The 265,403-nt window shown below is 43.7% G+C and overlaps 5 protein-coding genes and 2 long non-coding RNA genes across 11 annotated transcripts; 2 read left to right on the top strand and 5 right to left on the bottom strand.

Moving 5' to 3' along the window:
* The first annotated feature begins 24,094 nt into the window (after positions 1-24,094).
* Positions 24,095-58,542, top strand: GALNT5 (polypeptide N-acetylgalactosaminyltransferase 5). Its single transcript, XM_083578911.1, has 10 exons — positions 24,095-26,044; positions 36,632-36,798; positions 38,530-38,649; positions 40,076-40,211; positions 41,138-41,257; positions 42,130-42,247; positions 43,300-43,623; positions 46,129-46,209; positions 47,498-47,659; positions 54,845-58,542. The coding sequence occupies exons 1-10, from the start codon at positions 24,756-24,758 to the stop codon at positions 54,983-54,985; spliced, it is 2,658 nt and encodes an 885-aa protein (XP_083435037.1). The 5' UTR covers positions 24,095-24,755; the 3' UTR covers positions 54,986-58,542.
* Positions 58,543-60,801: 2,259 nt separating this feature from the next.
* On the bottom strand, positions 60,802-74,296 carry ERMN (ermin). Its single transcript, XM_083579793.1, has 3 exons — positions 73,628-74,296; positions 72,764-72,844; positions 60,802-63,941 (listed from the first exon to the last, which is right to left on the bottom strand). The coding sequence occupies exons 1-3, from the start codon at positions 73,872-73,874 to the stop codon at positions 63,457-63,459; spliced, it is 813 nt and encodes a 270-aa protein (XP_083435919.1). The 5' UTR covers positions 73,875-74,296; the 3' UTR covers positions 60,802-63,456.
* LOC310746218 lies at positions 68,946-124,322 on the top strand. The gene is made up of 5 exons (XR_014540519.1): positions 68,946-69,376; positions 70,224-71,022; positions 97,116-97,203; positions 119,284-119,401; positions 124,201-124,322. It is a non-coding gene; the product is annotated as an uncharacterized lncRNA (long non-coding RNA).
* On the bottom strand, positions 80,767-86,785 carry LOC310747132. The gene is made up of 3 exons (XR_014540887.1): positions 86,474-86,785; positions 82,936-83,052; positions 80,767-80,831 (listed from the first exon to the last, which is right to left on the bottom strand). It is a non-coding gene; the product is annotated as an uncharacterized lncRNA (long non-coding RNA).
* CYTIP (cytohesin 1 interacting protein) lies at positions 87,235-105,715 on the bottom strand. Its single transcript, XM_083579703.1, has 8 exons — positions 105,305-105,715; positions 102,943-102,992; positions 101,431-101,485; positions 99,638-99,740; positions 98,917-99,010; positions 97,125-97,194; positions 93,756-93,822; positions 87,235-90,566 (listed from the first exon to the last, which is right to left on the bottom strand). Exons 1-8 carry the CDS (start codon positions 105,461-105,463, stop codon positions 90,100-90,102), a joined length of 1,065 nt encoding a protein of 354 aa, XP_083435829.1. The 5' UTR covers positions 105,464-105,715; the 3' UTR covers positions 87,235-90,099.
* Positions 119,605-163,361, bottom strand: ACVR1C (activin A receptor type 1C). 3 transcript variants are annotated; one of them, XM_083579277.1, is made up of 9 exons: positions 162,819-163,361; positions 151,557-151,790; positions 135,549-135,794; positions 132,826-133,056; positions 129,886-130,053; positions 128,388-128,544; positions 127,022-127,146; positions 124,443-124,573; positions 119,605-123,012 (listed from the first exon to the last, which is right to left on the bottom strand). In XM_083579277.1, the coding sequence occupies exons 1-9, from the start codon at positions 162,892-162,894 to the stop codon at positions 122,887-122,889; spliced, it is 1,494 nt and encodes a 497-aa protein (XP_083435403.1). In that variant the 5' UTR covers positions 162,895-163,361; the 3' UTR covers positions 119,605-122,886. The 3 variants fall into 3 exon arrangements, with proteins under 3 accessions (XP_083435403.1, XP_083435404.1, XP_083435405.1); XM_083579278.1 differs by lacking the exon at positions 151,557-151,790 and having other exon boundaries at positions 162,819-163,056; XM_083579279.1 differs by lacking the exons at positions 151,557-151,790; positions 162,819-163,361 and adding an exon at positions 146,107-146,131.
* Positions 163,362-174,050: 10,689 nt separating this feature from the next.
* On the bottom strand, positions 174,051-250,774 carry ACVR1 (activin A receptor type 1). Of its 3 annotated transcripts, none has more exons than XM_083579240.1 (10): positions 250,692-250,774; positions 207,604-207,677; positions 197,091-197,354; positions 195,100-195,317; positions 191,947-192,046; positions 190,199-190,345; positions 188,634-188,909; positions 186,465-186,662; positions 176,969-177,099; positions 174,051-175,829 (listed from the first exon to the last, which is right to left on the bottom strand). In XM_083579240.1, the coding sequence occupies exons 2-10, from the start codon at positions 207,668-207,670 to the stop codon at positions 175,695-175,697; spliced, it is 1,536 nt and encodes a 511-aa protein (XP_083435366.1). In that variant the 5' UTR covers positions 207,671-207,677; positions 250,692-250,774; the 3' UTR covers positions 174,051-175,694. The 3 variants fall into 3 exon arrangements, with proteins under 3 accessions (XP_083435366.1, XP_083435364.1, XP_083435365.1); XM_083579238.1 differs by lacking the exon at positions 250,692-250,774 and adding an exon at positions 249,828-250,323; XM_083579239.1 differs by lacking the exon at positions 250,692-250,774 and adding an exon at positions 208,052-208,217.
* Positions 250,775-265,403: the final 14,629 nt, after the last annotated feature.

Raw genomic sequence — 265,403 nt, 5'->3', positions numbered from 1 at the left:
GGGTTAGGGGGCGCAAATTACTTGCCTTGCCCCGGGTGCTGACAACCCACGCTACGCCACTGGAGTAGGCCCCATGGAATTCATTACGATTTGCTTCTCACCAGAGGTGGTTAGCATTGTGCTGTCAAGCCTCTAGGTAGACGCTATCTGGCACACTAGTAAAATTAACAAAAACGAACGAGCGCTTGAAGAATTCTGAAAAATTGTAACCACATTGTAATTTGATGGTGAACTAGTTTTCATCGCGAGCTACGGAGACTGATCTTTTAGGGTAAATGGGACACATCTCCACCAACATCAGTTCCTCTTAGCCGGCACCGACATACCTGTCATCTTACTTGCAACCTGTTAGAGGGCGCCTTTGTTTGCCATTGGCTCTGGCACCTCCCATTGCTGGTCTCCTTGTCTTCCCTCCTACCAGTTCTAATAGGCAACAACTACCGCTGACCGCAAGTAGTTCTGCTGCAGGCCTTTACATGACTGTAGAATCTACAGTGTGCATGGAGGATAGATTCTCGCTCATTTTTTAGTACATTAATTTGAACTATTGTCTTTAGTGGGGCTCCCAACATCTTGACAGAATATCAACAATAAAGTGTATTGTTGCATGCCACCCCAGTCTCTGAGCAGTGAGAGATTCCAGAGGTTCAGTTTCCTCAGAATGAGGGACAACAGAAACTGTTGTGATATATGGTTTATGGTGGCGCTGTGGGTTAAACCACAGAGCCTAGGATTTGCCGATCAAAAGGTCAGCGGTTCAAATCCCCACAACGGGGTGAGTTCGGTCCCTGCTCCTGCCAACCTAATGGTCAGGGGTCCCTTTACCTTTACTATGCACAACCTGAGCCTATAATGGGGGGGGGGAGCTCACAGTATTAACACCCCAAGAGGGTTCTGCTTTTCCCATAGCCTTGGATTCCAACAGGCATCTGTGTCTTTCCTAGCTGCTCTGCCTGCAACCTGCAGCTTCTAGCTCTCACACACAACTCCTCTCTGACCTTTGTCTTTCTAACTACCAGCGAGTTGACAGGGAAGAGGGGCTAGTCATTTGCTATCTGGCACAGAGTCGCTTTCTTTGCTATCTTAATGGCCCGTACTTAGAGGACCATTGCCAAAAACTTGCCTGGCTATTTCAAAAATCTGAATCCTTGCTTAGATTTTTAACCCTTGCTGGATCCAGGAATTAGAAGGGGGCTCAGGCATACAGCCTACCCCCCCCCCCCATTCATAACACTATGGTTTTGTTCATAATTGCCTATGCCCCCACCCAACCACATCAATATATGGCATGGGCATAGCCAGGATTTATTTGGGCGGGCAGGCTTTATGCTGGGGGGCGGGGCAGGCAGAGCAAAGTTATCTGTGACGCAATTGGTCAGTTAATTACCGGTAAGTATTTTTATTTATTTACTTGATTTGGGTTGGCAGCTGCCCCCCTGCCCCCTGGCTGCACCCATGATATATGGTCTGTAATCATGGGCACACAGAAGTTCCAGTAACCGTTTCCAAAGTCTGTGGGTTCCATGCACATGCTAATGAGTGCAAAATTGCAGGTATGGTTGTCAAATGTGCAGTTTGGGACCAACAAAGCTCCTTGGGTCCTGTCCTGTCCCCTGCTCATCTTCAATATTGGGCTACAGTGTGGAGGTGTCTGTTGCCTATGCAAGCTGGTAACTTTAAATATAAGAGGGAGCAAAATGTGTAACTCCACTCTCACTTGGGATTTGAAAGCTGAGCGGACATGTGAGAATTAACATTATCCAATATGCTACTTAGCATCCATTGTGCAAGAATAATTATTTTGGGTTAGGAGACAAATAAAGAGGTGAAGAGAAAATGCCATTGTTGGGGGAGATGTACGTACGTGTGCTATAATATCATTCAATAATAGTTGGCAGTGCTTTTTTCTAAAAAAAAAATAATGTTTAGGGGTACTCTCATTTTCCTACTCATATTGAAATACTGCCCCTCAATGAAGCCAAACATGGATTCACAAAATGTTTAGGGGTATGCGTACCCCTGCCTCCCCCCAGAAAAAAACCACTGATGGTTGGTATTCACCATCTTTGAACTTAATGCCAAAGGTGAAACCTTTTCAATCCTTTTGTGTCATCACGGTTGTAATCTACACATTCAATATGGCAAATACCCCCCCCCCCCAATCCTAATTTTGCTCTTGGCATTCAGAAGATTGGCCTTTTATTTTCAGACTTCACATTGCTTGGGAATCCCTACAACTGACAAAATAATGACCTTAAAAACAAAAAAAAAAAACTATTGTTTACTGTGGATAACAAACTCAGAAATAAGAAAATCATGGATAATCCTGTCAGCAAATACCCATCACTCTCTGGTTCATTTGTTCACTCAAAGAACAAGTGAACGAATGAAGATTTGCTTTTTTTCGCTTCCATTTTGGCACTCTGACTCTTTGGAGTGTTTTAATTCTTGCTATATGTCCACTAGTAGTATCGCCTTCTTCTTCTTCTTCCCGAAGTAAAACCTGTAAGATTTCACAGAAACAGTCAAGATACTCTGTGTGTGTGTGAGAGAGAGAGAGAGAGAGAGAGGGGGGGGGAGGGAGGGAAATGAAGTGGTGAGTTCACTTCATATTACATTGTTCATAACATAACAACACTTACTATTTCATAGGCTGAATATCTGAAAACGTTACAATTAGCTACCATGTGACAATCAATAGTTTCATTAGCCTGTTTTTCATCCTTCTAGAAAATGTTTTTTTAAAAAGCCCTCACAAAAAGCAGCCAATCTTTTAGTGCACTTTTCTCCTAATATGTGCATTTTTGTCCATATCTACACTTCCCACTTACATACGTAATTTTGTACACACTTTTGGTTGCAGAACTGCATCACAACATTTGGAGAGATGTGAATTTGAAAGGATAGCTGTGTTTTGGTTCACATAGGGAAGCAGATTTCCTAATTGGAACGTGTTTCCTCCAGGCTTCAGAAACTTTTCTGACTTCCAGTCTACTTCCCAACACAATTCAAATTGCTGTTGCCTTTAAAGCCCTTCCTGTATGGTTTAGGACTGTTTCCACTGCAATCTACCGATGCATTTAATTTTATTATTCCATTTATATCCCACTGTCACAACGCCTCAGCATTCCTGGGTTCTGCACCATGGTGGAGAAGGGTTTTTTGCATACCCCCGTGCTTGGCTACCCTTCCAGTCAAAGTTATTTGCTGCCACCAGGTGAAGAGTTGTTGTTGTTTTCTGCAAGGTTTCCTTTTTTCTACTTAAATCAGCCTAAAATCCCCTTTGCCCCTCCTGAAGAACAACTCAAAAGTAATGTGGAACTTGGCTTTTAGGCATTGTGAATGGTTTATTAATGAGGACCACACCACAAGATTTTTATGAAAGAGAGTTAAAAGTTTGCTAAAAAGATTAATGGGGTAGTTCTTCGGAAAGGCGTTTTACATAGGAAAAGTTATAGAAAACCAGCATATCCCACCTAAAGAGCAAAATACTGTATTTTTTGCTCTATAAGACTCACTTTTTCCCTCCTAAAAAGTAAGGGGAAATGTGTGTGCGTCTTATGGAGCGAATGCAGGCTGCGCAGCTATCCCAGAAGCCAGAACAGCAAGAGGGATTGCTGCTTTCACTGCGCAGCGATCCCTCTTGCTGTTCTGGCTTCTGAGATTCAGAATATTTTTTTTCTTGTTTTCTTCCTCCAAAAACTAGATGCATCTTGTGGTCTGGTGCGTCTTATAGAGCAAAAAATACGGTAACTGTCAAAAGTTTGCCACCCACTTTCCCTTCAGTGAAGACATTTCACTGTCAGTGTAAGCAGCCAGCAGTTCTTTGAAGGTTCTTCTGATGTCATTCTGCCTAGCAGTGCAATCCTTTGCATGAGACCCTCCTTGATTTGACTACCAAAGCATTGCCCTGGCAGATACAGCCTGCAGCTAGAGTGATTCACATGTCCCGCAACATGTCCCTCAATCAACAAGGTTCAAGGAAGTCCTTGGAACTTAATCCACAACAGCAGACAGACTACCGCATTTACTCTAATGCACCAGCGAATCTAATGTGTACCTCAAGGCCCTAGGCTTCCCTCACAAGCATGCGGGCATGGGTGGTAGCTGTGATGACAGAGAGCATGAGAAGCCAGCCTGGGCCACCTGCCTGCCTATTTGATTGCTCATTCTCCTGGCTTGCTCACTCATGAAGCTGGTCTGACTGCTTTGCTCCCTTGCCACACAAACTACAGCATGATGACAACCTTACAATTTCATTATACAGTATGACAAAACAGAATATTTTTATATAATACCAAACAGTCCATTTCATTCATATCCACCTTTCCTCCGAGGAGCTCAAAGTAGCATGTATGACTCTCTTCCTCACTACAATAACCCTGTAAGGTAGGTTAGGCTGAGAGACAGTGATTGGTCCAAGGTCACCCCGTGAGCTTCATGTCTGAGTAAAGTTTTGAACTCTCTAACAACTACACCAAGTCTATTTTCTGGATGCTCTCCATCTGGAATTAAACAGCTTATGGTTGCAGAGAGAGCCTTTCCAGTTGTGGTGAGCTGTCCTGCCTCTGTAGGGTAGCCTACATAATTCCTACTCTTATTTACTTTGTGTGTCAGGCAAAGACATTATAATTTTCTTAGACTTTTAAAATGGTTATTATTATTATTTTGCTGTGTCCACCTTTTAACTTCTTGTTTTTATGTTGCTGTTTTATTTTTCCATTGTAGCTTCATGTTTGATTGCTTTTCTGATATCATTGTTTTATTGTGATTTGTTGGGTAACTTCATCTTCTGTTCTATATCAACACAGTAGGGCTATGAAACCCAAATCCTTAAATCTACATTGTATGTGCCATTTGTACAGCCATGTTTCAGCTGGTTCGTTCACAACAAATGTCAGCAGAATGCCGCACCATAATCTGTCATGATTTAAAAGCAAATGGCCCCTTGGGGAGGAAAAGAAATATATCATTTAAAAATTAATTTAATTTAGCTGCAATAGAAATAAAAATGAGCCTGTTCTGTTGCATTTGTATTACAAAACATATTAGACAATATGTAAAGGCTCTTTAAACCCCCATTAAAAACAAACATTCCAGTCTTCACACTGAAGAACAGAAAATAGTTTGTGGGTAGAACCATCATGTATTATTTCAATTTGGCAGTCTGAAGGGATTACCTGGGCAAGGAAGACTTATGCCTGCAACCTGTCTACAAATACTGGGGTTTAAGAACTGAACACCAGAAGGAATAATAAATAAGATAGTTTCTTTCACTATATGCACAGGATCTTTCTTACCACTAAGTAACCTAAAGGACACACTTCTAGGTGTGGGGCTAAGGTACTCCCTACTGCACTAAGGCCATTTAGCGCACTATGCCTGGAGAGGCCAGGCAAGGATGGAGGTGAGGGACTGATTCAGGTGACCCACAAAACAACAACAACAACAACAACTAGTTGACTAGTCACAAGGGCAGCAGATGGCTATAGCTTTCTAGCAGGTGAACCAAGTGCTGCTTTAATTCATTAGTTTCTAATAAGAAGAAAATAACAACAGTAGAATCAAAATTCTGGAATACCGACACACATAAATAGTAGAACGAAAGGTTACAGTCCTCAAGTTGCTTACTCCAAAGTAGTCCTATGAAGGTAATAGAAACCCTGTACATTTATGGATCTTGTGGGTCTCAAATTTCAGGGGTGGCCTGTGCAACGCCAAAATTTGGTGCTCCTCCACCTCTTGTGCTCCATGGTTAATCATAATTGTGGCACCCCCAACAGGTCCACACGGCTCTATGCCCAGTGCAGCTGAACTGGTCACTCTCCCTTCAATCCACCTCTGTAAAGACAGTGGGCAAGACAAATTCTCAGTCAACAATGAAAACCTTAAGAATGTAAGAAGAGCCCTTTGACAGACCAAGGACCCATCTAGTCCAGCATCCTCTTCTGAACAGTGGCCAACCAGATGCCCAGGGAAACTAACAAGCAGATCACCCATGTCACTGATGCATGCTCAAATGGGGAATGGTGAGGTGGCAACAAGGTGCATCAATAGGAACACCAGATTGGCTTTTCCATTGTGTTTGCACCATGCCCTCCCCCTCTCTCCTTCCAGTGACCCAGGAGACTTGAGGTCAGGTAAACACCACCACCCTGCCCCACTGTCTGCTACTAATTGATAGCCTTGTCACCCTCGAACATCTCTAGACCTCCATTAAAGCTGTCCAAGTCGGTGGCTATCGCTACATCTGGTGGGAGCGAATTTCATAGCTGTGTGAAGAAGTTCCACCTTATGCCTGTCTTGAATTTTCCAACATTCACCTTCATTGGATTATGAGAGAGGGAGGAAGCTTTCCTATCGGTCCACTTTTTCCATGAATAATTTTATACATCTGTCCTTTTTTTAGGGAAAAATATTCAACTTTAAAAAAATGAAAATGACCCAAATGTTATATCACGTCCTTTTAGGAGAGTTACTCTAACCCTGGGATGGGGAAACCCGTTGATCTTCAGATGCTGTAGGACTACAGCTCCCATTAGCCACAGCTCCCATGTCCAATGGCAAATGATGGGAGTTTAAGTCCATGAACATCTGGAGGGGAAAACATGTTCCCCATCCTTAGCTATAGCTTCTTCTTTGGACTTTTTCTAGGTCTACAATATCTGTTTTGAGGTAAGGAGACCAGAGCTTTACAGAGCATTCCAAATGTGGTTGCATCATATATTTGTATAACAGCATTATGATATTGACAGTTTTATTTTTAATTCTTTTCCTAACTATCTCTAGCATGGAATCTACCTTCTTCACAGCTGCTGTTCACTTGGTGGACAGCTTCACCGAGCTTTCTACTATGGCTGAAAGGTATTTTTCCTGGTCAGTCAACACACCAGTTCAATTAGGAGTGAGAAGTGAAGCCCAAGGAAGATAGGAGTGGACCCTATGACTGTCCCTTGGAGAACAATTCTTTTATGCACAGAAGGTCACCAAACATTAAAGACTTCTGCCAAACATTAAAGACCTCAGCCAAATCTGAATGAAGAAGGGAAGCATGAATATTGCTTATGTTGTTACCCCTCACTTCTGTTAAACTGTTCAAGATACTCAAGGCAAGGCACTTTTAATATCAACCCCCAAAACACTGTCTCCTCAGATGGATGCTTCCATCAATGTCAAAGCAATCCATGGCACATTTCATGTTGAAAGCAATGCTGGGGAGCAGTAGCTTTTAACCAGCTATGATGTTTAGCTTAGCAGTTCCTATCAAATGGGCAGGTTGTTCTGCCCAGGCTGAATTATAAAGCAGTAGAAATCAGATTGTTAAGTCCTCCATCTCAGCAGTTGTCCTCCTAATACAGCCAACAAAAAAAGTTAATTTCACAAAATCTTTTCGGACATTAGTATGAATTGAATTCAGACAGCTGGAAGTGCTCTTGAGAAAATGTGCCCTAGGTAATTCCCTTCCAACACATGGATCAATGGGGAATCAGTCCTCTGAAATAAATTACTGCATGAAATTAGACAGACATCCAACACCATCATGTTCAGGTGCCTACTGAAGAAACATACTGAAGAGTTGTAACCCGGTCATTTATGAAACATTGTGCATCTGCGAGAATGGTTTGTGGCTTTCAGAATTTGGAGAAATTGTTTTCCTGGTGCAGAATTCATTGATCAGGTTGTTGAGTGGGCCACGGTGGTCCAAATACATCAATCAATTCTGACAGGACTGCACTGGCTACTGATTAGTTTCTGGGCTCACTTCAAAGCCTTATGCTGCTCAGGACCCCAGTACAGTGGTACCACGGGTTACAGATGCTTCAGGTTACAGATGCTTCAGGTTACAGACTCCACTAACCCAGAAATAGTACCTCGGGTTAAGAACTTTGCTTCAGGATGAGAACAGAAATTGTGCTTCGGCGGTGTGGCAGCATCAGGAGGCCCCATTAGCTAAAGTTGTACCTCAGGTTAAGAACAGTTTCAGGTTAAGAACAGACCTCCAGAACGAATTAAGTTCTTAATCCGAGGCACCACTGTACAGGACTACCTCTCCCCATATGAATCAAGGCCGTTCTCCACCTGCCCACTCCATGGGAGGTGCAGAGGGTGCAGCACAAGATAAGGCCTTTTCAGTGTTGGCTCCCTGCCTGTGAAATGCTGTCCCATGAAGGCTTCCTTGTGATATCTGTATCTATTTTTAAGTGCCAGGCCTGGATTTCTGGCCCTTAATTTGAAACTTTTCAAGTATTTGTGGCCATTGCATGTTGGTTTTCATCAGGCAAATAGTAAGGCCAAACTCCAAGTAGGCTTGGAAAAATGGTTGGTGAGACTCCATAGAACTTCCTTGGCATGCGCTGTCAAGGCTGGATCATCTGCAAAAACATATCTCAGATAAGGACCCACCACACTTTTGTCTTGGGATAATGTGTAGTTAATAGGATGGAATCACAGTGCTATGTAGCCAATCAGATTTAACAGTCAATGAGGGGAAATGAGAACAACATACAGTGGGACAAATAAGGGTAAGTTCACTGTCTGCAAAGGGTGCTGAAGAATTGCTTCAAAGGTGAGGGATGATTATGACGATTTAACATTTGCAAAAACAGAATTAGTAGCTCCACCAGAATTTCAGATACACTGAGAACTCTGCTTCAGCTTTCCACCTCTGTTGGATTGGGGAAAGTATGTATTAGATGCAAAAGACACTTGGTTGGAAGAAGGCATGTTACAAATCTACAGTTCAGCTGTCAGGCCCAGAATGTATTGCTTCCATAAGCAATAGTCTTGTTTCCAGGAAGATGCCCATTAAGAATGATCAAGGCCTGCAGAAACACAGCATCTCTATCGATGCCAGTGATATACATGCGGAGCATACAAGCTCACAGAGCCTTATCTTGACAAAGAGAAACCAGGCCTTTCCACTAATACAACATGGCTCCCAGGGGGACAGCATTTCCAGAGTGAGAATGCCATTTTGAACACTGACCTTCATGATCCCCTTCTGAAGCCAACCAAATCTGAGGAGGATAAGAACTAATTTGCTCCATCCTCTCGTACTAATACTTTCTGCCAAAGAGCAAACAGACTGGAGTGCTTTCTTTATGCCTTGACGCAAATACGTTGTTTCATACATACTCTTTGTGAACAATACTTCTCATTTTTGATACAGGGGGAAATTATTTTTTAAAAAACAGATTTTCATTTAAAGCATTTTATAGACATTGGACGCAGATTATGTTCTCGCAACAGATGGCAGAGATAAATACCGAACGGAGATCTCTTCTTAATACCTAATATCAGTTATAATATCTGTTTTGCGTAACAAGAACCTCAAAATAGTTAAGCTGGGGTGTGGGTGGGTGGGTGTACATTTCAGCCAGTATATTCTTCGTTGCATTCCACTTACAGAATATCTGACTGATATGTGGACTGTTACCAGGATTGGCCCACCCGTTAGCCAAGGTGAACCCCTTTCCTCAGGCGGCAGCTTGGGACGGGTGACAGATCAATGGCACCACCTATTCCTATGTGCACCATTATGCTAGTAACGAGGAATTTGTCACTGGAAGTGGAAAAGGCTGCCTTTTCATAGGAATGTGGAAGTTACAGCATCTTCGCCTTGCATCTTTTACTGCCTGGTTCCTTAGAGAAGGTGAGCAGGAAGCAAGGACAAGGAGGAGCAGGGCCAGGAAGCTCCAGGGACTGGCGGCAGACATGCCCATGCCCATGTGTAGTGGAAATGCGGAAGACAATTGTATTTCGAGGAGTTAGGTGGCATCTCCCTTTCCCTTTAACATTCCCACTTTGAGGTCTGCTGGATTCTTGTGTTTCACACACCTGTCGGAAGTTTCTTGGGTTCTTCTGTGTTGCAAGTGCTGGCTGGATGCCCGGCTGCAGGTAGTGGGAGACCCTCAGCCACTCTGTATTAATTCCATCTCAGGATCCTGGGCTAATCATGAGTAATGCCAAGTGCACTTGATTACATCAAGGCAGGCTATAAAAGCCATAGGTGGGAGGGGCCCAGAGAGCTTCTGCCCAGATCAAAGGACCTGATGCTGGGAGACCGACAGTTGGGGTCTTTCTCCTACTGCTCTACCTGGGGCTCCAGGCAGCTGAAGGGGAGATTGGGTAGCCCCTGTTGGGTATGTTTTATGTTATGCTTTGTATGCCTGCTGCTTATTTGTTAATAAAACAGTTTTGGTTCCCCTTCCACCTCCTCATTCCTTTTGTCCTGATATCCTTAAAAAGAACTGCTGTAATTGGCAGCACACCATGCTCATCTCTCAGAGTGGGGCAAGGGGCAACCATTTGGAGGGAGTCAGCAGCTGGGAACCATCTGATGGAAGGCAGAGTTGAGGAAGAACGCAGGAGCGCATGAAAACTCATTAGGCTTTGCTGCTCAAGCAAGGCCCAGTTAGGTCAGGGAAAATTATGTTTCCCCTTCCCGCCCAGGAGAATCCAATAGCCAGATGGGTTAACAGAATTAGTCTAGGGCCTGGAGGTACTTTACTGAGAGTTCTGCTCCCTGCTGTTCATCACATGGGGACACCACACACATGGATCCAGCAGTTGATGAGCCTCCTGACCCTGGAGGTGGGAATAGGGAAAATACAACAGTGGCGTTCCCTCTCATCAGCTACTGTTACATAGGGACTAGATAATATATAAGTCTACTGAATAGCACACAGTGCTCATATAACACCAAGCAAAGCAAACAAAAAACAACTTTGGGTTGTCGTCTGGAAACATTTTTATGCTGCATGATCTAATCTGCAATTTTTAGTACTTTACATAATTTATCCCATTTCTGCAAAATACATTGGGAAGCCATACACACTGGCCAATACAAGCATTATTCGGAAGTTCCTGAAGCTTTGGGGATTTGCCAGGCTTCATCCACACACTTCACTGATATTTCTACAGTAATCAGGACCGGACAGTTCCTTTTGCAAAGCAAATGAAAGCTAAGGGCCTCCTCCTCAGGAAGCTACAATTCAGTACCAATGCCATATTTGGGTCTAGCATGGAATAACGGCATACACATAGCCCTGACTGTTGGGATCCTCTCCCTAGAGACCCCCTTGTGGCTAATAGTCCACATCACGAGCCTAACTTCAGATAGTTTAGTGGAGAAGATATTTTGTCTTAGCAAAGAGGACAGAGGACAAAGGAATCCTTCGTGTATTTATTTCAGAAGTAAGTCCCACTTGTATTCAATGTGGTTTATCCCTGGAAATGTGCATAGGACTGTCCATATGGGCTTTATTTTAAGATTTTATTTTATTTTATTTACATTCTGAATGCAAGGAATAGCAGGGGTGGAATATCACAAGCGCCTTGAACCCGAAACATACTTCTAAAATTAAACATATTTCATCAACCATTCCAGGGATGCTTTTGCATTTCTCCTGAAAAAGACAGAGAGAGCAAAAGCCCCACCTTGTGGCGAACAAATGGTGCAATTCTCATGCAACAATACTTTTTTCCAAGTGAATGACGAATCTCCTTTTTTAATAGCTAAAGGGGAAAACCTTCTCTGCTTTAGTTTATTTCTCCCATAGTTGAATAGTGGATAATCCTATGCATGCTTACTGAGAGGCAAGCCCTACTGAGTTCAATGTAAGAATGTGTGTGTGTAGGATAGCATCCTAAAGCCACTTCCAATTGCAGCTCCTCAAACTCTGCTGGAGGTCACACAGGAAGGTGTCTTGGCATGGCAGAATGGCTTTTTTGAGCGCTCTTGGAAGAAAGGGAAGTGGCAGTAGTGGTGCCCACCCTGTGGAACACCCTCCCATCAGATGTCAAGGAGATAAGTAACTATATAACCTTTAGAAGATATCTGAAGGCAGCCCTGTATTTGGAAGTTTTTAACGTTTAACGTTTTATTATAATATTGCTTACGCTGGAAGCTGCCCAGAGTGGCTGGGGCAACCCAGTCAGATGGGCGGGGTACAAATAATAAAAATTATCATTATTATTTTTAAGCGGGTCAGAAGCCCTGATGAGCACAGGGAAGTTCTCAGCATAGCCCTCTTCTCCTCTCTGACGGGAGATATCTTCTAAACCAATTCCCACGATGAAATGTTTTCTATCTGGCCATGTTCTCCTAGCATTGGCTGATCTCCCAGTTTGTCGTTTCCATTTCGCCTTTGATTATTTTTTCCTGTTTTTATTTCTCATGGCAAGCTATGCTTGGTTACTCTTGAAGAGGAGGGATTGTCCTCCCACACGCTATGAGTAGCGCTGATTTGCATCATCCTGCCCAGTGGAGTGAATGGGAGCGCCAATGCACCCCACAGCCCTGACATCAAAGGCAGCTGTATAATGTAAGCTGTATAATGGCAGAGCTACTCCTTTTTTTCCCAGAGGGTTGGGTTTTTTTAAAGGAGGAACATTTTAATTTAAAATATCTGGAAAAGATTGATATAAAACTAATCCGATGCAATGGTTAAAGTGTTGGACTAGGACTTGGGAGACTCAGGTTCAAGTTCATACTGGGCCACAAAGTTCACTGGGTGACCTTGGGATAGCCACTGTATTTCAGCTGAACAGAATTGTTGTGTTTCACAGAATTGTTGTGAGAATAAAATGGAGAGGGAGGTGGACCAAGCCCGCCACCTTGAGCTCCTTGGAGGAAAGGTGGGATATAAATATACCGTAATAAGAAAACAAACTTTACAAATGTGCCAAAAATAAAAAGAGTCCCCAGATATTGCTTAGATATATGGTTCAGGACTTGAAACGAGTAAGTGTTCAGCTAAACATTCTGCAACTGATACGTCATTGTGCTTCTGTAAGAAAGCAGGCTGGGAGAGATGTTGCCTCATCTGTTGACTTTAATAGCCTTCAAAAAGAATGACACTTGGAAAAACTTACATCTATTTTAGTTCATCGATCAAGAAGGGGAAAGTGGACATTTATAATGGCCTTAGTCCTTGAAACTGTCTCCCAGGGTCTCTGCTTATACAATGTGAAATACTCAAGGCATTTGGCTGTCTGAGGCAAAGGACAAGATGGCACCCACAGACCCTATTCCACAAACGAAGCTGACAATTGCATCTTATCAACATGGGTGACAGGATAACATTCTCCACAGCAGCTAGATTGCAGACAAGGTTAGGGGCACAGGGGAGGCTATGAGGCACACATGGTTCTGGCCAGTGTGTTTTTTCTTTAAAAATGTTTAGGGGTACTCTCATTCCATCTCAGGAGACTCAGGAAACACCATGACAGGAAATGAGGCCACCATCGGGGGTAGCAACAGAACTGACGATTCACCATGCTAGAGAAGAAACTTTTTTTTTAAAAAAAATTGTTTCTTCTCCCATTAGATTCACAAAATGTTTAGGAGTATGCGTACCCCTGCGTCCCCCCGGGGGGAAAAGCACTGGCTCTGGCCACATTTACACAATACATTCAAAGCACTGTGGTATCACTTTAAACAGCTGTGGCTTCCCCCAAAGAATTCTGGGAGCTGTAGTTTGTTTAGGGTGCTGAGCGTTCTTAGAAGACCCTCATTCCCCTCTCAGAGCTACAGTTCTCAGTTCTGAGTGAAGCGTGATTGATTGTTAAACCACAATGTGTGCACTCTGCCTGCTCCAGCTGTCAGCAGCTCTCAGGCCTTTCCCATTACTTGCTACCAGCCCTTTAAATCAGAGACTGAACCTGGGATTCATCTTCATAGGGAACTGCCATAGCTCAGTGTAAACAGCATCTGCCTTGCATGCAGAAGGTGCCAGGTTCAATCCCTACCCACTTCAGGTAGAGCTGGGGACGTTCCATGCCTGAAAGCCCAGAGAGACACTGCCAGTCAGTGTAGACCATACTGAACTAGATAGACCAATGTCCTGACTTGTTATAATAATATTTAAAATATATATATTTTTAATAAAGCAAAGGATGTTCCTCGTGCAAAGGATGTGCTCTGCCACTGAGTTATGGTCCCACCCCATCATGCAATCACTGACCCTGCACAAACCACAGTCTTGAACATGCAATGGCTTTGCTCATTCACAGCACTGTTGCATCTTCACTGCATGTGAAAAGTTGTTGCAAATAGCCTTGTGAAGAGGCAGCGGTTCATGCAGTCCTGTTCTTTGAGTTCTCTTGCTGCATAGGAAGCCTTGAACTGGGGTGGGGGGAAAGCATAGCAGAAACTCAGTTTGAGCTATAGCAATAATATCAGACAATTATTTTTTTTAAAAGCGGGGGTGGGGGTTGGGAGGGGAGAGACCAGAATGAATGTATGTCAAGTTGCTGGAGCCATCCCACGTTTCCACACGTCAGAGAGCTGCTAAGAATCTGACATGAATATTCATTGCCATTTTGTATGTAACTCTTTTTTAGTTCCGTTTGCAACTCTTTAGTCTCTCATTCTGCCAAATTAGTTCCCTAGCAAGAATATCATTTGCGGGAGGGAAAACGACTGTGAATATTTAAACCCATATATATATATAATCTCACCAGAAAACTGTTCCTAAGGTCTTGTGGACAGATTGTACCTGTTCCACATGAGGCAGCAAAATGTCTTTGGCCAGCCTTTGGGCGGACTTTGGCCTTTCAAATCTTAGCCCACCCTCACCTCTCGTGGACAGGGTTGCAGCCAGAAGCCGCAGTCTTAAACGCAACTTATGCATAGTCAGTCTTGCTGAACACAATAAGCATGCACAGGATTGAACTTTTAGTTAATAAAATGTCTGTGGTGTGCAAAATAATTATAATAAAGGCTTATATCCAACATAGAGTTAAGTAACTGCCCTGCCAGTGCAAGAATTTACATTTGTGGAACTGGATTTCCCCTTCCTCCCGCAGCATGCCCCTCGCACCCTCCCCAAATCTGCTCCACAGAACAGATTTAAGAGGTGCCCAATGGGAGGAGAGGGTGGAAGTCCCATTGTGCAAATGCAAATCCTTATGCTAATGGGTCATAGGGCTACATAGAATACAAGGTGATGATAATTCCATAGACAAGTTACTTGAATGGGCATGAATGTATCCTAGTGGTCTGTGGGCCTAGACTCCCAAGAATCATCAAGACCCAAAGTAGGTCACCCCATCAAAACATTCTTTTCTAGGGACCAAATAGTAAGAAGACCTGCCTGGTTACTACTGATTATTGCCGCTGCTGTGTACTCCAGGGAGGGATGCAGGTGGCGCTGTGGTTTTATATCTTGGTTTTATGCTGTGAACCACCCTGAGACCTCTGGATATAGGGTGGTATATAAATAATGATAATGATAATAAAACCACTGAGCCTTTGGGGCTTGCTGATCAGAAGCTTGGTGGTTCAAATCCCCACGATGGGGTGAGCTCCCGTCGCTCTGTCCCAGCTTCTGCCAACCTAGCAGTTCGAAAGCAGGCCAGTGCAAATAGATAAATAGGTAACGCTGCGGCGGGAAGGTAAATGGCATTTCTGTGCACTCTGGCTTCCGTCACAGTGTTCCGTTGCACCAGAAGTGGTTTAGCCATGCCGGCCACATGACTTGGAAAGCTGTCTGCAGACAAACACCAGCTTCCCTCGGCATGAAAGCGAGATGAGTGCCGCAATCCCATAGTCGCCTTTGACTGGACTTAACCTTCCAGGGGTCCTTTACCTTTTTACCTTTACTCCAGGGAGCAAATGCAGCCTTCTAAACCTCTCTCTTTGTCCCTTGAGACTCTTTCCAGGCTTTGACCCCTTCCCAGGCTACCATCCTCCTCAGCCTTGTCCTGTGCTCTGCTTAAGCGATCTTGCCTGCCTGGAACATGTCCTTACACTGGGATAATGACTTTGGTTGTTTGCCTGGATAGAGGACAGAGATAGGTTTGGGAGTGGAGCGGGTGTAGGAATCTCTTGGTGTTTGCATGGCTGGAGTACACCTTACGATACAAAGTTAAGAGTCACATCCATTGCTCTACCCATTGTGCCTTCGGCCCCACCCATCCCTGGTCTGTGGGCCCTGGAAGTTGCCCTCAAGGACCTATTGCCCTCTGCTTGAAAGAAGTTCCCCAGCCTTGCTATAACCCTATGATGTCAGCATTAGAATATTACTTACACCAGATAATAGTTACATGAAACATGTTCTATAAATTTGAGCTCCACAATCAGATTTCTGTTTTTTCAGTCCCAGTCTAGCTAGTGGATAGAAGCAAGCATACAGAATTCGCTTTTGCCTTCCTGTCCTGAGCTGCTGCATTATTTTGCAGATTCCCACATTCTGTAGCTCTCTGCCGATAACTTGACAAATTTGGTTTAACTGTTTTGATGTAATAATCTAATTAGGTAATGAGTTCAGCAACGGATCGTGTTTCGTTAATTTCAACCATCTGCTTCGGCATTTGTTGATATGTATACCAGATTTTCAGTGCTTCTCTGCTCTAATAGTAACTAATGGTACTGTTAATAAACTACATATATCATATTATGCAGCAATAATTCACCAATGGATCATTTTATGAGACAGATTATATTTAGCAGTGGTAGATACTTCACGTTACTGAATATTGCACACTGCTAACTAGTTGTTTTACTTTCCTCTTCGTGAAGTCCCTAATTAATTTATTGCACACTTCATGCATAATTTGAAATTTTTTTAAAAATGTTGCCAGGTCATGTTTTATCATCTTTTATTTAAAACATGCTGTCTGCTTTTACAAGACACATATTAGCCAAACATGACCCTTATGCAAATTTGCAGAGACCTGATGTTGTTTTAATTCTGAGTCCTTGTGAGCAGATTCCAAAGCAAACATACCCTCATCTCTGGTTTTTCACAGGCTTGCTTTGCCTTTACCAAATTGTTAAATTCCTGAAAGGAAGAAACCGACATTACATAACACAGCACAATAATTTCTTTGCCAAATTTGCTTTCAACTCAAGCCTTTAGTGAAACTGAAAAAGAAAGTTATTACTAAAAACAAATAAAATAAAATTGCAGATATGACCTAGGCCAGAAATCACATGTATATGGCATTGAGGTTTCAACTTGACCAGTAGTGAGCATCAGTTCTGCTCTCTACCTAACAGGAGATTGCAAGTGTAACAATAAGTTATAGAGACAGCTCTGAATAACTACTGGCATTTTATTTTCATGGGAAGTGGAAAACATTATTTCTTAACTCCAGTAGCTCCTAAAGGATCTCTCCAAACTGAATGAACAGGCAATAAAAAGACAAGTGCCATTCAATGCAAGTAAGTGTGTAGTGGTCCACATTGGGGCAACCCTCCCCTCCCCCAAAAATAACATCTTTCCCTGGTAACAAGATCTTGAGTTTGTAGTGGATAGTTCATTGAAGATGCTGACACAGTGTGTGGCAGCAGTGGGGGGGAATGCATATTCCGTGCTAAGGATCATTAGGAAAGGGTCCGAAAATACTATACAGATCTATGGTAGAAGAAGAAGAAGAGTTTGGATTTGATATCCCGCTTTATCACTACCCGAAGGAGTCTCAAAGCGGCTAGCATTCTCCTTTCCCTTCCTCCCCCACAACAAACACTCCATGAGGTGAGTGAGGCTGAGAGACTTCAGAGAAATGTGACTAGCCCAAGGTCACCCAGCAGCTGCATGTGGAGGAGCGGGGAAGCGAACCCGGTTCCCCAGATTACGAGACTACCGCTCTTAACCACTACACCACACCAGCTCTCAGTACAACCATATTTAGAATAATATGCACAACTCTGATCACATAACCTCAATAAAGCTACTGTAGACAGAGGTGTACCTAAGCTCCCTTGCACCCTTGGCAAAGAGATGTATCAGTGTGGAGAGGTGTGATTTTTTTTTGCACACACACATCCCAGGGTCTGCGCCATTGGTGGGAGCCAAACTGGCCAACTCCTAGGTATGCCCCCGATCCCGGCTGTAGTTCTGGAAATGTTTCAGGAAGAGGCAACCGAAATGATCAAGGGGTTGGAGGAACTCCTCTATGGGAAAACGTGACAAGATATGGGGCTTTTTAGTTGAGAGAAAAGGTAAAAAGGGACAAGAGGTGTGTAGAATTAGGGGAAATGGAGAGAGAGACATTTCTCTCTCTCTCTTAATACTTCAGCTTGTGGGTTTCTCACAGATATAAGGTTGGGCATTGTGAGAACAGAATGCTGGACTACAGTAGATGGGACTTTGGCTTGATTCAGCGGGACTCTTACGCTATGTGTTATTCTACTATTTCTTCCCCCCACCCCCCCATCTTCAATACATAATACAACTTTTTTGGCATTGCAACAGCAAAATGCTAAAAATTTATACGCATTGCCCACAGAAGCCATTCCTTGGTTCTCTAATAGGCCTTGGGGTTTAATATTTGCTCCTTAGAACTGAATGTTCCCTAGCACAAATCACTGCTCTGCCACACACTTGTGTTTAGTTGATCCTGACAAAGACTGAATCGTTGGAAGAAGCAATTAAATAATGTTCCACTTGTAGTGTAACCCTACATATCTGATTGGAGACGGTAGACTTTGATGGCTAACTTGGAAAAAGGATTATGGATAGATCTCTGTCATGCTGACAATTTATTTTGCATCATAAAGCCAGCTTTTGGAGCTGGTGTATTGAAATACCATGCCAGATTATCTTGGGGACTTCCTTACCTTATATACAGTGGTGGCTAGGGCCCATTGAGGCTGGCAGGGTGGAAGACAGGAAGATCAGCAGGAGATGTAGCCAGAACCAAATACAGGCAGAGCCCCCTTCTGACAAGTTTTAAGATGGCAGGTAGGTGGGGATTGGCTGACAGTATACTGATGTCTGTGGGACAGTGCCCCCTTTGCCATAATAGACAAATAGCCTCCATTGCTTATATACAGTGGCGGAGCTTCAAGCTCCAGCGGGGGGAGGGTATGTGGAGAGCAGGTGTGGCTGGCGTGCATCCCAGGAGTGTGGCGTGGTTCCCGGGGACATGGCACATGCCCAGGGTGGGGGGGAGCCACAATGGCACCCCACCAGGATCATGCCACCAGGGGCAGTATGCTCCCACACACACACCCCTGTTCCTCCGCCAGTGCCTATATACCCCTGCCCTGTTGCTGTGTTCCTCAGGAATGGCACTATTTGTAGTGTTATATGTTCCTAAGGTTTGTCTTATCTCTTAAAAACAAAACAAAACAGGCCTTTTTGTGTTGTGGCACTTGCTCTTTGGAATGCATTCCCACCAAATATCAGTAATGGTATTTAGGTGTCTGCTTAAAACACATTTGTTCACTCAGGCTTTCGCTGTGGGAAGATCCATTTGTGTTGTTAATCTGATTCATTTAATTGTTATTTGTAATTTGCTTTATTGATATAATTTTATTGATTGTTTTATGCTGTTGTTCACTGCCCGTTTTGTTTTGTTTTAATGTTTGGCAGTACAGAAATATTTGCAAATAAATAAATGTGTGCACCCTCAGACGAGGCAGTCCAAATTGGTTTCAAGGCTGAAATGAGAAAAGCTGCATAAATATTCAGGCAGAGATGTGTGCCCTCTACGAAAGGGAACAGCTCATGCTTGCCATTAGACGATTCATCGGGAAATATGAAAGATAGAACAACTATTCTTATAATTAGTTACTCCATGTCACGTAACAAGTCTTTAGGCATGCAAGAACGCTAACATCTAATTACCACTTATGTGAGTGCTAACAAAACATTAGTAAAGTGGCAAATGCTGGCAATGTGGTAAAGTGTGAAGTTGCAAAGTGACAAATTTTCCACATGAATGGTACAAATCTGAAGCACTGGAATCAAAGTTCAATTATGAAATTGTGAGCATGAAATACTTAACGGAATTTGCATGAATATTCAAAAGAAACCTAATATTCACTCATGCGTTATTGCATCCTTGGTCCAGAAGACACATGTTCATGTAAGCTTAGCATCGAGACAGATTCCATGTAGTGCAGAGGCAGGACTGCAAAGAACAAGAAGTTGGGCAAAGGTGGGCAGTTTCCCATCTCCCAAAGTTGCAAACCCAAGACTTCATGTGAGGGCAGGACAACTCGGGCCTCTAAATTTAGGGGGTCTCGCCAGCCTGCCCACTCCCCAGTGCCGCAGTCTCCCCTCTCCCAAAATTGTAAACCCAAGACTTCATGCAAGGGCAGGGCAACTCAGGCCCAGCAACTATGAGACTCAGGGCTAGCCAGTGGGGCTCAATTTGAAGCAATGGGGAACAACTTGATTTTATTTTTTTTGTAGGGCCCCAGTTCACAGCCAAAGTCTGCAAAACCTTATAAATAAAATCCATCTAGATTGCCCTGGTGAGGGGGGGCCTCTTAGGAGCAGCATGTGGAGCCCAATTTGGGCAAATTGCTCCAATTGCCTTAAGGTCAGCCCTGATGAGACTGTGCAGGGGTTGGACTGACAAGCCCCGCACCTTCCTGATGTCACTATTCAGAGTACAGATGCAAGGACTTGTTATAGAAATAAAGGGGGGCACTTCTTGGAAATAAGTTTTGTCACCTCTCCCTCCCAAACCCCGAGACAATGAGCCCAGCCACCTTTTATTCACAGTCGCATAAGCACTACAGTACAGCATGGCCATAAACCTGTACGTTCAACTGCTGAAATATACACCCAGTATGTAGCAATGAAGATTTATGTTACTGCTTTATGAATGAACACTGTGTTTTATGAATGGACTCTGTATTTTGTGAATTACCCAAGAGTCACCAATAGGGAGCTCTAGAATCTGACAGCTAACCTACTGGGTTCTACCAAACAGCGACCCCTATTGCTGAAAGCAGGTAACCAGCAGGGAATGCTTCAGCTCAGCCTTTGCACGGTTGACTGAACACGCCCTGCTGTGCAGATAATGGAGAAAGCTCGTAAATTGTATCCCTTCTGGCATCCTGGTCAACTCTATTATGCTGGTGTAAACCCTGGTGCACCAGAAGCCCAGAATAGCAGCAAATAAAATCTGCGCATACATCAGCGACTGATAAGACTTGTCAACCAGTTCTTCCAAAGTCTTCCTAAATTATAAAGCTCCAAAATACAGGCCAAAAGACAGCAAGTCTGGAAAGAGCGAGGCATACAATGGGCACCACCAGTGAAAAGGCCCTGCTCCACATAGCTCCTACCCTGTCATTTGACAGGGTGCTCACTTGCTCTCCTCCTTGACATGGAATGCTCTCTATTGGAGTCTCCAGGTCCAGTACAAAGACCATAAGAAGGGAGAGCAGGGACCTTGAACTTCCCAACAGCTGTTAAACAAGCAAGCAAGCAAGTAAGCACACAGGTCACCTTTGTTACAGTTAGGATGCCTACGTCCTGGCCAGACCTGCGCCTAATCTTGTTTTTGTAAAATCTTGTTTGTCCTCAGTAACCAAAATTATATTATCAATATATACAAGCAGAAAAGTTGTTTCCCTTCATTTGCAAGCAATTGTACAAAACAATGTGACACTAATAAAGAAAAGTTCCAGGGTGACAACAGAAAGCAAACTAAAAATGCTTTTGCAGTTCATCAAAACTATCCAGCAATATCAAGTTATAGGAAAACTGGTGGTATTAACAGTAATCCTTCTAGTTGGTTAATTGCAAGTGTGTTGCAGGTAGAAATACTGTTTGTAATGAAGTGAGAGCAGTAGTTTACTTGCTCGAAATAACAAATAAGAAAGTTTTGAGAATTTAAACTCTAGATTAAAATTGATTACTTAATTGAGAAGGGGATTGTAACAAAAACACTGGGGCCTAATTGAATAGTAGAATGCCTGGTATCTGGTGGGCAATCTCATCCTTTATTTCCACACTGTGGCTGCAGACCAAAGCGCTCGTCAGGAGAGCTATGAGATTCAGGTGAGGGTCAGATGCCTTGTCAATCCCAGCAGGTAGATAACAGGAAGACCTGGCCTGCCCAGCCACTCTGTGTTGCTTCCAGCATATACAAAAACATAATAAAACATTAAAATCTTCCCAAACAGGGCTTTCTTCAGATGTCTTCTAAAGGTTGTATCTTCTTGACATCTGATGGGAGGGTGTTCCACAGGAAGGGAGCCAATACCGAGAAGACCCTCTGCCTGGTTTCGTGTAACCTCATGTCTCATGGTGAGGGAACTGCCAGAACACCCTCGGAGGTAGACCTCAGTTTCTGTGCTGTACTGAAGTATGTGATCCATTCCTTTCTGAAGACCCCAGGTTGCTCTGACACCTGAGATGCCTTGATTTCTTATTCTATTACTGAGCAACAACCTCCACTTCTGAAGCTCTGCACTTAAAATAATCTAATAAAAACCTATGTGTTTTATTTAACACCAGATTTACTTGCCGATGTGAGGCTGACCCTCAGTATTTTTCTAATGTTAAGAGTGGTCTGAAGTTAATTAACCAGTTCATACCCATAAAGGCTGCTGCCCCATGTTGAGCAAGTCTGTTCAAACAAACCCTGCACGTTTGTATTTGCTGAGCAGGAAAACCAGACGGCAAAGTTTGCGGTGGAGCTGTATGACCATGCCATTTCCAGCTGTGAAATGTTTCATGATTCATAATATGCAAGCACCAGATTCACAGTGAGGGTATTCCCCTTCATTCACTGTGAATAATACATTCATTTGGCAGATAGGAATCGGCTCAAAACATCCCGTTTTATTTGGGCTGGCCGCTCACTGTGATTTGTTCCTATCAGAGGCTGCAGCCCTGTGGTAGGGTGTGGGGGCTTTTGGAGCCTCAGTGTGAAAACCTCCATTTGGAGCATGTTGCATCCTAGGCTCTGTGCTCACAAGGCCACTTCTATCAATAGGCAAGGTGAGGGAACTGCCTCAGGCAGATTTTGGTTTTCATGAAAGGGCAGAGAACGGTGTTACTTAATTTTTATTTTCACTTTGCACAGAGATATTTGCACTTAGCACTGTTTCTGTATGTTGCTGGGTTTAATATATATTTTTTAACTTCATTTTTTTATACTTGCCGCTAAACACGTATTATTTAGTAGATATCTATATTATTAGGTATCTACATAATAGTATATATATATGTTATATATGTACATTATGTCGCCTGTTGTGTTACTTTGTTGTAAACTGCCCTGTGGTGTGATATATAAACTCCAACAACACATACTGCTGTTTGATGTGTGTCCCCGCCTCAAACCAGTTTCAGTCCAACTAGAAAACTAGATGCGCAGTATGCGATAGTGGGAACATAGCCTGAGAGCCATCGTGCCTGTGCAGATGAGCATGCAAATGAATAGGAGTTCTAGGGCGGTTGCAGGGCCTGGGAAACTGAAAAAGTCATGTGCGTTGGGTGAAGACATCCTCACCCCCTGATGCCAACAATTTTGTACATGCAGTGTTTCTCTGTGTTCCAAGCCACTAATGTGAACATACTCTTAGGCCCAGGAGTTTAATGCATGTATTAAACTTCCAGGCCTATCAGGACTTTTCCTGGACCACAGCCCTCAGAGACCCTGCTCCACACTCTCAAGTGCTTTTGCCTGAGTGGTGGAAAGCATCCTTGAATTGTGACAGTGCCTCTTTCTTGCTCGGATAGAACAAGATAGAGAAATAATGTGTGTGGGAGGTGTATTACACCTTTGACTTTTGCCTGGGTGGAATGTAGCCTACTGTACACAGCTTGTCACACCTGTTACTCCACCTACTTTTTGACTCTGACTCCACCCACTGCTGCACCTGGCCCCACGCAGCCCTGGAACACAGACCTCAGAAGTTTCCTCTTGAGGGAATGTAGCTGCTTGGTTGAAAACAAGTTACCGTATTCAGTCCTGCCTTATGCAAAACCATCTCTGAAGGGTGGTGTGTATATCTTAAGACCCTCTTCCAGGCTGCGATTTCCCGGCAGTGGGGAGCCGGGTGATTTTTTAACATGCTCAGAAGCAAATTATTTCTCAAGGCACACCATTTGTTCCATTGCTGGCAGAGCTGGCTGCGAATGGACACAGTAGTCTTATCTTAAAAATGAATAAATAAAGAGAGAAAGGAAATCCTTACTGTACCCCAGAACTGCATGCAACTCTATTTTTTTCAAAAAGCTATCATAGTGTCCCCCAAATGACCCCTTTTCTTGAGGAAGCAAGGCTTGGTTTGTTTTAGTTTTATTTGGTATTCTCATCTTGCATTTTTCTGTGGCGAACCGCCCTGGGATCTTCGGCTGAAGGGAAAGAATACAAATTTAATAAATAATCACGATACTAATAATCAGAAAGGGAGAATTTTCCCCGTGACAAGGAATCGCCCGCTTCAAACCACAAAGCGGATCTTCGCTGCCAGTGTTTGCAAAGGCGCAACCGGCTCGAGGTCGGGAGGTGGCGGCAGCCAAGGAGCCACGCGGCACTCTCTCAGGAACTTTGCAAAGCTGGAGGTTGTTTGCTGCTCCGGGAAGGTGTTGGGTTACAGAGGAATGAGAGCGGAGAGGGGGTGGGGGAGGCGGGAAGAGAGAAAGGGAGCAATTGCTCCAGCAGCTGATCTGCTGCAGCCGCCTGCAAGGTTCCTTCCCAGCCCAGCCAGGGCAGCGTGCGCCTAGCCTGGAGGAGGAAGGGTCTGGGCGAAGAGGCGAGGCGGGCGGGCAGACCATCAAGCAAGTGGCCCCGGGGGCGCTCGGGCCATGCCGCGTGGCTGCGAGGCGCGCGCCGAGCCCGGGAGACGATGCCACGCAGGCAGGGAGCAACAGGCGGCCGGCTCGGCGGCGGCTCCCCCTAGATCGAGATGCCCAGGGCGGGCAGCGGGGAGCGGCAGCCTCGGCTAGAGCAGCAGGCCTAGGAAGCCTCCCGAGCGGGGAAGGAGGGCCCCAGGGGGCGTCTCCGGCTGTGCCCGGAGCGACCCGAGGAGAACTTTTCTCTCTGCCGAGATGAACAAGCTCCGGAAGCTTTTCCGAGGCAGCGGGCGAGCCTTGGCCTTCATCTTCGCCGCCTCGGTGGTGTGGCTGCTCTTCGACATGGCAGCGCTGCGCCTCTCCTTCGGCGAGATCAACACCCGCGTCCTCAAGGAGGAGATGGTGCGGCGGGAGAGGCTGCGCGGATGGCGGGAGAAGAGCCTCGACGGCGCCCGACGAGGAGAGGAGCCCCGGGCGCCGCCAGGGGCGCTGCCAAGGGGCCTCGAGGAGAAGGGACGCGGCGGCCCGAGCAAGAAGAGGGGGAAGCCGGGCGCGCAATGGAGGCGCGCAACCCCCCAAGCGGCGGCAGCAGCTCCCAGCCTGCACTGGACGGCCGCCGTCGACGTCCGGAGCCACGCTCCGTCCGCCCCCGCGGAGAAGAAATCGAGCGCGGAGGCCGGCTCCCCTCGCCCGCCGCCCACAAAGCCGCCTCTTGCCAGCTGGTCGCTCGACGCTCCTGCCGTCGGAAGCAAAGTCGCCGCCAAAGGGCCCGGGCCGTTAAGCACGGGATCCAGGGGGAGAGAGGCGGCGGCGGCGGTTTTTATACCCGAAGGTGGATTAGGGGAGAAAGGCGCCTTGGCTGGATTGCCCACCAACGGAAGCAAATCTGAGGGACCTCGGGGCAGCCCCGGGCTACTGAGCGGGCCAAATGTCCCTGCAAAGCGGCCCGGGGGCCTGGATTTGCCTGCCGCTTCGGAAGCAGCGCAGAAGTCTCCGGGTGCGCCACGTCCAGGAAAGCTGTCCGAGGAGGAGGCGGCCAGAATTGCCGGTGCAAACGTCGTCTTGCCTAACCAAGTGGTGCTTATAAGCAAGGAGGGAGCGTGGGTGGTCTCCGCGGCCGCGCAGGCTCCCGAAGGCGGAGGACGTGGAGCCGTCGGGGAAAAGGCGCAGGTGACTGCGGGCAAAATCCAAGAGGGCCCGAGAGCGGCGGGGGCGACCCAGGAGGTCGCTGTTAAGGGAGCGGCGGCGACCCTAAAAGTTATTCCAGTTGGAAAGGCCGAGCTAGGGAAGGCGGATGGGGACCAATCAAGGCAAACCAATGGGACCCATTTCACAGAAAGGGCCAAGCTGCACAAAGTGTTGACCATTGATAGGACCTTGGCCCCAAGGGACCCCAAAGCGCTGGGTCAATATGGGCGCCCAGCGGTGGTCCCAGGCGAGAAGGAAGAGGAGGCGAAAAGGAGGTGGAAGGAGGGGAACTTCAATGTCTTCCTAAGTGACCTCATCCCACTAGACCGAGCCATCGAGGACACAAGGCCCGTTGGGTAAGAGACCCGATTTCTTGCCTTGCACAAGTCTAGACTTGGGCTGGCATGAATTGCCCAGTGATCAAATGGATTTTATGCCAGTTGCTTAGCGTTAGTTGCCAATAAATCTTGAGCAGCAATGGAAACATTAACATTTAGCATAAAAAGAAACTCATCCCCATTCATTTTATGGGAAGCCACAACAATGCTTTTCATATACTGGGTGCAAGTACTGCCTTTGTACCTTGGCTGTCGAACGGCTTGGCTCCCAAACATATCAGCTCCCAAATGCCACAAACCTGGAAGTAAGTGTTCCAGTTTGTGAACATTTTTTGGAAGCTATACGTCCGATGCGGCTTCCGATTGAGTACAGGAAGCTTCTGCAGTCAATCAGAAGCTGCACCTTGGTTTTCGAATGGTTCCGGGAGTTGAACGGACTCATGGAACGGATTAAGTTCGACAACCAAGTACCATTGTACACAGTTTTAAGACTTGCTCCCACTTTAACTTAAAGTATCAACTGGAAACAAGCATCCTATATAGTCTTAATTAATCCAAATTAACACCTTAATTTAATATGTGTGTTTATAATAACCATTTCTTAAATTTTAACATCCAGCCTTGCACACGCATGCAAAAATGATAATAATATACTTATAGTAAACAAATCCCTGGGTCCCTGAGTAATGCTACCTTTTTCCTGCAGCTAAGCTGAGAATCGAGCTAAAGTTTTTTAAGGTTCTCAATGAACCCTGTTTTCTGGCTCACACTAGCTCTCCAAATCAGGGCCGTGTTGTTGATAGGTAATCACTGTACCTATAGGATGTATATAGGATGAAACGTTTCATTACTATATTGCCTGGCTTCATAGTTCATGGCATTGTAGCTGTTCTCTATAGCGGTGGCTTGATTAATAAACTGTCCGGTGATAGGTTCTTCCTATATTGTATATATAGATACAGTGCTACCTCTGGATGCGAACGGGATCCGTTCCGGAGCCCCATTCGCATCCTGAAGCAAACATAACAAGCGCCTGCATGTGCACGGGTCACGTCTCGCCGCTTCAGCGCATGCGTGTGATGTCATTTTGAGCGTCTACGCATGCGCGAGCGGAGAAACCTGGAAGTAACGTGCTCCTTTACTTCCTGGTTGCCATGGAGCACAACCCAAAAATACTCATCCTGAAGCTACTTCGACCCAAGGTATGACTGTAACAGGTCCTGGCTTGGTTGAGTGCTAACCTAACCTGGGCACTAGGTGGCAGTAGAATTGAAGAAATGTCTGGAACAGGATGCTCTTGGGTCTGTTGAAGTGTTCTGTGTAACCCAAGAAAATTAACAAAAAGATAATGCAGGCCAATGGAGTGTTTAATTCAGAGTGGAGTTGCTCTTTTAGTTCCAGCATCATGTCTCCTCCTACCAAGTGTGTGTTGCAAAAAAAGCCCCAACACGCAAACAGCTATGTACATGTTAGGGGCTCCATCAGGTTTCCTTGGAGCCTCTGCACGCGAGCTGCTGTTGGACTACAACTCCCATCACCCCCAGCCAGCATGTCCAGTGGTCAGGGATGATGGGAGTTGTAGTCCATGCCATCTGGAGGTCCAAAGGGTCCATCGCTCTAACCATTGATCACACTGGGACTCCATCCTGGAAGATGAGGTTTTTTCCACTGTGGATCATTCTGACATGTGTTGGCAATATACAGAATATCTGTTAAGCTCCTCTGATGGCAAGGAAGCACTTCAAGAGGGAGCTTTCCTTGCTGGATTTGATGCTGGGAGCGGGCTGATTCTCTGCATTTCTTGATTGCTGCACTCAGTATAGAGTGAGGTGGGGGGGCAGGTATATTTTGCAGAGCGGCTGTGGATTGTTCTAATATTTTCTGTTTGTGCAGTAGTTCAGCCTGAGAGCCATTATTATAAACTCTCAAGAGTTAAGTAGGGGAATTCTCCCAGGCAAATCCAGCACATTGCTGTAAGAGGAGACAAAGTCAACTCTTTTGAAGGGCGATGTGGAGGAACTCAAACATTGGGACGTGGCTCAGCCGCTGCTCAAGTGTATGAGGGCTGGGAGAAATAATGGGAAGATGCTTGAGCTTCAGGAATCTTGCGTGATCCCTTGCACTGAATTCAAGCAGCACAATCCGAAGCAGTTTTGCTCAGAAGCCAGTCGTACTTATTCCAATAGGACCTGCTCCCTAATCTTAAAGGTAAAGGGACCCCTGACCATTAGGTCCAGTCGTGACCGACTCTGGGGTTGCGGTGCTCATCTCGCTTTATTGGCCGAGGAAGCCGGCGTACAGCTTCCGGGTCATGTGGCCAGCATGACAAAGCCGCTTCTGGCGAACCAGAGCAGCGCACGGAAACGCCGTTTACCTTCCCGCCGGAGCGGTACCTATTTATCTACTTGCACTTTGACATGCTTTCAAAGTGCTAGATTGGCAGGAGCAGGGACTGAGCAACGGGAGCTCACCCCGTCGCGGGGATTCAAACTGCTGACCTTCTGATCGGCAAGTCCTAGGCTCTGTGGTTTAACCCACAGCGCCACCCGTGTCCCCGCTCCCCAATCTTATTTTTGGCCAATTGCAGCATTGAGGAACCTCCAGCCCGCAGGCCTAATGAACACCCCCTGATCTTCCTCAACTAAGTCACCCATCTGCCCTACCCTTCATAGAATTGTACGGTTGAAAGAAACCACAAGGGTCATTTAGCCCAACCCTCTGCAGTGCAGGAATCTTTTGCCCAGCACAGGGCTCAAACTCACAACCCTGAGATTAAGAATATCATGCTCTAACAACTGAGCTGTCCCAGAGGCCGTGTATGTCGTCAGATGTGTGTCTAGGCCCAAAAGGGGTTTGCGGAGCCCTGTGCATTGCTTTTTGCAAGCCCCGGCCATCAGCTGACCAGCAGGACTCTCATAGAATGGCACACATCCCTTTGAACACCTGACAATCGGCTGACGGTTGGTGCTTGCACCACGCTGCGTATGGGCTCTGTGCAAGCTCCGAAGATCAGCAGATTGTTAGCACTACAAAGTTTCGTGAGAGGCATAGTCTCCTCTTCCAATTTTAATTTTAAACCCCGTGGGCAAAATCATTTTGATGCCAGGTGGCTTTACAGGTGAGGGGCTGCCAACGTGAAACGTGGCGGGTGGGGACAGAAGGATCCGGGCAGCTGACCGGATCTAGTTCCTTGCCCTTTATCTGTCATGCTTCGTTAGCACTGATTACATTGCCTTTTGATAAGATAAAGTGGCTTGTAAAACATTTTCAGTGAATAGATGTGCCTGCTGCTGCCAGTCCTACCATTAGGCAGAGTGAGGCGGCAGCCTCAGGCGGTAGAAGCTGGGAGGGCAGAGCAGGACACGGCCTGCTCTGTGCCGCTCCCTAAGCTAGCTAGCTGCCCTCAGGTGTATAGGAGGACTCACATTTTTAGAGCTGAGGTAAGGTTTGATGGCCAGTCTTGTCAGCTTCTCAATATGGAATTGTGCGGGAGGGAACGCCATCTCACCCTTTGCCTCAGGCAGCAAAATGTTCTGGTCCGGCCCTGAGTATTACCTCATTAAGTGGCCATAGGATTGTGGCCTGAGCCACTGGAGTAAGCTGTTCCGCTATCCTCTTCTTTCTTAATCGAAAGTCCCACAACAGCATAAATCTGCAGGGCATGTGCATTCCGGGCGCTGCGTCAGAGTCCAAAGTAGAAGTGGTGTCTATGGAAATGAGCCTGCAGTTTTCTCGGTCAAGATGTCCAGCCCAGCTGTGGGAGTGTTAATTCAGGCATCGGAGTACACACAGAAAACTGGAAAGTTGTCCATCAGATTAGGTAGCCTGCACTGTTACCGCAAAGTTAGAAGAACAGTTAGTGACGCACTCGTTCACTCAAGGGGGGGAGGAGACTGTTTCTTTTTGCAGCCTTGAATACGGAGCACAAGGATTTCCTTTTTTTTTTTTTTTTTTTTGCTTAGCTTATCAGCTTTGGAGAAGGAACATTGCCTGCCCATGAGGGAAATCAATTGCCAAAGTGTGTCAGGGTGTATCGGCTGGGATAGGCCGGTCGCAGACTCCAAACAAGCAAACAGTCAGCCACTGACACAGGACACCCTTAACTTTCATCGTTCACATCAGCAAAGCAACTTGTTTGCTCTGCATATGTCGACAAGGAAGTTGTGCGAGTGTATTGTTGGCGCTGAACAAGTTTCTCCACTGTGAACATGCTGAAAAGTTTGCTTTGGCAAACAAGTATTTCCTCTAAAATCTGCCTAGGGTGGTGGATGTTGTTGGTTTTTTTAAAAAAAAACAACACCACCACCACACTCTCTTCTTCTTCTACTTCTACTTCTACTTCTACTTCTACTTCTACTTCTACTTCTACTTATTTTAGTCACGTTTAAATTATTTAAAGTGCCCTGGGAGTTTGTTTTATCCTAGTGCAGGGCTTGAGGTAATGCTTTTACTGTCGAGGTCTGTGTACACACCATACATTTAAAGCACATATTGTCTCCCGCCCTCAGGAATCGTGGGAACTGTAGTTTACCCCCTCGCACATACAGAGACAGCTATTATTCCCAGCACCCTTAACAAACTACAGTTCCCAGTGTTCTTTGAGGGAGAAATAAGTTTTAAATGTATGGTGTGAATTTTGCCAAGGGCTACATTGCCTCAGGAACAATTTGTTTGTGGGGGGCCAGGGCCAAATCCAAAGTTGTTATGGCTTTCTTTCTTTCTTTCTTTCTTTCTTTCTTTCTTTCTTTCTCCCCTCTCCCCTCTCCCCTCTCCCCTCTCCCTCCCACCTCCTTTTCTATTTGTATTTTTCTCCGTCTCATTCTGCTACCCCTTCCTCCACCCGCCTTTTCCCCTTCTTCCTTGCCACTCAGGTGAAATTGTCCCGGGAGTGTAGGTACCCCACCTCTCCTCTACTGCAAGGACAATCCTGGTACAGTGGTATCTCGGGTTACATACACTTCAGGTTACAGACTCCGCTATCCCAGAAATAGTGCTTCAGGTTAAGAACTTTGCTTCAGGATTAGAACAGAAATTGTGCTCCAGCGGCATAGCAGCAGCAGGAGGCCCCATTAGCTAAAGTGGTGCTTCAGGTTAAGAACGGTTTCAGGTTAAGTACGGACCTCCTGAACGAATTAAGTATTTAACCCGAGGTACCACTGTATAACACAGTGAGGCTTTGTTTAGGCTGCTCAGCTGATATGCAGGGTAGCGGAGCAGCCACCACAGACACTTTCCTGCATATCCTCCAGCCTCCAGAGCTTTAACTCTAGTTATTTTGGTCTGGATTAGAGAGAGACCTGGAGAGCAGGGGGGAATAGGGATTTAGAGGCTTTTTAGAGGGTGCTCTCCCACTTTATGCAATTACACTTATGTGCATGAGGGCCCATGACGTAACCCCCATGTAAGTGGAGGGGATGCTTGCACCATATATTACAGGTTCACCTTCCATGCGCCTACCTCATAGCACCAGCAGTGAATGTACCTGCCTTATACCAGGTCAGGCCATTTGTTCATCAAGCCAAGATTCTCTACTCTGACGGCTGTGGCTCTCCAGCGTCTTTTCCACCATATCTCTCCTCTCTCTCTCTCTCTCTCTCTCTCTCTCTCTCTCTCTCTCTCTCTCTTTCTAACTTCCCTTGCTGTGAGGGCTGCTTGGAAATTCCAGCCGTCTCCCCAAACAAAACGTCCCAGAGGCAAGGGAGGCAAAGATACGGATATGGGGGAACAACAACCACATAAAACATTCTCAATGAACAATCGAGAGAATTGACTCTGTGAGAAGTTCTTTGGTAGGATGTTGTGGCCTCCTCAAGATCCCCTTGAAGATATTGGAGCTTAGGGAGCGAAGGCCCCCCCTTAAGGCACCACATCAAGCCCACCAATGAATTGCAAATAGGAATGGAGAGAAATGCTTTTCCCTCAGCCTTTTGTTCAAGCAGGAAAGACTCAGACCTGACCCAGCCCTTTGCCTCCTCCTCCTTTTTACTGCCATGAAATGAAATGACAAATTCATTGAAATGGGAGAAATTTTTATCGCCCCCTCAGATCTGCAGATTTTGTTCTGTTCCTTCTTGATATATAGGCCTAGTGGGCTACATTCAGACCTTGTTGCTTTGCAGACATCAGCGTTCGCCGGCTTAGGTAGAGCGAAAGGAGAGGCTTTTATTTTGACAAGCTAACAACAACAACAGCAAAAGTTGTGCAGATATTATTGTGGTTGCTAGTTAGTCGCTTTGCTCTTAGAAATGTCTCAAAGTGACTACAAACACAACAGAAATAACGAAAACCAGTTGTAGTAAACACAGAGGGAGGAGGAGAAGGGGATGCGTTGGTCAAAGTCCTTGCATTGAATTGGGCTGCCAGGAAGCATCCCCAGGGAGAAGGTTTCCTAGCTGGGATGCAACACCTGAGAAGACCCTCTCCAGTCACCACCCATGTAACCTTACATGGCAGGGGTGCCTGGGGAATGGCTTCAGAAGCAGTTGCAATGTTCTGTTTTGCATTTTTTACATTTTCCATTTAAAGTACCCTTTTTGCCAGTAAAATAATTGGCCCACTTCAAGGCTTTAACTTAACTGGCCCTGCAGCTCCCCGTCTCGGCTGCCTGCTTGGGCCACAGTGTTCCACAGTGTATTTATTTAATCATGATTAACAAGGTCGAATGGCTACACACCGGCTAAGGAAGTATCGTTGGTGCTAAATAGGCATTTTAGCTGTTTTTCCTTATTGCTGGAGTCTTAACGTTTCAGTGTTTTATATCTTCTCACATTCCTACTTCTATGAAGCATGGAGAAACTACTGTAATTTCTTATAGGATTTCACACATCCGGCCTGCAGCCACTAGAGTGCACTAGAAATCTATTTTCCACCTCTTCCGGAATAAAACTAGGATTGTTTGTATCTGTTTCCAAACTGAAAATCACTTCGGAATACAGTCATACCTCATGTTATGTTTGCTTCAGGTTGCGCGTTTTCAGGTTGCATCCCACGGCGACCCGGAAGTACCTTAAAGGGTTTCTTCCGGGTTTCGTTTCGCCGCATGCGCAGACGCACAAAATGACCGCATGCGCAGAAGCGACGAATCATGACCTGCAGACGCACAGATGCGGGTTGCGTTCTTTTCAGGTTGCGAACGGGCCTCCAGAACGGATCCCGTTCGCAACCAGAGGCACCACTGTACTGTATTGAGCTTGCATTCTGTTCTAAGGAGCCCCCAGTGTTAGTTTAACTACAGTAATTAGACGAGACTCTGAAATTTGTTTTTTGTGTGTGGTTTTTCACCCTCCCTGCATAGCCAACCAAAGTCCAGGTCCAGCCCAGTTTGCAATGCTGCCAGTTGCTCCTCTCATTTCCTATCCTCGTAGTGGTTGTGACAGCAATGGGGAGATTCAAAAGAAGGGCTCCCTTCAGTCCCCTAGTGCTGACATCCTAGACTCAAGGGAACATAGGTTTATAGTTCCCATGGCTCCTGGGCATGTGAGGAGCTATGGGAACTACATTTCCCTTGGCCCATTGTACCTAGGCCTAACAGAGGTTCCATTTTGAACCTTCCAGGAAGAAATTGCTTCCTCACAAAGTACACACTTAAACTGGAGATAACTCTCTCCCACAAGGAGGCAGTGATAGCGACCAACTTGGACAGCTTTAAAAGAGGATTAGTCCAGTTCATTGTGCTTTGCCGCCACAATCGGAGACAGTATCTTTCTGAAAAGCAGTCGCTGGAAACTGCTAGAGGGGGACAGTGCTCCTGAGCTCAGGTCCTACCTGTCAGCTTCCTGTGGGCATCTGGTTGGCCATTGCGAGAACAGGGACTGTGTTTGAGGTGATCTAAGAGCTCTTTTGTGTTTAAAACTGTGCTGCATGTTTTACACATTGCTGTTATTACCGTTCGTTTACTGTTCCGCCTCCAAGGTGTGTGTATCACATCATTCCATTTCTCCAGTGTTAGAAACTCATACGCACAAGCTAGGTGCCAAATGGCTCCTTAAAACCAAGGTTGCAGCTGCCAGAAACGAAATGTCTAGCTGTCATTTTTGGCCAAGAAGGCTCTAAAGTCTTATTTTAAATTATTTTTAAGGATGGGCTGTCTTTGACTGATTATCAGTTAAACATCTGGCTAGTTCAGAGGACAACCTTGAGCTAGGTTAAGAGCGTTGAGAACTTTATCCAGGGACAGTCCACATATATATTTGTCGACTCCTACATCTTTTTTTCTTAATGGTGACACGGACCATTCAAAATGTAAGAATATTCTGCACAACTGTGAGCAGGGCAGTGGGCTGGAGTAAGTGAAGGCAAGCTACAACAATTAGTATAATGTTTTTCATTGCTCCCACTCAGGCTGCACAGAAAAAGTGTTTCACTTCCAGAAATTCATTCTGATGGTGCAGATAAAACATAACTGATAGAATTCTATGGGATGTGGTGTGAGAAAACAGCCAAGATCCAAAACTCCTCAGGCATGCACCTCCAGCTGGTAATGTCAGGAGCCATCCTGGCACCCAGGCATCTTCACTTGGACGCAAGTGGTCAGTAGTCAGGCACAAAATGCGCCTGGCGCCTGGCTAATTTCAAACACTGCATTTCTCCACCCAGCCCTCAAAAACTCTTTAAGAGGAAGTATTACCCCAAAAGTCCCCAAGTCGGCCAGTGAGATCTATGGTTAAGGGAGGATATGTACTCATATTTTCCCAGTCCTGATATTGTATCTGCTACTCCACCCTGCCACATGCAACTCCACAGCTTTTTAGACGTGCTTTTTATCTACCATGCTTTTGCTGATAGCCCGTAGGTTGTCACAGTGCAGGTGGATAATGAACAGTTGCCTGTTCCAATCAGGCAGCGAGGTGGATGTCAGGAGTGCAGGCAAGCCATGCATTGATTTTGTCTTTAAATAGCCACTGGATGCTTTTTCTGTTTGTTAGCTTATACCACGGGATTCACACACACGCCGCCCTCCACAGCTGGCTTCCATATACTACAAAATCCACAGGACATCTGCTCTTTCACTTCTCCTGACTTCCAGTTCATTATAGCACACTGCACTTGCCAAGCCATTAAAAAAAAAAGTTACTCCTCTGGAAAAATCATTTGTGCGTCTTGGTTTTTCAATACTAGGTTGGCCACCCTGCTTGTTCTGAGCTGGCAAGTGCTCTCTTAAACACAGAAGCTGACTAGCATCAACGCAGGCTGTAGACTAGATCAGTGGTTCTGAATTGGTGGCCGCTGGACCTCAGGGGGGTCCGCATAACCCACACAGCGCGTCCTTGACACCATACACATAACAAGAGCTATTACAGAGATGCCAAGTTTTTCAAACATTAGGGGCTACATAGCTTGGCTTTTGAAAAACAGGGGGTCTGCAGCACTTATCGTATTTTTCGCTATATAAGATGCACCAGACCATAAGATGCACCTAGTTTTAGAGGAGGAGAACAAGAAAAAAAATATTCACTCCCTCTCTGCGCAGCGCCCTTTCAGCGAAGCAGCAGGAGAAGCAGAGCCCCTTCCATTTTTCCTCCCGCTTCGCTGAAGGGGCGCTGCGCAGAGAGGGAAAGCTGTGCAGCGCCTCTCCAGTGAAGCGGTGCGCACTGATCCCTCTTGCTCTCCTGGCTTCAGCGAAAGCAATGCGAAGCCTCCTAAGCACAGTGGGAGCGCTCCCGCTGCGCTCAGGAGGCTTCGGGCGGCTATCCCTGAAGCCAGGAGAGCAAGAGGGATCGGTGCGCACCGATCCCTCTTGCTCTCCTGGCTTCAGCAAAAGCTGCGCAGCCTGCATTCGCTCCATAAGACGCAGACACATTTCCCCTTACTTTTGAGGAGGGGGAAAGTGCGTCTTATAGAGCGAAAAATACGGTAGCTAATTGGGTACCACTGGTCTAGGTGATAATGGTGATGGTGGTGATGAAAGGAGACTCATTAACATAATCTATTTTTATTGATGTTAGCTCCTGACAGGAAAGTACAACCACTTCCTCTCTTGCCTGCTCAACCCCTGATGTCGGTGCTGACCAGCATCATAGTGCTACATGGAAATTTGCTCCTTGGTTCCTTTCGTTCCTTTTGGTTGATAACATCACAAGCATTTATTTGGATTTTATCATGGGTTGCCAGGGCAGGTTGAAACAATAAAAAAAAAACATACACAATCGAAAAAACAGTTACAACTGTAAAATAAGAGAAGCAGAAAACAATTACAAACATTTTCCATACATTAAAACAGTGGGAAATAGTTCCAGTGCAGATGCAGGCTGTGATAAAGGCTTTGTTGAAAGAGGAAGGCAGTCAGTAGGCTCCAAAAAGAGAGCAGAAGCAGCAGCTGTCTATTACGGAATGGGAGGAGGGGATTCCAAAAGGTAGGTGCAACCACGCTAAAGGCCCTGTTTCTATATCATATGGAATGGACTTCCTGGTAAGGCAGAGTCTGCAAGAGACCCCCTTCTGCTGAGCACAGTGATCGACCGAGTATATAAAGGGTGAGGCAATCTTGAGGTAAAATGTTTTATGGCAAGTTGTTAGAAACGCCAACCCTCCATTCTTTTTTGTATGTGCTTTTACTCGTGTGTGCGCTGCTTCAGTGCCATTTATGCCTGTTTCTGTTTGCTACAGATGTAGAGATCTTCTTGTCCACAACAACCTTCCCACCACCAGCATCATCATATGCTTTGTTGATGAAGTGTGGTCCACTCTCTTGCGCTCTGTTCACAGTGTCCTCAACCGCTCCCCTCCTCAGTTTATTAAAGAGGTTATTCTGGTGGATGACTTCAGCACAAAAGGTTGGTTGGTGTTTCCCAGTGTGTTTCGGCTTACTGAGTGTCCTGTTTTCCAAGCCGTTTTGCTCTTTTAAAAATGCTGTTGGGTTTTTTGTTTTGTTTCGTTTTTAAGGTTGCCGTTTGTTTGTTTATTTATTTAGAAAATTGGCTCAAAAAAATCCCAAAGAACAAAACAAAACTCAAACCAGTCCAATTATATACAAACCGTGACTAAAATACACAAACCCAATGAAAAACCAAATATGCGTGAAACTATCACTAAATACCAAGATAAAAACAATAAAACAAATGTAACTTAATACAAGTGGTTGTTGTGATATTCTAGTGAAATTCTGTTGCCTTACATTTCCTTGTGAGCTCAAACTGGTTTTGTTTTGTTTGGTGTGGTTCCTATAGATGACATTTTGTTTCCATATATATATATATATATAGGCAATTAGAATCCATTCCGGAAGTCCATTCAACTTTCAAAATGTTTGGAAACCAAAGTGCAGCTTCTGATTGGCTGCAGGAAGTTCCTGCAGCCAATTGGAAGCCGCGGAAGCCCCGTTGGATGTTCGGCTTCCAAAATAATGTTTAAAAACCAGAACATTCACTTCCAGGATTTGATCATCTGGGAGCTGATTTGTTTAGGAGCCAAGGTGTTTGAGATCCAAGGTACGACTGTACGAGTATCCTGAAAGTAAGGACCCCTGACCATTAGGTCCAGTTGCATACGACTTTGGGGTTGTGGCGCTCATCTCGCTTTATTGGCCGAGGGAGCCAGCGTGCAGCTTCCGGGTCATGTGGCCAGCATGACTAAGCCACTTCTGGTGAACCAGAGCAGCGCACGGAAACGCCGTTTACCTTCCCGCCGGAGCGGTACCTATTTATCTACTTGCAATTTGACATTCTTCTGAACTGCTAGGTTGGCAGGAGCAGGGACTGAGCAACGGGAGCTCACCCCGTCGTGGGGGTTCGAACTGCCAACCTTCTGATCTTCAAGCCCTAGGCTCTGAGGTTTAGACCACAGCACCACCCACGTCCCTTATCCTGAAAGAATATTTGGCCTAAAAGAGGACAGACCAGGGACCCACTGTTCTGTCGGGTGGTTTCTTCTGATGATCATAGATTTGATTCTACCTCTTACTGGGGCCTTATGGCAAGTCCATCACTCAATCCAATGCCCTTACTCAATGCAAGGAATCCATAGCTAGAGCATCCCAGCAGATGGGTGACCAGTCTTCTTGGAAGACCTCCGGTGAGGAGGAGCCCCAGTCCCACCCCTCTGATAATTGTTCTGGTGTCAAACTGTTCTTAATGTTAAAATGTTTCTTGTAACGTTCAGTTGAAATCTTATGTGAGTTATCACTTCTCCACTCAGCTTGAGAGAAACCGCTATGTAGTTGCACTATGGATGCAGCTTAAGAGATGTTAACTTTGGGAGGATTATTGAAAGGAAAGAAATGTGTCAATTAGTGCTGAAAAAGCAAAGTATTTTTGGGAGGCGACAATTCATATGTAATGAAGGTAACATGGCAGCAAGTGAGTGTTGGGTGGGGAGCCAGCGGAAGGGGGTCCACCGTCCCTGTCATGGCTGTCAGAAGAAGGGAACCAATGTTTGTTTTCCAGTGTCTCTCCTCCAACAGTCTGAACAAGTGGCAGTGGCTGAGGGCTGGTTGGTTCCTCTTTATTTCTTGCTCATAGGCACGAATCTGTGGTCCATTTCCTTGCTTCTCTTCTGTTCTGTTTTAGCATACCTCAAGGACAAACTAGACCAGTACATGGCCCAGTTTCCCAAAGTCCGGATCCTTCATCTCAAGGAAAGGCATGGTTTAATACGAGCTAGACTAGCGGGAGCAGAGATTGCCAAAGGTAAGAAGAGTTGCATTTTATCATCAAAGTGCAGTTTGTTATTTGCTGTTGCTGTTGTTGTTTAAAAAAAGACAGAAGTCACTGGAAGCAATCCAGTGGAAATTTGACTCATTGCACTGACATCAGTGGAACTGAATGGGTCCAATCAGAAGTTAAGTGCCATTCTGCTAAATGGGGCTCTCTCCCAGAAAAGTGTGCGTAAGAATATAGCTTTAATTCATTGGGATGTAGGCATACTTAACCTTCACTGGACTGTGCCTGATCGCCAAACAATTTTAAAACGTGCACTAAAATCAGAATAATAGAAGGCAGATATTTCCCCCCACCAGTCATGTAGATTCAGTAGTACTACAAAGGTGGCACCAAATATTCTCTTCCTTTCGGCCCCCCCCCAAAAAATAGTGAGTTGAAATATGTTTTAAAAACATTTCCTGAAAACCTCTTTAACTGTGAGAACATTCATTTTTTAAAAAAATCTTTATTTGGTGCTTTCAGCATTCGCCCTTTCTGGTATCAACTGGAAATCAGGTCATGAACAGGTTAATGTAAAAACATTTTAAAATCACAGAGATTATTGTTCCCTGATGATGACATGGGGGAAGGGGGCAAACAAGACTAACTGAAAATGAGGACAGTGCTTGCTGAATCAGTCACACAGGTGATCTTAGCCTCCAAGGAGTCATGAAACCACTACAGACAATACAACTGGGATATGTGAAGATTTCACTGAGGGAAAACAAGGTGCATTGGGAGAAGGGGGTCCTGGGTGCATCCCAATGTAAACACAGGTTTCTCCAGGTGATGTGGAATAGCAGCATTTTAAGATATGTTATACTGAGTCACATCATTGGTCCATCCATCTCACTATTGTCTGCACTGGTTGACTGTTATTTCCCCTTTGCTGTTTCTGCGTGAAAATCTGATAAGTAAAAAAGGGGAGAACCCAGATAAAATGGGAGGGTGAGTAGGATGTCATTATGATGAGGGTGACATCATGTCAATGCTACACAAAACTTGTGTGCATGAGCAGCACCAAGTCCACAAAAAACTGCTGCGTGGAAGCACTTACTTAAGCTGAGAAACAGTGAGTTGGGCATTGTCCTCGCTGGCTGTGTGTGGATGTTCCCCTAGATCTCTTTCTTCAGTAGGACACCAAGAAACTATTATCACATACACACACCCAGCAATGTTTTCACAAGAGGCTATCAAGTACGATGGATGAGGAGCCTGTGGGCTTTCAGAGTGTGCTGGCCTACAATTCCCATATTTTCGAGCCATTCACTTAGGGTACCTGGGGCTTATGGGAGTTGGACTGCTGCATTATCCGGAAGGCTGCAGGTTCCCTATCCCTGGAGTGAGAACTTTCCAGAATTGTTCCATTTCACCTTCTGCAATGGAATTAGCTCCTTTTTATTTTCTTCTCTAGGTGACGTACTGACATTCTTAGATTCTCATGTGGAATGCAACGTAGGGTGGCTGGAGCCCCTCCTGGACAGAATCCGTTTGAATAGGAAGAAAGTTGCCTGTCCTGTAATTGAAGTCATCAGTGACAAAGATATGAGGTAATTTTGATGCCTCCATATTTGTTCTGGCCCCGCCTTGGTAATCCATGCACAAGGGAAAATGCTTATTCACATGGATCATTTTTCTTTCTTTTAAATATTTTTATTGATTTTTACAAATAATTTCCAAAAATCATACAACATACTTTCTTATCTTATACAATGTTTTGGACTTCCATCAACTGCATCTGAAGATTTTCCAGTCTTTCTCACGTAATCTGCATTTCATTATTTTCAGTATTACATTTAATACTCCATCACTAATAATTCTTATCATAGTTTTCTCTGCAATATTTTGCATAGTCCTCCTTACAAAACTTCTTGCAATCCTACTAGCGTGATCCGTGGATTACAATTGCTTTTCAAATAATTCATATATTTACTCCAGTCCTCTGAGAATCTCTGATCCTGGAGGTTTCGAATCCTTCCTGTCCAATTCTTCATAGTCTATTAATGATCCATGTGGACTATTAATGGATCACATGGATCATTTTTCTTGGCAGGGATGGGGAACCTGTAGCCTTACAGATGTTGTTAGATTCCAGTTCCCATCACCCTTAGCCAACATGGCCAGTGCCAGTCCAACAACATCTGGAAGACCACAGGTTCCCCTTCTACGTTTTGGAACCAATCCTTTCTACCTTTTATCTTCTTAGGCATCTTCTGGTTGTGACAGTTTCAAAAATAAATTGCAAACAGGAAAAGATGTTACACCAAGAATTAAAAAACTATTTTTAAAGGATGTTATACATTTCACCGCATGTTTAAAAAGCTCATAATTTTGTGAGAGTATGTGTTTTACTGTTACCCATGGGATCCATTAACAGCCCCTCCCCTTTAAAAGTATATCATTCAAGTTACAGTTACCCTTTTCAGACACAGCTTTTGTTTCTGAAGTTAATTCTGTTGTGACTTCCATTCCTTAGCTACATGACCGTGGACAGCTTTCAGCGTGGTGTTTTTACATGGCCAATGAATTTTGGATGGAAGCCCATTCCTCCAGATGTCATCTTGAAAAATGGGATTAAGGACACCGATATAATTAGGTAAGTTTATGCTGTTAAGCTTTTGTTGACAGAATTGCTCCTTAAGCACTAAACCCACAAGTTGGGAGAAAGGTGTATATTACTCAGGTTTGCAAAACATAGGTAACATTTGTTGGGTGTGCAACCCTACTCTTTTCTGAGTGCAAACTAGCATCATTAAAACACAGCGAGTTCAGCTATGAGGATCCCATATAAAGAACAAGGTTGGGTAAACACTGGGCCTCTAGACCAGAGTCTACACTGGGCCTCTAGACCAGAGTCTACACTGGGCCTCTAGACCAGAGTCCAACTCCCATCAACCCATAGCCAACATGGTCAGGGATGTTTGAAGCTTTAGTTCAGCCACAATTTCCTGGAATAGGAAAGCAGAAACGCCTCCAGATGTTGTTGAACTGCAACTCTCCAGCATAGCCAGGGTGTTCAGGGATGATAGGAGTCATAGTCCATCAACATCTGGAGAGCCCCACATTGGCTACCCCTGATTTATTTAAAGTATGTATCATACAAATAGGGAGATGTCAGTTTATAAGCATGTTAAAACTACCACCTGTGCAAGGAACCTAATGCTATATTTGGCTAGATGCAATTGCAACCAAACTGCATTTGCAAGGCAAGCCATCTACACCAAATTCAAGACTTCCATCATATAACAAGATTATATTTTAGAGTTTATAAACAGTGGCAGAGCCTGCTGCTAAGTTTTTGTGGGTGGGGGCAAGTAGATCTAATTCATCCTGGAAGTCATAAAGGGAACTCTGATGTAAGCACATGGAGCATTGTTAAAATTCATGTGGTAGGCGCCCTTTAATAGCAAAATCTGTATTTTCTTTTAAAGCACAATGTATAATCCTAAATTATGTTTCAATTACTAGGTGTCCTGTGATGGCAGGTGGGTTATTTTCTATTGATAAGAAGTACTTTTTTGAACTTGGGACATATGATCCTGGCCTTGATGTTTGGGGAGGTGAAAACATGGAGATCTCATTCAAGGTATGTTGCATTAACTGTAACAGTATTCCCCCCACCCCAATTGATTTGCATCACATTCATAATCATATTAATGGTCATATTACAGCAGCAGTCCTGCATATACAGTGGTACCTCGGGTTAAGTACGTAATTTGTTCCGGAGGTCCGTTCTTAACCTGAAACTGTTCTTAGCCTGAAGCACCACTTTAGCTAATGGGGCCTCCTGCTGCCGCCGCCGGAGCACAATTTCTGTTCTTATCCTGAAGCAAAGTTATTAACCCAAGGTACTATTTTTGGGTTAGCGGAGTCTGTAACCTGAAGCGTATGTAACCCGAGGTACCACTGTATAGTGGTTTCAGATGCTCCTTAGTAGAAATAAATGGTCAAAAATGACTGCATCAGGGCAAGCAGTATATTGTATCTGTTATATTTACATATTATTCCGTCACGTCCCCCCAGCAATCACATTTTAAACTTGAGGGTGCTTTATAAGATGTATGTACCTTTAACAAAATACAGCTTTCATGCAATAGATTAAAATAAAATCCTAGGCAAAAAGGACTAAATAATACAATGGCTCATGTCAGATACCACATATGAAACCATGGTTAAGGAACTTTGACATGGTTAATGTTTTGCGTGAACTGATCGTGGGTTGTGATCCAGTGGCAGATTAGAATGGGAAATGGATTTGCAAACCATGATTTGTGCTATCTCTCATTGGTGTGACGTCTGAATTGACAAACCATTGTTAACAGCCATTCCTGTGCCTCTGAAGGCCATTGCAACTGGAGACTGTAGTGCTGAGCAAATACAAAACAAAAACAGACCACAGGTTTCCTGAACATACAGAAGCTCCAACTGTGGTTTGGGATCTTAAGCCACATTTACTGTAAACTATGGTTAGGCATGCTGTCTAACTGAGCTGGTGTGCTGTGGAATCCCCTTACATAATTATCAACAGCAAGTTGTGCTAAACCTTCCCTATCCAGATGCACCCTAAGGCATATTACACGACAGAATCCATTGGCCAGTAGCTGCCTCCTGAAGTGTTATCCTACCTCTTTTCACCAGGTTTGGATGTGTGGAGGAGAAATAGAAATCACCCCGTGTTCCAGAGTGGGCCACATTTTCAGGAACGACAACCCTTACTCCTTCCCTAAAGACCGCCTTACCACAGTGGAGCGGAATTTGGCCCGAGTTGCAGAGGTTTGGCTGGATGAATACAAAGATCTCTTCTATGGACATGGTTATCACCTCATCCAAAAGAACCTGGACGTTGGGGATTTGACTCAGCAGAGAGAACTGAGGAAGCGGCTTCAGTGCAAAAGCTTCAAATGGTACCTGGAGAACGTCTACCCTGATTTAGAAGCCCCCCTTGTGAAAGCTAGTGGGCTGGTATGTTCAATTTCCCAACTCCAATGTGCCCCTTGGGCTAATGTCAACTTGACACATCATCGTATTAAAATTTTATGTCTTTTGTGTGATATTTGCCTGCGATGGATTTCGCCCAGTGTTTGGTAGCCCAGAGCTGAGGAACATCTGGCCCTCCAGATGTTGTTGGACTACAGCTGTGTCATCCCTGACCATGGGCAACGTTGACTAAAGCTGGTGAGAGATGGAATCGAACAACATCTGGAGGATCAGAGGATCTAAGGAGATGAACTCATGTCCAAAGGATGAGTGGGAAATTAATGTGGGGGGAAAGATCTTGGTGGATTTTGCATGTGTTGCAATATATTAAATGGGTTGATGTTTGGGGTCCAGACCCCACCTCTCTGCCTTGGGCTTGGTGAGCTGAAGCTACTCACTTATCTTAGAATTGTAGTGTTGGAAGGGATTCTGAGGATCATCTAGTCCAACTCCCTGCAATGCAGGAATATGCAGCTGCCCCATGCGGGGATCGAACCTGCAACCATGGCGTTCTCAGCACTACGCTCTAACCAACTGAGCTAAGGCATCTGGTCCAGAATTCTGCATTCGCTAGTGACCACCCAAATGCCTCTGAGAAGCTTTTGAGCAGGGCATTGGACCCTGCTGTTTGTCCCCAGCACCTAGTTTTTCAAAGGCCTCTGAAGATGAAGGTTCTATTCAGCTGTTGTAGCTGAGGTAGCTGTGCCCATTTAAAGCACTGGAATCTGTCAGGGAGGAGGAGCTTTGGGTGAAGCCAAGGGAAGATGTCGGGAGCAGCCTAGTGTCGGTAGCCCCTGCAGTAACAATTAGCAGCTGAAGAAGAGTTGTTGATATTTTAGATGTTTGCCCTAGAGTATTGGTGCTTAAAAGACCTTAGTTTGTTTTGTTTTTCTTCTTCTTCTTACATTCCTAACTCAAATCACCGAGGCTCAACTTCCTCTCAGATCTCAGACTTCTTGTTTGCAGCCACTAGAGTGCAGTAGAATCCCATTTTCCTCCAGTTTCTGGAATAATATTGGCATTTTGGTACCTTATCCCAAACCCAAAATTTTCTTCTGTAAAGCAGTGATGTGGCATCCTGATGAACCTTCCGTGCCCACCATCCAATTTCAGTGCTAATTTATAAGCTGTAATTAGGAGAGAAATTGCATTGCTGGTGCTGATGGGAGTTGTAGTTTTATCAGGGTCAAAGATTCCCCACTCCTGCTTTGCACCTTATGCATATTTGCAGAGTGTTCCTTCTGCCCCTGTCGTGTCCCCTCCTTGCATTCCATGACAGCAGACACAGACCTGTGATGTTGCGGGAGCTTTTCTGTGCCTGGCAATCGCAAGAACTCTGACCTTTCCTTGTTTCTACATGGTCAGTAGGTGTGCGGAGAAAGTGAGAGAGTTCTGTGCTCTATGCCATCATGGGGAGAAATGGGGAACCTGCGGGCTCCCAGATGTTACTGCACTCCGAGCCCTAGGCATCATGGTCAGGGATACTGGGAGCTGTAGTCCAGCAAATATCTGGAAAGCTGCAGGTTCCCCATCCCTGACCCTGGGCGAGAGAAGGTGTTGTGATGAGAGAGTTGGAAAGAGATCCTTGATAGGCCACTTAGTACACGGCCGTAAAAATTGCAAAATGCAATCAGCCACTCATCCCCCAAATCCATTAGCAAACTGAGATCTGGTGACAGCAGGAGGGCTTAGCCACTTATTTATATTTATTTTGTTGACCTTTGCATTAACAAATTACAGTGCACATCATTAACCCAGAAGATTTTTGTTTAAAACTCCAAATTAGTCTTGCTTAGGCAAGATAATCTCAAGATGGAAGATTGCTATTACGATGGGTTGGGCAACCCAATTGACTGCATAAGGTCAGCTGTGGAGAATTGCTCTTTTTACCTGTCCCTGGCTTAGGTTTGCTGATAGGGGGCTGCAGCAAATAGAGATAAGTCATCGTTGCTCCCTCCAGCCTGAAAACAAACCTGAATTACAGCATTTGAATCAGTAGAATGAAACTTTTCATACTTCCAAAACAGAAAAAAGGGTTGATTTTAGGGCTGTCCACAAACACAAGAATTTGAAACTGATTAGAAACAATTTGCATGTCACCTAAACTTTTTAATGGGATTACAAAGACAGCTAACAATTTAATAAACAAGCGCTGCCAAGTTGTTAAAAAGAAAAGGCCATCTTTTACATTTTCTTTTTCTTTCCCTGTTAGTTGTCACACACCTGTCAAAATAGCCTCAGATGCTCAGGCCAACTAATTAAAAGTGAGCCCAATCTGATTGATCACCTTCAATGACTATGTTTCAACTTACGAAATACCCATCAAATGTCAGAAATGGGGTAGAGGAGCTCTAGTGGCTATTGCCCACCTCTAGATATTGAATTGGGGTTTTTAAAAAAAAAAATGCTGCATTCCTTCTTCAGGGTCTTTACGCCCACTTTGACATCACATTTCTAACCTTTTGCTTCAATTTGCTTGTTTTATTTTAGATCATTAACATAGCACTGGCTAAATGCATCACTGTGAATACGTCTAGCCTGGCCTTTGAAACATGTGACGTTAATAACAAGGTAAGACTGTTTATTGCCTTTCTGTTGCATTTTTTCATATTGGAGGCCTAATATGGTTGCTTTTCTTTAATGACCTTTTTGAAATTTCAACTTGGGAGGCTAATACTGGGCACAGTCTTTGTTCTGGGCTCATAGTGAGGCTTCCCTCACTATCGGGAGATGCAAGAAGGCCCTTTATACTTAACCAGAGGCACAGATGATGGAGTGGAATCTGTAGCCCAGTCTCCAGTGAAGTCACAAACCAGTGGCACTGGCAGATTATCCCCACTCCATTTCCTGCAGCTTCCAGGAAGCATAAAAGATAGGTAATATTTTCATGGGGTTGGTTACTACTTTTTGCACTAATGGGTTGTTCCAAACAATCCAGTTCCTTTTCCCGTTCATACCAATGCGAAGTGTCACGGGTGAGACGCGTTTTTCACCCACCAAACCAAAGGCAGGCTTTCATGCCTACCCTTCACCCGTAAATACAGGTAACAACAATATCAAAAATTATTAAAATTAGTTGAAGATATATAAGCCAGGCAGCAAAATAACTCCATAAACCAGGGTTACCATCACCAAAACGGAACGCCTAGTTGCCATTTTTGGGCAAGTTGTGTTTTTCAATATGACTTTTTGGTTCTTGAAAGTCATTCTGACTGTGCAGATAAAATATAATGGATGGAATTCTGCAGGATGTGTTCCAAGTGTGTGGAAAATGCACCTGGCGCATGGCAAATTTCGAAAGCTGCTTTAGATTGCCTGCATTTTGCATACTGAGGGATTCAAGGGCATACTGGAAAGGCCAATTTTAGTCATTTATTTTTTAAAAAATACTTGTATACCAGCCTCTCACAAAACATCAGGGAGGTGTACAGCAATGTAAAAAAAAACCCATGTAAAATAAAAGCGGTACAGAACAATCATTAAAATGACTAGCTACTGAATAAAATTTCAAGGAGCTGCATATTACTATTACTAAAATTTATTTATCAAATCGCCTTCCAAACTGGGTGATCTACATGTAAAATAATTTAAAACAGTTTAAAACACACACAAAAACCCAAATACATTTAAAATAAGTTTAAAGTCCTAACAAGTGGACACCCATTTATCCAGCTGAAAATGCCTGTTTGAACAAAAAGGGTCTTCAACTGTTTCTGGGAAGTGCAGATATTGGACGCCTGTTGTGTAGGCCTGTTGGCATAAAAATGTCTTCCGAGCGGCACCTGAAAGCAGGGTTGAAATTGAGCGTGATAACCAACCACCGAAATTTAGCCTGCTACTAATTCTTTCCCATGCGCAGAACCAGAAGTTCAACTATACTTGGCTGAGACTGATCCAGCACGGAGACTCCTGTGTAGCAGTGACTGATGCGGAAGGGACACTGGGCCTGCACCCTTGCGATAAACGAAACAATAGCCTGAAATGGTTGCATAAATCACTGGTGGCTTTTCATCCAGAACTCGTAAGTGCAGCAATTGCAAAGGGCTCCTCCTCCTCCCTCCCAGCCCCCTTCGCTGTGGCCAAACTGGAACCGGTGCAAAACAAAGGGAGCCTTTTCTCTCATTTCCATTTGTATGGGGGCATGTGAGAGGCATTCGTCATTCAAGTAGAGAAAGGGTTTGTGCAGGTGTTAACTTTTAGCTATATTTGATGAATCGAAGGGCATTTTTTAGTTATTTCCATATGTTTATCCTTCCCTTCCCTTCCTCCAAGGGGTTCGGGGTGGTGCACATACTTCCGTTTTATCAACCCATTCTCTCCTCACAACAGCCCTGTGAGGTAGGTTAGGCTGAGAGATGATGGCTGCAGTGAATGAGCGTTCTGGCAGAACATGGGTTTCCCTGGTCCTTAGCCCAACACACTTAAGCCAGGGGTGACAGGCCTTTTGGCTGTCAAGAGCCACAGTCCACCAGGGTCAATCAACCATGGCACATTGCGGCAGTGGGAAAGACTAAAGCCAAAAGTGGACAGGACACACCGTTTACCCCCACCCTCTTTTTACACCAATTCTCTCCTTCCTCTACGCCTAGTAGCCTGGTACAGGCAGGGGTGTAGATTGCTTTTGTCAGTTGTCCAGATTTGCTCACCTGTGCTCTAATCATGCAACCACACAGGATGTAGCAAGCTTACATACTTCCAGGCCGTACAAACGAATCAATGTAGACAGGGTTGTGGGTGGCGCTGTGGCCTAAACCACTGAGCCTCTTGGACTTGCCAATCAGAAGGTTGGCGGTTCGAATCCCCACGACGGGGTGAGCTCCCGTTGCTCTGTCCCAGCTCCTGCCAACCTAGCAGTTCGAAAGCACGCCAGTGCAAGTAGATAAATAGGTACCACTGCGGTGGGAAGTTAAACAGCATCTCTGTGCACTCTGGTTTCCGTCACAGTGTTCCGTTGTGCCAGACGTGGCCTGGAAAGCTGTCTGTGGACAAGCGCTAGCTCCCTTGGCCTGAAAGTGAGATGAGTGCCGCACCGCATAGTCACCTTTGACTGGACTTAACCGTCCAGGGGTCCTTTACCTTTACCTTTATATGTGTGTGTTGTTTGTTAGTGTGTGAAAGAGAGAGAGAGAGAACAGAAGGAATCATTGGAACTTTTCCGAGCAGGTGCATTTCTTAAGCCCCAAGTCCTCTTTCTCCACTGAGACATACGTGCAGGCCAATGAATTTGTGGGATTTCTCCAAAAGCTTCCTTGGGTCGCAAAATCAGCACACGTCTTGAGGCAAAGGTCTGAAACCAGGTGGCTATAAAAATAACAGGTTGGATTCAGACTATAAGTGAGTCTTGCTGGAGTCCCACTGAAGTGACTAACTTAAGTCATGTTGATCTCAATGGGTGGGATTCAGTGTCTCCCCCTGTGTTGTATTGTGTCCACAACCCACCACCCTGCAATCCAGTTCCATCAGCAGAATCCTTGTTTCAACACTGGCAATGGAACAACATCCTCTGCTGCAAGTGTGGCAGCTGGGTAGTTTAGAAGTTAGAGAATAGGCTAGTTTAAGGAACTCAAGGGACATGGTTGGGGGACTGCCCCCCTCCCCACGCCACCTGAGGCAATAACCTCACACTGCCCTGGGTGCTGGGGGTAGTTTTCTATTTTAAGACCTCAACTTTGCCTTACTAAGTACTGTGATTTCAGTTTCTCACAGATCTTCCTTCCAGGGTGGTCATCCATACATCATAGAAACACTTTGCAGTGATAAAGAATAGATTCTCTACACTGTCCTGGTGCAAAAATCAATCTAATGACTGTATTTAAAACACGAACACCAAAATCGTTTGCAGCCTCCTCAGCTATAGCTGCTAGAAATAATTCTAAAGGCTTTAAAAAAAAAAAGGACCAAGGTAAATTAAAATGATTTTCCCTATCTGAAAGAAGCTGATTTTCAGCAGGTCCTTTCAAGACTTTTGGGTGGGGGCTGTTGAAAGGGAAGAATAGCAATTATAGGAGCTGATCGATAATCTTGTACAAGATCCTGACATTGTGACTCTTTCCATCTGTTCCTCCTTTGCCAATCTTGGTTCAAAACCTCCTAAAAAGTGAAAATACTCCCTTTTTTAGGCTAAGACATGAAAAAGCATATGAAAAATGACCAGCCATTTAAGTTACCAGATAGCTTGTCAGGTAGCACTGACATTCTTTGATCTACCTCTGAACTCTGGGCCTTAAAACAGATTGGACCTTCCACAATATAGAAAGTTGTGTTTCCTTCTTCTTCTTCTTCTTCTTCTTCTTCTTCTTCTTCTTCTTCTTCTTCTTCTTCTTCTTCTTCTTCTTCTTCTTCTTCCTAAATTGTAATACCCAGTTCAGCACAATTGGATACGGGCAATTGCACCTGTACAAAACTAAGCCAGCAGCAAGTTTGAGCCATACAATTTTATCCGCCAAGGTAAAAGATCAGATTAGTTTTTTTATGAAAGCTTTGGAGGGCAGGCTGGCCCTGTGGGAGCCTAAAGTTATTGCCGTCACTTGAAACCAAATGATGGATTTATTTCCTACAAAGCTAAGGGCTGTCCTCTGCAGACTCGTCTTGTACCGGCACTGTTCAGAATGAATAAAAATCGGCCACAGCACAGCCTGTTCTTTGGGGGTAATCAAGAAGCAAACCTGTACCTTTTGGAAGCTTTTGGTGTTCTCATTTGTACATTTCAGCTTACGTTGGAGTACAAAGAGGGGGATTTGAGCATACAGCTCCTATGTTCGCCAGTTCTGCAACAGGTAAACTGCAGTTGTACATGCATAGGCACCCCCAGGTGATCAGGACTCCCGATTGTACAGGGCTACTTACTGCATGACATTTCTATGTGCACACAGCTGTATGTGCATGGGTGCTCTTTTTCAGAAGTCCTGTGCAATGCATGAATGTCATGGGTGGAGCCAGTGCGGCGCAGTGATGTTCGCCCAGATCTGGCAGCTGAATATATCTACACATGGAGCAATGCATGGAGTTTATTGATTGATTTATAGCCCATCTTCTCCTCCCAAGGAACTCCCAAGGCTGCATACATAGAATAATGGAATCGCAGAGTTGAGAGGGACCCCGAGGGGTCATCTAGTCCAACCCCCTGCAATGCACCGATCTCAATCGAAGCATCCATAACTGGTGGCCACCCAATCTCTGCTTAAAAACCTCCAGTGAAGGAGGTTGGACCCTCCAAGGATTCGCCTCTCCTCTTGTAATCTCCACAACAACCCTGTGACGTAGCTTAGGCTAACAGGCAATGCCTGGGTCAAGGTCACCCAGTGAATCTCATTTGAACCCTGGTCTTCCTTCCAGGTCCTAGCTCGACACTCCAACCACTAAGCCGCACTTGCATGAGGGTCCATGAACTGGGTTTTTAAAATTGCCACCACTATCATCACATTAATAGTAATAGTAATAATTCATTATTTATACCCCACCCATCTGGCTGGGTTTCCCTAGCCGCTCTGGGCGGCTCCCAACAGAATATTAAAAATAGAATCAAACAGTTAAAACTTCCCTAAACATTACCGCCCATGCAATCCGCACAGGCATCCTTGTGTGAAATGAATGGAGGCTGTTCAAGAGCACTGGTGGAACTGCTCAAATTGATTTCATTGGAACACGACAACTTCACGGTGGATGGTGCTTTGTGGTCCTAGGTTTCCAAAACAGCAGGCAATGCAACAGAGCTGAGTTGAAGATGCAAATCTAAATGCAGGTGTGAAAACTAAGAACCAGAGCCACTTGATGCACTTTTTTTTTTAACCCTTCCACTCTCAAAAACCAGGAATGGGCTTTTGGTGGCCTGCATACGGTCACATCCCAGTGTGCATTTGTTGGCACAACTACAGCGCTATTCCTAAAGGATATATTAGCCTCGAGTTTTCCTTAAATGGGTTGTTCCTTAATGCTTTGTACAGTGGTACCTCAGGTTAAGAACTTAATTTGTTCTGGAGGTCCATTTTTAACCTGAAGCACCACTTTAGCTAATGGGGCCTCCCGCTGCCACTGTGCCACCGCCGCACAATTTCTGTTTTTATCCTGAAGCAAAGTTCTTAACCTGAGGTACTATTTCCTGGGTTAGCGGAGTCTGTAACCTGAATCGTCTGTAACCCGAGGTACCACTGTATTTACTTAAGTACAGTAGTGAAGTGAATAGAACCTGTAGACATTTTGGAATCTATAGAGGGCGTTTTCCAGAAAACAAACAACGGTCTTTTGAGAGAGCAGATCCAAAGATTGAAATGATGGGAATTTTTCCTGGGTTTCTACCAAATGTCAGCTCTTCAAGAATATTCCGTCATTGCTAAGACAGCTATGTACTGAAGATGGCATATTGACATAATCTCATTTTCCCCCCAATCAACCATATTCATGACTAGATAGAAATCAAATAGAAAAGAACTTTCCCAGCTAAAAACGTATTGTGGAGTGTGTCCATTGTACTATAGGCTTTCCCTCCCCTAAAAGAGCTTTTGTCATTAATTCGTTAACAAGATTACCATTTTATGATTTGTTACTCTGCACTAAGGTAGCAAAAGGAAACGGCTCTGGACAAATCCACAGAGCAGTTTACTTTGCTTTTTGATCAGTGTAGTGCTTGCTGTCTCTGCTTTCAGATAATGGCTGTAGCTTCCTCTGTACTAAAACACAGAACTCCATGGGCACAAAACTCCTATCCTGTGGACTCCACCCACATCAGCTTCTCATGACGGGCTTTATTAAACCAAAAAGGCTAATTGGACAGCGTCTGAAGGATTTAGAGCAACAGAACAATCTGGCCATTATAAAGAAATTCTGTCCTTGGTATGCCTCCCCCCCCCCCTTCTCAGTTTGATTCCCTGGCACCATATTTGTATAAATTAACTATCCCAAAATACAGGTGTGCCTTCACACTGGCCAGATTGGATGTGATGCCCTCTGCTGTACTTGAGGGCAGATACCAAAAGATTCCAACTGAGAAACGACTCTGCCCATGTGGAGATGGCAATTTGGAAACAGTGGCTCACGTTCTCCTGTCCTGTCCCCTTTATAAAGATCTGAGGAATGAGACCATTACCCCACTCTTACTTACCATCCCAGGCCGCCCATTTGAGGCCACATTGTTCTTTCTTTAACAGATCAAAATGATCAGACAACAGCAAAGGTTGCTAGGTTTATCGAGGGTGCAGTGAGATTAAGGGCCACTATCTGAACGATAATCTTGGCCATTTGATTGCCATTTTTACCCATTGCTGACTTTTTTATTTATATATATTTTATTTTTATATATTGCTTGTTTTATGTTGCTGTGGCCGTTGGCTAATGCGAATAAAGTTTATCTACTACTCCATGGGCACAAGTAGGATGAAACTTTAGCATGAATCTACCATGATGCACACTTACTGAAACAATACGTAAACCAAACCGCAGCTATCCTTTGCAATTTGCACTTCTCTGAATTGTGCAATGCAGTTCTCCAACAGCAACAGAAAATGTGCACAAAGATGCATACGTTAGGGTAAACTGTGCTTAAAAATGCAGGTATTAGTGAAAATAACATTAAAATGCATTATATTAGCAAAAATTGCAAACAATGTGTATTGAGCAAAGTTATATACAAATGTGTGTCTGTTATGAGAAACGTGAACAAAAACGCTGGCATATTTTTGTGAGCGCTTTAAAAAAACCTCTCAAACTGATGCAGAAATGTGGGTAACTGAACTTAAAGGCTGGGAAAACAAGAAACCCAAATTGACAAATTTGCCCCTGGTTGCAGGCAGAATGAACCATGAAAGTTATGCCTAACAAGGAACGAACAGCTCTTGCTGACTTGTGTATTCTTCTGCATTTTGCCAGTCATGTGTAGTTTAAAGACACATGATGCAACATCATCAAGTTAAAAAAATCCCCTGCCCTTTGCAAGGAGCAGCCAGTGGAGTTGATCAGAGGTAGAGAAAACACTGAGCACAATTGCATTATAATACCAGCATGTGTTGACCAATCCTGGAGTACTGTACTGGCTGATACCTGGACATGTGAACTGACTCATTGATGAATGTTTTACCTGAAGAGCTCTGTCTCTGATGTCAGATATACAGTGGCTGATTCACACATGAAAATCCATCGTTAGGTATTGCAGTCATCACATATGCATGTGTAAACCAAAGGCTATGATACTGGGCATACTACTGTCGTCTAAGAAAAAGAGTAAATTTTGTGAATGTCTGAAAACTCACAGATACACCACTGAAGTGTGACTATCAACATTCACGTTTAAGTGTCTGGAAAATGGGTAAATGCCTGTTGTCTAATTTTTAGGCAATCCTAAAATTCAGCTAGCATTTTCAGCGTTGTGAACATCAACATTCACCAAATTGTGAACCATCGCTATAGCATGTATGTCAAGATAATAGTATTTCCACCCCCCCAACAATACATTTTCATTTTTTACGATTTGCTGTTTCGATCAAACGATGCTTCAAAATATTAACCTGCATTTCTCAAAATTCAGCCTAGAGCAGCCTTCAATATAATGGTACTCTGCCTCATGAAAGATAGCTAAATGCAAAATAACCAGAATAGGATCCCCGCTCATTCAAAACTTCTCACGATTTCATAATCCAGTTCTGTATCCCAGCCCTTTGGATTTAATTAACAAATTACCCAATCCACTTCCCATCATGGTATGTGTCTGTCTACTTCATCAGCTGAGACATAATGCGATATGAAAGGCAGGATCTCCTGCCATAAGTCATCCTATATTGCAAATGCCATCTGGGATTATTTCCTTTGCAGGGTAATTGTCATTCAGGCAGCAAGAGTTCTGCTCGTTGCATTTTCAAAGAACTGGAAAGCCATGTGGCACAGAGGGTGCAGCCAAGTTGCGGTTTGAGAACAGGTGGAAATATTGAGCGCTGTCCAACATCCCCATTCAGCTTATAAATGCATACCAGCCTCCTCCAACCTGGTGTCTTCCAGATGGTATCAGCCAACGGTTGGTTGTTGAAGGATCAGTAATACATATTGAGCAGAAGCAGCTAGGGAGGTCCTTCCCTAGTCCCATGTAAAAATAAAATAAAATAAATAAACCTTTATTGTCACTACACCACCTGTGTACAGTGAAATTAAATTAAATAGCAGTTTATCAGTTTGCTACTTGCAGCCCATTGCCCATACCTTCTCTCTCTCCCTCTCTTTCCAGATGGATCACATTGTCTTAGAACACCTTCCTCGGGCCACATGTTTGGAAGTGGATCGGTCTCAGAAAGGCCTGAGGGCCGGCGTTTGTTCCTCCTCCAATCTTTATCAGAAGTGGCAGTTTGGAAATTATTATGCTGCCTGAAGAGGAAGACGAGCAAACCGGACAGAAGAGTCGCTTTGTAATCCGATGAATTTGAAAGCGGCAGCTGTGGAACTTCCGATAGCAGCGAGCCATAAACTCCGATCTCCCTCCCAAACCGCAGTCGGAACCCGACACTTTAGAAGAAGCATATGGCCAGATCAGAAGATGGAGCGAGAGCGCAGGTGGTTTGATGCGGCTTAATGACACATGGCCGGCACGTAGACAGGGGAGGAAATCACCAGGAAAAAAATTACCAAATTTCTTCCTGCCTTAGAGGGTTTACCTGCTTGGCATTCTTACATTTCTGGGGTTTTTTGTTGTTGTTTTTTTGGGGGGGGTTTACGAGAGCATTACGGAGATTCCACTTCACAAGTTTCTCTCTTCTCCCTATTTCAAAACAATGCCGATCTTTTGGAAACCTTGAGAATCACATATCTCAAATCTGCATCCCATAATGTGTGGCCTGTGTGTCCGATTTGATTGGTAGTGGCTGCCAGCTGAATGGCCAGGCTGCACTTTGAGGTTGTGGCAAAAGTCTGACTTTATTACGTGTGTGGAGGTGGCAGGAGTTTGAAAATGTCTTACGGGGCAAGCCCTGTTGCTGTCACTTCCAAGAAGCTTTGGGGACAAACTCGGGCTAAAACAGTCCAGATTGGAGAGATCAGATGCACAGTCTATAAGCTCTAAGTGGCACAGTCCAGCAACAGATTCAGCATATGTGCACAGTAGGGATTTTCAGGTGCCTTCCTTTTTTTACACATCTAGTCTATGTGCATGGGGGAAAGTGCGACTTCGCCCTGACCAGCAAGCCAATGCGCTCAAGTGATACATTTCATAAACAAATTCCCAACATCCATGTACTCAGAGGGATGCCAAAAAAAGAGTTCCCATGTGTCCATAGGTGATCGAGGTAATTGGGAACCTTCTGATCCGAGGAGCTGTCTTGTGTATGCGCCCCTTCAGAGAAATTCCACTGAACATGTGAATGTCAGCATTTAGAACAGTGGGTCATGGCCCTGCATCTCCCTCCTCATGTAGGCTATCTTGGGTATTGTTGGAGAATGACAGCCGTTGTTAAGTCGCTTCTGTAACTTCGCGGGCCTGAGCCCTCAAACCATTTATTTCAGAGCAGTGCCCTCTGAGCAACTTGAAAGGTAACTGCTGAAGGACCACATAAACTTCAGATGGCCATAGTCTTCAAGAGCCACAAAGGCGGTGGGGCTACTCTGGAGTAAGAAGCGTCCTTTGCCTCAGAGCATTGCCCTGAAGCTGTACCTCACAATACAAGCTTTGATGACAGCCGAGCTTTCATCATCCGTGATGTTTACAGCCTTTTACAAGTCTGCTTTATGTCCATGAGAGCCTCTGTATAATGTTGCCGCGACATCGCATATCAGCACTGACAATGTTTGGCAAGCTGAACCTGCGAAAATATTGATTTGCCTAACAGACTTCACAGTCAGCTTCATTCCCAACTGTCTTTCTGAGTCTCTCCTCCCCACCCTCCACCCCCCAGCACCCTCCAGTATTGTTGCCCTGTAGTTGCCATCAGAAAAATTACACAGATGTTGTCTGAACACTCATGTTTTATCAAGAGCATGAATTTCATTACATTCTGTGCGCTGACATTCCATCATTTGTCATTTAACAGGCACGGAGTGGCCATATGTCACAGTCACATTGCATTTCCCCTCGTGCCATTTGCAAAACGTTCGCGTCCACCCTGGCTTCGCTTATTCTTTAAAAAAGGATATTGGGTGAACCTTCTGGACTCTCGACACACACAAAAATCTACAACATTGAGTACTGGGGAACACTGCCCAAATAGGCTTTTCTTGCAGGAACAACAACCACGCCAAGCTATATATTTAAAAATCATAATTATATTTCGAGCTCCTGGAACCCAAAACCTAAGAACATGTTCCCAAAGCATTCCTCCATCCTGATATCCCCAGACAGAAAACCATTGCAACTTCCAAAGATGCAGATGGTTTCAACGATGCAGATGGAAATGACTTCGAATAAAGAGCGTCCGCCATTTACATTGGACCCGATTTCGTGGCTAGAGCAAGTCTTTTACAGGTAGGCCTCTGCCGTCGCCTGTTTTGCAGCCATGCACAGCCTTGACTTGCTTGGTTCTGGAAGGTGGGAAAGACACTCCGCTCTAGATTTTCAAACTTTTTAAAAATAAAAATGCTGTATTTGCAAGCAATAACATGGGTGCAAAAAGCTAGGAACCCAATACTCGCTGGTTGCTAGATTGCAGAAGAAGGCAGGAAGCGTATGACGGGGAGGGGTTAGGAGAAAACAGATGAATAAACACTGCTATTTTGACACAGGAATAGTATGTGTTGCGGGGGGTGGAATAAGTGAAATGTTCTGCTGTGTAATACTTGTCTGTCCATACTACTACCATCAACCCAGTATCTGGGCTAGCACTGCCGGCTTTAATAATACGCTCCAAAGAGGTGATTAGTGCTTGATCATCAGCTCATTCAGCTGCACACCCAGCCTCAATCCAGTCTGAATCCCCACTGAAATTTCAATGCAATTGCTCCTTCTGTTCCAGTAGAACTTAAGCTCAGCTAATTTTTCTCTGGACTGGGCCGCGTTTCCCACCCCATTGCCAAGAGTCACATGTGCAACGCAGTACAGCATCCACCCATTTGTGGGTTTTTTTCAGAAAAGGAGCATTCCAAAGCTTCTTCCATGCACCACTTTCCCAGTAGCTCGGTGTGTGTGTGTGAAGCGATCTTGAGATGAAAGAGTCCCATCTTCTTAAGATAAGGAGCGTCCTGTTATTTAAAGGATAGTACTTAGCTGAACTAAGATGGTAATGAACAGGGCAAGGCAGCATAGCTGTGCTCCTCTTTCCTCTCCGCCTACATGACCTTCAAGGAAATTACTACCTAACCACTTAAGGAAACTTGAACATTACTCTTACATTGCTGGAGCAGCACAAGGAGGTGCATTAGTGACCAAAATCTGACCCTACCAGTCGTTTTAGCATTTTATATACTGTCATAAATTTGATCCAGATGTAATTTAATGATGGATCCTGTATATGTTTCATTCTCAAAGTTAAATTTAATTTGCTTGATTTTGTTATTGGGGGTTGGGAGGAAGGAACCTCAATTTGCATCCAATGAAAAAAAAAGCCTTGTGCAATGACTTTGAATGCACTTGTCCACTGTGAATTTTAACTATGTGCTATGCAATGTATATAGCTCAGAGATGAACTCACATTGATAAATGAACTAAAAGAGTGGTGACTTAATTCATTTTTTTTTAATTTAAAAAAAGCTGTATATATATATTTTAAAAATGTGAGCCGATGTCTTTCATATAATAGAATTTGAGGGTTTTAAAATATATATGTAATTAGTTCCTTCCTGTCTGGCGTTCGTATTGTACCCTTATCTGTAGGTAGCAGTAATGCGCTCACCTGGTGGTTTTTTTGTTTGTTTTTTAAACATAGCTTTTATGCATTTCAGACAAAAAATGTTATTTACACATGGGAAATTCTTATTAAAAATACTGACATAATTTTTTACAAACATTGTCTCACTGCATCTGTCAACTGTTTTCCTTTAATAGCAGTGGAATCCGCATAAGCCTGGAATCTGCTAAGGTAAGCCCAATACAGAAAGCCCATTTTTTAACTTTTGAATTACAGTGGTACCTCGGGTTACATACGCTTCAGGTTACAGACTCTGCTAACCCAGAAATAGTGCCTCGGGTTAAGAACTTTGCTTCAGGATGAGAACAGAAATTGTGCTCCGGCGGCAGCAGGAGGCCCCATTAGCTAAAGTGGTTCTTCAGGTTAAGAACAGTTTCAGGTTAAGAACGCACCTTCAGAATGAATTAAGTACATAACCAGAGCTACGTACACATAAAAACCCTCTGCACTGAGAACATTCTTGGCAACCCTGACCATCACATTGCTACCCATAAGGACTACAACCTTGTCCAGATTGCCCAGATGGCAGTTGCCACTATGTTTGTGTTTGCGTATGTTTCTCTCAGGGAGGTTCCTATGTCTTAATAACTGCATGACAGACATAAATTCAACAGGTCAGCTTTCCTATGTAAAAGCAAAATCTGCAAATTCACTTTTGGGGGGAGGCGGTGTCAAACTAAACAATCAATTTTTTTAAAAAAAAAAACATTTATCAGGAACATTTCATGAGCTATGCTTTAATTTTCTCTCAAATATTTAACCCAAAGAGGGTTTTGTAAAAATAAAAATAAGATCCCCCTCCCCCGTTTCTAGTTAAATCAGAATTACACACATCCTTGTTCACACTACAATCCCAGAAGGAATTAGGTTTTGAATATGAAATGTCCAGGATTTGTCTTTTATCTTCTGGGAGGTCGTTCATAACAAAAACCATACTACTATAACTCGGGAAGAGGAGACATCCTTTGAATGTACACAGACCAGAGGGCAAATAAACAACTTCCATTGGAACAATGAGGTTAGTGTTTGGTTTGTACAATGCAGAACTGTCTTTCCCCCTCCCAGTTAGAAAATAAAGAATGGCCTTGTACAATGAACAACAAAAAATCTCAAACAATATTTGATCCTGCCAGAAATGTGAAACATCAAAGAACTCTTTAGTACTGCAGTAACATAAGCTCCCAGTTCCAGACCCTCGCAGATTTCACTGCAACCCAGGCTTCCCTGCCCCATACCCCTTTCTTTTTTTACAGAAGGGAGAAGTGACTGCAAGGAAAATCTGGAAGGGAAAGGGGTTAAGCACCACCACTGCCCTTACCCTTCCTCTGCTCCTGATTTCAGTTCCCAGTGGCTTTTTCCCTAATTAAATTTTGAATATTTAATTTTAATATTAGAAAGGGGCAGTCCAGAGAACTCCAGATGATCTGCCATTAATATTTTGCACGGGTTTTTTTTTTAATTTAAAAGTATTTATAAAGCCCTTAATATAATTGTTATTTTTAAGCTGTGCACAATAGTACGAATCAGCATAAAGCCTGAGAAATCATATAAAAACAGTGATCCGGTGGTACAGGGCCCAATCTTATGATCAAGAAAAGCCTGCACACAATACATTTTTTTGCAAGACATATGAAGCAAATCGTTGATGCTGCTTCTTGTATGGAAGAGGGAAGGACATTCTCCAAAGAGCAGCAGCAGCAGAAAATGCCTTGTTTTCAGGTCACTGTCCTGTGATATTCTTTAAAGTGCGGTGCCATGAATAAAAACCCCTGAACTTACAGGTCTAATATAGGGACAGGCAGTGATTCACAAAACTTTTGACTAGTAACTATTCTGCAACCAGTGCGATTCTCTCAAGCACAGCTATAAATATGTTTGCATCTTCGCTCTCCACTCCACAACTTGGCCACGGTGTTCTGCACTAGCTGCAGTTTCTGTACCAGTTTCAAGGGAAGCTCAACATAGAGCGTGTTACAGTAGTCCAGTTGAGATGTTACCATCACATGACTCATAATAGCCAATACATCCCTGTCCGGGAAAGGGCGTAGCTGGCATACCAACTGAAATTGATAATGGGTGCTCCTTGCCACTGAGGTCACCTGGGTGTCCAATGAAAGAAGTGAATGTAGGAATGCCTCCGAACTACATACCTCTTCCCTCAGAAAGAGCGCACCTCTCTCCCTAATTCTCAGACCACATAACCACTCATTGAAAATGTCTAGTCATGGCAAGATTCAGCCTTAGTTTGTTGGTTGGCCCTCATCCAGCTACCAGAATGTCACCATTTCACCATGTTGAATCATACCAATGGTCACTGATTTTATATATCTGAAAATTAATGAACAGGAAACTCAAGTATTTAACAAGGAACTTTATTTGAACCATGCAATTCTTAACAATGATGTTAAAAATGCCTGTTGCTCTCAGTTTCAATTCCCTGCTTGGCGCTCCCCAGACTTGCCATAAAACCACCCACACAGAACATTTTAATTCCTGTTCTTGGTCACCTCACCAAAAAGTCACTCACAATGGTTTCCCCTCGCTACCTCCCTGTCAGAATGGTCGTGTGAATCCGATAAGAGAATCTGTTTCAGAAGATGAATGTGGAAACGAAAAGTCTCATTAATTCTTGGTTTCTCAAAGCATTTGAAATTGAGAAACTCTTCATAAGCATTATAATAGCCTCTAATTTTACCTCAGCCTGTTTATTCACCTGAGGTGCTTCCCTTAAGGTTAGTTCCCCCACCTAACATTTTTCAGGAGTGGACTCTTACTTTTTTTTATTCAGGCCATCTGTTAAACATGAAAGCCCTTTTATTTGTGCCAATTCTATTAATTTCCCCCTTCTTATTGAGGAACTGTTGCTACTGGAAAAGTTGCTATCTGCACTAACAAGAGCTGGTTCATTAAACAGTATCATCTGCAACAATTTGGATATGCAAATTTTCTCCCTGTTTTACTGGTTGGAAATGAACTTCAATGGGGTTTTAAAGGGTTTTCAGTTGCCTTTCATTATACTAGCTAAAATATACAGATTGGAGGAGGAAGAAAAAGGAAGGCAAACCTATTTTCATTTTGAATCGCACAATCTCTCACTCACACACAAGCACACACACACACAGTTTATACCCAATCTGGGTTTTTTAAAAAAAGTTATAACAGTATATCAACCAAAGAATGTTAACAGCTGAAGTACATATATTTTAATACTGTAGTCATTTACAAACATGATGTTAACATTCAGTCTGTATATTAATTGATACTAGTATGCAGTTTTGATGTTCTCAGTTGCTGACTGGAATGTGGTGGAACAATATTTGGCAGACAAAATTGTGAGAACTAGTTTTGTGAGAATAGTGGACATACAGTTATTTATTTGTGAGATGGGTAAATCTGGTTCTAGTCTGGATTTCAAGTTTTTGAAATCTAAAACAGTGTTTCAGCCTTTTTATTAACAATGCATATGTTGCTAACAGTTCCAACACCAGCTACCAAAGCTCTGCAGAGAATTCACCATGTTCAGTGGGGTTTTCTCCCAAGAAAATGTGAAAAGTATTGCCATCTTAGTTTTAAAATAGCTCCTGGACTCATTTTGTCAATGCCCATAATGTAAGACTAATACAACTAGCTGGTGCAAATGTACGCAGTTATTTTCTCTCAACACAGAATGATAGAATAGGAAAACAGACAGGAAGTGGGTTTCAAAGGTGGTGTAGTTCATGCTCACAGAACCCTTTAAAAACAGAGATCATAGCAATTGCAACGAGTTATAACTTTATTGTTGTAACGGTATCCTCGTCTACTCTATTTGTCAGGAAATCACCAGAATGGAGAACCATCTTGATTATTCTGTGTGTGCTTTAAGGAGATTACAAATTAGTCCAGGACTATCTAAAGGGTCACCAATGTTATGCCCATGTTGTGGCAGTGTGTCCTATGGCACCCACAAAAACATCTTAATAAATATCCCCTCAAAAATGTTTCTTCTCCCTGCTCAGTTCCTGTTTGCACTGGCTCACATTGAACACACCCTCTTAAACATGTTTCCACATTTCACTGAATGCCAGGATTTGACACCCATCTTCAGAACTGAGGAGAAATGCCAAGAGCTTCTCTCTGTGACAGTGGCTGATGTGCCTTCCCCACCCCACAGCTGTGAGGAGAAGCTCACACCATTTTGTGGTCCTGTCTGTTTTCTTCTCTTTTAGATGTGGAAGACATGCCCTCATAGCAGCAGTTTTGTGTTATGCCATGACCCCATGGCAGCCATTTTATGACTGGTGCCCACAACACTCTTTCAGTGTTCAAAATGTGCCTGCTGGCTGCCAAAGGTTGGCGTCCCCTAGCTGTTTCTTCCATTTCAGTACCAAAAAATGGATAGGGGGTATGGGAAACTATCTCTAAAATACCTTTTTCGATTGAGCTATGTTAAAGTTATTACACTGCTGATTTAAGTTAGTACATGTATTGTTGTGGTTACATTTCTGAGGTGCAGACAAATTGCACTAGCGCCAATCCAATGAAAGTTAGTTGTAATTTATGACTGCAATCCTAGACACACTTGCGGGATTAAGTCCAGTTGAACTCAATGGGACTTACTTTTGAGCAGACATGCATCAGTCCCACCAAAAGCAGTAGGAGTGAAGTTAGTCATGACTAACTTGTTCTGTTAGTTTCAATGAGACTTCCAGCCCAAGTGTATCCACATGCTATGTACTCAGAAGCAAGTCCCCTAATAGTCCAACAGACAGTACTCCCAGATAACAATGCATAAGCCTGCAGCCATGCAGTCCCATCCTATGCATATCTATCTGGAAGTAAATGTGATCAATAGAGCTTGTTCCCAAACAGAAAGGGTGTATAGGGTTGTAGCCTTAGATTACAGGTAAGCTTAGGTTGGATTGAGGCTGCAAAATATATTTTGATAACTTGATATTACAGGTGGATAAATGTCTGGCATTGGGGAGGGGAGGAGAATCGCAGCATGCCCATCAAATCCTCTGCCTCAGTTTTATGAATGCATCATGGACTCAAATTCATCAATTCTCTGTTTAGTGTTTCCTTTCCGGATCTTCCGGTAAGATATTGTATTGTATCGAGAATAACTGTGCCTGGAGATATCATTTTTCTTCACCAAGCTTGGCTGCTCAGCAGGTTTCTCAGTCTGAGAGTTACAGCTGGCACTGGCAGAAAGGAAATCCTTGCTGCCACTCTCCAGCCTCTTTTTATGTTTATCCTCATTGCTTTCCTTCTGCATTATTTCTTCAGTGCCATCGAAGTCTTCCTCTACCATGGTTTCATTTTCTTCTAGTTGCGTTTCCTTTTTCATTGGCTCCTTGGGTTCACTCAGCTCCGCCTCTTCCTGTTCCTCCTCCACCACCACTACCTCGTTAGTGCTGTAGACTTCTTCAATCTCGGGTTCCTCCATCTTTCTTTCTTCCATCTTAGCTACTTTATGGTCTATAGTGCTCACAGGATGCTTCTCCTCACAAAAGCCTGTAACAAATAACAGTGGGGTTACAGTGCAGTAGAGCTAGGGTAAAAGTATGGTGGCAAGGAGGCTGAGATGCAAACCTGGGAAATCCCTTGTTTAAAGTTTGCCGTTACCTCAGTAGGTGGCCCATGGGCATCCACTGTCTCTCAGCCCTACTCACAACCTACCTGCTATTTAAGACTAATAATACTGACAGGCTTGGTGTGAGGAATACTGAGATAATATATGTGGAAGCAGAATCAGAAGAGGTTTTGTCTTTGTAAAAACTAAAGTAAAAAGGTAAAGGTAAAGGTACCCCTGCCCGTACGGGCCAGTCTTGACAGACTCTAGGGTTGTGCGCTCATCTCACTCTAGAGGCCGGGAGCCAGCGCTGTCCGCAGACACTTCCGGGTCACGTGGCCAGCGTGACAAGCTGCATCTAGCGAGCCAGCGCAGCACACGGAACGCCGTTTACCTTCCCGCTGGTAAGCGGTCCCTATTTATCTACTTGCACCCAGGGGTGCTTTCGAACTGCTAGGTTGGCAAGCGCTGGGACCGAACGACGGGAGCTCACCCCGCCGCGGGGATTCGAACCGCCGACCATGCGATTGGCAAGTCCTAGGCGCTGAGGTTTTACCCACAGCGCCACCCGCGTCCCTGTAAAACTGAAGTACCAGTGTGCATATTTTGATTAAAAAAAATTAGTGGGTGCCAGTACAAAATGGCTGCAACGGGCAGCAAAAAAAAGAGGTGATGGTACTTTGGAACAGTGAGTACTATCACAAAAAAGCAACAAAGCGTGTTCTCCTTCAGGGAGAGCACGTGTTGCGGTGGGGTCTACTGAGCCACCCCCTTTGTTGCTGGGTAAGTTCTCCAAGATGGCCAGGGGGCATTGATTGGATTGCCGAGTTGCTGGGGGAAAAGTTATGTTGCAATTTGGGTGGGAGGGGTAAAAGGTTTAAATACTCTGCACGCAGCCTTCTACTTTCTCTTTTGCTGCGTGCAACGGATCACCCGCCCACCCGCCCTAGAATAAGGGGTTGTTGCGTTGACCTTGCTATGCCTGTCATGGGGTCGTCTGCCTTTGAGCAGGGGCCTGGTAGGAATTTTTCCACCTGGCAAATTGGCTGGCTGGGTGGTTTTTGCCTACTGCGTAGCAAATCGTCACAACTTGTAAGGTTGTGGTTAGGCATTGGTTATAAATCTGGTGGAGGAGGGGTTAGGATAGGCTGGGCCTGCCCCTCCATGGTTGCTGCGGAAAGGGAATTCCGTTAAAGGAATCCTGGGGCTTGCCATCTTTTCGTCCAATCCCTGGAATGGGACTAGGGCCGGCAAGCCTTCGGGGAGCAGGCGGGTGAGAGTTGAGGGTCTGTGTCTCAGCTCCAATTCTTCCCCGACTTGCTTTCCCCCGCACTGTCTTTCGGTGGTGCCCGGAAGTCAGTTCTGTCCCCAGGCGGGGGGACAGATAGTCTTAACCAATGCCTAAACAACCACTCACAGTTTGTATTTTAATAAAGTTGTGGCCAAAATCATGCCAAAAATCTTACACAAAAATTACGTCTCCGTTGTGAGTTATTTTGGGGGGTGGATTGGGGACCTCAACACGCAACAACAACAATATTGTACTATAGAATAATGAGATTGTATCGCCATGGTCCACATACAACAACAGCAAACTGAAGAGTCTACCAGTGCCCTACAGATCAATCTAAGCGTTCATAGGAGTGGGGAATGTTGTTCCCCCTTCTGTTTTTCACACATTTTCTGAAATATATAAAGTAACAGTGCCTACATTCCTATACACCAGGGCTGGGGGACCTGCTTCACTACATCTCCCATCATTCCTGATCATGCTTGGCTGGGGCTGATGGGAGTTTATAAGCAAATGGACTAGAGACCCCATGCACTCTTCTCCACCATCCTTACCACCCTATTTTTCAACACTACTTCTAAGGAGCCCCAGTGGAACGACTTGAATCCTGAAGCATGAGCTCTCTAGCAATATGCTTGCACTAACAAATTGTTAGTGAGGCATCCATAAAAGGGAAAGAGGGACACAGGAAGGGCAGGGGTTTACCAGAAATGGATAAAAAGACATAGGAACTGTCCCCGGAGCAGATGGTCTTATCATCATTACTTTGCAAAAATTTATAACCATCTAATTTTCCCATACCACCACCACACACAAACAAATTAGCAAGATACCTGAGGTGTAACATACAGCGCTTGAAAGCCTTTAAATAGATATTTACTAAATGTGGCACAGATTGCTATATTTTCTTGGTTCAAAGTGCAACTAATTGTCTGCAAACAGCCACTTTTCTCAACCTTCTTATTAGGGTAATGTGCCTGGAATTTTTCAGACAATATCTGGTCAGTAGGGGGATTCTGAGAGGTCAGTAGGTGGAGTCTGGTATCTTTTTGACAGGTCAGGAAGTGGTACCATAGGAGAGCAGCCTAGTTTGATACTGGCTTGCTCAGCAAAATACCTGATATAGACTGACCACCTATGTATTCCCAACAAATAGAAATGCACCCCCCACCCAATAAAAGGACAAAAGATGATATGGATTTGTATGAAATAGGCTTATGCTAATCAATATGTTCAGGTGCACATTTAGAAATTACCCTAATCGAAACAGAAGCGCATTACACAGTGAGAAAGACTGTGATGACGTGACCTGTCTTGCCTGCTCAGTCTCCTGTTCTGGTGGTAACTGTTGATGGGCAAATGCTCTCCCTTCTTATGGTTTTTAACCTTGAAACGAGATTTAAACCATGCAGCCCTTCATACCCAGGACTGTCCTCCATGTGTAGGACACATGGTCACTCTATCCTGATATCTAACTGGGCAAACATACTGAATAAGCAGTAGACTATCCAACTCTTGGTTGGGCCTAGTAGTGTTACAGTGGCTTCAGTCCTTCCTGAAGAATCGGCCTCAGAAGGTGGTACTGAGAAGCTTATTTTCCACCCTCTGGCCAGTAGGCTATGGGGTACCTGCTGGGAAAAGTCATCTAGAGGTTTGAGTCACAGCAACATCAGCATGCAGGTGACGGTCATCTCTACCTCTTGTTTCCAACTACTTGAAATTATTGAAAAGTGTGTGTGTGTGTGTGTGTGTGTGTGTGTGTGCGCGCGCGCGTGCACGCGCACCCCACTGAAGTGCAGTGTGGCTTGCTAGATAGCTCAATGGTAGGATAGCCAGGGAAAGACATAGTGTCCCATTCAATTGTCTACAGCAGGACCAGGGAATCTCTGACCATCCCAATGCTATTGGACTCTAACTCCCATCAGCCCCAGCCAACATGGCCAATGGTCAGGAATGATGGGAGTTGTGGTCCAAGAACATCTGGAAGGCCACAGGTTCCCCATCCCTGGCCTAGAGTCCAGACTGAATGAGTAAACACTAACATCTGGCTGTGATTAAAGGAATGCCATATTGAAGATAACTATGCTAGGCCTTCTACTGTAGCGTCTTTCAAGATTTGGAGTATTTTGCCAAAGTCATTTTATAAAAGTTCAGTGCACTTCTGTAAGCTCTGCGGAGGGTGTGCACACTGATAAAATAGCATCACTTTTTGCCCCTCTGTGTGGCACTGGATATTGATGGCTTTTGACATGTAGTTAAAGTGGATCTAAATGTATGGAATGACTTGCCCACTGTTATGCAAAATCCAAATAACTGGTGTTAATGCGTTGTCAAGATTATGAAATCGCACACTTAGCAAGCATAAAGCTATAAAAGCAAAAAAACCTTCTCTTATCAAACTTGATTCAACCTGAACTATTTCTACAAGCTTCCTACACGGATGTTCAAGGTGAGAAGGGGTATCAAAAGCCCTTCCTAAAATAGTCACCAGAACATAGGCATACATGCAGCTTCCTGATACTCCTGGAGAAAATATTTAAAGGTGGAAGGAACCATAACCCACTTTGGGAGAGACATGGTAATTCAGTACCACCCCCTGTTTCACTTGTAATTTTCAAATAGAGCAGGCATCTATTTAAATTAACAGGAGTACCCATTGTGGTTTCAGTTGTGGGACTATACAATCCTATGCACACTTGTTAGGGAGCAAGTCTCACTGAACTTAATGGGACCTCTATCCACATAAACATGTGCAGGGCTGAGCTGTATGACAGCAGGAATGTCGCAACCCATGGAGAGCCACATAAAAAATGATGTTAGCAAAATTTGCCAGATTATTCTCTGGATGAAGAAGAGCTGTATGGGTCGGGGCAGAAACTCCTCATGGTATTTTTAGACTTCAGCCCTCTACACTCTTACCTGGGAGTAGGTGTCAATGAACCAAAAAACCATAAAAGTTACTTCTGAGTAGACTGTGTACACACCATATATTTTAAAGAACATGGCTCCCCCCCCCCCAAAGCATCCTGGTATTCTGTAATTTAGCCCTCGCAGAGCTACAATTCCTAGCACCCTTTACAAACTACAGCTCTCAGAATTTATTGGGGGAAGCTGTGTGATTTAAATATGTTTTAAGTGTATGGTTTGCATGCAGCCATGCATACCATTGCACTGTTACTCATATTAGATAGAACTCAACATGGACAAGGAATGTGATCTGCAGATAGTTTCTCTGTAGAACTTATAATGAAGAAGAACTTTGCAAGTGTTGCATTCAAACAGGCAGCTATTGGAGTTTCCAAGTAGATTTTAAACAATTGGTTCATGCCCACTGGTTTTTAAAAAGTATTTGTGAACTATCTGCAGGGGCTTGGACTAGATTATCCTCAGGGTCCCTTCCAACTCTACAATTCTAGGGTTCTAAAGTGTGTTGTTTCAGATCTCTAGAAATATCACAAGCAAAGAGGCTGCCTATATCTGCAGGCTTCATGAGAATCTTGATCAGGCAAGTCACTCAGGTGCTTACCTCGCTCTTCCCATAAAAAGAGGTACTGATGATGCCATCTCCTGGACTAGGTACCCTTCCTGCCTTTATATGTCACCTTGGGAATGCAGGCAAACACTAATAGTGTGCCATTTCTGGTGTTAGGTGTGAACACATATTGCAAGAGCACCATTTTCCCCCCAGCTTTGCCAGAATTGGGATCCTTAACGCTGTGCACAAAAACACGGGAAAGCAAAGGTTCTGGTGGTTCTGGTTAAATATTATCTTACTTCCATTTTGTGTTTCTAACTACAGCCCTTGTTGACCTTTCGCCCCTCATATAAGACACTGGTCCATAAAAGATGAGCAGAGTGGTTTTTGCTATCCTTGCTTAAATTGTTACACAGACTGCCACCAGGGAATCTAAAGTCAAGAGAAAGGTAAATGGCAAATGTACCTTATATACATAGGCATGAACTGTCTAAACATTTGCCTCCTTCTGACATATAAACTTTCTTAACAGAGCTGTGCCTATGCTAGGGAAACTGAGGGGCGCAGGGAGTATCCTCAAATAGAAGATAATGCACACCAGTTCAATACAAGTATGTACCTCACTCTGTTTAAATTTCTCTGCCTAGTTAACAACTTCATGTGGGATTTTCTAGAAGATCACAGCTGAATTCAGATTAACAATCAAGAGAATAACCTGAATCAGACAATTCCTTCACACAGGTCTGTATGCACCTGCCTACCAAACGATGCAACTTTGGTTGGAATGTAGAATCCAGTTTCAGTCCCTACCAGTGATCATCATCACTGTCCAAGCTGACCATACTGACCATCTGTTAGAAGTTGTGTGTAGAAAAGCAAATAGGATAGGTATCCATGCCCAAAGCCCCAGAAAAAGGAAACCAAATGTGCATCACACTCCATGGGATTCAATCCATCATATATATGTTTAGAAGCCTGTCGTCCCTTGTTTGTTGACAGCGATGGTGTTTGCTCATTAAGTAGAAGCTCATGGGCAGTCAGACCACTTGCATGAATGAGTTCAAACCAGCCATAAAGGTTATGTATCATAGAAGACCATTTAACCATGTAGAGTATATATTGCTTGTCCGTAAGCATGAAATTTTGGCCACTCACTTTGCAACATGCTGCAGTTGCTGCTGTGTCCAGCTTCACACATGCAAAAGCAGCTGCATCATCGCAGCAAGTTAGAAGATATTGCAAGAGGCTAGGATGCAAAAGCAGCTGCATCATCGCAGCAAGTTAGAAGATATTGCAAGAGGCTAGGCTGCAGTTTCCATTATTAGCAGTTGCCACAGGTGGGAAGTGCCACACTCTACTGCAAGTGAAGTTATTACCTTAAAGATCATTTCTAAGGCCACAGCAGGCTCCAGATTTTTGTTTATTTGGTGTGTTTTTTACATTCCCTCATCTCCACAGCAGGCTATGGCACCACACAAATCCAAGGATCATCAGTGACTGAGGCTCATGTAATGTTCTAGAAACTGCAAAAACTAAGCAAGAGCAGAACTTGGGTTGTCCATGAAACGTTGACCATTCAGCCTCCACACAAGTGTTTGTAATATGACAGGGTTATTAAACTGGAAGATATATAGGGTTCCTTAAGCAGAGACCTAAACACAGGTCTGCTGCAGGGATTTGCCCCTAGTCTAAGGGAAGAAAAGGGAGAACATTATCTGAATGTGGGGCTGTGTTTAAACAGGACACAGTTAATTCGCTGTGCCTGAACAGTACCTTAAATAGGAGACTACTGGTTACCCCCGATTCAGACTTTGTTTATTGCAGTATAGTCCCTTAACAGGGCTAGCCAAAGCCATTTTGCTTTCTGAGACAAAGGACAAAATGGCACCCTCCCCCATTCTACATGTAGAAGATGTGTCATGGGCCAGGAGTCAGCTTTGCCTGCTGAACAACAGCCTGAAGGGGGAGAAAGCAGAATGACTCCACCTGCAGCTGATCAGCCTTCAAGGACACAGAGGAGGATGTGCTGATGAGAAGCAGCTGGCTTCAGGCTTCTTAAAGCAGAGCTTCCAGAAGCAGTCAGATACTGGTAACAACACTTGGAGTTCTTGGCCCTACCTTGCTGCTTCCTGGTTGTTTTGACCCTGGACCCTCTGATCATTGGATTCCCTGACTCCTGGACTGTCTGATCATATAAGATTGCTGTTCACCCGACCCTAGGACTAGACCAGACTTCAAATGCTGTCTCTGTCTCCAGGTAAGTACATCTCAGACTTTTGGCTTCCCACTCCATTGAGTTCTGCACATTGTTGCTCAGCAACAAAACTATAACAAGCTGACTGGTCTAGTAGTCAAATCTTATTTCCAGCCGTTGCAACAGAATATTTTTATTTATTTATCCTACCCTTACTCCCAAAGGGGTGCAGAGCAGGAAACAATAATAAAACATTTTTTAAAAAATTAAACAAAATCTAAATGTTAAAAACAGCTATCTCAGTTTGCCATATTTTTTTAAAATAAGAAAAAATCCTGACATCCGCAAAGTTGTTGAGCAAAATTTGGAGCTGCTTCCACTGCTATTTCCATCGTGTTGCCATATATCCCGGTTTTCCCTGTTTCAACAAAAATTCCCCCTGATGCCATTTTTACACCCAAAAAACAGGACATGTCATGCCCTGCTCATGGTCCTGCCTTCTCTGCCAGTTTGCTGGCTGCTCCTTTAAAGGTTCTGACCTAAACAGAAGAAAAGTCCTGCTGGACTGGGCAGCTCACAACCCTAGTAGCCATTGACTGCCCCACCCTCCATGAATTGGTCAAACCCTCTTCTAAAGACATGTTTGTGAGACCTGAGTCACACTATGGGCTGTCTTGAAGAGACTAACCCACCTATCATTATGTGTAGTATTTGTTCTTTATTGTGCAGCAAGTGCATCCAGTTGTGTGCATGGCTACTCGGCTAAGCAAGTAGCCATATGGATTGACCAAGCGCCACATTGCATATAGTCTCTTTGCATTACCCGAAGATAGGCAGGCTACATGATCATTTATACGGGTGTCACACACTTGTCGTATTCAACTCCTCTCTGGCTTAATTGGTGCTTTAATGTTGTGACAAAATTCTCCATTCAACTTCTGCCTGTGGTGTCTTAAGTATTAATTAGGTTGAATTGGATAGGTAGTAAAAATGCTGTCTGCAATTTAGAGATAAAGTGCTTGTGCATGGGAGTTGGGGAGGGGAAGGTATCAAATTTTACTTAATAGGTTTTATTGTGTGCTTGTACAATGCAGCGTGAATGCAGATATGTGTTGGCGGGGAAAGCCATTCTTCATGAGCTGAGCTCTCCAAAATACTGAGGTTTTAAGACTGACAAGGTCACTTCTGATAAATGTGTAGATTATACCACCACCACCTTTCTGAAGCCAAGACAGCTGTAAAATTACTATCCTATTTCCCCTAGACTGAAATCCGAAGCACAATGGGACTCGCATATAAGTAAATGTACATAGGAGTATGATCTAACTTGGTCCTAATTACTCTGCCTTTCCTAATGGAGTCTATTATTGGAGTCCAAACCATGATTTTTAGAGAGATGGGTAGATAAAGAGAGCAGGTGCATAATATTTGTGAGCAAGAATGAATAAATGTGGGGAGGGGGAGAAGAGACAAATCACCCCTGCCGTGGGGCACAAATTTAGCTGTAGTCTTTCATCCATGCATCTTGTACATGCAAGTGTCACTGACATCCTTCACTGGGATTTAATCCTGTATGCAAAGTTGGCTGTCGACCCTGAAGAAATAGCCACCAGTTTTAGTATAAACTCATATTGAGTTGAGCTCTTATCCCTAGACTGAATTAGCCTCAACTGATTTCCGTGAGAGAGACTTGTGCATGTGCTTAAGTGCCTCATTAAATTAAATTGGATCTTGGTTAGACCGTTAACAAAATCTGTGGCTTTCTTCCTACTTTTTAAAAAAGTAAGGCAGCTCTACTCCTCACCTTCTCTGGATTCTTCTTCCCAGCTTCTTGTCTCCTGGGAAAAGATGTCAGTTTCTCTCTCCTTGTTTCCCTCTGGCTCTCCTTTAGAAGATACAAGACAGCGTAAAATTGACATCTCCTACAAAGTGTTTCGTGATTACAGCGGCAATTACTAATCTCTTCAGCCATATAGTGCAGCTTAAACCTTTCTGCCTGGAGTGATCTTTTCCCATTAGATTTTGATCTAGAGCCACTTGCAGCAGAAAATATGTGCCACAGCAATCAATGGACAGACTTCCAGTGAAATGGAATGTAATGCCTTCCCCTCCATTTTTCTTTTTAGGGAGGTACAGCAAACACTTAGAAGCAAATTCAATTGATAGAAATTAAAACTCAATTAAAATTAATAGAAAATCAGTGAAAGTTGCGCACAATCCAGCCCAAAGTTAAGCTACTTGAAAGTGCATCGATTTCAAAGAGAGAATGCAACACATGCTTAAATCTCTCTTGCTTTTAATTCTCATTCATTTCACATTTCTCCCATTAAGGAGAATTAAAAGCACTTAACTTTGGCTAGATCGTGTTTAGAACTAGATCCACATTTGCTTTTTAAAAAAATGTATATCCATATCATCAATGGGACAGATCTTTTTTCTTTTTTTTGAGGGTTGGAGAAAATTTCAGAAAGTGTCAGCCACTGTTACTCATTCAGCACAAAGGATTTATAATCTTACAGACAGAAGTAAAAAGAACGTTTTAAGAAAAACATTTAAAACACTTATATTTTTCACATTTCATGAAAAATAAAAGATCTCAATATAATAAAGCATCTCACATCATTCCCAAGACAAAAAAAAGGGGGGGACGCATAGGATGGCATTTTACCTTGAAGTTCCTTTATCCCAACTGAAACTTCGTAGGCTGTGCTCTTTGCTAAATGTTTGCCTCCTCCTCCTCGGTTTCCTTGTGCAAGTGGGGAACCGGGAATAGGCTCTGCGGTTTCGTAAGGAAATATCTCGACAGAATTTGCAATTTGATCAATAATATCAATGACCTGGAGCTGAGGTTTTTCAGAGGGCACGTTCCGATTATATTCAGACATGCTGGTTGGAACCTGGACATCTTCTGTCATGATTCCTGCAGTATCCAAGAGGTTCCTTGCGGATATGTGTCCAGAGATGATCTGGTATCCCAGAATCGCTGCAGAAATCAAACCATCCACAATGATCCCTCCCCCACCAAATAGATATATTGAAGAGTCAACAAGCTTTCCGTCCTCCTGAAGTTGTTGCAGCCAAGCAGGGAATAATGTCAGGATTTGCCTTGGCTTTGTCAGAGGTCCCTTTCCAAGAGGCTTGTCCAATCAGCACTTTTCTTGTCACTTAGAGCCTTTCCCCGTTGCATAATAAAATGCACCATGTCAATTTACATAAACAAACAATCTACAAGCAACAAAGCTTTTTGTGCTGGCATGCAGGAGTGGGGCTTTCAGCATGTCAGCCTGGCAGTAATAAACAGAGATTGTTGTCCTTCTTGTCATAAATGGCCCTTTGTATGCCAGCCTTGTAACAGGAATGGCGATTGTTCTAAATCTTTAATCCACACCAAGTGACTACCTTGAACATTAGCTGTGAGTTAACCAGCTTAACATTCCCAAACAGGTTAAATGTTCTGCATAAACCTTGAATCGCTCTTGTTCGGACAAAGAGTCCATTGGAAACTTGTTGAAAGTGGGAGGTGAGGGAGGTAGGATTGCATGCAATTTTGTCACTTTCAGCTATCCTTCTTCCGGATAGCTCTGTGTTCCATCTGCTGCCATCACACACCCACACCCACAGGCCCAATTATTTCCATTTTTAACCTGTCCTTACCCACAAAAGCTCATAGGTTGTTTTTCTTTTATTGCTTTAAAACAATTGATTTAAATTATATGCTAAAAGGATGGGCATCCAATGCTCCGAAGCAGAGGGATCTTTTAAGAATGACTTTAAATAAGAAATTTTGTCTGGTCCAGTTTTTCTTACTGGTTCAAGCATTACAGTTTGGCAAACGACAATTGTCTTTACCATAGGAAGAGCTCTGCTGGATCAGTCCAAAGCCCAGCCTTTTATTCTCACAATGACCACAGTAATAAATTATTATTATTATTATTTTATTTTGTACCCAGCCACTCTGGGCAGCTGCCAGCAGATATAAAAACATAATAAATCATCAAACATTAAAAACTGCCCTATACAGTAAGGTAAAGGGACCCCTGACCGTTAGGTCCAGTCGTGGCTGACTCTGGGGTTGCAGCGCTCATCTCGCTTTATTGGCCGAGGGAGCCGGCGTACAGCTTCTGGGTCATGTGGCCAGCATGACTAAGCCACTTCTGGCGAATCAGAGCAGCGCACGGAAACACCATTTACCTTCCCGCCAGAGCGGTACCTATTTATCTACTTGCACTTTGACGTGCTTTCGAACTGCTAGGTTGGCAGGAGCAGGGACCGAGCAACGGGAGCTCACCCCGTCGCGGGGATTCGAACCGCCGACCTTCTGATCAGCAAGTCCTAGGCTCTGTGGTTTAACCCACAGCGCCACCTGTGTCCAGCCCTATACAGTAATGAGTGCTATTTTTCTAGAAAGAGGTGTCAGAACTCACCATGAATGCCTCCCTTGTTCTCTTATGAAGGCAGTGAAGCCCAGTAATGCATACTGCAAACTGTATCTATCCAGGCAAGGCTTGCTGCACTCTGCACATGGAGGGAAGGGTGTGTGTGTGTGTGTGTGTGTGTGTGTGTGTGTGTGTTGTAAGGGGTGAGGGCATTATTAACCAATCTATGTGTCATATGATTCATCTTGTGGGAGCCACAGGATCCCATGCCAGCCATGGCATAATCATCTGAAGATAGTTAATCTCATTTGCTTATGTTTATTTCATGTCCGTCTTTGTTTGCACCCCACTTTTCCTCCCAAAAGAAGCTGGTCTATAGAGACCTGACAATTATGAAGAAAATGAAATAATGCCAAAACCCAATAAAATTATCAAACAGGACATGGATCTCCCCACTTAGGAGTCCCAGTGACTGGCATTAGGAGGCATATGGCCTCTGACTTTGGAGGTAGAATGCAGCCATCAAGAGTAGTTGCCTTATCCTCCATGAATTGATAGTCTGATATTTGATGGCTTTATCCTCCATGGACTATCTAATCCTCTTTATTTTATTTATTTTAATTTCCTTCATTAATTAAATTTCTATCCCACCCTTCCACCCAAAGGAGTCCAGGGTGGCAAAAGCCATTGTTAAATCCTGTGGGAGGAAATTCCATCGTTTAATTATTTGAAGTTCTTTCTCTTGCCTGTCCTGAACCTTTCAACATTCAATTTCATTAGACAGCCGCAGGTCCTACTATTATAAGAACAGTCCCGGGTTAAACCCTGCGGAGGCCCCTAAGCAGTCAAAATCTTGGGGTGGTGTGGGGCGCCTTGTGTGCACGCTCTAGTGGGATAACATTGAACTAAGGAAGCTTGATGGTAATTTACTTCCAAGATCAAATCAATATTATTTTGATCCATTGCTGCAGGCTCCTAAAAGGCATGGGGCCCATAGGCCGCTGCCTGCTCTGCCTATTTGGTAATCTGGCACTGTATGAGAGGGAGAAAAACTCTCTCTAATCACTTTCTCCATACTGTGCTTAATTTTATATACCTGTATCATGCCCACTATCCGCTCGATTGCCTTTTTTCCCCGAACTAAAAAGCCCTAATTGTTGTACCCTTTCCTCACATGAGGGAAAAAAGATGGCTGCCCCCCACAACACCACATGTGAGAAGCCACCTTTTCCCTGTACTGCCCTTACCAACAACATTATGTGATCTCACAGCACCATTTCCAGGGACATTTCCAGGCCTGTTTTGCAAGCACATAGCAGTTTTGGACAACTTTTTAACTTTAAGGAAGTTAAATAGATAAGAAAAGGGTGGTTTCAAGCTTGCTGAATCAGCTGTACTACTGAATTCTTCTTGGGGGAACCTGGTAGCGCAACTAGTCACTGTCCAAAGTGGAGGTTGAATTGGAGTGGCTTGGATTTTCCTTTGTAGCACAACTTCTCATGCTACAAAGGAAAAATGGATCACCTGATTTCATGGATCACTTAATTGATGGTTCAGAGGGGGGCAGGCAGCATATCAAGAAATCGGGGAACCCAGGATCTGGCCTGTCAGTCAGATCCAATTCACCCCTGGTTTAGAATCATCTCATATGACTATAATTTTATGAGAAAAAGCAACAACACCCCAACCATTAACACTACAGAGGTGCAAAAAATAAATAAATCAGCTTCTAAAAGATCTCATTTGAATGTTCTCTAATTTAGACCAGTGCACATGTAGAGCCATATAAGCATAACCCCCTATCTTGTGGGCTGCTATGGTGCAGAGGATTGTTCTTCTTAGCAAAAACCATGAGCAGTACAGAATGTGTATAGAAACCCTCATATCCCTGGAACAGAATTGCAAAGCTAGGGAGCAACATACCTACATGCTCTTTCTCAGTGGAACATGGTGCTTAGAGGCTCACCACCACCAACCAGTCTTGGTTGGTCTTCAAGATAGAATCCAGAGATATGAAGACCCCAAGATTGGTTTTGTTTTGTTTTCTACCACTTTGCTAGGAACTTCCCTAGTTTTAGGTGCTGAACAGCAGCTGAAACCCTGTTTTTAATCTGATGCTTCAGGAGTAGTTTGCTTGCTACCAAATCCATGTTTACCTGGAAAGATGTCCCACTGAGTTCAGTGGGGGCTATTCCCAATTTACATAGGCATAGAATTGTTGCCTAGAAGTTTTCTATCAAATCTGGAGAGGCTACAAATGGCTATTGGATAGAGTAATCTTGGTCTTGAGGTCTAAGATCAGTAAATCCCCTGCCCCCGCAATTTAAAATTAAGAAATTACCCTGCATCTAACTGACCATAGGCAATTTTCACCTCATCTCAGCTTGATTCCTTACTTGCTTGCTTGAGCCAACTATCTATGTTCTGCTGAATGGACTCATTTATCCTTAATATGCATCTGGCATGGTGCACATTTTTTATTAAAAAAAATACTTATTCTTGATCCTGCTTGTGGATGAAATAGGCTAATCTAGTGCGATGCCAGATTTAGAAGAGCGTGGCCTTAATACATAAGGAGTTGGAGAATATAAACTTCAAGTTCTTTCAACTCTGCAAAGTCTTGTTCTCCTGGCGTTGTGAGAGTTCAGCCTTTCTCGAGAAGCAGTTGGCCCTTAGAAACGGGGTGGGGGTGGAGAGTGAGATTTAAATAAGCAACAGTACAGAGAATGCAACACATTGCGAGATGAATCAGCAGCGCTTATTTTATGCTTCCCATGAGACTAATTATCAAACAACTCCAAATATTAATATACAGTCATATCCTGCTACCAGTACATTGCCAATGAAGAAGACCTGGAAGCAGAATCAGTCTGCATGCAGATTACATGGCTACATTAGGAACCATGCATTCAGTTTTCATACAATGTGCAATTAAATGAAATGCAGCTACAGTGGTACCTCGGGTTAAGTACTTAATTCATTCCGGAGGTCTGTTCTTAACCTGAAACTGTTCTTAACCTGAAGCACCACTTTAGCTAATGGTGCCTCCTGCTGCTGCTGCCGCACCGCCGGAGCAAGATTTCTGTTCTTATCCTGAAGCAAAGTTCTTAACCTGAAGCACTATTTCTTGGTTAGCGGCGTCTGTAACCTGAAGCGTATGTAACCTGAAGTGTATGTAACCCAAGGCACCACTGTATAGCAATACTTTCACATTATATCCTAGGGATTGTCACATGTTACATTCAATGTTGTTGAATTATATTTCTATCACACATTTTCTTTCAATGATCTCAGTTTGATTAGTATATGATCTGTGAACCTATGTACACAAATAGTTTTGTGCAGATTAACAGGTGTACATTCACACAAACATGTGAATGTGTGTAGTACCTATTTTCATTGCAACACATGAGCAAGCTTGTTGTGAATGGGAGTCTGGGGTACTTGTGGCACATAACAGCTGTACAGTGGTACCTCGGGTTACATACACTTCAGGTTACAGACTCCGCTAACCCAGAAATATTACCTCGGGTTAAGAACTTTGCTTCAAGATGAGAACAGAAATAGTACTCTGGCAGCGTGGCAGCAGCAGGAGGCCCCATTAGCTATAGTGGTGCTTCAGGTTAAGAACAGTTTCAGGTTAAGAACGGACCTCCGGAACGAATTAAGCACTTAACCCGAGGTACCACTGTATATCTGTGGAGTTTAAGAAGCATACATTGTATAAAAGTCAAACAACATACAGTATTTTTTAAGAGAAAAAAACTGGGTTGATGTGTATATATAGAGAAGCCTTCACTATCTCCTTCACTGGCCCAGCATCTAAAGCCACATAAGACAATAACAGCAAGTTTTATATGGCATCCTTTCTACTAGGGGCAAAGCATATACTGTACACACTTTTTAATTTTACTTGCTTTTATTTTAACCTTCCTGTTTGGCTCAGTTCCAGCACTGGGAAATGGGAGCAAAGCCCAGGTGGCCTCTGATGGTCCCTGAGCTCACATACTTAAATCAAGAGTTGCCATCACTGTCATAAAGATGAGCTGGGAGGAGGTGACTCATTATCGCTATAGCTGTTCATGAGAGTCAAATGAGCTGTGAAGGTGCAGAATGAGCCAGACTTTTACCAGTAAAAGCAGTCATGATGAGAAGGAAATCCTTTCTCCCCAAGTAGGGAGAAGACCTACGTATTCTGCGACCCACATATTCAAGGAACTGCCTATCTCTTTGGCAGCCCATGTGCCTGTTGTGGTCAGGAAATCAGGCCCTGCACCATATTGCATCCGGATAATAGTATGGCAGAATAATAGAATAATAGAATTGCAGAGTTGGATGGGGCCACGTGGGTCATCCAGTCCAACCCACTGCAATGCAGGACTCTTTCACCCAATGTAGCCAATCCCACAACCCTGGGATTAAGAGTCTCATGCTCTACCAACTGAGCTATCCAGCAAGGATAGCTTTGCTATCACAGGCCCAAAGCTGTACTACTGAATTCTTCTTATTGAGGTGACAAGTGCCTCTTCCTCCTCTGGTTTCACAAGGCTGCTTATTTGGGCCACACTGGTTATTTCTACTTGCCTTTGGTGAAGTCTATGGTTGGCTACTTAAAAGTTTTTGTGGTTTAAACGTTTTCATCATCTACGGTTGGTTTAAATGGGTGCCTTTCACCAGCTTCAGTTGTTCTGGCAGCTGCAGCCATTCCTGGGCAGCAGATGCCCCTTAAAGTGCTTAACACCCTGGTAACTTCCTGGCTTGAGTGCTGCTGTCTGTCTAAAAGAAGACCCAGAAGCTTCAGTTACTGCAAAGCTCAACTGCCAGAATCCTGACTGATACAGCCAGAGTCTTTCCTATTTTGAAAGACTTCAATTGGCTGCCTATCTACTTCTCAGCAACAGCGACTCCACCCGGTGGGATGGAGCCACAGCAACAGCCTCCTGGCAACAATGCCACTGCTATTTGCTGGAAGAGGAGAAGCCATGTAGCTCCACGCTCATCACTTTCTCACCTCCCTAGGAAGCAACAGTGCTGCTGCTGTTGCTGGGAGGCTATTGCTGTGGCTCTGCTGCCCCAGGCAAGCCACTCCTGATAATGAGCACCTTAAAACAGTTTCCTCAGTTGGGCTCTGTCGACTGCCCACCATGCCTCCCTCTGGGACCATTCATGAGCTGGACACAATGTCCCTTATTTTTAATGCCCTACTCTTATGGCTAGATGTTAGCACAGTGTCCTCCAGGAATATGTTATTCTGGGAATAGCTGGACCAGACTTGAGTTTTTCCATTGCTCCCCATGGATATCCTTTATAGTGCTTTGCCATGACTGTCTCTTCGAGCTTTGCAACAGCCTTGTGAAGGAGGGACTTAGGACCACCTACCACAATACAGTTCTCGCATGGAGGCCCATTGAAACCGTCAGTATTTTGTGGACAATCACTGCATAGAATAGATTGGCTCCTACTGTGTAGCCTGCTTCAGTGCCGCTCCTTGAACAACTATGAATAAACTGTGCAAAAGAGCAATCCATTATTTATTCGTATCGCAGACTTCGGCTTTCCTCGTTGCAGAACATGGGCTACCTTGCTGCAGAATTCCATATCGTTTCTTATCGTTTGTAGCACAGGGGACTCACACAGCCATGGCAAAAAGATTATGTCCTCAGCTGGGTACTACATTGCAAAGGACTGCCTTGGCAGCCCACAATCCCTGTGGGGCCCATGAGACAAGAGAGTAATTATAGAGCCTTCAATTATGCTAGCAGTGAAAGCATCTCAAATGGGCACTTGGAAGGGAAGAGGAACAAACAGCTCCGGCCTGGCACTCGGCAAGCCACGTGACATACGAATCCTGGATGAATAGGAGCATCAAATGCAAGTCTGCATGACTGAGTGCAATCACTGAAACGAATAAAGTCTGGGAGAGGGAGATGCTAGTGAGGAGGTTGTGGTCAGAAGGAAGGCACATAGTGCAATAACCTTGCTGAAGCTGATCTGATCTGTGTCTGGCCAAGGTTTAGGCGCGATATAGCCTCAAGTCCACTGCCTTGAGATCCACCATGGGATATAAACAAACTAGACTTTTCGTGAACAGCTGAAGCCATGTGTTGGCTCTGAAGACCCATTGGTACCGAAAATAACAGCTGAAACAGGGGGAATGTGTTCCACCCACTGAAATGCATCAGGAAAAGGCACACAAGATTTATCTTCAGCTGAAATCATGAGATGCTATGTGAAATTAGGGATCTGTCTTAAACTGAGTCAAGTCATTGGTCCATCTAGCTCAATACTGTCAACTGGCAACAGTTCTCCAGGGCATTCCCAGTCCTCTGTGTAGATGCCAAGGTTTGAACCTGGTAGGACGTTCAGCATGCAGAACAGATGCTCTCCCACTGAGCTATGGCTCTTCCTCAAGTGAGCAAGGAAACTGATGAAAGTGGTTGTTTTTCCATCAGTTCTCCTTAGTGAGCAACATTAACCCTGCTATGTGGGAATCCCTTGCAGACGACCGCAATGCCTGGAGACAGACAGACAGGTTGTGCATCCATAGCACTGACCATAGGAGGAATGACAGCTGGGAGGAGCACAGAGAGAAGAAATACTGTGGTACACTGGCACCAGCAGAACCACAGCTGCAACAAAACTTTGGTCTTTACGGCCACAGCAGGTGCTGCAACCTTGCAACAGTTTGACTTCACCCCCAAAGGCGTACACCTCCATTGTCTCCCAAGACAGATGGATGCCAACAGCAATTAGCCTATAAAGCACTGTGCAGTTCAGTACTGCCTTTGCAGTGCCTCTGTTTTGCAGAGGTAAAATTAAAACCATTTTCCTTTGTGTAAGACTATCTGTAGGCTGATAGAGGGTATGGCTTTTACACTCAGCATATTTCTCCATGTAAGAGACAGAGAGGCCTCCAAGCCACTTTCCCAAGATAGTTTTTCTGGAGCACCGCAGCAAATTTTGTTATTACTAGTGCCACCTATTGGCATCAAAACATATTTTTTTGCAGTTAGACATTGCTGCAAATTACATTCTAATCTAAACTGAAAAATCTGTTGTCTGCATAGCACCAAATGCTGTACACCACAAATTAGAAATATAATTTGTGTGTCCAGATGTATCACTGGTAGCCTTTGATCAACAAATATTGGCACAATGCACTTGTTACTGGTTCATAAGACATACTGAGGCAAATTGTCCAAGTTCCAGTTATCAATACAAAGGATTAAGCAATATGTGAGCAAATTCACAATGGCTGTCATAATGGCATTCCTTAAAGTCTTTCTCAATAGGAGTTCTTATTTCCTTTGTTAATAAGCTAGAGTTGCCCTCTTTATCCTGAGGTTAAGCAGGGGATAAAGAAATCCCTTGATGCTTGGGACATCAAGAAATCCTTTTAAACCTAGAATCAGTAAAAGCAAATCTAGCATTGAAGGTACATAATGTGCTCTGTGGAGAAAGGACAACCAGCTTCCTAATAAACCAGTGAATCACAATCACATTTTCTACAAAACCAGTTAATATGATTTCTTACCAGCAGTGACATCATGAAACCTATGCAATTTTATCAAATCATTTTATTCCATTGATAGAATATTACCTGCTGCACCTAAATGAAATATCCATATGACTTTTAGAAGTTGATTTCTCCTAATGGCCTTCAATGTCTACATTAGGGTATTCCAGGGGTTCTCAAACTTCTTAGCCTTGGAGGCCACTAGAGAATGTTAAAAAAGAAAAAGGAACATAAGAAGAGACTGCTTGATCAAGTGGCATTTATTGACATCATTTTCATCATCATCATCATCATCATCATCATCATCATATTATTATTATTATTCACATACTGCCCTTCACCCTAAGATTCCAGGGTGGTTCACAAAAGAAAAATGCAAAATACACAAGAAAACAAAAACAAGCCAATAACCTCCTGCTCCCACAAACACATTTTAAAATAATCAGCCAAACACCTTGTTGAAGAGAAAAATTTTTGCTTGGTGTCTAAAGATATGTAATGAAGACACCAGGAGAGCCTCCCTGAGGAGAGCATTCCACAAATGGGGGGCCACCACAGATAAGGCCCATTCTTGTGTTGCCACCTTCCGGACTTCTCGTGGAGGAGGCACATGAAGAAGGGCCTCAGATGGTGATTGCAGGGTCCGGGGCAGTTTCTACTGATATCTAATCCATCTTTGGGAATATCTAAATTCTTTGCTAGAGCATTGCTCTTGTGGAAATTTCACTGCTCAGCTTTCTTCAGGGTATGTATGGATATTAGCACTGGATGGATGTATTGTGATTTGGCACACCCACCCACCCCTCTTAAGGCAGAATTTGCTGATCTGGAGGCAACCTTCGACTCTTACCTTTGTACAGTGAGCTCCATCCCAGCTGTGCAAAAGCCTGAGGTTTCTACACCACCACTGTCGCCTACCCACTGCGTTCCTGATAACAATACCCCACACCCCACCGCCTGACAGTGCAGCAGCAAATTGGGCAACAAAGGCTGCTAAAAACAAAGATGTGTACAAGAGCAGAAGCTAGGGTTTTCTTTTTTTTACAGACACACCCTTGCCCGGACAGAACTTCCTTGTCAGAAATGGAACCTCACAGAAATTCAGCAGAGTCCTAAACTGAAATTGGTGGTCATGAATCTTATCTGCAATGTTACTATGCTGCATTGATGCAGCTCCTGCATCCTTCCGACTCCCACTGCGTGGGGCAGCCAAGCCCTCACTCAAATCCCAGGCATAACAAGGAATTGAGGTGCTACATGGTTTTCAACAGCAGCCAACACTGCTGTACGTCATGTCATCAAAGGCAACCAATGAATGCCATAGGAGAGACAAGACTGTAATTTAGAAACGGAATATGAATCTTTATGGTGTATATATGCATTTGTTTATATCTGACAGTTGTATGTAAGGAAGTTAAACCACTGTTCATTTGCTGTTCCCCATCTGACTTCCTTGTTTCCTCAGTTTATTTGTACAGTTAGTACATGGACTCAGCTGCATTAGTGAAGAAACAGTATAAACATGCAACACTAGATGGTGGGAGAGAGCAGGAATTTTTTATATGCGTTTTTCCATAGAGTTTGATGTTATAACGATCTAATTTCTGACTTATTTATAGCGGGGGGGGGGTTGTTTCCTGTGTGTAGATCCACCCTATGATTACTTCCAAACTTTGTTCACTGACACAGTGAGTGAGGCTATGTGAATAGAAATTTTATCAGTGGAGGGCAGTAGGAGCTGTGTCTTGGAACCAAACAGCAACTATAGTATTGCAGTGAATGCTAAAAGTTGAACATATATGCCTTTCTACACACTTATTCTTGGCTGTATTAAACTAATCTTTAAAAAGCCATTTATTGCATATTCTCTGTTTGATCCTAAGGATGGAGACAGACAGTAGTTTTTAAGAGCTGACCATGATGATGATGCCCATTATGATAAGCTGTTCTTTTCTCTCTTTTTTAATAACCAACATTGACAAATGATAGTAACATTGCTTACATTTTAGATTAACCGTTAACTGAGCTTCAGATATGCATTATGCAGGCTAATAACATTTTCAGAAAGGCTGTCATCCAATTAAAGATTAATCTGCTAAACCCCATACCATTAATCTAATAATTAAATTTGCAAATGGGTAAAAACAGTATTTCTAAAGCAAGGCAAAAGTTCACTTTTGTGAGGAGGAAGAGAAGTTCCACTCTTGTGTCTGGTCAAACAACAGTTAGGATTTTCACCACGCTTCAGAATAATACAGAAAAATGCATCATATCAAACTTAACACTCTGGGGTGAAAAAAATAATTTATGTCAAGCCTGAAAGTAGAAGTCATCCTCCCTACTGTGGTTAAACCATGCCTGAGATCAAGGGAACCATTTTAAGCACCCTCCCATGTATCTCTGACACCCACTTCCTGTTTGTCTTACCAACCGCATCGAAAAGCTTCAAACATTTCGATGTATGAAGCACGCCACAGAAGCAGGCGAGTGAGACAGGGGTGTGATTTCTTTGCTGAGCTTAGCTCTAGTTTGCTGTAAAATGTCGAATTCGGGGAAGAATTGGCCACTTGCAAAGGAGCCTAACACGGGATTGACAAAAGGTGTTGCAGAGAGGCACTGATCCTGCATGGTTCAGAGTGCTTCCCCGCAGAGAATTGACCCCTCTGCTCTTGGTCAGAAGTCATGTGGGGAGGAGGTGCAACATCGCCAAGCTAATTTGGGACCAGATTCAGGGCAGGTGATTCCTGGGTGGGCTAACCTGATTGGGGGACCCAGATCCGGTCCATAGGTGGATGCAGGGGGCTTTGCACACAGCTCTAGTATTTATTTGCCAATAAGTATGTTCATATGGCTGCAGGGATGCTGATAATCTCTTTAAACTTCATCCAGGGCATTTCATTGCTAAGCTAATGGCAAGGTGATGTCTTCTCACCATTTCACATACAGAAGCAGACTGGACTGGCAGCTGAAGCTTACTTCAACAGTGGCAATGTTGTCTTCTGCGCTTGAAGGCAGCTGGCTAAGTTAGGTGGACAGGGTAGGTCGCAGTGCACACACTGTGTCCACTCTTTGCCGCTCAACATTTGCCACACTCTGTCTCATGGTAGTGCTATCCCTGACTTCACCGACATTGACAGGCAATAGTAACATTGCTTATGTCCTAAATTTCCCGTTGACTGAGTTTGAGATATGCACTCCTTGGCTAATACATTTTCAATAAGTCTGTCACCCAGTTAAAGAAATCTTTAGTAGTTTAATCTACTAAAAAATTATATGATTAAATATCCAGTTGGGTAAAAGCAGTTGTTCTAAAGCAGCATGGATATGCTTTGCTTTTGGTGACACAGAGGGGGATAGCTGTTAAAGCAGGAGTGGGCATCACAATTATTAGTCTGTTTTCCAGGAGGAAAAAAGTCTCTACACCAATGAAAATGCAATACAAAGTGCCACTGGCATACACTGTGTATAAATGAAAATAAGACATGTCATGTAGGCCCTGCCCTCAGGCTTAGAAATTCAAAGGCAAGACTTAGCAGAGGAAGCAGGGAAATAAAAAAGCAAGAGGAAAGAGATCTGTCTGATAATGCCAGAAGAAAGAAAAGAGATGTTAAGAACCAATTACATCTGGTTGGGTCCATGCTGAACTTCCCTTGCTGGTGTTCCTGTTGAGATGGACGTGGTGCAACAACTACCTAGAAGTCCTTTTGGCCCAGAAGTCTTTTGCCAAAGGCAATTGGCAGACGGTTGCCCCCCTACGTCAGCACTGCTGGTTGCGGTAAGGTCGACGTTACTGTGGCAACAGCTGATGTTAGCATAGTGGCATGACAGAAAAACACTTCCTCTCTCCCATGCTATATTAAACCTGCAGCTGTAGAGAAAATGGAAATATCCTCCCACAGAATACCTCACCTCATTTATTTATTTTTAAACCACACACCTAAAAGCCCACCCACCTCAAGAGTTGTGCATGGGCAGAGACTGTGGGTCAACCTCATGTGGTGATATTAGCTCTTGGCTCTTCCACCCTCAGTAGGGAACTGCAGTAAATTCTGACAAATGGGTCTGTATATGTGTGTGGTACCACAGGGCACCACCAAAGTGCCTTAGTAACCTTGTGACACATGTGTACAATACAGCCAGCATAGAGGTCTGTGTCTTTTTGAAATTCCTAGCCAAGTTGTTTGTCCAAATGCACAGGTAGCTGATGTAGTGACATCCAGATGTTGTTGGACTACAACTCCCATCAGCGCCTCGGGGCATCACAACTATAGCCCCCTATAGAGGTGAGGGAGCTGAATTTTGGCCTTGCACAGGGCACTGCTGAAATTTGAAAGACCAAAGCCCCCCTCCCCTTTGTGTGTGCTGAGAATGGACATGCAGAAATTTGCTTCCCCGCATATTAATTATTTTTTGAAAAATGATATCCTGCTTTTCATCATGTAGGTCTCACAATAAAACTTACAACATACAAAATTTAAAAACATAAACCTCCAAAATTTAAAAGCTCAAGAACTGAAAATCCTTCTTTAAAATATGTAAAATGTTTAGGTTTCACAGACCTCCTGAAATAGAGCAGTTTTGACTAGGTGTCTGAAACCCAGAAGGGGCAGTGCTTGTCTAATTTATTGTTAGGCCCCCAATTTAAAAAATACGAAATTATTTGTGTGCAAGTAGTACTTAGTACAGGTACTCTGGCTCCCTGCAGTCAAGGTGTTTTGCTTATTAATTTGATACGCTTATATCTTGCTGCATCTCTTCCAACGTAGATCTCAAAGGTGGCAGGCAGAAAGTTCCCATACAGCCTCTCACCCAGAACCTGGTGAGATCCAGACATGCTTAGCTTCTGCACGGTTGCCACATCCTCCTCCCTTTAGGCCACGTCATGAAAGACAGCTGCTAGCAAGCAGTTCCAGGATTCATAAGAAAGAGGGGCCCTGACCACATCCTCTAAATGTTTTTTTTTTTAAGTTCACTCTGCTTGAGAACAGTAGGTGAAGAAGAAGCAAAGAGGGCGCTGATTGGAACTGAACTCTCCAAACTGTGCAAAACGGTTAATGTAGTTCAATGGGAACAGTGTGTACAGTGATGAACACTGGGGGGGAATCCTAACTTTACATATACCCTGATGGGGTCTGGTTTACTATGAGGTAAACATGCTCAGGGGACGTGGGTGGTGCTGTGGGTTAAACCACAGAGCCTAGGACTTGCTGATCAGAAAGTTGGCGGTTTGAATCCCCATGACGGAGTGAGCTCCTCTTGGCTCTGTCCCTGCTCCTGCCAACCTAGCAGTTCGAAAGCACGCCAAAGTGCAAGTAGATAAATAGGTACCGCTCTGGCGGGAAGGTAAATGGCGTTTCCGTGCGCTGCTCTGGTTTGCCAGAAGCAGCTTAGTCATGCTGGCCACATGACGCGGAAGCTGTACGCCGGCTCCCCTGGCCAATAAAGCGAGATGAATGCCGCAACCCCAGAGTCGGTCACAACTGGACCTAATGGTCAGGGGTCCCTTTATCTTTAAACGTGCTCAGAATTGCAGCCTTGTTCATTGCTATATTTTGCTCCTCCATTGTCTATCCTTCCTATCTTCCTTTAGAGCATTTCAGGGGCCTAATCTGGCCTGCCGGTTGATTTAAACAGGCCCCAGTGGCAGTATATGTCCCGGGGGGAAATCCTAAAAGCTCAACAACCTCAACCCTAAAAAATGCTCAAGAACTTTGGTCAGCCCTCACACATGTTCACTTCATCAAATCTGGCTCTTTGGAAAAAGTTTGGGCACCCCTGCTTTAGAGAGTTCAGAGTTTCCAGGACATCTGTCATTTAGGTGTAGGCCATGACCAGACCTATTCAACTCCAGAGGTGGAGCTATGCATGCCTTTCTAAAACCAGCCACTTAGAAATCAGAATCTCAAAACTCCATTTCCCCCCCAATGTGGACCTTGAAAATTTATTATTTTATTTTTTTAGCATGTTTGAGTTTTTAACCCCTCCCACCCCCTGCCCCTCGAACAACTTCTGATATCCATATCCCAATATTTACCATTTGGTGACCACCTTTCAGTTGTTTTTTGAAATGCAAATATCAACCACTACATTCTTCAAAACTGATATTCAAATATATACACATGAAATGCAATTTGAACTATATTTACAAAAGGGGGGGCTGTATTAAAGCACTTGGTCTTTTTTTCTTCTGGAACACACACCGTACATCAAAGAACAGGAACAGGCAGTGTAGTTACATCTGAAGGCTATAGCTCTAAGAACCCAGTTCATTAATGCTGCCAAATCTTCTTTGCACATACAGTCATACCTCAGGTTGCGAACGTGATCCGTGCAGGAGGCATGGTCGCAACCTGCAGCGCCACGTCTGTGCACATGCGTGATGCGATTTTGCGCATGTGTGTGATGTCATTTTGTGCTTCGGGGTTCGGTGCGGTTCGCAACCCGAAAACGTGCAAACTGCAGCGTTTGTAACCCGAGGTATGGCTGTACATGCAAGAAATAATTCTAAATATACTTGTATGCTGGTTCACAAGATTGCATCAATTCTCATGCTTATAATAGATTTGCTTTGCTTCTTAAGGCTCCTCAAATCATGCTGTACTCCTGCAAACCACTACACACATATACTTCTGGCTCATGGGTTACTTTTTCCCTGTGATCAGAAAGGGAGAAGAAAACAAGCATGGACAGCTGCGAACCCTTAATAACTGTGTGAAGGAAATGTGCTGCTAGAGCCAAACTTGTGAATGGGCCTTTGTTTGATCACCTAGATAATAAATATGTCTAATTTTCTTGTTAGCAGCTAGTAAGACTTGGGAAAGGACCATTGTGACACTTAGTTCCTAGCAGTTGCCATGTCTGACCCACAATGTATGAATGTCATTTGAAAACAGCCATCCACCCTCCTGCCCTTCACCCCCCAAATGCCATGTATACATATATAATATCGATGAGGATATCTTGAAACTATTTCAGGCAAAAACAAGTCTCTCAGTCTCAAGTGTTCCCTTCACCTCCATTGACTTTTCACTGAATGAAGTGCAGGCGCAATGTTAGGGATGGGGAAATCTTTGGCCTTTAGATGTTGTTGGACTCCAGTTCCCATCAGCCTCTGCCAGCATGGCCAATGATCAGGGATGATGGGAATTGTATTTTGTCCCTGACGTAGGACCTGCACTTCTGTTTGAAAGCTGCAGGTTGTTGCCCAGATATTCACTGAAGGATGCAGTTCCTAGCCCACTTCAGTTGTCAGACACGACTTTCTTCCTCTTCCACAGCTCGGTAGAGGCCAGGGATGAATTTCAGCAGCCTCTTTCGAACACTTCCCTTCCGGCTTTTCCGCGGGAGAGTCCCAAATATGTTCGAGACGTTGCTTCCATCCCAAGAGGGAGAGGCTGACCCACTGCTCGTCACACTGATGCTTCTGTGCCTTCTCAGTGAACTCTTCACAAAGGCAGCATCACTGTCCCTCGAGAGGAAGCAGTCGTCTTCTGTGCTCGACTGCCGGCTAAAAGTCCCACTGGCAGGATCCTCCGAATCGTAGGCTTGGTAGAAGCTGTCCTCACTGTCCACAGTCATTGAGCTCAGGCGGCTTAAACAGCTGCTTTCGCTGGGAAATCGGGGTTTGTTTGCCAAGGCTGACCCTGATCCAGCAAAATCACCAAATAAGTTAGATTCTTCCAGTCCCACAAATTCAAGTGGCGAGCACATTTCCCCTAGGAAAGAGACAGAAGAGAACACGCATTACATACCTCAAAACACACAAGCTGGAATAATATACAGTGGTACCTCCCTTTATGAACTTGATTCGTTCTGGAGGTCCGTTCTTAACCCGAAACCGTTCTTAACCTGAGGCACGCTTTTGCTAATGGGGCCTCCTGCCGCCACGCCACCGGCATGCGACTTCCACTCGCATCCTGGGGCAAAGTTCGCTACCCGGAACACCTACTTCCAGGTTAGTGGAACTCGTAACCCAAAGCGTTCATAAGGAGGATGGTACATAACCCGAGGTTCCACGGTACTAAATGTACTGATCTTGCTGAAATATCATTGGAGCTCTCACTTTGGAATGGGGGAGAAATTACATTCAGTTTTCATTTAAAGGTGATCCTTCCTAATTCACACTCTCTGAAACAACATGAGAACCAAAACACAGCCATCTTTCAAAATTCACACTTTCCTGGATTTTGCAATGCAGTTTTCCAGCCAAGTAAGGTGTACAAAAATCCATACACTGTGGTAAAGTGTGCATTAGATGCATATATTACTGAAAATAACATACAAAATTGAACTGTTATTTTGGGGCGGGGGAAATTGCTTTGCAAAAATGTGTAAGGCAATATTGCATACAGTTATGCAGATTAGGAGAAACGGGACTAAAATGCTGATGAATTTCCATTAGGACTTTTTCTTTTTTTAAAAAATTGCAAACTGGTGCAGAAATGTGGAGATATGAAATTAAGGTTGGGGGGAAATGCAAAATTGAATGAAACCGAAATTGACAGATCCACCCATTGGTAGCTCTCAGATGACACGATAAGCTCCCCAGTGTGTGTGTGTTTCACTTCTGCATTCTAACTGTGCACATTGTGTGAATGTGAAAGCTGGTGAAGTGTAGTGTGGTAGGCGAGACTGAGCTATGAATTGCATTTGCCATGAACTTATCAGGGAGCCTTAGGCAAGTCTCTCTGCCATCTGCAGAAAAGGAAATAATAATAATAATAACTTAACCTTGCGGAGTCGCTGTAAGGATTACAACTAAAAAATGCATGGTAAATTCTTTGAGTACTCAAACACGCTATGCTAGGAATGGGGAAACTCAGGTCCAGGGGCCAAATGTGGCCCTCCAAGTCTCTCTGGCCTCTCTTGGAACTCTAATCCCTATTCACCCTCCCACCAGATGTCAAAGGGAAGAACAACTACCATATTTTTAGAAGACACCTGAAGGCAGCCCTCTTTAGGGAAGCTTTTAATGTTTAACAGACTACTGTATTTTAATGCTTTGTTGGAAGCCGCGCAGAGTGGCTGGGGAAACCCAGCCAGATGGGCAGGGTATAAATAATAAATTCAATTCTATTCTATTCTATTCTATTCTATTCTATTCTATTCTATTCTATTCTATTTTTTCCCTTCTTCACACTCCAAGTGTTTTTGCCTGACTAGAATGTGTCATTGAACTCTGATAATGCCTCTTGCTTGCTTGGGGTGTGTGAGCATGCATAGAGGAACTAGCCAACTCTACAGAGGTGTTCACCCTCATTGCTCTTCTCCTCCTTTCTTACATTTATATACCACCTTTTCCTCTCAGGAGCTCTGTGGTTCTCCCCATTTTCTCCTCACAACAACCCTGTGAGGTAGGTTAAGCTGAGAGATTGCGACTGGCCCAAGGTCACCCATAGCTGAGTGAGGATTCAAACCCTGACCTCCTAGGCCCTAGTCCAACACACCACAGTGGCTCCACATTTGCCCCTGGCCCTGCCAACCTCTGGAAGTTTGCTCAGAAGGGGAATGTTCCTCACCCCTATGCTATACAAATGTTAAATTCTATTTTTTACTTAGCCAGCCTGAGAGCTGGTGTAATATAATGGTCAGAGCAGCGATGGCAAACTGATGTCCCTCCAAATGGTGTGGGACACCAACTCTCATCAGCCCCAGTCAACATGGCCAATGGTCAGAGATCAGGTGAGCTGTAGTCAAACAGTATCTGGAGGGCCACAGGTTACCAGCCCCTGCAATAAGAGCATCAAACTAGGGCTGGCAAGAATTGGATTTAAATCTCTACCCAGCAATGGAACTCAGTGGCTGATGCTGGACCTGTTACCATCTCTCTCCCTAATCTACATCACTTAAACTCTTCGTTGTTTCCAGGTCTCTGTGGAGGTCCCAGATCTCCTCTCTACCTTCAGTTTAGAGATGAGCCTAATTCATGTGACCTTCTATTTTGGGGCCAACATTTGTTTACACTTGTATCACATACTACAAATAATATTGCGTTTTTATACTGTAATCTGCCCTGTGATCCTCGGATGAAGGGCGGTATAGAAATTAAATAAATAATAAGTAAAGGCTGTTTATTAAGACTCTGGGGAGTTCTGCTTTCTCCAGTGTGGCTCACAGCAGCCTTGAAAAATCAATACAAGTGGATACAAAAATCATGTATGCATATTTAAGGCATTTATAAACTGCCCTTCATAAATACCTACCCCCCAGGCAGTCTACAATGCAGATTAGAAACAAAATAGCAACAATAATAAAACGTAAAGGTAAATCAATAAAACAAATACAATTAAAAACTAATCGGCTGGATCAGCAAGGTGAAAAGCTTCGTTTGCAGTGTTTAAAATGCAATTTCCTGAAAGCAGAAACTTTCAGGAAATGCACATTTCAGGCAAATGTTTTAATACCAGCCAGAGGTGTACAGTCAGTGTCATATGGCCACATTCACACCATATATTTAAAGTATTATCATATGAATTTAAACAGTAATAGCTTCCAACGAAGAGTTCTGGGAGCTGTAGCTTGCTAAGGGTTCCGAGAGTTGGTATGAGACCCCTGTTCCCCTCTGAGCTACAGTTCCCAGAGTGGGTCAAGAATCAATTTATCTTCACAGGGGAGTCTGGGAATTGTAGCTCTGAGAAGGAAGCAGGGGCTGCCTTCTCAGCACCCTTAACAAACTGCAGCTCCCAGAATTCTTTGGGGGAACTGAAGACCTATCATGGCAATTTATGCTATGGTGTTCTTCTATAGAGCTTCTCCCAAACCTTTTATCTGCAGGAGAGAACAAAGGCAAACCAAAATCTGAAACTCAGGAAACTCATTGACTCACTGGTGTTCACATCATTTTTGCAGAGGAAACTGGGGTGTTTATGCATTCTTATTTTCTATCATAGGAAATTCAGCCTTACCATTAGCAAGGTGGTGTTCTCGTAAGCACAGTGACTGGAACTCCAGCAATTTTTCTTGCAGGGTTTTCTGTAAAAGGCAAGCAGAGATCACTGCAATTTAGGGCACAACACTTTATAAGGTAGCTCGGTTATACACTCGAGCCCCCATTGTGATTGTGACAAACGTGTCCAGTGATTTTCTCTGAATTGGTCCAGTTGTGTCTGAGGGATTTGTATTTGTTGTTAAATGCAGTTTAGTGTTTTATCCCTCTTTCTCATGTTGCCTTTTTCCTGTTGTTGTTTTTTAAATCAGTATTTCAACCCCCCCACCCCCCAAAGGCATTGGAGTCAGTTGGACACTAATTAAAGTGAATGGTGGGGGTTTTTTGGAGGGGAGAGGGAAGGTATAATGCATATCCAAGTTATTGGTGTGGGGGGGGGGTTATGATGGACTTTGGGTATTCAGATTTCGAAATTTGCTTACTGGTCACACACCTGGGGAGTTGAGAAACTTCCAAGGGAAACATCAGAATCTAAGAGAAATGACCAGGAAATTGGACTAGGTGGGTCTTTGGTCTTATCCAAAAGGATCTCCTTATGTTCTTATTGGGACACATAATCCCATCTCACTTTCCCCTAGAACAGCTGAGCAGTGACATTCTGTACTGTGTATCATAGATTACTGCAAATGTATGTATTGCACTTCCTTTAAACTCCAATCCCTTTCCTTAAATCCCAGTGCGATTCCTAAAGCTTTCCTTCCAAGAGAGAGAAAGATCATCATCAGGGAGTTTATCCAAGTTTTGGATAAGTGACAAGACAACATTCTTCCTAGTTTGCCAGGCTTCATAATAATCAGCCACTGTGCTCTCTCATTAATCAGAGCAATGAAAAAGTTTGGCTCTGCGGTTCAAGCACATTTTGCTAGCTCTTTCTAGGCTGGATGGCAGGAATCCCTTGCCTTCTTAGCTGCTTTAATCAAGGCGCTTGCTACCATCCCAGGATTTGGTGTCATCTGGAGGTCACGCTCAGGTGGTGGCTTTGGGGTTATGTAAGCAGTTTGGCTGGGCCAGTGGCCTTCCCACGTTTCCTCCTTCGGTTTCAAGATTTTGTACCAGAGTGGAACAGCAGCAGAGTGCAAGGACCTTTCCCTCATATTCTCTGCTGGATATTGGCAGCATGGTTGCGGTAATGATTTATGGGAATTTCATAGCAGCTAACGACTTAATCAAGATGAAGGCCCCATTGTGCAGCTAAAGAAACCTTTAACCCTGTCCCTGCCAGGATTTCACGCCCAATGAGTAGAAGGGAAGGTGAAATAAGTTTAATTCCGAATCAGGGACAAGAATTCATGACCTCTGTGTTAAGGATAATGGTTTAATTTCCTGAGATGTTCAGTTATAAATGCATAGGTGCTTCAAGGGAGACCTACGTGATCAGGTCTCCAGTTAAATGCAGAGGAGCCTGAGCATGTACAATGGTATGTGTGCAACTTTCCACTAGGTTCAGGCCTTCCACTGAAGGTGTGGAGGAGGAGAAAGAGCAGCAGCAAGGCCAGTGGACACAATTCTGCTTTTTCCTTTGGTGGTTCAGTATCTGTGCAACTGAAAATCCGAACAAGGCTACTTTTTCTACTGGGTGTTGTTCCATCATGAATTAGACAAGGAGTTACGTTGTTAAAAACTCTGCAAAGTGGGGCTTTCCAATCATCAGAAGCTAGGTGGAATCACATGATGCTTGCTGACTCCCCTCTCCCAATATAAATATTCGGGGGCTGAAATGTACTTTCCTGGCTTAAGCTTCAGGCACAGAGCCCAAGGAAGGCTGAACGGATGCCATTCTGCTTGAGCTGCTGCCTGCACTAAGTCCTTTCCAGCAAGCAGAAAAGCTGGCTGCTCATTAATCACATTGCAAAATGAGTCAAAACTGGCAATAGAAGATTTAATAATTTTGCGCTCTTTTTATAACTGAAGACATGCAGCAGTACGTTGAGGCCCATTTTCTGTCTTCCTTGTCCCCAAAAAACAGTGTCTAGGGCAAGTGCTCTACTCTTCATTAGGCTAGCATTAGTGTAATATCCATCAGAGATAGATGGGCTTTCCCCCCTAAGGAACTTTCCTCCTCCTCTCCCCCACCCCCACCTGTTGAGACTACATTCTTTGGGGAAGGGGGTAATTCGTTGGGAGCAGCGGGCAGGGCTGGAGTAAAGTGGGTGGGGCCATTATTTTCCCCTTTCTGTTTCCCTTTCTCCTCCCTCATTCTCATTCTCTTTTTCTCTCTTCCTCCTCCTCTTCTCCCCACCCCCACCCCCAGTTGCCAGGGGAAGGATAGGATGAAAGATCTGAACAAATCTCCAGCAAAGGGCTTCCTCCACCTCCATATCAGATTTTCCCCAACTCACCCCATGTTTTCCCCCTCCTCTTCTCCCTCTGAGCTCCTCTCACCTGCATTAAATTAGGCTGAGAGCAATTAACATCATCCAACTGCTGGCAACAAATGCAGCTGTTTTAGAACAAGGGTTATATGAGTTCTAAATGTAACTCCAGCTGCTGCCTTTTGGACCAGTTGAAGCTCCTGAGTTATCTTGAAGGACAACCCCATGTAGGCTGGAACAGGCTGCCCCCCCTCCACTGTCTTGACTTGAGAACTTAGAACATGAAATATACTCAGAGTTGCAAAGTGATTTCATGCTCTTTATTCAGCTCATAGTGGTGAGGAGGAATGAATCAAAGTCCCCTCAAAGTATCTGCTTTATATACATTATTTTCACAATGGGCTGCACATGATTGGCTAATTCCGGAATTCTACTGTAAGCCAATCAGGTTGTGGATTCACTTCTATCTGGAGCATGATTGGGTGGTTCCTGCCAACCAATCATACTGCTGCATTGTTCTAGGACCAATCAGACTGCTGCATTCTGAATCCTATTGTTCTCGGACCAATCAGACTACTGCCTTTTGGATCCTATTGTTCTAGGACCAATCAGACTGCTGCAGTTTGGATCCTATTCAACTCAGTACATAACAGAACACATGACACCTCCATCCTTCAAGGATTTCATCACTGCCCCCAAACACCTGCCTAGCCCTTCAGCTGGCTCTCCTGATTCAGGTAGGACAGAGAAAAGGCTGGGTAGTTTCCCTGGATGCAGTGATTATAATGTTGCTACTTTGCATGGCAGATGTTGTTTTGTTGCTCTTATTGATTTGGGAGTATGTATATTGAATTTGCTTTTATGTCTCGTATTATGGTTTGTTATCTGAACCACTCTGAGTTCACTTTGTGAAGAAAATCAAAGATATAAGCCCCTAAATAAACAAATGTATCTTCGGGTGGTTTCTGCATAAAGGTTAAAACTGATGCTTTCTATCCTTTATATAGAATCAGTACCTTCAAGAACCGCAGCTTAGTTTCCAGTTCCATCCGCTTCATTATAAAGGATTCATTCACAGTATCTAACCTGCAAACAGTAAGTATCATTATTATTATTTATTATTTATTATTACCACAATTAATAAAATTTCATACTGCTAATATGAATGTCAGGCATGTGTTTCCTGCATTGTACTGTGGCTCCAAATAGTCTTGGTTGTTTCTCCCTTACCAAATATAAGCCATGCTAAAGCTCACAAGGAGAATGGCGATAGCCATCTCCTGTTCCAGTGGTACCTCGGGTTAAGTACTTAAGTCATTCTGGAGGTCCGTTCTTAACCTGAAACTGTTCTTAACCTGAAGCACCACTTTAGCTAATGGGGCCTCCTGCTGCCGCCGCGCCGCCGGAGTACAATTTCTGTTCTCATCCTGAAGCAAAGTTCTTAACCTGAAGCACTATTTCTGGGTTAGTGGAGTCTGTAACCTGAAGCGTATGTAACCTGAGGTACCGCTGTACTTGCCTCTGGCAAATATGAACGTTTGCAGACATCATTTGCATACTTGATTTTTGAGACAGACAAGATTGCTATTGGGACAAGAATGTTTTATATTTTGATTTTGTTCTGTGAAAACCCCCTGAGACCTCCGGGTATAGGGTGGTATATTAATTCAACAAATAAATAAATAAAATTAAAACAAGCTTAATAACTTCTGGCAGCTCAAGTGGATAAGGAGGCAAACTTGGGCTCATGTCATCACTGATTCTTGCCTAATCCAAGAGAATATGTATTACTGGTTAAGAATGTGAAAGGACTTGAAATCCATTTCTGATTAAATGCCATTAAATAGTGCTTGAGTAGTGGGGGCAAAGAGATATTCCAGGGTTGTGGTTGAGAAAGAGAAGGGAGCATAGGAGAAAACAGGTGTACTTTTATTAAGATGAGGAGCCTACATCCCCTCTGAGTTCTGTCCCATTGATATGTCCCAAAGGAGCCATAGCGTAACAGACTTTAATTGATTGTCATATGTCAGCCACATTTTAGGCTGTGTTGCAACTATCGGGCAACTCAGGCTCTGAGACTGGCAGGTGCAGCTTACTGTCCCATCACCTTGCTGTGAAGTGACATGAAAGAGGGCCTTCTCTGTAGTGGCACCCAGACTACGATATTCCTCCTTCCTGGAGGTATGGCTGGCCACAATATTGTTGGAATTCTGTTGCCTTATTAATAAAATGCTCGGTCTCTCAGGCTTTGGAGGGGCTTGCTTAAGCAGTTATGAATTTTCTTATGTATCTGGATTGTTCTGCTGTCCCCACTGTTTTGATTTAAATCTGTTGTCATTTTAATTGTGTTTTATGGTTTGAAGTAGTGCTGCTTTATTTAAAACGTTGTAAAGTCCTCTATGATCACAATGCGAAGAGTTGTCCGTAAGTTTCTTAAATAGATTGAATACTGTTTCAGATTCTGGACTTAATGGCTGTACAGACACCACCTTTTTCAGTTAAGCTCAATTTATGGTAAGCCAGTTCTGTTGCTGCATTTGGGCTCCTGCTCATTCTGCTGAGTGGGGCCCTGGACCTTTGCCCCAAAGTCCTGCCCTGAGTGCACCATTGGCTTTTGATGGCAAATGCCTGCCTGCCTGCCTGCCTGCCTGCCTGCATACTCTCTCTAATATTCTGAATCCTGGAATGTTTCTTGTGGCCTGTGCCCATTGCTGGAGATCGGATGCTGCCTTGGCTGTTTCTCTGCAGCAATAACAAACCATGAGAGACCCCTTTTTGTCTTCTTAGGGCAGAAGGGCTTTTGATTACCTCAAAAAGTTCCCTGATGACTTGATCAAGTCCACCATTTGCTTATGAGCAAGTCCTTCGGTGCTCATTCCGTTGATGTTGGTCAAAATATAACCTGTGATAATTCAAAAACGGATATAATTAGAGACTGTATATTCATTGTTCCCTCTGTATCCCTAAAAAAAAAAAAAAAAAGCAAATGGGAGAAGCAGTAAACCAGGAGTGGGAAACCTCAGGCCCAGGGTCTGACTGTGGCTGTCCACACATCCATGTCCAGGCCTCAAGACTCTGTCCAGGCCAGAGGTGCCAACTTGAATAAAATATGGGAGGGGGCAGGTAAGCCCTGCCACACATAATCGATCACATGATGCAGTGCATGCACACCATTTGAACGGCAATGCCCATCAACTGGGGGGGGGGTAAAGGCCCCTCTGCCCCTAGAGGTTGGCTCCTATGGTCCAGGCCAGTCTGCTCACTGGCTTCACTCTGTGCCATCTTGTAGTGATTTTATCTGACTAGAATGTATCCTTGAATTCTGGCGCCTCTTGCTTACCTGCATGGTGAGAGGGGTGGGTGTATCTGTGGTGTCTGTGTCTACGTCCACACACACACACACACTACTGGTGTGTGGCCCCTGGAAAGTTGCCTGTGAGGAAGTGTGGTCCTCGGGCTGAATCTTTTCCCCATCCCTGCAGTGAACTTTGTTTGGGTGAATTTTAGGGTGGGGAAAAAGGCTAGTTACCACTTTGGAGTCCGGCAAGAGAGGCGGGGCTTCCTTCTTTAACTTTGCAGATGTACGTGCAAGTTTCCAAGGAGTGGCTGATGTGGCGCTGCAATCGAAGGGTCTGTGAACAGAAACACAGCGTTGGGAACAGGAAAAGGTTTATCTTGCGGCACCAGCTCACAGAAGTAGTATCGAAACTGGCTTACGTACCCATCAAACTGCATCCTCCTACCCAGTCACTCTCCCACGCAACACTGAAACAAATGCTTCCTCTTTCTAAAAGATAAATAGTAGAGGGGAGGAACTAACAGGAACAAACAGTGTTCCCACCCAACAACAAGGCTGTCCTTCTCCTTCCCAGACATTTAAAGAAGATCAGGAAGAAATTGCTCATATGGCACCACAAAGGAAAATATGTGTCCAAGGCCCTGGTGTGTTACACAGCTCTAAGACAGTCTGACAGTAGGTGTGTATAATAATTCAATAAGCACCCAGTAGAACAGGGGGACACTTTATTATTATTATTATTATCATTATTTATTAAATTTGTGTACCACCCTATACCTGTAGATCTCGGGGCGGTTCACAACATAAAATTACAATGTCAGGATCTGGTCAGAGGCAAAGCAATGTTCCTTAGGTCTCCTGCCTGGGCATAGCTATTGGCTGCAACTAACAAAATGAAGGGAATGTGAAGCAAATCTAAAGTACGGTAACTGTTTTGGCCCTAATCAGGTCCTGTCCAAATGACTAAACAGTGTCCCCTCCCAAGGTTAGCTCAAGCCATTTTGCTGCCTGAGGCAGAGCAGCAAATGCTGCTGACACGGCCAACCAAGTGGTTTTGGCACCTCGAGCAGGAAATCTCACAAGCATCTCTGCCCCTCCCTGGCAATAAAAATAGAACAGTAACAATTTGCTGTCCTTTCATGACACCCCACACCAGCTGCCTGACGCGCCTAATGGCAGGGCTGGCCCTGCAACACCACCTCCCCGCTCCAATGGTTAAATGCCCACAACAGATATTCCTCACAATATAGCACTGGAAAAGGAAGTGAGGGGAAAGGAAGAAGAGGAACTCAGACACCTCAGGGGCCTCTTTCATTCATCTCTGAGGCATTCAGTGCTGTGAGATCTTCTGAGCTCTCACAGAAAGCCCGATCCACCTCTTTATGCATGGTAAATAGCTGTTGTTGCTGTAACAGTTATATCCCAAGTTTCTTCCAATGGGGGTCAAGGTGGTCACATGGTTCTTCACTGTGTCCCCATTTTATCCTCAACAACAACCCAGTGAGGCAGACTGAGTAGAGTAGCCTTCTAACTTTCAACCCTTCTCTTCCAGGTCCTCATTCAGCACTCTAACCAGTAGGCCACACTGGGTCTTTCATAGTTATGAAATGCTGGCTTAGCATGGAATAAAGACCTCCCCATTCCAGTCAACATGGGGTAACAACCACGAGGAGCAGTTTAGCACCCCATGAAACATTCTCTTTCTAACGGTTGTGAAGAAGCACTTCTGTTTTGTTTGTTTGCATTTTTGTCCCCTCCTTCCTCTAAGCGGGATACATGGTTCTCCCCATTATATCCTCACAACAATTTTGTGTTAGGTTAGGTTGAGGAAAAAGCCAGGACCAGCTCCAGGTTTGAGAGAGCCAAGTATCCCATAGTGTGTACACACACACACACACACACACACACACACCTGCTTACATGTATGAGTGTGCTTGGGCTAACCTGATAATGGCAACAGCACTCCAGAATGGTTTGAGAGCTCTCATTTTAATATCCCTGCATTCATAGTGTTAAAGGCTCACCTGAATTTCAAATCCAAATGTTTCATTATCATCTTTGAAGATTTTAACTGACTTTCTGCAGAGAGAGAGAGATACACAGATACACACAAAGTCAATAACCCATTGGAAGGAAATAACGTGTTTAAGGCTTAATTTAGAATAAATGTACTGTTCATCATAAGCATCAGTAGTTCTTAACAAGTGCTGTGCAATGAAAAATCTAGAATCTCCCCACATCTCCAAAGATCACATGGACAGGATTATTTACAGGACGTATTGTGCACATCACCATTCCATCATCACCAATTGTACACATCACCAATCCATCATTCTCACTGTGAGAATGTGGATTGACTGGATGTGTGCAAAGCTGAGCATTCAAGGAAGCAATCGTGTCATTGCCTCTCATCTCCTGCAGCCAAGGATACTTGAGGAATTCATCCTCTGACCAGATCTGCACATCCCAGACTTAACAAGCAAAACTGTAAACAGTTATGCTTCAGATTTCACACTTCCCTGAATTCTGCGATGCAATTTTCAGCTTCAAGAAAGATGAAATACTGAAATGCATATAAAAATGTTTAGGAGAAAATACCTTTTTAAAGGGGGGAAATACATTCAAAAACACAAATTTTCATGCAGATTTGATTATTTTTTTAAAGTAGCAGAAGTGGGAATGAATGGACTTCTGCATAAACACATCTGAGAGTGACATGGATGAGAAATAGACTCATCCATTCATCCTTCCTCCCAGCTCCCAGCTTACCTCCATGTTTTCCAGCATGGCATCATTTCAACCCACTTTTGAGTTCTGTGCTGGGCATATAGTGAAATGACCACCTAATTGCTTCACCCTTCACAATACTATATGCATGAATCCTTTCTGTCCCTATATTTGGCTTTCCATTTTGGTTGTGTGGTCTGGGCCACTGAATGAAAGGAACGCATCACATATAAAGTGATGCCCCACTTCCTCTGCACCCTGGCCTTCTGTCTACCCAATTGGTAGCACAGGGGAAATGACCAGCCATGCACCGGAGAAATGATTTCAAATCCATTCCCAACATCATCATCGTCATCAAAGTATATACCACCTTTCATTTCAAGTAGAAATACGAAGGTGGTTAACTCTCTAATGATACTCTGCCACACTGCAATATGTAATGGTGGTTGCATTAGCTACTGGGTTTAGGGATGGGCTGTGGGTATGCATTGCTCAGTCTTTCCACAACTCTCCAGCCCACGGATTTCATTGTAGTTATTTGTTTTTTCACACTTTCATCTTCCTCTTTCAGTATCTGTCTTGGGCCTCCACACACAATTGTCACATTTCTAGTAGCAGTGTAATGAACTAATATTTAGAGAGAGAAAGCAATGCCTTTATTACCTTAAGGCAGCCCTGTTCAGGGAAGTTTTTAACGTGTGATATTTTATTGTATTTTTGGTTTTTATGGAAGCCGCCCAGAGTGGCTGGGGAGGCCCAGCCAGATGGGCGGGGTATAAATAATAAATTATTGTTATTATTATTATTACCTTTGAGGGCCAACAGAGTCACCTGAAGAGATTGTCCTACTTAGAGCAAGCTGGAAGGAGAAGAGAGAAAGGAGGGCATTGCATTAGAAATTCATTTGTGTCTAGAAAACAAAATGCTAGATGAAAGCTTTACATATGCAAAACTGCCGGTGAGAATTACGATCATATAAGGTCCACCTGGTCCAGGGTCCTTTGAACAGGGCGAAGCAGGTGACTCTGAAAGTTCAAATTCAGGGCATGATGAAGACGGTTACACCCTCTTGATTTCCCCCAGCTTAGGAACACAGAAATGTTAAAAATGGCCCTCCTGGATCAAAAGCCCATCTGCATTCTAAACCCCACAGTGGTCAACCAGCTACTGTATTTCCAGGAATCCCTCAAGTGGGGCAAAAAGGAAAAATTCCTTCTCTCCTGGTTGCTCACCAGCAGGGTGGTGTTGGGTGGCATCCTGACTCTGGTTCAAGCACATATCATGGCTACTAGCTGTTGATAAAGGCATCTCTCCAAAGAGTGCTGGCCCTACCATTAGGCAGAGTGAAGCTGCTGCCCCAGACAACTGATTTTGGATGTCATGAAAGTGAATAAATTGTAAGTCGTGGGTTGCCTTTCAGTTGTGACTCTTCACTAACAGAAGTGGTTGTGCTTGCTCAAGGCAGGGCACTGGATTTTCAAAGAGTCCTCCTACCCAGTACAGCTCTTCCTGTTTTGCAGTATCTGCTTCTGAAGAATAGCGGACCCTCTGAAACAGAATGGGGTATGCCATAGAGGGTGCTATTGGTAGAAGGGATCAAGGGAAAATGGGGTGTCTCATCTTGTGCTAGTGAAAGTGCATTGCTAGGGCAAAGGCACCATTTGATACAACATCATCAACAACAACGCGTTTACTTCCAGGGAAGGGGGAAAGGAGCTTATGGGATTTTCTTCCTCAGGTGCCAAAATAACTTGACTGGCTTTGGGTACTGTGCCAAAATACCTAGGGCCAGCCCTGACTCAGAGGCACCAACAACCCAGTCATCACCATTGCCTGACGTTAAACGATTTACACTTGAGGGAACAAATTTCAGCTCCCAAAAGTGGAAAGCAAGAGCCTCTCTTGATTAAAAATATAATCCATCTCAGCACATTTGTCAACTGAGAGCAGTCCCAAGTATGGCATACCTTAGTCAATTTAGCAAGCAGCCAAGGAACTTATTGACAGAGGTGGCTTGAACAGTGAATTGATCTTGGGCCCAAAGCCCACGCCTATGGTTTCTTTCAAGATTTAACCACAGCACAAGCAAGCACTTCAGACCATGCCTGGCCACAATCCCTTAGAATCAACTGGGATTGCCTGTGCCAATCCTAATTCCTGCTTCTGTGCCCAGGGCCTGAGAAGGAACACCACCTTTCCAAGTCACCCTCCTTTCCTAATATTAGTACTCAAGTTGTTTTGGCATCTGAGGAAGAAAATCTTACAAGCACCTCTCCCACAGAGTAGAATTAAAAAGACAACCCTTTGTTTCCTGGTCTCAAAGCTTCAAATCAGCTGGCTGAGCATCTGAGGCAGCTGCCTCCCCCTGCCTAATGGGCAGACCAGCCCTAAAACAGTAGCCTAAGACATGGAAATTGAACAGGTGTAGATTTCTGTGGCATAGAGATAAATGGAGGGAAAGCCTCACCTGCTAAATTTCTGTGGTTCAGGTGAATAATATAGGCCAGCATCTAGGACTGTTAAAAGATTGCAACTCTAAAAGCAATAGACCAGGCACCCCCAAACTCAGCCCTCCAGCTGTTTTGGGACTACAACTCCCATCATCCCTAGCTAACAGGACCAGTGGTCAGGGATGATGGGGATTGTAGTTCCAAAACAGCTGGAGGGCCGAGTTTGGGGATGCCTGCAATAGACAGTTCAGGGCTGGCCCAAGACATTTTGGCACCCGAGGCAAACCACAAAATGGTGCTCTCCTCACCACCAGGGAAGAAGGGGTGAATGAAGGTCTACATCAGGAACGGGGCAGGGGTGATAAAGATCACACCTTGCCTCATGTGTGGACCAGCCCTGAATCTACCCAACAAGTCGTCTGCATGGTTATTTCCCATTAGCCCAACTTGGAAATGAATGAACAAGAGCAGCAACGGAAATGTGAAGCATAAGAAAGACATATCCCAAAAAATTACGTGGTGTGCTGAAGGCAACCCTCTTTATCCTTGATACCTCTGATAGATATATTTCCCACCCCATTCTCTTGACTGTAACTTGGTTTAACTGGTTTTAAAACTCTTTTGAACACTTATCTGCTTTTAACACTCTTTTTAAATTGTTGTAACCCACCCTCGTGGTGAAATCCGGATTAGAAATAATAATAATAATAATGAAACATACCTGCTTGTAGTCCCTAGACAACATGTCTATTGAATTTGTGAATGCCTGGCTTCTTTTGTTGTCCAGTGGTGGGTTACCTACTGGGTCCAAGTATGGGGTGTAAACTGAGCCCACACAGTTGGCGTTGCGGTTCTGCTGAATGAGCCTCTTTAAGGACATCTTGAATTCAACTGGAAGTCATTCACAGGCTAGCATTGCTTAACGAACCTTGCGCGACTGAGGAAGGAAGCAAACTAAAAACATAACCTCAGTTGTGAGCAAAAGTAGCAAACGCACGAACGGGGTGGGGAGGGGAGAGGAGAACAAGGCCATGTGACTTGTGGTTTAGGTGCAGTTTACATAAATCTCTTCTCACAGATCAGTCAGTGTTACTCAATGTTTCTTTTTAAGCTTACAAGAGTTTGTCCCTGCAATTAAAGCAATCTGCTTATTCCCTCCCCCCCCCCAACACACTATCAACCCCCCACCCTCCCGTCCAGGAACACACACTGCTTGGATGCAAACAGAAGCAACTCTTTATCGTGCAGTTTCTATGCCCCCTTGATAGTTTGTGTCTAAAACACCATCTGGCTTTAAATGTCCTTGGAGTTGATGAGTTTGCTGCTTTCTCAGGCTTGTTTAGGTTTGTTTTTAACTCCCCATTTCCCACGGAACAGGACAGACTAATAAGATTTTTGTTAATATAAATAGATTAAAACCATAACTTACATGTAAAGCAGTAATTCTTCAAGTGGCGGCAGCAGGAGGCCTTACCCAGGGATGTGTTATAGAGTTATAGAGATTGAGGGCCACATTCTGTTCTGGACAGCTTTCAGAGGGCCACATGAATGAAGCCAGAGGCAAAAGTGGGAGGAGCAACAAAAGGACGTTTCACCTTTCCTCAGTAGGCTAGTGCTTTTTGCATATCCTCAACACACTCCTCTTTCCAGGCAAACATAGGCAATATCAGAGCAGGGGCGGGTTTTAGGGGAGTGCGACTGGTTCAACCGCACTGGGTGTCGAGTCAAGAGGGTGCTGCAACAGTGACTTGGAGCAGAAGGCGCAAGAGGCCAGGGGTGCCAAATTTTTGTGTCACACAGAACGCACGCCGGAATCTGAAAGTCCAAAGGCCACCACTGAGTGCAAGGGTATATTCCAGTCTGGCAGAAGCACTCAAGGGGGGTGCAGATCAGTGCCAGTGAGGGGTGTGGTGCTAGACCAGCAATGTCCAACCGTGGACCATGATTGACAGGTAGATCGCCCTGGTGCTCCTGGTCAATCGTGACACGCCTTGCCCTCTGTGCTGTGTCCCATCGCTGTCACTGGTGAAGGGGGGGGGTAAACTGAATAACTCTTGCCCCAGTCCCTAAAAGAAGCTCAAGAACTCTTGTCATCCCCTTGTAAAAACAGCTCAACAATTCTGCTCACTCCCCCTCATAAAATGGCTCAACAACTATGGTCGATGACAATGGGTAGATCACTGCCAGTTTTATTATACTGGGAGTAGATTGCAGTCTCTAGAGAGTTGGGCTTGCCTGCGCTAGACCATCCTGAGGTCTAGACAGAGAGCTGCATTTGGCCTCCAGGCCTGACACACACACACACACACACACACACACACACACACACACGTATGACTAAATGTCTGGTGTGTACCCATCCTTAGTGTTACCTGTGAAATGGGCCTTTATCTCCCATAAACAGCTATATAGGGTCAATCTGATATCTGTGCAGGATTGTTATTGTTGAATCACACTGCTTCATTATATGCAAATCGACCTGGGGATGGGGATTAATCTTTAACACAGTTGTTTTTATCTGCTGCAACCTGAATTCATGGATATGTGCTTCTCATTTACTTGAACTTCCTGAATTCCAAAAGACTATAGGCAAGACTAACTACATAGCAACTGTCCAGTCCATCAGGCTTGTCTTTCTCTGGAGATTTCTGAGGACTATATTTTGGGATGCAAACATGTAGATGAAGATGACTTTGTGAGTCAAGCTTATCATCACCCTTCTTCCAATTAACTAGCGATGTTCCCAAAACTCACATTTGGATGCATGAATCTCAGTGGTTTGTAATGGTCACCTCAAATACAAGACATACGTTACAGCCTTAAAAGTTTAGCTATTCTCCATTTCAGAGTTTGATTCCTCCCTCTTTGTAATACTAGTGCAACCATACTCCACACAGTTCACATATTTGAAGTAAATGTGCTAGATAATGGAGTGGTCACATTTTCCCAGTGACAGACTAGCTGTTTCTGCTTGGGAACTGAGAAAACATGATATCCCCCTCAACATAAGCTTGAAGGATGACATCTGCATTACCCACAACTACTGTGAAACATGCAGTTTTATTGCATGAAGAACCATTATCTGTGGAAGTCCCCTGAAATGTTGAGAAACCGGGGTTGGCACAACCCTTTAAAAAATAACTTCAACTTAATCTGATTTCTTAGCTCATTTAAATCATCTTTAACCAAAATTCGGTGCTTTTTTGCTTCTTGTTCCCCACTCTTCTTTGGTTTCCTGTATATACATTTGCAAGAGAAATATGGGTTTCGTTTGCTATCTTGTTTCCTGTAAAGGGTGAATAATGTCTGGCCTTCAGGATGAGTGTGGTCAGACACCCTTCAGAATACTCTTTTGCAGTAGTGCACCTGCATATTCTTTGAGCAGTGCTTTGGGGCCAGTGAGATAACATTTGCACAGAGACTTTAGAACTTCCAACTAATTTAAACACTTTTATCAGTTTTTACAAGGCATTACCCAGTGTAACATTTCTTCTGAATCATAGTTTTCAGGAGAAACTATCTCTTTGTCAGTTGCATCATGTCACTAAACTTGATCTAGGAACAACAGCAAGATAACTGTTCAAAGACAATTGAGAAGGGAAGGAGCCTGGCCACAGATGGGAGGCACATTCATTCTGTGTCCGAAGTTGCCATTATTTCTTGACCTCCCATAAACCTAGACCCTCCAAGTGTCCCTATTTTCCAGGGATGTATCTGATTTAGAGAAACCGTCCCGGTTTCTGTTTTGATTTCAAAATGTCCTGCTTTTCCTTAGGATGTCCCTATTTTCATTGAAGAACTGTTGGAGGGTAGGGAGTTATCCAACCCCGGAGCTGTCTGAAGGCAATCCTGTTTAGGGAAGTTTTTTTAATGTTTAATGTTCTGTTATGTTTTTATATATGTTGGAAGCTGCCCAGAGTGGTTGGAGCAACCCAGTCAGATGGGTGGGGTATAAATAGTAAAATTACCATTATGGAATGGGACGTCCCTATTTACATCAGAGAAATGTTGGAGAGTATGTAAACCAGTGGGGACACGGATGGCGCTGTGGGTTAAACCACAGAGCCTAGGGCTTGCCGATCAGAAGGTTGGCAGTTTGAATCCCCGCGACGGGGTGAGCTCCCGTTGCTCAGTCCCTGCTCCTGCTAACCTAGCAGGTCAAAAGCACGTCAAAGTGCAAGTAGATAAATAGGTACCGCTCTGGCGGGAAGGTAAACGGCGTTTCTGTGCGCTGCTCTGGTTCACCAGAAGCAGCTTAGTCATGCTGGCCACATGATCCGGAAGCTGTACGCCGGCTCCCTCGGCCAGTAAAGCGAGATGAGCGCTGCAACTCCAGAGTTGGTCACGACTGGACCTAATGGTCAGCGGTCCCTTTACTATGTAAACCAGTCAATGGAAGTGATGAAGCTAACTAGATAAAATGGTTTTGCTAACCACCCCTCCTTGTTTTAAATGGGCTCCACCGTGGCTCCGCTTGCTTTACTTGCATTTTCAAAGTAAAATTGTTAAAACTACTCCACGGACACGGAGCGGGAAGGGGAGAAGACACGTGCAGCTTGTCCAGTGCTTATATCATGGGCACTCTTCAGTAGGTGCTCATAACTGCTCAGCGCTCATAGATTGCCATGGTAGTGGACATCATCCTAGTGGAAGCTAAAGACCTTCCTCCAAACACCATTCTTTTGAATTGTTTGAAATCACGGGCCAACCATTCACGTCTGCCTGGAAAAATGATACAGCAGCTGTTGGCCAAGGTATCCACACTCATTTTTATCTGTTTTCCCTTTCAACTTTGATCATAAAGCCTGCTTCACTGGAAACTAGACTGCGACGAAAGAAACGAATGTGTACACCATGATCGATGGCGTTTCTATCTTGCCATTTTGGGCTCTCTTAAAGACTATAGCGTGACTTCATTTATTTATTGAATTTGTAGACTGCCCTTCATCTGTAGATCTCAAGGTTGTCTTCTACCCCCAGTGGTTTGGTACTGGTACAAGAATCACAGCCCAGCAGGAAAAGGCAGGAGGCAGGAATTGCAGTAAAGCAAAGCCCATCCCAAGCTGGGTCATTTCAGGAACACCAGGGAAGTTTAGCTTCATTGTAGAGCTTTCTATCTGCTCAGCCGCATTGCACACATTTGTTTTTCCTTGCCAGCACACGTCCTCATTCTCCGCCACCACCATGGGCCTAACAAGCCAAGGATGCTCAACTCTCACACATCCACCTCACTCTCCATCAATTCCCCTCTCTTTTGTTCCATTTCCTATCCCCCTGCCTTGATTCCATTCTCTTTTATTTTTCTTCCATCCCGCTATGTTATTTATAGCTCAGGGCTAAGGACATGTCTCGCAGCCTGGCAGATCAATCACTGTAGCAAAGCAGAGATCAATGAGCAGATGGAACTGGCTTGAAAGCTACCTGGCTGTTTGCAGTTGGAAAGAGGCTCTAAGTAAGCTGCAAGCAACCTTTTTTTATTATTTAAAAGGTGGTGGGGAAATCCAGTTCCATGTAAGCTCTAACTTTCACCCCAACCCTACCCCACTTTATCTGAGGGCTGCCTTTCAAAAACAAATTTTGTCAGTCTCTCTCTCTCTCTTAATAGAAATTAATCAGGCAGTTTCTCACAAGTGTTCCATTTATTAGGGTAGTTTGAACCACTCTCTATTACCCCTATTACTAGGTGCATGTGATCATAGTTGGGGGGAGAAACACAGCAGTTACTGTAGGATGAAAGTGAACCATCTGCTTGTCACTGCTTGTTTTCTGCTGAACACAAACTAGGTGGTTCCTCTAGGAATAGCATCATCTCATCACTTGCTTAAGTGATATGACTAATGTCTCCAGTGACTCTCTTCCTCTTTTCTTCCTTTATTATGCATTGCTTTGTTGTGTGTTGCAGAAAACAATAAATGTGCATCCCTATGTCTTAAATATTATATGGGCCTCCCACCTTTTTTCTTTTCTTTTGGAAACAAAACAAAACAGGAGAAAGCTATGCTTAAGAGGCACCATCAGCAAATATATCTGCTTGCGAAGTCAAAAAGATCTGTAGATAATAATTCTGCTTTAACACGACTAAGTTTTTTTAAAAGTTAACCAAACATTAATGAATTGATATAGTTACTTATTATATAGCTGCTGCATGAGAGGAGTTTTCTAGGAGACTCAAAAGGCAAAAAAGAAAGCCATTAACAATGCAATTTAGAACACCAAAAGCTTATCACAAATTAATTAAAAACTAAAACAAAATTTAAAACTGAAAGGAGCTGGGAAGAAGCCATATTCTAGACACCTCTCAGGTGGCTTACAGTGTTACAGGAGCAACTGCAGAGCTCCCATACCCCTAAGATAGCCTCCCCAGTCTGCTACCCTGCCACATGTTGTTGGACTACAACTCCCATCATTCCTGGCTGCTGGCCTTGCTGGCTGGGGTTGATGGGAGTTGTAGTCCATCAGCAGCTGGAGGGCACCATGTTTGGGAAGGTCGCACTAAGGCAGGCATCCCCAAACTCGGCTCTCCAGATGTTTTGGGACTACGACTCCCATCATCCCTAGCTAACGGGACCAGTGGTCAGGGATGATGGGAACTGTTGTCCCAAAACATCTGGAGGGTCGAGTTTGGGGGTGCCTGCACTAAGGAAATGCCTTAAAGCAAACTTAGAAGCATATTCATTTGGACATGGATGTTCCATTCAGCTGTCATGGCAAATAGCAATTGATGGACCTGCCCTGCATGAGTATCACTAATAAAGGTAAAGGTACCCCTGCCCGTACGGGCCAGTCGTGTCCGACTCTAGGGTTGTGCGCTCATCTCACTTAAGAGGCCGGGAGCCAGCGCTGTCCGGAGACACTTCCGGGTCACGTGGCCAGCGTGACGAAGCTACTCTGGCGAGCCAGCACCAGCGCAGCACACGGAAACGCCGTTTACCTTCCCGCTATAAAGCGGTCCCTATTTATCTACTTGCACTTAGGGGTGCTTTCGGACTGCTAGGTGGGCAGGAGCTGGGACCGAACAACGGGAGCTCACCCCGCCGCGGGAATTCGAACCGCCAACCATACGATCGGCAAGTCCTAGGCACTGAGGTTTTACCCACAGCGCCACCTGCGTCCCTGGTATCACTAATAGACCTTTTTAAAAGAAAAGGCATTTCAGCTACAGTCCATCATCAGATCATGCAGTAATGAAGCATGTTGGTTTACTGTGCACACTTCCCTTTTTTGCTGATGGAGTTAATCAATTTTACCAGATGACTTCAAATTCTGAGTTTATTTTGTAACATTTTAATGGCTCTTCTGGTGTAAAAAGGGGGGCACTCAGGGTACTCAAAGTGATGTACAAATTAATTTAAAAGAAGAAGAAGCCCCCCAAAATAAAGACAGTAAAATTGGCAAAAGAATACATTCCATTTTTAAAAGAATAAAAGAATTGTTAAAGTATTCAGCACATGAACTCTCCTGGCAGGGTGGCCTGCTTGCAAAGATGTTGCTGGACTCCCATCAGCCCTAACCAGCATGACCAATGGTCAAGGATGGTGGGAGTTGTAGTCTAACAACCTATAGCGAGCCACATGTGACCTACCCCTACAACAGAGCAGAAATAGTGTATACACTGAGGGAAAGAGAGTGGAAATTTGCTGGAGAGGGGGTCAAAACTTATTAAACTGTTTATTAAACCATGGCTTAGCATTATGTGCGAGCCGGGCCACTATGTGATGTTAGAAGCGTTGACTTTTTTTGAACCCCATCACTCTGAACTTGTTTGCACTGGATCTCACGTGCTATTCTACTGCCCACTCATTCAGGTTGGAGAGGTCCCTTTTAAAAAAGTTCTACACACGCTCCCTGAAATGTCATCATACTGAGTAATTTGGTGTCATCTGCAGTCATGACTCTTTGTGAGCTCATGTGATAAAGCTGACTGCCCCACGTGTGTGTGTGTGTGTGTGTGTGTGTGTGTGTGTGTGTGTGTGTTTGACTGGTTCACCAAAAAGGGAAGGGGTAGGGTGCACTCTGGTGCACTTACAGTCAATTATTTTAACCCTTGACGTATTCCCCAAACCTATTGCGCAGGTGAACCATGATGCTGTTTGCACATCACACTCTGTTTCTTCTTTGGTGCCACCATTTGATGGCAATCACTGGTGTGCAAGCCAGCCAAGAAAGCCACTCAGTTGCTAGTCATCAGTGCCAGCCAAGCAGGTCAGCCCATTTCAGAAGTCTCTGATTCCAGCTTGTCATAATAAATTAAAACACCCTTGAATCCACAACTCATTCTTGGAGACATTTGGTTGCATCCAATGTTGTGCAAGCAACATCCCACTCATGCAATGGGATTTCCCCTTCCTCTTATCTCATGCACTCACAGAAACTGCTCCAGAGGGTCTTCCAACCCATATTTTGATGGGACTGGGGGGGGGAGAAACTGCAAGGAAGAGGAGAGGAGGGGGAAGTTCCATTGCAAAAGCAAATGTTTGCTGCACAGGGAGGTGTGCTTCTATGAAATCTGTAGCATTTACTGAGAACCTCTGATTTTATTTTATTTTTAAAGTAAATATGACTTGCATATTTGTGAACTCATAGTGTGCACCAGCTGTTGAATTTGATTTTTCTAGTTTGGAAATAGCAGCAGCAGCAAAGGGGTCTACTAGTGCAAATAATTTCCCATTTAAAACAGTCAATGTAAAATTAATGGCTTCTATCTAAAGATTCCACATTGCAATTATGTTTCCCTTGTGCAAGCATGCAGTGGGAAAGTGCTGGCCTCACCCTTCCCCTTTACAGTCCCTGGTGCCTCTCAGCACATGCTTTGGAGATTCCCTATGGTAGTCAGCTTTCAGGGGACATGGGGACTGGCAAATGGGCAAAACTGGTGACAGCACCTGGGCTGGGGGAGAATTGGCTACAATCCGCTGTACACAAAAGATAAACCTGCTTTGTGTACCCAGCTTAAAGTATATCAAACAAACTTCCCATGCAACAGTGGTTCTTTACTGGTCTGTTATTAGAGCTGCAGGCTTTCACTGGTCAATTAACCAACTAAAGTAGCAGTGGTACCTTTGGCTTGCAAGACTACAACTCCCATCAGCCCCAGCCAGTGTGGCTAATGATTAGGGATGATGGAAGCTGTAGTCCAACAGCATCTGAAAGGCCAAAAATTAAAGCTTTGGTTTATTAACCAGTTTGGGACACTTTTAATTGCTGGGGTAGAGAGTTAAAGGCACGTTTGCGTATTTTGGAAGGTGTTTTGGCTCTGGAATGGAAATATGCTAAGGAATGACAAAGACTCAAAGAGTTCTGACTTGTCTTTGTTCAATTGCCACTTGCAACACAATTCAGTACCTTAAAAAGTCACTAAACTGAAGTGTGGGAATATGCATGTTTATTTAAATTAGTTAAGCAATTCAGCAAATGAGTGTTTAATTGGTTGATAAAGTATAAATTATTCCTTCAGTGACCCACCTTACAGGGTATAAATCCAGAAATATTTTTGAAGGTGAGGTCCTAAAGGGTAAAAGTCACAGTTGTATTAATCTAAAGACATGCAGCAAACAGAAAGCATAATCTAGTCTTCTATCTCATAAGTTGGCTCTTGAAACTGCACTCTGACTCAGAAGTTAATACCTATATGAGTAATAGTTAAAGTGCATTCTCTTAATTTTTCTTGCATGCCACTCAATGATGTATAGTAATTTGTTAACTTCTCTTACATCTACTTTCCCAATCTTGTTTGCAGATTTTAGTAACAAAGTTATTCCTTGCCCTAGTTCCCTTTCTAATGGAATTGTAACACAACTACCTCTCATGAGGAAAACAGGTATGTGTGTGTGTGTGTGTGTGTGTGTGTGTGTGTGTGTTTTAAAGCACTTTGCATAACAAAAGCTCAGTGCTTTTTAAGTGCCATGATATGCCAGGTATGTCAACACAGATAGTACAATTGCTATTTAAAAACAACAACCCAGAAAAGTTAAATAAAGGCCACTTCACAACATCAACTCTTGCCAAATGTCATAGGTAAACCTCAAGGTCACACTTCTGCGATTTTGCTCAGGCCTGTTCTTGACACTGTATCTTATTTACACCTTTAGAGGGTGGAAAGTTAGGCAGTTGCACTGTTCACACTTTTAAGTGACATTCTGAACAGTCTTCACTTCTCTCTGTTGTAGGAAACTCAGGGTGGGGTGGCGCCATTTTACCTTCACCACAACAGTGTGGTGAACCATAAATGGAGCCGAGAAGGACCAACTGCCATTGTTTCTCCTTCAGACTGGTCTCCTGAGGATAAAATGACATAACCCAGGGCTACCCAGTGTTTTGCGCCCTCCCCAGTGTGGTAAACTACAACACCTGCCATCTCCAAGCCCTTGGCCCAATGACCAAGGATGATGGGAGTTGCAGTTGACAACATCTGGAGGGCACCCTGTTGGGTACCTCCGACAGACCACACTCTGAGCTTCTTAAAATGGAGATAAGAAATGGAAGAAGCAGCACTGAGAGTGTCAACATCATCATTTCCCATTTCTAATTCAGGGATGAGGAACTAGTGGCCCTCCAGATATTGGACTACAACTCCTGTCAGTCAGCGATTAGGGGTAATGGGAGCTGTAGTTCAACAGCATTTGGAAAGCCGCAGGATCTTCAACCCTGTTCTAGCTGAAGGTGTCAAATATCATTCTCTTCTCTTTCTTCTAGCTGTGAAACACTTTCCTGCTTCTGTGAAACCAATAAAGCAACGGTGACCCTGCAACATATCAGTTCTACTAAGCAGGAGGCTACAATATCATTTAAGTGTCTTTACATTAAGTACCTTTAATTAGCTTTCTGATTGGGCACGCATTGTGGTTTGTTCTCTTCGGCTTTTGAAAACAAACCTTGTTTCTCAATAATCTGTGCAACTATTACTCAATGTGTACCTCTCTTCGTACTGAAGCCTGCAGAGAAGCCACAATAAACTTGCAACACAGACGTAACATCATGCACCAGAATGACTCCGCTGAGTCGATGACTTAGTGACTCAGCAATGAAAGTTCACTGCAGGACAAATGGGTAGGAACCATAAAGAAATATAGCGGGAATGGATCTGTGGCACTTGCAGCCAGGGGGAGTGGGGAATGGATAATCGCAACCCAGAAAGAGGATGGATTCCCTAGGGAAGTCTTGTGTGTTGTGGTGGTTAGAGTGTTGGTAAAAAGGTAAAGGTAAAGGATCCCTGGATGGTTAAGTCCAGTCAAAGGCGGTTATGGGGTTGCGTCGCTCATCTTGCTTTCAGGCCTAGGGAGCCACCGTTTATCCACAGACAGCTTGTTGGGTCATGTGGCCAGCATGACTAAACCGCTTCTGACAGTGTTGGACTAGGACAGGTATGGCCAAACCTGGCCCTCCAGATGTTTTGTGACTACAATTCCCATCATCCCTGACCCCTGGTCCCGTTAGCTAGGGATGATGGGAGTTGTAGTCCCAAAACATCTGGAGGGCCAAGTTTGGCCATGCCTGGATTAAGATATGGGATACCAGGGTTCAGAAACCTTAGCTGTGTGCACTATGTACCCTCAAAGCACATTGTTTCCCGCAAAGAATTCTGGGGAATGTAGTTCACCTCTCTCATAGTTACAATTCCCAGCAACCTTTAAGTGGAATACAGTGCCCAGAATTATTTGAGAGGAAAGAGTGTGCTTTAAAAGTGTAGTGTGTACAAGCCTTACTCAGCCATAAAGCTTGATGGGTGTTTTTAGGTCACTCCCCCCTCACTAGGTGTTGTAAAGATAAAATTGAGAGGGGTAAACCATGTATAGCACCTTGAACTCCTTGGAGGAAAGCTGGAAAATAAAAGTTAATGGTGATGCCGCCACTAAACTCATCTGGGAATATCCATCTGTGCATGAATATGGCACCTTGTTTAATAAAGATTAAAAGCCAGACTCTCCCAAACTGTTAGTCAAACTCTCCTCACAGTAGACCTTCCATTCAACTAATTAAACTAAATGTTTTAAAGAGGTTTCTATTGTTTCTATTGTTTTGTTAGTTGCTATCCTGGGCTACGGCCATACTGAACACGCCCGATCTCATCTGATCTCGGAAGCTAAGCAGGGTCAGGCCTGGTTAGTACTTGGACGGGAGACCGTCTGGGAATACCGGGTGCCGTAGGCTTGAGAGCCAGTGTGGTGTAATGGTTAAGAGCAGTGGACTCGTAATCTGGTGAACTGGGTCCACTTCCCCGCTCCTCCACATGCAGCTGCTGGGTGACCTTGGGCTAGTCACACTTCTCTGAAGTCTCTCAGCCTCACTCACCTCAGAGTGTTTGTTGTGGGGGAGGAAGGGAAAGGAGATTGTTAGCTGCTTTGAGACTCCTTCGGGTAGTGATAAAGTGGGATATCAAATCCAAACTCCTCCTCTTCTTCAACCAATTAAACAATCATTTGCTGTAGGTAGTCCAAGTGGGAGATAGCTAGAGCAGAAAGGTGTCTATCCCCTGCCCTCTAGTCTGGAGGTGATGCCATCAAGATATTTGTTTCTAAATATCTAGTTACCATGTCCATTTTCTCCAAAGATAGATATTTTAAGAGTAAATACCTGAGCTTTATGTTGTATGCTCCCCACCGCCATACACATGAAGGGTGGGATGGGTGAGATATAAACAATCAATAAATCAGTTCTGAGTTGCACCATAATTGTCCAGCCTTAGGTGGCTGTGCTGGTCCTTCCCCAACTGTCGACAGTGGCTCCACATCACCTGTGAGGTCAGAAAAGGACATGGCGGGGGCTGAGGGAGAACAGGCCCTCTCACTTTGACATCACTGGGCAGTGGGCTCTGTGTAGGTCTCCAGTTTGGGCCCTGAAATCTTAGGGTGTGGGGTGCTCCTGACCTGGCATCACTGCTGCTAAGGAACTGCTAGAGAATTTCTCCTCCATCCGCTGCCTAGAACCAGGGCTGATAATTTCGAAAGTGCCTTTCAACCTTTGCTCTCCTTAAGATTCTCGTATTTGCTTTTCACGTTGCCGTTATTTGATACATGGTGGCAAATTAGCTAGCTAGCTAAATAAATAAAATCACCCCCTGACATCATTGAACAATGAAAACAACTATGCATTGTTTTGTTTTATTTTTTTAAAAAAAATCTAAAGCATAGAATGTTTCATTCAGAATTAACCCAGTATTCAGAGTACACACACTCATAAAAAACCCTTCAAGATCCAGCAGGTGGCGCACTGCTCTCACCAGAAGAAAAGCTGTTGTTTGCTCTCCATGCCAATTTATAATTGCATTTGAGACAGACAGACAGAGAGCGAGAGTGCGCACAAAGTAGAGCTCTCATGCTATGAGGCCTATCCTGGGACACTCAGCTTTATTTATTCTCTTCAGAATAAATAGTTCACTCTGCTTAGGAAAGCATTTCAGTATGTATATAAACTGGCAGATGTACGAAACGTTTTAAACAGCTGCAAGTTCTAGTTGACCTTACAGGTGATAAATTGTCTGTTTGAGCCTATGCTGTAGTTAAGTGACCTGATGGTAAATTTCACTTTGTAATCATGTGTCTCTAATGCAGTTTGTAAAGGCTGCTGTTGAAGGGGTGCAAATGTGCTTTAATATTTATGGTGTGGATGTGACCTTGGTTCTGGCTACCTTGGGAGAAGGAAGCTGTGTGAAGAAGTTGGAGCATATTGGGCCAGAACACATGGAAAGGAGAGAGACCCGTTCATTTCTTACCCCACTCCCCCTAATTAATGGGTGATAGAAGGGGGAGGCAGTAGTTAAAATAAAGAAGCGTCTACCTGCATCTCAGCCACAGCAAAGGTTTCTATCCCCACCTGCATGACAGGCAGATAACACACTGCAGAGTGCCTTCTCTAGGCACTAACACATCACCATCAAGACGTTTCTCCTCAGTGTTTAGGCATTCATTGAAATCTCCACCCATTGATTATAACACCGTCCCCCTGGAACGACAGAGAGGAAGTCCACTCCATTCTTCTGTGTTGACAGCTCTTGGTGGTGGCTGGTGACTACTGGGGCAGAAAGCTAGTAGACCAATAGTAGGCAGAGGCAGAGCCAATGAAGGCAGGCAGGCAGGTAGGGAAAGGGATCTAACTAAAGGCAGACCGTGGTTGTGGAGCAGTGTCCCATTTGTCCTAATGGACCAGCCTCTGCTGACAGTTCTTCAGATAGTTGTCTCCTCCTTAACCTTGTCTTCCCCACCCCAGGCTAAATATATTTAGCTCTTTCAACTTTTCCTCTGAGGATTTGGTTCCTTCCTTCCTTCCTTTTGTATTTTCAAAAAACAGGAACACAAAGCATAGTTAACCTCCACATCCCCCTGTCCCACTTAGAACTTTGTACCAAATACAGCATGTATACATATACCATATGACTTCCCTTCCACCCTTTTCCTGGTTCCTTTGCTTTTCTACTACTCCAGGGGTCAGCAAACTTTTTTTAGCAGGGGGCTGGTCCACTCTCCCTCAGACCTTGTGGTGGGCCGGACTATATTTTGAAAAAATAAATAAAAATGAACAAATTCCTATGCCCCACAAATAACCCAGAGATGCATTTTAAATAAAAGCACACATTCTACTCATGTAAAAACACTCTGATTCTCAGACCCTCCACGGGCCGGATTGAGAAGGTGATTGGGCTGGATCCGGCCCCCGGGACTTAGTTTGCCTACTCCATGTAATCCACATCTTTTTAATCTTTTTTAGGATCTGGTTTCTAGACCGCTCACTATCCCATGACCATGCTCCAGTCAACATCCCTCTTAAAATTTGGTGCCCAAATAGACATGGTACTACAGATGCAGCATGACCAGCGCAAAATAAGGTAAGAAATTTTATTTCTCCTATTCTTCAAACAATATGCAGAGATTTCTAGGCTTTAAAAAGCACCTAAGATTAGGACTTGGGGTGGGGGGTGGGGAGGGAGAGGTGTTAGTGTTTTGTTTTTACTCAAAAAATAAAAAAATACCCCAAGGTCGAATGAGATATATATGACTTTAGGAAGACATAGCAGCAGAACAGGGTACATTTCATAGGCATCGTGTTTTTATTCTTTAAAAGAGGTTATGCTTCACAGAAACAATGGCAAAGAAGGATTAATATAGTAAAATTGCCACTTTACAAAAATACACTTTCAGAAAAATGTAGGTATTCAAAAATACAACATTCAAAACTCATTATTTACAACCAGAGGCAGCAGCAGTATTGAGCAATAAAAAAAATAAATATTTTACTTGTTACAGTATACACTAAGGTTAGACCAGGTACAAGTTTGAAGACTGACATCATCACTCAGTTCCATAACTATGTTTGAAGCTAGTCTCTTAATGAACATAAAAACATTCCTATTTCTATTTAAAAAAGCACAGCTTTTATGGAAACTTGCAGGTTTGAAACGCTACATATTCCCCACTCTGGAATGGCGCTATGCCCAATCATTAAGCATCTCCGAACTCTAAGAGCTGTGCTTTCTTCTGATATAGGCATCTTACCCAACACATTCAGGATCCTTCAAATTCAATTTATTGCACTTCAGTCACATTCCATCAACAAAAAATAATACTCCTTTACTGGCAGAGCCATAAATTTGTGGCGCCTGCTAGCACAGAATATGTGTGTTCCTTTCAGAAAGGTTCATACAAAAGAAGATCACACAGCACATACATAAAGTATTTCAAAACACGAATATGAAGCTTGTGGCAGCATCCAGTTAAATATATATTTTTCCCTGCAAGGCCATTTATTTTTCACATTAGAATTGCACAGTACAGGCAATAGGCATGGGGCTTCAATATAAGAAGATTTCAAACTATACCAGTGATTCCTTAAAGAACGGGGTGGGGAGGGCGTTAAGAAGGAACATTCCTCACATACATATAGGCATCTCTCACTCGACTTGCAGCATTGATGCTAATTTTACAAAGTTAAGCAAATGGCAGGACAGCAAATAAGAGGGTGACAGGTTGATCCATAAAATGAATTTTAAGGATAGGCTCTGTGACTCACAGTGCCAAATACATGAATTAAGAACCAGTTCACACATGCAGTATTTTATCATTGGTTGACTACAACATCAAAGCGATGACTTAAGCCACCCTGCATGGCTTCCATCATATACAAAACCATAATAAAACATACAGAGCTGCCTTCAGATGTCTTCTAATGGTTGTATAGTTACTTCTCTCCTTCACATCTGATGGTAGGGCATTCCACAGGTGGGTGCCACTGCTGAGAAGGCCCTCTGTCTGGTTCCCTGTAACTTCACTGCTTGCAGTGAGGGAACTGCCAGAAGGCCCTCAGAGCTGGACCTCAGTGTCCAGCCTGAACAACAGACATCTAAAGACATAGCTCTTCTTTAAATATATGTATTTAATAGTCTCATCACCCTCCCAGATTCAAAATTTCATGGAAATTTGAAATTTGAAAATATATACCCAAATTTTCATTATCTAATACCCATTGTTTTCTGACATCCTCCCTTCCATTAAGAATCACAGACATATTCTACAGCCTCATTCTAATTTTTGGCACCACATAGTAGCAATCCAAGCTTATCCCAACAGCAGTGGTCCTTGGCTAAGATTCTGGAATACGAAACTAGACACATGTAACAAAATGCTGTTTCTAACATTTAACTATAAATTTGCATTTGAAGCACTAAATAAATGGCCACTTTTAAGGCAACATATAGTGAGAACTTTAAGTTTCACAGTATATGTGTTTGATTGAACGCCTCTCTTATTTGGTTAATAAAAGACCAAATAAGAAACAAATTCTATACACATTGCACCAACTAGTTTACAAAATTCTGTGGGAAATGCTTCAATGAATTTGGTCCAAGATTCTCTCTTGTTTGAAGGGTAACAGCACACGGTTTAGAACATAGAAAGTGGCCTTGTATCAGGTTGGATCATTGGTCTACAAAGCTAAATATAATCCACACCAACTGACCGCAGCTTTCTATAGTCTTGGGACCAAACTACAGCTGTGCCTTCTAGTGAAGGGTTCTTAATAGAGATTTCCAGTGTGAAATGGAGGGGGCAGAGATCTGCATGGGAGGGCTAACATCCTTCCTATGGTTCCAATCTAGATTGGGTCCCCTGCTGCTGCAATTTGCATAGGGGGAAAGTTCTTATTGAAGAAAATGAGTTATTCCTACCAAGCAAAACTGCAGGAATGGGTGGAGGCAATCAAAACTGGTACCACAGCAAGGAGTAAAGGGTTTAAATCCCCTTCCCTCTGCTCTACTAATTTCTGTAACACCACCACCACCACCACCACCACCGCCACTTAAATGCACAGCTACATAGCCACCACGACAGGTAGTGTGGCTGTTAGGGAAGGGTCTGTTATTTCACAAGGTGCTTGGCTGTAGCTGGAGATGCTAGAGAAATATGCTTCCCTTCACAAACATTTTCTACAGTCACACAATGCTCGTAATGTACCTTAGCTTAGAACAGATATACTTAGCACATTTTCAGGAATCCCTACCCAACATAGTAGCAATCCACTGGAGAGGCATTTGTCATGCCCTGGATGGAGAGGGGGCTTATTGCTGCTCGAGGACCGCAAACCAGGAGGAACTTGAGACACTCAGCATCCCTGCAAGTGGGCATTAATGCTCCAGATCCCATGGAGATTTTCCAAGACATGCCTCTCTGGCCTGTAGTCACACTTGAAATCCCATGAGGAAGAAAGCTCTAGGTCTATGTCATGTGGCTTAAGTCACAGTTCTTTAGATGACCTGGAAAGCTATTCATCTTGTGAGATTTACTGAAGGGAGGGGGGAAAGTGTGGCTCGAGCAGGCAATATATCTTAGCACAGAATAAATACTCAGAATATTATATTCAGGTTTTGCTTAGAATGCAAACCTTGAATGCTCTGGTTTCTTCAGTTACCATCTGCACAGACTACAAAAGTCCTAGGTGTGGTTGCATCCTGACCTTCTCCATGTTCTCTCAGTTGTGTCTTAGATGCATAAGGGCTTGCAGGCAGGCGCAGGGAGGGTGACGTCACACAGTGGAACATTGACCAGATCCGGTTTTCCAAAAAAGAGAGGGAGGAGGGTAACTTTTCATTAACCAGGCAAGGCAGTCTGTGGACATCATGAACCAGCTGGAAATTAACCTTTGAACATACCAATGAACTTAATTTCCAGTCCTCTGCTTTGGGCTCTTAAATACTGTGCTCTGCATCATGTGAGGTAGAGAGAGAAAGAAAAAAAAATCAAAACAAATGCAAAACCAACCAACCAACCAAAAAACCAACAGAATTTCCTCCCCTTTCCTCTTCTGTGGGGGTGTGCAAATCTAAGCTTTGGAATCTTCTTGTACGTAGAGCTGAGAAATGGTCTTCTTAATGCGAAGCGCTGTCAGTCGAGCTGCCCCATTGGCGTACCAGCACTCACGCATGATCCGGCCCATTACTCTGAGTGCCTTGAGAAAAGAGCAAAAGCAGAGTAAGAAGAGCACATCCATGGTTGTCGCAGTGCTTCAGTATGAAAATTGCCAGCAGGAACAAGACATATATATCTCTCAATATATCATACACACACGTTATTGTATTTGAACTTGGAACATTTCTGCTCATGCAACAAGACTGTGCTGCCTCCTCCTCCTCCCCGCAGGTCCCTGCACCCCTGAAGAAGTGCTCCTGAGGGGCTGGGAGACCCTATAGGAACACCATGGCAGGGCAAAGAGGGCTGCAAGCAGGAAAGGGGGAAATCAATGGAAATTTGGGGGGGGCCTTGCAAAAGAACTTCTGCTCATGCAAATACTCTTTAAATGGGGTTATACCATTGGGGTGGCAAATTCTATAGGGAGTATATCCGCAATCGCTACTGATTTATCACCAGAAATATGTTCTGATGTACTCTTTTCTGCTGTGCATGTGTTGATATAATTCCTTAAGTTTACTGTCAGTAGTTAACTTTTTTTTAGATCATCACCAAGGCTCAAGGTCTGTCTGGAAGCCATGCTTTTGATGAAAGACTGAAATTCTTTTGAGCAGTAAGCCCCTGTGTGCTTGGTGCAATTAGCTTCTTAGTAGACGTATATAGGACTTTGCTGGAAATCCTAGATATATATATTTTTGTGGGGTGCAGGTATGTGATAGACACTTGGTCATGAGGACAGGATTTTCGACACCTGATTGAGGCACTACATTTAATATTCTTTTATCCCAGAGTTAAGCCTGTGCTGGGGAGCCAAGAGCTGCATTCTCTAGGCAAAGAGTGGTTGGGGGGGTCACCTGATGAGCTGCATATAAATATTATTGTGATTGTTATTATCATCAGACTGGGTTGCCCCAGCCACTCTGGGTGGCTCCCAACAAAATATTAAGAACAGAAGCAAACATTAAAAACTTCCCTATACAGGGCTGCCTTCAGATGTCTTCTGAAAGTGAAACAGTTGTTTATTTCCTTGACATCTGATGGGAGAGTGCCACTACCGAGAAGGCCCTCTGCCTGGTTCCCTATTGGGCAAAAAGTGGGTGGGACCAAAGGAAAGGTGGCTAGGATACCGTTTTCTCTCTTCTTCACACATACTTTCTTAAACCCACCCACCCACAGGCACTCAAACTCTTCCCAATCCTTCCATCATTCATGCATTCTCTCTCTCTAGGTTTGGAGGGCTGCATCGAAGGAAAGTCGCATGATGTCCACCTATGGATTAAACTCTGGCATTTGAAAGGCCTCTAGGGGTGAACTGCACCTCACATTGAGCCCATTTACTTAACCAGACAGGTATATGCAACCGTTTGGGGGGTAAGTTTTCATATTTTAGTTCAGTTAAAAACATGCACTTTTAAGATACACAGTAAAAGCTGCAGTTCAAAGAAGGCGGGAAGCAAGAGAAAATGTTACCTCACAGCTTTGCCACTGATTTGGGATATTCGGTCTATGTTTTTGCTCACAGACTACTTTTCTCATATCTTCTATTGAAGGATCAGAAGGCACAGCATCATAGTAAGGTAACTGGTACTCCTCAACAATTCCTAGAAGATGAATGTGGTAAAAATATAAATTTACTAGGGGACTTTCAGTTGTTATGGGAGCAAAACATGGACAGATGTAGTACAGAAACGGCTTCCTGGAACACCTGGGCAAATATCCATTGTGTCAGCAAATACGTTCTTGAAAACATTGTGCTTTTTCCAAATGCTTCGGTAAAAAAATCAAATCTGTAAAGCCGCATCCTCGAAGCATTCAGAAACTTATTTTCATTCAGGGCTACATGGGAAAGTCCTTGAAATTGCCGGCAATCATTCCTGTCGTACCCACAATTCTTTCTGTCAGCTTATTAAGGGCAGGTGAAGACCCAATATGGGCTAATACAACTCTGGCTTGGATCCAAAGAATGAGAGGTGAAAGGAGATGATGCTTTTCAGTGGGGGAAATGTAATAACGCAACCTATTATATAATGCAATATGACAACTCCTTATGTTGGAGCCGTAGCCCGGCTCTATGGTTTTACAATCCAGTGGGGGATGAGGAAGCGATCCCGAGGGCCATCTAGTCCTACCCTTTGCAATGCAGGAATCCTGTCCACAGGATTGAACCCCCAACCTTCCAGTTAATAGCCAGATGCACAGACCCAGAAGTCTCAAAGATGAAAGAAAGCATTGCACTTGAGCTAGATACAGGCCTGTGGTTGTGGAAGAGTTTGGGGGTGTTTGTGTGGAGTTCATTTATGCTGTGCTTTAATTAGTATGGTAATGTGTTTGATGCAGGAAGTCTTGGTCAAGTTGGGTAACCTTAAGTGACAGCCGAGATAGGGTTGGAGATTGAACTCTCAGTATGCAAAAGGAGGATAGAGAGCGTGCACATTGCGGTGGAGGGCTGCAGGTTCGGAATTCCATGAAAGACAGTGTGATGGGCTGGAGCTAGACTAAGGGGCGGCAGAAGAAGTGTCTATATGTTTGGGTGCTGGTTGGTCCATGTGGGTTTGTGCTGGTGTTCGTGGCTGGCAGCCAGAAGAAGAAGACAGCAAAGAGGAAGAGGATCAAGGAAGAAGAAAGGAGACCTGAGAGGAAGACCAAGTGGTTTGATGGCTGAAGACTTGCTGGGGTAGCTGAATCACTTGACAGGGAGAACTTGTCTACAGGGGTGAGAGGAGTTGGGAATGCTGGGCTCTGGCACCTGGTAGGAGCTCCAGAGGAAGGTCTTTCAATACAGGACAGCAGAAACAGACCCACACTTCAATGGGTGAGTAGGGGTTAAAAACAGAGGCTTCAACAAAAGTCCTCCGTCACAGCGCTGAGGGCTTAATTAACAAGGGCAATTGCCAAAGGCTGCCTGGTATTAGTAATAGTAGTGTAAATCGAGCTGTTGGTATTGAAAGTGACAGTAACAAATTAGCAAAGTGTGTAATTTGAAGCTCGCACACTACGCAATCTTACTATAAATAAATGTTAATATTGTCAAATATAGTAACTATATACGACTGGCTTTATCCCATAGTTACCAGGATTACTGGTAAGTTAAGGGTACAAGTGGTATTAAATGGTAGCAGAAGTACAGGTGCAGGAACTATTGGGTGTGGAAGTTGGATTTGTTTAATGAAGGAAATACCCTCTTTCCCACTACAGGGAACCACCTAGGAAAGGCTACGGAAGTTTGACTCAGGACAACAGTCAAACTGTAGATGGCTTTTGGGTTTCACCAATCCTGAAGCAGCAACTGAATGGCCTACTTTGATGTCATTTTATTAAATTGATATACTGCCCTTCAACCAAGGATCACTGTTCTCTTTATGCTTGCATTTTATACGTATGATATTTGTAACTCAATGCTCTTCTGTTATTACAATGCTACATTTTGTAAGCCACTTACCTGGTGTATATGTTCTTAAAATTAAATAAAGTACCAGTTGTGCAATTTCCTATTCTCTAGTCTCCCCACTATTCCTTTCCTCCTCACCACCAATTATTTCAGTCACTCATAAGCCACCTTTAAGCAGTGTTATTTGTCTAGAAAAAAGAGCTGCCCTTCTTTTATAATGGCAATGGTGCACAACTGAGAGGTGCCAGAAAAAAACCCCTGCCTTTACGCATTATTCATGTGAGGGAGCATCACACTACAGTGGTACCTCGGGTTAAGAACTTAATTCATTCCGGAGGTCCGGTCTTAACCTGAGGTACCACTGTATGTCTAGGACACAAAGCACCCCCATCCCTGCAAGCGAAGGGGATCTTCTTCAGATGCCTGCATTGGTACGGCTAGTCGCATGTGATGCTACAGTAGCATAGCAGTGCTCCCTAGTCATAGTGTGAGACCCTTCTTCCCATGTGTAACACTACAACCCTATTTCTGTGTTAGAAACTGCACTGAGTGCCAAGCAAAAAGGATGAAACATGTCACTGTTTTTATGCTATGTAAGAATAGTTTTAAAATACAATGGCAGGTGTCTGGAGCATTAAAAAGAGAGAGACATAGGTTATACCTGCAACTGAGCATCTTCGGGATATCTCCCAGTACACCAGCCCAAGAGAGTAGATATCTGCACGCTTGAAGGACTCGAAGATACTTATGTTCATTGTGTCATCAAGTATTTCTGGAGCCATGTACCTTTCAAATACAGAGATACCAAAACTCATTATTTACCAAAGAGGTAGAAAGGGGTGTGTTTAGTTAACTAGGATTAAAATTAAGGGACAACAAATAAAAATGAAATACAAATGTGGTATTTTTAGAACACTGAACTTGCTTGAGAGAAAGCAGAAGATTCGAGGCATTCTTGTTAGGTCTCCCAATTCCTGGGAGTTGGTCTTCAGCCCTTCTCATGAGATCAACGTTTATGTATTATGAAAACATTAAGGAGGGAGGCAGGATCTCAATAACTGATCCTGATCCCTTGGACCTGTGCACACTGAGTAGACCATGAGAACAGTACTGCCTAGTTTGTACATCACACTACGTCAAACCATGGCTGCCAAAGAGGCCACTTCACTTGTACCTGGCAGTTCTACGGTAGTACTGTGCTGAACTAAGCCATGACTTGACTTAGTGTATTGTCTGAACCTGGGCTCATGCGTTAGCTCTCTCCAAATTAACCATGTGCAAAACTAAGGTTTTTCCTATGACTTACAGCTTACTGTTTGTCCATGAGATTGGGTTCAGATGACACAGTAAAGCAAACCTTGAGCTCAAGTCATCTTTAAGCAACTGCAGGAATCCTGGTTTATTTGCTTCTCCCCCTGCCCTCCACAGCGCAGGAAATTAGTGAGGGCAAACTTCAAGCTGCATTAACATGCTGTTTAGCACTGCATGAGTTTTTCCCTTTCTTTTAACAAAGCAGCTCCAGAGATGGGCCTGTCAGGAGGGAAGCTCCGACTTTTCTTTGAGGGGAACTTGGTGTGGGGGAAAGGGTTAATTCCACCCTACCTGATTGTCCTGTCCCTGCCCTCAGTGGCTGCTATTTTAAAAGAAATCATGCATGCATGCACAGCAGTAACATACACATATTTTGCAATGTGTCATTTGGCCGTAATGAAGGCAGATATGCAGTGAGACTTGAGTAATACAACATTAATTTTTGAAGGATTCTTGGCCACTGGTATCTTGATTCTCATTTGCCTAGTTACACATGTTGCCGCATGCCATGTGGACAAATCTGAGTGAGGGCAATGAGACCGCGAAACATATTTCACCCCGTTTCACCAGCCCCTTCAAATATCTCTGAAACAAACTGGGGATGGGGAGACATTTCACAGGGGGAAAGGTTTTGGGGGTTTTTTTGCCATATGCATGTAGAGTTCCAGCTCAACCCTCTTGGGTGTGAAATATTTATTACAAGCATACTGACTTACCTCTTGGTTCCCACTCTAGAATTCTGAGGTATGTCAATTGTGTTCAACAGAGAGTCATGCTTGACAGCCAGTCCCAGGTCAGCAATGGCACAGGTTTCATTCCTTTTGACTAAAATGTTTTTAGATTTCAGATCTCTGTGGGAAATGGCTGGTTTGCCTGCGAAGCACAAAAAATATGCCCACAATGTCTTTACATTGCCCACTGATCTGTTTAACAGAAACGTTCATTGCATGTATGTAAATGTAAGCCACAAAAATTCAGAAGTAATGTCTTCTGCTCATACGACTTTTTTTCAGCTCTTGTTTTAACACTCAAAAGTTTATCACCCTATCCTTGACAGCAGGGCTGGGGAAGCTTTTCTCCATCGAAGGGTAATGCCAGCAGCAGGTGGGACTAGAACAATGCACACAAACTCTCTTTTGCTGTCTTAAGTATGGGGGGGGAGTGTGTGAGTAATGATGATCTTAAGATTATTAATCTCTCTCTCTCTCTCTCTCTCTCTCTCTCTCACACACACACACACACACACACACACACAGCCAGAGTCACCCTACACACCACACACAATTTCCTTTACATGCATGTATCTATCAATACTGTGGAATGTGATACATAAGTAGCAGTCAAGTACAACATTCCTTGTTTTCCTAGAGTGAACATGCAGGGAAATGTTTGGCTCAGCCAGTTGAAAACTTCCTGTTTCCTCCTGGCTAGGGCATACTTCCTTTGCATGTGACCTTACCTGTCCAGGTAACAAAAGGGCAAGTCACGCAGCACACTCTCTCATTGACTTCCTCCGTCGTTGGAGCAGCTTTTTAGCTAGAAATGCTCTGTTGGATGCCAACAGAGGACACTGAGATTATCCCCATATGGGATAGATCCACATGTATATACTTTGTAACTAACTCTGCCTTCAGGGATCCAACTGTGAACTGATGATGTGAGTAAACTAAGTCAAGATTGTGGCATGTTTATTCTATGAAGAGGGATATAAGGGGAATCTAAGAGTAAGAGGCTTAAACAAGTCTGCAACCTGTTATCTGCTGTGCGTTTAAAAGGGGGAATGTAAAACTCTGCTAAGTAAAGGAACTTGCTAATGCAAGTTAGGAAGACTATTAGAAAACAATATATCCTCTCCTGCCTCCTTAAACATTCCCACAAACACAGTTGCTTCACATCCATATACCTCTCCCCACTTTTTCAATGTAAATTTTAATTTTGTGTTGGGGAGAGGGGAGTGAAAGGCAATTTCCACACTAATATTAATATTTAGGCACCCACTCCCTCATTTATATTAAAAGCATTGGAATTTTTTGTAAACACGTATCTACCAAATGTACTGTGCTCATTTAATACACAAAGATGCCAGAGAAGGCGCAGAAATAATCATGATTCAAACAAATCCTGGTTCATTCACTTCTCCAACATTCATCCAAGTCATCTTCTGCCCGAAGTGAGCTTAATATGAAGGTAACTGCATAAACATGAACATGTTACCTTGAGTGCCAACGATCTCCATGTGAAGATGGGCTAAGCCACTCGCTATGGAAAATGTCATCTTGATCATGCCATTGGCTGTTACAGTGTTGTTGTTTAAGTAGTCAAACAAAGAACCTTGGTCGTGGTATTCTGAGACAAGCCACAGCTGAGTCCAAGTCCCATTATCTGTGGAGAGACATAACTGCATTTAAAAATAAGTAGCAGTAGAGCACAGCAACCCTCAAAGATGAAAATATTTTCTAAAGGTATTCGTTTTGCAAGGCCCGTTTATTTTCGCAATGGAATATTTGGCAATACAGAACATTAGAAGAACCCTGCTGAATCAGGCCGAAGGCCTATCTAGTCTTGCATCCTCTTCTCACAGTGACCAATGAGATGCTTATGGGAAGCCCAAACACAGGACATGAGTACAACAGCACTCTGATCCCCATAAATTGGCATTTAGAGAAAGGCCCAGGGCCTCCAACAGTGAGGGAGAACAAAGTGAATATGGCCAGCAGCCTTGGTAGCCTTCTCCTTCTCCACGAATTTTGTCTCATCCTCTTTTGAAGCCATCCAAGCTGGTAGCCATCACTACTTCTTCTGGGAGCAAATTTCATGGTTTAAGTATGCACTGTGTGAAGAAGGACTTTCTTTGGGCTGCCCTGAACCTCTCAACGTTCTGCTTCATTGGATGATCCCAAATTCTAACATTATGAGACAGGGAGAAAAACGTTCCTCTAATCACTTTCTCCACACTGTGTCATGTCCCCACGTCGCTCTTCTTTAAACAAAAAAGTTGCAAATGTTCTAACCTTTCCTCACAGCAGAATTTCTCCATCCCCCTTTGGTTGCCGTTTTCTGACCCCATTTCAACTCTACAATATCCTTTTTAAGATGAAGCAACCAGAACTGTACACTGTAGGAAAAGTTTAATTCATGCCAGAATGGAATTTCACACTAAAAAGCTGCAATCTCCAACACACTTACTAGGACATAAGTCCCACTGAAGACAGTGGGGGCTTATTTCCAAGTGAACATGCATAGCACTGTGTTGCAAATCTTATTTTGTAAGCCACATAGCAAGGAAATCACTGGTAAAGATCCACTTGTCATTAGAAGAAGAGGAGGAAGTTTCAAGGCTGGACTCTTGAGCTGCCTGCAGCCCATCTGTCTCATTTGCTTGAGTCCTCAACAGGACCTGAATTGTCTTGAGGAATGTCACCTATACTAATCATCTGTTTAGAAAATATCTTTAAAAATCTGTTGACATGCTTTTTTTATAGGGCATGTGTGTGATGTCTCCTAAGGTGTTCAAGAGAATGGATGCTAGTTCCCCCCCATCCCGATAGGAAATTACAGCTACAACTAGCTGCATATTCTAGTAAAGTATCTCAGATAGTTGGGTCAGAAGTCATATGATTGCTGGAAAATGTGAGACAAGCACCAGCATAGGATTAAAATGTATGAAAGAACAGAAATTACAAATGAGCTCCAAGAGTTCAAGTTTGGAAAATGGATAATATAATAATATTGTGCAAGATTAATAACCATAATGCATGGCACCCTTTAGTAATGGGCACTGCCTTACACCTCAAGTTGCAATTATTCCACACCTGAATCAGATCAGAGAATTACTTCTGTACTCATTATCCCCACTCATTATCCTTTGAAATCAATGGGCTTAACAGCATGCTGCATCGTGAAAGCTATAATGATGTATTCAAAAATGCCAAGTACCACAATGAATGGACTTAAAATACGGATAGATAGTTGTTTGTTTTGCAATTTAACTTTAAATGTAACCAAAAATAGACTTTCCGACCTTCCTAAATCTCTTTTCCTTGCCCCGCTACAAACATATTTTAATGATAGACACTGATATTTCAATACTTTAGTGAGATTGCTTTATTATGTATTTTAATCCTTCTGTATGTTTAATGTATGTATTTTAACAATGCTGTGTGATTGGTTTCTATATTTTGTAATATTGCAGCATTCAGAGGTATACAAATTAATAAATAATTATAATTAAACTACTTGTGTCCCCCCCACCCTCTGCCAAAATTTGGAATGGTACCCTTGTCTTCACACCTGTTTTCTAATTAAGTGGGTTGCTATAAACCATTTAAAATGTTCCCAGCAGAATGTAGAACTACTGTTCTGTGGAAACCAAAACAATCAAGTCTCGATTCCCATGCTCTCGCATTTAATTTAAATTATATGTTTCTATAATTGTTTGGCATCCAATATAGTGTATCATGCCAGTGTGCTGTAGTGATCAGAGCGCTGGACTGAGAGAGTGGAGAGACAGATTCAAATCCTTGCTCACCCTTTCTCAGACCAAACTACCTCACAGGGCTATTGTGAAGATCAAAGGGGAACATATGTGATATGCTGCCTTGAGCCCCTTAGAGGAAAGGCAGGATATAAATGTAATAAATAAATAACAAGGAACACCATAAAGACATTAAATTAAAAATCAAATGCTCACACACTGTTAAACACACTGATGAGACACACTAGCAGCACCTCAGTGGCAAGCAATACTAATAACAGCAGAGGGCAGTGCTAAAAGCCACCACCCATGGAAATTAGTGGGGGAGAAACTAAATACAGCAAATCAAACCAGATCTCCTGCCAAAAGCCCTGTGCATAGAGGATATCGACAAAAGCAATTCTCCCCTTGGGAGAGATTGCCATGTTTAAGATACATGCACAGGGAAAGCCTTTTCTCTTTATAACTACTGAACCTCCATTGGTGAGGGAATCCTGGAAAGTGCATACAATGAAGATCTCAGGGGTGGGGAGGCTTGTACAGGAGTATAAACAGAGTGGGACTACACTTGGCATCACATCATCCAAATCATAATAAACCAGGCTTTCTTAAAGAATATAACAACACAGGGCTAATCTAGGACAGGGCAAACATTGTGAAACGGTGTGGAAGTACTATACCCTTGTTGTCAGCAGCAATAAAACCCAAGATATTTTCATGCCTCAGCATAATGGTCTGGTAGATTTCTGCTTCACGAAACCAAGACCTTTCGTCTCTCGAGGAAAAGATCTTCACAGCCACGTCTTCTCCGCACCATTTTCCACGCCAGACTTCGCCGAATCGACCCTTTCCTACTATTTCCTGAAGAACTATAGTTCTTGCAATTGTTCTTTGGACAAGCAGAGGCAAGCCTAACAAAAGAAATACAAGCATTAAAACGTTTTCTTAACCCTCCCTCCAATAATTACCACTGCTCTACAATACGTGCAATATATACGCAGAGGCAATCTCCAATTTGTGAAATCCACATCTTCTTGTAATCAGTGGCAAAACTCCCATTGTTTTCGGTACAGCTGGATTGCTCTTTGGTTGCAATCTATCCATCTAATAGCAAACCCAGATGGCAAGTGCCAACAGGATTGGACCCAAAATGGGCTTTCTGGTACTGAGGAATGCTTGTTGTGGCTATCACACAGCAACAGTTTGTGTGTTTGTTTGTTTGTTTGTGTGTGTGTGTGTGTGTGTGTGTGTGTGTGAAAAAATCAATATCATGGGATCTTCTCAGTCAGGACCAGCAAGTCATAGCTGATATCCCATGGTAAGCATAAGGTTGTCAGTTGTGGCTGTCCCTAATTTTGTGTTATGCCACGTTCCCCGTGGCAACCATTTTGTGTTATGCCATGCTTTCCTCATAGCACCTATTTTGTGACTGGGGTCCCCAGCACTCTCTCAAAATTTGAAATATGCCACTGGTCCGAAAAGGTGGATGACCCCTGCTTTACCGTGTGCCATTTTCAACTGGCATTTCCTGTTTCTACCCAAGGGCAACAGGACCAACTAGCAGCCCACAGGCATAGTCTCACCTCAGAAGCAAACTTGATCTGGCCCTCCTGAGAGTGACACACTAGAAAAGGAGAATGAATTACCAGCAGCAGATTTAACCCTTGATTATTAGATAACTTGGGGGATAATGTCATAACCTTACAGATGGAAAATAAAAGTAGTCCCTGAGAATGACAACGGCACTGTTCAAAGATATCAGATAACAATGACACGAGTACCATCACTTCTGTTTTGTGAACAATTGATAGATCAGCCCTGTCTAAGGCCAAGACTTCAGGACACTCTGCTTGGAAGAAATTAGATTTCAGCCCCAGTGTCTTCACTTCACATAAGGCACGGTGTTAAGCAAGAAGATTAATCTAAATCTACACTTATTTCAAAACAGTTTTAAAGTTTCTGGCTCAGGAAACACCCAGGAATTGTCAGCATGGGCCTGACCTTTGAAGCCAAAACATTTGTCTTCCGCAGACATAGAAAGAATAGTCTGGAAATGCTGCAGAGACTTCGGCTGCTATAGCTTGACAAGTCTTCAACCTCTTCCCCATTTGGCTTGCGGTCAGATATTGCTCAGAATATCAAAGATGGCACTTTTTCCCTGGCAAACTTTAGCTCTCAGTGGAGAAAGACACAGAATATGCTGAAGTAAATAGTATCTCTCAGAGTGGTGAATGGCACTGTTTAGCGGAAAGAAACTCCAATGAAAATCCTCTTTATTACATATTTTTACATGGCTGTTTATCTGTGTATATTTTAAAATTTTATATATGGATGTTTTATGATGGCCTGTATTTGTAATGCGGTGGCGCTGTGGATTAAACCACAGAGCCTAGGGCTTGCCGATCAGAAGGTCGGCGGTCCGAATCCCCGCAACGGGGTGAGCTCCCGTTGCTCGGTTCCTGCTTCTGCCAACCTAGCAGTTCAAAAGCAAATCAAAGTGCAAGTAGATAAATAGGTACCGCTCCGGCGGGAAGGTAAACGGTGTTTCCGTGCGCTGCTCTGGTTCGCTAGAAGCGGCTTAGCCATGCTGGCCACATGACCCGGAAGCTGTACACTGGCTCCCTCAGCCAATAAAGCAAGATGAGCGCCACAATCCCAGAGTCAGCCACGACTGGACCTAACGGTCAGGGGTCCCTTTACCTTTACCTGTTTGTAATGCCTAATAAAGGTTTGGCAAAGTAAGTAAGTAAGCAAGCTGAAGTCAGATGAACATTTCTAAAGCCATCATCACCTTTCAGGGAACTCTTACCTGGAACGTCAGAAGTTTTATCATGCGGGGGGGGGCACATAATTTTTCCACATAGTACACCAATTCTAAGCAGCAGCCTTACTAACTGCATTTCAGGGTGTTTTTCCCCCATGTTACTTATTTGAATATTCACACATGTGTTGGGAAAGATATTAACATTCTCCAGATGGTTTCATGTGCATGCATGTCTTTTACGAAACAGACTGCATGAAACACATCTTGAGAAGAAGGTATGCCTCACTCTAACAGAGAAGCTACACAAAACTGCCCCGGTCATTATGCAATATTGATTCTTAATGCTGCTATGGCCTTCGGTTAATACAATAAACTATTTGGTTTGCATTTTTAATGTCTAGCTGTGACACCTGTTCTTTGCATAGCTGTAAACACAATGCAGTTGCGTAACAGACACCAGATTAAAAGCATTTTTTCTACTTGCACTTCCAAATACCAGGAGTATGCCTCACCCCCTTGGCTTCCCATTTTCAGGCTCTTCCAGAGAGATTTTTTAGCACTGTGCCTCTTGGAATATTACCTTAATCTGCTACACATCATGGGAAATTCCAACAGAATCCACAGCGCACACTCACATACCAGATCCAGAACCTGACGTCGTCATATCAAAAATCAGATCTTTGAGAGTCTTCCCTGGGTTCACCAGACTGCATTCCGACAGAGGCTCTTCAATGTTTTGTCTTCTTTTCTTCCTGAATCTGCAGTTGTTGCCTTGATGTGTGCACAGAGTCAGCATTAAAGCTATAGACAAGACACATACTGGTACAGTTATAACCACCGTCAGTTCCACAGGGCCCAGCTTTGATTTCCTTGCAGCCTCTGGACCTTAAAAAGACACAAACCAAAATCTGTCAAATCCACTATGCTCTCAAAGAAGCATGTAAATGTACTTTAAAAAAAAAATAACTGGAAGTGACAACAAGGATTGACATTATATTGAGAAAGTTGAGAACGTAGCTGTCTTGGTTATCGAACTCCATGGTCACATCCATACCGTATGTTTAAAGCGCATGGTTTCCCTGAAAAAACTTGGGAACTATAGTGTGCTAAAGCAGCTTGGAATTGTAGCTCGGGGGGGGGGGGGCAAACTACAGTTTGATACGATACGATACGATACCTTTATTATCATTGTCCCATACAGAACAATGAAATTGAAAATCTACATAAGACATTCAAAAACCCCTAAAAACTCTGAAACCCCATTTTAAAATATACAATAGAGACCCCTTATACTGCTTTTAGAACTAAAATTGCATTTGGGTAGAAACTGTTTCTCAGGCGGCTAGTCCTGGTCTTTATGACCCTATACCTTCTTCCAGAAGGCAGAAGCTGAAAGAGATCATTTCCGGGGTGCGTACTATCCTGTGCTATCTCTGCAGCTTTCAAATGGCACCTGACAGAATAGATTTGATCTAAGGTGGGAAGAGTGCACCTAATTATTCTCTCTGCAGTCTTTACAACCCTGGACAGCATTGTTTTTTCCCTGGCCGTGCAGCTCCCAAACCACACACACAGTATTCTTTGCAACGATTGTTAAAGGGTTATAAATGCTTGATGTGGATTTGACCCAGGTCATTCCAAAGTCTTCACTCCTCATCAACATCAATTCACCAGTGCTTAAACTTCTGCTAAGCACTTTACAAAGAATAATACAGGTATCTCTTTGTCATGCTTTTCCAAAGTGACTGGAATAATCTGACAAGTCCCAGGAGCCTATGGTGCAACTCCACACACACATACATACACACCCACACCCCACAACCAGTATCATCCCAAGTTTCAGAGGGGTGGTGCTGTGGTGGGGAAGGGCCAGAGCCTGGAGGTTGTCATTTTATGCCAGAAGCACAGAAAAAGTCCAATGCTTCCACTGCAAGCGAAGAAATGGGGCCTAGAAGATGTGACACAAAATGGGGGGAAGGCAGTTCAAACAAAAGGCGAATGTATAAGAGTCTAGATATGTTCAAAATGGCAACTAATACAAGAGGTCAGTTCTGGCATGGAAGAGCTCAATGGCAGTTAATCCTCTGTAAAGTAGGATGCATGTTCACATGGTTAGGTCCTCAAAAAGCCATTCATTCCAAGTCTGCTTTACAGATAAAGAGCCTTAAAGAGGGGGGAGCAAGAGTAGGGCAAGTGTTTCATTTCTACTTAGCTGACAATAATGGTTTCTGAATTTGCATCTATGCCTATAGCTTGGCTTATGGAAATGTGTGTCCTCTTTTTTTGGTGATGCCTATTGGGCCAGCCTATTGACACAGAATTGGCAAAGCGGCCTCTCCCTCTTATTTGGACAGCTACTGTAAAAATAAATTACATCACAGGTTCAGAATGCAAGTCTTTTTTAAACCAGATCAGATAGCTACATACATGCATCTAGTGAACATTTCTGGTGTGTGTGTGGAATTTTCTATTTCACAGCAGCATAGAACAATCAGAAGAGCGCTTGCTTCTTGTAAAAAAAAGCACAACAAATTAAGGCAGAACAAAGGCAGGGATCAAAAGGACCCGGTTAAAATTTGGCTGCAGAATACAGTGTGATGAGGCGACACCTACTGCCCTCAATTTAGCCAATTTCTTTGTTGTGTGCTGCCAAGCACTCAGCTTCTGTAAACAAACCACTCAGTGGGTGGAATGTCATCACTGATAAGCTTATCACCAGAGGTCTAATGTGCATGGGACATGAGCAGAGATCTTCCCACTGACACCTTAGGCCCCTTCATAGGAAGGAGAGTCTATCCACATGCTGAAGAGGTAAGGATGCCACACCACTCAACCATGTGTTGAGTGCAGCGGTCTAGGAAAGGGAAATCTACATGCTCCATGTGTGGATGTCAGACCAGGGCCAGAGAAACTGCATGGCTTGAGAGCAGTGGCACAGTACACTGCTTCTTCGCCCCCTTTGCATGAAGGGGGTCCCTGCCATGTTTCCAATGTGCTTATCACATGCGTCAACGTATTTACACATGGCATTAGTACACCAGATGGGTGCCATGCTGGCATGATCATGCGACATGGTCAGTGGACACATAGTATGTGTCAACCCGATGTGCCGTGCATGGAATGCTTACCTGGAAAAGCACAATGTGTTTAGAGCTTTATAAACAAAAACGTAACACTTTTTTAGCCTGGTTTGGATCATTAGGAAAAGAACTGAAAATCAGAACGGCCAATATTATAGGTTGCAGCCACATGTGGAATACTGTCTACAGTTCTGTTCACCTCACCTCAAAAAGGATATTCAGAAAAAAGACCCTGGGGTTGAGGCAACTCCATTTTGCAGATAGGTTGTGTGGAATCATGGAGTCATGGAATTGGGAGGGGCCGCAGGAGTCATTTAGTCCAATTCCCTGCAATGCAGGAATCTTTTGCCCAATGTGGGGCTCAAACCCACGACCCTGAAGTTAAGAGTGTCATGCTTTACCAGCTGAGCTATCCCAGGAAGGCTTTTGTAGAAAGAGGCAAATAAGGGGTGATACAATACAGGTGTATAAAACAATGCTTGGTTTGGGAAAAGTGGATGGAAAAATGTTGTTTTTTTCTCCCTCTCTCATATCGCTAGAACTTGGGGACATCCAATGACACTGAATGGTGAGAGATTAAGAACTGACTTATTGGTCTCTAAGGTGCTACCGGAAGGAATTTTTTTATTTATTTTGTTTTGACAAAAGGAAGCAATTCCTCACGCACTGCATAACTTTTTTTAAATGCATTTTTATTAAAGATTTTCTTGGTTTACAAAGGTATGTGCAATGTCTCTCTCTCGTTTTTCCCCCCCATGCACTGCGTAGCTAAACGATGGAATTCGCTTGCACAAGAGCCAGAAATGGCCACCGATTTGGCCATCTTTTAAAGAGAATTAGGTAAATTCATGGACTATAAGGCTATCAGTGCTTACGGGTAATGGAAGGTATATTACTCTGCCCACGCCAGTTCCAGAGGCTATGTGACTCTGAAGACCAGTTGCTAGGGAGTGTCAAAAGAGTGCTGTTGTGCTCATACCCTGCTTGCAGGCTAGCCTGGTCTAACTTGAAGGGCTCTGATGTTCTTACTGTGGGAAGCATATTGTTGAACAACTGCTAAACAACTGCAGTTTGATCCATCAGTGGTGGTATTCATCCATAACTGTGTCTATAGTATCCTCAAATATTGCATCAGTGGAGATTACATTTTCACCATGTTAGAAATAATAGCCTTTGCTGCTTCCTTATAGCCCAGGATGTTTACTTGGAAGGAAGGGCCACTTATTTTAATCGGACTTACTTCTGAGTAAACTTGCTTAGGATTTCAGACACCAGTCCCCTGAGAATTTGATCAAGAGATAATGCCTCTGTCTGGAGGTGGGTGGGGCGGAAGAAATCCTGGGAAACAGAACGTTCTGTCTATTACACAGAAAATTTATTTTTAACACTACATCGTGATACTCAATGACAGGTCATCAGAGGCAACAAAAGTCTGATGAGGATAAACTCATGAACTACGCTGGAAATACAATAAAAAAAAGTTAACAGCTCAATAAAGCCAAACTGTGGAATGATCAAAGTCTGGCCAAAACTAAAGGAAAAATTGCACCATCACCATGTTTACAGCTTATGAATTAGGATACATAAAATCTCCTGGTGACTATCTGAGGCCACTAATGGACAACGGTAAACAAAACAGGTCTTCCAGCTCTTATTTAAATACCTACCCAGTTATTTAGGGTTCAAAAACAGAAGCTGTTTATAAATTAACTTGCAACCAGATGAGTGATCCAATATCTGCCTGATGGATTTGAAGTACTGAATGAATCACTGACCATGTTCTGCTAATGAAGACCACTTTTAAGTAATGGAATAGGAAATTTGGTTGCTAAGCAGTTGAAAACAGCCCTTTGAAGGGCAAGGTAAATTAAAAGCAACCAATATATGACATAAAGCAATAGCAATCCAATTTCAATTACTAGCAGAAAAACATATTAGTACACAATAGTGCTTTTAATATGCGCATGTTAAAGCAGACCCCTGGCTTGAAGCACTAACTCCAAAACTTTAAGTGAATTTACAAGGTAAGCCTGTTTACACAGAAATATCTCAGTGAGACTTGCTCCCTAGCAAGTATGTTTAGGGTTGCAGCCGTAGAAGGATATTCTGAAGTTTTACTATAAACCCATTTCTTCACCAAAGCCTGAGATAGCACTTGGAGGTCCTACTGGAGGATTTTAAGGTTTGGGTAAGTATATGTGGGAGATCTTTCAGGTTACCTGGTCCAAGCCTTTTAAGGTTTTAAAGGATAAAAATACTACTTGGCCAACTGCAGCTCTGCAGCTCAGCTGACAAAAACATAGGTGTAATGTGGTTAAACTGCCCAGTACCAGTTTTGCTCTTTGGGGATTAATGCAGTTTCCTGACTGTTTCTAAAGGCAGCCCCATGTACAACGCACTGCATTAGTCTAAACAGGAAGTGAGGAAAGCATGGGTAATTGTGGCCAAGCTATTCTCGCCCAGGTAAGGTTGCAGCTGGCATATTAGCCAAGGTTACAAAAGATCCTCATTCATTTACTTACCTGCCTTCATCTTAAGGTCCCAGGGCAATTTACAACAACAGAAGACCATATACAGTTATAAAAACAGATAAAGCCGTTACAATGATAAAATAAGCAACCCCATTCCATATGGAATAGTAGAGTAGAAATCCAGTAAAAGAGGTGGAGCCCATGAAACAGAAAACCATAGTGGTCAAAGACCAGGTTAAAGAGGTCCACTTTTAGCATATGGCAATTGCTACGCAGTGAAGATGTTAGCCACATGCCTGTGGAGAGGGAGCCTGACAGTTTAAGGGCTGCCACAAAATGCCCTCTCCTGAGTCACCAGTCTGATGAGCGAGCAATAAAGCATCATCCACATACTGCCAATGCCTCGGACAAATCTCTGGTTGAGCTATCCCAGTTGCTTCATGCATGGGAGAAATAACAGAACCCAGCAGAATTCAAAAGCATGACAGTCAAGGGTCGAGCAGTAATCTCCCAGTGCCATCTTTTGGAAACAGTCATTCAGCCAGGAATGGAACTGCTGCCAAGCAATGCCTTCCACACCTAACCTATTCAGAAGGATTTCATGGTTGATGGTGTCAAAAGCCATTGAGAAGTCCAGGAGAATCAACAAGGCAGCACTTCCTTACGCCAAGTCAGACAGTTGTCCCATCTAGCTCCTTACTGAAGCTCACTAAATGTGGCTCCCCAGGTTTCAGACAGGGGCCATTGTCAGCACTACCTGGAGATGTCAGGGATTGAACCAGGAACCTTCTGCATGCAAGGCAAATGCTCTACCACTGAGCTATCTATGGACCTTCCCCAACAGGTTCCCTGCCCCTGGTTCAAACAGCATCATTCTGTAGGGTATTGCTTGCAACATCATACAGGAGAGGAGGGAAGATGAAGGGGCTACTGGGAGTAATGGGGAGATTTTCCACTAATGCACATTTAAAAGGGGTTGGGCTTTTAAAGAGACACACAGAGCTTCTAACATCAAGAAGAAGAAGAAGAGTTTGGATTTGATATCCCGCCTTTCACTCCCTTTAAGGAGTCTCAAAGCGGCTAACATTCTCCTTTCCCTTCCTCCCCCACAACAGACACTCCGTGAGGTGAGTGGGGGTGAGAGACTTCAAAGAAGTGTGACTAGCCCAAGGTCACCCAGCAGCTGCATGTGGAGGAGCGGAGACGCGAACCCAGTTCCCCAGATTACGAGACTACCGCTGTTAACCACTACACCACACTGGCTATGCATGCTTACTTGGAATGTTTACGAAGTCATAAAGAGCAAAGGAAGCTACCTTGTACTGAATCAGTCTGCTTTGCTGAGCTAAATTGACCTATGGTCCTTCCAGGTGGCTCAACCCAAGGCAACCATGGACAGAAGCTGAATGTTCCCAGCTTCATGTATGTGGTATCCTGATACTCAATAAGCAAGTTTGGAGCAAATATTTGGTGATGCTACCAGTCTGGGTAATTAAATATTACTTTTATGAAATACTGGCCTGGTTCAGCATACAAAGCAGGTTCCAAGACTCTCATCAGTGCACAACACACTTGCCTGTTTTTCATGTTCATCAAAGCAGAACTTTCAGAGGGGTTGCCTGTGCTTGAGCAAAGGCCACAGCATATCTGAAGTTTATCAGAAGAGGACTCTTTGCTTAGCTTCAGTAACACGTACACACAATCCCTGCCGCTGCAAAACAGTTGACCAGGCAAACTACACGGTTATGGAGCAATTTGGGAGTTGCTCCTGAGCAAACATTCATAAACTAGTTTCACAGGTATCCAAAGGATTTTGAATCCCAGCATTTTCCTCACCGGACAATGGCTGCATTCAGACAGAAAGACAAATCACGCTTTGGCATTACATCTGAACACGAGTTAGGTTACAAAACATGGTTTGTGAGGGGGTGGGTAAACCAGGGTGTGAGTTATAAACCATGGGGTTGGACTCACGTTTTCTGAACTGAACTAATGGAACCTTGTCAATCTGGATCTGGATGAACAGGCTTGTCAGTGACAGGCCCCTCTGTTAACCCTAATCAGAAATGGGGGGGTGATGTACGTGGGCTTTAAGGCAAATATTTTAAATAACAAATAAATAAATGGGACCCAGTTTTAATTTAATGTGACCACTTCTCAAGGCATTATCTTCACTGTAACATACTGAATTAACAGTTATTCTTTCTGCCTAATTAACCTTGGGAATGACAGCTGCATCCAGAAGTGGATGTAAGGATTTTAATATACAGTGGTACCTTGGGTTACATACGCTTCAGGTTACAGAGTCCGCTAACCCAGAAATATTACCTCGGGTTAAGAACTTTGCTTCAGGATGAGAACAGAAATCGTGCAGCGGCAGCAGGAGGCCCCATTAGCTAAAGTGGTGCTTCAGGTTAAGAACAGTTTCAGGTTAAGAACGGAACTCCAGAACAAATTAAGTTCTTAACCCGAGGTACCACTGTAATTCTCCAAACCACTGCTAAAAAATAAAAAAAATCATGAATTACTGTTGCCAGGATCCAGTGTTAATTTCTGGCTTCCCCATAATTATGTATTTGAGCCAATGAACTTATTTTGTACCACACTAGATGCTTAAGTCTCAGCCCCATCCAAATTCAAAGATTCACAACCTGTGCTAACTTTACAGGCATCTGTGTGGCTATTGCATGCGACCCACTTTGGTGTCGGGTGTCTTGAGCTACAGAGGACGGAATCCTCTGCCAGAATCTCTGAGATGCTGGAATTCATAACAGCAACTCAAGGGCATGGTGAACTGTGCTATAGGAACTGGCCTCCGCCCAATCTTCTAGCCTCTTGCATTATTTCAACTGCTCCAAGAAGACAGCAGATCTAGCTCTCTAGGTCTCCACAGCTTCGCTCTCTGCTAAGATAGCGAGCAGCAACTCAGGCTGCCCATTCTTTACTAAGATCAGACCAATTTAAAACAGATTAGTGCTATAAACCTCCTTCATGGATCACTGCCTTGCCGTGGCAAAGGGGCTTGAATAACTCAAAGAAGCTATGAACTATGCCGAGCAGGGCACACAAGATGAACAGGTCATAGTGGAGAGTTTGGACCAAACACGATCCACCTGGAGGAGGAACCGGCAAGCCACTCCAGTATCCCTGCCAAGAAAACTCCATGGACAAAGACAACAGGCATACAAAAGTTATGACGCTGGAAGATGAGCCCCTCAGGTCGGAAGGCGTCCAACATGCGACTGGGGAAGAGCGGAGGACAAGTACAAGTAGATTCAGAGCTGATGAAGCGGCTGGGCTAAAGCCAAAAGGACGCTCAGTTGCGGATATGCCTGGAAGTGAAAGGAAAGCCCAATGCTGTAAAGAAAAATATTGCATAGGAACCAAAGACAGAAGTGCCTGGCGTGCTTTGGTCCATGGGGTCACAAAGAGTCGGACATGACTAAACAAAAACAAAAAAGTGCTATAAACCAGAGAGGCGGCAAACAGTTTGCTACACATGTGATTATTCTAATCTGATTGGTGGAATCCCAATTACTTGTATCGGGAAGATGTTCTATTAGCACAAACATGGCATAAAGAAAGTGCAGCTTCTAATACAAAACTGCAGACCGCAAAATAAATGTATATATAAAAAGATGATCTTGCCTAGGAATGGACATTTCCAGTTATGTGTTATGTGTTAGTTATGTGTTAATCTGCACCAACATTTTTATTTCGTTTTCTTTCAAAACACGTCTTTCTAAATGCATGTTGGCCCCAAATACACATTATTACATGCCTTATGGAATTTACTTTTTTATTATTTAGCCAAAAATTGCATCACAAAATCTGAAGACGTTTGAACTCTGAGGGACGAGTTCGGTCTGAACTCCACGTTAAATTGGGAGGTGTGGATCAAGTCAGAACAGTTCATATCAGAATTTGCAGAGAACGAATTCCTCAAGCACCTCTACCTACCTTTGAGTTCAATACTGCAATATACATGCTCCTCACATGACAAGTGTTACTGTTTTATGCCACATAGCTTCAAAATCAGAACACCACAGGAAAAAACCTTTATGCAGATTCAGCCAACGATCTTCCAAGTGCATTTTGCTTCCTTTATGAGTAACAGAAGTATAACCTCAGCATTATAATCCTGCTGTAGTATCACCAATTTCCAGGAAAGACTAATCTAATATAACAAAGCAACCTGATGCCCTTCAGCTGTTTTGAACTGTAACACCCATCAGTCAGTGTTAAAAAATCATATATATAATCTAATCACCAAATGTCACCTTAAACCTGGGTTATGGTCACCACAACAGAATGTCTAGGTGCCATTTTTTCCATTGATGGTGGTGATGGTGGTGGTTGTTATTCACTTTATTTCTATACGTACTGCTTTATATTTTAAAGAACAAATCTCAAAGCGGTTTACAAAACATTAAAACATCAAAATAAAACAATCCAGAATAAAACAAATTCAGACTTCAAGGAAAATATTTCAGATCCTTCTCGAAGTGACATTTTGCTTTCCCCAGTCACCAACCATGGATCCAGAGATCTCCACGTGGTCACAACTGGACCACAATTTTGAACACTGATCAGTCCCAGCTATGACTAGTGGGAGTTGTAGTCCAAAGCATCTTAAAGGCACCAGGTTGGTTAAGGCAGTAGGACTCACTTCATTTCATCAAGCATATTTAGATGGAGGATGACAGAAGGTAGGCTTGCACTCAGCTCTTCCCCATCTCTTTCTGTGTCTCTCTCAGTAAAGGAAGATGCCTTATACCAGCGGTTCTCAACCTGTGAGTCCCCAGATGTTGTTGGACTACAACTCCCATCATCCCTGAGCTCTGGCCTTGGTAGCTAGGGGAGATGGGAGTTGTAGTCCAACAACATCTGGGGACCCACAGGTTGAGAAAGGCTGCCTTATACTATGTCAGACCCCTGGCCCATCCAGTCCAATATTATTTGGATGGCTGCAGCTTTCAAAGGAATAAGTCTTTCTTCTTAGCCTGCTACTTTTTTTGTTTTAGCTGGAGAAGCCAGGGATTGATTATTGGGTTCTAATCAGTCAAAGCACGCACACACTGCCGCTGTGCAATGGCCCCTCCATGCTTTAAGAAGCATCAAAAGGAAAGGTTAGCATCATCAGCATCTCCAGTCTCCCACACTGACCAGGTAAATCCTCCACAATGCAAAGAAAGCTTAAAGCAGATCCTTTATGGAACAGCACAGCAGGCAAATGGCTTTGGTGAAAACTGCTTGCTTGCAAGCAAATAGCGCCAGTCACACAAAACTATTATCAGGTTTTATCTCTAAAGGCAAGGAAAAACACACACTTCACAGTTTTCTATCAGCTTAAAACATAGCATAGCTTAAAAACCCAACACCACCCCATCACACAAAAAGTCTCTCAAATGGAATCACCTCGTCTCAACTGTGAATGTTGGTTTCATTGGAAACATTTCCTCTCCTTACTGATGTTATGAATTCAGCCTCTCGAAAAATCTCTTACAGCTGCTGTGCAGCATTGCTTTATATTAACGCTATTTTCTAGAGCCTGGTGGCATAGGAACATTAACCATCCTGTGGGTCTTTCCTCAGAAGCAAACCCCATTGAGCTTAATGGGACTTACTGTTAACATAATCCTATACCTGATTCCATTGAGTTCAGCAGGGCTGACTTCCGTGTAGACTGCAAGAGAAGAGAGAGAGAAGGATCCCTTTCTGGATTGCAATACCTTCTTAACATAGCTTGTAGATAACATACTGAAGCCACAGAGAGCTATTTATTCTGCAACATATATAGAAGTAAAAGAAGCAGACCACACTTTGTGCTAACAGTTTGCCTTGACAGACCACTATAAGAGACGGGAGAACTGTAATGAACAACACTGAAAGGTGTTGAGCCGCCACACATTATTTAGGCATATAAATACATCTGTTTTTGATGTAATCTGTTCCAATACATCTATTTTTAGTGCAGTTTTCAATCTCACTTCTTCACATTTTTTCATACCTTTTGGGGCTGCTGGGGTGCTTTATTTTATTTTTATCAGAATTTTTTTTAAAAAATCGTTATTATCATCCTAGCAGAAGCGTGCAAGCAGCAGAACACCAGAGGTAATGGGGCAGCTCATCGGCCAGGAGTTCCCAATTGGTCTTGCCAATTCAGCGATTTATCCCAAAATGGTTTATTCTTAATAGGAAGCTGGAGTCACATGCCCCCACTCTTAAAACACATTTAGTTCTCCTGGTTCCAATTGTACTTACTTCCAGAATTGCATACCAGTTCAGGTTGGGATATGCCACCATCACCTGCTGGAGGACCTGCGTGATTATGGGAGTTGTAGTCCAGGATGAAGGGAACTGTATTGCAGCAACATCTCAAGGGCACCACATTGACTATCCCTGACTTAGGGGTGAGCAGCATTTATATGCTCTGTAATATACAAGTGTTACTACCTATCTCTCTAAAAAGTGGTCTAAAAAGGCTCTTAAAAGCCTTGGCTTCGGAAACCACTTATTTTGCAGATCAACATAACACAGGGGTCAAATGTCAGAGACTGGCAGCATCAGAAGCTAATAATTAAGGCTGCCCCCCAACCCCCGGTTGAGGAACATGAAATATTCATGTGGTGATATTCAGTGCTGTTTTTCTAGAAAAAGAGGAGCCAGAATCTCCATGAACGCCTCCCTTGTTCTCTTATAATGGCAATGGTGCCCACCTGAGAGGTGCTGGAACTGAGTTCCGGCTGAACAAAAGATCTGGTGAGAGTCAGCATTGGTCATTGGTTGCATCCATTGAATTCACACCCAGAGTGTGACTTAATCGTACTTCACTCACAGTGGAGAATAACCATTACCACACACCTTGGGGCTTGGACACTGAACCATGACTGATGGATCACCCTTCATTTTTGGTCAGTTAAATAAAATAAAATATGGCTGAACCCATGTTTAAGGACAGATGTCCTATATTCCGTGGTAACTAATATCACAACAGAAGTACTCTGTAATACAGGCACACAAACACACCCATACTCTATGTATTTTTCGCTCTATACCGTATTTTTCGCTCTATAGGACGCACTTTCTCCCCTCCAAAAATTAAGGGGCAATGTGTGTGCGTCCTATGGAGTGAATGCAGGCTCCGTGGCTTCAGCGATAGCAACACGAAGCCTCTGAAGCGCAGCGGAAGCGCACCCTTCGCGCTCTGGAGGCTTCGCGTTGCTTTCACTGAAGCCTGGAGAGTGAGAGGGGTCGGTGCACACCGATCCCTCTCGCTCTCCAGGCTTCAGGGATAGCTGCCTGAAGCCTTCGGAGTGCAGCGCAAGTTCCCGCTGCGCTCCGCAGGCTTCGGGTTCCTTTTGCTGAAGCCGGGAGAGCAAGACTCTCCTGGCTTCAGCAGAGAGGGAGAGCTGCGCAGCACCCCTTCAGCCAAGCGGGAGGAGAAATGGAAGGGGCTGCATTTCTCCTGCCACTTTGCTGAAGGGGCGCTGAGCAGAGAGGGGGAGAATTTTTTTTTCTTGTTCTCCCCCTCTAAAACAAGGTGCGTCCTATGGTCCGGTGCGTGCTATAGAGCGAAAAATATGCTATTTGAATTGTTCACCAGTTTCATGTTGCTAGTCTCCCCCTGCTGGTTGGAATGTGAAACGTCAGGCTGAATGACAGGCTAACCAACTCCGCCTTTTTTTTTCTGAGGCAGCCATGGCCCAGAGGGTTGCCCCACACTCCAGCGTCTCAGTCATAATCTCATGGCCACAATGAAGTCCAGCCACCCAAAGGCAGGGCAGCCCTCCGATTTCTATGCATCTTAATTCACCCTACCATGAGGCAACACAAGATTCTACACAGAATTCCAGGCAGACCACAAACCACCTTGTTACTACCGAAAGGAAAAAGGAAAACCTCTCCTGTGACAAAGCAACAGTTAAAGCTGAAGCAAGAAATCAACAATAATTAAACATTAACAGCAAAATAAACACAGTATGAAAATGAAACACCCAGAGATGTCCTATCAAATGTGCCTCTGCACAATCGCACTTCAAAGCTGCCCTCAGCAACGGTTCTTTGGAAGCGAATCGCGTTTTGGAGCAAGGAGCACTTCTTCATATAAAACCCCTCTGTGCTCAAGGCAGTAGGCAGAGAGCTATCGTAACCCGCACCCCAATTTGCAAAGGGGGTAGGATTCGGCAGAGACCACAGAACTGTAGAGTTGGAAGGGACCACGAGGCGAATCTCGTCCAACTCCCTGCAGTGCAGGAATCTTTTGCCAAAGTGGGGCTCGATCCTGAGATTAAGAGTCTCATGCTGTACTGACAGAGCTATCCTAGCCAGCACACGACTCCAAAGTTCCCCACACTCAAAGCGGAAGTCAACCTCTGCATTTATATATGTGTGTGTGTATTCCTTGTGTTTACTGAGATTTTATATTAACTGTATGCTGCTTAGGTGTTTTAGATGAGTCAGCAGTATATGATTACTTTTATAGATATTTATTTTATAAATAAATAAATAAATAAAAAACCCGACTGTTGCATTAGCAGTGGCAGAACCCTAGTGCTTTATTTTTATGACTATGAATCAGGCTTTCCAAAGTTGGAGGCAGTCTCCTCCAGTTGTTGCTAGATTATGACTCCCATCATCCCTGACCGTTGGGCCACATTGGCTTGGGCTGACGGGAGGTAGAAATCAACCACACCTGTAAGGCGCCACACCTTGGGGAAGGTTCATGTAAACGCTAGTACAGTGGTACCTCTGGTTATGTACTTAATTCGTTCCGGAGGTCCGTTCTTAACCTGAAACTGTTCTTAACCTGAAGCACCACTTTAGCTAATGGGGCCCCTGCTGCCGCCGCACCGCCAGAGCACGATTTCTATTCTCATCCTGAAGCAAAGTTCTTAACCCGAGGTACTATTTCTGGGTTAGCGGAGTCTGTAACCTGAAGCGTATGTAACCCGAGGTACCACTGTATTTAAACTTTTTAAAGGTGTACGGTAAGTAACCTCAAAAAAATTTTTTTCCTTCCAGTAGCACCTTAAAGACCAACTAAGTTAGTTCTTGGTATGAGCTTTCGTGTGCATGCACACTTCTTCAGATACACAGTGTATCTGAAGAAGTGTGCATGCACACGAAAGCTCATACCAAGAACTAACTTAGTTGGTCTTTAAGGTGCCACTGGAAGGAAAAAAATTTTTTTGTTTTGACTATGGCAGACCAACACGGCTACCTATCTGTAACTGGTAAGTAACCTGTGAGGGCATTCTGCAGTTTCCCAATCGGTTTTGTGATAATGAGGGGAATGAGCTAAAGCCTGGTGGAAGCAACTCCTTCGTCAGCGTGGCAGGGCAGCTGAAGAGTCGGACAAAACCACAGCCATATGTCTTTTCTCCTGATACCAGTTCATTGCTGAAGGACAAATTCTTGCACTGTAGGATTCTACCTAAACTGGCACAAACCTAGTGCACATCTCAACTGAGGGGTTCTTTTCTCCCTTCTTTATTTGGCGTTCTCGCAAGTGGCAAGTGTCCCACTTTAAATAAGATAGTCCACTTATTTGAAGGAGTGATCACAGAAGCATTGTAGAAGGGACCAAAAGGGTCATCTAGCCCAACTCCCTGCAATGCCATTCATAAGAACCAAAAGTTGGGTCAAGGCAAGGTCAAGGAAAGAGGAAGCTAAGCAACACCAGATATAGGGTCGCAGTTTGAAGGCAGGGCGGGAATGTGAGCCTGATGTACACATAGAACAAAAACCAGAAATACAGCAAACAAAAGGGAAACTCTGCAGCGTTTAGAATGATGCTACAGTGGTACCTCAAGTTACATACACTTCAGGTTACATACTCCGCTAACCCAGAAATAGTGCTTCAGGTTAAGAACTTTGCTTCAGGATGAGAACAGAAATTGTGCTCCGGCGGCACGGCTGCAGCGGGAGGCCCCATTAGCTAAAGTGGTGCTTCAGGTTAAGAACAGTTTCAGGTTAAGTACGGACCTCCAGAACGAATTAAGTACTTAACCCGAGGTACCACTGTACTTCACATGAAATTCAAAATAGCCTCCAAGGACTATTTAAAATAAACTGTGGGTATATCCACTGCTTTTTTAAAAAAATTCTGTTTGTCCCCTCACCACCATAGCAATTTTCCTTTAATACTTCATTCACAATCTTGGTGCCTAAAAGAGAGAGAGAGAGAGTCTCTCTCTCTCTCTCTCTCTCTCTCTCTCTCTCTCTCTCTCTCACACACACACACACACACACACACGAATGACTGAAAAAGGTCAAAGTCAAGTTTTAAGTTAAATAATCTTTACAGCTACGGCACTTTATTATAATCATTTATAGAAATGGCTGCTGTGCTACATTAATTCTCTAAAGTGCTACTAAAGTTCACAGATTTGCCTAGAGGGATGTGACTGGGCGGGGGGCACAAAAAACTCACAAGCTCCGTAGAAGTGGGCCTAAAGAGCTAGAATTACTGCAGTACAACTAATCCAGAAAGTGGCAGCTAGACTAGTGACTGGGAGCGGCTGACAGGACCATATAACACCGGTCCTAACGGATCTGCACTGGCTCCCAATATGTTTCTGAGCATAATTCAAAGTGTTGGTGCTGACCTTTAAAGCCCTAAACGGCCTCAGCCCAGTATACCTGAAGAAGCGTCTCCACCCACATTGTTCAGTCCACACGCCGAGGGCTCTGGAAGAGGAAATATCACCACGTGCTACTTTCAAGCTGAAATTCCCTGTTTTGCACAACTATTAAAGGTGTGGGAGCCCTGCTGCCTATGACATCTGGCCACCCTTTTATCAAGGCAAGACCAAAAATCCTGCCTTGAACAATTGACAGGAATTTCCAAGAAAGAAAAAAAGAAAAAAATTGTACCTCTAATCATTCGTTTGGCAGGTTTCAAATTTGTACTAACAGATTTCGCGAAATAGTGTTTTAACAAACAAAAAACCCCACAATTAGTGTTACTCTAACACACTGCTCAACACTGTGCACACTGACTAGGAAGCCAGTCTCACTGCGTTCAATGGGAAGCACTCCCAGCTAAGCATAGGATAGTAGCAGATTTCTTTACCCTAACAAGCATAGCTTACCTGTGGGCAGGTGAATGGTGATGTTGTTGCAGAAATCTGTATAGCAGCATTCTGTCTTGGTTATGTTCTTAGAACTGTGGCAGAAGATTTGTGCTTTCAGTTGCGGTAGGGAGACACACGCCTTTATTACTTCTTGTCTACCGTTTTTTGTTAGCATGACAGAAGCCCAGCATGCGCCCTCAGTTTCACAGGTGAAGTTTGTTTTTTCACACAACTGGCACACGCACGTTAGACCTGGAAAGATAATTAATCATTGGGTGAACACCACCAAGTAAAACCAAGTTTGTGCTGGTTGAGAAGCAGACAGAGAGGAGATAAAAGTTCAGTATTCTAACCAGAAGCATTTTTGTTAGGGATTGTAGTACAAGACCTGCCAAGAAAAACAAAGAACTTATTTATGTATGCGACAACAGCGGCAAGAGTCTTGATAGCACAAGGATGGAAGAATGAGGAAATCCCAACGAAAGAACAGTGGCAAGAAAAATTGATGAGCTATGCAGAACTGGCCAAATTAACATACAAACTGCGGGACAAGGACAACTGTGACTTTAAGGAAGAATGGGAGCTTTTCACAAATTATCTAAAAAGACAACAAAATGAACTGGACTCCTTGGCAGGTTTTGAATAAACATACACAAATTTATTGGTTTATAACATGATAGATAGATAAGGTAAGGATATGTACAATTTTATAACATGCAGAAGAATAATATGTGCAGAGAAATCAGAGAGAGGAGCTGAGGGAAGTCCTGGGGGGAGGGAGGGATGGAAGGGGGGAGGGGGAACTGTGTCTGATTATACAGTTTGACAATTTGTTATGTTGAAATTGCTCAATAAAAGTATTTTTTTTAAAAAAAGTTTAGTATTCTTTAAAAAATTGAAAAGTTCACAATCTTGATGAAAATCAGTTTTTGAGCTTTACTCAAATTTCTAAATGGTGTATCTTTATTCAAACACTGGCTTCCTTCCATTTTAAGACTCTTAAATGTGAACCCCATGCTACTTGCTCTGCGGTCCCAGTATGTGGCATGCATTGAAACACTTTGGGCTGGTTGAATTTAAAACAAATATAGAAGGTTGCATTCAGACAGCACTTTATTCCATTTTTCTGATGTTTCCTTACCTGATCATTTCCATGTTTCGTGTGATCTTTCACACGACATAAAAGCCATTTCTTAAACACTAGCAGAAATGAGTGGAAGTTTAGTGCTCATTTCCCTGTTATTTGCTTACAGAAATAAATATGTATTTGGAACTTGGTTACACCAGAAAATTACAGGGCTTTTGCACTGTAATGTCTTGCGATGGGGCTGAGAGTGGTATTCTGGCATGTAGTTCTTTCTCACCATTTAGTGTGACATGGCAGTGTGACGATCAAAAAGCCACAGTCCTGTAATGCAACAGATAATGTTGTCTAAAAGGAACATTAGAACCTGTGATGGAAGCACTAGCATTGTAATCAGAAAAACTATTGCAACCATCTCCACGTCACAATGAACTCCAAGTTTATCGATTGCCTTACCATGGTTGTGCAGTCAGTTGCAGACTAAAGGGTCATGCACTCCCACCCCTTCCTTTCTGGGGCACAAACTCTCCCAGATAGGCCTAACTGAATCAGCAGTAATGTTCCCCATAGTTCGGGGAAAGTACCCACTTAATCACAGACTTTAAAACCAGCCTAGTTTTTGTGCCCGTGGTTTTTTCCATGCATGAACTGTGTGCACTGTGTTGTTTGCTGAGCCCTGACTTTTGAATTTAGACTCCACAGGAGTATTAGTAACTAAGCAGATTTATTGACAAACTCTACACAGCTCCCCAGAAGGGTTCTTAACACAGCCCCATTGCAGCAGGATTTTTCCAAGCCAGTTGGGAGAGGGATATCTGCGTTGCCCTTAAGGGAACAGTGTAAAGCCAGTTCACTATATTCCAGGGATGGGCAACCTCTGGCTTTCCAGATGTTGCTGGCCTCTCGCCATCACTTGATCATTGGTCATGTGGGCTGAAGCTGACGGGAGTTGGAGTCCAGCAACATCTGAAAGGGCAGAGGCTGCATCAGAGTACAATGCACGAATGTTATTAAGCAGCTGCCAGACTATCATACATGGCTGGTGGGTTGCATTCTTCATGGTGGGTCACAGATTGTACAGTCCTAGTCTAAAGCTGTTGAGGAGGGTTGGCTTTCTTCAAAGCAGTTCAGACGGTGTCCCTTTAAAAAAGGAAAGGAAAACCTATACCCGCATCATCCCAATACTATATTATTTTGCTTTCAGGCATCACTAAATTGACCCTACAAAGAGATGCTCTGTGCCAGCTTTACATCATGGGAAAGATATGCCTGGCTCATAAACTGAGGGTAACAGTACATTCCAGTGTAAGCAGGCAATCCTGTTATTATTATTATTATTATTCTGTGATTCCTCACAAATAATTGCCCTCAACCTCTCTAATTTACTGAATGGTCCCTACCCAGACAATCATAACATCAGTGCCAATAAACCTCATGGTGCAAAAAGTTTTTCAGCATCTGTACCAAATGCTTTATTCTTAGAATTAGAGTATTTTTGCATTATGCATCAAGCCAATACTTGAGTTATGATGCAGAACAGGCCTTTTAAATCTTGTTAAATACAAACACAAACACGCTTGCTTGATGACTGCAGTTACACCTGCTGAGAATTGAATCTGTTTTCCATCAGTACAGTTCTAATAGTCCTTTGGGGAAAGGATGTGTGTGTGTGCGCGTGTGTGTGTGTGTGCGCACGCATGCAGCTTGTTTAACTGGGTCCTTTCAAGTTAAATTGAGGTATATTTTCAAAATTGCATTTTGCTCTGTGTGCGCTCTATATTTAAACCAAATCCTGTCTTCCTAAAAGCATATAATTTTCCATAGCCTTTTAAAGTTATTCAGTGTGTTTTAGTGGCTATTTGCCACTAAATATTTGCCTGAATGAAACTACCATTCATGAATTTGTTAGCCGTAATGAACAAATAAAATTACCCAGACCTTTTTGTTGTCAAGGTGAAGACAGAAAAGGAAAATGCTTATTTTGTATGGAACACAAATGCGGGTCTATAACAAGCTGTTGTTATGTGGAGTGCTTAAGGATTCCTGCTAGCCAGCCATGCCCTTTCCCAGGTACTGCATTGTCCCTTCTCTCACCTCAACTCCTGAATTATGCAACCACCCACTGACCATGCTCAGTCATTAGTGGCAAGTTCCTCTCTTCAGAACACCCTTCCCCAAAAAGATGTTTCATACTTCAGCAAACTTTACTGTCCTTCTCTTTCACCAACCCTTCAACCATACATGCGGTAGAAGTGGGAACCCAGACAATCTAGCAAATGCATGTAGGGCAGGGCAGGTCCTGCTATCATGTTCCTGTTCTTCCCTATGCACATCCACTAAAACATTCCTGCCCCCATCCCATTTTGGAACATCCATTTTAAAAACATTCTGTGGACGAGACTTACTGGGAACAATTGCTGAGATCACTAGGCTGTTTTGGCTTCTTGGAATAAAGAGTTAACTTCACCGACACAGTATTTTTATTATTATTGCTGACCTGCACCTGATTCTGACTTCTGACAGGTGAGCACACCTTCCTGTCACCTGTGTGACATGGTTGACAAGACACAAAAGCAATCTGAAAACCAAATTTGGTTGTCAGTCTTGTCCTTTATCCCATTCTCCCATCAGGCTATCCAGCTTTACTTTCATAAGCACCAAGCATACTTTCATTCAAACATTCTTCCATCACCTTTGTGGAGTGGGGGATAGTGGTGGTTCAAGATGCAAAACTGCTCTGGGGACTGATCAAGGATTGGAAGAAGCTGTGTGTGTTGGCATATGAGAGCCAGTGTGGTGTATATGAGAGCCACTGTGGTGTAGTGGTTAAGAGCGGTAGACTCGTAATCCTTGGAACTGGGTTCTTGTCTCGGCTCCTCCACCTGCAGCTGCTGGGTGACCTTGGGCCAGTCACACTTCTTTGAAGTCTCTCAGCCCCACTCACCTCACAAAGTGTTTGTTGTGGGGGAGGAAGGGAAAGGAGAATGTTGGCCGCTTTGAGACTCCTTCGGGTAGTGTAAAAGCGGGATATCAAATCCAAATCCAAACCCTCACACCTAGGTAGAACAGTTTTTAACGGAGCCTATCCGAATGACCATCCACTTTGCAATCCAGCATTATCATTTACACAGATGAGCTGTGTATGCCTCTGCCTGAAAAGGCTAGACTATTACTTATAAAAGTCAGCAATGTGCCTTTTAATCTCCAAACTAAAAATGTGGTCTTAAATAAGAAGACATTTGCTAGTTTTTGCCCATAAGGTCTACAGATAAGCTTAATGGGTTTTGAAAGGACATCTCATAGTAACTCGGCTTGTATCATATGCTTGTTTGCCGCATTTTTCTATACCATGATTTATTGGTTGGCAAAAGCACTTCTATTTTAGTCTCATCTCTCTCTCCATAAAACAACAATATTTTTCACATGCAAAATGACTCATGCCTATTCCCATATCATTTGCCATTCAACTTATCTCCTCTCCTCCAACATATGAGACTGAAATAGCTATTCATATTTTTCTATTCTGGCGCCCAAAAGCCAGTTAGATTGCAAAACATAACTGAACAGGTTACTGTGATCTTCCATTCATTAAACTGATTCTGAAAGCTCCTTGTTTATTATATATTGGGCAGAACAGTGTGTACAAGCCTGATTTCTATGGGGTCCAAACTTTGGTAAATGAAGTGCATTTAAAGACTCTCATGGCTTAATAATAACATAAAAAGCATTATTGCAGATGCAGCTGGATCCTGTTAGGTGCATCCATTGATTGCAGATTTGTATCCAAAACTGAAAGAGAAAAACATTTTGCTTTGCTATCCGCATCTGATCTAAAGCAAAGAAAATATATTACCCAGAATTGGGCAGACGTGATTGTAGGCATGTTGATCCTACCAACTTAAAAGACTGGGCAGGTCAAGTGACACTCTTGCAGTTGTTTTAAACTTCTGCAAGACTTTGGACCTCCTGAGGCATGAGCATATACTGCAAACATTAAAGCAGATGGCTAGCAAAGTGTTCTGGTCTGGAAACAAAGGAGGTGAGACTATGTTAATCTAATCATGTTTATTCTGGCATGTGCCTCATATAGCTTCAAACCCTTGGACTTTTTTATTTTTCTTGCTTTACCAAAGTCAACTCAAGGGTCATATTAAACAGCAATAAATACAGGGCAGTGCTCTGTTTTGCTCTTTCCTCTCTTCAACCTTTCCTAGGCAATTTTCCCCACATCAAGACTGTCTCTCAGATATGTGCAGTGCATCAAAGACCTGCTTTTTAAAACATCCTAGAAGTACTATCTTTAAAATAAACACCACCCAGTAATGAGTGAAGTCGTCCATAGAGGCACATTATTACCAAAAGCAGCATATTCTGGCATCCAATTATGTCCAGGTATGTATACCCTTCTGCACTAACGGGAGGTGAGGAGAACACAAAAAGTTGCCAACATAAATGGCAATAAATGGATGGATGAAAAGAACCAAATTATGCCAGTGCTTCTCCATCTTCACTGGCTGCCAGTCTGTTTGCAGGACCAATTCAAATTCTAAGGACCACTTCTTCCCATATAGGCACCTTCCCCATTTACACGCATTCTATTTGCAAGTGACCACACACAGGTCTGGTGCTGGATACCTGGAAATGGGGAGCACTCGGTCAACCAACCCCACTGTCCCTGCAACTCACATGAGCCAGAAAGGTAGTGGAACTGGCATAGCTGACAGGTGGGGAAGCCTCTTCTCCAGGCGTCAGCTGGGCTGGTCAACCAAGCCTCACTGTGCCCCCAGCTCATAAGGAGATGCTCCCCAGAGCCCAAGAGGTCCTTTGGGTGGGTCTCCTCCCTAGCCATGCTCCTCATTTACAGGCCCTGGACCGTAACTCCCCCATAAATGGAAAGTCACCTGTATATCCCTATTGCAGTAGTAGTCAACCATCAGAGATGCAGGGTGCTGTATCCAAAATTCCTGGAGAGCACCATGTTGGCTATCACTGATGTACCTGGACCTGGAGGTCATCTTCAGAGGCTCTTCTTCAGGTGCCTCTGCCAAATAAGGTGTGACAGGCAGCTACAGGAAAAAGGGCTTTTTCATTGGTAGTGCCCTGGTTTATGGGATGTCCAAGCCAAAAGAATGGCTTGTAAATGGGTTTGTTTACAGTCCAGAGAACATTAAATTATTAATGAGCCGTGCAACTTACACCAGTTTTATTCCCAGAAATCCCATGGAATTTGTATCTCCCGGTATATAGTAAACTTGCAATTTATGTGAGGGTTATATTCCAGGGAAGGCGCCTAAAGGCGAAATCATGTATAATAAAAACCCATTGGGTTAAATGGCAGGTGGGATTGCCCAAGCTATGTTTCCCAGAGCATTACTCCCTTTCTGCCCCTTGAAAATAAACTTTTTTTTGTCACATGCACAAAGCTGAAGCATACAAGTTAAATGCACGTAAACTGTGGGCTTACTGTAGATTGGTAACATTTGGACTGTATACTTTTATTCTTCTGTCATGAATGCTACATGATAGAAGTGCCATGTTCACTGATGTTGCTCATCACACCATCAAAATAAATACTGAGGTGCCAGTTACAATATTCCCAGTTATGTAAGTGTATAAAATTACAAGACATAAGAATCAAGAATTATTCAAAAAGTAAGTTTGAAGCCCCTGTATTTGCACTCAACAATAAAAGTCAATGGACTTGTATTTTCTCGTACGATGCCTCCATATCATTACAACTTGGACTGAACCCATCCTACTTAATAGCTTTTGACTAGTTATTCCCTTTTAAACCTAATTGACCTAGTTCTTGAATGTATACATTGATTATAATTAAATGCACTAAGCTCCTTAACATCCCTGAAAAAATAATAATGAAGACACATCAGCTACAAGCAGCTGTCAACACTATACGGACAATAGACTGAGGAAAGTGGAGGGAGTATGAATTATATCTTTGATTTGGGGGGAAAAGGAGAAGTTATATATAATGGGAAATATTATGAATGAATAGATACGAACCCCTGGTCTCTTGGAAGCAAAAAAAAGAAAAAAGCTGGGGGAAAACAGACTTGGTATTCCAGTTGAATTATGCAATTAACTATCTGGAGAACACATGCTTGTCACGTACATTTATGCGCAGGCTTGCTTTCTGGACTTTACATGGCACCTCAAATTTTAAAATACAGTGGTACCTCGGGTTAAGTACTTAATTCATTCCGGAGGTCCATTCTTAAACTGAAACTGTTCTTAACCTGAAGCACCACTTTAGCTAATGGGGCCTCCTGCTGCTGCTGCCGCGCTGCCGGAGCACGATTTCTGTTCTCATCTTGAAGCAAAGTTCTTAAGCCGAGGTAATATTTCTGGGTTACCGGAGTCTGTAACCTGAAGCGTATGTAACCCGAGGTACCACTGTAATACAAATTTGAACACACAGAATAAAGCTAAGTGACCATGAGAAAAGAGTATTGTACAACCAGTGCTGATACTTTGAATGCACCTATCTCAGTGTAACCAGGGTCTTCTATAACCAGGGTTGGGGAACCTGTGGCCCTCCACAACTCCCATCATCTCTGGCCACTGGCCATGAGGGCTGATACAAGTTGTAGTTTAACAACATCTGGAGGGCCACATGTTCCCTATCTCTGCTCTAACCCCTCACACACATACATACCAAACTGTATTCAAACCCCCAATTTTTTTTTACTGGAATTGTGTCTGCCTCAAACGCCTTGCATTAGAAGTTGCACACATCATAATTATTTATAATGGATTTTGCTCTTACTTCTACCACTGTTGACACGCAAGCATCTACACTGCACAAACACTTTGGGTCATATAAACATTCATGCCATGCACCACAGTAATTAAACCTAGTACTTATCGTCTCTATACAATAGTGTGGAATCTGATATTAGGTTGAAAATATTCAGCATGTTTGGGCTATCAACCTTCGGTGTTCAAAAAAGGAAAAAGAGGAGAGCCACACAGGTGTGAAGATAGGTTTTCCAGAGTATGCAACATTTGGTGAAATTGCCAGAAGCTTATTTGCAACATAGCTTTGCAAAATAAGCAGATATTTGCAAATTTTCTGACTTTCCATAATCTATACAGATTATAGAATTCCACATTTTCAGCATAGAATGTGGGTTACCTTGGCACAAACATGTTCCATATATTTAGAACATATTACATCTAGCTCTGCTGCCAATATACACTAGAATTCCAAGTTCATGCAAATATGTTCTTATGGAAAAATCTTCTTGAGAGAACTCAGGTTTAGACATGGAAGCAATCGGGTCCACCTCACCACCTCTCCTGTTTTTTCCTGATTGCACCCCACTGCTCTTCATTTCATGCAAATTCCCCAAAGAGCTGAAGTGCCTCTTCTCTTTGTTATATTCATTTGTACGGAAAGCAAAGTCAAGAAAGCATTTGTTGTGTTCATTTGCAGGAAACAGACCTGAGCAAGACACATACTACCCTATACAACAACATGCACCAGAGTGACTTAGGGCAGCAAAATAGCTTAGAAAGGGTTCAGCAACTGTGTAAATGCAATTAATCATAGAATCGGAGAGTTGGAAGGGACCCTGAGGACCATCTAGTCCAACCCCCTGCAATGCAGGAATAGGCAGCTGTCCCATACGGGGATCGAAACTGCAACTTTGGTGATATGAGGACCCTGGTCTAACCAACTGAGTTATCCAAGCTCTGTGCTAATGGGCATACTGTTTTGTACAAAGGAAAGCCTGGGCTATGGAGGTAGTATGGGAAGTTTAATTCTATCTTGTCTCCTGGTACTTGGGCGTGAGAGAATAGCCCCTGCTATTTGCATTTCCAAAAATGGTGCCTCCATTTGCACCAATAGGAGCTTCCCTCTGAAATGCAAACAGTAGTTTTGGAGGTTTGATTTTTGCTAGGACTGCCAGGCTCGCTCCCACTTACATAAAGGGTGTGAATGCAATTAATGCTCACAGATTTTATGTATCACCCATCTCAAACTCAAACCCATTGTCCTCAGTCTGTTTTTCCCAAGTGGTTCTCCTCCCACTACTCTGATACAGCAGCCCCTATCCAACAAACATCTCCTCTGCATATTATCCCAGAACATTACTCCCATAGCATTCTGTTAAAAAACAACAGACCAGCTCCCCATAATCCTGAAAACCTGCCACATGCTATATTTCCTCCTGTCATGCATGCAATGCACCCAAAACTGCCAGAGACACAACCTCCGCTCTCCAAACCTGTCCTTTCCCCACATCCCTCGGAGCCCATCTTTCTCACCTAAGGCAATATTTCCCCCAAAGCACTCTCTGTCTCTCTCCAACCAATTACAGCACCATTTGCTCACTGTGCACCAAAGATGTGGCTTAGATACTGAACTGGTGCCTAATACGAGAGGACTACCTCTATGCCTGCCTGCCTGCCCGCCCACCCATTCTTTCCAACACAGTGGATATCACAACTAACTTAAGATAATTTTTCCCCACCTTTGGGAGTATTTTGAGAACATACTAAGAAGAAAAACACTGATGGAACCCTACACACAAAAATAGATTTTTGTGGGTTTAAGAGGGGGGAAGCATGCATTTGAATCAGAGTTCTAGACACCACTTTGGGATGTCTCATAGAGCGAGAGAGAAAATAACTGGACCATATCAGTTTAATTTGAAACAAGTTTCAACCTGAAATTCTAACCCCACTTACCTGTGAGTAAGCCTCACTGAAATCACTAACTTCTGAGTAGACATGTATAGGATTGCAGTGTTACACTTTTTTCTTCCATGTTAGAAGTTCAGAGCAAGCATACACTCGTAGCTGTCAACCTTCCCTTTTTTTGCGGGAAATTCCCTTATTTCAGTGCCGTTTCCCACTGCTTCCCGCTGCTATCCCAGATTGTTAGATATCCCATAGACTGTCTCCGGAACAGGTGAGGCTGCTGATCCCTTATTTTCAACTCCGAAAGTTGACAGCTATGCATACACTTGATGCAGCAAGTTAAGATATACTAGAAACCATTCGGTGGTCAAGGGGTACCAACCAGATCAAATTCAAAATGCAAGGGATTTAATTGCAAGTCTTTAGAAAACCCAGTTCATTCCCAGTCTATAAATATACTCCTATTCCTCAGTTGACATGAAGGAAACTGGTACAATAGCAAACGGTCCCAAATTCCTTTCAAGCAAAATGCTCTATGTGCAAGTGCAGCAAAAGTTGCATAAATAAAGGAAACATGAAGTTGTGAAGGTATGAATCCAGGGGCCCTGCCCCCAGGCATGTTTCAACCCCAGGGTTAAACCTTGAATCCCATGAAGTAATACTTCTGAGGAATGTGTAGAACGCCCTTCGCCCCAAGTAACAACCAAGTGCTCCCTCTACATCTACAACCAGGGAGGGAAAACCTCTGGGTCGAGGAGGGGATTGTAACTTCTGGCAGAATAGATCCCAGAGCCATTTAAATCAGTCAGCTGGGTTTGTAAACATAAAAGCCACGCTCTGTAATATATATATATATATATATATATATATATATATACACACACACACACACACACACACACACACACAGTTCTCTGCCGTCAACTCTACCCGGCCTTTGCCCTCAGAATCGTAGCCGCCACCCAAAAGGTTTTATATTAAGCCGAGTTCAGGAGGATCAAACCTGGAGCCGCTCTCCAATGACTGATCTTATGTGACTCTCCTCCAACCCCATTCACGGCGCTTTATTCCTTTTCCTTCCTTTTTTTTAAAAGAATACTTGAAAACAAACAAACACCCTTTGAGTATATTTGCATGAGATTTAACACCCAAACCGTTCTTTGGCAACAGAGCCATTCAAGCAGTTTTTCATTCTAGTCACATTTCTTTCCCTTACGCATGAGATTTAATCACCTAAATCGTTCTTTTGCAACACAGCCATTTCATCCTAGGACCTAGTCAATAGTTTTTTTAAAAAAGTAGGTGTAAGTGGATCAAAGGGATGGGGGCGAATGCCTCTGGGCACGTGCAGAGAGCATGGGAGACGCGTCCATGCGCACAGACCGAGTGGGCAGAGTTTCCTGGGAGAAAAGCCACAAACACACAAAAAAGTTTCCAAGCCAGAACCGCCCCGCCACAGGTCCCACGCCAAGAAGAAACAGGTATCCCGCCGCCCCTCCAGATCCCGGCCCCCCCCACCTCCTTTTCCTTACCTGTGCAGAGAGAGGCGCAGGCTACCAGGACTAGCGCCAAGGCGCCCAGCCCGGAGCGGGACGCCGGAGGTCGCATGGCAGCACATGGGAGAGGCGCTGGCGGGAGGAAGAGCGGCCGGAGTGGAGCGAGCCGAGCGGCGGCAGGACACGCGCGCAGCCCCGCTAGGGCGGGCTTCCCGCGGCTGCCCTCTCCCCTCCCCTGGTCTACGCTCCCGGCAGGGCAGGCTGCAAGCAGCGACTGTCAGCTGTGGAGGGAGCGGCAGCGGCGCCTGGGGTGGGGTTTGCAGCTTCGCCCTCCTCCGGCTCCGCCCGGCCCGGACACACCCCTTGGGTCCCTGTTTACAGGGCAGAGGGGGTTTGCCCCGCGGGAGAGAGAGAGAGAGAGCCGAGGGCCGACGCCTCTCCAGCGGTGTGGCGCCAAACTTCGGGCCTCTGTCCGTGGAGCGCGAGGCATTCTCTGCAGACGACGGTGCCCGGTCGGGGTTTCGCGCGGGAAACTTCCGAGGCCTGATCTCAGGTGGCTCCACTTCAGGTAGCGCACGAGTCACCCGAGTTGCCGCTGGCCCTTTGTTGCCTTGCGCGCGCGCGCGCTCACCTGTACGCACTCTTCTAATTCCAAGGGTGGAAGGCAGTGTTAACGTGCGTTGGCCATTATATTTAATTATCTGCAGGTGATTCGCACACATTGTCTTTTGTTTACCGGCAGGTCACGTTTTTTCCTGATAACTCAAAAAGCGCAGTAATGTTTTAGTACCCCAGGAATGCGTTCCATGGGATGGCGATGCATTACAGGCAGTAATTGTTTGTTTTGAGTATGATTTCATTGCATCTTTTTTTTCGTAATACAATAAGAGAAAAGAAACTATTCTGAATAAAAAATAAAGACAGATAAACATGCCATAGTAAAAAATACAGTGGTACCTCAGGTTAAGAACTTAATTTGTTCTGGAGGTCTGTTCTTAACCTGAAGCACCACTTTAGCTAATGGGGCCTCCCGCTGCTGCTGCTGCTGCCCGATTTCTGTTCTCATCCTGAAGCAAAGTTCTTAACCCAAGGTACTATTTCTGGGTTAGCGGAGTCTGTAACCTGAAGCGTATGTAACCCAAGGTACCACTGTAAATTAATAAAACACTGATACTAAGCCTTGATTTTTAAGATTATTTAAATGCAAATGTAGAATTAGAGCACTCGAAACAGTTCCAGGTGTCTTTAAAAACACCACCACCACAAACATTTCAAGCATTGGTTCATTCATTTAACATTTTTTCTACACAAATCAAAGGCGCCCATTCTGGTGTGTGTGGGTGTGTGTAGTAGTGGTTAGAGTATCAGAATTGAGACCAGTTTCAACCCACTGAAATAGAAATGGAGCACAGGTTGTCATTGTGTATCAGAGCTATTTCTCATATCCTTTCAGCTGTATCTGTGTAACTGGCAAATATTTACAGTGGTACTTCGGGTTACAAACACTTTGGGTTACGAACACTTCGGGTTACAGACTCTGCTAACCCAGAAGTAGTTACCTTGGGTTGCGAATGGTTTCGGGTTAAGAACGGACTTCCGGAACAAATTAAGTTCATAACCGGAGGTACCACTGTACTTGGAACTATGAAATCCTGAATTAAAGTGACCAAGTGGAACTTGTGTGATGAGATAAAGAGACACAAGTAAATAAGGAGAAACCCCACCATGCTTCCTGGGTTGCTACAAATATCTTTAACCTAAGTGGTTAGTCTGTTGGATGAGGACCCAGGAGACGGGTTTAAATCCTCAGAATTTAAATCGCCCAGAATTTCACTATTCATATGTAGGTTAGCAAGTAAAAAAAATAAGTGTATCACATCTACACAGGAAAACTGTAAGGTTAGAGTTCCATTTTTTTTCTACCTTGTTAAAGTTAAGCCTGACCCTTACCATTACCATGAATTGTTCTCATTTCATCTGTGCAGTCCAAAAGTGAGAGCAGTAATTATCAGGGTAGCAGAATTAAAATCTGTGTCACCGTTCAGTCCTCTTACCCACCCACCCTCTTACATCTTTGACTCTTGCATCCTTCCAAGAATGGCCTCTGTGGTTGCTTACATGCAGTAGCAGAAGGTTGAACTCATCAGCTAGAGAATTAAGCTTGGATGCCAGAGTTCGTGACACAAAAGCAGCACTATGTTCATCGCTGTGGGCTACCACTGGCTTCTGCCCCAGGGGGAAAATAACGTGCATCCTTCTTATATTCAGTTCTTGAGACTGGTAGTTGCCTTCAAAATCTCCTTAAAAGTACAAAGTCACTCTGGACACCCCAGCCTACAGTTCTGCTTGGGAGCATACCTGGTGTTTTTTGGGGGGGTGGGGTGGGGAGGCATAGCCAAACTGTAGCAAAAATTAATGGTGACTGGAAAGAGCACACAAATTGGAGACACTGTGTTTGCATAGCAAATGCAGACGCACTAGCATTGTTTAGCAAACTGCTGATCCTCCCTAGAAGCTCATTTGGCTGTTCCCTCCAAGGTCTCAGTGGCGTTCAAATAGTGAAAAGTATACTCAAGCCATTTTCTACCAGGTGTAAAACCCAAGAAATCAAGTTGTTCTGATGTTTTTGTGTGTTTGTGGAACCAAGCACCCGTTCCCTATAAACATCAAGCATGTAAAATGGACACAAGGACAATGAAACCCTCTCATATTCCTTGCTAGTTTGTGAAGCACAGACCTACTGAAGTCTGGGATGATCCTAAAATGTGTCAAGTATCAAGTGCAGGAGGGACAGGAAACAAGTTACAAAGGACAGGTTGGTTATTGGTTGGAACAGAACGAAGTTCACCTTTCTAGCTCACTGACAGCCAGTGCAATTTTAAGACTGGTGACACCTGGTCCCATTGGGTTGCCCGACCTACTGGCTTAGCATTCTGCTCTAGCTTCAGTCTCTGGAGCATCTTCAAGGGCAGCCCCACATACAGTGATTTACAGTAGTCCATATGGGAGGTCACCAGAGCATGGATAACTGAGGCCAAGGCTATCCCCATCTAGAAATGACCATAGCTGGTAAATCGTGTGCCTCCTCCTTGAGAGGCCTGGAGGGTGGCAACATAAGAACGGGCCTTCTCTGCAGTGGCTCCCTGTCTGTGGAATGCTCTCCCCAGGGACGTTCGCCTAGCGCCTTCATTATACACCTTTAGGCGCCAGGTAAAAACGTTCCTTTTTAACCAGGTCTTTGGTTGACCTAAAGGGATGCGGGTGGCGCTGTGGTCTAAACCACAGAGCCTAGGACTTGCCGATCAGAAGGTCGGCGGTTCGAATCCCCGCAACGGGGTGAACTCCCGTTGCTCGGTCCCTGCTCCTGCCAACCTAGCAGTTCGAAAGCACGTCAAAGTGCAAGTAGGCGGGAAGGTAAATGGAGTTTCTGTGCGCTGCTCTGGTTCGCCAGAAGCGGCTTAGTCATGCTGGCCACATGACCCAGAAGCTGTACGCCGGCTCCCTCGGCCAATAAAGCGAGATGAGCGCTGCAACCCCAGAGTCGGTCACGACTGGACCTAATGGTCAGGGGTCCCTTTACCTTTACCTTAGTTGACCTGATTTACATTTTGATGTATTTTTAATCTTTGTTGGAAGCCACCCAGAGTGGCTGGGGAAACCCAGCCAGATGGGCGGGGTACAAATAAATTATTATTATTATTATTATTATTATTATTATTATTATTATTATTATTATTTACATCCTATGCCCTTTTAAAATGTGTTTTTTGGTGGTGGCGGGGGGGGGCTATTGGGTTGTTGTTTTTATTTTTATTATGTATTTTGTGGTTTTATATCTTGATTTTATTCTGAGACCCCTGGTTATAGGGCGGTATATAAACTCAATAAATAATAAGCACTCTTGGCCACAGAAACCACTTGTGACTCCAGTGACAAGTTGGAATCCAGGTATGCTCCCAGCCTCTGAACCTACAGGGGAGAGCACCCCCTCCAGGACACAGGAACCACCCACCCACAGCACTTCTTTCCTATCAGGATTCAGCTTTAGTATATAAAAAGGAACCTCTTCCAAAAGATAAATGTACAACTACGAATAGGTAAATATTCACTCACTAAAGCTATTATACATATTATAATAAATCTTTGAAATTAAGGCAGAATATAAATATTTTAAGGGACACGGGTGGCGCTGTGGGTTAAACCACAGAGCCTAGGACTTGCCGATCAGAAGGTCGGCGGTTCGAATCCCCGTAACGGGGTGAGCTCCCATTGCTCGGTCCCTGCTCCTGCCAACCTAGCAGTTCGAAAGCACATCAAAGTGCAAATAGATAAATAGGTACCACTCCAGCGGGAAGGTAAATGGCATTTCCATGCACTGCTCTGGTTCACCAGAAGCGGCTTAGTCATGCTGGCCACATGACCCGGAAGCTGTATGCCAGCTCTCTTGGCCAGTAAAGCGAGATGAGCACCACAACCCCAGAGTCGTCCACGACTGGACCTAATGGTCAGGGGCCCCTTTACGTTTACCTTTTTATAAATATTTTAAATACATTGCACCAGACTGAAACAAGGTATCTTTAGAATATTGAGCACTTTTCCACATTGAAAGGAGCCGCTGGGAACTTTTAAAGTAAATACTTCAAATTCAGCTGAATAAAAATAGCACCACTGAACATCTAGTCTGAATGATATATACTGTAGAAGGGACAAAGGGACATAGCGGAGAATCTGCTTGGCTTGGAGACGATTCCAGGTTCAATTCCCAAGGGCATCTCCAGGTAAGGGCTGGCGATGTCCCATCTGAAACTCTGCAAAGCCACTGCCAGTCAAAGGAGACAACTCTGAGATAGATGGACCGATGGTCTGATTCTGTATAAGGCAGCCTCCTATGTTCTTATGTAAACAAACAATGGCCATTTCACACCTTCAGCTGAGGAAAAGCCATGGTCGACAGGAAGCTACATACTGTCATGTTTCCTTGTATAATACCTCCAATCCAGCGTTGACCACAGTCACACTTTTAGGTGCATGCTGACAATGTCTAAGGTTGTACACTTTTTAAAAAAATGCAACGCTCTAGGAATTACTGTATTGCAAAATGGAAAATTTGGTCAACAATAAACAAACACTTCATACTACCCCCATTGTATTAAAGAGCTAGGAATCCATGACTACCATCCATTTGAAGCATTCATCTCAATTCCCAGAAGATGCTCCTGCACTGCTGTGCAACTCAAAAGAGGCGTCCTTAAAATGCTGCCTCCTCATTGGCTGCTTGCAATCTTCTCTTTATGAAAACTTCCCTCCAAGATTTACAGCTCTGCCTATCTGCTCCAGCTTGCTTGGGGAATAAACCTTGGACTCTGGAGCCTAGAACGATTATGTTTGACTGGCATCTTGAAAATAATAGTCTATTGATTTCCCCTAAGAGACACATTACTTATCAGTGTATTTGTTTTGGAAAGTTTCTGGTGGCCAGCTCATTTTCTGCAAGCGTGCTTTCCCCATGCGTGGTGATTGGGGAAAGGGGTTTTGCAAGTGCCAGTGCACAGAAGAGCCATGAGCAGAATGAACAGAGAAACAAGAAGAGACATAAAGCTTGAACACAAAACAGTGCACATCAGTGGAAAGGCTATATCACCTACTACAGCTAAGAAAAGACAATTGCTGGGAATTTAAGTTGGACCACAGGCACCATATAACCTGGGGCATGACCCTCCAGAAGATCAACTTCAACTCTCATCAGCCCTCCAGCCAGCATGGCCAATGTTCAGGAACTATGAACATCTGGAGAACCACATGTTCCTGAAATAAACCTGTATGAGAATGTGATAATACGTTTACCACATATCAGTGGCGTAGCGTGGGTTGTCAGCACCCGGGGCAAGGCAAGTAATTTGCACCCCCTAACCCGTGGATTTGCGCCCCCTAACCCGTGGATTTGCGCCCCTAACCCTAACCCCCAGATGTTGCGCCCGGTGCGGCCGGCCCCCCCTGCACCCCCCACGCTACGCCACTGCCACATATAGTACTTCCATCAGCTTATTTAACATCTAGTGGTTGAGACACACAGTGCAATGGCTGCCCTAGTTAATACAAGTGACCCCATTTAACAAGTTTTCTTTTCTTTTTTTAAGGGAGCTTAATTATTTTGTCACTTGTGAACAGCACTTTCAGCTGCAGGAACTGAAAGATGAAAACAATCAATCATCTTTAGAAATAAAAGCAGGTTTGCATAATTAGGAAACAAGGGCAAATATAAGCCCCACCAGCATTATGCTATGCAAGGGACACGGGTGGCACTGTGGGTTAAACCACAGAGCCTAGGACTTGCCGATCAGAAGATCGGCGGTTCGAATCCCCGCGATGGGGTGAGCTCCCGTTGCTCGGTCCCTGCTCCTGCCAACCTAGCAGTTCAAAAGCACATCAAAGTGCAAGTAGATATATAGGTACTGCTCCGGCGGGAAGGTAAACGGTGTTTCCATGCGCTGCTCCGGTTCGCCAGAAGCGGCTTACTCATGTTGGCCACATGACCCGGAAGCCATACACCGGCTCCCTCAGCCAATAAAGCGAGATGAGCGCCACAACCCCAGAGTCGGCCACGACTGGACCTAATGGTCAGGGTTCCCTTTACCTTACAGCATTATGCAGTTAAAGCAGTATTATGCCTCCCCCACCCCGAAGAATCTTGGGAACTGTAGTTTCTTAAGGGTGCTGAAAGTTAAGAGGCACCAATTCCCCTCCCATAGCTACAATTCTCAGTGTGGCTTAACAGTCAATTCCACTTCCCAAGGAATTCCAAAAATTGTAGGTCTGTAAGAGGGATTTCCTGAAAAATTGCAGGGTCACTTTATCACTGTTATATCAATTGATTTAAAGTAACCTAAATTGAACAGTGCTACGACCACACATTACTGATAAAAAATACTGTACAGCAGGAGTTCAAGCCACCAAGTTAACACAGGTTTTTTTTAAAAAGCCATACATTTTAACACCAGGTTTAAATGAATGCAACATTACACTTGTCTTCCCTTTTCCACTCCTGCTCATCAAAATTAGCGTGGCCACCTGCCTATTTTTATTCAAATGTCCAATACTATGGAACCAAGCAATTCAATATTTGCAGGGAGGGGGGGCTTTAAAGCTATCAATGTGTCAAATGCAAGCTACAGAGGTTTCAGAATTAGCTAGCCAAGTTGGTTTGCTTCTTCTTTTTCTTAAAAAAAGCCCCCCAAACTCAGTGCTTTGATCTGTAGACATTGAACAATAATATTTTCCCTCCCTTTCACTGGACCTCAAGTTCTATTTTTAAATCTATTTTGCAATATGAGCAATTGCAATATCCATCTAGAGTAACCAATATGAAGGGGGAAAACTGCTCTACTCTGCCAGTCAAAAGGCAATTTCTACCCGACCACTGTCATTTTGCAAGTTTTGAACATTGTATTCTGGCAGACTTTGCTTGTTAACAGCTTATCCATTTGTTATCCCAACACTTTTCCAGTTTATTCCATGTATTCTTGCCATTGACAACATTTTACCTGAATGCACACATTTCTCAACGTATTTTCAGAAGCATTTCATCTTGAAATACACATTTTTTAAGAACACATATTGTTATTGATTTTTTGAGTGGAGAACTTTATTGCAAAATTCAGAGAAGTGTGAAATCCAAAGGATAACCACATTCCAGTATGTACATTAGCCCAGGAAGCGCAGATCAGATCTGTTCACATTGGAATTCAAAGAAATTGAATTTCTCAAGCATCGATTAGAACTTCACTCTCCCAAGGAATTGTACACACCCTTAGCTGACATGCTTGTTCCTGTGGTGTAGGGTATCAAATAATCATGGTGTAAGTGCACTGAATAAACAAGGAGTGCTGAATTTGGTTTTTTTTAAGGAAACATTTTTGATAAGGGATAGAAGGAACTGCTAGCCTAGCCCATCATAGGATTACCAGAATCAGGGTTTAATGCAGAATTTATGTCCACGCACATTTTATTATTGCTGGAATCGTAAGAGGGCAATTGAGCCTCCTCTAAACAGATGCAATTTTATCTCCTCCAACACAGTCCTGCTGTGCTTGTACTATTCCCTTGACGCTTCCCATGTTTCTACCATGCACTAGCAATCCCGCAAACACTTGACTTGCCACTAACAAGCAGTAGATATTGTACTACTAAGTAAACAAACTTGAAGCAGTAGTACAGATGTGCCAGAACACCCACAATTCATTTAAAAATGTTTAATATCCTTGATGAAGACTTTCATACTGTTAAAAGAGGACCTCATCATTAAGAAGACATTCACAAATTAGGTTATTTCAAATTAACCATACAAATGGTAGAAGAACTAGAAGTTTGCTTTTTAAATATAGATAGGTAGTCTGGCTCACCCACCAACACATGGAAAAGTTCACTCTGATTAACCAGACAGGAGGAGAGAGATTTTTTCTCCTCTCCTCCACCCTCCCCCAGTTTCCTTATCATCATTTATTTATTTTTAGCAGGATGAAACTTTTTGCGGCAAGCCATCATTCTCCAAGCAAATACCAAACTTCACTGCAACACCCTGGAAATCTTAGGGACAAATGCATCCAAACACAGACTCTTCCCAGCATTTCTTCGCAACGTGTGAACAGATCATATTATTGATTCAGTTTCCAGCACAGCAAATCATGGCACACCTAACCCCGTCTCAGAAGAGGGACCATGGCGGTCCTGGAGGTCCTGCTGAACATGATTAGAAGGGACCGGTTGGTTAAAGGTATACAGGTTGGAGCGAAACAGTATAAACTGAGAGCATTTGCAGATGATCTAGTTTTGACGTTACAGGAGCCAGAATCTAGTACCAAAAGAGTTTTAGAACTAATTCAAGAATTTGGCCAAGTAGCAGGATTTAAATTGAATAAGTCAAAAACTAAGGTTTTAGAGAAAAACTTAACACTGATTGAAAGAGGGAAGTTTCAGAATGAAACAGGTCTAACTGTTGTGAAGAAAGTGAAATACCTGGGGATTAATATGACAGCAAAAAATGGGAATTTGTTTAAAGATAATTATGAAAAATGTTGGGCGGAAGTGAAAAAAGATTTAGAAATTTGGACAAATTTGAAGCTTTCCTTGTTGGGTCGAATTGCAGCTATAAAGATGAATGTATTGCCTAGAATGTTGTTTTTGTTTCAAACATTGCAAATTGTGGACAAGATGGACTGTTTCAAGAAGTGGCAGGAAGACATTTCTAAATTTGTCTGGCAGGGCAAGAAGCCAAGAATAAAATTTAAGATATTAACCGATGCAAAAGAAAGGGGTGGATTTGCCCTGCCAGACTTTAAACTTTATTATGAATCAGCAGCGTTCTGCTGGTTGAAAGATTGGCTACTTCTTGAGAACACAGACATTTTGGACTTAGAAGGTTTTAACAATGTTTTTAGGTGGCATGCATATTTGTGGTATGACAAGGTTAAAGCACATAAAGCATTTAAAAACCGTATTGTCAGGAAAGCATTGTTTAATGTCTGGATAAGATACAAAGACTTATTGGAAAATAAAACTCCAAGGTGGTTGTCACCAATGGAAGTGAAAGCTCAGAAAAAGCTCAATATGGAGGCCAAATGGCCGAAATATTGGGAGATTTTGGAACAAGAAGGAGATAGATGGAAACTTCAGAGTTTTGAGAAATTAAAAAACAAAGTGCGAGACTGGCTTCATTATTTTCAGATAATGGAGGCTTATAATTTGGACAAGAAAATTGGCTTCCAGGTGGAAAAATCCAAACTAGAAACAGAACTGTTAGAACCCAAAACTAAGATTTTGTCAAAAATGTATAACTTGCTGTTGAATGGAACACTCAGGATGAGTCAGTTAAATCTGCTATGATTAAATGGGCACAAGATGTTGGACATAACATTATGTTTGCTGACTGGGAACAGTTGTGGACCACCGGTATGAAATTTACGGCATGCAATGCCTTAGGAGAAAATATTATGAAAATGATATACAGGTGGTACACGACCCCAGTCAAGCTTGCAAAAATTTACCATTTGCCCGATAATAAATGTTGGAAATGTAAAGAAAATGAAGGTACATTTTTTCACCTTTGGTGGACGTGCCCTAGGATTAAGGCTTTCTGGGAAATGATTTATAATGAATTGAAAAAGGTATTTAAATATACCTTCGTGAAGAAACCAGAGGCCTTTCTCTTGGGCATGGTCGGCCAATTGGTGTTAAAAAAGGATAGAACTTTCTTTATGTATGCTACAACAGCAGCAAGAATACTCATCGCAAAGTATTGGAAGATGCAAGATCTACCCACTCTGGAAGAATGGCAGACGAAGTTGATTGACTTTATGGGATTGGCAGAAATGACTGGCAGAATCCGTGACCAGGGAGAAGAGTCGGCAGAAGAAGAATGGAAGAAATTTAAGGACTACTTACAAAAACACTGCAATATTAATGAATGTTGAGTGATGTTGGATTGAAATTAAGTGGTTTCTAGCTGTAATGGTACAAAACAATATGAAAAAATGGTTCTTTTTTCTTTGTATATAACTAAAGGTTTAAGTTACAATAATTTAAGAAGATGGATAGAAAATAAGGGGTTTTTTAACTGTAATGCTATGAGATAAGGATTTGCTGGATAAACAATCTGAACTGGAATACAAGAAGGGGAGGCATGAGGAGGTCAGGGAAATATGGTATTGAAAAATAAGTTATGAACTTTATGTGTTTTTACTATTTTTTCTTTTTAATTTTTTCTTTGTTTGTATAAAATGGAAAATTCTAATAAATATCTTATTAAAAAAAAAAAACAGAAGAGGGGCCATGGTTTGCAGCCAGTGTTAGACATGCTCAGAGTAGACCCTCTGAAACTAAGAGCATGACTGAGTTCCATCAGGTTCAATGGGTCCAACTCTAAGAAGAACTGAGTTGGAAACAACCCCATATCCTCCCGCCCCCTGTATTCAGTGACGGGAGCAGCAGTTTTCCATGGAGCAAAGGCGCACAAATCAAAGCTCTTACAACGCTTCTCCCAAAAGAGCTTTCGTAAAGCAATCTGAAGGAGAACGGGGGAAATGGAAGCCGCAACAGGGCCCTGTCTCGTTTGGAACAATCAGCTCAAAACAAAGTCCATTCAGCTTGTTTCCTAAGCTTGCGGCATCGTGCTGGTTTAACGGTTGTTAGGGCAGCCACTTACATTCAGCATCCATCGTTTTCACTATGAGGGCTCCACAGGGAGAACAGCTACACAGTTATAAGGCAAGGCACTCAGATCAAAACTCTTTACTCAGGAAACTCAAGATTATTATTTAAAAAAACAAAAAACAAAAAACACCACGGTCAGAACAGCATGATCTGATTTGTTCATACATCATCACACAATTAATTTGTGTCCTTGCGAGGTCATTGCTCCAGCACAGACCCCACCTCCCCAACAACAACTGCCTGGCATCCCATCATCAGCATCACCTTTATGAAGAATCTCTCTGGTGTTTTTCAGTGGCGTTCTGTCCTACACCACCAGTTTGTTGACACCACTTCTGACTTGCAGAAACAGCAAAGGCAGGGAGAAGATAATCAGTGGATATACGCTGGTGATGCAAAACTTTACGGCGTTTACCTCGAACCACAAGAGGCACTAACAGAACGAGGGGACATTTTCTTTCCATTTGACTTGAAAATATTCTATGTCATTTATACAAATAACTGCTAAATACAAAACAAGGAAGTAAAATTTTAAAAATAGCTTTCTCCCCGCCCCGGTAGAGTTCATATGCACATTACGTATATAGCTTAGAAGAAGAAAAATGCACTTTCCCATAATACGATCCATGGCCTACCATTCTGCCATTTTCTTCTGCTGCTCCCCTTTCTCTAGGATCAATAAGGTACTAGATGTGGCATCATTTGGATAATGGCTTTATATTTAAGAGAGATATATATATCTATATAATATTTATATATAAATGTTCCGCTTATTTTGAACTGAAAAATATATGTTACAGACCACACGCATATAAAATGTGAAGCACTTTAAAAAAGGTGATTAAAGTGTATAACTGATAATACGGGGGGGGGGGCAGGGAGAAGGACCATTTCAGGTTATACCGTGTTAAACCTCCCCCCCCCAAAAAAAATACGTCTGTAAGAAATAAATGATAGAAGCCACATAAAAATAAGCTTTTAACTATTCGCACTTTCCTCAGTATTTTAAAACTGTTAAGTGCACTAATAATAAATAAAAGTTCGCAGTTTCCATATAAACAATAATTCCTAGCGTCCAGCATTATTGTAAACGGTACACATATGTAAAATGCAGCTTTAAAATAATAATAAAAAGAGTCAGTTACAAGTTCAATTTCCCAAATTGGATTTCCCATTATTATTATTATTATTATTTTAAAAAAAACATATTAATGAGTACAGGGCCAATCATATTTTTGGCAAGTCATGTCTTTCAAATTAAACCGTAACAGTGCAAGTAAGGAATGCAAGGAATCCCTAGTGCAATAAAGAGAAGCGCAGGCAATATTGCTGATTCGAATTGACCACTTCCACTTGGGAGCGAGACAAGGAGACACTTTCCTTTTTCTTTCTTTTCATGAAATAATAATTAAAAAAAGCCATGGTTTTAATGCCCCAGTTTTGTCTTAGGACTTCTCTTCTTTCCTTCCTTCCTTCCATAGGCCACCATAGATTCGGCATTAAGTCTTTACAGATTGGCCATTTGTAAAATACCATGGACAGTCACCGATTAAGGCTCACATGGGTCTATTTCCTTTTCAATGGCTGGTTAGGTAAACAACTCTGCCTCTGTTTGAAGCCGCTTGTGGCCGGATCCTAGAGTTCATCAAGCCATTCTTCCATGCTGGACACAAGCCATGATGTCCTGTCAGCATCAGGTGTTGGTTATCAACAGTCAGCTTTGAGCTTATCTAAGGAATTGTCGATTTTGGTCAAAGTCTTTTTAATACGCAGCGCTGTTAATCTGGCTGATGGATTGTGGTACCAGCATTCTTTCATCAACTTGGCAAGGGAAGTTAACGTCTGAAAAGGAAAGGTAGATGGGTATTCAGATCAGATCAAGTTTTGAAACGCTGTCCATGCAAATCTCAGTAGACTTCAAGAATCTATAAAAGGTCATTTCAGACACCACACCAATCTGTAGTTCAAAGGTGGGGAACAACCAGTCCTGGGTCATTCTTGGCCTGCCAAGGGGTCCAAATGAACATGCAAAGCAGTTTTCTGCAAACCATACCCACCAACCAACCAACCAACCAACCAGGTGACATGAGTGATGATGTCAGCTGATGGGCTAGAGGGCATGATTAATCTTGCATGGCTGGAAATGCCTGTTCCCAGCAGGAAATAGGCTCTTACAGGCAAGGCAGCAAGACTCAACCCTAGGGCATAGGCAAATTCCGGCCCTCCAGATGTTTGGGACTACAATTCCCATCATCCCTGCCCACTGCTCCTATTAGCTAGGGATGATGGGAATTGTAGTCCCAGGCATTTGGAGGGCCGGAGTTTGCCTATGCCTGGACTAGGACATGAGATACCAGGGTTCAGAAACCTTAGCTGTGTGCACTATGTACCCTCAAAGCACATTGTTTTCCTGCTGTAGCAGGGAAGGGGAGAGGGGAGGCAAAGCTTTGAGCAGTAGGTGGGCCAGCCCACCTGTCATTCTTGTGTCATACTGACATTGTCTGAGTGGCAGATGAGCACTCCCACACACCTGTCAAACATCACCTACAAGGCCAAAAAGGTTCCCACCCCCTTCTATAGTCATTGAAGCTTAACAATGATTTGGCATCACTGTTACGTAGAGTTAGCCCCCACCCCACCCTGAGAAAAATAATAGCTGTTCTCAGGGCAAGGATTAATTTTTGTGACCATGCACCCCATGTCCCTTAAGCCTTGTCCCTTAAGAATATACTCATTCTTAAGGGCACATACATTGCCTTTTAGGAATACACAAATGTTCTTCAACCTTGAGTTCTTAGATGTTACTGGACTACAACTGCCATCATGCCTGACCTCTGGCTAAGCTGACTGGAGATGATGGGAGTTGTAGCCCAATCACATATGGATCCCCAATGTTTAGGAACACAACAGCAGACGTCGTTTTGTTTTTTAAAGGATGATCTATAAGAAATATGGCGGGATGTGATGGGCTGGGCACTTACAGGATCTGAAAACCATCTGTTGGGAATGTTTGGCCTCTGCTGATCCACACAGACCACTTTTCTCATGTCTTCAAAGCTGGGGTCATTAGGCACTACGTCATAAAATGGAGGTTTGTAGTCTTCGACAATACCTAAGGCCAAAACACAACATAGATCCTGTAGTTGCATCGATACGTTTCAGAATCTTCATTAGCAAGACAAAGTTCAGTGCATTATTACATAGCACGGAGCCTTAGCCAAAGCTAAGTCCTTGTGACATCTCACCGATATTATGAAATGAATTTCTAATAGCACAATACAATCAAGACATTAATCAGCCAGTTCTCCCTGTGGGTTAGAATGCAGTTCCTTACTCTGCAAAGAAAAACATATGTACAGAAGGCAAATACAGTCACAAACAAGGCTGAAGTGTCTTGGTAAATAATCTGGAGACAGAGGGGAGGTGGGGGGGAGAAAGAACACAAAAACTCAAGATTCCAGTACAGAACACATATGCTCCTAAATCCACACTAGACAACACAGGGCCTGTGGAGAGTCAGAATGGGATGGGGCAGTCATTTAGAAAAAATAGAATGAACCCCAGTTCTATGCCAGGCATCAGGCGTCCCTAAAAACCTGTTTAAAACCATCTTCCAAGTATCAAGATGAGTTTCATTGGTATGCTGGCAGCAAATACAAGATTTATTTTGCATTGTGTGATTTAACCATAAAATTAAACCAGGGTATCTTGGATACTACTTGGGAAACAAAAATAAAATGCCTACCTACAGTATTCCATTTTAAAAGCACCTTAGTCATTTTGAACCTCCTATGAGTAAGTCATTGTATGTCATACTATTAAGGAAAGAGAAAAAAACTTGGCGATTAATCCAGGAAGGAATTCAGAAATGTCCCTTTGAGTGATATTTTGCTCCATCTACATTTAAGAAAACAGGCTAGACATGCAGACAGACAGACATACTTTTTTAAAAAAATTACTACTTTGTTTATTTGCTTCCAGGGATCCTTTGAAAGAAAGGACAGGATTGAGATTTACTATAGGGGGGGAAATCAGTAACAACAGAGAAGAAATTAGCACATTGGATCATTCATTATATACTCTATATTGACAACTATTTGTTAACACAGTTCAGCAATAACGATTTGTGCATGTGTTAGGATTTCTTTTGTCTGTTTATAACTTGATGCTGAAAGTTTTTGCCACTGAAAGAACATTCATTCGTATGTGGGGAAGGGGGGCACAAAGCTTTATTTCCCAATAAAACCTGGACATCTGGCAAATCTAGACTCACAAGGTTCTACCTGAGAATCAGAAAAAGTAGTAGAGGGAATGCTGATTAATATGATGATTTATATGCTGCCCGTCTGACTGAGTTGCCCCAGCCAATCTGCGCACCTCCCAACAGAATATTAAAAACACAATAAAACATCAAATATTAAAAACATCAAACATTAAAAACTTGCCCGAACAGGTTAATGATGTTCTTGCCCACCAAGACAACAAAATGACCTCCACACCCGTAACATCAGATGCTGTTGTAAATACACTTGACACTAATGCATAGAAATTTTCTTTTACGGTTAACCAAGTCTGCATTAATTCCTTCTAAATGCCTCTTCCTTCGCCAGCCTTTTGTATCTACTGCCTTACTGAAGAGTCCTTTGGGGACAATGGCTCGTCTATCATTTTTGACAAGTCCACAGGATAGGATAGGCAATACATGTAAATAAAATCCCCAAGAGTAGGGACCTGGCAAGAGCTGGTGGTGACCCCTGGTGTCCCCACCAGCAACTCCACCCAGCATTGCAGTGCACATACAACACGAGTCACGTTTCTGCCAGGTCAGTGAGGCCACATGTATCTATGCCAACACTCATATTCAGCTGCCAGCTGCACTAAGGCGCAAGGTTCATGGAATTTTTCTCTCTTTTTCACCAACTTCCCTTGCCCCTTAGGTTCACCTACGTATGCCAAATCCTCAGCCAAGAGAAGCCTCTCTTCCTGCTTCTGACTTGTTTATATAATAATAATAATTTTATTATTTACACTCCGCCAATCTATCTGGGTTGCAACACTTCTGACAGAAAATTGTAGAAATCTAGAAGGTACTCTAGATGGAGGGCACAAGGAGAAGGGGATGACAGAGGACGAGATGGTTGGCTAGTGTTCTCGAAGCTACCAGCATGAGTTTGACCAAACTGCGGGAGGCAGTGGAAGACAGAAGTGCCTGGCATGCTCTGGTCCATGGGGTCACAAAGAGTCGGACACGACTAAACGACTAAACAACAACAGAAGGTACTCTCTTTAAAGCCTAGCGGTGATATTCAGAAATTATTTCTGCATTTAATTTAGCTCATAAAAATCCTTACGTATTTATTTTAACTTCAATTGGCCACACATTAATCCCATTCTTGTGCATTCATGCTGGCATCTAAACTAATCCGCTTCTAGCTGTCCTTCCTTTCTCCTGATCAGAAAGACTTCCTAGCAGTGGTATTTTACCAGAGGGAGAAAAGGTACCCCTTTGCAAAGATGAGAAAATATGCCTGATTTTGCTAGTACGAGAGCTGACGACTGCTGAACAGATCACCAATTAATATGTTCCACAATGACTATCAAGATTATACCTCGATGCAGGCTTCAAGGAAGGAAACCAAGGCACAAAATGAACACTCAAACCCTTCAAGATCCTATTACGCGAGATTGCTTCCAAACGACTCTTAAGGACCATCTATCTGCTTTCGGAGTTCCCTGACAACATCGAGGAACAGTGGACCAAGCTAAGAACATCCATTATTGCAGCCTGTGAACAAACTATTAGATACCAAACCAAGAAACACCAGGACAGGTTTGATGAGAATGACAGTGAGATTGAACGCATTATTGACAAGAAAAGGAAGGCCTTTCAGATCTGGCGAAGAGATAGAAACTGTGCCACTAAGAATAAAACTTATGCCAGCGCTAAGGCTGAGGTTCAAAGAAGAACCAGAGAACTAAAGAACACTTGGAGGATAAAAAAAAGCTCAAGTAATCCAGCATTTAGCTGACACTCATGATGCACAGAGTTTCTTTAAAGCCGCAATGACCATCTATGGGACAATAAATCATGGCATATGCCTCCTACGCTCAAGAGATGGTACCACACTTCTAAATGATAAAGAAGCTATTGCACTGTGCTGGAAAGAACATTACCATCATCTCCTTAACCACAACTCCCCTGTAGCTGCTGAGGTCCCCTCACAAATTCCACAAAAACAAATTGGAGATGAGCTTGCAGAATCTCCAAATCTGGGCGAGTTGTGTACTGCTATTAACCAAATGAGAAACAACAAAGCCAGCGGATCTGATGGGATACCTCAAAGTGGGCAAAACTGAACTTACACAACTTCACAGGGTCATCGAAAAATATGGGAGAGAGAGGGGAGATCCCAGCAGACTTTAGAGATGCCAAAATTATCACTCTCTCTATGGCCTTCAACACTGTAAATCATAATGACCTGTGGACTGTCCTTCTGAAAATCGGCTGCCCAGATAAAGTTATGAACATCATTTGGCTCCTCCATGATAACATGGCAGCAACAATCGCAGATAACAACGGCTCTCAAAGTGGACCAGTCACAGTGGGATCAGGTGTTAAACAGGGTTGTGTTATTGCTCCAACTCTATTTATCATTTTCATTGCCATCATCCTACATTTTGTTGAAGGGAAACTCCCCGCGGGAGTGGAAATCATACATCGAACAGATGGAAAGCTCTTTAATCTGAGTAGGCTGAAAGCAAAGAGTAAGATTACCATAACTTCCATCATAGAGCTTCAGTATGCTGGTGACAACGTAGTGTGTGCACACTCAGAGGATGACCTCCAAACCATCCTAAATATCTTCGCAGAAGCTAATGAAAAGCTTGGCCTTTCGCTCAGCATCCAAAAAACCAAAGTGCTGCACCAACAAGCACAAAACAACCCCTCTGCAGCAACACAAATCCAACTAAATGGTGTAATGTTGGAAAGTGTCAATCACGTCTTCTACCTGGGCAATTATCTTTCCACAAGGACCGACATTGATGACAAAATCCAGTACTGCCTGAGCTCGACAAGTGCAGCTTTCTCCCAACTGAAGTGCAGTGTGTTTGAGGACTGGGACATTCATAGGGATACCAAAATGCTTGTTTACAAAGCTATTGTACTATCCACCTTACTGTATGCTTGTGTAACATGGACAACTTATAAACACCATCTCCAACTCCTCAAAACATTCCATCTCTGAAAATTTTAATATATCACTTGGGAAGACAGGCGAACTAATGCCAGTGTACTGGAAGAAGCAAAGTTCACCAGTGTAGAATCAATTATTCTTCAACATCAACTTCGTTGGACTGATCACGTTGTTCAGATGCCTAATTATCATCTTCCAAAGCAACTTCTCTATTCCAAACTTAAAAATGGAAAGTGTAATGTTGGTGGTCAACAAAACAGGTTTAAAGACTCTCTTAAGGCAAATCTTTTAAAATGCAGTATTAAAGGTAAAGGGACCCCTGACCATTAGGTCCAGTCGTGACCAACTTTGGGGTTGCGGCGCTCATCTCGCTTTATTGGCCGAGGAAGCTGATGTACAGCTTCCAGGTCATGTGGCCAGCATGACTAAGCCGCTCCTGGCGAACCAGAGCAGCACACGGAAACGTCGTTTACCTTCCCGCCAGAGTGGTACCTATTTATCTACTTGCACTTTGACGTGCTTTTGAACTGCTAGGTTGGCAGCAGCAGGGACCAGACAATGGGAGCTCACCCCGTCGCAGGGATTCAAACCGCCGACCTTCCGATTGGCAAGTCCTAGGCTCTGTGGTTTAACCCACAGCACCACCCGCGTCCCAAATGTAGTATAAACACTGGAAATTGGGAAACACTGGCCTGCGAGCACTCCAGTTGGAGGATAGCCGTTACCAAAGGTGTCATGGGCTTAGAAGATGCTCGAAACCTATGTCCCCACTGTGGAGGGACGTGCTGATCCAGAACTGGCCTCCACAGTCACTTACGGACTCACTGTGAAGACTGTGTTCATGGAAGACAATCTTACTCAGTTATGAGTGATCACTAAAGAAGAAGGAAGTGGCTTGGCAGGCAGATAAGGCCCATCAGACATGGGTTCACTATCCCCGCTAACAGAGACTTGCTTTTATACAACTGAATATTCCTATGCATATTTTAAGCTTTCTTGTTTACTGTATTACAGTAGAAGAAGAAGCTGTTTGGCTTTTACTCCAATGTGTTTTTTTGGTGTGTGTTTTTAAAAAATACAATTAACAAAGCCAAAGTTTTAAGGCTCCTATGGGGCTGCTTCTGGCACCAGACCTACTGAAGAAAGTCACCATAACCTCTGATCTACACTGTCATAACACTGTCATAATGAACCCTGCCATAGTTTCCTTCTATTCAACCAGAATAAAATGGATTATTTTTAAAGAGAAATGTCTTTGAACTAATGAAATATAATCCATAAAACCAGTAATAAACAGAAAACTTAATGCTCAACAATTCTAACCTGTGTTGCAGGAGATGAGAGGAAATGCACCCTCATCTCATCCTCAATTCTAGTCCTGGTATGCTTAGACAGCGAGGAGGAACAAGAGCAGCTGACCCCTGGACTGAAAAAAGGCAGCAGCAGTCTGAGTGCCTCCTCTGAAGTTTCCAAAATCATGGTGGAAATTCTGGTTTGGTTTTGCTTTTAGTAGATCATTGTCTGTCACTTCCTTCCTGTCTGCACCTCCAAGATGCCACAAATTGTTTCAGGGGCTCTTGATTCATTTGGATCCAAGGCACACCCTAACTCAGGCATAGGCAAACTCGGCCCTCCAGATGTTTTGGGACTACAACTCCCATCATACCTAGCTAACAGGACCAGCGGTCAGGGATGATGGGAGTTGTAGTCCCAAAACATCTGGAGGGCTGAGTTTGCCTATGCCTGCCCTAACTTCACCATATTTCTGAGAAATCACTCGGAAACTTGAGAGTTCTCTATAGCTAAACAATAGGTGATGGGAGTGTTTCTTTGATTTTGTTAGGCACAAAAGAAGATTGGTCATTTAACGGTTCTAGGAGGACCCATACCAGTGTTAAATTCCCCCTTCTTCATTTCACACAACAGGTTCTGGCAGCAACTTCCAGGTGAATTTTGTCCTAGGTTCCACTCAATCCCTACTCACTCACCTTTTCGTGGGGGGAAAAATGAACCTTTTAAAGCCAAGGTGCTATTAAGGAACATGCAAAATGATGACTGGCTATACGTGACTACCATCAACCTTATGGCTACTTTTCTGGAAGCAAAGTATGGTTGTCTGTGTATGCTCTGAAGGTCACCACCTTTCTGAAGATATGTAAGTCAGGTCAGCGCCTGGATAGGAGACCACTTGGGAAACAAATGTATGTTCCATAACAGAAGAAAGGTGGGATATAAATGTAAGAATAAGCAATGGCCATCCAAGGTTGACAGGTACTGTGTCAGCCACATATTCTCCATGTGTTCCTCCCAGCTTCCATTACCTCTTGAATGTCATGAGCTGCCCTGTATACCTTTGTTCTCCTTTCTCCATAAAAGCAGGGAAAGTGTTAGGTGAAAACAGGTACCACCTTCAATGACAAATGGGGCTGCCTAGAGTTGGGGACCCTGCTCTTTTTGAATGGCAGAGGAAAATCCACGTGGAAAACTACTGGTGCGCTTGTACAGACACAGGACGGAACGTGAAACCAAGCAACTGAATGCGAAACAAACTGTACTGATTCCTGCATGTCTTGTAATATTTCCAAAGAAATGGGGGAGAAACTGACCTATCACACACTTAAAAAACAACAACTCTTGTTAGGAGAGAGAACAATCCCGTTTTCAGCTCCACAATACTTGGCTGCTACTTTAAAATAGGGGGAGGAAACTCACTCCTGCGGGCCAAATCCAGCCCTCCAAGCCTCTCTGATCAGCCCTCAAAACTCCACCGAAGCCATTCCCTTTCCCGAGGTCACTCTACTCACAAGATTTGCTCGGTGCTCTCCTTGAGTGCTTTTGTCCCTGGCAAGAACTGTGATCATGGCTCTTTCTTGCCTTAATAGAGGATGGAGAGGTGCAAGTGTAGAGAGGCCTCTGACTTTTCTGTAGCTGGAACGTGCCCAGCAGTACAAAGGAAGAGTCACAGCCATTGCCTCTGGCATGTGGCTCCCAGGTTTACAACCCTCCAAGGGTTCCAAGAGCTAAGAAAGGTGATCACTGAAAGCTTATTACACACATCCGCAAAACAAAATGTCCGCCAATAAGCATCTAAGAATGATCCACGTACTACTTTTGAACTTTCCAATAGGGTGCTGCTCCAATTGGTCTTAAAAATGTATTCTCACTTCTACCGATGCCTTAGGGTTCAGTACACTGTTTCTTTAAACAGCTTTACTTCAAAGAACTCCTGTGCCATACAGATAATTGAGATTGTACATACACATTGTTTAAAATGCCACCGACCCAGTACTAGTGCTGATGCTACCAAAAAAAGAGAGAAAAAGCTGATGCTACCAAAAAGAAAAGAAAAAAGAGGGGGGGCCACTAGGTGGCGCATCGGAAGATGGCTGACAATAACATCTCTCCGACCCACACGAGGTAATTTGGAGGCTATGATGGGGGTAATTAGCCTCCTTAACCCCCCCAGGATTGTGGGGGGGACGGTCCTTGCCTGCTGTGCCCTATACCACCCCCGAATTTGTGGGGGTAGGGGCACTAGGCACAAAGCCCTCCTGTGGGATTCCGGCACTCCTGGACGCCGTCCCTGATTCGCGCCGCTAGTTGCAAGCATCTTCAAAAGAAACAATTTGGACGAGATAAATTGCACATGCTTCAAGGAAAAAGGGGAGTAAAGACTGCTGACAGAAGAGATCTCTGATAACAAGACAAGAATAAAATATGAGAAGATACGTCAAGATACGGTATGACTGAGGGGGGAGGGGGGGGGAAAACCTGCCTTCCTTTTTCTTATGTGATTTAACAAGAATCCCCTCCCCTAATGAGTCAGAAACTAAGGACTTAAGCTGTGGATTTAAGGCTGTGTGGAGATAAACTTTCGAACCAAAGCAATGTTTCAAGATGAAGCTGGAAAGCTAAGAGTTTTGGAATGACGCAGTTAAAAATGCCGTTGCCATTTTGGGAGGCATTGTTGGAGCTCTTGGGTCTGGGAGGAGAAAGAGAGAAATAGAGTTGTTTACATATCGTGGATCAACTTCTCGGTGGGACTTAAGAGCGACAAATGCCAAATTTATGATGGAAAGAGCGATGTTATCTACAAAGGAGATATATGGAAACCATCTGGACTTAGTGGAGGAACAGGAAATCCACACAGGATTATTATTTTGCTTATCGGCTTAAGGAGACTAACAGAAGAGATCGTAAAGGAAAAATAGAAATTATATGAACAAGATATGATGTGGAAACACCAAGATAAGACTGGATAGAATTACGAATTTTGTTTGGACTGATTGGGACTGATTTGGACATTAACGCAGTAATAAGAAGATGATCTGAATCCCCCTTAGATCTTGAAGTATGGGTTCCCCCAACAAAATTTAAAAATTTGGCTTTGTAATTCGGAATTTATGTGATGTGATTTAATTTGATGTGATTGGCCAGTTAATAAAAATTATTTTTTTAAAAAAACAAAAAACAAAAAGAAAAGAAAAGAGGAGTCTTCTCCATGGCAAATCCATCTCCATTATTCGGCTGTCAGGCCATGCCTCAGTAGGAGGGCAAAGCAGTCCTCCTTAAGCCATGTTGGTGTAAGGATGAATTCTCCCTGCCACAGGCATGGGATTCCATGAAACCCCAAGGGGATTTCCTTGCCTTACTTAGAACTTTAGCAGTGAAATATTAATTATCAAGGAAAGTGTTTACCGACTGGGGCTGGTGAGAGATGTAGTCCAAAACATCTGGAGGAGTACCAGTTTTTCCCCTTACAGAACTTGCTGCCCACCTCCTGATCATTTAAGATACACCTCGATGTGGTCCCATGTTTAAGTTTCAGCTATATAAACTGAATGAATGAATGAATGCTTAAACAGTGATGTTGTAAAGGCAAGTGGGGTAATCTGAACAGCTTTGACCCACTGTCATAAGCTGAGAAATCTGTTGTGATCTATGAGTTTCTTTATACCACCTCACCTTTTTTTTTAATGCAGTTGGCGGCGAACGTAATAAAGAACATTGGAATTTGACTTGGAATTCATAAAGTACCTACTTTCACACACACACACAATTTGAAATAGTATATGGGGCAGGGTGGGGGGCGAGAGGCATGTCAAGGAAAGTGGCAGCCCAAATCCTGCAAAGTAGGTAGGAGTTCAGTGCAATTTAAGGCACAAATACCAGGAGAGAAAACTTGAAACCACTTACTACTAAGGAAGATACAAGAGATGTTTTTCACCTTTAGTGGCCAGTGGATTAATGCAACTAATTCTAGAAAGGAACAGATACTCACCATTGCTCACCATACGCCTGGCTACTTCCCAAAGGACCAGTCCAAATGCCCAGATATCAACCCGTTTGTAAGAGTCAAAGCAGTCCACTTGGATGGTTTCATCTAAGACTTCCGGCGCCATGTAGCGCTTGGTACCCACACGGGGGTTGTTTCCTACATCCAACTGATTGGTGCTTTGGGAGTGCATGACTGCGAGGCCTGTAATTGCAAACAGAAGAGCTGTGAAGCCAGTGTTTGTCTTTCAGCTCGAGGGGAGCCTACCTGTTACCATTGCCATATATTTTTCAGCTACAAAGTGCCATCGTGTCATGGTTTTGAACCTGAGACCTCCTGCATGGTAAGCACTGGGATATGGCCCTCTTCCCTATACCTACTCTAAGAGATTAGGAAGGCCTTTGTAAAGCAACTCTAAAAAACTCTAAAAAACAACAACACCCAGTCGTAGCAAATCTACGCAGCGACAACACAACACCACTAAACTAGTGTTTATGTGGTGGGAATATATTGTGGTCCAGCAGACTGAGTGCTACATAGCCATTATCCTGTTCACACATCTGCTGTAAGGGGGGTGGGGATAAATCTTAACTCCCAAGGTTCAAGTTGAGCTTTTGAGGAAATCGATGGAACCAAAAGTGTGGCGAAGGCTAACGCAAGGACAACTGTGACCGTAAAAATGGGTCAAATCAAACACCTTCCAAAAATAAACCACAGACACATATGGTCACCAGAAAGTAAACACCTTAAAAAAAATACAGTATGCAAACTACTCTACACAGTTTGCATTCTGCTCCAACCACCAAATAGCTTAAAATTGACATATATTACACTGCAGCCTTCAAATAGCAGCAATTTTAAGTAAGTAAACTAACAACCACCGAAAAACGAAAGACAGTTTACAGTAAAGCAAAGGCCAGACAAACAGACCTTTCATGAGCCCATCATCAATATAAATATTGCTGGGCAACATGGAGCACTTAAAAGTGAAAACATCTTTACTTTGTATCTCAGATATGCCAATTAAATCTTTGTTGAAGGGGACAACTGTATACAGTAACTAAGCAGCCCCATATAAATTTAAAGGGATTGCAAAATCCATGCACATTAAGTTTTCAGAAAGATACAATCCTGCATGGGACAGGCAATCCAATTGACAGGCTATCATTTGGGCAGTGCAAATAATATATCACACATAAGGTCCCTTGGCTTATTCATAGTTTAAAGTGTCCTGTCTAGATGTGGTGAATACGGGGATTGCCCTTCTGACAGGAGACATAAGAGATTCTATGCTGCATTTTCTTTTTTAATATTAAAACATTTATTCAAAAGTTACAATGCAGCTTTGTCCACTGCCATAGTATCACAGAATGATCACTCCAATCTCAGCCCTACATGTGATAGTGCCAGTGCAGATCTGCAGTGCAGATGCTTCTATTACCCACAATCCCCATGGACCTGGGGTGGTTTTGCTCCCATCTAATGAGCAGTGCAGTATGGGAGGGCAAGGCAAGAGTGTGAGCATGACAATCCAAAAGCCAGGTTCATAGGCTCTCCTGCTTCTGCCTTAGAAGTGCCGTAAATCCCTGATGCCTCTATCACAGAATGGCCAACCCACACTTTAATTTAAGCAGTAGGTGGCAGTGTTAAACTGGACCTGGAAGGTGTTGGGAAATATCAACCCCAGCAAGACAGAACATCATCCCAAATGATAACAGGCTGGGCTCAAAGGAAGCTATAATCACAGTTGGACCCTTGTCCCAGAGCAGTACCAAGACTCTCAAGCTGAAACCTAGAACCACACCTAAGGGCGATGGCAGCGGTAGCAAATACTCTAGCTGCTGTCTTGAAGAGAAAAAATCCTTCATTCATGATGCCACTGGTGGTTCTTCCCCTCCTGGTTTTTTATTTACTCCAACACATATGTCTCTAAAACCATGTATGAAGGATATCCTTTACAGGGCTGTACAAACAACATCAGAAAATAGTATGCAGGATTCCGCAGACAGGAGTGAGACTTAAAAATGATGTGCGCCCTCTAGTGGATGAAGAACAATTCCCCCCCAAAATCAACTCTTAAATCCAAATAAAGAAAGGTCCTCAAGAATTGCATCGGGTTATTTGAGGACTGCATATTTAAAATGCAAAAAAGAAGGAGAAGGGAAAACCACTCACCTAGGTCTGCTATGCAACACTGTCCGTTTTTCTTAACCAGGATATTTTTACTCTTCAAGTCTCGGTGAGCAATGGCAGGTTTCCCTTGGGTCCCAAATATCTCTATGTGCAAATGTGCAAGGCCACTAGCTATAGACAAGACTATCCGCAGGCAGCTCACTGTGTCGAGCGTCGTGAGTTGCAGATAGTCATACAAAGAGCCCATCTCATGGTAGTGGGTGATTAGCCACAACTGAGTGCTGGAATTCCGAGAGGTCATATCTGAGGCAATAAACCCTGAAAGAAGGAGAAGAAACACCAGGTGAAAGATCAAGGGTTTCCTTCCCCCCACTATCTAAACTCTCTCCAGAATTAGGCCATGCAAGATGCAGGCTGCAGGGTCGTTTTCCTCAGTGTTAAATTCTAGCTTTCAAACCCACAATCTTAGCTTGTGGACTGAAAAGGTGTAACAGTCTACAAAATGGCAATGCACATACAAGTCCATTATTGTCAATACTCTGAACCCATGCCTACCAAGGCTTCAGCTGCACTACGCATTTAAAGCAGGATCACAGCTTCCTCCAAAGAATCCTGGGAGCTGTAGTTTGTTAAGGGTGCCATGAGTTGTTACTCCCCCTCACGGAACTACAGTCCTCAGAGTGGCTTAACAGTCAATCCTGCGTCCCAGGGAACTCTGAGAATTGTAGCTCCGTGAGGGGAACAGGGGACTCTCAGTTCTCTTAACAAACTACAGCTCCCAGAATTCTCTGGGGGAAAGTATGGCTGATTAAAGTGGTACGCTACTGCTTTAAATGTATGGTCTCTTCTGAATGTATGGTCTCTTCTGTATGTACTCCATGGGGATAGGGAACCTCAGAGCCACAGGGGCAAGCCACAAACCACAGCTCCTCTGAAGGACAAACCGCACAACAGCCTCATCCTGTGCTCTCCTCAAGTGGTTTCACCTGCCTGGAATGTGTCTTTAAAATGTGATACTTATTGCTTGCCTGGATGGACAGATACGATGCTAGTATATGTATGCACACATACATGGGGGGCATTTAGAAATTTTTGCATAGGTTGGAATGTACAACATTTAAGAACCGCATCAGTTGCTATGTCTCTGGTCCCAACCAAGCACCAGCATACAGTCCCTAGATGGTTGCCCATGACAGGATGAGGCTGGTGGGCTGGAAAATGTTCCCCATCTCTAGCAAATATAGTCTGTTTTTAACAGTCTGCTTCATCTTATCTGCAATGGAAATGTGTACTGAAATGACATAATGCTTAATACATAGGATTACACAGAGGTATACTTAAAAACATTTTTATCATGGTGCACATATGGTATTTGGCCGGTGGGGGAATCCTGCTCATGAGCATGGTTTTGCTAACAGAAAACCGAATGCAAGGATATATTTCTGCAGGAGTCAAGTTTTTCTTGATTAAGGTGGATAAAAACTTAGTTAAAAGGGGATGGAGAAAGCCTTGCACTACAGCGTTCAGCAGACTCAGGGTCCAGGTCTTTTTTAATGCCCCCCACGCCCTTATCTGTATACAAAAGCCATTAAGAAAATATCGTTCACCTAAAATGTTTTCATGTCTCAGCAACACAGTATTGTACAATTCCGTTTCCCTGAACCAGGACTTCTCGTCTCGGGAAGAAAATATCTTTACTGCAACATTTTCTCCTTGCCACTGTCCTCTCCAGACCTCACCGTATCGACCTTTCCCTAGAACAGGCAAACAGATACATGGGATTTGAGCAGCAGTCTTCGTTAAGCAAATAGTAGGATGGTTCCAGGCTAGACCAGAGCAGAGACTTGAAACTAAATCAACATTTTAAGGCACTTTAAAAACAAACCGTTCATGGTGCTCAGGCTCCAAGGCAAGAGATTCTCACTTCAGGATGTAGTTGGGTGGAGAGGAAACATAGCAAGGACTTTGGCCAAATATTACCAATAACGGAAGTTTTAAGACCAACTTCAGAGGCACATGGCTCTGAGATCAATTTAGGCCTTTTTCATGGTGGCCCCTCTTCTGTACAATTTCCTTCCAAGGGCTATATGGCTGACTCCTTTGGTTCAGAGGTTTACAGAAAGTTTTTTTCTTTAATACCCACTTGTTTTCCTTGGCTTTTAATGAAATGCTTCATTTTAGAGGCGCTAATTGGGTGTTTTGTTTTGTTTTTCTTACAGGTGTTGATTGCATAAAGTACATTTAAACCAGCTGTACCGTTGCAATTTTTATGTTTCTGTGTTTGTTTAACGAAACTGTGCATTTGTTATTAACGGAAGCAGCTTTAGGAAAGCTATAGGCTTGACAGCTAGCTCTGAAACATCTGAAATAAATAAATCCCTGGCTGTACTTCCCATATCTTTCTATTTCAGCAAGCAGGCACCAGCAGTTACTAAAGGCTTGGAGCACTGGGAATGCTGATATCAGTTCCACCAATACCCCGCCATAGGAACTTTGAAGATTCTGAGAACAGAGTCAGGTGCGTGTTAACTGTGTGGCTGCTTTTGGAAATTGAATCTCATATGCCTTATATTCTTACCATCTGCCCACAGTACTGCCTACCCTCCAGGAGTTTACCAAGTGGAGCTGCCATCCCCACTCACCCCCAGCCCTTGTACTGAAAATAATTCAACAGGTGAGGTCAAAGATTGGAAACTGTGGGCAAATGCATACACAGTACACACTCTACCACTGAGCAGGGGAGACTTGCTAACTGATTTACACATGAAAATAGCGTCGCCTGTTTGCCACATAGGAAGTAAAAAACATAATAACGGTAATAATGCATTGATGTATGTGGTAAATGAAGGCGACAAAGTAGAAGGGAGCAGTACGTGAGCTGGACACTGGGGACCCTGGGTTCAACCCAAGCAAACTAAAATAAACTTAATTCAACACAGTGCCACCTGCTTTCCTTGGCAGCCTCACACGACTGACGCTGGTCTCTCGTTTCTTTACCTCGCCTTTGGCACATGTTCATCAGCAACAGGTGTAATCCAGGGTAACAGGACACACGACACCTTTGAGGCTCTTGGCGTTACACAGAAGGGACTTCCTGTCCAAAGATTCCACTCGCGACTCAATACAGACCAGCCGCTTAACCATTTGGCCTCTCTTTGAAACACAGACACACCGTTTTTTAAAAGTGCAATCCTATACGTCTCTATTCAGAAGTAAACCCTTTTTGAGTTTAATGGGACTTACGTCCAGGTAGATGTGTACAGGATCGCACCCTTCTCCACAGCACGCACTCATACGTGCACACAACACAGAGGAATCCTCAGGGCCCTGTCCCAGGTAGAATAAGATTACTAACCCACACACTCCAACAGCGTAATCTGCCGGGCCACCGTTCTTTGTACCAGGAAAGGAAGGCCAGAGCCACTTCCGGATGTACAGGTATGGTCCAACAAGTCCTGTGTGAAAAAGAAGACCACATGTTTGGAACTAGAATTGAAATGGAACAGAAGCTGGCATTCTGCCACCTCCCTCCCTTTAATTCATTTATTGAAGGCATTGTTCTTCCATTTACATTGCACAAAGGGACCTATTTGTCTGCCGTTTGGAAGGCTTAATCCACTCTGCAATGGCCTCTGTACCTGTAAATTGCATCCACTTTGGCCCAAAGGGGAGGGGAGGCTATAGCTGTTTTCCTAGTGAATGGAGAGCACGTAGTTTTGTTTGTACAGAGCAGCTTGGAACACGAATTACAGATCAAATGTGAGAGAGCACGGAGTGACTCAGGAAAAAAATCGCAAATTAAAAAATGCACAGAAACAGATACAAGGTGGATCTACAATTTGCTCCCTGGTTTTCTGCACCAAAAAAGGGAACTCTTCCTGCCAGGGAACGGTTGGCTAATAATTCCAGACCTTCCAAAACAGTAATCTACATTACTTTGCAATTAGAGTACAGTGGTACCTCGGGTTACATACACTTCAGGTTACATACGCTTCAGGTTACAGACTCTGCTAACCCAGGAATAGTGCTTCAGGTTAAGAACTTTGCTTCAGGATGAGAACAGAAACCGTGCTCCGGCGGTGCGGCAGCAGAAGGAGGCCCCATTAGCTAAAGTGGTGCTTCAGGTTAAGAACAGTTTCAGGTTAAGTACAGACCTCGGGAACGAATTAAGTTCTTAACCCGAGGTACCACTGTATAGTTGATATATATTTTTAAAAGACATCCACCATCCAAACCAGTAAGAGGCTGAACTCCAGGGTTTACTGAAAACATATACGCAGCCATACATGTGTTGAAAAAAAAGTACATATAGGTTGTGTGAACACATGCTAACAAAAGCCCCCTTCAGGCATTGCAATGAAGAGTTCAAGTAACACATGGGTGGGGCATTGGGGAGACAAGGACCCCAATTACCAACTATTAAGAGAGAAAGTGTCTGCAGCAGGGAGTCTTCAGTACAGGTTTTCCTGGGTTCTAAAAAGGCACAAGAAGTATCCATTGGGATAGCTCTGTCGGTACAGCATGAGACTCCCAATCTCAGGGTAGTGGGTTTGAGCCCACACTGGGCAAAACATTCCTGCATTGCAGGGGGTTGGACTAGATGACCCTCGTGGTCCCTTCCAGTTCCACAGTTCCATGATTCTATGAACATGCATGAGATGCAGAAGGTTCTCCAACACAGACCTTTGCCTTCCACATGTTGGAAAGTGATGGGAACTGTGAAGGAGGAGGAGGGGAGCAGAGCTTGACACACTCACCCCCTGCTGGCCCCTCCTCCTCCTCAAGTGGGGTTATTCTTCATTGTAATGCAAATCTTCATTGTAATGCCTGAAAGCTTTTGTGACTGGCTTAACGCAGAGATTACTGAAATGTAATCCCCTTCTAACTGTCTATTCAGGTTTTAATGCAGTTTATCACCCAATTTGGAGAACTGCTCCTACTCAGCAGAGTTTTATATAATTTATGCCACTGGGGGAAGGTGGGGGCGGACTGATGTTCCCTCTTGGTTGGGAAGCTCATCTTTTTATAACTAGTTTATTAGAACTGTGGCATTTTGGAGTGGTGACTTCATCAAAAGGGGGGGGGGAGATATGAAGTTCAATAAACACTGTTTTAATTATTAATTATAATTAATTACATTATTATCATTATCATTATTTTTATTAGACTCACCCTTAAGCAAAAATACGTGTAAGAGTCCCTAAAAGGAATGCCACCCTTAGATACTTTTAATAGGATTTGATAAAGCAGTCAAAATAGAACTGTTTACGGCTACATGCCTACGCACAGTGACCAAGGAATAACTCAACACAGCTTATCTCTGAAAATAAATATATAGGGTTACAACTGTTAAAGCTCAAAGAGGTTACTGAAATTTGACTGCTTAGAAACTTCCTGTTTTGGACTTAAGCACTGAGTAGAAAACTTTTCTTAAAGCCACTCAGAATAACAAAATCTGTAACTAAATAAAGTGTCTGTGTGTGAGCACACCTTTGATATAGAGATATTAGCAAGTGTCATTAACTCAACAGGAAAAGGATTTGTATAATTCTACTACAATCTTGTACTAAAAAATGCATTTTAAATCACTCAGGTATAACCACAAGGTGGCAGCAAAACAATTTATATGTTCAGTTTTAGAGAATTTACCAAAGGAATGATGGATATCCTACTGATCCTGCCTTCAAAATATACAGTCATACCTCTAGCTGCGTTAGGTTCAGGTTGCGGATTTTCAGGTTGCAAACATGGCAACCCCGGAAGTGTATACTTCCGGGTTTCGCCATGCGTGCCTGCGCAGAAGCGTTCTGCGTGTTTCACGCATGCACGGGAGCGCTCTATTGTGTCACGCGCAGAAGCAGCGCTCTACTTACTTTTCGGACTGTGAACGGCAGCCTGGAACGGATTACATCCGTAAGTAGAGGCACCACTTGTACAGCAGTCTTGAGGCCCTTGCGCCATGCCAACACTAATATGTGTTCATGCTATCAACTGTATAAACACACCACTTGCACATCGTGGTTAACTCACTTCTAATTAAAGCACCAGAAGACATACAAGAATGAATGAGCTCAATCATCAGACTTCCTCCCTGTGTCATAATTCTCCCAGTAAAGCTGAACGTCTCAGACCCCTCTGCTGAGAATCAGAATCAGAAATGGGGAGTGCGCTCACGTCCTGTTTGCAGGATACCCATAGGTATCTGGTTGGCCACTGTGAGAACAGGTCAGTGGGCTGGACAAGGTTTAGTCTTAAGCCAACAGGGATCTTCTTAAGCGAGCATTAAAAATAATCCACAGAAGGTGGTGGTGGGAACAGAATTCAGCTCCTAATGACATTTTAGTTTTTAAGAGAGTGGGCAATGCCTACTCCAAGCTTATAAAAAGGTCGTTGAGAGGAGACTGTGCGTAGTGTTCACTTTTCACAAGTAACATTTTTGGCAGTCTGGTCAAAAAATAAAAACAGCAGAATGCTTTCATAGGCATAACAACAGACAAGATTTACTTACTGCCAGGGTGCTGTCACCAACGTTTGATGCTATGAGTCCCTCAATGGTTCCATATTGTGGATCCCTTGAATTGAGCCTTTCCATGTGGTACTGTTTCACTTTTCGGATGATCAGCAACGTCACTGCAGAAAATATCAGGAGCGCCAGAACTGATGCTACGACAAATATGATAAGTGTTTCCGTGGTGTAACCCACAGCTTCCCCTTGAAGTGGGTGCCCTTCACATAAAAACAAAAAGAAAGAACAGAAGGTAAGTCAAATCTTAAATGCTGGGAATTTTGACAAAAGTCCATTGAAAAGACAGATAGAAGGACACTCGCATGTGTACATTTACTGTAAATCCTTATTTTAAAAACCCCACACAATTTAAATGGAGAATTCTGCTGTCTCAGAAGGACTCGGTGTGCTGAAGGTTTTGGGGAGGAGGGAGATTCGGCACCAGGCCATCAAAAAAATGAGAAGCTATAACCTAGAAGTGTGAAATCTTTCTTTCCAGCTCTGGTGTTAACTCCAATATCTGGTAGACTCTTAAAAACAGCCCAGCAGGCTAAATGGGAACCCAGCGGGAGCTCTTGAACTTTGTGAGGCCAGCTTTTCCATGGAGACTTGCATTCTGTGCTCTGACAGAATACAATACACTATATTCCTTATTTTTAATTATGTATTTATTTTCTTACATTTATATTCTCCTTTCTGACATCATGGAAGTCCACATGGATTCCAACCGATCACCCATCCAGGCCAGGTCTGAACCTACCAAGCTTTTCTCAAACAACTGGACCCTGATGGTCCCACGGGTACCTCACAACGTGCCTCTTTTTTAGGGCCTTTCTGCACTTATCATTTATAAGACTAAATTCTGAACAGAATGCTTGGTTAACTTGAAGGTAGGCTATATGAATTTTGTATTGATTTGTAATGATTTGTTGGGTTTCTGGACCGTAATAAAGATTGATATAAGTGGTACAACTGCTCTTTGAGTTAATGTTTTCAAGAGTGAATTTGGAACCAATTGCCTGCATCTCTGGTCACATGACGTTGTTATTAGAGAGCGGTTTTCTTCTCCACACTAATGGTGAGTTGTGCCTGAACTGAGAAGAAAAGTTCCAGGGTTGTGGTCACACCCCTTAAGGACCTTATGTGGTAGCAACTATACCACTATGAATAGGAAGTGTGGAAGGGCCCTTGCACTTGTATCCCACCTGGTTTGTTACATTCATAGTCCCACCAGCTTCCATCTCATCTTCCATTTTTTAGATTTCAGTTTGTTCTTTGTAGAGTATAAGCTACTCCTGGTTCCTGTAGGGAGCAGTTTTGTAGCTGTGGAATCTCCCTGTGTTTTATAAAACCCTGATTTTCCAGTGTGGAGAGCCTCCACAGATACAGAAGCTTCTTGCATCAAGAACTCTCCAACTTGGGAGGCAAGATCTAGAACACTAATTCCTGCCACACCCCTCACATGCCCACTTACCCCTATCTGTAACGCCTGGAGAGGCCTATACACTTGCCTCTCACACAGAGATTGAGGTCCTTAATTTTCCAAATCATCACTATTGGTCAATATGCTTCCACACACCATGACCAACCTTTCCTCCCTTCTCTTCCATGTACAGTGGTACCTTGGGTTACAGACGCTTCAGGTTACAGACACTTCAGGTTACAGACTCCGCTAACCCAGAAATAGTACCTCGGGTTAAGAACTTTGCTTCAGGATGAGAACAGAAATTGCGTGGCGGCAGCGGGAGGCCTCATTAGCTAAAGTGGTGCTTCAGGTTAAGAACAGTTTCAGGTTAAGAACGGACCTCCAGAACGAATTCAGTTCTTAACCCGAGGTACCACTGTATTCCATTTCCGGAGATGTCACACACGTTCCAAGGCCACAGATCCCATAACATCATAGACCTCAAGTCAAAGACATTGAACTTATTATAAGAAACGCTTTGTTAATAATATGAATTTTGTTTCTGGAAGCCAGAGAATAAGACTTTCACCTTTCGTCGGCAGCTGTGCTGTGATGTTCATGTTACACAGGTTACCCTGACAGCATTCGACCGCTTGATCAGGGGAAGGAGGTGTTTTACATGTCATTTTCCCTTGTTCGTAGACTTGGAAGCAGCCCTTCTGATACACTTTAGCGCCATTGTTGATGCTCAAAGAGGCAAAGCACTGGTGGCCTCTGCAGCGGTCGCCATTCACACATGACGTGCCTTCACACACACAGTCATAGTTAATCAAGGTAGGTTTGTGCTCCTCATCTGCATGGGGGAAGAAGGAAGGAAAACACCATTTCATTAGGCGACTTACACATGTAACAAATGCATTATCATTTTTTGAAAAATAAAAATTAGTTTGGTTCAGTGGCTCTGCCAACTTTTGGCTCATTCTCCCCTCCGAGAGACATAGAATCATAGAACTGAAAGGGACCGCCGAGGGGCATCTAGTCCAACCCCCTGCAATTCAGGAATCACGGCATGTGGTTCCCCATTCAGTTTAAAACCATACCAGACCCTGCTAAGCTTTGCAAATGTGCCAGCAGTTTTATTGATGCACCACTAGGAGGAGAATGAGAAGAAACTGCAAGCTCATCAACATTTCACACTACAAAGAAGGCTGGTGCATTCTGATGACTTTATGCTTTTGAGTGTGTAAATCAAACATTTGGGGGTGGGGCTGTCTCTTCACAATGGGTGATATTTGTACACAAAACTGAACGGAGCTCAACAGCAACTAATACAAATTGCCACAAAGTCTTTATTTCCAAAGATTACAAATACATCAGCCTCTTTTAACAACTTCCAAGAGTTGGGAAGCACACTCTGGAAAGTTTTGAGCAAACCAAAAAGACCTCGGTATCTCTAAAATGCTCCCCCCCCCCCCGAAATATGCATGGCCCCACTCTTTAGGGAAGGGATGAGAAACCTTTTGGGTTCCCTGGGCAAGATCCTTACAGGGTTGGCCTCGCAGCCGAAACTGACAGGTGAGTGGAGGCACCAAACTGTCAATCACTTGAATTACATTGACATCAGATGAAAGGTGCTTTGAAGTCCCAAAGTTGAGCTTTCAAAGCACCTTGAAAGGTGCTGCCAAAACAAAAGTGTTTTCCCCTCCATTTGTTTTACCAAGGGATTCCAAAGCAAGCCCCTTCCTGAATCAGTTGAGAGGTAGGGGTTAAATTATGCTCTGATGACCGGGAAGCAGCAGACCCAGCCAAAACCAGATTTCACCCCACCAACCAACTGATGCTATATGTGGTTTGTGAGAAATGGCCTTGCAGGCCAACTTGGGGCACCCTGGAGGGGTCAAAATTGGCCCACAGGACAGAGGTTAAGGAGAAGTCCTGAAAACTCTTTTATTCTGGTTTTTGGCTTCACTGAGGTGCTGTTATGGCCATTTAAAAATAACTGTTCTATTGGCTGACATTTTTATGTTAACTGTTTTTACTGCCATTTTAAAACCTTGGGGTGTTATCCAACTAAGTCAGAATAGGCACCATGGAATCAATGAATTTAAGTAACTTAAGTTCATTTATTTCAATGGGTCCACTCTCAGTATGACTAGTATTGGATATCACCCTTGAATTTTAATGTAGTATTTTATTGATTTGTTGTAACCTTCTCTGGAAGAGTATACACTCTAAATGGCAGGCTAGAAACCCATTAAATAGTAATAAATAATACATAGCCACTCAGAATCTCTCTATCCTATAAAGGTGTCAACGTTGCTGATGTAAAACCTAATTACCCAATCACATTAGGCCTATTCTCTAGACTGCATCCCACACATCTTGTCAATTCAGATGACATGCAAACTATATTTAGCGAAGCCATTGATTTGAATCCAATTTCAAACCATAGTTTATGATCCTGGTTTGCCATCCACGCACAAACTGTGGTTTGTCAATTCAGATCCCTTTCCTTAACTGCGGTTTTCAACATCATCTGAAGTACGCTATTTGTGCAAAACTCTAATGGCCAGCACAACACAGAGAGCCTAGGACTTGCCGATCAGAAGGTCGGCGGTTCGAATCCCCGTGACGAGGTGAGCTCCCGTTGCTCGGTCCCTGCTCCTGACAACCTAGCAGTTCGAAGGCACGTCAAAAGTGCAAGTAGATAAATAGGTACCGCTCCGGCGGGAAGGCAAACGGCATTTCCGTGCGCTGCTCTGGTTCGCCAGAAGCTGCTTAGTCATGCTGGCCACATGACCCAGAAGCTGAACGCCGGCTCCCTCGGCCAATAAAGCGAGATGAGCACCGCAACCCCAGAGTAGGCCACGACTGGGCCTAATGGTCAGGGGTCCCTTTACCTTTTACTAATAGCCAGCACAACACACTGCCTATAGGAGATTTTATGCTTCTATACTCTTCCTTTCTAGTCCAGATGTTCCTGAGAAAGCAGTGCTCAATCCTATCGTAGCAGTTTGCATCTGGAAAGCAGCCAATCTATCACTTATCACTTTTGCAACAGGCTAAAAAGGCAATAGCAGTCAATTGTTACACAAGAGAATGCATGTGTATACAACAAATACTCCACCCAAAGGATAAACCAAAATCTTATCTTTTTTTATAACTATTTCAGGAGGAAAGCAAAGTTTGCTAGTTTTTATGCAAGCAACCAGCCCGAACACATCTAGCAGAAGTGGATTTTCAAATAGAGTATGGTTGAGGAGTCACTGCTTTTAAAAATGTACAGACTGTATTACAAATTAATTAAGAATCACACAGAACAGAGAGAAGCAAAACAATATCCAGGTGTGCTTTGGTCAGTTTTCAACACAAATCTCACCTTTGCATACCAGGCAGATCTTTTCATTCATTAGCAGTCCTATGGACTCCCAACCAGCTCTTATTTGTATTTATTCATTAATATATAGCTTTAAATCTGATCTAATATATGTACACATTGGGAAAGATTATGATGCCGCCTGAAAGGGACACAGTGTTCCCTTAAACTTTCCAGGACACACCAGCTGCTCTAAAATCATTAGTCTTACCATTTGGTGTGTGTGTGTGTGTGTGTTTTCATGTGTATGTGTGCACACATGCTAGGTATGGTTGCACCTTCAACAGGTTTGTGTGCGAACACGGATAGAAGACATAAGATGAAGCGCATGCTCCCCATGACACCATCCCCTTTTGGCCATTCTACTGGCATATAGTCACCAGCAGAATGGCTCCTGTATCCACTGTATCTGGCATGTTCTACCAGGTTATATTCCATGTAGGCAGCATAGCTTGACGTCCAGTGGCACAGCGGAGCTTCCACCAAACACTACAGCTCAGGGATGTGGAATCAGTGGCCTTGTGCTGTTGGACTGCAACTCCCATCATCCCTGATCACTTGCCATGCTGGTTGGGGCTGATGGGAACTGCAGTCCAGCATCATATGCCAGGCCACAAGGTGCCACCATCCATAATAGAGTCTCTTAGCCAAAAGGATCTCCAGGATTATGCCCTAAAGCTCCAGCTGTTAAATTCTTTCAGCCACTATTCAATACCTTGCAAGATCAGTTGCCACACCAACCAAGGCACATAACTAGCCTTCTAAAAAAATTTTGTCGTTTTTTAAACACACAGAGACACATATATCACATTTGGAAAACGTTGAGAATATTGCTGGAAGCGAAACAGATATTTAGCACAGTTATATTTTTATATAACAAAATGATTGAGCATCCTCTGGAAATGGTGAAAGGAAAGCCATTCAAGTCAACTTGTCTTGTTAGCAAAGCAAAGCAATTTCTTTCTTTCTTTTTTTTTCAATCTAGCTTTAATAGCAGCCATACTGGCTTAAACAGGAGGGGGAAAATAGCATATGGTCACTAAGCAAAACAAAGCTAATTGCACAAAGCAGCATCTAAAAATAATTCACAGCATGGACCCTGGTTTTCAGTTCCAGCACAGGTTTTATTTTCGCGTATACAGCCTGTAATTCAAATGGGCTGTTGTTGTTTTCTTTAACGGCAGTTCTACCACCACCAATCATTCCAAAACACTTTTCATCTAGAGAAAGGCACCTCCACTCCATTTCAATACACAAATTGGAATATCCATCTCAAGCTGGGGAGTAATTAGAACACAGTTCAGGCATTCATATGTTCTAAGTCTTTTCATGATAACTGAATTCATGTGCAATGGATCAGGTATTGATATCGGGGTAGGGGGAATGGGTCTGATCTATCCATAGAAAATTCTGGCCATCTAACAACTTCTTCTAATCATTAGATCTGGATTGGTGTCTGATTGCAGTGGTGGGTAGGGTGAGAATCAACAACCCCAGGATTGCAAACATTTATGCATTAAATACAAATTATTCATTTGGGAGAGACTGAGCTACAGTCATCAGTTTATTATAAAATACTGTTCCTAACATTGTCTTGAGACCTGCAAACATTAGCCAAAGTTCAGGCAAGGAGACTTTTGGGAAGACTGGTGGCACACCACCAAAAACCTAATTCCTTCCTGCAAACCCATCCTTGGGAATATACATTTCAGATTAAGCGGCTCCTGGGTGGAACACCTAGGCAAGGGAATGGAATCACAGCAGACCACTGCAACCAAACTCATTTCCCACTCCCAGGCTTAGGAGGCTGCTGCCACACAGCAAGGTAGATGGGCACAACCACTTTGTCTCTGTTATAACTTTGCATTTTATGAAGGATATAAGAATTTCTGAACAGGAAATGCATTCACCAATGGTAAGAGGAGCCCTGCCAGATCAGACCAAGATCCTCTCTTAGCCCAGCATCCTGCTCGCCATCGTGGCTGATCCAACGCCAAACGGGAAGCTCACAAGCAGGAATTGATGGCAATGATCTTAACATAACCATAACGAACCATTAGATAATGACATTTCCCCCCCCACCCTTTGATCTTGGCCCTCAGCACCTTGGCCAGCCATCCAGACCAAAGGTGCACAAAAGCTGCCAAAACATCTACCCACAAGAGAACCAATGTGATCTTTCAAAGCCAATTTTCTCTTGATAACAAAACAATTTTACACGTTAAAAAAAATTCATATGTGAACTTCCACAGGATATTTCTGATTCCTTAGGGTTAGGGTGAACCTTCTTCTCTCCCCACCCATTTATTTGACGGTGAAGTTGAAACACAACTGGGAGATTCTGCTTTTACAGATTAAAAGGGTAAAGGTAAAGGGACCCCTGACCATTAGGTCCAGTGGTGACTGACTCTGGGGTTGCGGTGCTCCTCTTGCTTTATTGGCCGAGGGAGCCGGCGTACAGCTTCCGGATCATGTGGCCAGCATGACTAAGCCACTTCTGGCGAACCAGAGCAGCACACGGAAACGCCGTTTACCTTTCCACCAGAGCGGTACCTATTTATCTACTTGCACTTTGACATGCTTTCGAACTGCTAGGTTGGCAGGAGCAGGGACCGAGCAACGGGAGCTCACCCCATCATGGGGATTCAAACCACCAACCTTCTGATCGGCAAGTCCTAGGCTCTGTGGTTTAACCCACAGCGCCACCCGTGTCCCTATTAAAAGGGTACAACAGGCCTAATCCAAATTAGGCAGGACTTTCTACTCTGCTTTGTCACTATTCCCTAACTGGGAACTCTTTTCACATTCAGTAAATACACAGGAAAAACAAGAGTGTGTGCCAAGACAGAAAATGAGCATAAGCAAAAAGGATAAGTTTTTAAAGTGTGCATGAATGCTACAAGCTGTGTCATAACTGCTAGGGTAATAGGGCTTTGCAATGTCCACTGTGTAATTTTGTGTGCCATTTATTAGTTCAGATGCTGGGTCAAGACAAGTTACGTGGCTGTTTGAGTTAGCACATTCCAAAGAGTAGTGGCATGAAAATCACAAGTGGAAACCAGTAGCCGTTACAGCTTCCTGCCACCATGTTAAAGACCAGGTGTTCTTTAAAAAATAAAAAAGGAGGGAAGGAAAGGACCACTCCACACATTTAAAGCACTATATTCATGGACAGTCCATCAATCTTTACCAGACCAGACAAACAGCAGCATTAACAGCAACATATACTACATCGGCACCAAGGTGTAATGTGTAATATTCATGGAGAAACCTGGGAAATGTAGTTCCAGGTCTGCTGACCACACAGAGGTTAGGCTTCTGGTAGCCTTAACAAACTATAGTTCCCAGGGTTATCCATTACTGTGGTATAATAGTGCTTTAAATGTATGGCGTGGATGTAACCAAGTAGGCTATGTCCCAAATAGGGCTGTCTGGTAAATAAGTGCCTATATGGACAAAAGCAAGTTAAGAAGAGCTCTTGCACACTATAAATATATTTGAGGTCACTTCGTTATTTCACCCTGCCTATGAGAACAAGAAAGTTCAACAACCCAGTCTTAAAAGGATATACAGTAGTACCTCGGGTTACATACGCTTCAGGTTACACACTCCGCTAACCCAGAAATAGTGCTTCAGGTTAAGAACTTTGCTTCAGGATAAGAACAGAAATTGTGCTCCAGCGGCGTGGCAGCAGCAGGAGGCCCCATTAGCTAAAGTGGTGCTTCAGGTTAAGAACAGTTTCAGGTTAAGAACGGACCTCCAGAATGAATTAAGTACTTAACCCGACGTAGCACTGTAACTTAAGTAAATGAACAAGGCAAGAGCACATAGGCCATGGTTATGTTGCAAGGCCCAAGGTCAAGATGTCAACAAAGGAAGTGTGTGGGAGGGGGGTGAACCCTGTAAAATGTCATGGATTGTTCCACTACCCCCCAGTTCATTCAGAACAGACATAAATTTCCTCCCTGTGCACAGAATGCACTTCTTAGAAAACACCCGCACAAACATCTGCTTGCTTGCAAATGGAAAGAAAGAGATAAAGGACAAGGCCAGGGCAGTGTCCTCAATAGGCTAGTTTTCCAAGAAGTTGATAAGGGCACTTCCACACAAAAGCAATTGCTACGTACATCCTGGGAAGCTACAAGTCCTAGATATTTTACTTAAGAGTTCAAATGGACTCCACAAAAAGCGTAGCCGTGGTCCTAACCAATAAGAATTACCGGTGGGTGGGTAGCAGGACCCCATTCCAGTTCCTGGACCAAATGCAGATATGTTGAATCTGGAGGGGGGCAGGGTTGGGGCTTTCCCTTCCCATAGAGTTGCTCAAAGTCCCACAGCACCTTATAAGCAAAGCAAGCTTCGCACCTTGAGACATATGAACTAATTTATTCAGGCCATCACTAAAGAATAGCTCTAACTTGTGTTAAAATCCTTTATCTCCCCCTAATGATGGTTTTTGTGACCAGTTCACTCTTTTGAAATAGTTTTCCTGGCATTGCTCCTTGAATCTTGTCAAGGAGATGACAGACGGCCTTCTCAATAGTGCTGCCCGCCCTGTGGAACTCCCTCCCATCAGATGTCAAGGAAACAAACCACTATCTGACTTTTAGAAGACATCTGAAGGCAACCTTGTATCGGGAAATTTTTATGTCTAATGTTTTACAATTTTTTGTGTGCTGTAAGATGCCCAGAGTGGTTGGGGAAACCCAGCCAGATGGGGTGGGGTATAAATATTATTATTATTATTATTATTATTTCACAAAGATTTTTGTCTCTCTGCCCTTCGGCTGTACTGGCAGAGCTGACAGGGGCTGTAGTCAAATAGCAACTCAGGATCCAAGCTTTAAAGAGCTGAGTTGGATTTTGTTAATCCACAGAATAGTGCCTCTTACTGAGGTCAAGTAATGCCTGGCTTTTCAAGCACGAAGAATCTATACAGATAACAGAAAGACTGCATAATGGGTTTCACAAGACGTTCTTGGGACTTTCAAAGACTTTCGCCTGTACGTTCACCTCTGACCAAAGCAAGCCTGCAGGCAAAGCATAAGTCCTATCACTAATTGAAAGGGAGGGGAGATAGGAAAGCAGCTCTCCACGCAAAAAAATTGAACATCTCAAGACAAAAACAAAACATGGAAGGGATGCTTGACTCATGCTGATCCACATTTTCCATCTACTTTCTACCCTAACTTTAAGGACAGGCCAAGCGTTCAATGCTTCAGTTTTTGGGACATGTTTTCCTCTCAGTTTTGCAGCTGAAAAAAAATGGTGTTGTGTCAGTGATCTATTTATACAGCTAGACAGGCACACTGAGGTTGAATTACCTCATCTTCCTCCCCAAATGGTTCTCTTTCAGGAAAATCATTACAGCAGCAGCACTCAAGAGTCCACAGCTACAATCCCCTCATTTTGTTTGAGAAGTTCTATCATACTAGAACGGCCAACTGCAGGGTAATAAAAAGGGGAATAATCCCACTCATCTTGAAATTAACCAGCTCTCTTAAAGCAATGTTGCATACACATATTATTCACTGTACATTTTAAAAAATAATATTTAGAACATGGGTAGGGTTATCCCTCTGGTGTGTTTTTTTAAAAAGCAGCAATGTATTTAATTTCCAAGTAGCTAAACCACAAATACATAAAATGTTAACAAATTGATTTTAAAAAAGAAGCCAACGTTTTATTTCTGAAATGTGTGCCGTTCCTTTTGCTGAGGTAACATACACAATTGTATGTGGCCATGTGTGGCGATTCTACGTCCTCTCTCAGAGCTATAATTCCCAGAGTTGTTTAACAGGCAATTCCTCTTCAGAAGGAACTCTGGAAATTGTAGCTCTGGAAGGGAAATACTAGTCTTCTAACAACTCTCAACACCCTTAACCACAACTCCCAAAATTATCTGGGGGAAGCCATGGAATACCACCAGAGTAATAGGCCCTGTTCTGTGTATACTCATGACCATAGGTTTTGCAGCAGAGATTAACTTTCCTTTCACGCAGAAAGAAGCAAATCTCCGTAAGTCTGTCTACTTCTTTCTGCAGCTTTTGAACCTTTCTATCAGCATCTTCTAATTCCAAATATGGAATCAAGCAAAAAGTTGGTGGTAGAAGGGAGTTCCTGTAGAGAAGATCATGCTATACTATAACCTTCTAAATCAAAGATTTGGGGGGGGGGTTAATTTCAGGAAGCAGCAATCATTTTTGTAGCCTCCCTTAGGGAAGACTAGCAGAAGTTCCCTTAGGGAAGACTAGCAGAAGCAGAAGTTAATGTGCAAAAAAACCCTGAAACAAACAAACAAACCCATGCTTCTCTCTACTAACTCAAGTTAGTACCATTTATGTATTTAAAATATTTTGAGACAGCCCTTTCAGGGTGGCATACAGTAAACATACGAATTTAAAGAAGAAGTACAAACACAATAGAATCTGTCAGACAAGCAACAGGGGACTAAAAGGACTAAAAGCCAAAGAGACTTTAGCACAGTGGTGTCACATTATAGAGAAGAATTTCATTTTGCATATATGGAAGCCAGAGGAAAGACTATGGGCAATGAAACCATAGCCTACAGTATGCAGTGGTGCAAAAGCAGACATATATTTCATTCAGAAATCTTAGTACATCTCAGCAAGAGATTCACCAACAGGTTCATAATGAATAATCTTACTCTGGTGCCACATAAATGAGGAACCACACACTGCTAGCTATCTAAGTGGGCTTGTCAACAGTTTGCAGCCACTATGGAAATAAATTTGTTCTCATTTTCATTTTCTTCCCTTTGGATCTGACATTAACACACCTACTTATTCACCCACACTTCTATATGAAGCAAACAATGAACCGAACAATGGAAAGAGAAACAAAATATGAACAAGGGCGAAGTCTATAAGGAAGTATCAAACTGGAACATGGGCCAGGATAGGGTGAAAGAGGAAGCATTTGCCCAAGATTTAAAATGCATAGACAGAGATACTCTAGAGGGGCTTTGAGAGGGGATTAATATTTTTTGCTAGTGCAAATTATGTCAACCAAGTATTTTTCACAAGACATTATTCCGCCATCTAATGAGACTCATTACATAAATATATAAAGGCAACCAACAGATGTTCTCTTATTAGCTTTAATGCTGATACCTTGCTACTTTTAATGTGAGGATGGTGGAATAAGAGAGTCTGGTGAAGGGTAGATAATAATTTTTTGTAATTATTATCATTAAATTGTGAGATTTACAGGTTTCAAATCTGGCCCATGAAGCCAGAAAGGTTCCCCAACTGTGGTTTAAAGGGATTTATTTTGGTGGGGGGGGTGAGCAAAGCAAGCAAGTGTGCAGCCCCTATCCTTGTAAGAACTTTCTGTCCCTTCCCTCACAAATATTCACACTCAGGAGACAGCAAGTGTGCCGCAGAAGAAGAAAAGTACTTGGGTGGTAGAGTGAATGTCAGAGGGAGGAAAACACACTTTGTCCTCTATTCCCTCTCCAAATTTATGGTACCCACTACTGTACTCCAAAATTTACAACACACACAAAAATCCTGTAGTTTCTGGCTTCCTTGCTCCATATTTGCACTTTTCCTCCCAACAGCTTGGCTTCTTGATTGCCCCATACAAGAATGTATGCAAAAACTTGGCATCTGCTCCCTGTGACTGATGAACAGCCACAGTCCTTCTGTGACTCGTCAGCCACTAAAATAACCAACCCGGGTTTTATACCCCCCTCATAACTTACCTTCCATGCTGGGTGAAGGAAAAGACACCATTACTAGAAGAGGAATAAGCAGAAGTCCATTTATCATTGTAGACCTAGGGAAAAGGAAAAAAAAAAGAAAGATTATTGCTTTCGAAATAAAGAGAGAACTACTTGACTCAACTGCATACCTAAGATTAACACTGCCAACTGCCTGAGCGTCAATTGCCACTTGTTGGGTTTACCAAGACCCCAACTCTTCTCAACAACGATCTCTTAAGACAGACTTCAAGAGCCTTCGGAAGAGGGTAGATTCTGCAAGGGCAAAAGAGAAGAAAAAAGGCTTCTTCCTGAACCGAAAAGCTAAGTGTGTTCACAAGTCAAAAAGGGAGTATACATGTCCACATATCCTTGGCCTTTTCCAGTCAAATACATAAGTCCAAAAGCGGTTTGAAATTCACATCACAATGACAGTATCAGAATATTTGACCTGGGAATATATCGCAAACCGTGTTCAAAACTCCAGGGAGTGATGAGATCGCTGTCTGCTGCCTTCCCTTCTGACTCCCCTTCCGTCTGGAGGAGGAAGAGTTCCAGCCTCAAGAGTGAGATAGGTGGCTGCCTGGCCTGCCTTCCCTTTCCCCTCCCCTTTGCTCAGAGTGAGATTGCTGCCTTCCCTTTCAGCTCCTTTCCCCCTCCCCTTCCCTCCAGTGGATGAACAGTCCCAGCCTTGGCATTTCCCCCACAACCAAAGTGTCCTGCTCCCTCTGTCTCCCCTCTCTGGCTGCTCCACTTGAGCTCAAGTGGGAACAAGCTCCCGTTTCGTTTCTACCCTTGGCTGCTCCTCATCTCTCCTCCTCTCCCCAATAGGTGGAAGGAGGACAAGGAGAGCTCATTGGTCCTCCTGCCCTCCCCTCCCTGGGTCCTTTCCCCACAGGGTGAGGAGTCACCTCAAAATGGGGTTTGGGAGAGAGTGTATAGGGAGGGGAAGGCTTCTCCTTATGAGACTCTGGGTCTGGGGGTTCCCGCTCCAGCATCTCATTCTTCCTCAGCTGCTGCTTCCTCCCCACCTCTCTCTGTCTAGGTAGCAGTTGCAAGGACGTTACCCCATTCACCTCTATGTAGTTCCATCCTTATTTCAGATATCGTGATATATTTATATGTCACAATGTTTAGCTGAAGATATATCACAATGATGAAAACCGGATTATCACCCAGCCCTACCAGCCAAGAAGGTAATATGAATAGGGGCTTTCACAAGCATGTAATAATTTATTTTATTGGAAAATTGCTTGTATTGAGTTGTCAAAAACGTACAACAAACCAAAAACAATATAAACAAAGAAATTATCTACAACAGCATTTGGAGTGGTATTACAAAAGTTCATATCACAGAATATCTGAGCAAGTGCTCAGTGATTCAGAATAGAATTCAGAGAGTATGTCCCAATAAAAGCAAATGTTCGTAAACAGAATGCAAGCCATTTAGATATGCCCTACGCAATGTAACCTGACTCATTGTAGGTTGCAGTAAATGTCCATTCTTGTTTACATAAGAAGTAAAAAGCCACCATATTGCAACAGATTCGTCTTCTTTACTTTTTTCACTAACTGCTGATTCTGTTAAGCTAATCTTTCTGACAACATGTCCCATGTCAGCCAGCCTTTTATAGACAATCCAGCCAACTTGGTCTGCTATCTCAACTAGTGAAGTATCTAATTTGAAGAAAACCAGGAAAGTTGCAGTGTGCCCAGTATCTGCTTCTATGTGAGAGGTGCACTAGTCTTGTATAAACTGTGCAGTCTATAAATGCCTTTAAATATTGGCAATATTTAGCCAAATGTTTGAGATATTTATGCTCTAGTATGGGTATCAAAGGGGATTCATATGCCACCAACCATTTAGCCTAACTTTTCAGAGTTCTAATTGAAGTTCTAGAAATGGGGTTTCAATAACAAGCATGTATTATTAGGTCTCCAAACGAAATGTCTGGTATTGCTTGAGGTGATCAGCTTGCCGACCCAGTATATCAATAAAAAGGACTCCAGTAGGAAGCCATGCTGAATTGTATGTGGCATTAATATTCTATCAGTCAATACTGTCCAACAACATCTGGACAGCCATCGGTTTGTTCTAGAATGTTAAAATTGGGAGAAGAGAGGAATCTGTATCTGTCAGAGATGTCATTCCACAAAAGCAGTTCCAAACAAGTGTGACTTTCGTGAGTTGTTGCACCAGTGATCTTAGCATAGCCTCTGGGGAAGGAGGGCACACCCCACCCAAAAACTATGACAGCTAGCTATATCTTATCTGACACAATTTCTAAGAGGCAAGTCGGTGAGCTCTGAATTGGGATAGGCCCTTGCTCTTCGCCCTTTCTCACTAGGGGTCTAACCCACTCACCACTGTGGTCGCTGGCAGATTACAATCCAGACTGAGAAAAGTGCTCTCTCTCATTTCTCATAAGATGGGCTGAGAGCCACTGTGCCTTCTTTTTTTCTGATGCACAATAATAAATTATTATCTCTCCCTGAGAAGCTTGACAAATGCACACACATCTCTGTCAACACTGGAAAACCACTGGCGGGATAAGAGCAAATTGATGCTGTTTGAATTAGCTCCTATGCTTCCCAAATTGCTTGCGTGACAGCACTGCATAGAACCTCAAGGGGAGGAGGAGAAGGGGGCTTGGCAAGGAAGATGGCAAAACTGCATCCATCATGAACAAGTCCCACTCACCTTCACAACCCACCCACAAGTTACTGTGTAATTACTTCACAAAGCCACAGATGTCCCAACTATAAAAATACCCCAGCAGCAGTGGTTTAAGTGTTTTTATAGCGCAAGGGCAGATAGGCCTTAAATTAGCTCCCATCCCAAATCCATACTCCCCACACAATTCAAACACAGTTTACTTTAAAAAACAAAACAAAAAAACACCTACCTCTCCTCTGTTCCCACAACATTCGGGCATGAAACAAACAAGAACACAGCCCTCCCACTTTCTATTTTCAGGTAAAGGCCTTACCTCTGTGACAAAGGGCATGGTTTGCATGTGAAAGGCTGCAGGTTGAGAACCCAAAAAGACCGGGCATTGACCCTTGTTTGAAACTCTGGAGAGTTCTGCCAGTTGGCATAAAAAGTAAGGTAAAGGTAAAGGGACCCCTAACCATTAGGTCCAGTCGTGACCGACTCTGGGGTTGCAGCGCTCATCTTGCTTTATTGGCCGAGGGAGCCGGCGTACAGCTTCTGGGTCATGTGGCCAGCATGACTAAGCCGCTTCTGGCGAACCAGAGCAGCGCACGGAAAAGCCGTTCCTTCCCGCCGGAGCGCTACCTATTTATCTACTTGCACTTTGACGTGCTTTCGAACTGCTAGGTTGGCAGGAGCAGGGACCGAGCAACGGGGGCTCACCCCGCTGCGGGGATTTGAACCGCCAACCTTCTAATCGGCAAGTCCTAGGCTCTGTGGTTTAACCCACAGCGCCACCCGCGTCCATAAAGGTACTGTGAACTAAATATATACTGTACAGTATAAGGCACTTTTCTCTGTTCACACTAGTTCTTGTATCTTCCCCTCCCTCCTGTAACATCAAGTCAGAAATGAATTTGCTATTTGTTTCCTCCTCTCCACGGAGAGCAGCTTTTTTTTAATGAACTCCAGAAGATGGCGATTAGATTTTAGTGTTCTCCGAAGGTCACATCCCAGAAAGAACATCAGCATGTAAAGGTGGTTCCAGACTTCATTCAGCTTTCTAGGCACAAATTGGTGAAGAAAGTATTGAAAAAAATACAGAAAGCACCAAATTGCCCACCTGATTGCGAAGTTAAATAGGGGAATCCATCCAAAAGGAAAGTAAGCAAGTGAGAGATATAACCTCTTTGGTTAAAAGATGCATGGCTTTGGCTAGAATGATTATGAGCCATGATCAGGCATGCCATCCATATGCTGTACAATATACATTTTAAGCAACTATAGTAATATATATTAATGATTTATATTAGAAAGACTACAAACAAAATATGGAGTCCAAGGAGATACAAGGGATTTCAGTGCAAACCCAACTGATATAGCAAAAGTCGTGCAAATTCCTTTGTGAAAGAAAGCCTTATTTTCGTTTTAGATATCTAGCAATACTTTTTCGACTCTTTAAAACCAATCAGGCTTTGGCCTATATGCTATCTAAATGCTGTTCCTTCAAATGCTGCACAAATAATTACCAACTAAGACACAATGGGTAATAATACCCAATGTAAATCATACTCAGAGTAAGCCCATTGAAATAAACAGACTTAAGTCCACTGATGATCATTGGGGCTACTCTGAGTCATCTAGTCCAACCCCCTGGCAAATAGCCATTCTGGTGTGGCAACTGTAACCTAGGTTTAGGGTGCCATTTGACACCTAGCTTATATATCTAAATTTCTAACACTGAGGAGCCTAACCACAATCCTGGATTTGGAGAACACACTAAGCCAAACCATAGCTAGTTGCCACTGCACCAAGCTAAAAGGTCAAGGGAGGAACAAAAGGAGTGGAAACTCATATCCGGAAGCCACCAAAACTACATGGAACTGGTAAATCATAATTTAGCTTACTGTGCTGTGTGAACGAGGCTAATAAATACAAACTAATGGTGGTTTTTATGCACCTGGAGAAATTATCAACACAGCTTTCATTGTTGAGTTGCTGCACAGATTTCGTAAGAACAGCAACAAAAAGAATAAGGAGGAATTTGCAATATCAGCTTGCCTGAAATTCAGATTCTCTGTCCCAGGGATATGGAATGAAATACTATTTGTCTTATCAATAACCTTCCTTTTAATCAGAACAAATGGTTTAAGCAAGAATTGAAACAAGAAGGTCGACAACATTTCTTGTCTTGGTTCCAAAGAAAACAAAGATAAACTAAAACGCTTATTTTCAAAAAGAGAGTTCAACTCCTTTCTACTGTACGAAGTTCTCTAAAACAAGCCAGCATGCTGCCTAGGCAGTTGACAGCCCACCAAGAAACTTTTGGAAGGGATGTCAAGATCTCTTCCTGGCTGCCATTTTGCTCAGAGAAGGCAGGATCTGATGTTATGACTGTTAATTCAAGCTGGTTAAAAATAAACCTTGAAAGAAAGCCTATTGATTTTAAACACACACACACACACACCAACTCCACGCAAAGAGATGCCAAGAATTTCAGACAAAAAAAAGTGAGGTTCCGCCGCTACCTTTCCCTTAGATAAAAAGGAAGCCCTTGGAAAGGATGATTGTTAAAGAACGGGAGATTAGAATTATGGATGTTTGGAGAAGAAACACAACCCTCTGGACATCAGTTAATTGAGCAGCCCTCTTCTGCAGCAGGCTGGGGGAGAAGGGAAGAGGGAAGAGGGAAGAGGAAGGGGGTCAAAGATATAAAAGAGGTGGCAATGAACCAAGACTTGAAGCTTGAGAGATTCCTTCAGTCCTGCTTTCTATTCCTAATAGACACAACCTTTAGATATAGTATCTTAGTAGAGGCGCCCCAACTCTAACCAACAGGATTACTTACCCAGCTTTGATTTCCTATCTTGCTTGCTTTGAATTTAAATATGAATACTTCCATCTTAATGTAGCCATGGCTGTTATGTGTGTGTACAATTCCCACCCACCCTCTCCCAGGAGAGACTTACAAGCAGTCCAATAAAACCCATCTTGAATGCACACATTCAATTTTTCCCCGCTACCTTGCTATGGCCTCTTAATCAAAACTAGTTTTCTACACACATTGCAAAAAAAAAACACCCAAAAAACATAACAGACTACTTTATACCAAACACTTTTTCAAGTCTCAAGGCTTGGATTCTGACAAAAGCGGCTTCTGTTAAAAGAAACAGTGTTGTGCTCACAGGAGAGACCCTTCTGCGACGGCCACTCGCTTTCCATTCATGAAGTGACGTTAGAATCCAAGCTGCATACGTCACTCAAGACACAAATATTAGATAGTGGCATTCCTCACAAGAAAAACAGCACTGTTGCTATCATCTGGCTCCCCCCATCACGTTTTAGATATCTCTGCACACACAAATCTATGAATGATTTTGTTTTAGAAGATTAGCAAACAACCTTCAGTAGCTACAATTGTGCAAGATTACCAAAGCTAAACCTTTAGTATTGCCTCACTGTGTTGGCTTATATGTCTGCACTACACAAAGGTTTTGAGTAACTTGTTTCGTCAACTCTCTAAGCTTTGTGTAAAGCTATATACCTTGTTTGCATTGCTAGCAATGTTTCCATCTGATGAAGCAAGGACATATGATGAGGTGGACTCTGGTCCACAAAACCGTACGCAGTAATAAATTTGTTTAGCCTTTAAAATGCTACTTTGTTCTTTTTTCAGTTACAGACTACAAAAAAATTATCCCTCTGGATACAGTTAGAAAATTGTATAAAACTGCAGCTTTAAGAGTTTTTTGGGGGCGGGGGGAACCCTCTAACCCAGGGGTAGGCAACCTAAGGCCCGGGGGCCGGATGCAGCCCAATCGCCTTCTCAATCCGGCCTGCGGACAGTCCGGGAATCAGCGTGTTTTTACATGAGTAGAATGTATCCTTTTATTTAAAATGCATCTATGGGTTATTTGTGGGGCATAGGAATTCGTTCATTATTATTTTTTCAAAATGTAGTCTGGCCCACCAAATGGTCTGAGAGATGATGGACTGGCCCATGGCTGAAAAAGGTTGCTGACCCCCACTCTAAACTCTATTTTCTAAACCCAAACGCTACCCCTGGTGTGGTAAATGCAGCACAAACTGTACTCTATTGTAACATCAAAATGTGTATCAATATTTGCCAAGCTGCCCTTTTTTAAAACAAGGAAGAAAGGTCCAGACAAAAAGCTTGTGTTTGATTTACTATCATCAATTATTATTTAAAGTATTAAAGTTTGGGATATTTTCTATGATATCATTTAAAAAAAATCTTACAGCTGATAGCGGGTGGTACGCAAATCCAATCTATAAACTGCCTTGAGTCCCTGTGCAGGGGGCGGGGAGCTGGGGCTTAAATCTTAAATAAAAGAAGAAGAAGAAGGAGGAGGAGGAGGAGGAGAATACAGGTTATTCAGTTTACAAATATGCCCATGGGCCCAAAACAGTTGTTGACTGCTATAAAATAACAAAGCATACCATGTGCACACATGTTCACTGTGTCTATACCCCAGAATTTTGGTTGGCTTCACTTCCTAAAGTGCAAGTAAACACACACTCAGTGGCAGAGATAGGCACCCTGGGAAGGAGAGAACTGCTTCTCTAACAATTGTATGGCCATACAATACTGGGTTTAGAGTACTGCTCCTGTGTAAAGAGTTCATATTCCTACTCATTCCTCACCTTGGCCCAGTATACCTGAAGGAGTATCTCCGCCCCCAATGTACAGCCCAGACACTGAGGTCCAGCTCCAAGGGCCTTTTGGCAGTTCCCTCACCGCAAGAAGTGAGGTTACAGGGAACCAGGCAGAGGGCCTTCTTGGTAGTGGCGCCCACCCTGTGGAATGCCGTCCCATCAGATATCAAGGAAATAAACAACTATCTGACTTTTAGAAGACATCTGAAGGCAACTCTGTTTAAGGAATTTTTTTCCTGTTTGATGTTTTATCGTGTTTTTAATGTTCGGTTGGGAGCTGGTCAGAGTGGCTGGGGAAACCCAGCCAGATAGGTGTAGTATGTATGTATGTATGTATGTATGTATGTATGTATGTATGTGTAAATAAATAAATAAATAAATAAATAGTATTATTATTGTTTTCAAAGTAAACCATCGGTTATGCTGAAATAACTGTGCAATGTGGCCTGTGTGTTGCTGGCTAAGGAAAATTAAGACCTGGATCACTCCACCGAAAACACACACAGCTCTGCCATAGATGTTCTCATCTTGGCTAATGCACTGCTAAAGTATATAAATAATAATAATAATAATATTAATAATAATAATAGTGTGTGCCAGACTCTCGTGCTGCATCCCCCTCACATTTCAACAGCTCAACACACACACACACACACACACACACACACACACACACACACAGCACTTATGGCAGCTACGATGCTGAGCCAGCTGCAACCCGTGCAAGAAATGAGTAGGTCTTCAATCAGCTCTTTTGTTAACTTTTGTCCATTTTTATCAGGAGCCCCGATAGCCCTTTCACCTGGAACCCTTGGAACCGTAAGGCGATGTAGATGAAGGACATGCTGGTCTAACCACCAAGATACTTAAAATGTGTTAACAATGTGTTGCATTCACACTTACAGAGGAACTGATGCCATAAATAGAAGGGCAGGAATATTTCTAGCTGATGGAATTTCCACCCCTCCTCTTTCCAAGAAGTTACCAGTTGCTATCTGTGTGTCTTGCATGTTTATGGACGATAATCAACCAGAAGAGGGGCACGTTGGTTTTTTTGGTTTTACAAAAGAGAGGAATGAGGTAAGTCAAGGTACACTTTGTTTTTGAATTTGTAAGGAAACATGGCAGCTGGCCGGAGAGGCCTGTAGAGGAAATCCCAAGGGTCCCTGCTCTTCTCACTTCACCAAGGACAGCTGCACATTCTGGAAGGCAGGTCCCCTGGTTCCCACTGTATTATTGATCCCATATTGTCCACCAATTTTTGAAGAGAAGGCGGGTACAGCATACAGCAGCCTCCCCTCAATCTGTTGTTGTTGAACTACTGCAACCCATTACCCTTGACTGCTGCCCATGATGGAAATAATAATAATAATAATAATAATAATAATAATAATAATAATAATAATAATAATTTATTTATACCCCGCCCATCTGGCTGAGTTTTCCCAGCCACTCTGGGCGGCTTCCAATCGAGTGTTAAAAACAATATGGGAGTTGGGAATCCCAACCAAATATGAAGGGTGGCAGGCTGCAAATGACTAATCACATGAGCGGCAAGTCAATTTTTAAAATATAAGTTTTAAGCCCCCCCCCCTTCTGCCACCCTGAAATTATTCCAAAGGCTTAATATCAGACAGAATACTTCAAAAATGAAAAAATAAAGTCATGAGAAATACTTGAACCATTCTCCTGAGGTAGCCCTCTCTTGGTGATCTGCCCCCTCTACCCAAACACTTTGTTGCCAGTCAGCCAGTGTTCATCTCTGCAAAAATTCAGCAAACTTACTGCTTGTCAGGTTGACTGCTTTCCCCCTCACTCTGCTGTTACAGGGTTAAACAAATGCTAAACTAGGAGGAAGCCAGAAAATACTGGCCCACAAAACTGCCTTATGTTTGAAATTCATACATTATAGTCCTCCCTCCTTCTCCTTCTCCTCCACCTCCCATCCCGGACAGTATTTTTCTTTCAGTTAGCTGGGGGTGAGGCGGATGTTTATCTTATTGGTATGGAGGGGGGGGGGAGAGAGAGAGAAATTGGATAATTTGCAATGTGACTCAGATGCACAGCTGTTCATTAAATATATCCACCAAAAATACAAATATAAGCAGGGAAAGACAGCATAATGTGCTTGGTGGGGGGACTGCAGGCTAATCGTAAAAAAATAAAGGGGGGGGGAGAGCAAGTTTAAAAAGGTTGCAGCAAGTCCCCAGAGAGTAGGCCATCTGCAAATATGATAGACTACGCCAAGAATACATTTAGAAAATTTAAGCCAAACATTGCAGCGCAGTATGTGTGCATGTTCCCCAGGCTCTTTCTGTGCACCTGAAAATAGGTTGCTCTCTTTTTTTCCATATTTGCAAGCAGAGGCTAGTTTGCTCTTTTTCTTCCAGAAAAAGCAAGAAGCTGAGGGAGAGCATCCAAACTAAAAGTTCAATTCTTGTATTTAAAAAATGTAGGGCAGTTCCTACAGGTTATTCACTCCAGCAAATCTGTAAGTATCCACACTCAAGTAGTTAATCTGACAAAATGAATTACCCTTGAATTACCGGCATCTCATATTTTAACTTCAGGAGACTCGTGGTTTTTTTGTACTCCTGCCATATAAAACGGTAAAGTTGAAACACAAGGGTTTAAATAAACAAGGAAGAATCAATATCCCTGTCACAAATAGGCAGCATATATATGTAAGCGTTCACATCTCCTCAATTCACTAATCATGACAACAGCCCTATAATGTAGGCCTCTAGCATTATCCCTATATATTGCCCCCAGTATGTGATGGAATATGAACCAGGGATTTGCTTACACTCCTCTTGCATACCAGCTCTGAGGGGAATCCATTTTATAACCATTCCTACTGTTCACACCTCTACATCAAGTGTTTGTATGGACACTTAATTTTCTATTAGGAGTGCCCCAGGTGGTTTTGATTTGTAAAACGGATCCCACCAAAATGTATTACTGCAGTTTCAGTCTGGAGGAAGACAAGGGCTCAAAACATCTGCAAGTCACAAATGGCAGCTTTTCAAACACACACTATGTAAGGATAAGCATGTTTACTTGGAAGGCAGCCCCTTAAAATTCAATGGGTCTTATTCTCCAGTAAGTGTTTAAGATCTCTATGTCTCAATTAAAATCCTGCTTCAGTTGCTCTCAAGCTGCACCTCTCACTCTTCTTTGCTTCCTTATGTGCTCTCCTTATGCGCTCTCACTTCTGCAGGAGAAAGCAGTGTTCTGTGTATATCCAGTCACAGCAAATGAAAACACACTAGGCCTAGTCAGGCATCCCTCCAAACTGTGTAGACGCAACCAGGTGGAAAGGCATGTGCACTGGCCCTGCCACCATCCTCAACCTTTCTGCATTCAAGGAGCATGGTTCTAGGTGGAACATTTTTGCACGTTCAGCTGAACGCACTTTTGAGTTCTCCCCTCAACTGGGAACCCTGTGCAAATGGGGTTCTTGGTCACAGCCAAGATGCTGATCAATGTCCAGCTGAACATGCAAACAATCCTAATTAAATCCACTCCATTCAACATGGAGATATATACACACAAACACCAGTTCTGGGTCAGGGATAGCATGCATCATTGACCATCATTGACATTATTTCCACATGCTGTCCTATACATATTTGGAATAATGCCTTAATAACGTTGCTTCTGTAACACATCACAAGTTCACATAAATGACACTTTCATGCTCATTACATGAGATGAAACAGTGTACATGTATGAGTTTGTCTGTCACATACCAGAGAAGTGACACCCAGGTAGGAAAATGAGTGTATAAGGTAATACTTAACACAGACTCACAAACTAGTCCACAAACACTGCCCTATATTGTTATTTGATCAGCTGCTGCAGAATAGGTTTTGTTTGTTTCAATGCGATATTAAAACACCTTGGGTGTATATGACGTAAACAAGGCCAGAAGGTGGGTTTGTTTTTGGTGTTTTTTTTACAAATAAATATATTTCATATCTATTGTGTTAAAATTATGGGTTATAAAGTGTTATATGAACAATAATTTTATATATGCTCCCTGCAGATGAGCATTAATTAAAAAACTGAGAGGTTGCTAATCAGTTGCATTTTTAAAAGTAAATATATTATTTTGACAACTAATGTAAGCAGCTCATATCTCTGACTAGGCAATTTTCGCACTGTTCACAAGAATAGAGCCTGAAATAGATATATATAGAGATGACAATTTTTATCTCTCAGTACCTTACCACGCAAAATCATGCTAACATACTTCAGACAAACTTCAACTAACTGCGGAGAATACTGTAATGTTTTAATTATACACCTCTGTCATTGGTCCCCAAAATCTAAAATGGAAATTCAAGCATTTATTACATTTTTATGCCATGCATACTCCAAAGAACAAAGCGCAGAATACATCATTCTCCTCTACTACCCTCATCCCTAATTTTACCCAGAACATTCCTGTGAGGTAGATTAATCAGAGAGACAAGGAGCGGTCTGGGATGACCCAGTGTGTCTTGCAGTAAGAGTGGAAATTTGAACCTAGGTCTCCCCAATATGTAGTCTAACCACTACAACATGCTGTAGAGGACAAAGCGTTGCCATACTGAAGCAAGTTGGTCCAGCATGAGCTGTCCAAGCAAGGTAGATTTAGGCAAGGAAACACATGGGATAAAAATGAGAGCATTTTCTGGGGATGTGATTATAAGATGTTAAGAGGCCAGACGTTACCTATACCAGGGTGTACCAGTGTGACACAGGTTAGGGGGGAATAGGTCAAACAGACACAGTATTTTTTGTTAATAGAGCATTCACCACTTCCTTAAAAATCTTTACATGTATGAAATTGCAATAATAAAAATAACTTCTTTCCTGATCTGCATGAAATGTAATACTCTTTTGCAAGAATGGAAGCCAAATTACCTTGCTAGAAGAAAAGTGATTTCCTGGGGACAAACTTTGAAAAAAAAAAGTATAAAAGTCTCTTCGTTATTTAGTGAAGTCTTTTTTTCTTAAGTAGTGCGATTACCCAAGTATAAAAGTAGCCCTCTTTGTCTTGTAAAATGCCCACCCTCTTCAAAATAACCTCTTCATTTTTTAAAAAAAGTCTCATTATTAGGATTGCCTCTTTTTTTTTAAAGGCAAAATTATAGTCAGCTCGAAATGGTATTTTAAAGTATTGACCTTTACTATAATGTAAGGAATCCTTTCACAATCCATCAAAAGCTTTTAAAACCGTGCAGCTACTTTGCTTTCAACAAAACCTATTAGCCTTTGATTGAGAAGTCATAAAAAAACCTAGGTGGGTGAAGAGGCAGGCAGGAAGGAAAATTACCCCCCTCCCAAGTTTTATCAGAATGTTATATTAAAATATGAAAATAGTTGGTCATTTGACTGCTCAAAATAAATGGTGGAATATTAAAAGAAAATTATTAGAACACACACACTTTCTAACTACAAAGTTCAAAAGCTAATTACCATAGTTGCTAGAAAACTAGTTATAAACAACTTTCATCTATTATTATTTAGAACAATGATATGCAAATAAAAACATACGTGACTCATCAAGCAATATATCGGGAATAGGCTAAAACTGGAAATCAAAACATACATATGAACAGGAATTAAAGAGACAAAATACGAGATTTGAGCTATAGTCCAGAGCAAATAAATCCTTTGTCATTATCAAACATCATGGTGAAATTAAAAAGGTAGGCTACCAACTACACAACGCTGTTCTCTGTTTCTCAAATATCTGTTCTCTGTATTCTCAAATATTGGAAGTATTGTCAGTTGCAGCTCATCCCTAGGTAGGAAGGAAAACGTACTCTCCACCGATCGATTACCCAGAGAAACTCTGCATTGGTTTATTCCTACACTAAGCAATCACATGCCTGACAAGGAGAATGTATTTTGTCCAACACATTAAATGGATTCTTTTATGAATCAAGAGCTCAATTTCACAACTGGAAGAAAGTTAGCAGGCGCCTGAAACACAAAGTATGTTTGATGCAGTCACATCAACACAGAACCACAGAATTGTAGAGCTGGAATTGACCCCCACAGCTCATCTACTTGCAATGCAGAAATCTCAACACATGGTCCTCCATTCAATTTGAAAACATACCAGACTCTGTTTAGCTTTGCAAATGTGCTAGCAGTTTATGATTGTTAATCTTTGGTAGCAGACCCCGACCCCACCCCCAGTAAGAATTAAAGTAGTATGTTGTTCATTTCCTGAGTTATACATCCCATCACAAACAAAATCTGCTTGAAGCCGGGGTGTCTGTGTGTGTTTCAGAATTTGTTAACATTTCTGATGCCCAGTTTGGGGAGCATTTCCTGTTGCTTGCCATGAAGTGAAACTCCCTATTCACCCTAGGGTAAAAATAAGACACTGAACTTGCCCAAGCTTGCAGAGCAAGGCCCGCTCGGTGTGCCAGCTCTAGAGTGCTGAGGATGCTCTCTTGCAGTTCCAAGGGTTTGACTCAATTTTTGCTTATACAGTTGTACATTAGAATCCGTTCCGCAACTCTATTCAACTTCCATAATGTTCAGAAACCAAACTGCAGCTTCTGATTGGCTGCAGGAAGCTCCTGCAGCCAATCAGAAGCCACGGAAGCTCTGTCGGACATTGGGATTCCAAAGAACGTTTGCAAACCGGAACACTTGTTTCCGGGTTTGCGGCGTTCAGGAGCCAGAACGTCCAAGTACCAAAGCATTCGGGGTCCAAGGTACGACTGTAACCCTTGGAACCTACTGCTTTTGGTGTGTAAACTGCAGAAATTGCTGGAGGAGAGATTATTGTATTGGTGTGGCCTGCATGCTGATTTTATTGCTTTTTACACATAAATGGTATGCTTCCCAATTTTATTTGCTCTTCTCTTCATATTATACTGATTCTTTTTTACAGCAATTTAGTTGAACCACTTTTGAACTGCTCTGGTGGCAGATGGGTGGCATATAATTTAATAGATGAAATAAGGAAAACGGGAGTTCCAGTTGTAAGGAAAATGCATGTCCGAAGTGTTTTGCATTCCTTTGGTCTGTGTAAAAAGAGACTCCAGTAAAAATTACCACCAGTGCGAAACCTTTGATTAAAAAAGTGCATCAAAACAACCACCTGTTTAAAATGTATTACACGGAATGGGATGACTCAGAAATCACTTCTCCATCCCCAGGGCTAAAGAAGATCCCAGCATGTTTAGTCAGTCCTCTCGCTGCAAAAGAGATCTTTCCTCATCTTGCAAGGAAAGTCCCATCAGGCCTTCATTCGAAACAGAAGAGACCCATGGCCAGCTAAGGTGCTTTCTATTGCACCTGAAAATGAGCTCAGAATTGTCATCTCCCTGACAAAAACTGGGGTAAAGGAAACAGAACATGCCCTTCCTCTTAACTTCAGGAAACTACCTGCTTCTTAGTACAATAGCATTCAATTCACCACCAGTCATGCCTCACCAAAGTGCAACACTGATCCATATACAGTCATACCTCGGGTTGAATGTGCTTCAGGTTGAGCGCTTTCGGGTTGCGCTCCGCGGCAACCTGGAAGTAACGGAGTGCATTACTTCCGGGTTTCGCCGCTCGCGCAGACACTCAAAGTGACGTCACGCGCATGCGCGGAAGCAGCAAAATGTGACCCGCGCAGATGCGCCGCCGCATCTTACGTTATTGTTTTCCATGGCTGAGCACATACTCTGCATGCAAAACGACCCAGAACTCATTCCCAAGTACGGCTGAGAAAGACTCCTGTCTGACACCCTGGAGAGTCACTGCCTGTCAGAAATCAACAGTACAGTGGTACCTCGGTTTACGAACTTAATCCGTTCCGGAAGTCCGTTCTTAAACCAAAACCATTCTTAAACCGAGGCACGCTTTCCCTAATGAGGCCTCCAGCCACCGGTGCCCTTCCACCGTTCAGATTCCATTCTTAGACCAAGGTAAAGTGCTCAAACCAAGACACTATTTCCGGTTTTGCAGAGTTTGTAAACCAAATCGTTCTTAAACCGGACTGTTCTTAAACCGAGGTACCAATGTACTGAGTTAAATTGACTAAAAGTCTCACCCAGTGGCCTGGTGTGCACATCACACTAAGCCATGCTATTGCTTAGCATGAAAGCACAAGCTCCAGGAGGGAGTCCAGACACGTCGATCCTCTCCTGTTGTTTCGCTGCTTCCCCGTGCAGATATTAGTTTGGCTAAGCGTGTCATCCAAACCTGGGCTCATGGCCCTCCTGGACCAGCTACAAGCCGTAAACCATGTGGCTGCAAAAAAACACAACATTTTTGTGCTCCAGGGCAGCATTGGCGTAGGAGCAAGAATGCACACTTCTGTCATCTGAACGCATCGCAGCCAGCAGCTCGTGGGAACCAAAGTAGCCAACAGCATGAGGCTGCTGCTCACAAGTGCCCAGGAACAGCTCTGACTATGGAAGGAAAACAAGCCAGAGACTGCAGATGCAGGATTGTATTTATTGTTATGCAGACATTTGGGAAGAGTAACTTTGCAGATGTTCCATTTAAATTTTGGATTCCCCCCACCACTTTTTAAAAATTGTGCCCCCCCCAAAAAAAAATGTAGGGGGGAAAGCCCTTCTGTGAGGCAGAAGCACAGGCCAAACTCCTAAAAGTCATTCCACAGCCTTCCCTTCTCGCCCACCATTCTTCTCCTCCTCCTCCCTTCGCCAACACACATTACTTTCTCGGCAATCTGTGCAGCTGCCTCTTTGTGCAGTTGGCACCGATCACTGCCAATCTGGGACTTATTTCCAGTGAAGACGGCATTGTTTTATTAGCTACTTAAGCAGTGCATGCACCATTAATGGAGTTTTTATCTCTCCATTTCCCTGACAGGGCAGAACCAGCCAGTCTGACTCTGTTATTATCATTAGGAAAGCTCACCCCTCGCTATCTTTAATCCAAACAACATCTGGATTCATAGCGGCTCTCCGATAAAGTGAGGCGAAAGTGCACACTGCATTAGCTCCCAGAGAATAAAAGTTTATGCTTTTGTACATGCACAAGTGATTAGATAAAATGTCTCCAGCTAGCCAATACAGGGTTGTTGTTTTTTTAAAAAAAGGTACACATTTCCGTTTTTTGCCTTGTACCCCTTGATAAGATTTTCAGAATTACACATTATACAATTAAGATCCCCTCCCCACACCTTCAAACAAATAGCAAAGCTAGAAAAGAAAGCAGTGCTTCCTATTTCTGCAGCAACATTTACACACAAGCAATTTTACAGGGGGGAGGAGCCACAAGCCTTTGAAGCCTTGAGTAACATGCCAAAGACTTCAATAAGAGGAAATTAAAGAGCCCTTCACTGAAATATTATTATTAATGTGTGCACGGATGACAAAACAGTCTGGCGCCGAAGTAGCCCAATAGACATGTCCCACTGTAACAGACAGCTGTCTCCAGTGTCATTTAAGTATGCTTTTGCTCGAAATCAACCCCTCAGTGTCTCCCAAGAATCAATAGAGAGAAGAGAACCGTGAACTCCCCCTCCCCCAAATACATGCAACTAGGAATCTGGAGCGTCATCTTGATTATATTCAACCCGCCAAGCAGTTTTCCAGGCAAAGTGCAGCCCAAAGGATACATACTGTACACAATGATCTCTCCTCTCTCTCAGAGAAGGCAGCCATCACCACAGCAAGATAGATACAGCCCTGTTGAGTTCAACAGGACTTGCAAGGAAAAAATGGGTGTATTATTGGGTTGTCTTTGTTGTTATTTATATTATGTATTTTCTGTTTATTATGCTGTGATTTTATGTTGTAAACTGCCCTGAGATCTATGGGTATAGGGTGGTAAACAAGCTAATAATAGTGATGATGATGATGTTGTGCTTTTTTAAAAAAGAAAAAAAGGTTGTGGTACTCACCATGAAGTTGTTACAGTAAATGTCACATTTTAACACGGGGTTTGGGATTGGTGCTGGTACACTGTGTACCCTTGAGCGCCCCCTTAAAAAAAGCACTGATAATAAGGTTGTAGCCTGGGGGTGGGCCTACTAGCAAATAAGTCCTACTGAATTTAGTGGGCCATCCCACTCCCAAGGAAACATGTATACAGTGCTTTTTTTCTTTAAAAAAATGTTTAGGGGTACAGTACTCTCATTTTCCTACTCATATTGAAATACTGCTCCTCAATGAGGCCAAATTTAGATTCACAAAATGTTTAGAGGTATGCGTACCCCCAGAAAATAGCACTGCACATACACAAACACACACACATATATATACATACAGTGGACCCTCCGGATACGAACTTAATTCGTTCTGGGGGCCCATACATACCCTGAAAAGTCTGCATCTAGAGGCACCGCTTCTATGCATGCACACGACACGATAGAGAGCTTCTGCGCATGCACGAAGCACGCAAAGAGCTCCTGCGCATGCGTGCGCCGCAAAACCCGGAAGTATACACTTCCGGGTTTGCTGCATTCACAACCGAAAAGTTACGTTACCCTAAGGTAACGTAACCCAAGGGTCCACTATATAAGCTAGATGATAAAACATAACAACAGGGCCTTCCACCAACAAAGAACACTAAGGCAAAAGGAAAGCACAAAAGAACTTAAAATCTGTGTTTAACCTTTATAAGAAAAGAGAAGTCCAGCTTTGATGAAGGGTTTCAGCTCCACAAAGACATGTCAACAAAACACGAAGGCGGAGAAGTGTTTGGGAAGGCACTCCAGAGCAGAGAAGATTTTCTTCCTCGTTGTTCAACAGAAATACCTACAGTCTGAGCCACAGGCTCCACTGCTCAGATGCGGAAGCAGCGCTTCAGATTAGAGCATCATGCCATGCTGTTAATGACAGGCTGCGTAACCCAATTCTCTCAGTGGGCGTCTGGAATAAGCACTTCCTCCTCCAGCACCCCTATCCCATTGTCCCACCCCACTGCGCCAGCTGTTTCTGACAGCCAAATTGCTGCACATTAAGCAATAAAGGCTGTCAAGAAAAGGAATTTTCATTTCTGTAACGCATAGGCCTCCTTGGACAAATTATACAGTTTACAGTCCTAGGCTACGGGAACCTGCTTTCATGTTGAAATGCTGCCAAATGTAGTCTTAAAAATAAAAAATAAAAATTCCAGTTGATAATTGCATCAAACAAGTGTAAATGACCAGTGCAGAAAGAAGGCGTATGTTTCACAGAGTAAGAACCAAGCACTGGAAACGCTCACGTGGAGCTGAAAAGATTCTCAAGATTTCCTGCATTTGTTTTCCGTTTTTTTCTTCCAATGAGCTTCAAGATGGTGCACATGAGGATTATCCCGCTGAATCCTCACAACCACCCTGTGAGGTACATTGGGCTAAGGGATTTGCGACTGACTTGTTGTCACTGATCAGGCTTCATGGCTGCGCAAGCCCAAGGCCCTGCCCACTACACCGCACTGCCTTTCTAACATAACAGCACAAAGGAGACTTTCAGCTGATACAATCCTTGTATTATTTTTGAACTAATTATCTGAATTTCTTAACGTGCAGCAAAAATAGTGTAATAGCAAATCCCAAGAAGTAGAAAAGTGTGTCAAGGAGGCAAAAGATATGCACTGTGCATATCTATATATATATACAGTGGTACCTCGGGTTAAGTACTTAATTCGTTCCGGAGGTCCATACTTAACCTGAAACTGTTCTTAACCTGAAGCACCACTTTAGCTAATGGGGCCTCCTGCTGCTGCCGCACCGCCGGAGCACAATTTCTGTTCTCATCCTGAAGCAAAGTTCTTAACCTGAAGCACTATTTCTGGGTTAGCGGAGTCTGTAACCTGAAGCGTATGTAACCTGAGGTACCACTGTATTATTTTTTTGAACTAATTATCTGAATGTCTTAACATACAGCAAAAATAGTATAATAGCAAAACCCAAGAAGTAGAAAAGTGTGTCAAGGCAAAAGATATGCACTGTGCATATCTATATATATAGATAGATAGATGATAGATAGATAGATAGATAGATAGATAGATAGATACGCTTAATTTCCCCCAAACTCAAACTAATACAAATGGTTTTTTTTCAGCTGGAACTTTCTAGAACTCAGTTCTCAGGTGGGCACCATTGCCATTCTAAGAGAACAAGACAGGTGTTTGTGGTGACTTCCTGCACCACTTTTTCTAGAAAAATAGCACTGCGTAAGTCCCTCTATAAAGTACTCCAAGAATTCAGCTACTCTTCTAGGGTGGCAGCAGGGAAGGAAAGTCTTAAAAACTTTCTGGACATAATATCCCACTCTCCATAAAATATCAAATGAAGTGCAGCTGTATGCTTTATTGGGCTGAGACATCTCTGGCGGGAGATCCTACTGTAATAGTTTTCTGCAAATGCAGTTCTGCATGGTCTGCTGACAGATGCAACACCGTCCACAACACGAATACCTCCCCTTCCAAAATCCCATGCAAACCAGCAGCATAACTCAAACAAGCTGTACAATAAAACTCCTAAAATCAGAGCTTCTCTCAAGCCAGATCTGCAAACTGAAGCAGCCCAAAAGCTGCACCACTGTTCATGCAATATTCATAGTACATCCTATTCCCAAGTAACAGGGACATGATAACACCCCCTTCGTATTTATTTTTTATGCAGAACACAGGTTTTTTCCCATTCACAAACAACCGATGCTGGGTATGTATGTATGTAACCCATGCAAGGTTCTGTGCAGCCCAAAGTATAATTCAATAATAATAATATAATAATAATTTATTATTTGTACCCCGCCCATCTGGCTGGGTTTCCCCAGCCACTCTGGGCAACTTCCAGAGGGACCAAAAATACACTAAAATGTCACACATTAAAAACTTCCCTGAAGATGTCTTAAGATGTCTTCTGAATGTCAGGTAGTTGTTTATCGCTTTGACATCTGCTGGAAGGGCGTTCCACAGGGCGGGCGCCACTACCGAGAAGGCCCTCTGCCTGGTTCCCTATAGCTTTGCTTCTCGCAATGAGGGAACCGCCAGAACGATGGGGGTTCTTAATGCCACAACCACTTCCTGGTTGGGTGGGGGAGATGTTGAGACAACAGCAGTCTATAAACTGGAACCAAGTCAGGCTGGTGTGCAAATGCTCCATACCCAGGGGCCAGCTCACCATTTAAGAATCCACAACTCCAAGCTCTGCACAGGTAAGTGCTTTAAAGCAACCCAGCACCTGATTTAAAGTTGGAATTTTTTTGGAGAGGGGAGGAAAAGTAGAGAGGATTGTGCCAAACCAAGCCAAGCTAGGGTTAGAATTGCAGTCTCACATCTAAACAAGCATGCTCAAGTTAACAATGGATTACAGTGGTACCTCGGGTTACATACGCTTCAGGTTACAGACTCCGCTAACCCAGAAATAGTACCTCGGGTTAAGAACTTTGCTTCAGGATGAGAACAGGAATCGCGCAGCGGTGCAGCGGCAGCGGGAGGGCCCATTAGCTACAGTGGTGCTTCAGGTTAAGAACAGTTTCAGGTTAAGAACAGACCTCCGAACGAATTAAGTTCTAAACCTGAGGTACCATTGTATTTGCCCTTTTACCACTCTAGCAGAGTTACAACTAGAGAGCAGGCCGCTGTGGTGCCAATTCTAATACATCAGAGCCAACCTCAGAGTTTGTAAATAGACAGGAAAGGGGTACAACATGGAATACAAATATATAATTTTGCAACCATGAGGTATTTTCATCTAGTGTATTTGTATCTACAAGCCCAGGTTCAAGCCAGCCAGATGGGCGGGGTATAAATAATAAAATATTATTATTATAAGGCTCTTGTGTTGATATACAAAGCCCTGAACATCTTGGGTCCAAGGGCACCTTAAAAACTGTCTCACTTTTGCATTTTGGGCATCTCTTGATGCTTTATTGCTGACAGGCTTTTGCAGTTGTTTAAAATTTTAACTGAATAAGCTGTCATTTTAGCAATGATCTTGTATTACTTCTAAAGTTTTTTTCATGTTTCTATAATTGCTGCACACTACGGATATATTTTCTGAGAGGGGAGTATATGAGTATTTTAATAATAATAAAAAAACAACCCAGTGGTTACTGGCTATTCAGAACCATCAATATATCAACTCAGTGCTGCTCATCCAGTTCTTAGAGTAAAATTGTGTTGGGAAAAAGTGCTTTGAGCACAATGGCGATTTTATGTCAAGGTGAAGAGGCTGGGGGGGGGGGGAGAAAGAGAAAGAGAAAGAGAAAGAGAGAGACTGAAGATCAAAGGTCATCAGACATGGAGCCCTTGAATAAAAGATCCTATGCATTCCACATTCTTAAACTTATCCTTAAACTTAAAATCCTTAAACTTTCACTTATGCATGACTGTTAACCCTATTTCAGCATCCCACATTCACAGATTTTCCCCAAAGGAGACATGTCTCAAGTTCACACCTTGCATGTCCTCCAGGTGGCCAAGCAAGATCCACCAATGCAATGGGACTGCAGAAAATTGAAACGCACCCAAATGTCTAAGCAACTTGTAACAACTTTACCCAACTCATATCACCTTCGTAATTCTCACAGGAAGCATGAACAACTAAGGTAAAGTACCTATTAAGAAACACGGTGAATAGATTCATATTTTAAAACTGAAGCTAATTTATGCCTCTCAAGTTCGATTTTCAAATGAATTCTTGGGTATTGTCTGTTTAGAAACTTGGTCCCCCATCCTTCCTGACAAAAATTGATTCAGCATGAGTAAAAGATCACTTCTGCAAAATAATAATATTGTTCTTATTTCAGAGGAGGAGCTTAGATGACAAGAGTTGAAAAACAAAACTCCCCTCCTCTGTTCCAGACCTTTTAAGCAACTCTTATAGAACTTTCCATTAACTTTAACAGTGAAAGTTCGAAATCTAAACCTACGTAGTTGAATTAAAAGCATACTGTAAAGAGACTCTGTTGTTCCAGACACAATTGTCTCCTGCAGCCAGACTGAAGCAGGAAGAAAATGCATGCACAGCAAAAAAATTAGAAAGGGAAGAGAAGAGGGAAAAGTTTTGCATACCTCTTTTAGAGGCTCCCTTGCACTACACATTTTAACAGTGCAGCAGCCTGGTCAGAGGGACAGACAGCTGTGATGAAACTTGATCTCATGACTCAGTTATAGCTGTAACTCAGACAAGGCCTAAGGGCCTGTTCTCACCACCGAGCTCAGCTATATGCAAGCACAATTAGAGAGCACCAGTGTTACAACATGTTTTGGTTTCTAACAAGGATGCCCCAGCATGCCCCGTGTGTCTGGATTACGGTTTTCAACCTGCTTTGTACAGCGAGGTTGCACAGCCCTTATCCCACCCAAAACACAAAGCTGTGATTAAGACAGAAGCACCTCATCCGTGCCAGGGCGTGATCACATTTCTAGTGTGGATTCAAAACAATCAAATTTCCTGCTGCCACCCTCTTCGTTTACCGCTTTCTTTGATGTGCTCCTGGTGCTACTAAAAAAGCCATCTTTGCAAAACCAACACTGGCATTTGCAAATGTATGAAGATTACCCTTACCATTTTCTGCCTTTTGGGAGTTGTCACATCCAGCTCCAGAAAACCAAAATACTAAAATCATTTCGAAATGCTAAACATGCATACAGGCAAATTCAACTATTAAACCCCTTGGCTCCCCATCTCCACTACATACAGTTCACAATTCCTAAAACAGTGCCGCATCAGCAACAATTCAGAGGGTCTGTGTGAAAGACCAAGTCTACGAGCCTCAAATCAAATGCCATTTTTCATAGTATACCGTAATTTGGTGCGTTATTACGACAGTTCTTGCCTACTTTGCTACATTATAAATCATTGCTCTTGTGTTTAAAACAGAGTAGTACGGCATTGCAGACAGCCCCAGAGTTCAAGAATACTAGTGCTATTACCTTAACAGTTGTGGCTTGTGCCATCAGGTGCCACGCACCACAACAGGCCTCTCTACAAGCATTCAAAAGAACACTAGAGCGCTCAAACTGTGTGGGGTGCAGAGCTGTGCACACTGGCGCAACCACCTCCATGCCACGCACACCTACCCGTCCCTCTTGAGTTTTTGCTTGTGAGCGAAGCTCAACATGTGCGCAGGGTTCCTGATCATGGGGAGGATTCTGACATTGCTGAACTCCACACAAATACAGCTCACACCCATGTGCATTCTCTGAATGTCTGAACAGAGGTTTGGCTGCCAGCAATAGCGGTCACAAACGTTGACTGATAAATCAACTCAGAAGGCAGAACAATCGGTATAGTAACCACCATTCAAGAATAGTTTTGTACATGCAGAACCACCAACCCATTTCTGCAAGAATAGAATCTGTTTCAGTAGTGCTAATTTCAGTGATATGAAAAGTTGTACCAGAGCAAAATGTTTGGAAGAGGAACCATTAAAAACAAAAAGAAATCTGTTCACTGGTTGAATGGACATCTTTATCCCATAATAAAATGCTGGCAACCTGGAAAAAATAGTTGGTGGGCTTATGTCTACTTATTGCTCCTTTTTTACAATCAATGTTTGTTTGTGGCAGGACATTAAACATTGTTTTTGTTTCATTAAGCACCTAGTGTTCCAATGGACCCAAGAAAGAATTTGCCCCATCTTCGCTAATCCTTATTTTCAACCTGCTATGGAAATACAGTATGGCAAAATTCACTTCAACACATGGCCGGAGGCTACAGATGACCAGTTGCCAGATGACAAGGCGGCCAGTGACCCAGAGTGACTTTTCAATCAGCTGTCAAGTGATAAACGGCAACCTGCAACCACCAAAAGTCCGTATGACACGTCGTTGAATTATTCTCATCATGAACCTTTCTTGTAAGAGAAGCTGTCCATCTAGCCATCGATTCCTAGAACTGCTGATTAGAAGGGCATTGCCCTGTTACCATTTTCGATATGTAAAGTTTTCCACTTCTAAAAACTGCAGTTTCCTAATGTTAAAATAAGTAACAACTATTTGGGGCTGTAAACTCCTGTGAGCGGCTCTCTCCTAGTGGGATGTTCCAGCTGGCTGAAAAGATCGCTTCTCCTGTCCCCCTACACCACACACTGGAAGTTTGCTCCAGATGGTTGGAGAAACTCTCTGAAATAGCATGGAAGGCGATGCTAGGGGCTACAGGGGGGAACAGGCAAATAAATAAATAAAAGTTATCTCCTCCCTGGGATGCAGGTGGCAATGTGGGTTAAACCACAGAGCCTAGGACTTGCCGATCAGAAGGTCGGCGGTTCGAATCCCCGCGACAGGGTGAGATCCCGCTGCTTGGTCCCTGCTCCTGCCAACCTAGCAGTTCAAAAGCACGTCAAAGTGCAAGTAGATAAATAGGTACCGCCCTGGCGGGAAGGTAAACGGCGTTTCCGTGCGCCACTCTGGTTCGCCAGAAGCGGCTTAGTCATGCTGGCCACATGACCTGGAAGCTGTACGCCGGCTCCCTCGGCCAATAAAGTGAGATGAGCGCCGCAACCCCAGAGTCGGTCACGACTGGGCCTAATGGTCGGGGTCCCTTTACCTTTACCTTTATCTCCTCCCTCCACTATAAGCCTCCACTAGAAGAGAGTCTATAAATGTGAGGAGTGTTTCCAGTGATGGAAAGGCAACCCAGGATTCAAGGTCAATGAAAGAATATAAAAATCAGTCTATCCTAGGGTTTCCCATACTTGGGTGTCCAGCTGTCTTTGGCCTTCAGTTCCTATCATCCCTGACCACTAGTCCTGCTAGCTAGGGATGATGGAAGTTGTAGTCCAAAATCAGCGGGAGACCCAAGTTTGGGAAACCCTGGTCTAACCAAACACTTTCAAAGTTGTATGTTAAGTTTTTGCAGGCAATTATCCCTGGGAAGCAAATATCAACTCTTACATACACATTTGTATACAGTGGCACCTTGGTTTACAACCACAATCCGTTCTGGAGGTCCGGTTGTAAACCAAAACAAGTTGTAACCCAAGGTGTGCTTTCGCCAATGGGGCCTCCCAAATAAATGGGCTGTAATCCCCCCCCCAAAGGAGTTGTAAGCCAAAAAAGGGAATGCACTTCCGGGTTTGACGTGGTTGTAATCCAAAACGGTTGCAAACCAAGGTACCACTGTACAGTATGAGTTAGGAGAGCTTTGCTACTATGACTCATACCAGCAATCTCAGGACTGGGCTACTGAAGCTCGCTCTGTGTGGGGCTGCCCTTAAGGCTGCTCCAGAAGCTCCAACTCCTGCAAAATGAAGCGGTTCATGCTGTATTTTATACAGGGTTCCTGAAGGCAAGCTTTCTGCCTTACTGCCCCGTTCAATCACTGCCCCAGTCAATTGCTACAATCAGCTGATAAGACCCTCCCAGGATGTGCCCAAGCCTATGAGAGCGTGGCTGGCAACAACTGGGGGGGCCTTTTTGGAGCGGCACCCTTGCTATGGCATCACCTCTCCTTTGAGCTTAGGCATGCGCCAAACCTCCTGGTGGTCCAACGCCTTTTAAAAACGCATTTATTTTTTGAGCTTTAACTTTGATAAAGTTGACCTCCAGCTTTAGGAAGAAAAGGGGAAGGAGTAGCAGCTAACCAATGTGCCCAAGTGTGATGGAAACTTGGGTTTTATATTACACCAGTGTGCTTTTTGCTTGAGGTACTCAAGGGAGAAAAGCCCTATACTACACACACATACAGAGTGATTAAGGTGAACCATTTCTAAACATACCTAAATCAGGAAGCATGCATTAAAAATGCCACAATTAAAGCAGATGATCACATACATACAGTGCCTCAGAATCAAGGGTGAGTGAGATGTTCCCCATAAATAACGTGCATTAATGCTACAGGAGATTAGCTGGCATGTTACAACAAGAGCAAAAACCAGAGCATTTCCCCCCAAAAATAATTCAAAAGCTTCACATGAACATGGATCACCAGCTTGCCATAACTAAGCACTTATTTCAACTGTTTAAAAATCACAATGGTGATTTATTTTTTTTAAATCACATTTATTAGGCTTTTCCTGAAGCCTTAGATTAGCAGTACCCGGAGGTCCAGCGGTCCGCCAACCCCGTGGCCAGAGGGGAAAAACAATTCCAGAGACTTCTTGGTCAGAGAAAAGAGATTTATTGAGATCTGCGCAGAGGCAGCCAGTGGAGTCCTCTCCAAAGACTGGCTACAACGATACAAGTAAACAAGCATTTTTATACCTGAGAGCATGTCCATCTCCCCAATTCCCTCCAATCAGCTGGCAAGGTTAAGCTTATTTCCTTATATGGCATATGGCTATCTGCCTAGCTAAGCCCACCTCCTTCCCTTGTTCGTGTGTTCCTCTCTTGCGTTACTGCAGCAAAGAGCATGTGCAGAGCGCAGCTCCTGGTTTGCAGAGCGCAAGTAATTGCAGAGAGGAAGTAGCTCACAGCTTGCAATTGCGGTTTTTGCTAGCTGCTTAACCACAAAAGCAGAAGTTAGCTTAGGTGCAGATAGTATTGAGATTAACCCTTCAATTCCCTCCTCTTCTTTTGGACAACCTATCTCCTAGGTTCGTCCTGGTCTCTTGGGTTTATAATCCTGGGGGAGAACAATAAGGGCCATGATATTTTTTATTTTTTTTCATCACACCTTGTAAGCATTGCACCAAGCAGGGTATACAGAAGCAAAGAAGCAAAAGGATTAATAGCGGCCTTGCTAATAATACCACAATATGCCTGAGCCAACTGCCATGAGGCAGCCAGGAATATAACCAACCCCATAGATCACCTCCTGTAGTCTTCAACGGGTTCCTGGCTATCATTGTTTCCATGTGATCAATGGTGGCTGAAATGCTGACATTATTATCTGGGACATATCTATTTTATTGCTGAAGGGCCCACTGATACTCGTGCTCTATCAGCTGCCTTGCTTCTTGGGAGGTTGTGTCCCACCTCTCTAAGGAGGAGCCTATTATTTTAACCAATTTTCCCACCTGTCCTTGTGGATGCTTAATACTCTCATGGTTTCCTCCCAACATACTGTATCCGAAAGGGGCTTCTCCCTCTACATATATTAACATATACCCACAGGAATATATATCCACCCTTGTAGAGGCCTGACACACGGAGTGACCATATCAAAGAGTTCTGGCCCCAATATCAAAAGTCCTGGCGGTGCCTCAGAATTTGCTGGGGAAAAAAGTCTCTACGTTGGGGACGCTGCCCGCGGGCGTCCCTCCCATCCACTTGTCCAGTCGTCTGGCGCTCTTCTGGAGATGGTTAGCTTCAGAGGATCATCAGGATTTGGTGTAACTGTCCAATCTAAAATAGCCTTCTTCACTTAAGTGTGGTGGACCCAAGGGGTGATGCCGGTGACTTTAACAGTGGTGGGTGTGGACAGCAGGACAGTGTGGGGACCCTTCCAACACGGTTGTAGAGGTGTCTGGGCCCAGTCTTTGATCCACACCTCGTCACCCGGCTCGAACTGGTGCAGGGGTTCAGTCAGAGCACACGGGGTGCGTTCGTGGGTCCACCTATTAGAAAGAGAAAAAATCTCGGGAGAATTACTGCACATAATTATCAAACTGCACATTTTGACTAGCATGGGGGGTTATTGCAAAACTGGTGGACAAAGGCTGGTCCATTGTCAGATCCTATTGACCTAGGTAGTCCATAGCGGGGAATGATCTTCTATAGCAGGCACCTGGTTACCTCGGACGCCCCCTCAGTTCTGGTAGGCCAAGCTTCAACCCATCCTGTATACGTGCAGATTGCCACGAACAGGTAGCGGTATAGTCCACAGTGGGGCAATTCAGTGAAATCTGCAACAAGGTCTTCCAAGGCTACCACTGCATAGCCTGCTTTTCGCTGTCCAGCCTTAACAAAGCTGCTTCTATTCACAAACCACGAAGGCCAGTTGGGGTTTGCTTCATCTTTAAGGTCAGGCCTGCTAAAATATTCTTCATCCATTACTTCAATGCAATGTGCATCTGCTCCTCACCTTCTCCTACCGGGGACAGGGTAGCTGGGTTGAGGGCGGTGGTGACCTGAAACTTCAAACGCGGATGCAGCAGTAACATCTGGCACTTTCTCATCTTCGCTTGGGAGAGAAAGTAGGTACCCTTCATGTCAAGCAGAGCTGGGACTGCATGCGGGGTCACACAAATGGTGTCTTGGCCAAAAGTGAATTTGTCTGCTTTGTTCGGTAGGGTGGCTACTGCCACAACTGCTCTCATGCACGGCGGTAAGCCTTGTTCTGTAGGCGTCAGGCGCTCAGATAGGTATGCCACTGACTGTTGCCAGCTTCCCAATTTTTGGCACAAAACCCCTTTCGCCGTCCCTTGGTAGAGTAAAGGGTTTTTCGGGATTTGGGATGCCAAGCGCTGGGGCTTGCTGTAGTGCCTTCTTCAAATCCACGAAGGCTTGCTGTTGTTCTGTGCCTCAAACAAAGGGGTCTCTCTCAGTTCCTCTGGTTGACTCATGTAGAGGCTTGGCAATGATGCTGTAATTAAATATCCATATCCTACAAAATCCTGCAGACCCCAGAAAGCCACAGAGTTCTTTGGTTCTGGTATCAGGATAATAGCCTGCTTCCTTTCTTCACTGGTAACAAAAGGGTGTTCCACTGTGATTGGCATTGCCTCAAGATCCTATGTTGGAGCAGTCGCTCTAGATGCACCCACACTCCTTCAGTCGCCCTTCGTGGGATGGGATACTTATTTACTGCAACAGGATTGACAAACGGCTTGGGCTTCACGATTATTGGTGGGATATTCTTTGCCATTCCTAGGGGGTTGCCTTCAGCCCCTACCGCGGGGTTCACTTGTTCCAGAATACTGGCGGGGATGGGTCCCTCCTCTTCTTTTACCATCATGAGGCGCCAGTACTCTCTCAGGGGTGCCTCCACAACCAGTTCCCCAAGTGACATAGTGGACAATGTGGCTTCTCCCGATGGCTTAAAAGTAATTTGGGCTTGCAACTTTACCAACAAATCTCTTCCTAATAATAGAATAGGGCATTCTCTCTTCCAGTGCCCTTCCTGTCGGCAGATGGCGCACTGATTCCTCCCCAGACGGCTTCGCCCTCCTCCCCGGGCACTTCCTCTTTCCTGAGGGGTGGGGGTGGCTGCCTGTAATGCCATCAGCTTCTTTGTTTTATACTTCTGCTTTTTTCTCTGGGCTTCCTCATCTCTCTGATTGCAAGTGGTTTGAGCTATTTTCAACATCTATTCCAGCCCATGGCCGATGCACCTCTTATGCTTCTGGATTTTTTCAGCGAACATCGGGCGCTGTCTGAGCTACAAAGGCAGCCTTTATAATGGGGCATTGGCAATATCATCTGGGTTCTCCTCAAAGGTAGGGTTCTAATTTCTCCAATTGCACACATCAGCACTTGAAAAAGGCACATGTTGGACTGTATAAGTGCAAGGTGGTGCTTCCCCACCCTGTCCTGGGGGGCTGGTGGGTCATACACTCTGCGTAGAGGCATCATTGCAGTCCCACCCTTTTTCTGTGCCTTATGAGACTTATGGAGGGACGCCCTGGTTTCTGCTTCTATCCATTCCTTCTGTGCCAACAAATGGGAACTAACATCCACTTCTTTCGCATAGGGTTGTACATACTGTTGCAATCTCAATGTCTGATACTGTGTCCACATTTTTCCTTTCTTTGCTAACTCAATTAGTCCCTTCATAAACTCCTCATCATCCTCTTCCTCTTCGCTCTCTAATTCATCAACCTTGGAGGGTTCAGGCTGAGGGCCGGCTCCTCCCTGGTCCTGGGGCCCTGGGCCTCGGGGATTCGCTAGAGGGGCAGTTGGTGGAGCATAGGGTGGCGGCGGTTTAATGACTTCCCCCCCTTCTCCTTCTTCTCCTTCCGGCTCTGATATCACCGGGGGGGGGCCTTTCTGACTCCCCTGCCGGTCGGACTGCACACATTGTATTTTGTGGGGCGTCGCCTCGGCAGGCTTTCAGCCACGGTGGATTCTTTTCTACATTGATTTTCCAGGTAGAAATATAGGGGATCTGGTCTGGGTGGACGTTCAAGATATTTTGATATAGTGGGTTGATTAGTTGCAAATTAAATCTGCCCTCCAAGGGCCAATTAGTTCCTTGGGTGGGCCAATTAACCTCATATAATGTCCTCATCCTCTCTCTTCTCAATTTGAACCCAATCATCATGCTTCGTAGCTGCTTTCCAGTTGGTTAAAAAGCATTTCAGAGGACTACGTTAGCTTGCCCCAGACCCCATTTTTTTTTCTTTTTTCTTTTTTTTCAGATACTCCGCTCCTAACCGGGCTTAAGATCCTTTCACACACCAACCACTACAGACTGTGACTTGGCGAACTCGCGTTGCTAAGAAATGCACAGCCCTGCAATCGCTCGGCCAAGGGGACGCTAAGCCCCGGCCCACACTTGACAATTCAACCACTGGAGTATCTGGCACACAACACACAAAACACACCACAATATAATTCCAACATGCAACACACAAAACACACCAAAATAATTTTCCCTCTGTTTCCCCTTTCCCCAACCTTACTGGCGGCACTCTACTGCCACCTCTGTTTCCCCTTTTCCCTTTTCCCGTCCCTGTCTGGCGGGGCGGCACCTTATTGCCACGGCCAGTTCCTTTGTTCCTTTTCTGGCGGCACCCTACTGCTCACAGCCAGACCCTTTATCCCTTTTCTGGCGGCACTCTACTGCTCACAGCCAGAGGAAGCTGATCGGGCTTCCTACCACGCCCTTTCCCTTAGGGCTTACCTGCACTCCGCTGCGGACCTCTCCTTCGGCCGTCCTCTTTTCTCCCTCGACCAGGGGTGTCTCCACTCCGGAGCGGTGTGGCCGGCTCCCCCCACGAACAGGCAGGGGTGCGCACTTGGAGCCGCGAACGCCGGTCCGGGGCTGTTCACCCGGTCGAGTCTGGCCCCTCGGTCCACCTTTCGTGGGGTGGGGACCCATCCCGGACGAGCCCCCAAATGAAGCCTTAGATTAGCAGTACCCGGAGGTCCAGCGGTCCGCCAACCCCGTGGCCAGAGGGGAAAAACAATTCCAGAGACTTCTTGGTCAGAGAAAAGAGATTTATTGAGATCTGCGCAGAGGCAGCCAGTGGAGTCCTCTCCAAAGACTGGCTACAACGATACAAGTAAACAAGCATTTTTATACCTGAGAGCATGTCCATCTCCCCAATTCCCTCCAATCAGCTGGCAAGGTTAAGCTTATTTCCTTATATGGCATATGGCTATCTGCCTAGCTAAGCCCACCTCCTTCCCTTGTTCGTGTGTTCCTCTCTTGCGTTACTGCAGCAAAGAGCATGTGCAGAGCGCAGCTCCTGGTTTGCAGAGCGCAAGTAATTGCAGAGAGGAAGTAGCTCACAGCTTGCAATTGCGGTTTTTGCTAGCTGCTTAACCACAAAAGCAGAAGTTAGCTTAGGTGCAGATAGTATTGAGATTAACCCTTCATTCCTAATCTAACCCCTTCTTACCATGGCTCCACACAGCCAGTCCTCTCTCTCCCAGCTGCTGAAAAGATGCAAAATCCAGCTTTATTGAGCAGATTCAAGTCATCTCAGGAGGAAACCATAAATACAGTGGTACTTTGGTTTATGAACTTAATCCGTTCTGGAAGTCTGTTCTTAAACCAAAGCTGTTCTTAAACTGAGGCGCGCTTTCCCTAATGAGGCCTCCCACCGCCGGTGCCCCTCCACCGTTCAGCTTCTGTTCGTAGACCGAGGTAAAGTTCACTAATAGGAACACTGCTTCGGGTTTTGCGGAGTTCGTATACCGAATAGTTTGTAAACAGGGTTGTTCTTAAACCAAGGTACCACTGTACACCGAAAAGCTCCACAAAGCAAAGAGTTTATCCGTCTTAACTGGAAAAGTTAACCCCACCAGGAATGTTGATAGGAGCGGAGCCTTACAATTTCTGGTCTCAAAGCTGCAAATGTGTTAAGCGGGGCAAGAGTGCTTCTGTTTCAATTCAGAATCTTGAAAACACCACCACCACCACACAGGTCAAGAAAGCTTGACCACTGCCCTATCCCCAGGACAATTCAATTTTTATTGATTGAGCCAGGACAGATTCCTTGCTCTGCAGCGTGTGAAAATGCCGTTCAATGCCAGATTCCGATTTGCTGCATTCAGACCGACTGGTTTTCAAATCTGGCAGCCTAAAGCCCGAAAAGCAAATAAGACGAGACTGACAGGCTATTTATTAGTCACCAATTAAGAGGGTGGTAAAAAGAGAGAAAGAATATACTAGTGAGCTGGGGAATAGAACAGCACCACCTATGCTCGCCTATATCAGGTCTCCGATTTAAACAGCGCAGGCCGAAGGACAGACATTATTGCCCTTTTGTCTCCATACTGCCCACCAACATTTCCAGCTGAAAATCTCTCCCAAAGCTCCGTCTCAGATTGCTGCTCTGACCATAGAAGATAAGTCAACTGCCTGCCTCATTTCCTCCCTTTACAAACGAATGGATACAGCTCTTCCAGTCTCTATTATATGTCCAGACAACTCCATGGAGGACAGTTGGGATGAACCCAGCAGGCTAAAATTCTAGGGAGGACAGGGGTGTGAACTTACTTCCTTTACACAGTGTGAAGTTAAACTATGGAACTCGCTTCCAAGAGAGCTAGTGATAGCCACCCAACTTGGGTGGCTTTTAAAAAGAGGATCAGGCAAATTTAGGGAGGATAAAGCCTCCATTGGCAACTAGCCATGATGGCTACATTCTGCATCCACGGTCAGAAGCAGTGCTGGCAAGCACATGTGGGGAGAGAGAGGGCTGTTGTAAGCATGTCCTGCACACTGGCTCCCCATAAGTACCTGGCTGACCAGTGGAAGAGCAAGATGCTGACCTAGATGGGTCTTTCACCTGATCCAATAAGGCTCTTCTGATGTTGGCAGCTACAGCCCCTTTCCAACAGAAAACGACTTGGCCACTGCACTCCATACTCTGGCAAGACTGGATTGTTGCAATGACTCTACATGGGGGGCTGCCCTTGAAGATGACTCAGCATTGACCCAAAATGCAGCGGCCAGATTACTGGCTGGGGTTCTATTTTGATCTCATATAACCCCTGTTTTAGGACAGTAGTTTGGTCCCGATTCAAATGTGTTCATGTTAAGAGTTTAAAGCAGGGTGGATAAAAATCAATGAAAAATCATCAAAAAATCGGATTTTTTAAAAATTTAAATCGGATTAAAATAAAATGCTTTTGGTAGAAAAAAAAATCTTTCTAAACATAGTTTTCTTTTTAAGTTACATTATAGTCCAAAGGCTATTCATAGGGAAATAAGAATTTGTTTTAAGTTTCTCATGTGTGCTAAAACTCAGTCTAAGGTGTTTTTTTTAATGTTTAAGCACATCAGTTAACAAACATGGATACATATGCTATAATGTTTTAGCTAACTAGTTTAAATTGTTATTAAGGAAATGATTGTTTTTCTCTTTCCAATAAAGTACAGCAGAAAAGTTGTCCAAATATAAACAGTTAACTTATTAAACCTCACAATAATTTCATGATTATGTATTTCTAACAGTATAATCAAATCAGTAATTTTTGATACAACTGTAAAAACTACTCTGAAAATTTATTATTACAACAATGAAACCTTCATCTGGTTGTACATATTAAGATTATACCAGCAAGGATGAGTCTTTCTGTAAAAAAAGAAAAAAAAAGATTTAAATCAAGTCTTACTGACTAGTGATTTAAATTGTGATTTAAGTCGATTTGATTTAAATCAAATCCATCCTGGTTTAAAGCCGAAAATTTCTTAGGCCTCAAATATCTCAAAGATGGCTTTGTTCCCTCTCAAGATCAGCACAGGAGACCATCTTGATAGACAGCAGTGTCCTAAAAAGCTAGGGGTGATGGGCTAAGAGGAAGCATTTTCCACAGCAGCCCTCAAGCTTTGGGACTCCATCTCCACAGAAGTGTGCCTGTCATCTTCACTATTCAGTATTCCGCAAATGCTGAAGACAAAACTCTTTACCCTGGCTGTTGAAACCCAAGATTTTTAGGACCCACCCTATTCTTGAAATTTTAATTTGTTTTAAACTGCTGTTGTTTTTTAATGTTGTGATTTAAATTGTTGTAACCCACCCAGGGACCCCAGGGTGAAGTGCGGGCACTAAAATAAAACTGGTGATGGTGATTTTATGGGAGCACAGAAAACCCACAAAACAGAACTCTGGTTTTTAAGAGAGCGTCCACTGTAAACTCAGGAGTCAGAGAGATTTTTTTTTGGGGGGGGGGGATTCAACACCATACATATAACTAGAAAGGGCGAACAAAATAATGTGAAGTTGGAATTAAGAGAAATATTAGGAGAAAAAGAAGCTATTTTGTCAGGCAAATGGTGTGTGTGTGTATATATATATATATATATATATATATATATATATATATATATATATATTAATAATTATAATGGTAATAATAATAATAATAATAATAATAATAATAATGTAAATTGACTTCAGTTGAATAATTCATACAGACCACAGAAGTGAACTCTTCTTGGTGCAGAATTTCGCACTTATTTTGGTTTGCTTTTAAGATACACAAAGCCCCAGCAAAGGGTTGGGGAAGTCATAGCGGCACCCTAAAATTCCCACTGCCCCCAACTTCTGGACATGTTAGCAAGAGTCCAACAACAACTTGGGGGGTAGCAAACTCACAATCCCTAGTATGAATTAATTTGTACAATGTGAACTGTGATGATTTGGTAACCAAAGAGCTAATTATAACCATAGCAGGTCAGTTAAGTCTTTAAGCTATGGAAAAGTAAACCCTGGTTTGTTGTTAGCTTCTGAACATGGCTTCTCAGGGGGAAACAAACCACCATTCAGGTGTCCTGTTTGTGCCAGGGGAGGAGTGAAGCAGGAGCAATCGAGCCGTGTGAACAGACACACTACTCATTCATGGTCAACCATTGTTAAGCCACAACCCCTGGCTTATCGTTATGTGCAAACATAGCCACTGAAACTCCCATTTAAGCTTGGGGCTCACATTTAGGTTCTGTAACTTGGTTGCTCTCTGCCAGACAAGACACGCATTAAAGACACTGGAGAAAACCAGCCCTTCCACAAATGCAGTCGATTCCCATGGTCTGAGGAAGCCTGTTTAACACTTAACCAGCCAACATAGCAAAGTCCCACCCAAATCATTCAACACAGAGAGAAGCAGCACAGACAAAAACGACAGTCTTGTGCTAATTCAGGGGCTGATTCAGCCCTTTCTAACCTGAAGCTGCCTGGGGGGCAGTGGTTGGAGGGAGAGAAAGCAATACAGTGGTACCTCTGGTTAAGTACTTAATTTGTTCCGGAGGTCCATTCTTAACCTGAAACTGTTCTTAACCTGAAGCACCACTTTAGCTAATGGGGCCTCCTGCTGCTGCCACGCCGCCGGAGCACGATTTCTGTTCTCATCCTGAAGCAAAGTTCTTAACCTGAAGCACTATTTCAGGGTTAGCGGAGTCTGTAACCTGAAGCGTATGTAACCTGAAGCGTATGTAACCCGAGGTACCACTGTACTCAACTTGGCACATTCAAGGGATACAGAGCCCCTGCTTCCCAAGGGGGATCTGCACAAACACAGCAGCTACAGCAGGCACTTAAATTGCTGCCAGGGAGAAGTAGCTGTATTCATGGAGACATCAGGCCAGGCATTGCTTCCTTCATGCACCTTTGTCCCCTGGGCAACTCTGGGCAAGGCAGGTTACAAACTCCCCTGCCTAGAGGCAAACAAACAAACAACAAGCAAAACCACCCTGGTCCAAGGCGCAAGTCACAGATACCACCACTCTGTGTTGAAGGCAGGAGTACAAATGGATTCAGAAAGGCTTTGCCACTTCTCCCCAAAAAATCATTTAGATAATTCTTTAGAGATGGGGGGGGGGGTCAAAGCGACTTATCAGACGCCATCCTTCAAAACACTTCCCATAAGCTTTGCAACAGGGACTGAGTCAGCAAGCGATCTGTCTGACATCACCTTCTCTAAGCGCCTGGGACCTCAAAAGCCACCAGCCATCAGTTTGATAGGGGGAATATGAAGCTGTTAAATACATTTCTGCAAAAGTTCACGAGGAAGAAAACACATGCAGAACTAGGGAGACACATGCAAACTGACAAAAAAGGTTTTTATATATATATATCACAGTTTCCATGAGACAGCAGATAAGCAATCAAAAAGCAATCTTGCAAACCAATGGTTCATAGGAAATAAGCCTTGATTTGTATTTTAGCCTCATCTATAAGCTACTTGTCCTGGTTTCAGTCTCTCTCTGTCAAATAAACACCAATGACTACCAAGAAGAAGCGTATATCCCTTGTGTTTAACTTCACTGCAGTTTTATATAATTTAATCAAAGTAGTAGGCCTTGAAAGGATCAATTTCCAAACAGGCCTAAGGGTGATTTTGAAGGTAATCAAGCAATCACCACTGTGCAGGGAAGTGGAGGGTGGGGGCAGATGTTGCACTTGCTCTATCCAACTCACAACCAAATCTTGCAGACAGGTTTCCCATAATCACAAGGAGATCTTTATTGCCCCAAAGATTCTAGTAGGAAGCAGCTTTGTGCTTCCCAAGAGGCAGAGGCAACAAACACGTGCAGAGATAGAATAAAAGCAATGATAGGTTTAATGACCACAGAGGCAGCAACAGAAGATAAGGGAATCTGGGCACATACTGGCCTAAGGACTGAGGAAACAGGAGGAAGAATTTGGGAGTGGGGTAGGCAGACACAGTGCATCAGGAATTGGGATGACTTTATCTGGTTGGGTTGAGTGCACACATTTAGTTAGCTGGTATTTCAAATCTGGGGTACAATCCTGTTTTTGTTACAATAGCCCCCCCTTTGCACCAAGGTAAGTTAAGGATTTGACAACATTTATATACAGTCATATCTCAGGTTACATACACTTCAGCTTACATACGCTTCAGCTAACCCAGAAATAGTGCTTCAGGTTAAGAACTTTGCTTCAGGATGAAAACCGAAATCGTGCTCCAGCGGTGCGGCGGTAGCAGGAAGCCCCATTAGCTAAAGTAGTGCTTCAGGTTAAGAACAGTTTCAGGTTAAGAACAGACCTCCGGAACGAATTAAGTACTTAACCCGAGGCACTACTGTATTGAAATTTGTATACCGCCCTTCATCTGTAAATGTCAGGGCAGTTCACGACATAAAAATACAAGATGAAAACGGGGGGGGGGGGGGGACACAAACCAATAACCCCCTTCACTTCCCAAACACACGCTTAAAAGGGTATAGGAGCCAAAGGCCTGTTTGAGGGGGAATATTTTTGCCTGGTGTAGAATGAAGGCACCAGCCAAACCTCCCTGCAGAGAGCATTCCACAAACAGGGAGCTGCTGCAAAAAAGGTCCGTTCTCATGTTGCCGCCCTCTGAACCTCTTGCGGGGGGCGGGAGGCACACAAAGAAGAACATGGAAGCTTATGCCATAATAAATATGTTAGGGCCAAATTTAACCAACTGGTCCCACCAGTCAAATCCCATGCAGGGATTTCTTCTACTGGAGCAAGCCTTTTCACCTTCTCCTTCTCTCACCTGGCCCTCAAACTGGATCAGGGGAAGGGAGAGAACTCCCAAAACAACGCACAGGAGAAGAGGGTTCCCCACACTGCGGATGTATGCCCAGCGCGAGGGGCGCTCTGCTTCAGGGCGCCCCACCCGCCAGGCGGCAGGCTGCTATCCGCAGCGTGGGGAGCCCTGCGGGGAACTCCTGCAGGGCTCCCCACGCTGCGGATGTGTTCCCGAAGCGCCGGGCGCCCTGAAAGCAGAGCGCCCGATGCTCCGAGAAACAGGCTGCTATCCGCAGCCTAGACATCCCTGCGGGACCTCCCACAGGGCTGCCTAGGCTGCGGATGTGTTCCCGAAGCGCCGGGCGCCCTGAAAGCAGAGCGCCCGACGCTCCGGGAAGCAGGCTGCTATCCGCAGCCTAGACATCCCTGCGAGAACTCCCACAGGGCTGCCTAGGCTGCGGATGTGTTCCCGAAGCGCCGGGCGCCCTGAAAGCAGAGCGCCCGACGCTCCGGGAAGCAGGCTGCTATCCGCAGCCTAGACATCCCTGCGGGAACTCCCGCAGGGCTGCCTAGGCTGCGGATGTCTTCCTGAAGCCTGGAGAGTGAGAGGGGTCGGTGCGCACCAACCCCTCTCGCTCTCCAAGCTTCAGCGAAAGCCTGTATTCGCCCCATAGGACGCACCCAGATTTCCCCTTCATTTTTGGAGGGGAAAAAGTGCGTCCTATAGGGCAAAAAATACGGTAACTGAGAACGTAAAGAGGCCCTGCTGGATCAAGCTAAAGGCCCATGTAGTCCAACGTTCTGTTTTCACAATGGTGAAACAAGTGACTATGGCAGCCTTCAAACTAGACATGAGTGCAGCAGCAATCTTGCCATTCATGATCAACTGGTATTCTAGCCATCATGACTAGCGAGATTTGTGTGCTCAAAGAATCATACCAGATAAAAATCCTGGGCTGGGAGGCAGCTTGCAGAAAGCTCCCCATTGCTGCGAGTGTGAGGCTTTCCTAAATAGCTCCCAGTGAAAACAACAGGGCAGGTCCCTTGATCACCTTGGTAAATGCAACCTCCTCAGACCAGCCTACTGAGAGAGAAAGAGAGAGTGTTACCCACACTCCCCACCCCCCCAAAAAAGCATGTATGTTTCATCCCCGCAACCTCTCTTGAATGATGAAAGAAAACCTCTGTTAAGGTTCAGCACAGAACTAGCTCACACACTTTCTAAACAGCCAAACTTTCATCTTACAAGCAGATGAGAGCACAGGCAGCTAGCAGCCTTTTGTCTTTTCAATTAAATGGATGCTTCCCAAATCCATGCTTGGGCCATAAAGCCTGCAATGTCTCAACACATGCCACTTAAGCAAAAGAGAAGGCTTAGATGGTCGTATGGGTCCACTTTGAAAACTGTGATATAGCAGTGAAGACTGCCAAACTCCCATCTTTTTACCAACCACATTTTATATGTATCAAGTTACTCCCATAAGTTTATAATATGCTATACCCATATAGTGGGAATCAGGGCTAACACAGGATTAGGCTTAGATCGCCCCCATAATTTGTGGACACCACCAATTTCATTCTTTCACCAAGCCAGAGTATTCAGGGGGTGGGTTATCATATTACACTGGACAGGCTCTGTTCCAAAGCCCAGAACAAGTAGACAACCCCTCTTCTCTGAAAGTACAAGTTCTGGAAAAATGTGAGTTCTAAAATGAGAAACCTGACTGAAAGTCAATCCATCTTGATTGCCATAAAATATACTGGACATGCACACACACCCCATGCATAAACCTTTGACTCCTCTGCACCTTATGAAGGGTGCAGTATACATATTCTGAAAGGGGGTGGCTACCTGTGTAGCCCTCCAGTTGTTTTAGATCAGTTCCCATCACCTCTGACTACTGGCCATGCTAGCTAGGACTGATGGGAGTCATAGATCACCAACACCTGGGTAGCTGAAGGTTAGTCACCTGTGTTGCAAATTAACAAACGAATTGAGTGTGTAAATAACATCCTCCTGGTCCTTGTCTTAAAAAAAATTAAATGCCACACACACACACAACAACAACCTTTGAGCTCTTTGAAGTATGTACTGCGGTCCCACCACAACATACTGAAACTGTGCACAGCTTGCACACATAGCCAAGGCCTTGCTGCTCTTTGTCAACTACCACTTCCAATGTCCTGGGTGAGTGCTCTAGATGTGTACAGAACGGATACACAGTCATCAAGAGCAAAAAAAAAATCTTCATAAAGTGGTTTCTGACTAGACAAGACTCTCCCACTTATGTCAACATCGGTGCTACTCTAAGTTAATGAGAGGAAGGTTGGGAAAACAGGGTTAACCTGTGTTACTCAAGGTCAACTACTTGAGATTCACAGAAACAATCTGGGCTATGCCAAGTCCTCCTTCATTATACTTACAGATTATCACTGCTCTTCAAATGTACAGACTTGCAGTAAGATGCACATTACCACCAAATGTTTATAAAGTTCAAAGAGCAAAGAAACAACCAATATGGTACTGGCAGAACAGCAGCATATTATATGTTGAAAATGAATACATACTGTGGCAGTTTTGTAGAAAGTAATATTTTAAATCAGCATGAGTGCATCTGATGAAGTAGGCCAGGCTTCCTCAACCTCGGCCGTCCAGATGTTTTGAGACTACAATTCCCATCATCCCTGACCACTGGACCTGCTAGCTAGGGATCATGGGAGTTGTAGGCCAATCTGGAGGGCAGAGGTTGAGGAAGCCTGGCCTACTTCATCAGATGCACTCATGCTGATTTAAAATATTACTTTCTACAAAAGTAAAAGTAGAAAGTAGGCTGTTGCCATGCCCCCAGCTCATGTCACAACATACCAACCAGCAAACAGTTTATATATCAGTAGCAAATATACATTAAATGTAAGTTACAACATGAAAAAGTGAAACCTAAAATCATACATACAAAATAGACATACAATGACTTCACTCTTTCCCCTCCTCTCCTTCTAATGAAGGAGGCTGAGTACTCTTTAACAATTAACTGTTAGCTGGGTTGTTGACAAAGGGGGAGGGGGGAATTGTGCACTGTCTCACTTTCACACGCAAAAGCCAAAATTAACTTTGCAGAACTGGACAATGTGAATTCTCTGTGTGGGTTGGCTGTACAGACCAACGCACTGTTTTTCATTTTTGTTTTATTTGAATAAACCAAATAAAGGACTCCCCCACAGAGTAGGCAATTTCATACCTCAACATTTTCCATAGGATTTGGAAAGGGAGCAACTGCCAAACATCGTGTTTGTGGGTTAAGTATTTCTTTCACCAACTGAAACCATGAGCCAAGAGAGTAGTCAGACAAGTAAAAGATGCCAACAAAGAGGCCTATTTTTTATTTTTTTAAAATAAAGATAGAACGAGTCTTCCTATGTTCTTCAGAGAACTAAATCAAAGCTTTTAATGTACCCGGTTCTTTAAGGTGTGCAAGTCACCTCCAAAGAAACAAATAAAATCTACAAGGCAACTTAATAAAAAAAAAAAGGTACCCGAGCCTTTGGACACCTCCCAAACACTTTAGAGGTATAATCAACCAGCAACTTAACAACAAAGACCAGTCCAAACACACACTCAAAAATAAAAATAAAGTAAGGCTCTTGCTTCAAACCAAATTATCCATCTCCCTTCCATTTTTATTTATGACTTTGCCAAGCTGCTCTCTTTCTCTTTTCCTGCAAGAGCTGCAGCTTAAGAGGGAAGGGCTTCTACTTGGCAAGGTAATGAGTAACATCTGTAACCACAGTTGCCCTGTGGGCATCTGAAGATGAATCCCACATTCCTGCCTTTGATGCTGCTGGAAGACTATAGCCAGGAAAGGAGGGAGGGAGCCAAGGAAAGTTTACAGATTCTCTTTCCTCCCTGACCCCCTCCTCCTCCTCTCCCTCTCTTCCTGCACCAGAAGAGGCTTGCCTCCCAGAAGTGATTAAAGGATGTGCCCCCCTCCCCCCACCTCAAATCTCCTCTTAAGTTTCCGCCTCTGGAAGCAGAGCTCAGATGTAATATTATTGGCTTTGGGAGCTTTTCTGGAAGGATTCTTAAAAGGCGCGTCCGAAACGCCCATTTACACAGACAGAACAGGAGCAGGCACTGCATTGTACAGTATTCCGAATCGAGCATTCCGAATAAATAATTTCTACGTATATAAAGAGAGGGGGGCCTCGTGTTTTTTTCCAAACAAACGGCGTAAGAAGGAAGGGGGTTGGAAATCGAGATCTTTTTTTAAAAATTAAAATAAATTAATAATTGTCTCCAACACAGTTCCAGAGACGCAGTAGGAGGCGGATTTTGACCCACGCGTGGGGGGGGGGGCGGGGAGGGAAAGGACGCATTTTGGACCCCGAGGAGAGAAGAGGGAGAGGCTGCTGGATTTGGGGCGGGAGTGAGATCCAAAGGGCGAGCCTCCGCTCAGACAGGCAGCTCCACTCACCTCTTCATAGCACCGCAGACAAAGGCGAAGAAGCAGGGGGGAGGCGGCGGCGCGGGATCCCCAGGGATCCTAAGGGAGGAGGAGCAGGAGGAACTTCCCGTCCATGGGCTTTGCTGCTGCGGCAGCGGCTGCTGTTGCTCCGGCTGTAGCTGCAAGGAGGGCTGGCGGCGGCGGCGGCGCAACCCCTTCCCGGAGACCCGCGCTGTAATCACGGCGCTGCGCCCGGCCGCATCTTCCCAGCGCCCGGCCCCCTTTCCGGCGATGCCTGAGCTGCCCGCAGCGGCGCCTTTGGGGAGCCCGGAGGAGGAGAAGTTCCCGTCGAGTCGCGACGGGGAAAAGTTGGCAGCGAAGAGCGAGCCAGGCGCAAAGTTCCGAAGAGGCAGCCAGGCGAGCCGAGGCGGGGAGGGGAGGGAGGAGGAGGAGGAGGGGCTACTCAGCCGGGGATACAGCTGCAGTGAGGGAGGAGGAAGTGGCTGCTCCCTGCTCTGCCAATGGGAGTCTGGAGCTGTAATTAACCAGGCAAGCCAGGCACATCATTTCCTCCCGGCGCAAATCCAGGCGCCAGAGCACAGACGCCCCGTCTCGCCCCCTGCAGGACCGAGCCGGGAATCACACCCGGCCCCAGCGGGCACGCACGAGACACCCAGACGTGGCACGCCCACAGGGCACACGCAGATGCCCCCACACCTGTCTGGGAGCCACCCGGGTGGCCCGGGCTCGGGTTTTTGGAAGAAAAAAAAATCAAGCAAGCGCATGCAAGCCGCCTTTTAAGTTACGATTTTTTTTCTTCCCCTAATGGACCACGCGGCACCAAAGTCTTCACCCATCGCTCTTCCAAGCCATGTTTTGATCACACGTACAAACCTCTTTTTAGCAACTCGAGAGGGAAAGATCGCGCATTCAGGAAGGGTCGGACCCGGGCTGCTAGGCCATCATCACACCCGTCTCTCACAGGAAACAGATGGGGTGGTTCAGCTATAAGAGAACAGCACACTGCACATGATCAGAGACTCTTAGTACATCTCAGGGATGAGCTTTGCCACTAAAAATAGACCGCGAGTTCCAATCACATTTTTTATTTTTAAAAAAGAAAACCTTTGGCCTCTCTCGCCAACGTAGGAAAAAAAAAAATTCGTTATTGTACGGGGGGGGGAGCTTTCTGAGCCTTGTGTTTGAGTGGTTTGAATAAGTTGAGGTTTTATTTTTCACTGCTTAAACTAGTCAACAAATTGAAGCCTATGCTGTTTGATTTAAATACTTATTCTCATAGGAATTTATCTTAAGGAAAGCTGTAGCTTAGGGGAAGGGGAATAGCACAGCGGTAGATAGATAGAAACCATCATGAGGGCGGTCCCAGGTTCCCTATTTCACATTTCAGTGTTTCAGATTTACATAATTTTTAGAAACAACGCTGGAAATAGTGAACATTGCTAGCAATTCTTTATTCACTTACCTGGGAGTGAGCCTCGTTGAATTCAATAGGACTTGCTTCTCAGCTGATGTATAGACTTGCATTGTAACCCTTGAAAGATTTTTACCGCTTCAGTTTGTAACATCAGCAGATTTCTTCAACAAGATATATTCCTATGAGGCATTTTATTATATTTTATTTAAACAATCCCTGCGCCTGAGTTTCTGCTTGTGTGGATAAGGAGAGAAATACGCCACCCCTGTGGCTCCCTTCCTTCCCAACCTTTGCAGGCTGCCTCTCCCTGTTTCTGTCAGCAAAGGGGGCCCTCGGGGCAGGGTGGCAGGAGCTGCTGAAGTTCAAAGGCGCACTGTGGCGTCCATCAGAGGGGTCAGGCCAGACTCACACTGGGAGAGCTGCGTGAGGAATGACAGGAGGTGGCTGTCAAGGTTGACTGTCAGGAGCAGGTCAGCAGTAACTCACACAGTGTCCGCGAAGTTAACTTTCTTCAAAGAAACAAAACAGCTTAGGAGGCCAGGCCTAGTGAGCACAGCAACTCTTCCTGGTAAATCTTGCCCCAGTTGTGAGCACTGAAGGTCCCCACCTTCCCACAGCTCCCTAAGTCTCCTCCTCGCCGCCCGCCCGCCCCCCGTTCCTTCCCACACAATCTGAGGCCCCTTAAGCTTACCTGCCTTTGCTCTGCCCTCTTCAGACCTCCAGAGGTCCACAATGCATTGCAAGGTGGATGAATTATCTCTTTGTGGCAAAGGGATGGCAGGAAGATATAAGTTGTGCTGCAGATGTATAGCCTTTCATTTGTATACTATTTTCCCCCATTTCAACCCTGGTGGTTTGCAGGAAAGGGGGTGGAAATTGGAAAAGCAAACAGGAGAGCTGAGTGGAAGGGGCTGGGCAGAGGAAGAGAACAGAACTTCTTTGAGCTGCAGGGATCTTTCCTGCTGATGCTTGTTCCTGCATTTTTCCATGTCTGTTCCTGTAACTCCATTTCTAACCCAAACTGCATCTTTACTTTCATATATGTTTTTGAAGGATGCAACTGTTTGCTTGTTGCTTGTTTTTTTCCCCTTTCCTTCTTTTTTAAAAAAGATACATGGTCCTTTATTGTAAGAAGATACTTTAGCAAGGAGACTTTTTTCTTTTCTTTTGGGTACATATCAAGAGCAGATTACATAATTTATGAACAGCTTTTTGAGCGGCACTTACATTACTCTGCTGAGTCGATATTTGAGGATATTGGAGCATGGGTTGAAGAGGAGTCCAGCGCAGACCAATTTTGGGACATGCATATCCCAGGAATAGGATCCCATTTAGATCTTGATGTGAATTGTGAGCAGACATGCATTCCTCAGCAGCAAGGCTTTGTAGCATTTGGAAAGCTAGTGGTGCAAAATTGCAGCTTTGGGATCCCCCACAGCCCTTTGAAGTTAATCTACTTTACAACTTCTTAATCAACTGCTTTCTTCTACCAAGAAGGTGTTACCATTGTTTGCATTACAAAAGGAAAGGCAATGGATATGGAGATACACAAGAAATACCATGCAAATCTACCCTGGCAATCCTCATTGCTCAGGAAAATCACCAAAATGTAGCTGTTTGGCATTGTGCTTGTGTGAGTCATTTGTGTTAAGTTTTGGCCATTTGGAAGAGGTGAAGCAAGGGGCATTGTTCTTCCCTTGCCCTCTTTGTGTGTCTTCAGAACCACCCTAAGAAGTAAATAAACAAGTAGAAGAAACCATGCTGGTCCATAAAAAAAATTCCCAAATCCACCGCTGGGCAATACCTTTAAGAACTGCCCTGGGCTCCTTCAGGAGGAAAGGCAGGATATAAATCAAATAAGTAACAGCAAGCAACGTGTCACAAAGTACTGAGCGAGATTTCATGTCCACCAGCCCTCTTCATCAGGGCTAGATGTTCTGGAAAAACTCAAAAGCTTGCTCAATACTTCATGGCATTTCGGTTGGTCCCAGCTGCCCACTTATGAACCTACAAACACGGAGATGCATTTTGCAAATGGAGGTTCTGAAGCTGAGAATAGTTTCCCCATTCCCTGAGCACAGTTACAAAAGTAGGAGTGGGAGACAGTCGTCTGGAATTAATGTTGACTGACAAAATTTCCCGAAGTTGCTGCTTTAGGATCAAAGTAACCACTCCAAGCTGAAGTGTACAACATTGAGTGTCATAAGTGCTAGGAAGGAAGGAAGGAAGGAAGGAAGGAAGGAAGGAAGGAAGATGCAGAGGGACCATAGGGTGTTCTATTAGATCCACACAGTTCTAATATAAATTGAAAATGTAGAGTGAATAGTTTTCATTGCTGCATGAGAAAGTTCAGCCTGTGGTGGAAGACTGAGCAGTTTCTAAGGCCTGGACCAGAGATCCTCCAGAGCATGGGTAGGCAAACTAAGGTCCAGAGGCTGGATCCGGCCCAATCGCCTTCTAAATCCGGCCCACGTACGGTCTGGGACTCAACGTGTTTTTACATGAGTAGAATGTGTCCTTTTATTTAAAATGCATCTCTGGGTTATTTGTGGGGCATAGGAATTCGTTCATTTCCCCTCCACAAAATATAGTCCAGCCCCCCACAAGGTCTGAGGGACAGTGGACCAACCCCCTGCTGAAAATGTTTGCTGACTCCTGCTCCAGAGATTCAGGCCCCCTGAAGGGCCAAAACTAGTGTTTGCAAGAGAATTAACAGTGGCAACATTAGTCATATTTTTTCCTTTGTACTATACACATATGAGGGATGCCATATAGTGCAGAAACCAAGTGGCAGCTGTCACCAGGAGTGCCTTTTCTCAGCAGAGGCTAGTGTGCCAGCTGTGCCCATTCCTGAAGAAGTCAAGCCTGGCCACAGTGACACATGCCTTAGTTACTTCCATGTTGGATTACTGCAATGCTGTCCACATGGGCTATCTGTGAAACTTCAGCTGGTCCAGAATGCAGCTACATGAGATCACGTTGCACCAATCCTACAACAGCTGCACCGGCTACCAGTTTCCTTCTGGTCACAGTTCAAAATGTTGGTGATTACCATTAGAGTCCTACATTACTTAGGTCCAGGATACTGTAGGGATTCATCTACTCCCAAGTCATTCTGCCCAGTGTCTAGGATCAGAGGGTCCTTCTGTGTCCTACGATGGAAGCACGGCTGAGTAGGATAAGAGATGGGGCCTTCCTTCGGAGTGGCTGCCCTCGGTTGTGGAAAACCTTCATCTGTAATGAACTATGGTTGGTTCTCTCTCTCCCTATTTTTCACCAGTTATTTAAGTCCTATTTATTATTCCATCAGGCTCACTTTTTATTTATACTTTAACATTTGTATCCTGCCTTTCTTCCATCATGGAACCCAAAGCAGCATGCCCATAGTTGCCAGGGCTACTGACCAGTCCCAGAACTGCATAACTTCAGCAAAGTGCTAACCTCATGTCTCTTCAGACCAGACCCTGAGAGTTTTAGGAGACAACACATTTATAATTTAACTGCTGACCCTGTCTCTTCTGTAATTGCATTGCATTCTTTATATGAACTTGTAATGTTATATATGCTGTAAGCCACCCTGAGTGGTGTATTTACACAAGAACTGAGGGGAGAGAGGTTTTTTTGCAACCAATGTCTTTCCAGTGGCCTTGCCCCACCCTCCAGCCCCAGACCATGACTTTGAGAACAGCAGAAGCAGCTGGGAAGAGAGGAGTTCAGGGATAGATTTTTAAAAATAATTTAATAAGTTGTGTGTCCTTGTTTCTCAGTATGGTCCTTGTATTTGGTTTTGTGCGTTTTCTGATATTTTATGCATTGTGATTTGCTGTTATTTTATTGACTATATAGTTAAAATATTATTTGCTGATGTTTAATTTACTATTGGATTCTAATGGATTATTGAGTACAGTGGTACCTCGGGTTAAGTACTTAATTCGTTCCAGAGGTCCGTTCTTAACCTGAAACTGTTCTTAACCTGAAGCACCACTTTAGCTAATGGGGCCTCCTGCTGCCTCCGCGCCGCCGGAGCACAATTTCTGTTCTCATCCTGAAGCAAAGTTCTTAACCTGAGGTACTATTTCTGGGTTAGCGGAGTCTGTAACCTGAAGCGTATGTAACCCGAGGTACCACTGTATTGCTTTATTTGATACAAGTTGTTTATTATAGTTATTGTGATTTTTTTTTATATAGGATCTGATTATTACTGTTAATGTTTGATGTTTTATTATTATTTCTGTGTGTGTTGGAAGCTGCCCAGAGTGGCTGGGGCAACCCAGACAGATGGGAGGGATATAAATAAAAATTATTATTATTAAGAAGGGAGGGATATAAATGCTGTAATAAAATAAAACTTAAAAACAGGGTATAAACACACACACACACACACACACACACACTTATTTTGCTCCAAAAGTGACTTTTTTGCTTTTGCAATTTTAACGCCTATGAACAGCCAAGTTTAATTTGTTGAATAAATCATATCTGAAAACATAACATTGCTCAATCTGGGCACAGAAGCTGTTTCAGGTGCCAGTTTTCAGCCTATACGACCTGAGTCACAGCTTGTGCAGTTGAAGAAGAGGCTCAGGGTGGAAACGCTATCACCAGAAGGTTTGTTTTTTCAAAAAGGCACAGCTATACAGTAATACTAATTTAGGAGGTGCTCTTTCGAACCAGCTTGAGTTGATTGAGGCACACTTTTCTGTCCAGGAAACAGGTCCTACACCTCTGCGCCACTGTGTCAGCAGCTTGCACTGTGAACATCCAGTATCAATTACATGCCAGCAAAGAGCACCACCCACCCACCCCTTTTTATACATGTAAAAAGAAAAGAAAAGAAAAACAAGACCATATAAGGTTGCGGTTATCCTCCTTGTTTGTTCCTGTATACATTCTACGTATCCCACAGTGCCAACCAAACATGGATTGTTTGTTCGTCTCTGATCCTTTTGGCTTAGTTTATGCCCATTCCCCACTCAAACTTGGCTAAGGGAGAATACTTTCCTTGGCTACTGTTTCCATCATCTGGCATTTAAGCGTGCACTTGATCTCTCTCCCCGGCAACTTCCCTAACAGCAAAGCCATTTAGGTTCCAAGGCTTCTTTTAAAGCATATTATTAATGCCCCTTTGGCAAGCGCAAGCTGAACACTCCGCAAATTAATTGCCATATTCACTTCGGATCCTTGCCAACAAAAAGAGCATCAAATTTAGTCATATAGTGAAAAGTGAATTAATGTATTCATGTCCTAATATTGCTCATGATCCAACCAACTGCTGTTCGGGCAGCATCTGCTAGTTGGAGGCTCTGCTGGGCTTCTGTACAGCGAGTGAGAAATGTTAAGTTTGCTTGGTGTACTAGTCTTTCCGCCTAGTACATCTCCATTTGGTGGAAATCTAAACCTAAAATGGTGGCAGTGGAGGCTGGTGCATTAGGGTAAATGTGGCCCTGACTCACCAGTCTCAGCCTCCCGTCACTTGCCCACCTCCTTACTTCAAACCAGTCCAAGAGGTGGCACTTCCTGACAGCTCTCTCTTCCTTAGGCTCAGTGTTTGCCTCTTGGAACTCAACAAGGAAGAGAGTGAAGACAAAGCTAGAATGAATTGGCTCTGCTTTCATTGGCTCTGGCTCCAGCTCCAGCCAAGGTCTCCGCCTTGTGCCCCACCAGCTGCAATGGGCAGCAGCCACCATTGATTAATGCTCAACATGGAAATCTTGAGTGGAAAAACACTCACTGTGCATATACCCACCCCCAACAAGGACTGTGTTTGCACTTCACAACTAGCTTGCAAACTGAACTGGTTTGAAGTATTACAGAAGGATCGGCCTTTTGGTGGCACTTGTTCTGTTCTGAATCCTAAAGGCCAATAGCATGGGAAGTGGGGATGAGGGAGATATGGCTGCCGCTGCTGCTGGCGAACCTTTCAAATACAAAAATGGTGCAAAGACAACAGACATACGTGCCATACATACGTCTGGAAACTCAGAAAGGTCCCGTCAAATAGGGTCTGTGCCTGCGTTGGCATCAGTGCCAACGTGCCACCAATCCACAAAGTTGATGAACGCAGGATGATAAGAGTGGCTTGTCCACACCCCTACCTCGCCACAGACACAACAGGAAAGCCAACATAACATTGCACAGGTTGCATGTACTTCATCAAACCTAGTGGTGCAGCTAGCAACAGCCTGGGTATAGCCGGTCCCCAGGCATCCTTTATGCATCCTTTATGCCCCTCCTCCCTCCCTCTGCCATCTCACCATAACTGAGTGCCTCATATGTCCAACTTTCCAACTTTTATTGCACAGTGCCCCTCCAGAAGGCAATAATGCAGTAACATTGAAGAAGCATTATGGAACTAATAAAATGGAATGAGACACCACTAATGCAATATTATTGTGTGAATGACATGTTGCTGAATACACCCACAAAAAAACCCACCAGTCTGAAGGGGACCCTACTAGTCACATACCCACATGTTCGCACCCAACCTCCCTCCCTAAGGAACAAGTCCGACTGAAATCAGCGGGACTAGGAGGCCAAACTGACAATTGAGTCAGAGCAAGTCACTGCATCAGCCCCAAGTTTTGTATCTGTGTTCCCATGCCTTCTCTTCGTACAATTGGCTTAAGGGCTAGAGTGGATTACATGACCAAATAAATAATTTTATTTCTCTAGAAGGTGATTGAGCAGCTGGCGGGAGTGAGGGGAGAAGTTTAATTCATCGACTATGTTGTTTTTAAATTAAATAAACAAATACAAATTTAAAAAGTCTGAGGTGATGTCTTACTGTGATGTCTCTGAACAGCTGGAAAAGAAAAGACAGAAAATGCTTGTGACTAATTTAATACTGGACGTGACAAGAATAACCCAGCCATATATCAGACAACAGACAGAGTGACCCAATGAAAGGCGGAGACTTCTGGGAGACCACAGTGATGATTGTACCTCAAATGAAGTGACTGAAAGAGGCTGCATTTCAGAAAGTCTCTTTCAATGAGCACAATTATGAATTGCTGCAGACTTATCTCCCTCTCTTCCCACAAGTAGCAGCAGCAGCAATCTGCAGACCTTCTGCAGCCCATCTCTTTCTTTGGTAGGATCAGTGTTCTGTGGCTAATAAATTAAGGGCAGAAAATCCTGCTCTCTGTACCAAGCTGTCACTGCTGCTGCTGCAGCTCAGCTTTGAGTGTTATTTGGGTAAGCTTGGACCAAAAGCAGGAATGGCTTGTTAACATCCATACAACATGTCATTCTTGCGCGCACACTCTCTGTCTCTCTTCTGCTCCCACTCCCCACAACCCAAGTCCTCAGCATCAGCTGTCTTCAGCTTGGAAACAATAAATGGATATAGCTCAGCTCTATCAAACCAGGTGGCTTTCCCCACAAATTTAGCTTATGTCATAGAAAGTAAACAAATGCAATTGCAGACCCTCTAAGTGTCCCTATTTTCCAGGGATAGTCCTGGATTTACAGAAGCCGTTCCGGTTTCTGATTTGATCCCATAATGTCTGGCTTTTCCTTAGGACATCCCTATTTTATCAGTGAAATGTTGGAGGGTATGGTACAATGTCCCTATTTTAATCCCAGGGTATGGAGTTATGCAACTCCCCCCCCCCCAAGTCAAGGAGATAAGTAACTATACAACCTTTAAAAGACATATGAAGGCAGCACTGTATAGGGAAGTTCATAAATGTTTAATGTTTTATTATGTTTTTATAAATGTTGGAAGCTGCCTAGAGTGGCTGGGACAACCCAGTTAGATGGGCAGGGTATAAATAATAAAATTATTATTATTATGGAATAGGGCATCCCTATTTTCATAGGAGAAATGTTGGAGGGTATTGTGAATCACCAAGGATACATTATCAGTGTGAAATCCAGTGTCTCTTGTGAAACAGAAATCATTTCTGGCTGTAAATTCTATTAGATGACCCTGGTAAGAGTTTTTCTCTGCTGTTTAATTCCTGGTCTCCCATAACATCCTTGTACTGGGGAGCATGATTAGTACATTCATTCGTTCTGCATTCTAAATACACATCAACAGTCCTTTGGGTGCGATGATTGTCTAACAGACACTTTCTAAACACCTTGACTTCTATAATTGCAGCATGTTGTATTAGTTTCTCAAGCTGCTTATTTATATATTTCCAACATTTATATACAACTTTTCACCAAAAAGTAGTTTTCCATGCACTCAGCAAAGCCAGTCAGTTAAAGTAATATAATATTTTAACAGTAAAGCAATCCTTATTGTCTATAAGAATACAGAAGTGGTCATCATAAACAGTAAGTGTCACAGTACAGCTGCACCTTTGTTTCAGAAGCATGGATTGCAACAATCAAGGCACACTGCTAAAGCTATAGGGATGCAGGTGGTGCTGTTGTCTAAACCACTTTGCCTCTTGGGCTTGCCGATCGGAAGGTCAGCAGTTCGAATCCCCGTGACAGTGAGCTCCTATTGCTCTGTCCCTGCTCCTGCCAACCCAGCAGTTCGAAAGCACACCAGTGCAAGTAGATAAATAGGTACTGCTGTGGCAGGAAGGTAAATGGTGTTTCCGTGCGCTCTGTTTTCTGTCACGGTGTTCCATTGCGCCAGAAGTGGTTTAGTCATGCTGGCCACATGACCCGGAAAGCTTTCTGTGGACAAACGCTGACTCCCTCGGCCTGAAAGCGAGATGACCGCCGCAACCCCATAGTCACCTTTGACTGGACTTAACCATCCAAGGGACCTTTTACTATAGGCCACAGCATATACAATGCACTTCCTAGCTACATGACTCCACTGACAATGACACCGTAACTGCTTGTGCTGGCTGTGGCAAGCTTGCCGCACTGAAACCTGTACAGGCTTGCCCAGAATTTCAGGCGACGCTTTCACAGCTTAGAGAAACAATCCATGTACCATCAGAACTCTGTGCCGAAGACAAGAGTAGTAGAATCTGCTGTCCTGCAGGTGTAAGCAGTCTTGTGCTTTACAGCTGCAGATTGGTGCCATCAGATGGGGGCTTAAGCCTGCATCCTCTGCACTATTTTTCTAGATAACACCTCTCCCTTCTCAACTGCTATTTGTCCTGTTGGTAAAAACCACACATGCATACAAGCTGTGTCTACATGGTTTTTACTACAGTGGTACCTCGGGTTACATACGCTTCAGGTTACATACGCTTCAGGTTACACACTCCGCTAACCCAGAAATAGTGCTTCAGGTTAAGAACTTTGCTTCAGGATAAGAACAGAAATCGGGCTCCGGCGGTGCGGCGGCAGCAGGAGGCCCCATTAGCTAAAGCGGTGCTTCAGATTAAGAACAGTTTCAGGTTAAGAACGGACCTCCGGAATGAATTAAGTACTTAACCTGAGGTACCACTATAATGGGGCAAATAGCAGCTTCAGGTGAGGAGACATTTTCATTCAGAAAACAGGGCAGGGAGAATTAAAAACCTTTAATTGGTCTTAATCTTGATAGGATCACCCTGTAGCTATTTTTTTAAAAAACAAAAAACATGTAAAAGAAGGACTTTTTGTAATGTGACATGGCGGGGGGGCAGCAGTGCTCACCCAATATCCAGTCACTGGTGTTAACTGTTGTTTATGGGGAAGTAGAGGGAAGCTAGTGTTGGTGGTTAGCGCAGTGTTGGTGGTTGAGGTTAGTGCAGCATTAACACTCTGCCACTGCGCCCAGGCCTGGTTGGAAGGGACCGCAATGTTCATCTGCTCCAAACGCATGGCAACGCAGGAAACCTATGGCTACAATATCCCTGATCAGTGGCTATCCGACCACCTCTGTTTTAAAACCGCTAACGAAGGAGAGTCTGCCACTTCCCAAGGTCATCTGTTCTATCGCTGCAAACCTTGTACAGCCAAGCTCTTCCTAATCTTTAGTCAAAATATTCTTTCTTGTGACTGTGTAGCCTGTTGTTTGGGTTATATTTTTTGGAGTAACAGAAAACAAATTGGCTCCGTCACCTATTTGGCAGTCCTTCAAAGATGGCAATAGTCTCTAGGCTAAGCATGCCAACTCCTTTAACCTTCTGAGGAAGGTTGTAATAGGGAATGAGAAAATATATTAAAGATGGACTCTCCTTCCACCCAACAATGGTACCTTTTGTTTATTAAATTGCAAGCATCTTCCTGCAAACACCCCCCCCACACACACACACACAAAGGCACTTAATAGTGAGGTTTTGGTGATTTGCACAGTTACGTAAATATGATAAATTAACCAGTCAAAAGGAAGGTGCTTGATCAGCAAAAAATTCTTCAGTCTGTTGACACCCCTCCTTGTTTCTCCTCCAACCAGACACCCTCCCATTCAGAACATTCTTTTCAGCTCCCACCCAGGTAGGTCGTCGTGACCTGCATTCCAAGCTAGCTTTCAGCCCATTAATTAGCACTCTTTGCTAGTTGCCAAGCCACTAGGCAGAACAACATGACTTATAAGAAGCTGCTTTATATGAAATTAGACCATTGACCCATCTCGCCCAGAATCATCCCTCTTACCTGGCAACGGAGAAGCATCTGTGAGCCCTACATTTTTGTCAGCTCTGGTTCAAAGGAATCCCTTGTGCTGCCAGTAATAGCTCCTCAATATTACTTTTACTGTAACTTAGTTTCTGGGCAAAACTTCACCATTTATAATAGTTTCATATGGTGCATTAAAACACACACAAGCTTTATTTTGCATTAAAGAGACTAGAAGGTTTAAGTAGGCAGAAAAGTAATTAGCCACACTGGCATTTTGCTAAGACACCTCCCACTAGTCTTCTGAAAAGCAACATGGAATATTAAATAGCCACAGATGGTCAGGAACTGAATCCTATTTCTCATCTAAAAATGGTGCTTCCAAACTCCCATTCAGCGCTGAGTCAGAAGACAAAGTGCCACTTAACAGATGACAGCTCATCATCTCCTCCATGGGTCTCTTTGAGGGACTCCAACACTGAAAAGCATGGGAGATGTTGTTGTTGTTGTTGTTTTTAAAAAATACAATTCAAGGATATTTAGGGCACAATCTTAGGGTAGAGGCCTATCGCCTAATGGGCTGTAAGGTTTAGAGGAAGCGGTGCTACATGGGCAGAATACCAGATATTCTGCTGGTGAAGAATACACCACTAGAATAGCTGAAATGAGTCATGGGTGAGATGTGGGTAGCACAGGGGAGGAGCACACCGTCATCTATACTCCCTTTGTATCACCGTGCACTCATTGACAGTGCAACATTACTTCAGCCCCAGATTTGGCACAACATCAAAAAATTCTAGAATAGGTCCATGTCCCCACCCCACCCTGCCCATGGCAGAGCAGAGGATAGTATGCAGCTCAGAACCCAATCACAGCACACCACCACCAAAATATGAGCCAAGCACAGGGAGAGCACAAGTGTGACAAGAGAGTACGTGGCATGCTGCTAAACCTCACTGAGTTCGTGATAATGCAAACTTAGAGCTCTCTGGTGATGGGGACGCTATGGAAAGATGGAACCTAGCACAAATGCTTCGAACACAAACAGCTGCTCTCAAGAACACACAGGGGGAATCCGAGAATATTGCCAGCACTTCTGTGCACAGAATTGTACCAGGTACCCTTTGTCTCCAGACTCCAGACACAAACACCCAACACTAAATTCCATTCCAACAGCAGGAGGTGCCAGGACAAAGTACCCCACACAGGTAAGCAAAAGAAAGGTGAACACATTCTGCAGCTGTCCCCCATGTCTCCCCATCATCCCCTTTTCTACTTTTGAGTACTGTGTCTTGTTCTGATTTACATTACTCTAACATACATAGAGTGGAAAGCAGTGCCCTACTCCAAAGGACAGCAGGTCTTATTCATCCCCACATGCAGGGGGGGTAAAGGCCAGACACACCACTCTACTGCAGGCCAAACACTGAGAAGCACTTTTGCTTTGCAGGATCATAGCATGGCTACGCCAGGCAGAGCAAACTGTGTTCTCCTTTTTAAAAAAACCAAACCCATGGCAGAAGTGATAATAAGCGCCTGCCAACCATGAGGGGGAAGCTAAGGCATGAGTGTGGGAAAAGTTCTTGAAATACTTTTATTTATTTATTTATTTATTTTAATATTCATTTATCCAGCTGCCTAATATGTCTAATTAGACAGTGTCTAACAGGGCTCCTCCTTCTAGAATAGGAGTGGGGAACCAGTGGCCTTCCCAATGTTGCTGGACTCCAGCTCCCATCATCCCTGACCATTGGCCATGCTGCTGGGACTGATGGGAGTTGGAGTCCCACAACATCTAGAGGGCCAAAGCTTCCCCATTCCTGTTCTAGAAACCACGGGCACATCTTTCTCCCAGCTCCATCCAGACCAAGCACACCTCTGCAACCAAGATTAGGCAGTAACCATCCTAAAATTCAGCTGATCATGATTAAATCAAAGGAATAGAAATGAACCGAAACCTAAGCTAATAGTTGCATTGGTTGCCACCAGCAACTATACTGAGTTAAAACTGAAGGGTACAAATTGTTTGTAAGAGGGTGGGTGGTTGTAGCTGAGTAATATGCACAAAAGAGACAGGGGAGTATAGGGCAACTGGAATTATTATTATTATTTAGCTATGTGCTCTATCTTTTCTCTCTCTCCCCCCTCCATTATATTATTAGAGTTTTACGTATGAGTGTGTCTTTCAAACAAATTCAGTTGGGTGTTCCAGAATAGACTAACCCAATATTGCATAGCAGTACTTGTTGTAAAGACTCCTCTTTGTGTAAACTGCAATCTTCCCAGCATATGCGGAGGGTCATCCCTGCATACCAACTTCCCAATGTAAATCACACGAGTTGGTGTATGTGTGAGTGTGGATGGCTCCGGCCATGCCCGGCGCCAGCTCCAGCCATGCCCTCTGTCACATGGTCCCAGACCAATCAACCACCACCTCTTGGGGCTCTTGTGGCCAAAAGGATTGCCAAGCCTACTGAAGTGACTGAATGTCATGCCATGACTGCTGTGCAAGATTAGAACAAATATGTTTTATTACTTTAAACCCAGCTTGTTTGAATTTATACACCCTTCATTATGATCCCTTGGTTTTTACGGTTGGAAGAGTTCTGAAGGAAATTCTAACTCAAGGGATGCCAGCCTTTGGGGAACAGTGAGCACATCTGGAATTCATAGCAAAATACCACAGGCTCCAGTCACAAAATGGCTGCTCTGGGGGCATGGCATACCACAATGGCCACTGTGGGGCACAAAATGACTGCCACATCTGAAAGGGCAGAAAAAGAACAGAGAAAAAGAAGTGGTGCAGGCACGTGCCCCCATCAATGGGGAGGGAGGCATCAGCCACAGCCATACTCACAGACAGAAGTTCTTTCACCTCTCCTCTGGTTCAGAACAAATGGGAAGGTTGGGTGTCTTGTCCTGACACTGTCTGAAAGCCATATATTGTTCGATATATGCAGACATGAACTGAGCAGGAAGAGCAAACAGTCCCTTGTATGTACAAATTTTTAAGGGGATCTTTACTGAGACCTTTCGCAAGCACCATAGGAGGAACTGGTGGGAACAATTGGCACTCACAGGAGTTTGTACTATCCCTTTCTGCTAGATGCTATCAACTGGCAGAGACAAGCAAACAGTTGGTGGGCCACGCTCCCCCGAGCCCCTACCTATGCTTGTATTCATGTGCAATATTCCCCAAATGGTTAGCCACCCACTGCAATCCTCCCTCCTCAGCCTTTCTGTAATGAAGGAATATTTGACAAGACTTCTTTTGTTACACGGTTGCGTTGGGGAAACTTGCCTTTCATATTTCTTTTCATTTCACGCCATGAAAGGCACAGCTACGCTCGCTTAATTAGTACAGTGTGTGAACAGACAGAATAATCTAGCATCAGCTGGAGTACATTGATTTCTAAATTAAATTTTTAGTAACTGCCTGCAGTATTGAGCAACTCCTTGCAGGCGTCAGAGTTGCAACCTTGCTTCAAGGCTTCCCTTGCAACTCACAAAGCTGAACAGGAGCACCACCAGCCTCCTGCAGCAGCCCAATGAAGGCCCTATTTACTGCCCGTCTAGCACTGTGCAAATGTTGAAGGCTGCCAAACACCTGCCAGGCCACAATGCATGACTCATAGGCTGCAACTGTCCTCGTGTTTGGGATGGGTGGGGGCGTCACAAGGTGTGCTGGCCTGCTTCAAGGAACACTATTTTTGTCT

This window comes from Podarcis filfolensis (assembly GCF_964270895.1).
Source record: "Podarcis filfolensis genome assembly, chromosome: 1".
Classification (NCBI taxonomy): Eukaryota; Metazoa; Chordata; class Lepidosauria; order Squamata; family Lacertidae; genus Podarcis; species Podarcis filfolensis.
Note: the sequence above shows the minus strand (reverse complement) of the source record. Positions and strands in the feature narration are given on the sequence as shown.

Excerpts from the sequence above, each read along its gene's own strand:
- ACVR1 (XM_083579238.1), bottom strand. Across the intron at positions 197,355-207,603 it reads TCCTTCACCCAGCATGGAAG|ATGAGGAGCACAAACCTACC; the intron begins GTAAGTTATGAG and ends TCCCCCATGCAG. Across the intron at positions 188,910-190,198 it reads GAGACATGAAAACATTTTAG|GGTTTATTGCCTCAGATATG; the intron begins GTGAACGATATT and ends TCCTTCTTTCAG.
- CYTIP (XM_083579703.1), bottom strand. The coding sequence starts at position 105,463 with ATGTCCTTAAAGAGGCTCATTCAGCAGAACCGCAACGCCAACTGTGTG. Across the intron at positions 102,993-105,304 it reads TGTCTAGGGACTACAAGCAG|CTTGCTCTAAGTAGGACAAT; the intron begins GTATGTTTCATT and ends TTCTCCTTCCAG. Across the intron at positions 97,195-98,916 it reads TCATCAGGGAACTTTTTGAG|GTTAGATACTGTGAATGAAT; the intron begins GTAATCAAAAGC and ends TACTGTTTGCAG.
- GALNT5 (XM_083578911.1), top strand. The coding sequence starts at position 24,756 with ATGAACAAGCTCCGGAAGCTTTTCCGAGGCAGCGGGCGAGCCTTGGCC. Across the intron at positions 40,212-41,137 it reads ATCAGTGACAAAGATATGAG|CTACATGACCGTGGACAGCT; the intron begins GTAATTTTGATG and ends TCCATTCCTTAG. Across the intron at positions 43,624-46,128 it reads TTGTGAAAGCTAGTGGGCTG|ATCATTAACATAGCACTGGC; the intron begins GTATGTTCAATT and ends GTTTTATTTTAG.
- ACVR1C (XM_083579277.1), bottom strand. The coding sequence starts at position 162,894 with ATGCGACCTCCGGCGTCCCGCTCCGGGCTGGGCGCCTTGGCGCTAGTC. Across the intron at positions 133,057-135,548 it reads GACGTCAGGTTCTGGATCTG|GCTTGCCTCTGCTTGTCCAA; the intron begins GTATGTGAGTGT and ends TTCTTTTGTTAG. Across the intron at positions 128,545-129,885 it reads GGAGATCGTTGGCACTCAAG|GCAAACCAGCCATTTCCCAC; the intron begins GTAACATGTTCA and ends TGTGCTTCGCAG.
- ERMN (XM_083579793.1), bottom strand. The coding sequence starts at position 73,874 with ATGACAGAAGATGTCCAGGTTCCAACCAGCATGTCTGAATATAATCGG. Across the intron at positions 72,845-73,627 it reads TGGGATAAAGGAACTTCAAG|GAGAGCCAGAGGGAAACAAG; the intron begins GTAAAATGCCAT and ends TATCTTCTAAAG. Across the intron at positions 63,942-72,763 it reads GGAAGAAGAATCCAGAGAAG|GCTTTTGTGAGGAGAAGCAT; the intron begins GTGAGGAGTAGA and ends TATTTGTTACAG.